The following is a 228,805-nucleotide window of genomic DNA, read 5'->3' on the forward strand; positions in this document are numbered from 1 at the left end:
CTCAACAACAACAAAAAAAGTTAATAGACTTTAAAAAAAGTCATGTTTAAAATCATACTCATAAGCTCTATAGGTCACTGTGTGTGTGTGTGTGTGTGTGTGTGTGTGTTTCAATCTATTTGGCTAGAATGTGGGTTTAAACTGTCTATTTAGAATGGAAGATTCCAAGAGATTAAGTCTGTACAAATTCTGGTTTCTGGACATAAATGAGAAGGAAGCAGAAAGAAGAAAGACATATAATAAAAGATTTGATCTCTCCTACTCATTTGTTCAACTGATCCTCAGAAAAAATTTTCAGCTCTTAATGAGACCACCCATTTATGAAATCCTCCACTTCTCCCTCTAAATTTCCTGGTTTCATTTTCTTTTTTATCCAGTTTAGATTTCACACTTCATCAATATAACCACTCCTTATACTCAATTCAGTGTTTCCCACGTCTCTTTCCTCCACACTCTCCTAGCAAACTCCAGCTCATCTTCTCCATGACAGCAACAGAGCAGTGGAATATTAAAGAAAATCACACAGCCCAGCAGACTGGCTATTGTCATAACTTCCCAACTAACAACCTCAACCATGGCAACATTACTCTAAAAGCTCCCTGTAGTGGCTGCTTTATATCTTTTCCTCAATATCCCACCCCTCTGCTCCATTCCTCCTTTTAAGACACTTTCATTAGGAAAACAAGCTATCAGATGAAAGCTCCCTACTCTTTCCACAACCAAATCTGTGCCATGCCCCCCAAAAACTGATCCTGTCATCTCTTTTTCCTCTACTTTAAAGTGAGTAAGCCTCTCTAATGACTGTACTATGAAAGGGCTACCAAAGTTTGCTCCTTGCATTATCTCTCTTGCCCTTAAAGACTTCTTACCTTCCATAGTTCATTCTCTCCTGTATCATCAATCTTTCCTCTATAACATCGTTCCCATGACCACAGCAACATGTATGTACCATTATCGCCCATATTTACATATTTTTTAAAGTATCCTATCATTCCCTACACAGCTACACCCCATCCCACCCCCATTTCTCAGTTACCCTTTATAGCCACACTTCTCAAAAAAGTATCAACTCTCAGTCTCTAATTTCTAATCACTATTCAACCTGCTCCAAACTGGTGGCCTCCACAAGTTCACTCAAACAGCCCCTTACACAGACTTAAACAGATGAATGAAGAGAGCTTAATGGAGAGACTATTTACAAAGGTGTGGGCAGGATTAAGGTAACATTTTATTTTAAATGCACTATTATTTTCATCACATATTCTCAAATGGCACTTTTCTTAAGTATTTACTTATCTTCTTGTGCTTCTCTTTCCACTACACTGTAAGCTCCATGAGGGAGAGATTATTAATTCAATTCAAACACCACTGAGGACCCACTACAAGCAAGGAACTGTGATAGGCAACTGTGAGAGTTAGAGAGAATAAGTAAAAGTGACAAGGACCCTGTTCCCAGTGTGTACATAATCTGTTTAGAAAGAAAAATGTATATGTAACTATAATGCAAAGCAGACAATATGCCATATAGTAGTGGTACAAAGTGCTATGGAATCAAAAGAGACAGAGATAAAATGTAGAGAAAGGGATGAATAAGAAAGCCTTCACGTAAGAAGATGGTTCTATTATGGCTTGGAAGGATAACAAAGAAAAAGCATTCAAAGCAGACCAAATAGCCTTAATAAAAAGACAAAAAGGGAGAAAGCATAGGGCATATAGGGAAAGGAGGTTAAAAAAAATCAATGCAGCTACAGCACGATAGAACTATAGTTCTACTGCAATGTTTGATGATGTCAGTTAGGAAATAGGAAACAAAATTTTCAGTGAGTGTGATACAGAACTTAACTTTACCCACTATAAAATGAAAATAGGAAGTATTTTCAAGTAAATGAAAACTAATGTCTTTTCTAGGTCAAAATTCCAAATGGTGGAGCTCATACAACTAGTTTTAAAGTCAAAGACGCTCGTTAAAAGCATCTTTCACCAATGTCATGCGGAATTTATCATGACTTTCAAGGTGGCTTTAAACTATCTGTCTAAACAATAATTTTTCAAAAATCCAACTTATTCTTTCCAAAATTTTAATCCAAAGGGAGTATTTTTAACAACATGGATGGATGAATCTTGAGGGTATCATGCTAAGTAAAATAAGTCAGAGAAGGACAAATACCATATGATTTTACTTATATGTGGAATCTAAAAAATAAAAAAATAAAAATAAATTTAAAAAATAGAAACAGACATATATAGAAAACAAGCTGATGGTTGTCAAAGGGGAGTTGGTAGGGCGATGGGAATTTAAAAGTGGAGGCACAAAAAAGAAACTAGAGTATAGAGCAATAAAATAATCTACTTTACATGATGAAATTTTTAAAATACCTATTAAAATAATTTTACACCCATATATCACTTCAAGTTCTCCAAATTTCAAAGTATTTTAAATACTTCCAAAAGAAAAGCGAAATACTTTAGCGGTATTCTCAAAAGTCATAATTATACTGATATTAACTTATAATACTTTATTATCCACAGGCCTTTATAAAGTCTAACTGGCAGTTGTTCATATATTTGTTCAATAAGAATTTTAAAGGTTAAGAGAAATTCAGAAGAATAATCAACATAATTTTAAAGAATAACAAAGTGAGGGATGGGGCCTCATCATACTGGATATCTAAGTTTACTATAAAGCTACAGTAAATAAAGACAGTACAGTACTGGCTTGGGGATAGGCAAACAGAGAATAAAAACAGCATAGAAATGGGACATATGATTTGAGATCCTCACCGAAGACCAGTGAGGAAAGAACGCTACTCAATAAATGGTGTTGGTAACACTTATTTTCTATATTAAAAAACTGAATTATATTATTCACTATAATTTTCAGGATAATTGAAATATTTTAGCATCAAAAAAGTTTTTGAAGATCATCCAGTCCAACACCATCACTTTATAAAAGAACAAAGACCTGGAGAAGTTAAAACATTTAGGCAAATGAGAATGTGGCAGCACAGGTATTAAACTGGTATCTCATGATTTATTTATTCAAGAATTTACGTTCTCTCATTCAATACACACAAAATGCTTCCCATTTACCCTAACTTCTTCAAGTTGCCCATGACATCAACAATGACACCAAATCAGAAGTGGAGGAAACCACAAAAAGTGTGGTAAAGGAAAAAGCCAATATATATACTTCATTTCCTTCCATCCCCAAATCATCTTTCAAGGACACTGGCCAAAAAATCTAGCCCTCCCCTCAAAAATTAATCTTACCTAAACCCAAACTAATGACAAAGATGAGTTCCACGGTTTCAGTATACAGGGGATTCCAAAAGACAGAAAAGAATTTTAAGAACTGTGATTCTTGTGTCAACACATCATAAATATCTATGAATATCAAGTATTTAGGTAGTGCTGTTACTAGCCCCAACATTTTCCAGGCACAAATTCCATCAATCTCAAATCTCACTCAGTTTGTTTCCAAAAGATGTTAAACATTTACATTTAAGAGATTTTCACAAAGACCAGTTAAACAAACACTGCGGAAGACTGTCTGAAAGTAACTGTTCCAATTCCAACGCCCTATCATTGTACAGAGAGAAACGCCATCTTCCCCAGTACTGTACTCCATCTCAGGTCACTCGGGTTGTCCACAATCTGTTAAGATAAAACTTTCCTTCTATAAATCACCCCCCAGCACACATAACAGGATTGCTGATAGTGAAGGGAGAGAAACTGGTAGAGAGCCTACTTGCAAACTTAGAAATCCCAATTTAAACCTTGGCCACCACTGCCACATGATGATACACTCTATAAAGAATGCACAATTGATTGCATTTAATTTAATCACTTTAGCACTAAGGGGTAAGAGTATGAGCTCTGGAGCCAGAAGTTTTGAATCCCAGTCTACCGCTTGCTCTATGATTTGGGCCAAATTGCTTAACTTCTGTGCCTCAGATTCCTCAACTGGAAAATAATGATAATAGTAGCAACCCTTATAGGTACTATTGTGAGGTTTAAATTAGTGCATGTAAAGCACTTGAACACGCCTGGAATATAGCGTTAGCTGCTGCTAGTATTATTATTACTACCTGATACCTTTACCAGACTATCAGTTCTCACGTGTGGCTCAAACACAGAATAGTTTACTAGCCACATCATGCAATTTTAATGTTCCTGAATCAATGATTCAACATATCAAATTCAAAAAGCAGCTCTACAAAACACAGCCTGAAGTCTTCCTTTTGAATCATTTACTTACCAAAGTTCTGACAAACATTAATCAACAGCAAATGTTTCCTTAACTCCAAGAAATCTGTATGAATTATCACTATGATATGGGACTTCTAAAAAATCTTATACTTGAAATAAACTGTTTTTCATTTGACTTTTAATTACAAATTAATCTGATGTCACACATCAGATGAATAAATCTAGATCGATATATAGTAATGAAACACACTGAACCTTTTATTAAGATATTTACTATCAACCTGCAAATCTGCCTTTGTAAAAGGTTTTGACAACAACGAAAAGAGTAAGTGCTCAACATCTTTAGTCACCTGGAAAATGTAAATTAACACTGTTCTAATATATCACTTTATACCCACCAGAATGGCCAAAAATGAAAGAGACTAACAACCCAAGTAAGTGGTGGCAGAGACATGGAGCAAATGGATCTCACACACTGCTAATGGAAAACCATTTGGCAATTTCTTATAAAGTTAAACACACATCTACCCTGTGACCCAACAATTTCACTCCGAGGTATTCAACCAAGAGAAACGAAACATATGCTCACAAAAGACTTGTACAAGAATGTTTATAGCAGCATTATTTATAACAGGCAAAAACCATAAATAACACAAATGTCTATCAACAGAGTAGAAAAACATATTCATAAAATGGAATTCTGTGCCACCTAGAAAGTTAGCTGTTCTTTACAATAATGAATTGAATTTACTATTCAACGCAAACGATTTATTTTTATTTTCAAAGTCTCATTTTGAAATGCATTTTTAAAAATCCTTAGTTGAAGATAATTTTTATTCTGAAAATAACCTTTTTCGCTTAGTAACTCACTTGAGTTTTCTTGCCACAATATAAACTTTTGAGAAATTTTTTAGTGCTTTAATAGGCAAATAAATCCCAGCGTTTTATTAAGTGATAATCCTATATAAACTGTTAAGTGTATTTGCACATATTTTTTTTTCTTATGCATTCTTGGTGCATGTTCAAAATGAGTAAAGTGTTTTCTCCAGAAATCACCCACACATAGAAAGAAGGCTGGCTTCAAATGGCTACTGAGATGGAAATGGTGTCTTAGGGAGCTACAACTTGGACTTGAGGCAAACTGAATACTTAAACTGTGGTTTAGAGATTACTTTAATGAAATTGTATTTAAAAGGGCATACTACTGCTGTAATTTTCTGTTGATTATGTTTTTAAAAAAATGCAAAACAAAATGAATCTCAAAGACATGTTAAGCAAGAGAAATCATTTAGAAAGGTACAGTAGACCCTCATCCAGGGTTTTGCTTTTCACAGTTTTAGGTACCCGTGGTAAACGGCAGTCTGAAAATATTCAATTTTCCCAACCACTGACATCGTCTGCTCCTGACATCCAATCATCTCCATGTTATGGCTCGATGATACAGGATCATGCAAAGGAGATGATCCCCCTTCTGATTGTGAAAATTAATGAAGTGAAACTTCATTACTACGAAAGTAATGTATAGGAATCTCAGTAGACTTTAGCAGAAGTCTACTAAAAGGAAACCTCTTGACTCTGGAGTCAGGAAGCCAGAACAGTACCCCTGGAGGTCCATTACAGGAAGAACTGTCAATTAGACTCCAACAGACGAGAATCATCAGTTACAGGCCCCAACAGGAAAGATGTACACTGCATTTCCTCCAATAAATCGACTACTCCAGCAACTCAACCAATGAGAAGCAGTCATTACCCTGAATTCCTGCTTTTCTCCAATGAACTTTCATTCAAAACAACCCCTCCCAATTTCCTCCTTTTTCTCTTGTAAAATAATGGCCCTCTTCTTTGTTTGTTGGACTTGCCTATGGCTTTTGCTACAGTTTGTTTGTCCCAAATTGCAATTCTTTGCTGTGCCCAAATAAACCCATTTTTGCTGATAAAATAACTGACTGTTTTAAGGTCAACATGACATACCATCAGCTCAGTAGTAGTCTAATGCTACATCACAATGACTACGTCATTCACCTCCCTTCATCTCATCACGTAGGCATTCTATCATCTCCCATGAACACAAGAGGGTGACTACGGTACAACAAGATGTTTTGAGAGAGAGAGACCCTATTCACATAACTTGTATTAGAGTATACTGTCATAATTGTTCTATTTTATTATTGTTGTTAATCTCTTACTGTGTCTACTTACTTTATAAATTAACTATCATGTATGTATGTATGTATGTATGTATGTATGTATGTATGATGTATGTATAGGACAAAACAGTATATGTAGGGTTTGGCACTATCTGCAGTTTCAGGGATCCACTGGGGGTCTAGGAACGTATCCTCCACAGATATGGGAAGGACTACTGTACAAATGGCATAATTTCATTTATATGAAATTCAAGAACAGATATAATTAAAAAGTAGTTGCAGGGAGCAGAGGGCAGAACTAAATTGAAAGGGACATGAAACAGCTCTGTGCTGATCATTTATGTAAATTAAGCCACAGCTTTCAATATTATCCATCTGTAGATTCCATGTAAAAATTTGCGTCTAGTCAAAGAAAAAATAGACAAAGTACAGGAACATAACTTCACCTTAAAGGAAGTACTTAAAGGTGAATGATCATATTTAAAATGTTCCACTAGTGACCAAATAATACAAATTTCAGAAACCACTTACTGTTTTCTCCTATCAAATTAGCAAATATTTTTAAATGATAAAACTGCTGGCAAAGGTATATATCTCAATCTTACGCCTTGCTAATGGGAATGTAAATTGGTACAACCTTTTAGAAAGCAGTTGTGCAATGTTTTGCTCTCTTGAGAGCCCTAAGAAATGTATACCTTCACTAGATAATTCCACTTATAGGAATCTACCTTAAGAATATAGATATGTGGAGGCTGAGTCACATGTCAGCCAAAGATGGCTGAGCAGAGGTTGCAGTGAGCCTGAGCAGCTGAGGAAGACCAGAGGAAGCACCAGCTGCTGGGAGGAGAGCATAAGGCTCAAGATGGAAAATCATGAACCAGATGATACTGTCAGGGAAAACCAAAATTTTGATATCATAACCAGAAAAACTAACCAACTTCCAGAAGCAGAAAAGGATTTACCTGAATATGGATCAACATATATTGGACTTAGTGCTGCTCTCTGTGGCCTAATAGCAGTCCTTTTTGTCTTAAATGTGGCACAGGCTCGTATAGCTGCAAGCGATCCCATTTTTGACAGTGAACATATCTTACAAAGGCAAGTCTTTGTAAGTTTGCCATTGAATACAAATGATTTGAATTGTGAAAACTGTACCGTAACACGGGATTGATATGTTGGTCTTGATTTCAGTGGTCTGTACTGATTCCTTGGCTATACTGTGAATGGTGGCCTAGCAGCCAGGTATGTCTCAGCCCTGCTACCAGAGAAAGGAAACATCTTAGCCTAATGGATCAGAATTTCTAAGCCTATTTTTAGAAAAATATAATTTTCCCACTTTGCTCCAGACAGGGTTTGCAGCACACCATGGTTCTAGACAATATAAACTACTTATAAATGCTCTTCAGATACCTGGCCTAGAAATTAAGTGACTTTAAGCAAATGTGTACACAGAAATAAAACTGTAAAAATAATTTTAAAAAAAGAATATAGAAATGTGGACAAAGATTTGTTTAGCAATATTCACTGAAGTTGTTTATAATTAGAAATTTACTAATCTAAATGTGAACACTATGGATATTAGTTGCATAAATGATGATATATCCATTAATGGAATATTCTTCAGCTGTTTTAAACTGTTTTCAAATAACTGTAACTCTAGAATGTATGTTTTTAAAAAGCAGGCTCCAAAATTATATACATAGTAAAAATATGCATGAGGAAAAAATAGAGACAATAAATGCTGATGTAATTAAAAAGTAATTAGGGGCCAACATCATAGAAACTATGATTGTATCTCACAAGTGTCTGGGTTTCACTGTAAGAACCCAATGATACCACTCACTAACCAGGTCTACTGGAGGGGGAAAAAAAGACCAAAAGAACATTCATCAAAAGAACACATCATTAAGTATTATTTCAGATACAGATGAACAGCCAACATATCAAAGGATGTCAGTCCTTCAGGTATGCTAACAAATTTATAACAAGTTACAGAATTCAGTATAATGAAAGTATATACCAATCATGTTTAATTTGAGCTAGAGAAAATAATGACATGATTTAGTGATTTTCCACAGGACTGAGCTCAGCTCTTTTACAAAGAAACAAAAGAAGGGAAAGGCACAGCAAGAAGTCAAGCCAGCAACCTGATTTCCCAGGAAATTAGTTCTTACTTGGCAAAGTACTGGCCTCATATTCTAAATAAGTGGAACTCTACAAATAGAGATGAAACACATAATACTCTGTGAAAGATGTATACTTTTTTTCCCTTTGCTCTTAAGATTTCCAAAAGAGAATAATGCCTATTAAAACATGAAAAAAGTTAAAAACCTAGTTAACTGTTGTATAAACAAAGAATAAGTTTCTTTCAAAATGCCAACAAGCTGTAAAATAACTATATTTTTAGTATTTATTATTTTTTAAATGTAAAGGAAAATACCATGCTATTTCTTTCAACTAGGATTATATGGAACAGAAAATTTTGATATTAATGATATTAATTCTGGATTTTAAATTTACCAAGGTTAATTAAAATCCTTATAATTTTTCTCCATGTTTTTAATCATCACTACAGAACATTTCCTTGAATTTATGATTTAAAAAATAAACCCTTAGTATTTGCTCTTCCTTCAGCAAAAGGCTACGTGTAATAATCCAAAAGAAGAGTCTTCTGAAGATAAAAAGGTAATTGGGTAGGGAAATCAAAAAGGGGAAAGTGGGGAGACAGTGAAAGAGAGAAAGAGGGAAAAAAGGGCTATCATAGAAACTTTTCTTCCTGTAAGCCACGTGTTTAAAAATCTGACCAGGATTTCCATTAAGTGGTCCAGCATTGAAGCTTTTGTAGAACTTTGGACACAAGGTTGCCCACGATGGAGAAATGGAGCTCACCTTCATTTAACGTTCAAGCATAAAGTAATTTAAATGTAAGGATTAAATTATATAACCATATATTTAAGTCAGTGAATTCATTTATTCTAAAATGCTTCCCTCAGCACCATGAGCCTAACTGCCACCCTAGACCAAAAGGCCAACAAATTGCTATCTGGTAGAATTAGTGATGAAGCAGAAAATGTTATTAAACTTTTATAACAAGACTATAAACAAAAAGCAATAGTCTCTCAACAAATGGTGCTGCGACAACTAGATATCCATATGCAAAAGAATTAAGTTGGGCCCCTTCTCCATACCATACACAAAAATTAACTCAAAATGGATCATAAACCTAAATGTAAGAGCTAAAACTACATAACTCTTAGAAGAAAATATAAGTATACTAATACATGTGATGGAACGAGAACTGACTCTGGGTGGTGAATACACAATGTGAGATATAGATAATGTATTACAGAACTGTACACCTGAAATCTATGTAACTTTACTAACAATTGTCATCCCAATAACTTTAATTTAAAGGGGGAAAAAATAAAATATAAATGTAAATATTCATGACCTTGGATTAGGAGACAGTTTCTTAGATATTATACCAAAAATACAAGAAAAAAAAAAAAGTTGGACTTCATCAAAATGAAAAGCTTTTATGCTCTGTAGGACAACATGAAAAAAGTAAAACCATAACCTACATTTTGGAAAAAAATATTGCACATCATATATCTGATAAGGGACTTGTATCCAGAATATACAAAGATTTTTTTATAACTCGTAACTCAATAATAAAACACAAATAACTCCATTTTTTAAATGGGCAGGGAATTTCAATAGACATTTCTCCAAAGAAGCCATACAAATGGCCAATAAAACCATGTAAAAATTCTCAACATCATTATCCTACAAGGAAATGCAAAACAAAACCACAATGAATTATTACATCACATCCACTATAATGGCTACAATAACAAAACAAAACAAAAACACACAAATAATAACAAGTGGTGATGAGGAGGTGGAGAAATTGGAATTCCCATTCCCACTGCTGGTGGGAATATAAAATGGTATAGTTGCTTTGGAAAACTGAGTTAATATATGACCCAGCAATTCCACCACTAAGTACATACCTGAGAAATGGAAACACATGTCTGTACAAAAATGTCTACACAAATGTTCATAGCAGTTTTATTTGAATAGCCAAAAACTGGAAATAATCCAATGTCTACGAACAGAAAAATAGATTTTAAAAATTGTGATATATCCATATACTGGAATTCTACTCAGAAATAAAAAGGGAATAAATTACTGATGCACAATATAGATAAAAATCTCAACTTAATTAGGCAGAGTAAAAGAAGCCAGACTTATCTCTCAACAAAAGGAGAATACACCACACAATTCTATTTACCTAAAATTCTAGAAAATGCAAACTAATCTATAATAACTGCAGATTAGTGGTACCTCTGGGGGTGGAAAGAGATGGATTACACAAGAGCACAAGGAAACGTTTAGAGTAGTATGTTCCTTATCCCAGCTGTGGTGTACAAATAGGTTAAAACTCGTAAAATTGTATACTTTCAATATGTCCAATTTCATTGTATGTCAACTATATCTAAACAAGGCTATTCAAAAAAAAAACAAGAATGTATAGTTGGGGGAACAGAAGTATACTAGTGTTTCTAAAATGGCACATTTGGGTAAAAAAAAATGACAGAAAAAGTACGCTGATAGCTTTTACAGATGAGGAATCTTTAGTCAAAATGGTAACTGATCCCTACATGGTAACAGCTGAATTTTCAGCATCCACTGATGGGGCAAATAGTTAAAACAACCAAAACTACTATGAATTCAGTCTAGCCTTTAAAGTAAAGATTTTTAAAATTCATCTCAACATTTATATATAATATACTGGGGGTGCCAAAAAAATGTATACACATGACTTGTATTCATCTTTTGTTATTGGTATATACTGAGTATTACAATTTCAATAGTTTTTTCCTTTCTTAAAATGTGTATACTCTTCATATATGTATACGTGTATATATGTACAAAAGTTCTATATATACATGTATGTGCCTGTGTATTAGTCTACAGATATCTGATAAACAAATGGATTTGAGAACCTTTTACTAACTGCAGAAAATATGTACATATGTACAAGTTCTAGATATATATGTACATATAGATGCATGTGTACATTTAGAATTTACTACTTTTGTCTACAGATAATATTTGATGAGCAAATGGATTTGAGAATCCTTTACTAACAGCAGAAAACATCCACCCTCAATCCAAAGAGTTGCAGATAACAGACTGAGAACTATTGATAGGGATATTCAATGTCAAGGAGATTTAATACTAAAACATTAGCTTAAATAAAAGTAAGGTCTAATGAAAAATTTACCTAATAGGTTACATAGCTATAACTCACAATCGAAAAAAATTTAGGGACTTTTTATGGCACTGCTAATCTGAGTGTAAATAATTAAGAATTTACTGTGACTTAAAGGCAAAAATGCACCTGTATTAAAATAAAGATTCAAGTTTTTCCACAGATTGACTGGACTAAAAATAAGACAACAGAGTCAAGAATTCAAGATTGCTTTTAATATCTAATGAAGTTTAAGTTTCATAGTTCAACTTTATATCCAACACTTTTAAAGTCCATGTAAAAAATAAAAATAAAACACAGAAAAAGCTTTCACCTTCTATCCGCAATCCTGAATCCTTACAATAGTAGCTAACATTTATTAAACATTTAGCATGAGCTAAGCACTGTGTTAAACACTTTACATGAATTATGTTATAGAATCCTCAAAGCGATTTATTTTACAGGTGAGAAAACTGAATCTAAGAGTTAACGAGCTTAAGGAAGTACAGCTGGATTTGAACTCAGGCAATTAGAGTTCATTTACTTGTCATAAAACTCAACCCCCAATCAGGATCTCTTCATCATTCATTCAATATCAAAACAGATAAAACAAAGTCCTGACTGTAAAAATGTACAACTTTATGAAGAGATTCAACCTATTACAAAATAACTTTAAAAAAAAAATCCTCAACAATATGATAAAATACCAAAATGTATGGTTTCTAAAATTAGACTAGAATGTAAGAGATCATTAGGGAATGAACAGCTTGGTGTAACATGTTAATGTTAACATTTTTAGAAATGATAACTAGTTCTGTAAATGGACATTTACAGTTCATTTTCTTGCCAATATTTTCAATACAGTATTTAGTACCGCATTCCTTGCAAGAGTAAGGAAGACTTGGCTATGGTAGAAAATATCATTCCTAAATACTACCAATAGCAAATAATTTTCAAAAATAAGAATGAATCAACTCTTTAAAACAATTAACCATTCAAACATTATGTTCATTAATGAAATTTAAAGAAAGCCCATTACATTATGAATGTTACGAAAATCACACAGCTGCTTTTATCAGAGACACTTTGAGATAACATAGCTGTTAACAGCTTTCTATAGATAAAGAAGGATGTTTCTTTCACCTACCAAACCTTTAACTAAGGAAGGTACAGGACTTATGAACTAAAATGTACTTCTACTTGGAATATCGAAGAGGAATGTATTAACTGTAGGGAAGACAACTTCTTTCTCACTGGCATATAGAACTAATTTTAAATAATTATATCTATAATGTTCAATTGTTTTTTCTAGTCGTAGGGTGAATGGATCCCACTGTTAACAAAAACTCTTGGAAGAGGATCAGATACTGATAGAGACAGCTAGTGACCACACAATAAAATATTAGCCTCATTTGCTACATATTTTAGTCTAATCCAACAAACTAAACCAACTACAAAAACAAACTCAGGTAGTAAATGCTTAAAATGCATGTAAAATTTAAAAGTCAACTCTGGTTTTCCTAACTGCCATTAATCACAGTATCTGGACTATTAGCCACCCCTAGAAAGACAAATCTGTAACAGGCCTAATACCGTTATAATTATTAATAATTAACATCACCATGTATTGAGTGCCCATGATGGACAAGGAAGGCACTATACAAAATGCTTTCCATTTAATTCTCACCGTCAGCATGGCAAGGAGGATATTATAAGCTCCATTTTATGGATGACAAAACTAAGACTAAGAAGTTTAATAAACTACCCAATTAGTAAATAACAGAGCCAGGATTCAGAAACATGGTCATACAATTATAAAATTTGGACTTTGTCCATTCTATCATGCTTCCTCAAAACACAAATAATGTTTTTTTTCAATTTCATCATACGGTAGGTACAAATATACTTCTGTCACCATCAGGCTATTCTATGGTTCTCTGAGATTCCAGATTGAAAATAAAAGGTTACCTTGATTAAAGAATACAGACAGCTAAAATTCCTTATAACAAAGTTGGTTGTATTAAAAGTAATTAAATAAACCTTCAGAAATGATGCAAAGCAGCACCCTATGACACCACTGAAAGGCACCCAAGGTGTACTTGTGCACAGCTGACCAGGACACAAGCATCACGAGCTTTTACTTTTCTAAGGTCAAAGGTAGCCAAGGGCAATCTTCAATGAAGTTATTAGTTTTGCTTTTTTTTCTGTGTTCCTGGCTTCCCTGACTTTGCCTTTCTTTTTTCAGTAGCCGAGCAGTGTTCTACAGCTTTCAATCCCTCTTCCTCCCTAAACTGGAAAAAATCGGATCAAATAATCATTCTCCTAATTAACTACATATAGTACCTTAATTAAAACAAGTTACCACAACTAAGATTTTGCTATCGAATCAAAGAACTCAAGGCTTTGATCCTGATTAGTAGAATGTAAAGTATCAGCAAGCAAGTGGGGAGAAATAGAGTTTGGGTGGGGAGAGAAGAGGAAGTCACTGAACATTAATTAGTAATATAGCAGCTCCTTGGTCAATCCATTTAAGATGACTGGGGATCTCTTTCTATTGCTTAATCCCAGAATCCAGTGGAAAAGACCGGTGGGAAGGCTTGGCCTAGTTACAATTGCTGGGGACCTATTCCCAAGAGCTGTAGAAGCAGAGACAAGTGTCCGGCCTTCTTCTAAATCCAAATGATCCTGCCCAGGCTCCCATCCTCTAGGACTAGCAATTCTCAAGTCTATTCACTTGTACTCTGACACGTTTTCCTGAGTGGAAGAAACAAAGGAAGAGTTATAGCAACCAGTGGAAACTGCATAGAACAAAAAATACGTCCATGGGAGAACGTTGCAAATAGGATCATCTTCCTTTACATATGTCACTCCAGGAAAACTGCCAAGAAAGGCTCGCTCCTCTAGACATACTTCCTGCAGATCCTGCAGACTCCTCCTTAAACACATGTCAGTATTCTCCTCATTCTCCCTTAGTTTCAAGCTCCGTTTTGCCCCAAGATTTTCAAGTGCATATTTTATATTCTCAAAAATATATGGCAGTATCATAATGACATCCTGTTTACCAGTACCTGTGTCTCACATCTGAACAAACCTCCGAAAGCCTGACACGGTATTTCCACTTTTAATACTGAAATTTCCAATATGTTGTATTACTGAAACAGATTTTCTTTGCAAATAAAGCATTTATCATGTCAAGATAAAAAAAAAAAATAAGAGATCACATTTTTAAAATATATTTAAGGAGTATAATTGTTTCCTTTCTCCCTAGCCCTATCAAGGAAACATCACAGTTCAGATATTGGCAGAATTCAAGATCTATTCTGTAGAAATCAAAATCCATTAAACAATAGATGTATGTCGGCAAGTCCAAAACAAAATGTGGCGTTTCAAGTACTCTATTAAATAAGACTTTTTCTGAAGGTGGTAAGTTCACCAAGAGACCTTTTCTAATAAAAGGAATTCTCCCAGCAAACCAAAAACTAGATATAGGGGTTTTGTACTTTGACAGAACTAGATTTTTCAGGCACCAACATTTCCATTAGGATTTACTGGATGGATAATTAGAGGGCAAGAAGCAGAGACAGCAGATCAGAGCTATTTAGAAAAAGACAAAAACTTTACCAAAATAAAAAATAAACAACTCGTGTTAGTTGAACTTCCACTTTTTTAAATCATTTACATGAATAATCTTTGACATGTGAAGCTGAGTCTCATTAAATTGTACAGTCAGGAGCACACAGTTTCTTTGGGATTTAAAAACCACTATAAGATTAAGAAATCTCACTGTAAAATGAGTTGAGCAATCAAAGCTATTCATAGATACATATGATTAAATTATGGATGAATAATAGCTCAATTGAATAAAGTCCATTTAGTAAGAAACAAGTAAGTAATCAAACTGGTCAATGTTCAAAATTATGAAGAATGAACTTTTATGTTTTTCCCACATTTGAGTTTTAGGATTTTGCCTTCCTCCATCAGTTAGTAAAGAATTGAAGGAGTTACACAAATGTGCCCACCAAATGTATTACAATGTAATACAATAATTTAAAGAACCATTTTGGTGGTAGGGATTCTACATTTAACTCAGTGCAAGGAATTCAAAAGTTTTTATTCTTGGAACCTCTGTCACAAAAAATTAGTAAATTTGTTTGGTGAAAAGATTGATTTTGTTTTTCAATTCAAATATGCAATGATTATATGTTTTGCGATCTTCCAAGTCAAAAAAAATTTTTTTTAACAAAACATAAAAATCTTTAATAGAACTAAAAACGATTTTTCAGAGAGGAAAAAATTATCTTAAAATCCTAATGCAAAGCTACACCAACAGTTTCCTCACAATGTCATAAAAATATTAATGAAAAGGTTACATAAATCCACTAGATTAAAGATTTTTAAGAGAGTTGCAAGAATTTCTATTTTCAACGCTTCTTTTCTCTGTTCTTATGTCCATAAAAACAGATCTAAATCAACTCTAAGTAATAAACCATCTAGTTTTTTTATAGAAAAATCAAACCAAACACAGCACAAAACATACATATATTCTCAATATATCTTAAAGTATTGTAGATTACATTTAGGTCCCTCAAACTAGTTAAATTTACATATGCCACATTCAGTTCATTCTCACTGGAGAAAACCATCAAAACAAAAGTACCTGCTTAATAAACTACTTTGTTAAGCCTCTACCCCAGGTGCATTTTACTGTCAAGTATTATCACTGTTTCTTCTCTCTTCAAAACCACAGAAATCTAAAATACACAAGTATATTTAGTTCCCTTAAAAATGCTTTTGTATGTTTTGTATTAGTGTAAGGCAATGAAAAGTTTTAAGATACTTTTACTTCTTTTACTTTTACTTCTTTACTTTTACTGCTTTTTTTCTTTTAAAAATGTGTCTTATTTGGGTTTTGTTTATTTTTCTATACATCAACTGTTCTCGAACCAGTCCATTTTAGTGTTAGTTGTTTACTGTCAATTTGTCTCTGTATACTTAGGTTTTTCACAGACAATGCTTTAGGGTACAGTAGTAAAAAAAAAAGAAAGAAAGGAAAAACAAAAGGGCACAAGTGAAACAAAAGTGTACCACATCTGAGAAACACCACTCTATTTCATTTCTCTGCCTCAAATTCCCTTAAGTCTTCATGCCAAAGATTCTCAATATCTAAAAAAAGGCACACCACACTATGTGATAAGGCAAACACAGGAGAAAACAAATTAAAAACTGAAGAAATTTTATGAACTGTTTCACCACCTGAGGAAGAATTACCACAAAAAGAAGAAAAACAAAGAAATAAACAACAAACTCAGTCCCGAGATACCTCTGCTGTAGGATTGCTTTTGTTGCACTGCATGGCTCAAAACAGTTTTTCAAACTCTTCACTGTCAGAAATACAGTTTACATTGTGCCCTGGTACCCACATGTATGAGAAAAACTTAGGAAAACAATACTTTTCCTTACCATGTGCAACGCTGGTCAATTCTGTTCTATTTCATTGTATTTTTCAATGCTAGTGACAACCTACTAAAAACAGATTTTATAAACTACTAAATCATGATCCATAGTTTGAAAAACAGGCTTACAATGGAGTATCCCTTATATTATTAGGATCTTTTTGCAATTTGCCTGTCTCTAGCAGAGGAGACAGGAATTTTAAGGGTGCTCCATTATCACTGTTTTCATTTAAAGCAAGTGGTTCTTAAAGTGGACCAACATAGATAGCATCACCTGAGGTCAAGGCAAATTCTCAGGCCCCACTCAGACGGACGGAATCAGAAAAGTGCGGGGCCAGCAGTCTTTCTTTCACCAAGCCCTCCAGGTATTCTGGTGCTAAAGTTTGAGAACCACCTCATTAGAGAACTCTGGTCTTTCTTCATACTCTATTTAACAATCCGGTGCACAGCGCTTACTCTACACCGGGCACTATTCTAAAAGTTCTACAGATATTAACTCGCGGGAAAAAACAACACTACGAAGTAGGAATTATTATCATCCCTATTATACAGATAAGGAAACATTTGCACAGAGAGGTTATGTTGTCCAAGCTACGAGGCAGAACTAGAATTCAAACTTATTTCTAATTTGGCAAGGGTATGTCTATCCTCTTCACGACTTCTCCTCGTTCTGCTTAAGTCCCCAGACCTACCCCTTTATATTGCTCCCTTTTTCCCTTTCAAATTCCCCATCCTGTCAATGTCTGTATTCTCTAACACTATTGCTGGCATCCTCACACAAATGCCTTAAGCACTGCAATGCAAGTCAGTGACCCTCGCTGTTAGAACCCTTTCTCTGGTCCTAGATGGCATCTCAGTATCATGACGCTGGAGTTTCTTCTATTTCTGAAGTTCTTCGAGCGTATTAATGGCCTCCCTGTTAATTTCTCCTGTCTACCGTTCTGCTCCGTTTCCACAAGACCACCGCTCTCTTCCTGAGCAACTTTCTCGTTCCCTCCTACTACGCCCCATCTTTTACTCCCTTCCTACAAGGAAATCACTTCTCCCCGCCCACCTGCGTATCATTTTGCTTGACTCCTTCTCAGAGAGAATTTCCACTCCCCAGCGAGACCCCTCACCCCAGTCTCACACCCGAACTACTCCTGGGGGATGTTTTTTCCCTGGTGTCCGGGAATCCCTAGACCCAGGAGTTCCCAGTCTAGTTTTGGGAGCCTAGACCAGCGGTGGGAGGCAGGGCGCTCCGGTTCCTCCCCAAGTGTCCAAGGTCTCCACGGGTCCGACCCTCCTTACACCCGCAGCTCTTTAACTCCCCAGGAGCCCTCCTCCCTCCAACAGCCACTTTTCTCGGGAGGGTCGCCAGGCCCCTCCCTGCCTTTCCTCGACGCCCTCGCCGAGACCCAGGCCGCTTCCTGTCACCCGGACCCCCGCCGCTCGGTCTCCCTTCTCCCCCGGATCCCGGCCACTCCCAGTTTTCCGAACCCCCAGATCTCTCCGCTCGGGCAGCTCCCGGGCTGCCCAGATTGCCTCGCACAGCCTGTCCCGGGTCTTCCCGAGTCACCCTGCCCTCGGACCAGGTCGTTACGGGTCACCTCGGGTCACCCCTCTCCCTGGGACCCCGGCCGCTCCCGTCCCCTCAAGGATCTATCACACTCATACATACGCGCGCACACACAACCGCGGTCAGTGCCCCAGACCCGCGCAGCAGTACGTCCCAAGGGACCTCCCGGCCTGACCCGCTTGGGTCCGGCCCCACCTACCTGGCCGACGCGAACTCCGCCGCCTGGAGCGACGCCAGTCTCCCACTAGCCCAGGCAGCGCGAACTCGCCGCCGCCCCCGCCTCCGCCCTGGCCCCGGCCCCGGCCCGACCCAACCCGCAGTCCAGGGCCCCTTCCTCTGGCCTCCGCCCCCGCAGCGCCGATCTGGAGTTTCCGCCCCGCGACGGCACCCAGACCTCAGGCCCGCGTTACCGGCACTCACCTGCCGCTGGCCCCGACCAACTCCAGCGCCACTGCCTCTACCTCGGCCGCCAGTAGCCAGCCACCAAGCGCCACCACCTCCCCCATGACAACAGGCCCTCCCCGTTTTATACTTCCTACCTCTCCATTGGATAGTGGGGAGGCGGCTCTCTGCTCTGATTGGTTGGTTTATCTGTCTGTCATCGCTTCCTTACCGCCCCTTTTCCTGGACCCGGTATTAGCCCCCGCCTGGACCTGGAGCGTTCTAGACCAAGCTTTAGTTGTAATTGGTTGATGGTTGGACAGTTCGAAGTTATGATAGGTTGTCTGAAGTGTCCGTTAAATCAACTGGCAAGTGATATGACGGTCAGGTTGGTTCAAGCACAGTTTGGTTGCGCAGTAGAAACCAAGGAAGGGGCAGAACCACACATCTGAGGTTACCGCGGAAGGGTTAACTCTTTGTTGTAGAGTTTACTCTGAAACTCATCCCTTTCTCCAGCTCCCTTCCTATAAGGAGAAGCTTATCACTGCTAGCTTACTCATAGGGTAGTACCTAGAAAACACCAACAGAAGAGGTGTGTTTAAGAAGTGTTTCCCACTCTTTGGAAGAAAAAAACTATGTAGATAAATTTCTTCTTTTCTTGAAGTCCCAATGCTGCCAGTTTCCTTGAAGTTCTTCCCAGAAGTCTCCATGTTAAAAGGCAAAGCACAGCCGTTTAGCAGAAATCAGTCCACTTCTGTTGCAATTATAAACGTCGTTAATAATCTGAAGTGATGTGTTGAGACTTCTCCAGCTTCCAGATTCACCGCTGGCTAGCTCCTTCAAAGTGACTAGGCAGCCATCAGCAAGTTTGTACTAAATAGGCCACATTTTACCCTTGTGATGCTCCGGAAATGAGAATTCCTCTCCGCCCACCCTCAACTTGATTTTAATGTTTAACAGTTCTTAAATAGCCCTACTAGATGTGTGTCAGATACTTAAAAAGCTTGTCTTTTTTTTTTTCCGAAACCGCTCCTGTTCCTAGCAGTCTAAATTAAGACCATTGAATGAATTGCAGTTCTTTTCTCACATTGGCACAATGTACAAGAATAAATGATTGCATTTTTTATACATTTGGGTACAAATCACTTTTGAGCACTTTTGAGAAATCTGGTGTTGCTATTAAAACTCTTGTGCTCCCAGAAATATAGCCATCATTAGTTTTTTGCTTTTGTTTTTCATTTCCACCCACTTTCCCCGCTCCCAAATAACAAAATGCAGTCCTGGTTACTCGTTCAATTTCTAAATCAGATTTAAATGTACCTTCCTCACAACTCTGCCTACAAACAAAAACCCATGGGCCATGAAACATAACCCAGGAATGGATTGGGACAGATCAAGAAGGCATTGCCTTCACAAGTGATACTTTATGGTTAAAAACGTCCTGTGGGACCAAGAATTTGGACTTTGGAGATGCTGTGCTTTGCCCCTTTCTTCTTTCTCCTAACTCCTTGTCCTATATCTCTTCTACTTACCTTCCTATCCTTTGTAGAGCAAGCTTACAAGGAGTCTAAAACTGCATTCTACGTTATCCAGGAAAAAACAGTGTCTATTTCCTAGCCTATATTTTAAGTCAAAGTTTAATAAACTATATACCTCTATCACCAAATTAAGCAGAAATTATTCCTCCAGTAACTATACATAGCAATAAAGTGTCTTTTCCTAGTTATTTTCTGGAACTTTTCTCCCCTTTCTCTCATCCTCACGTTCCAATTTAGAAATAACCTCCCCTTCAAGTCAATGACTCATAAAAAGCCTGTAAAAGAAAAGTGGAAAAGCCAAAATAACTTCAGAGATGTCTGAATCATTCAATTGAGGGAAAGATCAGACATTGACCATGATGGAATCCAAGATATAAGGCAAGCCTGAACTAACATCCCATAACAAAGTAACACGCAAATGTGAAGATGCTCCAATGAGAAGGAAGTCTCCGTATGCCCTTTACACAGCCTTTTAATATATTACCAGCAGCTTTCTTCTCTCTAGCCTTGGCAGTATGCCCTACCTACCAATTTTAGAGTAAGTTAGAAGGCAATTAATGTCCTGGCAGATAGGAAACAATAACGTCACAGGAGGGCCTGGTCATTATTATGGTACTTTGGGTAATAATGGCTCTTGCACAGCCATAGTGACTAGGTGTCATAGAAAACATAGAATTAGGCCAGCTCACTAAGAGGACTTGCCATCTAAGTTCAGGAACATAACAAAGTTATTATCACAAAACCGGGAAAAGTGCCACAAAGGTCAGCTAGCTATCTGTTCTATTTCATACATACAAACAAAAATTATTTATAAATATTTTTGCTCACACATGGAGATACACTCTACTTCTCCCATTCCTTATGAAAATGAGTTCAGAAAAGAAATGTAAAATAAACATGTACAACCCAGTAAGAAGAAAGAAAATCTTAAAGAGGGAAGGTTTTTAAGGTCTATTCTTTGATCCAACAGAAGACTATTGTGTTGTTAAAGCCCATGCAGTACTAGAAAGGTGATTGCTTATACCCTATGTCTTGATTTTGCATGCACAAAGTAACCTTATAACGTAATTACTCCAACCAACTTCTCTTTTCTTTCCTGTGTTATGTGCTTCTCCACTCTCTCAAGGCCCCCTGTTAGAAAGCAAGAACACTGGAGTCGGGGAGTCTGCAGCTTTGTGTGGTGTGGCTGTCTGTGGAGGTGGCGCAGATCGTATCTTTCAGAGCCACTTGAGCAAGACCAGGATGACAGGTATATTAAAGGCAAAAAAAGAGCCTTTCTAAATCCTGATTAAGTGGAAAATGAAGGACTCAGAGCGATGTCCCAATATCTAAGGAGCAGTATGGTTTGTTTCCAGCTTTGGTGTATGCTGATGCTACATTTTGCTCTCTTTTCTTTGCCACTCCTGTCCTCTTTTCATCAGATCACTTTTCAAGGAAGCAAGATGCAAGTCTCCTTTCATTTCTATTTTAGTCTAAGGGGGGCATTCTCACTAGGGAAAAGCTCCATTTTTTTTGTTGTTGTTTTCAAATGTACCGCCAGCCTCTGTACCCCTGCATTCTACATACAGTTTAAAATGAATTAGAGAAACAAACAACTGGTGGAGAAGAAAATCACTCAGATAGCAGACAAGGGGCAGAACTGCCTGCTGCTAGCAGTTGGAGGCAAGCCAAGATATCTGATAAGAGGTGGTTCCCTAAGTTAGGGATCCCTGAAGGTAGAGGCTGATAGGAATGAAGGGATTGGAGAGGAAGGAGAGGAACAGTGGGAGGGAGGGGAGAGGTAAGAGATGAGAGAGAGAGAGAGAGAAAGAGAGAGAGAGGCCAGCAGAGAAGAGGGTAAAGAAAGCTAGAAAGACAGGCAAGAGGCCACAGTGTGCTGAGCCAGTTTAGGTCCTACTCCTACCTCCCTGGCTATGGACTTTATACCAGCTTACACAATTACACCAGCAAAGTACAGCCTCTGCCACTGCTTGAAAGGAGAACCATTCCAAAATTCTACCATGTGGGACAGACAGTTGCTCATTGCCATCTGGAAATCCTCCCTGAGCTCAAAGACTGCTGCTCTGGCACCAGGGCAAAGCTGACCAGGAAAGATAGATTCCTGCAGCCAGCCAACGAGTGTATCTTCACTTGATTTCATAAATGTGACTACTGGCATGAAGCTCTGGATGAACAAAGGGAAATTATGTGGAAGAAGATGTTTTTACCATTCCATACTAGGGAGCTTCCCGTACAGAGAAGTGCCAAGCTGCTTTCCATGCTAGAATAAAGCACTGTGGTTTCAAAGTTCAAGGCCCTGTTCCATGGATAGGAAGAAGCAAAACAAAAAAGATCAGTAGAAGAGACTGTCCTCTTGGGCAAACCATTTGCTTTTCAATTCTAAGGCTCAAGTGATTTTTAAATAGTACACCGTATCTTCTCATTACTCAATGAATGTGTTCATCCTCAAGAGAAGTGTGTGTACCACTCTACCGTGGATGCTTTGCGTATTACAGGTGAGATGGCTTGAGTGCTTCTATTATAAAATGGATGGGCGGCAGCTGTCAGTTCTGCTGTTGTGCTATTTAATGAAGGTGCTGGTTACTATTAATATCACCAAATCTATGGGTGGACCAGCCATTCTTTTGCAGCAGGAAGTAGGCTGCTTAAAACAGTTAGTATCATTTAAACTTTTGTCCATCCAGGAAACACAAAGAGTTTCCTGGAAACATGGCTACACTCCAAGGATTTCAGAAAGTAGAATGCCTTCTAGAACTCCAGTGCCCCGTCACTTGAAATCTCGTGAGAAAGTAGACTCGAACTCAAACTCTTGACCTTACTGTGTTCAAGTCCTGGCTCTGCGCAGCACTTACTAGCTATGTGACTTTGGGAAAGTTGATTCATCTCTCTAAGCTTCAATTCCTTCATTTATAAAATTAGATATGTATCACTTATCTTTTGCTACATAACAAAAGATAACATACCCAAAACTTAGTAGCTTAAAACAACATTTATTATCTCCGTATCTGTGGGTCAGAAATCTTGGTGCAGCTTAAGTGGGTCCTCTAGCTCTGGGTCTCTCACGAGGCTGCAGTCATCTCAAGGCTGGGTTGGCTTCGATCTGCTTCCCAGCTCACTACATCACTGGCGGGACTCAAGAGCTCACAGCTTTTAGGCTAAGGCCTTTGATCCTCATGAGCTATTGGCCCGAATCCTGGTGCCTTGCCTTGTGGGTCTCTTCACAAAGCATCTCAATACATGGCAGCTTATTTTGTCAGAGCAAGCAAGCAAGAGGGCAGGAGACAGGGCTGGCAAGACAGAGATTGCTAGCAAGACAGAAGTCATAGTCTTTTTTAATCTAATCGCAGAAGTGACATCCCATCACTTTTGCCACATTCTATTAGTTAGAATCAAGTCATTAGGTCCAGCCTACACTCAAGGAGAAGGGATTATACAAGGATTTAAGTACCAGGACAGATCACTGGAGCCACTTTTAGAAGCAGCCTACTTTATGATAATAATAATAATAATAATAATAATAATAAATACCTACTTATAGATTTCATTTAAAGAGTAAATGAAAGAAAATGTTCAATTCAGGGCCTGGCATATATAATAACTATTATTACTATTACTGTTATTATTACGTATGTAATGATTGGTCTTTTCTCCCTTCTAGCTACTAGAAGGAAACCTTTCATGAGGACTAAATGAGATAATCTACATAATTCAAGAAGGACCTGACACATAGTAAGTACTCAGTAGCCATCAGTTATTAATGTTATATGAGTATGTGATATCTGGTTGCTTTTCCAAGCTACTAGAAGGATATGCTACGACTATGATAACTTTTCAAGGATGGTCTTATTGTCAAATATTTTGTCTCATTTATCCTTGTGTATCTTATCCCTCCCAGACCACAATTTCAGATTTGGGGTTCATAAAATATGACCAACAAAGCCACGATCCAGTCTAATTTCCTGCCTGCCCTATACTAACTAAGAAAGGTATGCTCAAAACCAAAAAGATGAGCTAATTATGGCAGTACCTCCTATATGCAGAAATCTGAGCCTAGCTCCATGAAAGTTCCAAAGAGAGGGGAGCATGCTCAGAATGAGCAGGGACTTGGCTGTGTGACCTTTGTCCCTTTCAAAGAAGCTAGTCAATGTGAGTCTGAGTTATTCCTCAACTGAGGATGAGAGAAAGGGGATTTCTCCTGCCTCCTACCCAGGCTCTGTGGATGGAGTAAGAGCACCCAGGAGGAGGTTTCCATGCCTGGAACAGTAAGAACCAAGAGACTGAAGAAAGAGCAATTGCGCAATTAGAAAGTTGAAAGAAGGGCGTTCAGTTTGCAAGGTGAAGGAAAGAGCAGTAAGGTAGGAGTGAGCCAGCAAGAGTGTGTTGAAGCTGTCTTCCTTACAAGGGAGGAGGATGTTGAGGGCTGGCCTGTGGCCAGAGAAAATGAGGAACTATAATCAAGGAAACCCCTTTACTCTGACTTTGAGTCATTTCTCAGAGCTCACCCATGATACTATATGAAAAAGACAGGGGCAGAAAAACTCCTAAAGTATAAATGATCTTCAAACCAAAAACACTATAGCAACACAAAACTTCAAGCGCATAGCTCATCTTATCTTCTCAGGCCAGGGGCATCTATTCAGATAATCTCTCTCCTCTGCTGCCTCCTCCCCCACCCCATATTTGTACATGTTTTTTCCTCGTGTTCCATGCAGAAGAAAAAAACTATCCTCGCAAGGAAATGCCTTAGGACCCTTTAGACTGGAACTGTTTCCTGAGCCAGAGTCACCTTCTCGAGCAGCTTCTGCTGTGGTGTTACACCATTAGAGGTCAATAAATACTTGCAGATATTGACAATTTCCACCTCTTCTTCCAGATCAAGTCACCTGTGCAGCTGTGATTTAAACAGGACAACTGATTTTCTGATGCACCAAAAATTTTCTGATGCAGCCCCGACCCCTTCTCCTCCTGGCATGTTCCCAGACATTACCAGGTTTGTGCACAGAAAGGCTCAAAGCAGAAGTTGCTGGAAAAGTCCTATGACAAACAAGATCCTATGAACAAAACAAGTGTGTGGCAATATCAAGTAAGTTCCTCTCCCTGCGACGCTTGTCTCCTCTCCTCCTAACTCTGTTTCCTCTGTGTTTGAGAAAGAGGAGCCCTGTAAGTCTCAGTATCTCACAGTGGCCAGAGGAGACATCTGTCTGATCCTCTGCAGAATGGCTGATTTTAGAAGGGAAAGAAGGTTGTGAGGAGATGAGGACGTGTTCCCAGGAAGTCTGCCTACACAATAGGGGTGGTGGATTTATTTACTCAGCCCTTTCCTACAGGCAGCCAGAACAGCAGCCATTTCATTTTGCCTTCAGGAAGTGTATTTCGTGGTAGGCTTTCTTTCTTTTCCTGTTAGTTTCCTGCAAAAGGACATCAGTGTCTTCTCAGCGCAGCAGCTGATAAGAAGGAAGTTCTTGTTCAAGTGGAGACAAACATATTTCCCGCTCAGACTCAGACCATTCCAAGGGCACAGAGAACTGGGTCTGGATGTAGAAATGAAAGAATCTGATTTTCACACCTATTTTCCCTGGTGTCATCTTCCTAAAATACTTTCTCTAGTGGGATACAGTAATTTCATCTTCCACTTGTGTAGAATTTCACACATTTCCAAGGTAGCGTCACACTGTACAGAAGCAGAGTCAGAGGCAGTTTGGAGTTAGTTTGGAAGGTGAATATGAGAAGGCTTTGGAGTCAACATTCTGTTCTGGGGAGATTATACAAAGAGTACAGGTTTACCCTAAATTGGATTCCGTTTACTAGCTCCTACTCATCCTACAGATCTCACCTTCTAAGTCACTACAACAAGGGGGCTTCCTGATATCCCCTCTGCCAGCCACGATCGATTACGTGCCCCTCTTATACATACTACACTTCCACGTTGGAAACACACACATCCCAATTGTAAACTTTCTTAGTTACTAGCCCTTCCTGCAGCCAGTCAGCATGGTGATGCCACATCCATCCTGCTCACAGCTGCCGAGCACAGGGCCTGGCCACAGTACTTCACTAAGTATTTAGTAAATGAATGAATCAGGCGTTGTCTCTAGGAGCAGCCTTGCCATCATTTATTTTGGGGTGGTGCTCTGGGAATTATAAAAAAGCATGTGCTAATTATCATATTATGATCACTAGTGGTTACAGTAATTAGCAAGTAAAAGCAGTGGTGGAGTATGACTAAATAAAGCCCTCCATCAGGATATACGGAGCCATCCCTGCACTCTGATTTTGGGATCCCACTGCCAATCTCTGTTGGACTCCCACACACAGGGTCATTCCTTTGGGGAAATTCTGTTCAGAGCTGTCAACACTGGGGACAAGGAGAGCTCGATTTCCTCTGACTCGGTGAAACCATACTGCTCTGAAAATTAAACTGAAATATCAGGCCAATGGTGGCCCTCAGCCTCTGAGACAGATTTCCCCATCAAGGGTCTGCATTGAGTCATCCCTCCTCCAGACTTAAAAAAAGAAACAAAACACTGGGTGGTGAACACACAATGTGACATACAGATGATGTATTACAGAATTGTACACCTGAAATCTTTGTAACTTTACTAACAATTGTTGCCAAAAAAACCTTTAATTAAAAAAAAAAAAATTCAACTCCTCGGGATGAATGGTGGCAGCAAAGACTCATCCTGCTAATTTCCTCCTCCTCCCATTGGGGTCGAGGTTCATGGCCTCCATGGGAACAAGAGGGCAATCGAAGAGAAGAGATTTTTCCTTTCCATTCTTTCCTACCTCACAAGCTCTTGACCTGTGGTTTCCTCTTCTTCTCCTGAGGGGAGGTGAGGATTGAGGATAGAGAAGGAGGAAAAATAAGCCAGAGGACACAGTACTTTCATGGCTCTGAGACTGAGGTGGGGAGTGTACATTGGGATAAAGGATGACAAGACATGAAGAATCTCTGGAGATTCTTCAACAATTCTCACATCCCAGACAACCAAGACACATCCCAGTTTCCAGGACACCAGGGAACCAGAAATGCAGTCAGTGGGAGGTGATGACAGCAAAGAAGCAGGCAGATCTGATACAGAGGCCCCTCCAAAGAACTATGCCTTTGGGAGCACTGCAAACTCAATGGGTCATGAAAAGGAGTGGGCGTGGAGTGTGAGATCTTGAATCAGAAGGCCTACACTCTATTTCTAGTTCAGTCACCAATTCATGGGAGAACCCCTAGCAAAAGGATGAATGTGGCTTAATCAGCTACCTGTGTAGATGTTTGCAAGAGACTTAAAATCTCTAGATGAAAAGAAATGCCAGGAAAAGCTATTATTATTGAGTGTTGATTATATAGGAGCCAGAGCATTTGAGCTCCTGCATTGAAATCAGAGGCCACAGTATTTTCATTTTGGGTAGACCAGTGCCTGGAGGTCTGTTTTCTAATAAACTCAGTTGAAAACAGGGTGATTATTGAAGTCCATAAGGAATACAAACAGAAATCTCATCACGGGTGGGTAGAAATTTCCAACCAAGCGCCAATAATTTTTCTGTGCAGACAGATCCTGGCCAGGCAAAATTTGCCTACAGGGATGTGCAGGCTGTGACCTAATAACACTTCGCCCTCTCAGTCTCTCTCTCAAGGCCTCTTTCTCCTCTCTTTCTTTCATGTGCATAAAGCTACTTAGAAACTGACTCATCAAGGGACACTTAAGAAACTCCAAAATGATCACCCCCATTGTGAATCTCCATCTTCAACCACAGAGCCTTTTCCTTTTTATTTGACAGTTACATAACCCTGTATTCTTCTTCTCTATTCACCCCCGTGTATACTGTACTATAAATACACTCAGATATTCATGCCTACTCCTTCCCCTGGTTTCTGTTCTGCAAACCGTTCAGATTGCCATGTCAAAGGGATGTGTTAGTCATGGAGCTCTTAAGTGACAGAATATTCCCCTTCCTGCTCTCTCCAAAGCTAATAGGCTGACTAGACTCATAACAGGACTTTAATCCAAGTCCACACAAACGCTTACCTATCCTGAATTACCTAAGCAGCAGCCATCCATGGCCACAGTCATCACAGGAACAGATATCATTTTTCTGCTATTGTACAAAGTGGTCAAAGGTTGTCTAGCTGATGCAGAATGAATCACTTCGTAAAGCCCGAGCTGCTTGTAAACCAAAAAAAAGCTCAAGAATGGACATGTGACTGCTAGGCATTCTTTAGGGGGAGAGCTGAACGCAATCTGCAGTATCACAAATAGTCTGGGTAAGATCAACAAATTCAAATCCCCAAATTCTAGGATTGCAATGTCATTTACAAACTTCCACTAGGGACAAGCTTAGGATTGATAAAAAGGAATACCACTTCAAACTACAGGTAATAAATGCATGGAACTCTTATCCAGGAAGGGAATATAATCAGACTACAGAAAAGATCAGAGCAAATTTATGAGCTGCAGAACTGTATATGAGTGAACCAGCCATGTTTCAACCCTAGTCCTACATCAGAATCCCAGGTCCCTCTCCTAGTTCCAGGAATTCCATTTAACTAGTTTAGAGTAGGGTCCAGGGATCTGTATTTTATTTTTGCAAAGTTCCCCCAAGTGATTCTGATTCATAACCAGTTTTAAGGACCACTATTTGAATAGCTTTTTCTTTTTCTCCAAGGTAAGAGACTATTCAATGGACTATAGGTATGACCCAGCCCAGTAATACCTATGGTCCTAATTGTCAAACTGGTTGGTTAGTGGATGAGGACGACAACTCAGACAGGTACAGCTGGTATCCTTGTGACATGGAACAAACTGCAGAGTAGCCATTAGACTCTGGATCCACTGGTCAAATCTAGCAGCATCATAACCCTCTGGTCCCTGGCTCATTTAGAATCTTCCCTAAGACCCCACCTCAGGGATAAATCAGTTGGGGCTTTGGAAGGAAATACTCAGATTTGCTTCCCAGAATAAGGTACAGACCTCTTTAAACATTTCTCTAGGGGCTCTTTTTGCACAGTGCTTAGCAGAGTACAAAGCATTCATTTATTCAGTAAATATTCACTGACTAAAAATTAGACACGTACTCTACACTAATAGTTTATTGCTGAGGATACAAATAAGCAAATAAGACAATGATAAAACAGATCAGATGTGGTCCCCAATCTCTTAGGTACTTAATAGGCTCTTAAGTTTTTTAAGTTTTATTTTAGTGGCTGCATACAGTGGAGTAGCCATGCCAGGAAACTTTACCTAAGAGTCATTCTACCCTCTTAAAAGCACAGCATTTGAGTTTTTCAGAAGATATAGCTAACCTGAGGCCAAAAACAACTCTCAAAGGAGATGCCCATCTTTTCTTCTTAAATTACATACAAGTGAAGGATAAAAAATGAACTTCCAGAGGATGAGAACTATACTTTATTCACCTTTGGATCCCTAATACCAGATATAGTGCCTCATACATAGTAAGTGATCAGTAGTTTTGAATGAGTGAATGAATGAATCTTGAATTTGTTCTGCCACGTACTGTGTACCCTGTACAAGTCACAGAATCTTTCTGACCCTTCACTTCCTCATGACTGGGACAGTAATTGCCTTGCCTAATTAATATAGGGTTAGAAATCATATGTTTTAAGAATCATTAGCACAGTGGCTGGTGTAAGGCAGGGATTCATCAGATGGTCATGGTGATGGTACATAGTACCAGTAGTTGTTATGCTGAGAGCTCAGAACCAGATAGTATGGTCAAACTGACACCTAGTGGTGCAATCTTAGAATGCGTACCAAAAGTATAGTCAATTGCCAGCTGGTATGAAATTTAAATTGGGGAATAAGTAGGAATTAATGAGTATCTTGCTTTACATAAGTAACATTATTTAATCCTCATCATTTTTCTTTTCAATCTTGACTTCATATTACAATAACTTGTGAAGATTTAAAATTAACTGATTTCACCCTCGGAGATTCTGACTTAATTTGCAGGGGGTGTGGCACAGGCTGCGACATTCAAGAAAAGTGATTTTTTAATATGCAACCAGGTAGCGAAACACAGCAATAAATCCATAAGATAATAATTATTCTTCCCATTTTACAAATGATGAAAGTAAAACTCAAAATGATAAAGTAATTTATACAGTCACCTAGTTATTAGTAGCAGAAAGAAATTTGAACTTGAGTTTACCATTTTTCTCCTACATCCCACTGTATGTGCAGAGGCTTTTGGAAATCTGATGTGCTCCATTTAGCTCCTGCCAGTGAGAGTCTCAACCTCAGAAGCTTTAGGGAATTCCATGACTGTGGAGTGAAGTACTCCAAACAACAATTTGGTGTTGATGGATGGTATGGGCCAATGAATCCTCTCTCTAGACTCTCTCTTCCCAGAGCTTTAAACTCTACTGCTCTGTTGATGGATAAATGAGCAATGTGAAGTTGTTTGACTCTGAATTGAATAGCTACAAGATAAATTTAAAACTCTTTTTCTTTTCTAAGGTCATGGACATGTTAGAGAATTAAAACAGATTAATCATCCATTTTTGAGTTCCAGAAAGGAACTGCCTGTACTACCACTGCACTCTTACATGTTTGGCCAAAAACAGTTGAGGTGATAGGTATGAGCAGGTAAAGGAAAATGAAAGGGTCTAAATTCTAACATCTGAGACTGTGTACTAAATTGGCCTTCCACAGAGCTCCTCAGAGGACAGATGATCTTGAAAGGCATGAGAAGCACAAGTCTCTCCCAAACCCATGGTGTACAAACTGCCAGCTCAGTCCAGGCCTGGGAAATGAATGTCAGTGAGGAAGGCTACAGCATCTTATAGAGATGGATGGGATCCAGGCCACTGCCTGGCTCAATTACTTGCTAGGGTGATTTCCCTGAATCTTGTGAGGAATGTTTCTTTGGATGGTGCTGGGCAGCATATGTGAGCAGGCTGAGGGTGCCAAAGTTCAGCCAAGTGGGCAACATACTAGAAACTCATCATCTGAAAAGCGTATAGCAAGGGTCACAAACTGCCAGCCCAAGGTCAGAATTTGGCTCCCAGATGTGTTTGGCACAGTGTTAGCTTACAGTGTTTTTAATATTTTAAAATTGCCAATATTTAAATTGGACAGATTTCATGTAAAGATCTAGATTTTAGTCGTCGTATTTTTTTGTGTTAAAAGCAGTAACGGAAGAATATGCATTAAAAATCTACCATCGTAAGGGGCCGGCCCAGTGGCTCAGGCGGTTAGAGCTCCATGCTCCTTACTCCGAAGGCTGCTGGTTCAATTCCCACATGGGCCAGTGAGCTCTCAACCACAAGGTTGCCGGTTCAATTCCTCGAGTCCCTTGAGTCCTGCAAGGGATGGTGGGCTCCACCTTACTCTACAACTAAGATTGAACACCACACCTTGAGCTGAGCTCCCAAGCTGAGCTCCCAGATGGCTCAGTTGGTTGGAGCGCGTCCTCTCAACCACAAGGTTGCCAGTTCGACTCCCTCAAGGGATGGTGGGCTGAGCCCCCTGCAACTAGCAACGGCAATTGGCCTGGAGCTGAGCTGTGCCCTCCACAACTAAGACTGAAGGACAACAACTTGAAGCTGAACGGCACCCTCCACAACTAAGATTGAAAGGACAACAACCTGACTTGGAAAAAAGTCCTGGAAGTACACACTGTTCCCCCAATAAAGTCCTGTTCCCCTTTCCCAATAAAAAAATAAATCTACCCTCATTAAAAAATTTTGTTTTGGTATTTTGTTTTTAAAAATATAACTGGAGTTTCAGAAAAGGCAGAGTGTCCAGCTCACTTTTGACGTCTGAGAGGCTCTGATGCTGCCTCCAAAAAACGAGCCCATTTTATCCAGCTAGACAGTAAACTCCTCGACGTCAGAAAACACGGCCTTATACTTCCTGGTATATCCACGATGACTAAACACATGCATTTGGTGAATATTTGCTGACACTACAGATGACCAACAAATGATGTGGTAGGGTGGGAAGACTAAGTGACAACCAAGAGGATGTTATAGAAGGGCAAGAGAATAAATTCTCACACAGATGCGTTCCTTCTGACCTACAACCCCCACTTTTCTGTTGGTCTGGTCAGGAAGATTTGTGTTGATGTAGTTCACTAACAGATGCTCACTTAGATGAAATGTGTCAACCGATAAAGACATAACTCTTGGTCGAAAATGGAAATGTTCTCTAGATCTTAACCAAGAGAAGGTCAGCATGGTGTGTTCCCCTTAGGCTGGGCCGAACAGGAGCTTCCTGTTACCACAGGACAAGGAGCACAGGACTTGTCTGATCAACCAGTAGAGTTAATGAATGTGGCAGAAGAAAGGAAGAGGAAAGATGAAAAGAGGAGCAACGGAGACTGCTGAGACATTCTTTGTGAGGAGAGAATCTCCTACAAATGCCTCAGTCAGGAAAGACAGGCAAGGCCTTTTATAAAGGATGTGTGGAACTCCTGGAATATTTTGTCATCATAACACTTTGCTAGGATGAATGCATTAGGTAAAGAGAATGGTTGCCTAGCTTTTCTATTGTGAAGTAACCAATGAACCAATTTGGAAACAGGATGTTAAAGGAAACTGTCATGACTCCTGCCAAGCTCATTCCTTCCTCCAGCCTTTTCCCCCCGAACCCCCCAAACCCCTGCTTATCTAAATCTCGTGTAGTCTCTGAGATCCAAGCAAGTTCCATGACTACTCTAGAGTTCCCCTTCCCCTGGACTCCTACAACACATCTTCTGTGGGCTGCACAATTCCTACTAGATGAAGCATATTGTCTTTGAAAGGTTCTTATATGTGTGTCTTATAAAACCCCTTGTCAACTCTTTAAGGACAAGGGCCATTTCTTCTGTGGCAGCTCCATCTCCCACAGTGCTGGCGGCCAAAAAGACCCTCTGTTTGGCCTCACTGACTGAAAGGTTCAGTTCGGCTTTCTTGTTCTTGCCAGGAATGCAGAGTGCACAATAACGTCCTTTCACTACGAAATGACAAAGTCAAAGATAGAGGGGCCGAGAAAGTACTCATACAGAATTACTTATTGTCTCGAATGCCTCATGATAGCCAGATCCCAGAATCCTCAGGTTTGATAGATAGATGTGGAAATAACTTTGATATATGTGATGGTGCTTTTGGATTACTGTTTCCCTTGGATAGAATGTGTCAACTAATAAATAAAAACATGGGTTTCATGAGTCAGGAAAAGGGAAGATTTTCTGTTATGCAGTTAATTGATATTCCCCAGAGTTCTTTTTCCCCCATTTCCATAGCTGCTAGGCATTTATAATATTGCTTTTCATATTTCTGATAACAATTCTGCCGAAAGAGGTGATGTGATTAGGGGAAGAAAAAGGGAAATATTCACATTCCCTTATTTTACTCATTGACCGTCCCAAAGGTCAATGTACACAACAACAATCAATAATTAGGAAAGAAAGCTGCATGCACACTACTTTGAATTCTGGGTCTCTCCTCTTCCATGGCAATTTATTGGGTATCATGCGCTCTTACAGAATCCCACAGATACAGTTTGTAATTCCTGTGACACAGATAGTTTGCAATTCTTCATAATGCATGAATAGTTTAAGCATTCAGTACATCGAGGTTCATGAGAATTGCTAATTGGCCTTGTGAAACTGTAGCAGTGCCTCCCAGGGATCTAAAAGTGTTTACAGCCACCCACACAGCGCGAGGAGGAAAATGACTGTGCTGGCTTGGTTTTCTTGTAACAGTCCAGTGACATGGCTTCCTCATTGCTGGTGAGCTGCATTTAAAGAGCCTGCTCCAGGGTAAGACTAGTCTTACGGATAAAAAAAAATTTGCTTAAGCTGTTTCTTTCCTAGACAAATGGGATTCTAGTTTGGATATAGCTTGCAAAAGATGCTGGATCTTTTGATATTTCTACGCTAGTAAAACTTGGAGCTCTGACCTATAATATTTAGTACATGATTTTTCTGGGATATGGAAAAATATGCTCTATCACCTAATGTGATGTCTTTAACCCTCTGTGTAAATGGTGCACTTTAAAAAACCAAGTCTACTGTTAAATAGATATTTCTTTATTAACATAATGACAAAGAGATTATACAATATCAGTTAAAGAGACAGAATGTGACTGGATTTACTGCTGCCTTTGTCTTGGAGCAAGAGAAAGGCTTATCCTAGAAATCATCACCTTTCTTTCTAAGGGAAGAGGAGGACATGACCTTGGAGAAAACTTCTGAGTGTTTACCCAGCTGGAGATCTGGGCTGTCAGATCCAAATGGTCCCATTGCAATCCTTTTTTCCCGGGTGGTGCGTAGATCTTTGACAAGTGATGAGTGACCTCTGCTTCGTGTGTTCAGGCTGAGGACTGGACTCTGTGACCAGGGATTTGGTGTGCGGGGCCTCACAGGCTGAAGAGAAACATTAACACATGAGTACATATGCCAAACATGTGGTCTCACGTGAACAACAGACCCAAAGAGAAAGTCTCTTCAGCTGTGGTTTATCAGAACAGCTCTATGAACTACTACAATACATAAGAAAATAGAATCTATGTGTTCCAGACCTGCCTTCTTTGACCCAGTCAGGAGCCTAATGTGGAGAACATACCTGAATTGCCCCCTCAAGAAGGCTTGAGCATCTATGTGGTGACCTTTAGGGTTAGCCTCTGTTTCCTATGCCTTTATTACTATGCAGAATAGCAGCAATTATAGGGCACGCTTGTAGCTATGACTAAAGAGCCTTATTCCTGGGATGTGTTAAGGAGGTGAATTCACTCAGGGTGAACAGCCCCTGGGGACACAGCACTACTCTATTTCAACCCCTTAAGCCAATGAAGTGATGGCCAGAGTAGCTTGTCCCTAGGTGTAAGCGTCCCCAGGAGTCTCAATCATTCTGATATCAATACAAGTTTCTGTGTTACTTTATGGAATAATAATAGGGACAGCCTCATTCCCACATGAATTCTCAGCTTAGGGCAAAAGTATGAAAGCCCATTTACCAGGACTAACTATTTAAATATTATACATCAAGCCAACAACCTGTTAAGTAAAATACATTCTATCACTACCTTGACAAGGAGATCAGGCCTGAATTTGGAGTTTTTAGATTCTTTGGCGTTCCTTACCAGAACATGGAGGCATGGGAAAGCCAACCTACACACAGTCCACCCACCTCTTTCCATTCCCGGCCCCATTCCACACTGTGAGGACCTCACACATACACCTGTGGACACTTCAGACTACATGTCCAAGCTCTGTTCACATACCCCTGTTGGCCCTGCTTTGAGTCTAAGGGTACACACGCGTGCAATGCTGACCCCTTTGGGAAGACAGCTCAGTTCACCCAAGCCCTAAAAACAGGCAAGGAATTCCAGAGTTTTGGTTACCCAGAGAGTGTGGTCTACAAGGCAGGGTATGTGTGCTGGTAGGGCATGCCCATTTGGCCCCACAGACTCCTTGTCCTAGGAGGAGGCACGTGGCTGGAGGTCAGAGCTGAGCCCGCCAAAGCTGAAGCCCCAGGACAGGGGTCCCGCCTGCACCAGTGTGTCACTGGTCAGGTTATTGCTAGCCATCCTGACAAAAGACTGCCTCGCAGGAAAATCTCCTACCTTCCACAGTGCCCACTAAGCTGGTGGTGTGACATGGGTTGATAAGAACATGTCCCATGGTGCCCCATACTGAATTGGTAATGGAGGAAAAACAAAGGGAAATATACAGGGCCAGAAGCTAGTTTATGGAAAATTCTAATCATCACATGCATAAAATTATAAAAGAAGGATTTAGTTCTTACTTAATGCCTAGTCAAAAAAGGGCTCTCCTGATAATGCAGCATTATAAATGCACCACACATTTTTCTTTTTGGATAGGAATCAAGCAAAATAGAATATATCAAAATTGTGTATCATATCTATATATCTATATATCTATATATATATACCTCTTCTGTTAAATAAATAGAAAAAAATTATTATAAATTTAATGGGATTATTTCTGATTTTTATATTTGATTATTTATAATTAATTTCAAATGCCTAATACCAGAGTTTGATATATGCCCACTCACACATTTGCAGAAATACCATGTCTCTTATATTTCTTATTTCACAAATAACATAATTTTAGCTACATGTTCTATTGCATTATTGCTAGTTAAATAATAAGAACCAATCTATTATTTATTACCTTGTTTTTCATTAGTTTTTAAAAAATGGATAAATCAATTATAATGGACCGTTTCACTTTAATTTTGACTTTCAAGATGTATTCCTTTATCAATTATTTTTATTATACTCATTGAATATTATACTTACAATGAAAAAATGAAGTCATGATACAAAGTAGTCTAACCTGCACACGAATGTTTGTAGCAGCTTTATTCATAATCACCAAAAAACTAGAAGCACCCAAGATGTCCTTTGAAAGGTGAGTGGAAAAAACCAACTGTGGTACATCCATACTATGGAAAGTATTCAAAGATAAGAAATAAGCTATCACGCCACAAAAAAAATGTGTGAACCTCCTTAAATAAGTATTGCTAAGTGAAGAGCCAGCCTAAAAAGGCTACACATGATTTTAACCATATGACATTCTGGAAACACAAAGACCAGAATGTCTTTGGAACATTCCAAACACTGGAAACAAAAAGACCAGTGATAATGTTAATGTCAAGTTCCTTTGATTTTTTGTTTGTTTGTTTGTTTAAAGGGAATTATACTGATTTTAAAAGAAAAGAGAAGAGCAAGGCAAGCAAAGATTAGAGATCAGGAAAAATGAGATGAGTTAGGGAAAGTTTGTGGTTTAAAAAAACACCATATTTTTAATTGCACAAGTGATACATGTTCAATGTAGAAAACCCAGAACATAAATATAAACAAAGAAGAAAATAAAAATAACCTGGACTCCCATCATCTAAAGGTAACTACTGTTAAATTTTGCAATGTAAAGAGTCCCAAACTTTTTTCAGTAGCATGTATGAATAAATACACATATACATATCCCCCAAATGGGATCCTACTGTAATATTTGTCTGCTTCTTTCCCACTCATGATATATTAAGAGCATTATTCCATGTCATTAAATTGTACTTCTGAAAATGGTTATTAATAGCTGTTTTTGTAGTGAGAACTAAGTAGAGTCACAGGAAAAGTGATGAAATTTAAGATAAGTCAGGCTCCAAAATGTGCCTCCCAGGTCACAAGGGAAATTAGAAGACAGTCAGCCACAATATTCTTTGAAAACAAACAAAAAAATATTCTTTGAGGAAATCAAATGAGGAAATCACTGAATGTTGAAAAAAGAAAAGCATGAGGTCACAGGAAGGACTGGGAGGAGGAGATATCTGCACAGGATGTGGAAAAGACAAATTTGTAGCCCTCCTCTAGCTGAGCACAGCATCTCTCTGCTTTGAGAGCAGAGAAGCACAGCTCATCCCCCAGTTCACGGCAGAAATGTGTCCATTGTATACTGAAAACCACTCTTTGAAAAGGCAATTAAAGCTTCTATTGACCCGGGGGATCTGATATCAGGGCCGTGCTAGCACACACACAGCTTACATTATCAATTAGGAAGAGAGCTCCCCATCTGCTGTCCCTTCCTCCAAACGTTGCAGCCCTAGATTAGGTCACAGGACTTGGAAGGAAAACATCAGTTGGTTTCAGCCCTTACTCTGGCCCTCGGCCAGGTAACTTTGTGCAGAGCAGAGCAGTACCTCACACAAAGGCTTTGTCAGATATGGTCCCAACTTACTCAAACTTCTACAGGGCATATGCAAAAATAATCTAATCTCCCCCACCCACAAGGTCACTGCGCAATTCAAGAACTTCTCTGCCTCTCCCATTCCTAATTCCTCGGAAGTAGGCCAGTGCCGCACAAGTCATCGTATAGGTCATAAAGGGCTTTGCTCCATAAATGATAGCTACCATTTTTTAAAGTGTTTAGCTCTGCACCAAACCCTGTGTTAAGTGCCTTACATGCATTATTTTATCTTCACAACAACCCTAAGAAGTAGGTTCAATTTTTATTCCCATTTTGCTGATGAGATTACTGAGACGTGAGAGAATAATCTAACTGAGCTAATGCCACATATAAGTGGGAGGGACTAAATTCTGGTTGGTGTTTCCCAGTAAACATTTTCCTGTGCACCTTCTGTGTGTAAAGCAGTGTGCTAAAAGCAAGAGAATAAAGGCATAAGGAAATACTTTCCTTGAAGGATTGATAGACTAGAAAGTTTAGGAAGAAATACAACAAGTACATAATACCACAATATAGGCACAATGTGCTAAATTCAGGTAAAAAGGTCAAAGTTCTCTCTCTTTTTTTAAAATTTTATTGGGGAACAGTGTGTTTCTCTAGGGCCCACCAGCTCCAAGTTGTCCTTCAGTCTAGTTGTGGAAGGCGCAGCTCTCTGGCCCATGTGGGAATTGAACCGGCAACCCTGTTGTTCAGAGTTCCAACTCTAACCAACTGAGCCATCCGGCCACCCCTGGTCAAAGTTCTCTTGATTAGAAAGATGGGAGAGCCTTTGGGGGAGGAGATGGAATGTAAAATGGACTTTAATAAGGGTTCTGACAAAAGATGATTGGGAGACAGTATTTAGAAGAGCATGAGTAAAGGTATGGAGAAGAACAAAGGCAAGGAACAGCGAATAGTCTAACTTGTAGAAGTAATATTTAGGGGAGCTGTGGCTGGTAAGGCTGTAACACTATCTGACTTCAGTACCTAACTGAAGGGCTTGCAGTGCTCAGTGGGATGCACAGATGGATTTTGATTAGGGTGATGGCACATTTGGGGCCACAACTTGATAAAATTAATGTTGTATCTACCTGTGTTATGAATTGGCATAGGGAGAGATTAAAGAGACTAGTTGAAAGGCTACTTGTAATTGAGAAAGAAAAGGGGCTATGTAATAAACTTGACAAGCTATTAGGGCGTTACATGGTGGACCTGATGAGCTCAGTGACCAAAAGTAACCACACAGGTTGTTTTGATCATAAATTCCTAACTGGGAAGACCATGGCAGGCAGTCGCCATCTAAGCAAAACTCAGCCTTTACCTTAAGAGAGTGAGCCCTGTCCATTGTTATGCATGTACAATAACATACCTTTGAAATGTCAGAGTAATTTTCTTTTCTAGACCCCTGGAAGGCACAACCCCCCTCACCAGAACACAAGACCACAGAACTCCTAATTGTTATCTTGTTCCCCGCATTCCAACTTCATAGCCCATAAATGTTAAATGTTAACTATCCTGTACCCACCAATGTAAAAGAAGTGTTTCTCCATTTTGCTTTTTATTCAGTCCTAGAGATTTCCCCACTTTGCTTTTTCCCCGCCTCCTTAATTGACCACCAATGGATTTCATATAACCCTCTTTACATCTCCTCCTTTGATTCTAATGTATAAAATAAGCTGCAAAACTGCCATTCGGCAGAGTATTTTTTCAATCCATTGAGATCTTGCTTCCAGGCATGTCCTCAAAATTTGGCTCAAATAAACTTTTACAAGACTTTTCTATATTCTGGACATTCTTTCATTAACACAATAAACCTGGGTTTCTGAGCCTCAACACTATTGACATTTTGATTCCGATAATTATCCGTTGGGGGGTGGGAGCTGTCCTTCGCATTGTGGCTGTTTCGTGGCCTCTATCCATTGGATGTTATAACATCTCCCCGCCAGCCCACAACTGAAGTGTTCCCTGGGGAGGCAAAATCGCCCCCAGTTTAGGACCACTGTAATAGACCACGTGAGAAATAAAAAAGGGTGGATGTGACACATGGGTAATTTTGGCAAGTGTTTGGATAAAAGTGTGACTGAGAAAGAGTACTGAGAGAAACAGAACCACAGAAAAGACCCTAGAGGCCATGTACTCTGATATGTTCATAATTGCTTGCAACATTGTAAATTTTTTTTGGAGGGAGTTTGATATCAATAATAATAACCTATCAATAATCACAAAAATTATCTTGCACTTTGACTCGGCAATTCCATTTCTAGGAATTTATCTTAAACGATTCAAATAAAAACAAGTAATCTTTATGACAAAACAAAGTTACGTGAGACAGTGACCATGTTGTTCTTAACAATGGCACCCCCATGCCTACCACAGTGCCTGTTAAATGAGAGATCCACATTTAAGAGGTCGATTTAAAATTCAGAGGTGAGATTGAAGATTCTGGAGAGAAGTTCCGTGTTTCCGCGAAAATAAGACCTAGCGGGACAATCAGCTCTAATGCGTTTTTTGGAGTAAAAATTAATATAAGACCGGGTATAATATAATATAATGTAAAATATAATGTATCATCTGCAGCGTAAGGAGGGCCTGGTGGACCCAGGGTTTGAAAGAAATCTCGAAGTTTGTCTGTTAGCGTTCATTGAAAACAAGATTTGTGCACTTTCCATGCAAAACTGCTGCATAACTTGTTCTTCAGAAATGAGGACGTCCTGGGTAACACTGCAATATGCGAAAGACTAGAAGGAATGAAGTAGCCAATTTCCTTTCGCTTTAAGTCCCCAGCAACTTCATTTTTAAATCGCCCTGTAAACATGGAATCCTTGTTAACTTGGCATGGACTCCGCCGCCCTGACGTGAAGCCAGGCATTTAAATTCAGGTACCTTTTGCTCACAGAGAGAGCGAAAGGCGCCCGGTGGAAGGATGGTGGGCGTGGCCAACCCTGAGGCGGCTGGGGGCCCGCCCCCTTCCCAGAGTACACTGCAGCCGCAACGTGCGTGCGCCCTTCTCGCCTGCTGCCGCCGGGCTCGGAGGAGGGCTGGATCATGGACGGACTCCGAGCTGGTGCAGGGCTCTTGAGGCGCGGGCGGCTGAGACGCCGGCGCCAGCCGCAGCCTCACAGCGGGTCAGTGCTGGCCCTGCCCTTGAGGCCCAGGAAGATCCGAAGGCAGCTGAGAAGAAGTGTTGCGTCCCGCATGGCCGCGCTGAGGGCCCAGGCGCTGCCAAGCGAGGACTCGGAGGACTCGAGGGTGGAGTCAACAGTGGACGATCGCGGGGACTCGCTGCCTGGTGGAGCGGCGGCCACCCCAGATGCAGCTCGGCGAGAGCCGCACGGCCACCTCGGTCCTGCAGAGCTGCTGGAAGGCTCGCCCGCGGCCCGCTCTCTGCAGAACCCGCCGGCGCGTTTGGTGGAGGCACAGACCCCGCCATCACGCCTGGTGCCGGCGCCCGCCGCACCCGCCCGCGTGGCGGAGACCTCGGCCCTGCTGGGCTCTGCCCAGCACTTGGCGGCTGCCCCACCGTCCGTGACCCCCGCGACGCTGTCGGGGCCGCAGGTGGATAGCACGGGCGGGGAGCTGACCTGGGACTCGCCGCTGCAGCGCGTCTTGGCGGAGCTGAACGGCATCCCCAGTAGCCGGCGGCGGGCGGCGCGCCTCTTCGAGTGGCTCATCGCGCCCATGCCACCCGATCACTTCTACCGGCGTCTGTGGGAGCGGGAGGCGGTGCTCGTGCGGCGGCAGGACCACACCTACTACCAGGGTCTTTTCTCTACGGCGGATTTGGACTCCATCCTGCGCAACGAGGACGTGCAGTTCAGCCAGCACCTGGATGCCGCGCGCTACCTAAACGGGCAGCGCGAGACCTTGAACCCGCCAGGCCGCGCCCTGCCCGCCGCCGCTTGGTCTCTGTACCAGGCCGGCTGCTCCCTGCGCCTTCTTTGTCCGCAGGCTTTCTCGACCACCGTGTGGCAGGTTTTGGCTGTGCTCCAGGAGCAGTTTGGAAGTATGGCAGGCTCCAACGTTTACCTCACGCCCCCCAATTCGCAGGGCTTTGCCCCGCACTACGACGACATAGAGGCTTTTGTGCTGCAGTTGGAAGGTAGGAAACTCTGGCGCGTCTACCGACCCCGCGTCCCGACTGAGGAACTGGCCCTGACATCCAGCCCCAACTTCAGCCAGGACGACCTCGGTGAGCCGGTGCTCCAGACAGTGTTGGAACCTGGAGATTTGCTCTATTTTCCTCGGGGCTTCATTCACCAAGCCGAATGCCAGGATGGAGTGCACTCTCTGCACCTCACCTTGTCCACGTACCAGCGCAATACCTGGGGCGACTTCCTGGAGGCCGTAGTGCCTCTGGCCTTGCAGGCTGCAATGGAAGAAAACGTGGAGTTTCGTAGGGGTCTACCCCTAGACTTTATGGATTACATGGGGGCCCAGCATTCGGATTCCAAGGATCCACGGAGAACCGCTTTCATGGAGAAGGTGCGGGTCTTGGTTGCCCGCTTGGGACACTTTGCCCCTGTCGATGCCGTGGCTGACCAGCGAGCCAAAGATTTTATCCACGATTCTATGCCTCCTGTGCTGACTGACAGGGAGAGAGCACTAAGTGTTTATGGGCTCCCAATTCGCTGGGAAGCTGGAGAACCTGTGAACGTGGGGGCCCAGTTAACAACAGAAACAGAAGTGCACATGCTTCAGGATGGGATAGCTCGGCTGGTGGGTGAGGGAGACCATTTGTTTCTCTATTATACAGTGGAAAACTCTCGCGTTTACCATCTGGAAGAGCCCAAGTGCTTGGAGATTTACCCCCAGCAAGCTGATGCCATGGAACTCTTGCTCCGCTCCTATCCAGAGTTTGTGAGAGTAGGGGACCTGCCCTGTGACAGTGTGGAGGAACAGCTTTCCTTGGCAACCATGTTATATGATAAAGGGCTGCTGCTCACCAAGATGCCTCTTACCTGAAGGGGTTTCTTGTTGATTGCTGGAAACAAGGCAGTAGTGTGATTCCTACCACCACTACCTTGTTTTTGGAAAAACTCATGTTCTTACCTTGATAATCATCATTGAGCTCACATTTACCTTTATGACTGCTTCAATGTCACAAAGCTCAGATGGTCTTCTAGGAACCACCACCTCATCTAGGCACAAAAGTAAAAGCAGAAGTTGGAGGTGGAAAAAAGGAGCTATTTCTGCAGAAGTAACCTTGATCCCTGATCATTTCAGAGTACCAACTTCATCATCACCCTCAGGCTTTCGTGTACTGTGTAGCACTTGCTGTGTCATTCTGCTTGAGACATTAGAAGTTTTTATTTGGAATTTGCATCCTTCATTTGAGTTCTCTTTCATCAGTTTGGGGGAGGGTTGGGGTCAGTATCCTGTTTGTTACTGTGAGTTTGTATGAATGTTAGAAAAGTTATTAAAATGCCAAAGAATGTTTCCCTTTTTTAAGGCTAGATTATTAATGTGGCATGGCTTGAAAGAATGTGGGAGGGGGGAGGAAGATAGGGAAAATCTATAATGGCTGAGATGAAAGGTAACTTGGGATAGTTGTAGGATTGGGGCCAATTCTATAACTTGAGGGGTTTAAAATTTATTCATTTTAATCTTGCTACTTGAACCCCAAACAGCACAATCCTATTAGAAAAGTTATGATAGAGCTTAAGAGTATGTTATGTTTTTGCTCACTGCTTGCTTGCATCAGTGCCTGGCGCAGCTCCCAAAGAGGCAGGCAGCATGTCTCCTAGTTGTGCTATCATCATAGGCCTCAGTCAGCCATCATGGTAGCAAGCTGGCCATGAGGGAAGGCTGGTGTTCAAGTTACTTTCCACTCTCATTTTTTTCTGGCAGTTGGAAGAAACTTCCCCATATCTGGCAAGTGAATATTCTCATGGTTGCTGGAAAAGAGCCTGGTGTACCAGAGAGAGCACTGGACTTGGAACCAGAAGACCTGGGTTTGGGGTGGTGGCTGGTAGGCAGCTGGCTGAATGACCTGAGGCTGCTGCTACGCCTGGGCACACAGATTTTGTAAGTATATATTGGCACAGCTTGAGGGCTGTACCTCATCATTTAGGTTTCATTTGGAACTTTTAAGATCCTATCACCATAACTAATAGGTTCAGTTATATAAGGTTGAGAACTTTACAAAGTCTTTCTTTTAAAGTTGCGAAACTATAAATGTACATAAAATAAAAACGATAGCTCTCCCTCCAACCCCACTTTCCAGAGGTAACCACTATCAAACGTTAAGCCTACAAGTCTTTTTTGGGGGTGCTTTTAGAGTAGTTTTTGTTTTGTTTTATACTTAACGTTCTTCTAATATGTCACTTTTTTACCCAATTTTCAAATCAGTTCAAATATAACTCCCTCATTTTTTAAAGGGACAAAATGGCAAATAAATAAATCTGGGGGGCAGGGGAGCAGGAAGAAAAATAACAGGAAGACTGAAAGGATGGTTCCCAAGAAGGAAAGGAGGTATAGCCTTTCCTGGCTCTCATCCTGTAGGACTGACAGCTAGTCCCAAACATCCAGATCCTGGAAAAAGGCTTGTTAAAAGTTAAGGCATAAGACTCAACCCTAGAAAACCTACCCTGAAAAGTTGCTTGAAGAAAAGTATGGAGTTTCAGTGGTTTTTGCCCTTCTTTGGGTTGCAAGTAAACATGTTTTGCTTCCTCCTTCACTTTTCTTATTTCTGACTCAATCTTGAATATTTTCTGTGTCAGCAAGTCCTTTTGGCTTAGTGTTTGAATCTAGATTGAACGAATGATGTTGAAAACAACTGCACTAGGCTGTAAATCATCAAAAAGCATTAATAAAATAACTTATTGTGTCATCCTTATTAATATTACGTAGTACATAAATGCCTGAGAGCGTTGTTCTCTTGTGATACTGGTTGGACATTTTTACACCTGTTAATGAAAAATTTACTTTAGTTTTTTGGGCATGATGAAAGGAATCTGCTAAGAAATGCTTAGTGTGAAACTGGTTTGGATAATTATATGAAGAAAGAATCTTTTACATATTTAAAGTCCTTTTCCTTCTATTCCTTCATCTCCTCTAATAACTTTGAAAAATTAGAACCACCTGTTCAGCTAGAGTGTTTTTGTTGTTGTTGTTGTTGATTTTGGTGAAAGAGCTCAGATTAGGAACTACGGAAAGTTTAGAAGGAAAAAGAAAACCTAGGAGGCCAGCTCCAATCCCTCATTCCTTTATTATGCCTATCTGCAAAAGAAAAATGAAGAACTTGGGTGTAGGGCATGGTGGGGAGAAAATGGGAAGGGAAGAAAACAATATTTCAGAAACAACAAACCCTGATTTTGAAGCCTACTTGATAGAACTAATAGGATTGTTGTTTTGTCTTTTTACCAGTCGGATTTTATAATCCTATCTTGCACAGATGTTTTGTATCTTCAAATGATATGGTATCCATGTCTAGGATTGTAGAAAGTATTTCTGTGATGGGGAAAAGAGTATGTACATGCTTAGGAGGAAAAGGGGTCTGAAGAACTCATAAAAGCCCTGAATTTTCTCTTGAAAACACAGCTTGCACTTATCTACCCTGTTCTTGATCTCCTGATGCATTTCCTGGTTTCCTTCATCTTCTAAGTTAAGTATCTTCATTGCCTGGTGAATTTCCCTGAAAGATAAGAAGGACTTCTTAGGTTGTTCTCCCCATCCTTAAAAAAAAGCATGGGGCTAGAAAATAACGACTTGGGAATCAGACAAGAATCCTAAATCCTAATCCTAGCTATGCAGTTTTGCTGAGCCTTATCTGCAAAAATGGTATAATGCTTAGCTTATATGGCTGTTGTGTAGTTTTTGAGATGATGTATTTGAAGGTACTAATAGGTACCATTTATTGAACATCTTTATGACAGGTACTAAAGATGTGGCTATCTCGTTAGTCATTACCACAAACCTGTAAAATAGACTTGTCATCTGCACTTGTTATATGAAACAAATGGGCTCAGAGTTGAATTTACCGAGGCTCACATAGCTACTGTAATGCAGGCCTGAGCTGGAATTCAAACCCTGGGCTTTTTTACTCTAAAGCCTGTTATCACAGTAGGCACTTGATAAATGTTAGTTGAATAATGAATAATTTAAAACAACCTGGAGAATAGGTGCGTGAACTATATAAGCTTGACTTTCAATCTAATTTAGGTCAGTTTTTATGTTACCTACTTGGCCCAGGTGAGTTTGTGCTTTTACAGCCATTAGGCAGCCTGGAAAGGCAGGGATATATCCTGTTAACAAGGGCGGAGAGTTGGCAGTGCAGCAGACCGTGGAAGGAACCAGAGATTTAGTGCTTACTTTAGAACAGCATCATGGTTTTCTAGGAGCAGCACGTCTAGGAAGGTGTCCCTGACCCGATCCCCTTGAAGTTTGAGGGCTAGGATGCTACGGCAAGCTTCTAGTCGCACACCTGGTGACTTTTCATAGTGGATAGCCCAGAGCAGGAGGTCTGTCAGCTGGGGACTCACTTGGCCAATCTGTCCCAACGCTGCAGAGATGAGAGGGCAGCATGTTCCACTGTCACTTAAGAATGAGCTGGCTATATCCTAGCTTCCAGAAATGGCCTCAATAATAAGGTATAGTCAGCCACCGGCTGTATTAATTATTGCAAATGCTAAACCAAGTCTTTCTTTTGTTTGTATCTTCCTTTTTAGATGATAATCATCATTGGAATTTCAGGGATAGGTTTGAGTAGGACATCATCTCTAAAGGATTCCTAGGAGGGGTGTTTTATCCCATTCTTGCCAATTTACCTATATATGTAGGGATGAGATACAGGACAGATAACTCAAGGCCAGCCTAGTCAAAGCAGGGTGATGGGGAAAGGAGGCACAATCATTTCACAGGTTTACCTGGGGCCGATTCTTTTGGCTGGTGGCTGGTGTCAGAGAGAAACAATGCCAAAGATCCTTAGAAGGAAGCTAGGAAGATTTGAGGGCAGGATTTTAAGTCTGTAACCATCTTGAATGTGGTCTGACTTTTACAGAGTCCTATAGTTGAAACCTCCAGAGAAAGCCAGTGTACTCAACAGTGGATACCTACTTGGAACTGGACAAGACAGTTAACAGGGACTGTCTTGTCAGCCCTTTGCCATAACAAGTTTAACATTGACCTAGACTCAGGATCCTTAACTAAAAATTAAAAAGAAAAAAATCTACTTTCTCAGCTAAGGAACTTCTGAGCAGGTGTGATCACCCCTACCTTACACTCCGCCCCTTCCTAAAGAGTGGGGATCATCTCTACTAGCATGTGTGAACATATTTAAGGTTGAGTTGCTGGGGCCACTGTGTCATACCTCGAATGGCAAAGGCCTTGATTTTCCAGTAAGGATCTCTCTGTATCAGATTCAGAAGGCATTTAAGAACCTGGGATGGATAAAAGGCAGAGTTGAATGGAGTGGACCAGAGCAAGAATGAACCAGAGACAGGGACCCCTCTTGTCTCTAAAATATACTATAACTAAAAAATGACATATTACTTCTAGTGACAAATGAGCTGGAGCCTGAAGCACTAGCCTGCACACACGGTATATTAGCTGAAATATCTTATGTCTGTGAATTGATTTTCTCAGCTCACAGGTCTATGTATGGCCATGCAGGCTTTTGAATACCTCCCTCAGGTTTTCCCCTAATAGTAATAACATGGGATTATAACTCCATTCCCTGGAGTTGAAGCTGAAGACCACAACTGAGGTGAGAACACGATTCAGGGATGCGCTCTAGAGTGAGGTGGGATGTCTGGGAGCTAAATGTGGTCCTAACTGATTGGTGTGGCCTATATATACCCCCTCACCTTCCTGGTTTTGACCTCTCTGTCCCCACAGAATGGTGAGTGTATTATGTACAACAAGGGAAGCTCAGGGTAATGCCCTCTTCTGGTTAATCAGGTAAGATGGGAATGTTTCCTTGACTCACCATAGTATTATGGATCTGCAGGGCACCTGCTGCCAAACAGGCTGCCCGCCGAACTGCCATGAAGTCATCAGAGAAGCAGTCCAGGAAGCTTGGCAGAAGCTTGGCGGTCATGAGCTTAAGCGCACCAATCAGGGACAGGGCTTCCACACGCTCCTGGGAATTTCCTTGACCCAGCTTGATTCTATAAGGCACAGGTGCTTGTATTTTCCCTCAAACTTTTGGTGATTCCACCCCCGACCCTGCACTAATGATAAAATCCGATCTCTACAGGCTCTCCACTATCCATTCCTATCCTTTCCTAGTTGGCCTTATGTCAGCTGTTTTATTGACTGGAATCCCTGTTTATCTAGCATGTGCTAGGCACGAAACTATGTTGAATGACTAAAAGGAAGCTTTCAACATGCTTCCCTTACTGCAGTCAAATTCTCTTTACTTCCTTTGCATGTGCCTTGCTTATTTCTGCATTTGGCTCCCAACTTGGAATGTCTTTTCCTCTCTGCAAACGTAGTCATATCCACCGTCCTTTAAACTTGACTTTACTAGATTTTGCCTGTATAATCAAAATCATGTCATACTTTTGGACTGTTAGTGCCTGCCCCACAGTCACAAGCTAGCAGGCAGTCAGGGTCTCCTGGCTCTTTGGGAACGCTGCTTATCAGATAGCCAATTCCGCACCAGGCTAGCAGTCAGGGTCTCCTGGCTTCTTGGGATGTGTGTATGGGAGTAGGCCAGCAGGGCCTGCCAGATCGTTCTCACAAAATGTGCTTTGTTTGCTGTATCTGTATCACCTCGCTTTTCTGCCTTTGTGCAGAGCACTACCCCTCCGGACGGCCGCCACCGGAGACTCTGCCCGGTCTCTAAGGCTCAATAAACCTATGTCCTGCACTCAGCCACCTGGTGTGTTCTTTGGGCTTGCAGCTTCTCGGGCACAAATCTTGGAACAACTGGGACTCAGTCCTCACAGGACTCTTTCAGACATTTAGTGGGCACTCAATGACTCTTGACCGCATTATTGTCTGCAAGGACTGTTAAGTCTTTGTTTTATTTTAAAAAATAATCCTGCAATGGAACCCAGTACCAATGCTGAGCATATACAAATGAGCAGCTCAACAATGCTAACTGCCTGGCTCCTAGAGCCCCCGAGCACTTAAGAATAGAAATGTTTTTTGTCTTACGTTGACTAGGTTTACCTGATCATGTCATGCACCTCTTTCCCAAGACTCATTTGCCCCAGCGCTTGGGCAGCTGCTTGTCTTACGTCCTTACGCCAGTCACTCCACATCAGCTGGATCAACTTACGTTTTATGTCCTGTAAACAGGTGTGATGATTAGCTACCATTTATTGAACATCAGTTTTATACTTGGCACTGTGCTAAGAGTTTTTACCTATCACTTAATCCTCCCAAACAATACAATACAGACGATAAAATGAAGGCTCAGATTTACTTACTTGCCCAAGGTTAACAGACCGAGTGCTGGAGAACTAGGTCTGTTTTCCAAGCTCATGTTTTAAACTATACTGTGTTGGGGCCAATGTAACTGTACTTGAGAGACTTAATATTTGAAGGTGACACATTATTAATAGCGTAACCAACTCATCCCAGTTTGTAGTCACACAACAGCCTAGCCAACTGTCCCCCTGTGTCTTTCCTTAAGGAAAGAAGAGTCTGTGAGATTGTGCCTTTCTGGGACTCTGTTCCATCCTTGTGTTTACACCTTATGTCTCTCTGTCTGGTCTCCAAAAGATGGTTTGCAGCCAAAGACGGGTAAGATATCTCACGGGAGATACAACCTAAGCCAGGCGGAACCGAGTGGGGACCCCAAATGAGCTGCCTTGGACAGGTATGGGAAGGGGCCTTGTCTCCCCTGTCCCCTGCCTGGGAAAGTCTGTTGCGGGCCCTGGCTTTTCCCTTACACCTGTTTGTGAGAGAAATCATGAGGACAACAAAGATCAGTTCTCTCCACTTACCTCAACAGAGCTGTTACAATATGAGAGACTTGACCCTGAAAAGGTACATACCTTAGGTAAGACATCATGGGACCTTGTACTTCGGCTGTTTACAAACAAAGGATGATTGGAATAGACATTTTTCTACTATGATGTATGAGTCTCACAGACCTTGTAAGAAACAGTGTTACTTTCTTGTAGTTGTATACCTATCAATAAAAACCTTCAGTCAGCCTTATTCTGGGCTCCAGTCCTCTGAGACTGAGAGACCCCTGGCCTTTTGAGAGATTTAACTGCATTAGGTCTCTGCTTGTTTCTTTCTTAAAAACTCAAACCGCCACTTCTCGCACCCTCACTGCCCTTGTTGCGCGGGACGCAACACCAGTTTGCCTGGGATTTTCCTGGGTTTAGTACTAAAAGTCCTGTGTCTTGGACAAACCAGGACAGTTGGCCACCTGTATTACTAGTACTTCTCTAAGAAAGGAAAAGACAAACTACTACAGTTATAGTTGATGATTGTGTGAATGTCCACGCTACTCGCCCTGCCTGAAAACTCCCTTTTTCACCCCTATGTAGTACTTGATGTTTTCTACTTTTCTTTTAGGATTTAGCTCAAAAAGCATCTCCTCAGTGAACTCTCCTCTGCCCTCTGTAAGCATGGGAAATCCCACAACACCTTACAACTGCTTCTGTTATAGCTATTATAACATTTACCAAGTGAATACATACTATCCGCATTCTCAGCGTTAGCCTAGTGCCTCGCATGCAGGATGTGCTCAGAAACTGCTTACTGAGTGAGCGATGGACATACCGCTGTTCTTAATTCCAGCAGTCTGATTTGAGGTTCTCATCTTTACTCCAGCCCCTGCTTGCTCTACATGTCTTTACTTTCAGTTGGCAATCCTGACAAGTGCTGCGGAGGTGAATGTGTAAATAAATCGGATGTTAAAATGATATTATGAAATGCAGAGTCTGACTGAGTTGACCCAGGTGAGATTTTGGACTTCTCACAAGTTCAAGGCTGATGGCTGAACTTCTGGTCCAGGACTTTAGCAGCAGAGTACGACAGCAGTTGAGGTAGAATTAATTCAGACTAAAATGTCTTTAGGTGATTATACTAAATGGCCATATTTTGTGCTTCCCACATCAAAATGCGAGGGTCAAAAGAGTGGAGGGTCTTCACTTCCTATGGGAATGGTAACATCCTGGGCTATTTTTGGAGATACTCAGTGTTATAAGGAAAAGATACAGTGACACAAGAAGAAGCGAAAAATCCCATTTGGATACGAAGATGATTGAAAAATAATGGCGAGAAGGAGGTGAGGTGAAAGCCTAAATGACGGTCAGGGTTTCCTTTGGAAGTCCCCCTTCAGTTCTCTCCAAGTCTTGCTCGGCTGCCCCACATTCCTTCATAGAACTTTAACTGATAAGTTCAGCCCATACTCGCCTCCCTCTGAAAAGTTTAGGAGAGTACCTTACATTTACATGTATCACTTGTTCTTGATTCATTTGCGTTTGTTAGTCTTACTCTGTCAGTTTTTTGAAAGTAGGGACTGTTGTGTACCTTCTGTATGTGTGCTGAACACTCAGTCAACAGTGTACTTGGATTGTTGGGTACTTTAAGTTAGTGCTTAAACTATCTGTGATGAAGGACTGATTTTTGAGCAAGAAAAATGTCATTGATACATCATACAATGATATTGAGGCAATGTCAAATTACTGTATGATTTTTTAAACTCAGGCTTTTTGCTTATTTCATTGTGGGTGGGTTATAAACAGTTTGTGGATTGCCACCACGCTGATAAGCAGTGGCTTAAGTCACAGAAATGTTGGCATTTGAAGGTTAGGAGTAAAAGGTAGCAATATGGGGACAGAAATCTGTTTGGCAAGAATGGGATACCAGATAGCAGCAAAAAGTGGAAAGGCTCCCTAGCCCAGTTTTGCTTAGATTTTCTGTCCTGGAAACAGAAAGAGGAGGCTTACCAAACAGACATTTCCACAGATCCGCGAGAGAGCCCGGCAGGCCATAATCCGGTCCTTCCATTGATGGCTGTTCAGCTCCACAGCAAGCATGGTGTGAATTAGGGTCTGAGGAAATAGAAGGTTTGTATGGATATTCATTATCACTTTTAGAAATGCTAGAACCTCAAATAACTTCCATCCTAACATGGCACCCAACATAATGTCACAGTACATGAGATACCCATCCCTAACAAAGAGTGGGTTTATAAACTATGGAGCACTCTTCCATTAAGCTAACTAACTGCAGGGATCATAAATCAGGGAACAAAATACAGATTTTGTAATCTGAACAGAAAACCAGGGCCTTCTCTTTCTGACTTTAACTATCTTTACCCCTAAAATGACTTGTATGTGCCTCAATCCTTGTGAGTTTCACGTTTCTGCTGAAAGTAAACACAATTGTAGGTCTGTGGTTTTCCAGGGTAAACATAGCAGAAGCAGATTCTACATATCACAACTCTTCTTGCATACACAGAAACCATCGGCAACCTGCTTTTCTCACTTTCCTCTTAGCTAGCTGTTGTTCCTCTAACCTTGTATACACACCTACACCCCAGTTCAACCACACTTGGTCCACTTTTACCTATGCTTGAGATCATCCTACCTGCACTTTTGATTCCTTACATGCACTGACCTCAAAGACCCAATTGTTCCCCCAAGCTGGGTTTCTTTTTCTGACCCTGTAACGGACACATACTGTCTTCCCACTGAGATGGCTCAGGAGCATGCAGGACTGCTGCTCAGTGTCCTCATCCTTCTTGTTAAACATCTGATGGAGGATCTTCTTGATCACAGGGTAAGTGGCAGCACCTTCCAGAGCCAAGCACTGAGCTGCAGCCCAGCTGTTTACTCTGTCACCTGCCACAGAGGGGTGAAAAAAGGAGTCCTAGATGGCGACCTGATCTCCCCGCAGAGAGAACAGCCTTCATTCGGGTTGGTACCCAAGGCTGGTACCTGCTGGTTAACTCACTTCCCTGTGCTCTTCTCAGTCTAGAAATCAAATCCCATATTTAAACCTTATTTAAATGGATTATATCAAGGTTTAAAATATAGACTGAAAATCTTAATTTGAAAAGTTAATCCTAAAAAGTTCTTACTCCTGTTAGCTAACAGCAGTAAGGCACTTCTGAGTAAGGCCAGCAGTAAGGCCTTGCTGAGAGATACAGTTGTTCTTCCCCCTAGACATGGGAAAGTCTGGAGTGGATGGAAGCTTTCGTAAGACAGACGGAACAAGTTGAGTGTGCAGAAGGCCCTACCAATCAGCCAGTTGCCCTGATCTATCTCCACCCCCTCACCCTTCCACTCCCCCAGCCCCCAGACGAGGAATAGGCACATCTCTTAGTATTCTAGTTAGGCACCTCCGGTTTATCACTTGAAAGAACTTTGTGCTTGTATTCAAGAATGCATGTGGACAACGCCTGTAAATTAATGTGCAAAAATAGAAACATGATATGTTCAAGTGGTGAGTTTTTAATTTTCGGGAAGTATTCTTTGATATTGTTACATCATCTTTTCATTGAAAAGAAAATATACTTGCGTGGAAGGGCATGATTTCTAGGTAAATGGAACCATCTATGAAATGCTTAGGGAAAATGCCCATATCTAGAACTCAATAGACCACTAGATGGCAGTGTATCTATTTTGTAAAAGTACCTAGTAGGAAAAGTAATTTTTGAATGTTCTAACATAAACACAAACCCAGTACGGTAGACATTAGAGCATGATAGTGAAGAGGAAAGGATTAGGAAAAGCTGATGGTAAGATGTCCTCTCTTTACCCCATATCCCCAGGTCAGAAGTAATGGAGCTACTCACCCTTCAAAAGGACAGTCTGCATGATGTCCCGGGCAAGGGGATTATGTGACTGTAGAGCATATTGGCATAGCGCAGCTGCCACCTGCACATTGACATTCTTGTCACAAAGAGCAGCCTCCAGGGCGGGCTGTAGGACCTCTGGCAAGTCCTGGATCGGCGGGGCTTCCACAGTATCCTCGTCTGTGATCAAAAGAGCACTAGGGATGAGGGTGCTAGTAGCCTGCTTTTCTCGGAAACACAGCTTCCTTCCCATAGCCGCATGGTGCCGGCCTCGGTGTCAGTTGCAGGTTCTTACCGCTACTTCATTAGAGTTTAGCTGAGCCCTTACAATGGGCAGGATTTTATGGCTCACTTCTGTGCTGGATATGCTAGTTCCCAGGCTTTATCATCTGGCCTCTAAGGAGCTATACTCAAGCCAAAGAAGAATGTTTCCAGTTAGGCTATGGTGACCTTCACCATTAGTTTTAGTGATGAAAACCTATTTACCCTATAGATTTTTGCATTTTTAATAATAGCAATTATATTTAGGTAGTGCTTTGCCATTTATATAGTGTTTTTTTTTTAAATTAATTTTATTGGGGTGACAATTGTTAGTAAATTTACATAGATTTCAGGTGTACAATTCTGTATTACATCGTCTTATATAGTGTTTTCTTATTCATCTCATTCAGTCTTCCAACCTTACTGCAGAGCTCACCTGAAATATGTGCATTTCGGGAGTCTTGGTTTAAACAGTCAGACTCAAGATTATCATAGGCCACACATAGCACCCATCTTCAGACGGACATGGCATGGGAGCAGTTTGCCAACAGGGCAGCGTCAGGCACTGCTTTGGGCAGAGTTCCTGAGGCCGCTTTGTAGCATTCCACGGAGCCTTCTGGGGACAGCTCAGGAGCATGGAATCCATTCTGGATACAAGTCTCATATTCCACAGGAGTTAGTATCTCTCATAACTCAGTAGATAAAATTCTAGGGTCCCCAAAGGGCAGGCCTGTTATAAGTCATGGAAACCCAAAGGATGGTGCCCCCTTGGATTTATATTTCATTTATAATTCTTACTAGTCAAAATGTAACTGATCAATCAGGGTTCATTCTTATCACAAGGAATACAGCCTATAAAGATAATTTCGGTCCTTATCAAGGTCATCAGGGCAAAAAGGAGGCATTTAACTAAAGCTCTAATTCTCAAGTAGAAAGGGAAGGGTTTTGTGAACCTTTTGTCCACAATTATCCTCATTTTATAGATAAGAAATTTGAAACTCAGAGTTCACTGACTTCCCTAGAAGTGGCAGAGCCGGGCCTGTGTCTAAGATTTGAGGATATCTAGTCTGTCCTTTTTACTCCGCTACTATGCCAACTGTTAAGAATGGGCTAGATGGAAATAGGTGTATTTCAGGGGAATGATAGAAGTCAATTGAGTAATTCAAGAAATAATGAGTAAGATCATTTGGGGGGACGGGGTAAGGTGTGGGGAGGAAATAAGACAAATCAAAATCTAGACACCCAGCGCATGTGAAAGATCACAGGAAAGATCTGGGGGAAGACAAAAGTGTGGTTTGTAAGTATGTGGAAGATTTGGGAATAAGATTATAATATCTGTTGCTGCCTATTAAAGGTTTTCTCTGTGCCAGGCACTATAAATACATCATCCCCTTTAATACCCAAGGAAATAAGTGGTTACATTTTTTTTTAATGTATATTTGTGGACACATTTATAGCAGAGACACCAAACCAAGTCTGGGTTGGGGGACAGGGAAGACTCCTCAGAGGAGGTGACACCTTAACTGAAAATTGAAGGGCAAGTGTAGAAGTTAATCAGGTGAAGAGAGAGAGGAAGAGTTTTCCAGCAGAGGGAGAAGCAAATTTGAAAACTTGGAGGGAAAATGCCCATATCTAGAACTCAATAGACAGGAAATGAGTGAAATGAAACTTTAAATACCTGACAATTTTGTAGACTTAAAATTCGTCCCTGCCATTAAAGAGTTCCTTGCCTGCTAGGGATGGCAGAGAAGTAAACATAATTATGACAGAGTGACAAAAATTAGAACAGGAATAATATTGGGATGCTACCAGCCCCAGAGAAGGAAAAAGTGTCAGCCCGGGCGGCACATAAAAGGTGATATATGAGAGGTGATAAGCAATAAGTACCTAAGAGTCAGCTGGTTTTATGTCCTTCCAGTAGCATTTATAGTTTCCATTATCTGGGTTCTGTGTCTTGTTAAAACAGCTCCTCAGTAGATGACAATTCTATATTAGTACCTGTTTTCGCTAACTGAAGGAAATCTGAAGAGGATTTTCACTTGTATGAAAAACAGCCATTACCGTACAATGCAGGTCTTCTGTAAAAGCGAAGTGGCCTAACGGGAACTTTCAGAAAGTGGGGGATAATTCTTCACTTTACACCACTTTGGCTTACAAAAGGTTTCATAGGAACACTCTGCTTTCGGATAGTGGGGGAAACCTGTCCATAGTGTTCTTAAGCAGTCAGTCTGGCTCTCACCTGAGTCCCCCTGGCTGATGGCAATCCGGGGCCGTTCTAAAGCAGCTGTGGCACATGTGACAATGGCTTGGATCCGAATATCATCATGTATATCCGCCAAGTTCCGCAGCAGACCTTCTATTGTCTCATAGTGCCACTCGATGACTATGCCACCGGGAGGGAAATAAGAAGAGAACCACCTGGTTAGGGTTAGATATTGTGCTACAGGCAGGTGACAAGAAGTCCTATTCCCCCAGGACAATTCAAGCAAAAAAGCGAAACATTAGCTCAGAAGAATAAAGGGCCCCAGAGATAGGATCCTAATGGAAGTTATTTCTCTGATCATCCATGTACCCTCTTGGTCAGTTCCCAAACAAAACTATCCCCAATCCCATCCTATGTTCTATCTCTCTTTGCTTACATAACTTTTCATTGTTACCATCTGGAAAATAAAGGGCAATAAAACATAGTTGTTAAGGGCGCTTTTTTATCAGACATACCTGGTTTGGAATCACAGTTATTAGCTCTGTGACCTTGGATAAGTTACTTAATCTGTCTAAGCTTAATATTTTTCATTTGTAAAATGGGAATAATACTAGATCCTACCATATTGAGTGACTTGAGTATTAAATGAGTTAACTGGACAAAGTTTAGCAAAATAAGTGGCAAGGTAATAAGGGCTCAAATATTAATGATTGTGGTTATTAGGTTTCCTTGCCTTTGAGGGCTCTTCCATCTGGTTTTCAAGGTCTTCCTCATTTTATTACTAACTGCTCTCTTTGCAGGTATCAAGCTTTTATTTCAGTGCTCCCACCATCTGTTGTTCGCACCACCTAGTTGTTCCCTACTAGTAGCTTTTACTCAGTATCTCTTTTTCAATCCTTTTTGTTTATCTGACCCAGTTTGTACAAGATGGTTCGCCTCTTTTTCCTGCACTAACTAAACTCATTTCTCATGTTCTGGAAAGGCAGCAGCTCTTGAGTCCTCAACTCTTGTAGCCTCAGCATTCCTTACTAGGCTCTTATTCTGCTCCAGGCACTCCTATATCTTTGAAGGCAAAGTTGATATGTAATCCCAACTCCAAAAATGAATTTTGGAGAGGGGTTGTTGATACCAAGACAACTCCCGTTTCTTTTGGGCACTACATTTCCATTCCTCGGGCAGCATAGTTCATCCTTCCCTTCATGTATCATTTATTGAGCATAGAGTTTCAGAGGTCAGTAAGTTAGGGTCCCTGCCTTTAAAGAGTTCTCAATGTAGCGAGTTTACACAAATTACCAAAGTAAAACCTGCCCATGCAAAAAGCATCCAGATACATGCCAACTAGCATTGTGTGAGAGGCTCTTGTCTAGTCCATCCTTGATGAGGCAACCAGATGTTTGTTCCACAAGAGACAGATGGACTTTCCCTCAATTTGATTGAGAAACTAGTTGAAGGTCAGAACCTCCTCCCTCCCTGATATCTCTGGGCGCCTCCCCACCCACAGCCTTCACTCACTTAGACCCCAGGCAGTCTTCCATTCCTTCAGCATCCTCTGCAGGACCACCAGTTTCCAAGCCACATCTTCCTTCATCGCTTCTGCCTGTGTCTTCAGTTTCCTGCTCTTACTAGGCACGTCTTCCTCGCCCACCTGCAGCAGCAGATGCTTGGCCGGGGTGGGCAAGGCAGTCCAGCGCAGGGCTCCTTTCACAGGCCTGCAAGCTGTGCATTGAGACAGTAGGAGATATTCTCACCCCACTGCCCTAGGCCCTGTGTTTTCAGCTAGCATCACATTCCCGTTCCTGACTAAGAGCAAGGCAAAACAAAATTCTTGAGAGCAAATGTTCCTGTGATCATATAAGGAAATGAGTACAAGACCCATGGGGAGTTATGAAAAGTGCTGACTACAGACATGATAAAGCCGTGATGCTGGGGGAGAAACGCTGAGATACTTACAAATCTTTTTATACGTTTACTAAGTCTTTAGGAACATAAATATGTTTATATGTAACAGGGTTTGCTCATAAAATTCAACATTTGATGTATTACAATGTAAAGTAGAGTGCAATTGGCCATTAATTCCTAATGTACTGTTTTCTTTTTAATGTTTTTAATTTTGGAAGAGGAATGGTGCTACTAGCTGCTAAATTTTAAACATTTTAGCATTTTTGAGTTTTTCTTAATTATGACAAATAACAGTTGGAAATTTAAGAACAGAAGAAAATAGGGAAATATAGTTGTTATATAAAAATAGTTACAGTTGTTGTTTTCTAGACTTAATGTTCTCCCTGGTGTCACATTCAGAAAGCCTCTTGCTCAGAAGAGTAGTTGTGTAGAAAAGGAGAAGGCAAAACAGATTAAAAACAAAACCTTTCCAGATCACTAAATTTATCATTTGCTACATTGCTTCTGTGTTCCATGTTCTAATCTGTCACTGTCAGCTGTTTGTTTCTTCTAAGATCTCATTCTAACTCCAACACATTTAGATTTGCTCTGAATCAATTCTTTCCTTTGAAGAAGGATGGCAATAGTATTTCTTTCTTCTAATGTGAATGGAGTCTGTGTGACTCCAGGGCAGTTTAGCTCAGATGCCCACACAAAGCTTACCCTCCAAATGGTCCTCACTCAGCTTTGATCACACTGGTGGAACTCAGTCACCCTATTTGGGGTTCCTTCCTTTGCAGTGTAGGATGTGTAGAGTCAGAAGCTATAGAACCAGCTCTATATGGGTCAGCTCCGGGTGAATAGATACTTTGCCACATGACACGCCCCTACCTTTCTCAGCCAGCTTAAAATCTCTCCCAGGGAAGTAAGAAGTAGCTGAACTAACCCTACCCACCCTCCTCCATATCCCCCTGCTCAGGGAGTTAAAATGGATGTAATAAGAAAGTCTTGAATCTCTGATAGTTAACCTTTGTAGGAATAACCATGTACAATTGCCAACATTTATTTTATATCCAGTCCTTTGAGTTCTAGGAAAGGAGAAATATATCCACTAGCCACCTTCCGCATCAAAAGTCATCTAAGCACAGAAACAAACAGCCCTTTGATTTTCTGTGGGACAAAAGGTGCAGTACACTTGTTGGCAGAAACAAATGGCGCGTTTAGATTTGTACCATATAACCTATGCGTGGTATATAGGAACCGTAATGATATTCTGGGCACACTAGAGAGTTTTCTATCATGATTTCGGGGAAATTAAAGGCTATATAGTAATAAGTACACTTCATATCTTGAGAATTTTTATCATTTAAAAAAATTAATATCTAAGTTTTTCAATTCAATCAAAATGGAGAGGGAAAAAAGAAATCTACCCATATCTAACCCCAGGAATTTTTCTATTATTTCCAGGTTCATACCTAATATTTCCCAAGATCAGATGATGAATAAAATAGTTATAAGAAGGTGTGTCTATATATTGCTATTCTGACTTTACTTCCCCCAGATAAATTTCAAATACTATTTTTTTAAAAGTTTGATGTGAAAACTCCTACAGCATTAACTCGTTAAATGTACTGTGTTCTGGGGAAAAAGAAGGCCAGTATCCAGCACCCCTGGGGGAAAAGTGCCTGTGAAGCAAGTGAGACAGGTGGTGTAGCTTCTGTGAATGCAGTAGGATCCTCAGAGGATTTCTTTAAAATAATGGCTTTATTGAGCTAGAATTCATATACCGTAAAATTCATCCTTTTAAAGTACATACAGTTCAGTGATTTTTAGTATATTTGCAGAGTTGCACAACTATCACCATTATCTAATTTTAGAATATTTTCATCACCCCCAAAAGAAACCTCATACCTATTCCTCTCTCCTCCCAGCAACCACCGATCAACTTTCTGTCTCTGAATTTGCCTTTTCTCAGAAGAGAGGAAATGCGGAATAGAGTTGGCTTGTGGGGAAGGTAGTATACTAATAATAATGCCTTGAGTTTGTGAGGCACTTAATGGTTTATAAAACATATTCACAGAATGACCCCAGTAGCAATAAGTACCACAAAAGTGCCTTGCTGGAGGGATAATTAGTGTCTGAGTTTTAATGAAGCCACTGAAACTCCAGAAGATGACTTGGCAAGACTCAACCGAAAGCTTTGCTGGGGTGCTTTCTCTCCTGCCTTATAATGGTGGTCCTCAGCAATCAGGGCGCGTGTGGATACTGGGGAAGCTGCATCTAGCTGCCATCGCGCAAGACACGTTTTGGGCTGGTGGGAAAAGAATCGGTCACTACGGCTGCTCGTTTCTGCACCCCAGGGGGCCCATCTGAACAGTGATATTGCAAAAAAAGAGTCATGGGCAATGGAGACAGTGTCTTGGAGGATAGGCACATTTTGTTTCAGAAGCTCATTTCTTGACTATTTCCTTTCTCTCTACCTTGTCTGTCTTACAGAATGAAGAATGATGTACTCATGAAATAGAAATTTATAATAGAGGATAATCCTATAGCCTAAAGCAGGTACGGGTCTGAGAATGGAGTGGGAGGGCAGAGCCAGCCCAAGGGAAAAGGACAGCGTGCTAAATCAGGGGTTTCATATACTTCCCCTGGAAGCATTAACATGGCATCTGCCTTACTGGTCATTCCTGGCCCTAAACCATGTTATCACACCTAAATTTTCTCTGATTTCAACTGAACGGATGCTCCACAAGGCTTTTCCTGGTTACAGTTAGTTAGTATTTTATAATTTTATAAGATGATTTTTAGTCCCCGTAGATGCTGTTGGAGCCCCAGCCTATGAAACGGGCCTTAAAGAAATCGCCACACTTCCATTTTTACCCCCATTATCAGCTTCCTGCTTACATGCTACAGGAATTGGCTGGGAAGTCCACCTTTCTGGGGTTTCAGGGAAGACCTTTGATAGCTGCTTGTTGTACCGGTTGAGATTTTCCAGGAGAATTTGCTCTCTCTTTGCACCGATCCGGTGGATGACCTGGACTTCATCTGTGAACAGATAAGGAAACATTAAGTCCCCAGCACCGTGGGTTTTCACACCCAGTTTCATTTTACCCTACTCCAAGCCCCTAGGACTCATAACTACCATGCTTGGGGGCAGCTCTTGAAGGTGACTGTTGTTTGGAAATCTGAGCCGGTGGTCTCACAGAGGCCTGCAAGCCAAGGCAGAATCTGTCTAACTGATAGGCATTGTGCCCTATGAAAAGCTAGATACTAATAAAGGGCTTCCGAATTCATCTCTCATCATAGATTTCTTACTCCGAAATTTAGGAACAAGATGGGGGTAGGAAAGAATAAACAGCTTGGAACATGCAGGCCTAGATCATGTATTCTGGAAGCCCAGGCATCTAAAGGATATCGCTATATCCTTTAGATGTAAGGGGATAGCAGGGGAAGATAGTGGACTTTTATGGGACATTTGGCAAGAAGCATGATAGATGCTTTCTGGTCTACCCTTTATATGAAGTGCATTTTTGTTAATATTATTTTACAAATAATACAAATAATAATTTACAAATAATAATCATTATTTGTAATTATTTTACAAATAATTACAAATAATTATTGTACAAATAAATAAGGTACATAAGGCTCAGTGGGATTATGTAATTTGCTAAATGTTAGTAGGAAGGGGTTAAGCCAGAATTTAAACTCAGATGTGTCTGACTCCAAAGCCTGATTTTTTTTCCCCAGTATTGTGCCTCAGTGGGGGAAAATCTCAAAATGAGAGAAGGGAGAAAGGTGTACAGAGAAGAGGTAGGTTGTTCCTAATGCCAAATCTTGCTTTACAATCCCACCCTCCACTGCCTCCTTAGTAAAATGGAGGGATCGAGAAAGAGGGAAGAGGGAGAACAGTTTCCTTTGCACCAGATATCACCGCCCCCCCCCAAAAAAAAACCCCCAGCTCCTGTGGGAGTAACCAGGGAATGTTACCATGAACTCATGGGTCCTCCAGGGCCTCTCATCTACACCCACAACTTTCATCCCCCAGCTACCTTCCACCTCCCTGCTCCAGGTCCACCTCAGCCCCCTCTACAGGTCCCCAGTTCTATTACCAAAGTAAATCTCCTGTTCAAAGATGTTGTCTGTGGAGTAAGCAAACTTTCCAGCTCTGGGATTCACCTGTCGGAAGTAGCTTTGATTTGGGGGCCGGCAGCTGCTCCCATTTGCATCGATATCCTCAGTGGTCTTACTGTTGCCAGGCATAATTTTAAATCTCTGCACTTGTGGCACGTAATTGGGCAATCTTGACAGGGGTGAGAGAGGGAGAGAAGAGGGGAAAGGGAGATGGACCTCCCCCTTTCCATCAGATCCAAAACTCATTCCGTTTCCTCTTTAAGCTCAGCTCATACACACGAGCATTTAAAGAACACCTATGGTTAATTATTGGCCTTGCCCCCGAAGTGCCAGTTGAATGTGGAGCTGCCAAAAGGGCCTGTCTGCGGCCACCTTCCCTCTCCCCTAGTGGAGCTACTCCTTCTGCAGCGGCTGGACAGCATGATAGAGTGGCCATCCTCCCAGCATTACCCTTCTTTAACATTGGTGCCCGTAGGGGTTGCACGGACTTGGGGAAGGAAACCTGCCTCCTACATTACCTCACTTTATCTATTATGTGTTTGTTTCTTTAATGTCTGTCACCCAGTGGACAGACTGTAAGCTCCTTAAAGGATAGGTCCATGTCTGTCTCATTTACATTGCATTCCTAGTACTTTGCAGAGTACCTGGAAAATAGTGGGAATGCAAATTATATTTGTCCAATAAATGAATAAATAAATGGGTTTCCACTTACTTTTAGTTCACTTTTGGGAAGCAGAGATATTATCATAGCTCCAGTCTTCCCTCTAGCTATAAATGAGAAGGAAGCAATCTGAGAAATTCAGTAATCTTCTTCTCTCAGGTTGTTTACTTCTCTGTCCCTCTGCCAGTCAGTTTCTGAGTCTGTGACATGCTGGCTCCTATTCAAAGCAAGGTAGGACCAAACCTCAAAGCTATGAGGGTTCTGCCTTTCTCATTCTCACAATGAATACATTTCGGGGAGCACCTGGATAGTATCGGGAGAAAAGGAAAGGCTGAGAACCAATCCCTTTCAAGGCAATGGTTGTCAACAAGGAGCAATTCTGTCCCTCAAGGGGACATGTGTCAATAGCTGGAGACATCTGGTTGTCACAACGAGAGGATGTCACTGGCATCCAGAGGAATGATGCAAACATCCTACAATTGCAGAGAAGCCCCCCACAACCCAGAATATCAATAGTGCCTAGGCTGAGAAATCGTATTTATGGAGATCTTAGAGAGCAGTGTAGCAGTGGAAAACACAAGAGGTTGATGGGAGAGTGCTTTCTGAACTAAGGAGTGTGAGCCCACCCGGGATTCCTTGATGGGGAGTCAGGGATTCTCAAAGGCATGTCTGAGGCCCAGGGAGTCTACCTATAATAAGTAGAAAGCAGCAGCTCCGGCTCCTTTTTTTCCTGAGTGGGCAGGATGATACTTTGATGCTCAAAATCTGCTATTTCTTCTTCCTCCAGCTGTTTCAGGAGCTCCAGGTCACTGGCGGAAGTGAGCTCATCCCGGATGTGGCTCCAGTCATATTGCTGGTGCAAGTAGCTCTGCCACTTGTTGGGAGATGCCCCAGGCCTTAGAGGACGCTTGTTCTGGATCCACCGGGCCGTGCGCTTGTTCAGCTTTTCCAGCACGATGGCCTCCCAGACTCTGGCCTCCTTCTCAGGAGAGGGAAGCCAGGCTTCCCTCTCCTCCAGGTTCACATCTGAAGAAAGTGACAGACTCAGCATATCGGGATCCCTGCAGGGACGAAAGATGAGAGGGCGTGTTGTTTCCTGGACTGTGCGTGCTGACTTTGATTTCTTCAGCTTCTTTAGATTGGCAGAGCTTTCTGTCTTCACAGTCTGGGATGCAACCCTTGCTGAGGGACCCGAAGAATCCAAGACCTTGAAACGGACAGGTTTTTCAGGTCGGGTCTTCCTGATGTGGGGAGGCTGGATGATGCCGTCTGCATTGTAGAGATGGTCAAAGCTGTACTGGCTGTAAGGAATGCTGGGCAGCCCTCGCTGCCACACCACCTCCTGAGAGAAGGTAAGGTTTGAAGCGGCCTTTTTCAAATATTGGTTCTTGAGATGTGCACAGTGCTGCGGGCTGAAGTGAAAGACTGGAAGCACGCCCGAGACAGATGTGCATTCCGCCTTGCTTTTTGGTTTTAAGTAGAAAGTCACGCCCCATCCCAGTCGTGGGGAGGAAGACTGATGGAGATGGTGAGGGAGAACAGTCTTTCCGGTTTGGGTCCTGGTCATTGTTTCCCAGCAGATGTTTCCTTCCACACTGCTTGGTCCAGAGGCAGGGCCTGGCGGTGTGACCAGTCACCTGTGAAAGGGGTGGGAGGAACTGGTGAGAGCTCTAGGTCAGCAGAAATTGGTCGCCCATAGAAGTACAGAAAGAAAAGAACTTGGAAGACAGATGGGGGTGGGGGAGGGTGGGAAGAGGAAAGCCATGAATTAGAAAGAGGAAACAAAGAAATGGTGCAACATTCTAAATATTCTTTGTATCAGACACTTGCTTCCAATTCTTATACGTGTCCCCAGAACTGAGCCCCTCATCTCCTTATGAGGGATTACTGCTTTTCAACAGTGTCCCATGTTTCCAATTTTTTCCTCAAATGTTGTTTTCTCTCTTGTTCAAAGGCTTATATAGCATGAAGATCAGACAGCTCAGCCTGGCATTCAGGGTTCTCCATGGGGTAACCCTAGTTAATGAGCTTGTCCCGATATGTAACATCTTGAGTCTCCTAGCACTTCTTTAAGTATTCCTCCGTTCACATAGTGGAGCTTTTGTCTGTGACCTCAAAATGAAATAGCCTTTTTTCCCATACTTGACACAAATTCTATCCATTCTTCTAGGCCCAGCTCAATTCCTGCCTGCTGCATAACTCTTCCTTGACCTATGTGGGCCTCCAAGTCAGACACAAATTTATAAATTACTTCTAATCCATACCAGTTATTTTAACTTTTAATTCTGTGAGATTCCATATTGTCCAAACTTAAATGTTACCTGGGCCAACATTGTGAGACAGCGTCTTCTCTCCCAACAAACAGCACTTAAGAACCAAAAGCAGAGTGGCAGGTCTCAGATACTTTTGTGCAATGACAACATAAGAAATTCAATAAATGGCATCCTATAGTTATTCAAACCTGGCACAAATCTGGTAAGCAGCAATCTTCAGCAGTATCTCTGCACTTCTAGGAACGTGGGTGGACAGGCAGATGTGGGGTTGGAAGGGTTAAGCCACATGCCTCCAGTTAAAACCTGATTTAAGAATACAGACTCAAAATGTATCTCAGAGGTTCCAAATGTAGTTCCACTCTTCTATTCACTGTCCCAGTCCCCTACCCTCACTCCTATTGCAGAATAATGGGACTGCTTTCATTATTCTGCAAAACTAGTCGAAGTGGGCTGAATAACGTGTGCTAAAAAGAGTAATATCATGCTTTTTTCCTTCTGTTATTAAAGCAGTAGAAACTGCCACTGAAGAAAAGGCTAAAAAGCAATAAACATTAGCACAGTAACTTCTGAAAGCTTTGAAAAGTTAATACAATCTCACCTCTACCCACAGATTCTGAAGTTCTGAGGTAGGGCCCAAGAGGGGACAGTCGACTTCTGGGACAGTGTTTGTTAGATATGATTAATGGACCCTCTGCATCATCACCTGAGGAGCTTATTAAAATGCACACCACAGAATATTGATTCGGTAGGCTGCAAGTGAGGCCTAGAAATCTGCATTTTAACAAGCTCTCAGAGGTTTTTGTACATATTAAAGAAACCACAGCCCCGAGAAATATCTGTGGAATGTCTGAAGGAAGCTTGGTTAGTAGGGAGAGTAGGATCAGAGAACACAGCCTTTTAGCCTGACCTGTTTCAAATCCCCCCTCTCTGCTGCCTCTCTCTCATCAGAAAGTTCCCTTCATTCCTCCCCCTCTATTTTCTATTTCCCTTTTCTTGTCATGTATTCATAGATATACTGCTGAGATTACACTGGAAACTCTGCCATAAAGATGGTCTGTTCCTACTCTTGTATTTTACAGATTTCAAAACTGAGACCCAGAGAGAAGAGACATAACTAAGATCACAGTATTGGCTAACACCTGAAGCAATACTGACCCTTTTGACACCTAATTTAAAATCTTTTCAGCTATGCTTCTCATCATTCAGCCGATGTTAACAAGCTCCTTTCAGACATTGGTAAAGCAGCACTGTTTTGAAATACCTTCCCAATCGCCTCCCACAATACAGTCTTCAAAGGGAAGCAAGGTTCTACATGTTAAACTTTCCTTAGTTTCTTAGGTTCTGAAGCTGTTCATAGTGGTTACCAGGCAACCACCTCTTTAGAATTCCATAAGTCTGCTCACAGAACCTAGGGCTTCAGTCAGGGGTATCTTCAGCTGTTTATTAAATTTCCTTCTTTGTGAGCTGAGCTTTGGGAAATTGCACTCTATTTATTGATTGGTGGCAAAATGGATTTACTGGTCATCCTTTGAAAAATAAACCTCTAAGTCTATGCAGCTCAATATTTTTCCCCCACTGTGGTTCATAAGTCCTACTGAGAAAGAGGCAAAAAGCAGGAACATCTGAACACCCAGGTATGGCATGCTTCAGATGACCAGTCATCTATTGATAAGCACTTACATGGTTTCCATATCTTGGCTATTTTACATAATGCTGGTTCCATGAGTACTTGAAAAGAATGTATATTCTGCTTGGGGGTGAAATGCTCTAAAAATATCAATCAAAGTCCCCTACTATTACTGTATTACTGTTGATCTCACCCTTGACATTCGTTATATTTACTTTATATATTTAGGTGCTCATAAATTGGGTGCAAAAATTACAAGGGTTATATCTTCTTGTTGGATTGATCCCTTTATCATTCTAAAATGTCTTTGTCTCTTATTATATATCATTTGTTTTAAAGTCTATTTTGTCTGATATAAGTATTGCTATCCCAGATTTTTTTTGTTGTTTCCATTCTCATGAAATATCTTTTTTCCATCCCTTTACTTTCAGTCTGTATGTGTCTTTTGATTTGAAATGGGTCTCTTGTAGAGAGCCTATGTATGAGGTGTGATCAAACAATATGGTGAATGTTTAAATAAAAAAAATTATTACAGTAAAAGACACGTTACCATTAATGCTCCTCAAAATACTTCCCCTTACTCCGAACACACTTATCCCATCATTCTTGACACTTTCTGAAGCAGTTCTGGAAGCCCTCTTTCATGAGTGTCTTTAGTTACGCTGCCATGGCTACCTCAATGTCCTGAATCATTTTGACTTTGGGGAAGAGCCAGAAGTCGCACAGTGCCAGATCCAGTGAATAAGGTGGATGAGGACACACTGTAATGTTTTTGACAGAAATTGCCATACCAGAGTGACATGTGACATGGAGCATTGTCATGATGGAGGATGATTTACGGCACATTATAAAACACACCTTCTTTCAACTGTAGCTCACACCCAACTGACTGCACCGAACAAGTTGAAACTTGTCACATCCTGTAACTAAGGTTCAGCACACCACTTCCACATATTGAAGATCCCTGCCTTTCCAATGGATGGCACTCGGCAGCAGCATTCACTGTAGTTTTTTATCATGATGGAAAGGCTCTGTGTCATACATCACTTCTGGTACAGCAATTTCTGTCAAAAATATTATGGTGTGTTCTCATCCACCTTATTCACCAGAGCTGACATCGTGAGACTTCTGGCTCTTTCCCAAAGTCAAAATGACCATGGAAGCTAAATGTTTTTAATAGATTCAAGACATTGAGGTAGTCACAACAGCGCAACTAAAGACACTCACAAAAAAGGACTTCCAGAACTGCTTCAGAATGTGGCAAGAACGATGGGATAAATGTGTTTGAAGTGAGGGGACGTATTTTGAGGGAGATTAATGGCAATATGTTTTTTACTTTAATAATTTTTTTTAAATTTAACATTACTGTACTTTTTGATCACACCTTCATGTGGGTCTTGTTTTCTTATCCATTCAGCTACCCTCTGTCTTTTGATATGAACATTTACTCTATTTACATTTAAAGTGATTATTGATAGGTACATAGTTATTGCCGTTTTATTATTCATATTTTGGTGGAGTTTTTTTTTTCCTTCTTTAAAGAAATCCCTTAACATTTCTTGCAATACTGGTTTGGTGGTGATGAATTCCTTTAGCTTTTTCTTGTCTGGGAAGCTCTTCATCTCTTTGATTCTAAGTGATAGCCTTGCTGGGTATAGTAATCGTGTTTGTAGGTCCTTCCTTTATGTCACTTTGAATATTTCATGCCAATCCTTTCTGACCTGGCCTGTCAAGTTTTGTTGAAAAATCAGCTGATAGTCTTATGGGAGCTCCCTTGTAGTTACCTAACTGCCTTTCTCTTGCTGCCTTTAAGATTGTCTTTAACCTTTGTCATTTTAATTATGGTATATCTTGCTGTGGGCCTGTTTGGGTTCATCTTGTTTGGGACTCTGTGCTTCCTGGACTTGTATGTCTATTTCATTTGCAAGGTTGGGAAGTTTTCTGTCATTATTTCTTCAGGTAAGTTTTCAATTCCTTGCTCTCTCTCTTCTCCTTCTGGTACCCCTATAATGCAAGTGTTGTGCTTGATATTGTCCCAGAGGCCCCTTAAACTGTCCTCATCTTATTGGATTCTTTTTTCTTTTTGCTGTTCTGATTGGGTGTTTTCTGCTACCTTTATTCCAAATTGCTGACTTGATCCTCTGCTTCATCTGATCTGCTGTTGAGTCCTTTTAGTGTCATCTTCATTTCACTTATTGTATTCTTCATTACTCACTGTTGTGTTTTTTTGTTTGTTTATTTTGATTTCTATGTCCTTTTTTATGGTTACTGTCTGTGTTGAAGTTTTCTCTAGGTTCCTTGAATATCCTAATAACCAGTGTTTTGAACTCTGTAGCTGGTACATTGCTTGTCTCCATGTTGTTTAGTTCTTCTTGTGGCGTTTTCTCCTCTTTCATTTGGGACGTTTTTTGTCTCCTCATTTTGGCTGCCTCTCTGTGTTTGTTTCTATGTATGTTAGGTAGATCTGCTATGTCTCTCAGTCTTGCTGGGGTGCCCTTATGTAGTAAGTGTTCTGTAGGGCCCAGTGGCACAGTCTCAAATCACCTGAGCCAGATGCTCCAGGAATGTCCCTTGTATGGGTTGTGTGTGCCCTCCTGTTTTAGTTGAGCCTTAATTGCCTTTGGGTGTGCCACTTGTGGAGCTAATTGGGTGATGCTGCATTATGGTCTGCAGCCATTCGCCCAGTGTACTGGTTCTGAGGCCTCTTGGGAGGGGCTCTGGTGCAGGCCAAGTCAGTCTCTGCCTGTGACCAGCCTAGGGCTAGCTGGTAGGAGCTACAAAGTGATCTGCGGTTGGTCGCTGCTTGTGCTGGGCCTGGAGGCATGTGGGAGAGGCTATATTGTGAACCAAGGCAAGCTGCCACCAGTACTGTGCTTGGGACTGCTCAGCAAAAGGGCAGCCTGAGGCCTGCCACCTCCTGTCAGCTGTCTGTAAGGCTGAGCCACTGAAAGCACCTCGGACAGTTCAGGAGCTAGGTAAGTGGGGGTCTCAGGGAGTGGTATTTACCAGGTTAATGCAGATTCAGATTTGGCTGGGTGGAAGGGCTCAACACAGGAACAATGGCAGCTGTCCCTCCAGCCTTCAGTCTGAAGCCACACAACTCAGTCTCTCCCTGTGTATCTATGCCCCAAGCCATTGTTCCTCTGTCGGAACCCAGGGTAAATGCCTGTGAGCGAGTGAGTCTGTACATGGGCCCTTTAAGAGGATGCCTGGGTTTCCAGCAGCCTTCCATCTCACCAGGTTCGGATGGAATCCTATCTGATTTTCACAGCCATATGTTGTAGGAGCTTCTCTTCCTGGCACTGGTGCTCTGGGCTGGGGAGCCTAAAATGGGGGTGGGACCCCTCACTCCTTACAGGGGACCCTCTGCAGCTGACATATCCCTCTCAATTCTCAGCCACCACTGTTTTGTGTCTCTGCCCCTCCCACCGGTCTCAATATGGTTTCTTCTTTATAGCCTTAGTTGCAGGACTTCTGTTTTCATATGGTCCTCCAGATTGATTGTTCTATAATTTAGTTGTAATTTGGATGTGGCCATGGGAGGAGGCAAGCACAGCATTGCCTACTCTGCCATCTTGACTGGAACTTCCTCTTCTATATCATTTTTTTTATATATAACTTAAGTCCTTATCTTTTTTTTTTTAAATTTTATTAGGGAAGGGGAACAGGACTTTATTGGGGAACAGTGTGTACTTCCAGGCCTTTTATTCAAGTCAAGTTGTTGTCCTTTCAATCTTAGTTGTGGAGGGTGCCGTTCAGCTTCAAGTTGTTGTCCTTTCAATCTTAGTTGTGGAGGGCGCAGCTCAGCTCCAGGTCCAGTTGCCATTGTTAGTTGCAGAGGGCACAGCCCACCATTCCTTGTGGGAGTCGAACCGGCAACCTTGTGGTTGAGAGGATGCATTCCAACCAACTGAGCCATCTGGGAGCTCAGCGGCAGCTCAGCTTAAGGTGCCATGTTCAATCTTAGTTGCAGGGGGTGGAGCCCACCATCCCTTGTGGGAGTCGAGGAATTGAACTGGCGAGGGGGCCGCGAGGGAGCCCACTGGCCCATGTGGGAATTGAACCGGCAGCCTTCGGAGTTAGGAGCATGGAGCTCTAACCGCCTGAGCCACAGGGCCGGCCCCCTTCTTTATCATTTTTAATGGATATATTTTTTCTGTTATATGACTGTATCATAATTAAATTGATTAGACCAAATTTATATTGCTAGTTTCCTTCTAACTTTTACTCTATTGAAACAATATAAGCATCCTTGTAGCAAAATATTTAGACATTCTTGGATATTTACTTAGGAGTAATTCCTGAAGTGGAATTGTGAGTCAAAGAGAATGCATCATTTAAATATTTTTAAACAGATTGCTCTGAAAAAGTCATACGAGTTTATGCATCCATCAATGGTATGTATATAAGTGTCTGCTTTCCAAATCTTCTTCAACATAGGACATCATTATATAAGAGACAATTAAAGCACAATGGTTCAGAGCATAGGCTCTGGAATAAGACTGCAAAGGTATAAATCCCAGCATTTATACTTTTTCTAGCTGTGTGATCTTCAGCAAATCAGTTAACCTCTCTGGGCCTTATTTTTTTCATAAGGTTCTTGTAAGGATTAAGAGTTAGTTATTATTTACCTTCTTTAGTTTCTGAGACTCTTGTACACAAAATGTTCTGTGAAGTATCCCACAGAACCAGTACAAAAGTAATTAGAGCTACAGGGAATAGCATGATTAATGACTAACCAGCAGTACAAGGTATGATCAAACAATATGGTGAATGTTTAAATAAACAAAATTATTGCAATAAAAGACATTGCCATTACTCCCCCTCAAAATATTCCTTTTCTTCGAATGCACTTATCCCATTGTTCTTGCCACTTTTTGAAGCAGTTCTAGAAGTCTTCTTTCATGTCTTTAGTTGCACTGTCATAGCTGCCTTGATGTCCTGGATCATTTTGACTTTGGGGAGAGCCAGAAGTCTCATGGTGCCAAATCTGGTGAATAGGGGAATGAGGATACAACATAATGTTTTTATTTGACAGAAATTGCCATATACCAGAAGCATGTGTGACACAGAATATTGTCATGATGGAGGATGATTTACGGCACATTTTAAAACACACCTTCTCTCAATCTCACACAGGTGTAGCTCACATCTGACTGTACTGAACAAGTTAAAACTTGTCACACACTGTTACTAAGGTTCAACGCCTCGCTTCCTGTATTGAAGATCCCTGCCTTTCTGTTGGATGGCACTCGGCAGCAGCATTCACCAAATTTTGTGATGATGATGAAAAGGCTCTATGTCACACATCGCTTTTGGTACAGCAATTTCTGTCCAATAAAAACATTACAGTGTGTCCTCATCCACCTTATACACCAGATATGGTACCGTGTGACTTCTGGCTCTTTCCCAAAGTCAAAATGACCATGAAAAGTAAATGTTTTTAATCGATTCAGGACATCAAGGCAGCCACGACAGTGCAACTAAAGACACGAAAGAGGACTTCCAGAACTGCTTCAGAAAGTGGTGAGAATGATGGGATAAGTGTGTTTGAAGTGAGGAGGAGTATTTTGAGGGGGTTAATGGCAATATATCTTTTATTGTAATACATTTTTATGTAAATATTCATGGTATTGTTTGATCACACCTTGAACATGAGAACATTTGAAACTAGGTAAAAAGGCTTGGCTGGGAAAGCTCTTGAGGGTGACATTGGGAGCAGAGGCAAACACAAGTTTCATGGTATGACAATTAATAAATAGAGACCTCATTTAAAATGGAGGTCAACTTCTCATGGTTTACTGATGGTTCTTATTTAAAGGATCACAATGACAAATATTGTGCTGGATATACAATATCAACACCCTTTGATGTAACTGAAACCGCACCTTTGCCTTTGGATACTATGGTCCAACAAGCCAAATTATATGCACTGACAAACCTGCATCCTAGTCAAGAGCAAAACTGCCAACATTTATACTGGTAGTAGATATGCTATTGAAAAAGCTCAAGATTTTGGAATGTTATGCAAGCAATGTGGCTTGCTTATGAGTACTTCCAGCAGAAAAAAAATTTTAAATGGCCAGTATATTTAGGAATTATTGGATGCTATGCTTTTACCTACTACTTTAGCTATTAAGATCCCAGGGCATTCTAAACTTGACTCTGAAACTAAGGGAATCACCTGGCTGACCCTTCTGCAAGGAATACTGCCCTTAAAGGAACCAGCAGAAGTGAAACCTTCCAATGTCACCCTCAAGAGCTTTCCCAGCCGAGCCTTTTTACCTAGTTTCAAATGTTCTCATGTATGAGGTGTGATCAAACAATACGGTCCCAATGGGTATTTCCCAAAATAATAAGTTAGAAAAACTGGCTAGAGAATCACAACAATTGGCCTTTGAAAAGGAAAAACAGGATTGGAAATCCAGCAATTGTTGGTTTGATAAAAAGAGAAGGCTCTGGTTTGGGCCAAATAACAACCCAGTCCTACCAAAGACTCTAAAATTCCCACTCCTAACTACTGTATATGTGTTCAACCATTGGTCCACTGACAAAAATGATAGCATTCATGAATCAATATTGGTGGGGAAATTTTAAGGCTGCAAAAAGTGCCTACCTCACTTGTCCCACTTGTCCAAAGTACAATTCAGGGAAACCTGTTCGTACTGCTCCCAAACATTTTAAATTGTCTAATGGACCATTCAAGTTTTGACAAATGGATTTCATACAGCTTCCCTGTCTCATAGATATATTTTAGTCATGATCTTTATGTTTTCACACTGGACTGGAATTTAAAGTCCTTTAGGAAGATTATCCCTACCTAGGGAACCCTTCTTGAACTCCATAGTAATCAGGGAACCCATTTTAGTGGTCAGGTGCTTTGAGGAGTCTGCTGTTTGGCCAGTTTTACAACACTTTCACTGTGCTTACCACCCTCAATGCTCAGGTTTAGCTGAATGCACCAACGGCATTATTAAGATTCAACTTGCAAAATTTGTAGAGACCCTCCAAATACCTTGGTCAAAAGCATTCCCTTGGTCCTTATAAATCTCAGATTCACCCCCTAGAACTCATAAACTCTCACCCTTAGAGATAATCACAGGGCACCCAATGTACCTTGCCCCTGCCTCTTTTGATCCACAGCTGATATAAGGATGTATATTTCAATATTGTAAAGGCCTTATTGCTTCAATCAAAATTAGCCATGTTCTGGCAGAGCAATCTTTTCACAATGCACTCCAGGGAAATATAACTTTGCAACCTGGAGATTTTGGCTATTGGAAAAGACACCTCTGGAAAAACTCTTCAACCTCACTGTAAAGCCCCCTATCACTGCTAACCAACTCTGTGCCACCAAATTCCAGGGAATAAACTCCTGTATTCACGACACATCTAAAGAAAGCACCTAAACTAGACCTGCACACAATCTGGTGACGTAAAGGTGAAGATTTCCCCAAATTAAAATAGACAACACCTAATGAGACAGCTTTCCCAAGATGTTCAGATGAGGCCAATTACAAGATTTAAAATTAACAGAAGCCTCTCTTTCATATTGACTATTAATTGGTCTAGATTCTTATTAATTAGATTCTTATTAATTAGTTAGAACTGGTCTAGATTCTTATCAATTAATTAATATTAAATTAATAGTCTATGAATTTGTAACCTACAAATGGAAAAGGCTGTATTTTTTTTAAAGTTTTTATTTACTTAAGTGTGTTTTTCCAGGACCCATCAACTCCAAGTCAAGTAGTTGTTTCAGTCTAGTTGTGGAGGGCGCAGCTCACAGTGGCCCATGCGGAAATTGAACCTGCAACCTTGTTGTTAAGAGCACCATGCTAACCTGCCGCCCAAAAGGCTGTATTTTTAATAAGACATTTTGTTCCAAAGAATTTCTTTTGAAATAATAATACTGTTTAATGGCTTTATGTTTTATTCCTGCATTGTCTGTTTACAAAGCATTTGTTTAATTCTTTCTGTTCTGAGTATGCCTTTGCCATGTTCACTATTCTAAGATACAGACTTTAGATGGGAAATGCCTGAGGAATCTCCTACCCTTTCTTGTTACTCAAATGTGATAACAATAGGCTTCCAATCTGCATTTTCCCTCCAACATGGGACATGACATCCAGGAAAGCTCCTTTAGGGCACCAAGGGACAAAAGGCTACTGAGTCCAGAAAAACCTGACTCTTGATTAGTGATGCTTATGGAGAAAGAGCTTGATCAAAAGGGGGAAATGTGAAAATTAATAAGCAGAAACCTCATTTAAAAAGGAGGCAAGAGGCTGGAAGAGACAACTTGCACACACCTTACTCAACTCACACTACCGACCTCCACAGGAAGAGAACATACCTTGCATCTCCCACAAGAGATGATTCTACTTTACTACCTCAGTAGGAGGAAGAAAAAAATTCCTCCTTGCCCGGTAGGAGCTGGGACAATGGGGGGCTGCCATAACTCAGCCAATGAAGTCACTGTACTTCCAAATTTCAGTTTCCTCCAATAGACTGTTCCTTTACAACAGCCCATCCCAGGTCCATAAAAGAGCATTTTTTGGGCCCGCCTGGTGGTTGGAGTGCCGGGCTCCTAACCCCGAGGTCGCTGGTTTGATTCCCACATGGGCCAGTGAGCTGTACCCTATACAGTTAAGATTGTAAACAACGGCTCTCCCTGGAGCTGGGCTGCCGTGATCGGCATAGGCTGCTATTGGCTGCTGTGGGCTGCCATGAGAGGCTGGCGGTCAGCGTGAATGGCCTGCAGCCAGCTCACCGTGAGCTACTGTGAGCTGGCGACCAACTGCCTCAGCCGGGGGGAACGCAAGGCTCATACCAGCATGGGCCAGGGAGCTGTATGTACATAACCAGACTGAGAAACAACGGGTTGAACCAGAGTGTGTGGGGGAGAAGCGGAAGAGGAAAAAAAAAGAATTTAAATAAATACATACATACATACATACATACATACATACATACATAAATAAAAGGCCTATGTTTCCCCAAAGAGAAGACCTTAGCCAGACCATCAGCTCTAATTCGTCTTTTGGAGCAAAAATTAATATAAGACCTGGTATTATATAAGACCGGGTCTTATTTTAGTATAAAAATTATTTTTGCTCCAAAAGACGCACTAGAGCTGATAGTTCGACTAGGTCTTATTTTCCGGGAAACACGGTATTAACAGGTGTTAATTACTTAACACTTAAGTGATAAAATTCAATTCCAGTGCTGCACTCCTCTCAGCCATTAAAAGTGGGAACTGAAGACGGCTGTGTGCTGGGTTTCTTCAGGATCAACCCACTGCACAGGCGAACTTCTGAGAGGCAGAAGTAGGGAATTCTTTCCCAAATAAAGTGGAAGTTTTTCAGCACAGGAGGCTTTAAGCAAATTCATGTGCGTTTGTTGGCTCTTGCTTTTCAATGTAGGCCACTGATGGGTTGAACTCTGGCCCTCCAAACTCAATTTAGCAGGCTGCTCTGGCCCACTGGGCGCAGAGCCTGCAGACGCGCAGCAGGCCGCTAGAGGATCTCTAACCAGTTGCTAACTTTCTCCACAGCCCTATTCAGTTGATCCGAGGTCTGAAATCAAGTCGCAAAATGATGGCCTCTTCTCCCGCTGTCCTGCGAGCGTCGGGACTCTGCCTAAGAAGCCCAAAGAGTTGGGCGTGGCTATCTGGGCCCCCAAAGGTGAGGCCTGGTGGCCCGGTCTCCTGGGCCCCTGCCCGGATGGCAGCGACGGTGACACTGGAGCCCGCCGGCCGCTGCAGCTGGGACGAGCCGGTGCGCATCGTCGTGCGCGGCCTGGCCCAAGAGCAGCAGGTCACGCTGCGCGCCTCCCTGCGCGACGAGAAGGGCGCGCTCTTCCGGGCCCACGCGCAATATTGCGCCGACGCCCGTGGCGAGCTGGACCTGACGCGCGCGTCTGCGCTGGGCGGCAGCTTCACTGGGCTCGAACCCATGGGACTCCTCTGGGCCCTGGAGCCCGAGAAGCCCTTCCTGCGACTGGTGAAGCGGGACGTGCAGACGCCGTTCGCTGTGGAGCTCGCGGTGCTCGACGGCCACGAGCCGGAGGGCGGGCGGCTCCTGGGCAGGACGGTGCACGAGCGCCACTTCCTCCCACCCGGGGTGCGGCGGGAGCCGGTGCGCGCGGGCCGGGTGCGCGCCACGCTCTTCCTGCCGCCAGGTGAGCGGACCGCTTACCTGTTTCTGCCTGTTTCTTTTCTTCTCCTTGGCTTCTACCGAGAGAACGAAGGTAGCTCCCAACGTTCCGGAGGCAGGAATGGACTGTAAGGCTGGCCGGGGAGGGGGCTCTGCCGCTCCAAAACTGAGGTCAATTAAAAGACATCACAAAGAAAGGGAAAGACAGTTGTAATGTTTAAAAAAAACATTTACAGGTAGTTCAAGTTTCTAAATTTTTTAAAAAGTTTTTCAGTTTTATAACTTTGCTTATAATTCCCACAGTATATTAGTTTTAAGAAAATTATTATAGCATGAAGGAGGAAGGCCTCTTGCTATCAACTGGAAATCTGAAATTATTGGATAATTTTCCCATTACATAAAAAGCAATTGGCCAATGAAAAAATTAAAAGATGCTTATCCTATTAGGAATCAGGGAAACACAAAATTGAACTACACATTTCATACCCTCAAAATTTGCCAAAATTTAGAAGTCTAACATTACCAGTTGTTGACAGGTATGTAGAGGAAAAGGAACTCACATACACTGCTGAAAGGAATATATTTCTCTCCTCCTGGAAACAATTTTTTACTTAGAAATTTGACTATCATTCTTCTCCTGATACATATACACCAAATGGTATTGTTTGTAAGAACAAAAACAACTACAAACAGCCCAAATATCCATCAACAATAGAGATAACTAAAATGAGGTATATATTTACAGCAGCAAAAGTGATTGAACTGCAGCTACAAGAATCAACAAGGATGAATCTCATAAACAGTGTTGACTGAAACAATCAAGTCCCAGAAGAACACAGGTTCATTACATTTAGATAAAATTTTAAAAGTAAGCACAATAAACAAAATACTGTTTAAGGTACACGTATAAGGGGTAATACAGTAAAGAAAACCAAGAGAATGATAAATCCAGGACAGTGGAAAGGGAGGGAAAGAGCACAGGTACTCAGATAGCTTCCATGGTTAGTACTGAGTTATTTCTTAGAAGTATTGGATATAAAGTGTTTATTATTATTCTTTAAATATTGCATGTTAAATACAAACTTTTTATGTAAATGGTGAAAATATCTAGTAAATGGAATCATACTGAGTATGTAGCCTTTTGAGTCTAGTATAATGCATTTGAGATTCATTCATGTTGCTCCACGTAGCAGTAGTTCCTTCTTGTTTCTTAGTACCCCATTATATGGACATACCACAGGTTATTTATTCATTCACCAGTTGAAGTGTTACAGGAGTCTTGGTTCTTCTTGCCAACACAGTGAAGAATAAAAGGTCAGCAAGCTGATTAATATGCAAGCAAGATTTATTAGTGATATGTTCTTAGGGAAGAGAATGGGCCTAGCCAAGGTGGGGGAGAGGGGAGCAGAGAGAGAGAAGCCTAGGCCCCTGGTATTAGTGATACATTCTCAGGGAAGAAAACAGGCCCAACCAAGGAGGGAGGGAGAGGGAGAAAAAGAGGGAGAGAGAAAATGTGTGGGTGAGAGAGCCCTTGTCTCCAGTATAGTTTGCTGGGTGGGGTGAGGGAGTTACATATTGATATAGCAGGAAATGGTGGTACATGCTCTTCCACAGGAGGGGTGACCTCCTAACATGGGTGGAGGTCTGTTGACTCAGATCCTTATCTTGCTCCAGACCACCTCTTGTCATCTGTTGTTATAAAAACAGATACTTGGCTGGAGGCAGTTAATCAAAGTTAATTATAAGCTTTTTCTCTAGGCACTATGGACCCCTCCCACCCTTCCTCCTCCATTTTCTTAACTTCTACCTAACAAAGACATCTGGGTTTCGAGTTTTTGAAGATTATGAATCGTCACTACAAACACTTATATACAAGTTTTTGTGTGAACACAGGTTTTCATTTCTCTTGGGTAATTACCTAGGAGTGAAATTGCTGGATTATATGTATGTGTTTAACTTTGTAAGAAATTGCCCAAACTGTTTTCCAAAGTGGCTGTATCATTTTGCATTTGCACGAGCAATGAGCATTTCAGTTGCTCCACATCCTCGTTAGCATCTGGCATTGTCAACTTCAGGGGAAAAGGGAAATGGTTTGCTTTTCATTGTCTATAAATTATTTTTAATCATAAAAGTAATACAAATCTTTGGGAAAATGTGGGGATTTGAGGCATTGGGTGTAGAAGGGAATTGGATTTATTTAGCCTATGCTGCTGTCTGGATCTTTGAAAATCAAAGGTCTTTCAGCATTTCTAATTGTCAATATAAAACTTTGACAAATAGGCAACAAATAGCTTTTAATTCCCCTGCAAAAAGTTTTAGGAATACTTTAATTTTGTTTTGTTTCTTTCAAAGAACCTGGGCCCTTTCCTGGGATTGTGGACATTTTTGGAGCTGGAGGTGGCCTTCTGGAATATCGAGCTAGTCTGCTGGCTGGGAAGGGTTTTGCTGTGATGGCTTTGGCTTATTATAACTATGAAGACCTCCCCAAGGGCATGGAGACCCTCCATTTGGAATACTTTGAAGAAGCCGTGAACTACCTGCGTAATCACCCTCAGGTCAGAACTTTTCTACGTTTTGTAGTCTACATACCGTGTTTCCCCGAAAATAAGACGTTGCCGGACCATCAGTTCTAATGTGTCTTTTGGAGCAAAAATTAATGTAAGACCCGGTCTTATTTTACTGTAAGACCGAGTCTTATATAATATAGTATAATATAATACATAATATAATACCAGATCTTATATTAATTTTTGCTCCAAAAGACGCATTAGAGCTAATTATCTGGCTAGGTCTTATTTTCGTGGAAAAATGGTATAGTTTAGCAATAGATCATCCCCCTGTGGCTTGAGCTTGGAAAGTCCCCTGTCCCACCCAGGTCCCCTTTTTTATGATTAATACCTTAAGGCTAACTGATCACAATCTCTATGGTTTAGCTAATTCCATCATTGTTCCTGGGTTGCAGACTCCACCTGAGAATCAGTGGCCAGAGGGAAGGCTACTATTATGTATCCTTTGGAGGAATGCCCAGATTTTCCCTTAAATACCCCAAGCTGGTCTGAGAATGTTAAGGCAGTTTAGGAGGAATCTTCTCAGACCACAGGTGCTCTGATAAAAAACGCTTATTTATGACCCAACTTCTGTGTCGGTCTATTGGCTGAGCAGCACAGGCAGCATGAGCCCCAGACTCATTTGGCCTCAGGTTTCACTAGGAAATGTTTTGAGGGTTCTAAGCTCAGGATATCAGAGGATCAGAAGACAAATCTTGCTAAATTTATTTTTTTTATTTAAAAAAAAATTTTTTTAATGATTTTTATTAAAATACAGCTAACATACAATATTGTATTACTTTCAGGTGTACACCATAGTTATTCAGCATTTGTATTTCTCTGTATGACTTTCTCAGCACAGTACCCTTTAGTCCCACCGTGTTATTGCAGATGGCAAGATTTCATTAATTTTTTATGGCTGAGTAATTTTCCATTATATATATGTACCACCTCTTCTTTATCCATTCATCCATTCGGGGACACCCAGGTTGCCTTCAGATCTTGGCTACTGTAAATAATGTAGCAGTGAAGATATGGATGCACACATCACCTCAAAGTAGTGTTACGGGTTTCTTCGTATAAATACAGAGAAGTGGGATTACTGGGTCCTCCTTTGTCTCTTGTTATAGCCTCTGTTTTAAAGTCTATTTTGTCTGGTATAAGTATTGCTATCCCAGCTTTTTGTTCATTTCCATTTTCATGAAATATCTTTTTCTATCCCTTTACTTTTTGTTTGTGTGTATCTTTTTATCTGAAGTGAGTCTCTTGTAAGCAGCATATATATTAGTCTTGTTTTCTTATCCATTCAGCCATCCTATGTCTTTTGATTGAAGCATTTAATCCATTTACATTTAAAATAATTGCTGATAGATATGTAGTTCTTGTCATTTCACTATATTTTTTCCTCTTCCTCCTTCTCCTCCTCCCCCTCCCCCTCACATCCCTTTAACATTTTTTGTAATACTGGTTTGGTGGTGATGAACTCCATTAGTTTTTTTCTCATCTGAGAAGCTTTTTATATCTCCTTTGATTCTAAATGATAGCTTTGCTGGGTAAAGTAATCTTGGTTGTAGTTCCTTGCTTTTCATCACTGAATATTTTGGAGAAGTGGAAAGCAAACATCAGTGAAGTTTGGGATGGATGGGCAGTATGGATGCTTATTTGAAACTTGTGGTCATGAAATGAAAGTAAGATGACAACACAAATGTGTATTTTTTTCTCCAGCAATGTTCATTTGTACAAATACAGGCCTAGAGGAAGTAAACAGGTGGATTTAACTAAAGTTAGCACTTTTCCAGGCCAAGTATGACCAAAGGAAGAGAGGTATTAAAGGAGCTAAGAGTGCTTGCAAGGGAGTGATAATAATAATGAAACTTGAAATCTAAGCTGGATGAGGTGTGAAGTGAGAACATGAGAGGTTTATATAGTGAAAAAAGTGGTAGTCAAGGTCTCAAAGAGATGGAAACACGTGGTACTAAAATGCTAAACTGGAAGTATTTAAGATGGCAATGAGAGAGTAAACTGCTTGAAATTGAGATTTTGAAGATGAGGTACTTACTGATGATGACTTGGTTTAGGTTATGACAATGGGAGTGGGTGGCTGAGGTGTGTTAAAGAAAATGATCATTGGAGGTATGGAGGTTAAAAAATGAGAGCACAAAGTACTTAGTAGATCATTCACATGATTGTTGAAGTCATTAAGAATGGTGATGCAGAAATTGTGGAAAGGAAGAGAGAAAGGAAGAATAAGTAGAGATCCCAAGGTTGTAAGTCTTGATAAATGGTAAGAGCTTTTCCAACTGACTGATTCAGGCTTAGTTCCAACTGACTTCCAATTCCAGGCACTACTCACCACATTGATTCATGGACGCATTCTTCTTTTTCCTCTGTCCTTATCTCAGGTAAAGGGTCCAGGAGTGGGGCTGCTTGGAATTTCCAAAGGGGCTGAGCTCTGCCTCTCCATGGCCTCGTTCCTGAAGGGCATCACTGCCGTAGTCATGATCAATGGCTCAGTGGTCAATGTTGGAGGAGCCTTACATTACAAGGATGAGACTCTGCCCCCTATAGGTCTGGACCTAAATCGAATCAAGGTGACTAAAGATGGCTTGGCAGACATTTTGGATGTCCTGAACAGCCCTTTGGAAGAATCTAACCAGAAGAGCATCATTCCTGTGGAAAGGGCTGAGAGTACCTTCCTGTTCCTTGTAGGTCAGGATGACCATAACTGGAAGAGTGAATTCTATGCTAACGAGGCCTCTAAGCACTTACAGGCCAATGGTAAAGAGAAGCCCCAGATCATCTGTTACCCAGGGGCTGGACACTATATCGAACCTCCTTACTTCCCCATGTGCAGGGCTTCCCTGCACACTATGGTGGGCCGTCCTGTCATCTGGGGAGGGGAGCCCAGGGCTCATGCCATGGCCCAGGTGGATGCTTGGAAGCAGATCCAGATTTTCTTCCACAAACACTTGGGTGGAGAAAAGGGAACGATCCCACCAAAACTGGAATCTTTTATTTGATTGTGTGGCATCTCTGGTACTAATTTATCCTGGGAACAGCTGCCACAATTAGTGTGTATGTGTAATTTGTTTCTTTTTAATAATTACTTAAGAGTTTTCCCCTCCTCATTGTTAAAATGAACTTACCAGTGAGTTTTCAAGATTTTTAAAAACTACATGCCTTTTCAGTTGTTTGGGAGAAGAGTGATTTTGCAGAAAACACAACAGATGGGAAAAGCATCCTTTTAGTCTCTCACAACACATAAAGCTTCAGCTCTGAAAGGAAAGTGAGTACAGTAGTACCTCGGTTGTCGAACGTCTCTGTTGATGAACATTTCGGTTTACGCTGTAAACCCGGAAGTAAATGCTTTGGTTTTTGAACACGCCTCAGAAGTCGAATATGTCACGCGGCTTCCACTGAGTGCAAGATCTGAGGCCTAGTTGTCGGCTGTTTTCGAATATTTCAGTATTCGAATGGTCTTCCGGAACGGATTAAGTTCGAAAACCGAGGTACCACTTATTAACAGTGGCTCATACATAATTTTTGCTCAGTAATTATTTATTACATGTTGAATTTAATAATCAAATTTGATTAATAAATGAGTACCTATCATAGAAAAACATATAATATCAAAAATATTATCAGATTTGAGTTTCTCCTTTAAGAATGGAGGTGAGGGGGCCGGCCTGGTTGCTCAGCTGGTTAGAGCTCCGTGCTCCTAACTCCGAAGGCTGCCGGTTCGATTCCCACATGGGCCAGTGGGCTCTCAACCACAAGGTTGCCGGTTCTATTCCTCGAGTCCTGCAAGGGATGGTGGACTGTGCCCCCTGCAACTAGCAACGGCAAGTGGACCTGGAGCTGAGCTGCACCCTCCACAACTAAGACTGAAAGGACAACAACTTGAAGCTGAACGTCACCCTCCATGGCTGGTATTGAAAGGACAACTTGACTTGGCAAAAAGGCCTGGAAGTACACACATTGTTCCCCAGTAAAGTCCTGTTCCCTTCCCCAATAAAATCTTTAAAAAAAAAGGAAAAGAAAAAGAATGGAGGTGAGTATCTTAGCTATAAATTACTAGTTAGATTACTACTTAGATGTAAAACTACTAAAACTTTTCATAGCAGATACATTTTTAGTTCTTTGATATCTTCTCCTTGGATGAATAAGGAGTCTCCTAGTTCAAATAAATTGTAAGTTAATGTTTCTGTTTACACATATGGGCCTTTATGATTTAGTTGTTTTGAAAACTGGTAAAACATTATTTAAATGAATTACATAAGTGATTTTAACAATGATTAATGTGAAAAATAAATTTAATATTTACATCACTTGTTATAAATAGTTCCACAATAAGCTTACTAAACTTTTCTTAAACCTTAATGTATTTAAAGTAAAAATAATACCTTAATTTATGATTATGGTGTTATTTCCTCTGTTATCTTTTTTAATAAAGCAATTCTTGATGGATTTGTTTTCCTCTCAAAAACAGTACAATGCTCTTTATGTTTTGTCTGTTTTCTTCTATACCACTGTGTGCTTGTCACTTAATCATCACCAATCTGTGAGGCAGGTGTCATCTTCATTTTAGCAATGAGGAAACCAAGTCTCAGAGAAGTTCTTCACATAGTAAACACAGAGCTGGGGCTCAGTATCCCAAATTTAGTTTCTTCTTTGTTAAGCTGTTTCTCTTATCTATGTGATTCTTCCATTTTAGGGGGCACAGAGCCATTTGTCCCTCGATTGCTGCCTCTTCTCATCTACCCAGTGGAATGCGCATTTGTGTGCATTCACATTCACACACAGTGTTGTGCTTTTTGGGTGCATCATGAATTCCCTTAAAGTCCATTGATGCTCTCTGTAGGATAACCAATTGGGAACTTGTGGAGAATAGTGAGAAAGTTGAACCAGCTCATTGGAGTTTTAGGGATGTGCAAACTGTCAAACCAGTGTAATTTCTTGTTTTTTCATAGAAAACATTTCATTTTTTACTTCCATATTGAAGTCCATCGGTATCCAGTATTTTGATTCTATTTTTTTGTCTTAGTTCTTGTGGTGATATTACCACAGAATATTAAGTTTACTTCATTTCCTGACTAATACAGAAAAATTAGATGATTCTCTGCCTGATGTAGAAAGAGGTGGTTTCTTCAGCCTCACTGTCAGCTGCCTGTCACTTTTGGGCATCTCTTCTCTGCATCAGCTCTTCATAGTGTCAATACAGATTGCTGATTAAGCTGACAAGAATATTGTATCTTCCATACTTGCGATATTCACCAGAAATAGGTTCTAGGAATATGACACAGACTTCTTCCCTCCCTCACCATTTTGGCAACATTCATTTGTGCTCTATTTCAATACATGTTACTATTCCAATATCAACAAAATTTATGCCGGGAATATATGTGCGTTTACCTTATCTCACCTCTGTAGGGGAGGCAAAACTGCCTCTATCCTCTTGAGGATAGAGGAGTTTCCTAGTGCAAGGATTTCTGGTTGGACCTGAGAATTAAACTGACATAACAGATTAATAAGAAAAAAACATACCAATTTTATTTTTACACGTGCAGAAAGTCTCCACAAGAAAAGTAAGACCCAAAGAAGTGTCAGAACCTAAGTACTTAATATACTAAATTGAACAGAGTGGCAACTGGAAAATAAAATATATGGGCAAACTAGAGGAAGAGAAATTCTTTTAACACGATCTTGTGCAGAATTAATCCCTTAATAAGAATTATGACTGTTAATGGGACTAATTAAGGAATTTGGAAGTTGACTTTTAGGAGACTTGTGTATTTAGATTTGAACACAGAATTTGACATTAGAAAATACATGTTAGGAAACATGAATAAATTTAGCACATAGCAGTATTTCACTGCAAGATGAAAATTCTCCCTCTGTTTATCTTAATTCTCAAAATCAAGTGGAAGCAAGTCAGGTGAAGGAGTGCAGGGTATACTACCCCAAAATGTCTTCTGGAATATTGCTTGTTTTGTGCTAAAGGCACTTGAAAAACAGCAGGTGCAAGAAGGGCACTCATTCCTATTTTTTCCCCCTAAAAGCAGAAGATGAAACTCTCATGTGAGAGCTGACCTCCCTATACCAGGAGGAAAGAAACAATCTTATCACTAGAAGTAAGAGTTAAGGCTGAGAGAATTCTGCACAAGATATTGTTAAAATAATTTCTCTTCCTTTAGTTTCCCCATATATTTTATTTCCCACAGTTGCCACTCTGTTCAATTTAGTATATTAAGTACTTAGGTTTTGACACTTCTTTGGGTCTTCCTTTTCTTGTGGAGACTTTCTGCACATGTAAAAATAAAATTGGCATGCTTTTTTCTTCTTAATCTGTGATACGTCAATTTAATTCTCCGGTCCAACAAGAAACCCTAAGAGGATGGAGGCAATTTTGCCTCCCCTACACAGGTAAGATAAGGTAATGAACTGGTAACATTACTTATTTTAGAAACTGCCTTCAGGATCATTGTGACATTGGGAACCAGTGAGAATCTTCTGTAAGTACATACTAACTGAGCTAGAGGCTTCTGGGGCGTTTAACTTGGTGTTACACTTAAGACTTCACTCAATAAAATGTGAAGAATCAGCGTGGGAAAGGATCCTAGTTATAAATATAGAGACTTAAACTCTCCACAGTAGACAGAGGGGAGGGAGAAAAAGAGCAATGGCAGCTCTGCCGGGTTGGGGACTATACTAAATACTTCCAGTTCAAGAAGAAAGGAATATGCAAGTAAATAAACCTACATAAAGAAAAAAGAAGAAAGGAATAAAGTCCTCTTTTGTGGGAAGGAGGGGGAGGTTGTCCCCAGTGAGCCGGTATGTTCAGTGACCTAAGTTAAACCCTGATAGTGACATTCACACACCCCATATATTTACTCAGAGCCTACAGTCACTTCTCATTTAGGAAAGAGGTCTGTTGAAAAAAAGACTTCTACAACTGCAGAGGAAACATGCAAGCTACCTACACCAATAAATAAATGAAGGATTTATATAGGAAATTATAAATATGATTGCTGAGATAACCAATTCAGTAGATAAACTGAAAAACAAAGTGGACATGGCTAATAACCAAATTAGGAATTTGGGGGGAAAAAAGAGTTAAATCTCTCATAACTTTGCTGAAGAATGAGAGGAAGGAAATGTATGAGAAAAAAAGTAAGGAATGGACTATTGCAACACACACACTGTTCTACTAACAGCAGTGGTCTTGGCTTTGGATTAACAAATTTGCAAAACAACAGATTTTGCTCAGCACCACATTTACTTAGTATTAAGAATTCAGGCTAAGAAAAAACACAGCCACAGAATAAAGTCATTCTGCACCTAGGATGCACGTGGTCACATGAGATGAGGCTAAGTATTTGCAGACAACTTCAGACTTCCGATTAAAAGGCTCTACAAAGAAGTGAAAAGAAAATCATAAAAAATTCCCATTTGTGTATTGAAGAATTAACACTACCAAAAAAAGGGAGGTCTGGCCTGTACTCTAGGCTACTGGAAGATGATCTCTAGGCCCTTGGAATGTCATGACTGATAGCAGTATCTTTGCTCAGGGGCTTTGGGTCATACTGGATGACTTAGGGTGGGAGCTGCACATGCCTTAGGATAGGGCCTGGCCACACCAGAAAGGTCTGCAAGTTGCAGAATAGTAAATACAGTATGTTCACACTCCCATATATTTACATACTATAAACATACAGAAAAAAATCTAGATGAATGCACCCATCTTTGGGGAAAGGAGAGCTGGAGGGAGAAAAGACCATTATTTCACATTTTAAACGTTTCAGTATTGCTTACATCTGTTTTGAAAAATACATACTTTTTTTCTTTAAAAAAGAACTATGATTTTTCTTTTACAGAGCAATTTAAAAAGCAATATGCAAACCGATGACAATTATCTGGCGGCCATGAGAAACAAAACATGCATAGGCTCAATCTCAGGCTATTATGAAATCGATAATTACATTTTGCCTCACAATATTCTTCTAAGACTTTCACATACACTATCATGTTTGACACCCATGTGGAAGACTTTGATCTTGTTACACACAAGAACTATGAGACCCTGAGAGAGAGTACACTTAAGACTACAGAACTAGTCAGTGCTGAAGCCAGAGCTAGAACTCTGATTAGATTTCACCCCAGAGCCACTGAGCACTTTTGAGTTCCACATCTGGAGTTAGTCAGGGCTCTGGCACTTATTTGAGGGTAATCCTCAGTGGCTTAATATTCTCCAAGCATCAGCTTCCTCCTCTGCAGTATTTGAAAAATACTCCTAGTGTGTTTCTGAACCTGTTAAATTTTGTATATAAAATAGATGGGGCATTGATAAAGAGTAGCTATTACTACAACATATGTAAAATGCTGGGCATCCCTGAACATTACACCTATATTGCTTTTAGGGTCACATTCAAAAGGTTGACTCTTAGTATCTACTAAGGCTGAGCAGTCTCATTCCCTATGACACAGCAATTCCACTCCCAGGTGTATACCCCACTGAAATGCATATTCATGTCCATCAAAAGATTCCTTGAGTGTTCAGAGCACTATTCCTAATAGTCCCAAACTGGGAACTACCAAATGTCCATAGGCAGTAAATTTGCCAAATAATTTTACGATCACAAAATGGAATACAACTTAGCAGTGATCATGACCAAACTACAATGGCACCCAACAATACTGATGAATCTCACAAACATAAAGTTGAGTGAAAGCAGACACTAAAGAAAACACACTGAAGAATTCAATCCCATAAAATACAGACAGAAAAAACTAACCCTTTTTGTTGGAACCAGGATAGAGTACCTTTAGAGACGGGGAAAGTGCCTGTAGAAGGAATGAGAGTGGTTTCCGGGCGGCTGATAATGTTTCTGGATCTAAGTGCTTGTTATACAGGTATGTTCGGATTGTGAAAATTCGTTGAACTGTACGTTATCGTTCATTTAAACTTTTTTGTTTTTTAATTACTACGGAGGGGCTGGAATTCTTGGACTTCTTCCTAAAGTCATTCAGCTCTGGTTTTACGACCAATCGATTACTTGAATTTCAACAAGTGAGAGTGGTGCGAGGCCTAGAAGCGTCCTCTGGGTCCCTGAGCTCCCGTACCTTACCCGGGCTAGCAGAGCCACCTGGTGGTGCTTTTGCCTCGGACCAGTCCCGGGCACGTGGTCCACGAGTCTGAAGAGTCCAGGCGACTCCAGAGGCGACTCAGCCACCGCCTGCCCCCGGAGCCTGAGAACGCCGGACCCAGTGGGACCTGCCGGCCCGCTCCCCAGAGGCAGGGACGGGATTCCGGCACCGGCCTGAGCTTCCCTGACCCGGGTCTGGACCGCAGCAGCACCCGGCCGGGATGACGGCAACCGTGAGGCTGGAGCCCGCCGGCCGCTGCCGCTGGGACGAGCCCGTACGCATCGTCGTGCGCGGCCTGGACCCGGGGCAGCGGGTCACGCTGCGCGCGTACCTGCGCGACGAGAAGGGGACGCTCTTCCGGGCCCACGCGCGATATTGCGCCGACGCCCGTGGCGAGTTGGACCTGACGCGCGCGCCCGCGCTGGGCGGCAGCTTCGCGGGGCTCGAGCCCATGGGACTCCTCTGGGCCCTGGAGCCGGAGAAGCCTTTTTGGCGGTTTCTGAAGCGGGACGTGCAGACGCCCTTCGCCGTGGAGCTCGCGGTGCTCGACGGCCACGAGCCGGAGGGCGGGCGGCTCCTGGGCAGGACGGTGCACGAGCGCCACTTCCTCCCACCCGGGGTGCGGCGGGAGCCGGTGCGCGCGGGCCGGGTGCGCGCCGCGCTCTTCCTGCCGCCAGGTGAGCCTGGGCTGCCGGGGGTGCGGGAGCGTGTCCTCCGGGCCACCAGTGGTTTCTGGGACGGCTTCAGGGGAGTTTGGCTCGGAGACACGGTGAGAGAAACTGACGTTGACTGAATCAGTGGCCGCACCACCAAGATGGGTTATTTTGATATGTTAGGCTCTGTGCTATTCATTTTGTTTGCATAATCTCAATCTCTGTAGTGTTCCAATGAGGTGGCTACTGTTATTATACAGATTAAAAAAACAGGGTCCAGGTGGGTAGGCTTGTTGTTTACTTTGCTGTTAACTACCCGACAGATCTCTACAGGCATCAGCTCTTACAGGTCTCAAAGAAATGACGACGGTTAAGGAAACAATGACCGTGTTGCCTTTCCCTAGTGTCCTGAGTACACTGGGCCTCTTCTGCACCTCTTTCTGTTCCTCTCTACCGCAGATCACAGTTCAGACTTCACTGCCTTTCTCCCCTAAAGTCATCTCTAAGTAGTTTTCTTTCCTCGTCTCTCTAGATAGCTGAAATATAATACACACAAAAAAGCCAAGGGTTGATGCAACACAACATAAAACTTTGTTTCAAGATACTTAATTCGATGTCCAATCCTTTAACAGAACACTGAACCAACACAGTCTAAAATGTGAAATTCCTCCTCCTGTGATACAGTCATTAATGAACGACTTTGTTGCTCTCTTTTACAACCAAAGATTCTTAGAATCTTGAAGACAATTTATCAAAAAATCATATGGAGGGTAAACTCCTCAATGAGAAGGTACCTTGTAGATTTTCCTCCCACCAAGGAACTTGTGTCCCTTTTCAAGAGTAACTCAGGGAGCTGTTTTCCTTCCTTTGACTCACAGGAACCCACTAAATAATTTAGAAAGATCTCTTAAAGAAAAGCAAATTCTTTAAATTATATCATTCCTTTCCATTATAATATTCCCTTCTCTAGGACCTGGACCTTTCCCAGGGATCATTGACCTCTTTGGTGTTGGAGGTGGTCTAATGGAATATCGAGCCAGCCTTCTGGCTGGCCACGGTTTTGCCACATTGGCTCTAGCTTATTACGACTTTGAAGATCTCCCCAAGGAATTTGACAGCATAAACATGGACTACTTTGAAGAAGCCCTGTGCTACATGCTTCAACACTCCGAGGTTCTCCTAATGTCCTTTATTGTATCATTCTCTCTAGATAGATTTCCAGAGTGTGTTGCTTTGCACTCACCTGTGCCACGTGCGCTAATGTTGCTCCACTCTTCTTTCAGAGGTTTCTTTTGGAGACTTCCTTGACTTTATGTGCTTACTTCCACTTTCTCTGTCAGATGGATTAATAATGCTGAATTAATCGTAAAAAGCATGTGAGGTTTTATTTAAAGGAATTATTTAGTAATATTAAAATTCCTTTTGTTATGGAGCTCCTAATTTGTTAGCTTTGCATGCTTGTTTTTAATCTTTTTCTGATGTCAGTATATCCTCAGATTTTGATCAGAACTTACCCACCAATTTCAGAAACTAACTACTACTTAATTGGACTCTGAAGTATTACTTTGTATATGTTAATCATTTGCTGATATATTTGGATGGGGTCTGATGAATGATTCACTTCTTGGAACAGAACTTGGCTACACACAGTTAGATACTCTGGCATATTGAGACTTTGACCATGCTCACCTGAATGAAGCCTTGAATTTAACAGGATCCATGACTTAGCATTCTCTAGTGGATGACTCTCTGGAACGAGTATAACCAATTCCCAAATTTATCAGTGAGTTTAAGATTTGTTTGCCATGTGTCCAGCCAGATCTTCTTTACTACATGGAAAGAAACTCCTATTAGCTGAGGCTGATTCGCTTGTAGCCAATTCACAAATTAAAACTAATGGCATCTGTAGTTGCATTTAGAAAAATATTTTTCTGTTGGGTAGGTTCTTGACTCTCTTCTCCTTTCTTTTCTTCCAGGTAAAGGGCCCAGGCATTGGGCTTCTGGGCATTTCTTTAGGGGCTGATATTTGTCTTTCCATGGCCTCATTTTTGAAGAACGTCTCAGCCACAGTTTCCATCAATGGATCTGGGTTCAGTGGAAACAAAAGTATATACTACAAGGAGACTTGCATCCCACCATTGGGCCATGAGCTGAGGAGAATCAAGACAGATTTCTCAGGCCTCCTGGACATTGTGGATATACGGAATGATATTGTAGGAGGGCATGAGAACCTCAGCATGATTCCAATAGAGAAGGCCCAGGGGCCTATCCTCTTCATCGTTGGTCAGGATGACCATAACTGGAGGAGTGAGTCATATGCCCAAATAGCCTCTGAACGGTTACAGGCCCATGGAAAGGAAAAACCCCAGATCATCTCTTACCCTGGGACTGGGCATTACATCGAGCCTCCTTACTTCCCCTGGTGCCCAGCTTCCCTGCACAAATTACTGAAACAGCCTGTGATCTGGGGTGGGGAGCGCAGGGCTCATTCTAAGGCCCAGGTCGATGCTTGGAAGCAAATTCTATCCTTCTTCTACACACATCTTGGAGGTACCTGGAAGGGAGCTTCCCCCAAATTGTAATGAATTACTCTACTGTTGAAATGAGAGATACAAGGTCAGATTTTAGTGCTTACTAATCTTATATGAATCAGTTTCTCCCTGAATAATGAAAAATTCATGTCATTGGTATTAATGATGTATTTTTGGTAATTTTTTGAATAAGTTATTTTTTCACTAATTTTATCAATGTTAACACCTGTCTACTGTAGAAGATTAATTGGAGGTATACAACACAAAAAAGTAAAAACCATGCTATTAAAATTTATGTTTTCGCCTTTTTTTTTTTTTTTTTTTTTATTAACACTTTGAGCCATAGACGAAATTTAAAGCAGAACAAGTACTGGATTACTTTTGCCATCACTGGGAGAGAATGGCCATCCAATGTTTGTGGCCAAAAGTAGACAGAGAAGTGTCGATATAAGGAAAGCTAGACTGACCTTTTCCTCATCCTTAGAGAGGAGCAGCTGGGGTCAAGAAGGGGAGCATCCGTCTCTAGAATAGTTAAGTCTAAAGTCTGTTCCAAAGGTGAGTGACAATGACCTATTTTCCTTCTTGCTTCCTGGATCTTAAGAATAGACTTTGGAAAATCATAGTGTAACATTTTTGGAGCCATTATTCCTTACTTTCCTTGATATCCGGGCTACAAAGCATTGTGTAAGTGTATTTGAAGAGATAATGGCTGAGACTTTTCCAAAACTGACAGACGTCAAGCCACATATTCAAGAAGCAGTATGTCCTAGTCAGCAAGGGCTGCCATAACAAAATAGCATAGACTGGGTGGCTTAAATAACTGACAGTTTTTTCTCACAGTTCTGGAGGCTGAAAGGCCAAGATCAAGGTGCCAACAGATTTAGTTCCTGGTGAGGGCCTCTTCCTGGCGTACAGATGCCTGCCTTGTCCGTGTCCTCACATGGTGGGAGTTGGGGGGGGGGAAGGGAGGAGATGGAGAAGGAGAAGGAGAGGAGAGAATGCTCTGGTTTTTCTTCCTTTTTTTTGTAAGGACACTAATCCCATTGTTGGGGCTTCACTCTCATAACATTTACATCTAATTACCTCCCAAAGGCCTCAAATATCTCACCTTGAGGGTTGGGATTTCAACATATGAATTTTGGGGGGGACATAAACATTCACTGTATAATAAATATAGACCTCAATCAAAATAAATACAAAGAAAACCAAACTTACATCACAGAAAAACCACTTGTGGCAGTTTTATAACATACTCATAGCCATAAATTGTTAGACATTTCTCCCGCCACGAGGTGAGAAATCTATGTCCCTTCCCCTGAACTTCTGACTGCTTCAGTCAGTACAGTAGAGAAGAGTTGATGCTGTGTGACTTCAGAGGCTAAGTCATAAAAGGTGAAGATACCACCTTGTTTGCTTGGGAACACTTGGTCTTAGAGCCCTGAGCCACCATGTAAGACATTTGACTACTTTGAGGTTATGCTGTGAGGAAGCCCAAAACATGGAGAGGCCAACTGTAGGCATTTCCTGTGATAGTCCCACTAGAGCTCAGTCTTTTGGTCATCTCAGCCCAGGTTATAGATATGGGAGAGAAAAGTCGTCCAGATGATTCTAGCCCCCCGTCATTTGACTCTTCCCAGTGAAGGCTTCAGATATCCTGAAGCAGAGAAATGTCATCCTGTCCAATTTGTGGATTTGTGAGCAAAATAAATCATTTTGTGGGACTATGTTTTGGGATGTGTTTTCAGTTATCTTGCTGTGTGGAAAAAAACAACAAAACCCAAAACATAGAGGCTTAAAACAACAATTTATTTTTCTCAGAAGTCTGCAAATTGGACAGGACTCAGTAGAAGTGGATCACCTCTGTTCCAAGTGGCATTGGGTGGGTTAGTTCAACTGAGGGTTGGAGGATCTACTTTCAAGATGATCACTCTCATGGCAGGGAGGTTGGTACTGGCTGTCAGCTGGGAACACAGGCAGGGCTGTCTTTCGTTTTCACTGGCTACGGGACTGGGTTCCAAGAGTGGGCATCCCAAGAAAGCAAAGCAGAATTGCATGGCATTCTTTTGACCTAGTCTTGGAAGCTACATAGCATCATTCCTGCCATACTTCATTAGCCAAGACAGTCATAAAGACCAACCCAAGTTCAAGGAGGACATAGATTCCACCTCTTGAAAGGAGAGTGGCAAAGTTCTAGGAGAACATGTGGAATGGGAAATATTGTAACTATCTTTGGAAAATCTGCCCTCTGGTCTATATTTCTCCCATACATAAAAGATACCAATCATTTTTCCAAGGTTCCCCCAAAATCTCATTCCATGACAGCACCATACCAGGCTCAAGGTCCCAGAGTGCATAATCTCTTCATCTATATCCAGTTCAGGTACAGATGAAGCTCCTCAGGTTCAGTTTCTTGGGTATACCATGTTTCCGTGAAAATAAGATCTAGCCGGACAATCAGCTCTCATGCGTCTTTTGGAGCAAAAATTAATATAAGACCCGGTCTTATAGTAAAATAAGACCGGGTCTTATGTAATGTAATGTAATACTGGGTCTTATATTAATTTTTGCTCCAAAAGACGCATGAGAGCTGATTGTCCGGCTAGATCTTATTTTCAGGGAAACACAGTAGCTCCTTGAGTATAATTCTTCTCAATCTGAAGACCTGTGAATTACAGAAAAACAACTACACACACACACATAGAACACAAAGGTGGGATAGGTATGAGGAAAGTGGGAGGCACACAACAGTCACTGGCCTCTAGGAATTTTGAAATCTAGCTGAGAACATGTTGCTAATTCTTTCACTGGTGCTCCGTTTACTCTCCATGAGTTGTTCTCTGTACCTCTTGATTTCACCCTCCAAGTTGAAATCTTTATTTTCCATAAGAGAACTGAATTTGCAACTAAAAAGCTTCCTCAATCTGCTCCTAGATAAAAAAGATTAGGAGTCCAAAGATCTCTTTTTATTTTGCACACTCTCCTTTTGTTCAAGTTCATAGTGCTTCCACCAGCACAATTCTCTTAAGCACTACGTGGTTTTTCTAAAAATCGTACTGGTTAACTTCATGAGACAAAACACACCACTGCACATCTGTTTGGGATCAGGACTTTCCTGTGTTGGGCTCCCTGTGAAGATGCTGTAGGACCACACCCATAAGAAGCCCAGAATCCTTATTATTTAATAGGATCAGTTAGGCATACTTTAAAGTCTTTAGAGCGTCTTTTGTCAATCTGAAATTCTATCTTGAAGCACTATCTTGAATCTTCTGAGGTCTTTACAAAGGACCTCCCACAGACATATCCTGGATTTCACTTTGATCTGATGTCCTTTCTTAAAGAATAATTTGCCATCTGAGAGGCTGGGAATGAGAAATAGTATTACTGTCAAACTTATCAGTTTGACAATATGAACCTGGTTCCTTCATATTTAACAGTTCATTCTTTAGCTCTCCTCTTCCTCTTGCATTTTATCAGAGGCAGCAAAAAGTAGCCAGGTGACACTTTCATTACCCTGCTGGGAAATCACCTTAGCGAAATTATTGAATTCATTAGGCATATTTTCCATTTTTCACATTACTGCAGGTGTCAGTATTTCCTCCAGCTTCCAGTAAATTTTTCTTGCTTTCCTTTAAGCCCTCAATGATAGCCTTCATGGGGCCTGTTAGGCCTTCACTAATAGTCTCCTTGAAGTGCTTCCAGTTTTCACCTGCGCCCCAATCCTAAAGCCAACTGTGATTCCTGTGTATATGGATTTCTCCACAGGTTGCTTGAGCTTTCTCACAGCATAATATCTGGGTTTCAAGAATGAATGTTGTAAGAGAGAAAGGCAGAAATACGTGGCATTTATTATAATCTTGTTTTGGAAGTCACACAGCATCACTTCAACTGTACTGTATTGGTTGAGGCAGACACAAAGATCTCAGGTGCAAGGAAAGTGGACTTGGTTCTATCCACTAGGGAAAGGGCAAGGTTCTAGAACAGCATGTGAGATGGGAATTATTTGTTGCAGTCATCTTTGGAAAATGCAATCTGTCCACAAAATTGTTTGTTATGTAGCAACAGGCAATGGAACACTGACGAAAAGAAAGACAAAGATAAAAAAGTCTTACCAGGAGCCACAGAAAAAAAGACAACCTTCAAATGAGCAACAATAAATCTAACAACTGACTTCTCAGCAGCAATAATGGAAACCAGAAACCGTTGAAATGAAATTGTCAAAGTGCTGAGTGAAAACATGACAACCTAGAAGCCTATGCTAGCAAAATAGATCCTTAAATATAAAAATTTATTCTTCATAAGTTTATTGAGTCAAATAAGTTTAATAAATCATTTTCAGGAAAATAAAAATTGAAATGTTCTAATTAATTAATATAGCATAACTATAATAAACCCTCAATGGACTCGCCTATATCTTGCGATAGCATGTATTTCCTGAATTGCATTTCCTCTGCCATTCCTGAACAATTCAATATCTGGTCATTTGAGCTTGCCTCAGTTTACCTCTTTATTTAAGTTGACAGTACAAAAAATTTTTAAATATAGACATAGGTAACATACAGCATTAGCAAAGAAGCTGGGCAAGGGACTCCTCACCATACACTACTGCTGGGAGTGTACATTGGTACCTTTATTTACTTTTTACTATAAAACATTTTATTAAGAGATTAAAACTTGCGGATTTGTGGAGCCTAATTTCTAAATTGATGTTCACCATTCTTAAAACCTAAAACCACATAAATGCAGCACAGACTATCAAAGATACTGAAAATATTAGAGAACATTTAAAAATAGATGCTGTTATAAATGCTTTATATGTTTTAACTCGATGTAGAACATAGTGTGAGAAGATCTAACTTAAGTCCAATCGGATGTAGAGTTCTAGGAAAAAAAGGAGAAAGAAATGGGTTTGAGGTGGTATTTAGAGGAATAATGGTTGAGAATTTTTTAGAACTGATATAGGACACCAATCCTCAATTTCAAAAAGCCCTATAAATCCCAAACCAGTTTTAATAAATCCATATTTAGACATCATGATGAGATTAAATAAAATCATAGTCAGAGACTTAGAGGCAGATAATGGAGAAAATATATAGATTACCTTCTAAGGGCAACGGTTAGACTGGTAGTTGACTTATCACAGCAACAAGAAAGGAAAGCAGAATGATACGTTCCACATGCTGAGAGACAATAAATGTGAACCTCGAATTCTATACCCAGGAAATAATGAGGGCAAAACAAAAATGTTTTTGATTAAAACAGAGAGTTTGCTTTCAACAGATTCTCACTAAAGGAAACGCTATTAGCTCTTTACAATGTGGTCCTTGGACCTGCAGCAGCAGCAGCATGCCCTGGGAGCTTGTTAGAAATGCAGAATTTCAGGTCCCACCCCAGACCTACTGATTTGGAATCTGGTTTTTAACAAGATCCCCAAATGACATATGTACATTAGAGTTTGAAAAGCACTGCTTTAAAGTGATTCCATTCCAAATGGAAAGTCTGAGATTCAAAAAGAAAGGAAGACTCTCTAGCAGTCATAGTAGATATGTGAGTAAGTCTAACCAATCACTAAATACATATTTTTAAAAGTAATAATATCTGGTGGGGTTAAACAAGACACGACAGACATAAAATATATGAAAACGAAAGCATATGAGTCAGGAGGGAAGGTGATTGGATTTAAAGTGTTCTCAGGGTCTGGTATCATGTAGAAACAAGGTAAAGATATTAGCTAACTTGAAACTTCGGTAAATTAAGCATGTATGTTTAAATTTCTAGGTTAACCAATGAAAGAATAGGAATGATGCATATAACTTCTATACTGATGGGTAGGTGGGGACTGAATGAGAAAATGATAACAATGTAGGTTTCCTTCTTCATCAGTCATTAGGAGAGCATGGAACATCAAGGCTTGTGCCATGCTATACCCCCATGATAACATACCACACCCTAATAGAAAATAGATCAGTGCCCGAGATGTCCTTTTTTTGTCTTCTAGTGGCATCCTGAGAATTTGTGTGCTTACTACTTTGTTTTTAGACAAATCTCTTTGTTTACCTCTCCTAAAATGAGGGCAGGAGGTGATCTTGAATTTCTCTATGCACCTTTGAAATACTTCAACTGTTAAGGAAAAAGACTGAGAGCCGAGAAGCCAGTGGAAATAGAAATATTTAATTTTTCCAATTACTGCTTAAGGTGCTACCTTGAGTTGTGTAAAAAAAGGGGGGGGGCGGGTGTTAAAGCACAGCTTTGCTGGAAAAAATCCATGTGAGGGATGTCAGATTCTTAGAGTTTAGTAACTTTCATTCACTGATTTATGAAAAAGAATTGATTTAAGTTACTCTTGAGGCTTCGCAGGGAAAAGAAGTTTTCCCTAAAACATTCTGGGAGGTTCAATGGCAATGTAAGATTGACCTCAAAATTCTGTTAAACTATTGTTTAAAACTGTGAGGCTTACACCCTTCAAGGTATAATACATGTTGAAATAGGTTGGCCTAATTTTACAGTTTCCCTTTCCTTTTCTCACTTTGTATTTAATGATCAGTAAAAAAAATTTTTAATGTGGTATACTTTGAAAAGGTACTCCAAAAATCCAAAAGAGGTATCAACTTTGCTCATTACATGGGACAGAGTGATTAAAATTCTCACATCGTCAGTGGTCAAAATGGTGTCAGGACTTGCTACCAGAGACTAACAAAATGCCAGAGACCTGTACAGAAAATAAACAGAAAATGAGATTGACTCTGAAAATGGGGATGAGATCCCAGTAAGCACTGTCAGACACTATTGTGTTTCCAGGCTATGGCTTTAAAAGAGTAACTTCTGCACGACTTTATCACCGAGTGTGCCTTATCTAAATATAAGGAAGGATGCAAATATTACCAATGCAAATTCACAGACTTATAAATCGCTTTGAAAGAGGAGAACCTGGAATAACAGAAAACTGTGATATTGTGAGAAAAAGGTCTGTTTGGGGAGAAAATTTAGAGTTTAAAGCTCGAGATGGGAAGATGAGGGGATGAGGGTACTGTGTCTCATGGCTCTCTCTCCTGGGCTTTCCAGAAAGAAACCAGAGCAGCCAGGGAGCATTCAACTGGCCTCTCCCCAGACCAGATTCTCTGACTTCTCTTCTCCTCATGCTGTTGAAGGGTAAATTTATGTAGTCCTTCTCCATGAATCACCTCAAACTCACCCAGTAATAGTAGAGGTAAAAGAGGAAGCCTGCCAAAGGCCCATCAAATAGACTCAATATTGAGAAGAGCCCTAAGACTAATAAAAAGTGATTTAATAAAATTACAAAAATAATTGATGCAGCACCTAAAAGAGTTAATTTCTCAAACTCCCCATTAACAACCGCAGCTAGGGCAAAGCTCTTCGCAAGCACTCAATTTAGCAACTTCCATAGTTCAAAGTTCTGGGAACTGAGCCGAGAGGGTTCACCAGGCTAAGGATGAAGCTGTCTTTGTACCCAGAAAGCAAGTGGCTGTTTTGAAACCTGTGCCTTCCATTTAACCGAATGTCTCTGAATGTAGGGAACCTTCCCTTAAAGACTAAGAATGAGGCCCCTCAAAGGGAGAGACATGTGGCCCTAATGTCCTTTCTCTCTAGAGCCATTACAAGATCAGATTCCTCTGGAGAAACCATATGTCTGAGTCCAGATGCTTTGGATAAGAGAAATACTCAAGAGTTTCTGGGGTTTTTAGATACAGGAACAGAGATAATGCAAATTCCTGGAAATCTTAATTGAATGGGAAAGATTATTGTTTAAAGCTGTGGAGGAAGAAGGATCTGAAGTGGACAGGTTTTACTAACACTACAAGTTGGACACAGAGGACCAAAAGTATTCTTTGGTGGTTTCATCATTGCTTGATATTGTTCTTTTTTAAAACTTTTATTTATTGGGGAATATTGAGGAATAATATGTTTTTCCAGGACCCATCAGCTCCAAGTCAAGTCATTGTTTTCAATCTAGTTGTAGAGGGCACAGCTCACTAGCCCATGTGGGAATGGAACCGGCGACTTGGGCATTATGAGCACTGCACTCTAACCAACTGAGCCCAGCGGCTGCCCCAATATTGTTCTTTTTAAAATATTTTTAATTTTGAAATAATTTTAGACTCACAAAAATGTTGCAAAAATAGTACAGGGTTCCCTGTACCCTTCCTCCAGCTTCCCTTAAAGTTAACACCTTACATAATCATAGTACAATTATCAAAATCATGAAGTTAACATTGGTATAATACTATTAACCATGAGAGTATTATTGTAATTAAGTTATTGCCATCTTGGAGAAAGGATTTGCAAAAGTGGGTAATATACTGGCTGCTATAAACAGAAACGTGGAGCTCTCATCCCACCAAAACTGTGAGTATGAGATAGTACCAGGCCCAGGATCATGAATGAAATCACAGCTGATACTGGAGTGACTGGGAGTCTGTCTCCACCTCCATCCAGCCTTTTCCCTTTAACTCTCAGTTGGCTTATTGGAGAAGTAAATGATCTCTCCAATGTTGAGGGTTACAGAAAACTAAAGGAACTCGTGTTAACTGGGGCTGACACTTTCTCTCTAGGAAGATCTTTCTAAATCACCCTATTGGTGTCCTTTAATTGATCTTACAGGGCTTTGTTTTCAATCCCAATACATTTTAGACATCAATAACAGTTTGCTCTCCCTTGACAGCCAGTAGTTCACCTTCACAGTCTTGCCTCCAAGATATTTCAATTTTCTAACATTTGTCAGAATCTGTTAAGGTGGGATTTAAACAGGTATCCTAATGCTAATTCAGATAGTGAAATTATTCGTTATATCGATGGCATACTGATCAGAGGCGACTCAGAAGCAATTGTTTCTGAAGCTCAGCCTTTCATATTGAATTTATAACTGAAAGGCAGTGGGCTATTAAGCATGGAAAAGTTCAGGGGCCCTCTCAGAGAGAAAGCTTTCTGGGAGTGTAATTATCTGGGTAACCAGAGAAATTCTACCCTAGATCAGGTAAAGGCTTTTTTCTATCCATGAAGTCCCTGCCCCTAAAATAGAGGCAAAAACTTAATTTTTATGTTTAATACTGGAGATAGTATGTCCCATATTTGGATATTAAGTTACAGCCACTTCATCAAGTCACTAGACAGGCACTGAAATTTTTATGGGGCTGCTCCCCTCTCATGAGCACAAAGCATGTACTTATATTAGCTAATTCTTTTGCAGATGTGGGCGTACAATACCTAGTTCTTCCACAGAGTTCTAAGTGCAGAATTCCCTAAAGGAGGGCACTTTTGAACCACCCAGCCCAGTCCTCCTTAACTGCTTTTCCCTCATTGGCATGGAAGCTATTTCTGTGTCTGCCTCTTCACAGCAACATAGGCATTCCGGAAGAGGGAGAAGAGAAGCCATCTTTCTGACTTTCTGAAATCTGAGTGCCAACTTCAATTAATGTGCTGGTGGCTGCAGTCGCCCATGTAAATTCTTTGTAAGCTAGATTGAGGACAGCCTGAAACACTTAAAACAGGTGTTTAAAATATGCTGCAGCAGTTACTTCAGAAGGTGGAATGGGGAACGCTCACAGAACTCTGAAACCTGGGGCTAGTCTGATATTTTTTTGTTCAGTTTATAAGTACCGTGTTTTCCCAAAAATAAGATTGTCAGGCAGGGACTCTGGTCCCGCTCCCTGAACCAGAACACAGGATACAGTGAGGCCAAAAAGGAACACCAATGGAACCATAGCTAGGGGAGTCATACCACTACATTCTCGCTGGTGGTTGGGTTGGAGACACAGGATGCAGTACCCTCACGATCCGATCCGCAATCCGCCATCCGCTTCTCTGCCAACCAACCAACCCCCTAGCATAGCTACGGCAGTTATATTGGTGGGTAATGGCTAACCAGTAACAGCTGATGACCATCTACTACCCAAGCCAGCACCTTTCCATGTGAGGCCGAGTGCCTGGAAACTGCTCTCTGGGACTCTGTTCCCACAAAAACCTAGCTGGACAATCAGCTCTAATGCGTCTTTTGGAGCAAAAATTAATACAAGACCTGGTCTTACAGTAAAATAAGACCGGCTCTTTATGATGTAATATAATATATAATAAAATATAATATAATAATTTTTATATTATATTAATTTTTGCTCCAAAAGATGCATTAGAGCTGATTGTCCGGCTAGGTCTTATTTTCACGGAAACACGGTATTTATTGAGCCTCTATTTGCTGAGCATCTTCCATGTGCTCCATCTGCCCTTGTCCACCTGCTCTGTACCCAAGTAGGCTCCGCTGTACGGTTGGGTTCAGCAAAAGAGAGGCACTTTCAAGATATTGTAGGGTAAGAGAGTAAGGTCAAGGTTTTTATTCTCCCCACTCCTGCAAGTTCACCACGGCTGCCTGCTTCCCTCTATGAAAGCTACAACTCCTGCCAGGCAGCCCCCTGCCTTAGAGTCTTCAGGCCCAAAGTTCTGCACCAAACTGTTTTGTTTTTTTTTAACCTCCTCCATGCCTTTGCAAATAGTCCCTTATGGAACTCTCCTCAAATTATCCAGTTTGAAAGTGCCACTTGTTTCCTGCTGAAACTCTGATACACTTCAATTCTGACACTACCCATGACCAGATTTGTGAGTTGAGGAAAACTTACTGAGCACCTATTTATTATAGGTGAATCAGGGCAGTATTTTTAGGAATGTTAGCCCATGTGATTGTTACAATAAACCTTTTACAGATAAGGAAACTGGATTCAGAGGCTTGATTATGTACCTTGCTAAGTAAAGATCACCATGCTATGGTATTAAGGAGCAGGGTCAGACCAGAACCCAGGTAGGTCTCACTCTATAAACATCTACCTCTGGAAGCCGCTCTAGCTACCCTTAGCTCTAGAAAAAAAAGGCTTAGTGAAGGGCTGAGAGGTAAGGAAGGGATCAGGACTATGTTTCTCCACTGATCCCCTGACTTACTAGTATAGTGCTTTTCAACTACCCCGTAACCTCTGCATTGTTCAAGGGTCAACGGTACAATCACCTGGGATTCGTGGAACTGCCAGTATCTTTTCCAATACTTGAACTCTCAGCAGTGTTTGTATATCTCTTTCGACACTCACCACATTGGATTGCAGGATTAGTAATTAACTCTTATTTTTCAGCAGATACTTTCTTCCATTCAGGCTCTAGTGGACTTGCACAAAGTCTAGGAAACTTCACACAAGGTTTAGAGTACGCCCATGCGCGCCCAACGGGAGTAGGGCAGAGCTTCCAATGGCAACTGCTCCCCAGGGGGTGGAGGAACGCCAGGCCCGGCCCGTGACTCCGCCGAGCCGGGCCGCCCCTGCTTCGTCCAGGTCAGAATGGCGGCGACGGTGACACTGGAGCCCGCCGGCCGCTGCAGCTGGGACGAACCGGTGCGCGTAGTCGTGCGCGGCCTGGACCCGGGGCAGCGGGTCACGCTGCGCGCCTCCCTGCGCGACGAGAAGGGCGCGCTCTTCCGGGCCCACGCGCAATATTGCGCCGACGCCCGTGGCGAGCTGGACCTGACGCGCGCGCCCGCGCTGGGCGGCAGCTTCACGGGGCTCGAACCCATGGGACTCATCTGGGCCCTGGAGCCCGAGGAGCCCCATGCACGGCTGGTGAAGCGGGACGTGCAGACGCCCTACGTCGTGGAGCTGGAGGTGCTCGACGGCCACGAGCCGGAGGGCGGGCGGCTCCTGGGCAGGACGGTGCACGAGCGCCACTTCCTTCCACCCGGGGTGCGGCGGGAGCCGGTGCGCGCGGGCCGGGTGCGCGCTGCGCTCTTCCTGCCGCCAGGTGAGCGTTCTACTTCTCACGCTTTTCTGGAAAGTCTAGTGGAGTCCCAGACCCTGGGCGGCTCCTATCTTGTCCCGGGACCCACATGGTTGCTGAATTTGCCTAAACTGGTCCCCGCACTGCATAGACTATCGTGGATTCTGGGTGGAAATTTTTCCTCTTTAGGTTTTCTGGCACTTCCTGGAGACCCTGTCACTTACTTAGCTGTATGCTAAAAAGTGCATACAACTTAATGTTTATTGAGATCCGCAGTGTGCCGGCCACTCCTGCTGTGTTTTGGATACCAATATTAGGCAGTCCAGGTGCAAGAGTGATTTTTGCCTCCTTTCACATCAAACTTCCAAGGAAGCTAAAACCCACACATAGAGACAGTTCCCTATAATACAAAACAAACAAAAAACTTCCTGATGGTCTTCTCCCCACTATCATAAACAATTTGTCAATGGTTCTTAACCTGGGATGATTTTCCTCCACTCCAGGATACATTTGACAATATCTGGAGACGTTGTTGGTTGTCATAACTGGGGGTAGGAGGGGAGAGGGTTCAGCAGGGGTGCTATTGGCATCTAGTGGGTAGAGGCCAGCGAAGCTGCAAAACATCCACAATGCACAGATGTGGGGACAGAGTCCCGGAGAGCCGGTTTCAGGCTCTCGGCCTCATGTGGATAGGTGCTGGCTCAGGTAGCAGATGGCCATCAGCTGTAACCAGTTAGCCATTAGCCACTAATATAACTGCTGTGGCTGAGCTAGCAAGGGTGGATTGCAGTTAGCAAGTGGGTGGGTTGGTTGACAGAGAAGTGGACAGGCAGATTGTGGATCGTGTGGCTCCTACTTCCTGTATCTTCAGCCCAGCCACCAGGGAGAATAAGTGGTATCAATCCCCTATCCATGGCTCAGTTGGTGTTCCTTTTTGGCCTCACCATATTCTGTGTTCTTGTGCAGGGAGCGGGACCAGTGTCCCCACATGACAACAGGACAGCCCCACAACAACAAAATACCTTGCTCAAAATATCTATAGTGCTGAGGTTGAGAAACCCTAATCTAAGTAAAAACAAGGTACTTGCTAGCTAACAGCAGCCTAGAAACAAGACCCCTGACCCACCCCTTCTGACAAAATGCCTGAACTGAAACCCCTACTATAAATTCTGGAGTTGCCACAGCTCATAGAATCCCTAAATGGAATTCTGTGATTATTCTCCAAAACAAGAGGCCCTGCTTTATTCTTACAGCTCTTTAGCAATTCACAGCCCTAACTAGTGGCTGCCCACTTGTAACTGTGAACGCCTGGGGCTGGAACTGGGTCTTATACATCATTATATTTCTATATTCCTAGAGGTTTGCATAGGGATATAGTAGAAGCTCAATAAACGATACTGACTTAGTCAATAAGAATCCCCTAAAATTTGTTTTTTAATTTATTGGGGTGACAATTGTTAGTGAAATTAAATTTTTCATTAAAACAATAAAAGCCTCTCAGTACCCAGTCATGGTATCTGATATTCCAGTCACGTCAATCTTAAGTATTAACTTTTCAGTGTCTACTATGTGGCCACTATGAACTTAATTGTCAGACCTTATACCCTCTGCCCATACTATGTGGCCCATTTAAAATTTATTGTTTTCTTGTCTCAAAAGCTTTTGTAAATAATGTGGAAGGGTTCAATCATTTAACAATTGTGTGTTAAGGACTGTGCTACGTACAGGGATGCAATAGCTAGCAAAGTCAGACATGGGCCTCACTGTACTTACAGCCTAACAGAGGATACTTGCACCTATAAGAGTGGTAAGTGCCAAGGCAGGGGAAGTACAGGCCCAGGGTGCTGGAGGGAACATATAAAAGGCTTCTAACTCAACTCAGCTTTGGGGAAGGGAGGGAGGTCTACATTAAATTCGAAGACTGAGAAGTTAACCATGTTAAAAAAAAAAAGGTTGAGGGCTGGTGGGTTGGCTCAGGTGGTTGGAACTCTGTGTTCCTAACCCCGAGGTCACCAGTTCGATTCCCACATGGGCCAGTGAGCTGTGCCCTCTACAGCTAAGATTGTGAACAACGGCTCTCCCTGGAGCTGGGCTGCCAAGAGCAGCTGGAGGTCTGCGTGGGCCACCGTGGGCTACCGTGTGCTGCCAGGAGCGGCCAGTGGTGGGCAGCCAGCGATAGATGCTGTGAGCTGCTGTGAATGGCTGACCAATGACCAGCAACTGACTACCTCAGCCTGGGGAAGCGCAAGGCTCATAATACCAGCATGGGCCAGGGAGCTTTGTCCTACACAACTAGACTGAGAAACAACAGCTTGAACTGGAGTGGGGGAGGGGAGGCAGAAGAAGGGAAAAAAAGAGAATAGTGTATACTATTTTCAGAGGCCAAAGAGAGCATGGCATGTTTAGGGATAGTATTCTTTAAGGCTGGAGCAGAGGGTTTAAGGTCTGACAATTAAGTTCGTGAGCTCATCCTAGAAAAAGTGCTATATACCTCATTGCTGAATATCACTATGGTCACCTTTAAAGAAATCCCCTTGGGAAGCTATGCACCGACACCAGCGCCTAATCCACCCTTCAAAACAATTTCGGAACTCTTTTTCTGGAATGGCAATCAGAACTGTTGTCGTATTCCTCTTGATGTCCTGAATGTCATCAAAATGTCTTCCTTTCAATATTTCCTTTATCTTTGGGTAAAGAAAGAAGTCATTGGGGGCCAGATCAGGTGAATAGGGAGGGTGTTCCAATACAGTTTTTGCTTACTGGCTAAAAACTCCCTCACAGACAGTGCCATGTGAGCTGGTGCATTGTCGTGATGCAAGAGCCTTGAATTGTTGGTGAGAAGTTCAGATCATTTCCGTCTAACTTTCCAAATAGTAAACTTGGTTAACTGTCCAGTGGGTACAAATTCATAATGAATAATCCCTCTGATATCAAAGAAGGGTTAGCAACATCATTTTGACTCTTGATTTGGACTGACGAAACTTTTTTGGTCGTGGAGAATTGGCTGACTTCCATTGTGCACTTTGACGTTTTGTTTCAGGGTCATATTGGTACACCCATGTTTCATCACCAGTGATAACACGGCCCAAAACATATCTTGCCTCTCCAAAAGGTCTTGGCAAACTTGGACTCTCCTTTGCTTTTGTTCATCAGGGAACTCCTTCGGGACCATTTTTGCACACACCTTTCTCATACCAAAATTTTCGGTTAAGATTTTCCTGACTGTTTCTTTATCAATGCTTACTTGGTCTGTTATTGTCGAGTCCAGCGCAACACGGGCAGTGAGGGTGCCAGAAGGGGCGGCTTTGGGTTAAGTTTTTAAGAAAGAAACATACAGAGACTTAATGTAGTCAAATCTCAGAAGGCCAGGGGTCTCACAGTTCTGAAAGACTGGAGCCCAGAACAAAGCCGACTGGAGGTTTTTATTGATAAGTATACAAGGGAGTAGCAGTGTTTTGGGCATGATCTGTGGGACTCAATTATTACGTTATAGAAACAACCCAAACCAATTATGTTGATCTTCAAACAGCCAAAGCAGAAAGTCCTTGAGGTGAGGTATGAACTCTTTTAAGGGACACATATCACATGTTGAGATTGTTTCACAGAGCTGAGCAGAGAGTTTAATCGTATCACTCTCAAGACTTTTCTCCCAACTAGGTGAGGGGGAAAAGTCAGAGCCAGCAGCCGCTTTTCTCAGGCAGGGGGAAGGGAAGACAAGGCCCCTTCCCAAATCTTTCTAAGGAAGCTCATTGGGGGTCTCCATGCGGTTCCGCCTGGCTTGAGTTGTCCCCCACTCCCCCCGTGGGGAATCTTACTCGTCATTGGCCGCAAACCCTCTTTTGGAGACTAAATAAAGAGAAATATATAGTCCCAGAGATTCACAGTCTCACAGACTCTTCTTTCCTTAAGGAAAGACATGGGAAGGCAGTCGGCTAGGCTGTTGTGTGACAATATGCTATGTTTCTCACATCAGCCAACGATTTTGACGCACAATTCAACAGATTTTTGCAATGTTTTCATCAGTTCTGCTCGTTACTGGCCGCCCTGACCTCTCTTCATCAGTGACGTGTTCTCTCCCCTCAGAAAAATGTTTAATCCATTTGTACACTGCCGTTTTCTTCATGGCATTATCCCCATAAACTTGGACTAACATGTCCCTGATTTCACTTCCACACTTGCCAAGTTTAACAAGACATTTAATGTTTGTTCGTTGCTCTAATTCAAGCTCAGACATTCTCGCGACAGCACACAAAAACACGCAACAACAATAATGAACGCCACCCAGCAAGACACCGCCACATGTCGACATGAACACACCTGAGACACTGAAATACCAAGGTTATGAAACCTTACCAAGCTGTTTGTACAGTGCTGCCAATGTAAGTGCACAGTGGCAAGTTTGCGAACTTAATTGTCAAAACTTGTATGTTCTAATAATCCCTTATAAATGTAGTGTTTTACAGCTCTCAAAGCATTCTCGAATAGATTTTTTTTAAAAAGGAAAACAAGAAAAATTTTGGTGGAAAATATACATCTCATCATATGTTTTTTCTAATTCTGTTTGCAGTTGACCCTTTAACAACACGGGCTTGAACTGTGCAGGTCCACTTATATTCAGATTTTTTTCAATCAATATACATATCCCTGGATTTTGCATTTGCAGATTCAACTAACCATGGATCAAAAGCAGTATTTTCTGTCCTTGGTTGGGAATCCATGGATGCGGAGGGTTGACTGTATACACTGTTCTACGCCATTTTAACGTAAGGGACTGGAGCATCTGTGGATTTTGGTATCTGCAGGGTTTTTGGCACCGGTCCCCTGTGGATAAGTAGGGACAACTGTTAAATTTGGGGAGAGTAAAAAGTTATACAGGGATATTTGACGACAGAGGGGAAGGAGTCAGCACCTGTAACCCCCATGTTGTTCAAGAGTCAACTATATATTATTGTTTTGTGAAAACATGCAAAAAATTCTGGAGAAAATATGGCATTTTGTGCTTCCTCCTCCCCACAGGATATATATATATATATATATATATATATATATATATATATATATATATATATATATATATACATATATATATAATTAAATTATATATAAATTCTATATATAAATTAAATTATATATATAAATTGAAAGGGTCCTTCTTCCACCAATCCCCACTCCCGCAACGTTCCTTGCTTCAAAACTTCTCTTTCCTGACTGCCAAAATCTGAAACCCTGGAATGTCTTCTGAGAGTCTAAAACTCCATATAATTTGTGGTACTCTCCAGGTGCGGGGCCCTTCCCTGGGATCATCGATTTATTTGGAAGTGGTGGTGGCCTTTGTGAATACAGGGCCAGCCTCCTGGCTGGACATGGTTTTGCTGTGCTTGCTCTGGCTTATTTCAGATTTGAAGACCTCCCTGAAAATATGAATGAGATTCACTTGGAGTACTTTGAAGAAGCTGTGGGCTTCATGCTGCAGCATCCAAAGGTGGGTTTTGTCTGGGCTCTCTTGAATGAAGGGGAGAGGCAGAGCGGACACAGGGCTGGATCCAGAAGCCCTACCAGGACACGGGGGCTGGAAGCATGCCATGAGACACAAAGCCTCCTTCAAAAGTTTTATTAAAAGGATTATTATTTCCATTTCTACCCATCTGTCGCTAATCCCTTAAGACTTGACTGTTTAGTTCCTGTTCTTGATCATAATTCAAAGAGCTGGACTAAAAATTTATAATCTTGACTTCTGGTCTTATGTCTACTACCAAGTGGCCTTATGATCCTGAATAAGGCAATTGCCCTCTCCAGGATTCAGTGTTTCTCATTTACAAGATTAATGTAATGTAAATATGTAGGGGAAAAAGTTTGATTATAGAGAGACATTTTTGAGACGGTGACATTTGAATAGGGACTGTGTATTTGATGATATTAAGGAATGATTAATTTTGTTAAGTGTGATAATGGTATTATGGTTTTGTAGAGAAAGTTCTTAGAGTGGAAAAAATTAAAGTATTTTGGAAATGATTATACATGGAATACATACTCTCTGCTGCTATCTAAACTTAAAGAGACCTAAACATTTTAATGTTAAGGAATAAGATGTTGTGCAAGGATGGTTTAACTCTTAAAATTCAGGGACTGGTCTCTTAGCAGAGCTGCTAAAACCTAGATAATCTTAAACTGTGATGTTTGGTTTATTTTGGGGAGATAAGGCCCTGGTATAAAGAAGAGATCAATATATCCTATCAGTTCTACCCTTAAACTTAGACAAAAGGGGCTTCTTCCTCAGACTTTTTGTTTTAGATAGCTACACTCTGCACTTCCTTTGGCTGCATCTCTGCCCACAGGACGAAGAGTCTGAGGGACAAGGGAATGTGTCCACCTGGAACTTATGGGGCTCCCCTCTCACCAGGCCCTTGGATCTGGAACCCCAGAATTCTCTGCTCAACAGCACTGACCCTGCTTCCAGAGCCTATGCCTTTTCTAAGGGTCCTTCAGTGTTAATACACATAAGCCTTAAACATACACGCTGAGGTATCCACACACCGATATGAGAGACCCCTCAAGGTGCATGATGGAGCCAGGGATGGAAGAGAAGGAGGGTAGGCCAGGGACCAGGGACTCAGAGGCTGGCTCTCCTCCATGCCATGTTCCAGTACAGAACTCCAAGGAATTCCAAGATTTCAAATTTGAACCTAACAAATTGTTATGGTGGCATATTTATCAAGGTAGGAGAAAAGGAAATATTTTATTTTAAGTTTGTTCATTTGATATAACTTTTAAATATTTAAGTATAGGGTATATACGTCTCTGTGTGTATTCTTGACCCAAACCTCATAAATATTAGTGGAGGGCCTGTTCAATTGATTTGCTTATTAGAAGACACACTTGAACTTTTTGTGGGTTGTTGCATAAGAAAGGAAAGCAAATGACATTTGAGAAAGCTACCTAGAGAATGTAAAACTTACTGTTTATGTCCTCCATTTATGAATTCTAGGCTTATTCTCTTTCTCATCAGGTGAAAGGCCCTAGTGTTGGGCTTCTTGGCTTCTCCAAAGGAGGTGACCTGTGTCTCTCAATGGCCTCTTTCTTGAAGGGCATCACAGCCACTGTACTTATCAATGCCTGTGTGGCCAACACAATAGGTGCTCTGCATTACAAGGATATGATTATTCCTGATCTTGGCAGTGACCTAAAGAAACATACAATCACGGAGTCAGGCCTTTTGGATTTCATGGATATTTGGAACAATCCACTGGAGGAACCCTACCACCAAAGTCTTATTCCTTTGGAAAAGGCCCAGGGGCCCTTCCTGTTTATTGTTGGCATGGATGATCATAGCTGGAGGAGTGAATTCTATGCTCATATAGCCTCTGAACGGTTACAAGCCCATGGGAAAGACAGACCCCAGATAATCTACTACCCAGGAACTGGTCATTGTATTGACCCACCTTATTTTCCTCCTAGTAGAGCCTCTGTGCATGCCGTATTGGGCCTACCAATATACTATGGAGGTGAACCAAAGGCTCACTCAAGGGCACAGGTAGATGCCTGGCAACAAATTCAAACTTTCTTCCATAAACATCTCAATGGTAAAAAATCTGTCAAGCCCAGCAAAATGTAACATTAATCATAGATGAAATATTATTAATAAAAATCCTACTGATACAAAATGTATTGGGTTTTCCAGAGCACCTAGGAACCTTTTTGTAACAAAGCAGCCATCTTGGCTTCCTTGTCAGGTTCTACTGGATTCTCATCCTTTGCAACCCTCCTTTCTTCACTGCTGAGTCCATTTCTTTCTTCCCTGAACTTGATCCAACGCATAGGCTTAACCCTGATCTTATCTGTAGGACCAATCTTAACCTAAGCAGGAGAAGTGTAAGAAGTGCTTGCCTACCTCTCAGTTGCTGGCCTAGCTTTGGCTTTGTGTTCTAGTTCTAAAGACTGAGATTCTATATTGCTAAGAGTCCCATATCCCCTTTGGGCCCTAACTGACAACACTGGAGTCCCTTTCGAAATGGGCTCTTGTTTCATTCTTGCCACTACACATTCCTTAACTCAAGAGTTGTCTCTGAACCCCACTCTAAAGATTGGGACATTGATATACTTGTATACAGCAGTACATCCTTATTTGCTGTTTCAGTTACCAGCAGTCAGTGGTGGTCAGAAAATATTAAATGGAAAATTCCAAAAATAAACAACTCATAAGCTTTAAATTGTATAGTATTCTGAGTACGTCACTTCATCTCATCACATAGGCTTTGTGATCTCACATCATCACAAAAAGGGTGAGTACTGTGCAATAAGATATTTTGAGAGAGCACATTCACATAACTTATTACAGCATATTGTTATAATTGTACTGTGTTATAGTTAATCTCTTACTGTGTCTATAAATTAAACTTTTCATAGGTGTGTATGTATAGGAAAAAACAAAAACATATATGTATATATATATGAATACCAGTGGTGCCAAAAAAATGTATACAAGTGGACACTTTGATCAATGTTGCTTAAGCAGTAGTTTGCCATAATCAGAAGTGTCTGGACGCTGATGGTAACCACTCTAAGCATCTCTTGTAATTGCAGAAATCAAACATGACTTGTATTCACCTTTTGTTATCGGTATATATAGAGTATTACAATTTTAATAGTTTTCCTCTCTTAAAATATGTATACATTTCTTTGGCACTCTCTGTATTCTCTCTCTCTCTCTCTCTCTCTCTCTCTCTCTCTCTCTCTCTCTCTCTTCCCCCCCCCCCAAAAGACAGAGGGACTTTAACAAGTACTTTTCAAAGACAGGGTTGTTGTATGATTCTAAACCAGAAATTCTTGGCCCATTGACCATATGCTTTAAGTGCAAATATGCTCGATGTATAAATCAGTATACCTGACAATTATGATGTTATTTATGGTGGTGGGTAAGTGGGATAAGATATTTGAAAATGAAATTGTTTCCAAAAAAATTCAAGATTTATATATGCACCCTACTTCCTTGACATAGTTTAATCGAATTCACTTGGATTAATTAACCTCATTTACACGTGCATTTTAATTAAGATAGAGTTCTATAGTAGAAAACAGATTTTAAATTACATATATCAATACATTCTCAATTGTAAAAGATTCAAGTAATACAGATAAAATAAGAAGTCCTTTTAATTCATTACCCAATACTGGCCTTCTCCCAGGGGTAATTACTGTTACCAACTTAAAATGTACCCTTCCAGAACTATTTTGATGCATATACGTACAAATATTTGTAGGAATGGAAAAATATGGTTTTATTTTGTGAGTTCAACGCCTTTTTCTTTTTTTTTAAAAAAAAAAACCTTAAATTTCATATAATTAAGTTTTCTGCATATAAAAATATACATTGTTTAATATTTATGCCAGGCCACAGGACAGTAGAGATTATGTCCACGAGATTATTTCCACGTTTATGTACATCAGTAGTGCTGCCTCATCTGATACATTTAAACTTTAACCTTGACAGTCTTTCTTAATCTCAGGCAAAAATAATTTCAAGGAAGGAAAAGAATTTGGCAGGAGCCAACTTTAACCAGGTTTAGGGACCAGTCCCCTGGTGGCCAGTGAGGGATTTTAGAGAAAGCAACCGGCCGGCACTTTCTGTCGGAAATCATTAACGTCTCAGTTCTATTTACATCGAGGGGTAGGTTCAGGATGAGCTCCTATCTCACTCAGGCGGTCCCACCACAGGATCTCCATAAGCACGACAGACACAGGGTCCTCCTAAGTCTCCCCTTCTTGCAGCCCTTTGCTGAGTTGCGCCCCAGGGACCAGCAGGGGTCCGACTCCTGTCAACCCCGCCCCGCCTCTATCCCCCAGCTTTGTCCCGTCCCACCCCACTTCTCCCAGCCCTGGCCTGCCCTGCTGGTCCCTGTCCCCGAGACCTCACCCTGCATCTGGCAGGCTCCAGGCCCACGTCTTTTTGGCCCGGGTCAAAGCCGCGAAGATCCCGGCGCCAGGTGGTGGGGCGGCTCGGGCCACGCTCCGAGGTCTGTGTCCACATCATCCCATTTCTCCCAAAAAGCCGAGACCCCGACGTTAACGCCCAAGATTGAGCTCCCGGATATAAAGTGGAAGACTTTAGGCCCCAGGGAGCGGGTGACGGCGGGCATGGCTGTTAGAAGCTACCAAGGCGTGTCTTCCACTCGATGGCCGATTACCGAGCGGACGGCCGTGGGGGGCTGGACCCAGCCAGGGACCCGGCTCTGGGCCCCGACTTCACGGGTGGGGAGCCACTCTTCCTGCTGCCCCCAGGTGCGTGAGGCCTTTCCTGCAGAAGGCCTTGCAGTGGCTTCAGGGAGTAGATTTATGAAGTCCTTGAAGGGTCAAAAAGGCGCAGTTTTAAAAGATTTTAGTACATATTGCTTAACAGCCTTCCATAAAGGTTTGTCAATTATCGACAGTCGTGTATATATGTGTCCATTTCTCCATATCCCTAGCAACTCTGAATATTTTTCACAATTTTGGGTTAATTTGATAGTTGGGGGTAAAAAGACACCTCGATTATGTAAAAACTACATTTTTTTTTCAGCTGCCTCTGGCTCCCTAGAGGGGCTGAGGGAAAGTAACTGAAGAAATGTCGCCCAGTTGAGCTCGGAGTATCCTCAGACGGTCAGGTGACTTATAGCAGGCAGTCAAGAGAACAGGAAGGGCAATCTGCAGGGCAAGGGAATTTTACAAATTCTTTTACGAGAAAGGCAACTGTAATAGGGAGGTTTTACAGTTTTATTAATAAAGTTTGGGCGGGTACGGCACTCCAAATTAGCCGAAGTTGCTTCCGGCAGGGAAAAGCACATCTCCCGACCAGTCTGCGCGGTTAAACTCTCGAGCCCTGTGCCAGCAGCCGCGCTGCAGCCACTGGACAGCGAGTGGCAGCTGGGCAGGAGGACCCCGGCGGCCGCTGAGCCGTCCCACAATGCCCCGCTCGCGCCACCCTTTAAGGGAGGAGAAAAAGGACCGCCGCCGGGATAAGGATCCGCGGAGAACTCCAAGAAGTGCGCACGCGCAGTGACCTCGGCGGGCCCTAGCAACCAGAGCAGTGACAGTAGCAACCGCCGGAATGGTGAGTACCTTTCAGGCCTCGTAGCCAAAGCTGAGAAGAGATTGGAAGTGGAAAGGGTGACTGTGGAGTGTTGAGAGTTGGGAGGGCGGAGGCTGTCCTCGAACAGCGGAAGGGAACGGGTAGCTGATGGTGGCTTCGTGGAGTCAGGGGCCTGGGGCGAAAGAGAAGCTGTGGCACCGGGTGGTCTGGGGTGAGGGCGGCTTGGGGCGGATTAGAGGTTGGGTTAATGTGGAGGGACTCTGGCAAAGAAAAGGGAGAGCAAATAGCTAGAAATTCTCGAAAAAGAGCGGATTAGAGTGGGAAAGGTGATGGAAGGGAAGAGTGTGAATAAGGATGTCACTGTACATGGAAGTAATTCCTCCCCCCACCCCACCCCCGGCGAGATGGAGGTGGGGAGAGCTGATTACGATGGGAATGTGTGTTACTAACCTCGATTGCAGCAGTATTGGAAACCTGTGATGTGCCCAGGTTGCCCTCTGAATGAATGCGAGTGCAGTTATTAGGAAGCACTGTAAATCCCACTCTGATAGAATGCATTAGGGTAACGTTTCTAAAATTTCAGTATACTATAGGTATGATTTTAGTTGGCGTTAAGTACTGTGAGTTTGTTGGAACGCAGATTATCAATTTTTAATATGATGGGGGGTTCAAGAATGTGAATTTCGACACTGCACCTCAAGTCATTCTAAAATTGGAGGGCACCCCACCACACTTTGAGAAATACTGCCTTTGGTTTGAAATCTGTCGGGGGGTCTATCCAATCAAAGCCCTTTGTGAAGTAATGATTTTACCTAGTGATGCTGCTCAACTCCTACTTAAAATACCCACTGTTTCGCTTACATACGTGGCAGTTCCAACTAGTACTTTGAAAAGGGATGTTGTTGGTTAGTTACAGACCCAGCCAAAACTATTTAGCAAAGTATGTGATTGACCTGCCGGGGAAATGTTTAAGAAGTATTAGTATAATTAGTTGTCTTCTTTTTGTGATTCCAGTGCTGTTTAAGTGAGCAGAAATTGAGCCCAAGAAATTGAAATGATGAAGAAGTCATGCCCACCCTCAATCAAAAGTAGTTTTCCCCCTGCTTTCCTTACTTCATTCTACAGTCATTTAGCCAAAATCACTGTCAAGGAAAGTAAAAAGTTCTGTAATCTAGGTTTATATTTAGGTGAAGAAATAATCAGCTCTAAATAATTCTGAAAGCATTAACCATGACAATAATTGAAAATCTTCAAATAAAGAATCAGAACCAGTAATTAGATGAAGCTAGCTGAGGCTACAAACCATTAGTTCTGGGGCCTTCCAGAAATACCGGCCCACACAGTTTTTTAGTTTTAAAAAATTAGCTTCTAGTATCTTAAAAATGATCACATTTCACATCAAAATCCAGATTTCTGGCTTCTCTGAAAAATTAGAAGTACTACATTTCACCACTAGACACATTTTTTTCCACATTTTTGTATTACTGAAATATGAAGGTGTCATATAATTGGCAGCATCTTTTCTTTTTTTAAAATACTTTTTAAAACTAGTTTCAGGTAAACAAAACAGTGCAATAGTTAGACATTTTACCTCTCTTATAATGATAACCTCCCTCCCTCAACCTATTGGCCCTCTGATGTCGTATGTATCTATTACAATTCCATTGATTCTATTCCCTATGCTATACTTCATATCCCGTGACTATGTATATGGAATTATATTTGACATACAATATTATTCAGTTTCAGCTTCAGGTATACAGTGCAGTGGTCAAGCAACATCTTTTCTTTCTTGATGGTACATAAAATAAGGATATTACTTTCAATTAATGGAGTGTTCATATTTGAAGAAATGTGATATTAGGGTAATTTTTGTCCCAAGTCTCACCTGCCAACAGTTTTCTAGTAGAGGTTCTTTATATGGCCAGCTTTACCTATTAATGATGTCCACTTTTTTTAGGCCTTTCAGTTTTTGATTACTGCTATCTATATGGGAACTGGTGACCTTATAAACCAATTTATAGACAGCTAGATTGCTTCCAACTTGAAAGTGTTCTTATATGTGTCTTTTTATGGACCCATGCAAGGATTTCTCTGGAAAATAAAACCAGGAGTGGGATTGCGGAGTCGTGGGGGTCTATGCATACTTGATTTACCTGGGCACTGTCCTTTAACAGAATGGCTCTACTAGTTTTTACTTCCTTCAGTAATGCATGAGAGTTCCCATTTTTCTACATTATCACCAACTTTCTAACTTGCCAATCTGATGATGTATTCCATCGTTTTACTCTGCATTTATCTGATTTTCAGAGTCCAGAGTGCTCACCATTATACCATGGAAACTCCATTGCATTTCTCTGATTTTTAATGAGTTTGAATACTTCATGATATTCTTGTTAGTCATCTGGATTTCATTTTCTGTTTATATTTTTTGCCAACTTTTCCAATTTTTTTTTAATTGTAGGAGTTCCTTATATGTCTGGATATTAGTCCTTTGTTGGTTTTACATTGAAAATATCTTCTCCCAATTTTCCTGTTTACTTCATCAACAGCGTTCTTCACTTGCTGAACTCCATTTGTTCTAATAGTTGTCCGTTTATTCTGTTGTGTTTTCTACATAGATGATCATCCGCACATAGTTTTATTTCCTCCTTTTCATTATTCCAACTTGTATTTCTCTTTATTATAACATTGATGAAGAGATCTTGTACCGTGTTAAATAGTAGCAGTGATAGCAGACATTCTTGATGTGTTTGGGATCTTAGAACACTTTTAATGTTACCTTTCCAATTTGGCCCACCTTGACCACCGTACTTAAGATAAACATCCTCCACACACATATACGCATATCCTGATACCCTTTACCAGCTCATCATTTCCTTTTTCTTTAGTAATTGTCATCTTCTAATATACTATATAATTTATTTATTTTCAAATTGTATTACTTACCATTTGTCTCCTGCCCATTAGATGAAAGTTCCATACAGTCAGGGATCATTGTTTAGTCATTGATATATCCGTAGCATGTAGAAGAATATTTGGTACATAGTGGATACTCAGTGAATATTTGCTGAAATGAATGAATTTCTACATTAAGTACAGTTTTCGTTATAGCTTTTTGGTATGCAGCTTTTATCAAGTAAGGAATTTCCCGTAAACTCTTAGGTGAGAGCTTTTAATATCAAATGTAGAACTTTATCAAGGGATATTTCTGCACTTCTTGAAATCAATGCGATTGCCCCCATTTAATCTATTAATAAATGATTTACATTTATAGATTTTTTTCTGTTGTTAAACAATCCTTATTTTCCTGGGATAAACCATTCTTGATCATGATCATTATACACCATTGGTTTGGAGATCTAGTATTGTATCTATGCTTTTCAAATCTGTGTCGAGAAGTAAAGAGGACTCCTTATCTGGCTATAGCATCAAGTTATTCTAGCCTCATAAAGTAAGTTGGCAGCTTTCCCTCTTTTTCTGGTTTCTGAAACAACTTGTATAACAGAGAGTATCTATTCCTCGAAAGCGTGGTAGAATTTACTTGTAAAATTATCTAGGCTTGGAGCTTTAGGAGAGAAAGATGAGGGTAAATCTCTTTGATTATCTTTTTAATGTTTTAAATAGTTATTGGTCTATTCAAATTTTCTGATTCTTGTAACAGTTCTAGTACTTCTCTGTATTTTACTAGAAATGCATACTTTGTCTAGGTTTTCAAACTTAACCATGTATTTGCTTATAATATTTTATTTCTTTAATCTCTGTGGTATGTATGTTATTTCCCCTTATTCAGTGTATATTTTCAATTTGTATACCTATCTTTTTTGCTCATTCAGGATTTCCAGAAATTTGAGAACCAACTTTTAGTTTTATTAATCTCTTTCCTCCCTTATTCTGTTTCTCATTGACTTCTTCTCATTGATTTCCTTCAGCCTTCTTTGGGTTTGCAATCATGCACTTTTTTAAATATCTGGACTGTTTAGCTTAGTTTGTTTCCTATCTCTTGTTCTCTCTTCTTTTCAAATAAATGTATTTGAAGCTATGTTTCCTTTTAATAAATTATTTACATTTTAAATTTTATAAGTATTTCTCAAATTTTGACCATTTTTGTCTTTCATTATTTTACTTTAATGTATAATTTTCTTTTAATCCAAGGGTTATTTATTAATATGTCTTTACTTTCTAAATATAATACTATGTACTTTTAAAACTTTTTGTTTGTTCGTTTTTGTTTGTTCTCTCTTTTTTATGAACTCTAGCAATAATTCAAAGGATGTCTTCCTTTGCTCACCTTTAAATGTTTAAATATCATAATTAATTGAATCTAAGATACTATTGATTATAAGGTACAACATTATTTTATGTTCTAAGAAAGAAAAATAAGAAGTTGGAATTAAACTATGATAAATTATTTCTTATCACTTAGAATTTTTATTTTGTACTTATTGACAGAGTTTTTAAAAATATATTTAGGTATATAGACTTTTATCATCTGTCATCCTTTGCAAACAAAAAAGGAATATGTGTATATGAAATAAAATGGTTAATGTTTTTCTAAAATTTGACTGCTCCTACCTGGCCACTATAATTGTAAATTATAAATTATTCCTGGTTGTAAGATGCATCCAAATTTCAAAGATGTTAAAACTTAAAAGAAGATGTAGATCTTAGAATCAATGAAATAAGATATATTTTAATATCGAGTGTTGAAAGCTATATATTTTTTGTAATCCAAGCGGGAGTGACATATATGGGCATTGCATCATGATTTCCTTAATTTCTTGGAGAGGTATTTAAATGAATTATTTGGATTTCAAAAAATTAAAACACTTTCTTTGCATAGAAAGTCTCAAAGAAAGAAGTTAATCTTTTTAATGGTAGATACCAAGGCTAATAATTATTGCATGAAAATTGAATCAACAAATTACACCAATAACGACAGCCTTGTTTCTCCTTCTCTTTTTAAGGCAAAAGCAACAACAATCAAAGAAGCCCTAGCCAGATGGGTAAGTATATGAGTTTTTACTTCTTTTAATCATACAAGGAGAATTTTTGGATAGTTGTTTAAAAGTGATCATTCACTACAAGGGATCTTTGTGGCATTGGAGCTCTTTGGCTATCTTGACTGTGGTGGTGGATACATGAACCTACACAGGTAATAAAATTATATAGAACTTAATACACACATACAAATACATTCATACTCATGTACAAATGAGTACAAGTGAATGAGTGAATTGTATCAATATTAATATCCTGGTTGTGATATACTATAGTTTTACAAAATGTTATTATTGGGGGAAACTGGACAAAATGTACAAGGGAATCTCTCTGTATTGTTTTTTATAACTGCAGGTGGATCTTCAAATGCCTCAATAAAAAATTTCAATTAAAAAAATCTGACCACTGGAAAATTTAAGTCTAGAAAGGCTGGTTCATCTATTATTGCTCTAGGAGGACTAGAATCTCTGTGTTACAGTACATTTTATTTTTCAGCTTTATCGTCATTAATAACAGCTTCATCGTTATTTTCAGGTGATAGAGTGGTATGTGTTGTGGGTTATCTAGGTTTTAGACAGATGATGGTTTTAGCCTCTTGGAAGTTAGAACAGATACCCAGTATGGACAAACAAAAATTACACGTAGACAACTAAAAAGACATCGAATACAAATGCTGAAGTGATGCTCAGCATTGCTGATCATCAGGGAAATGCAAATCAAAACCACAATGAGATATCACCCCATACCTGTGAAAATGGCTAAAATCAAAAAGACAAAATATAAGAGTTAGTGAGGATGTGGAGAAAAGGGATCCCTTGTACTCTGTTGGTGGGAATGTATGAGGTTGGATAATTAAGTTCGTGAACTTGATGCACCAATGTTGCTAACCTTTTATGATATCAGAGGGATTATTCATCATGAATTTGTACCAACTGGACATACAGATAACCAAGTTTACTATTTGGAAGTGCTGAAAAGGCTGCATGAAAAAGTTAGATGATCTGAACTTTTCGCCAACAATTCATGGCTCTTGCATCACGACAATGCACCAGCTCTCACGGCACTGTCTGTGAGGGAGTTTTTAGCTAGTAAACAAATAACTGCGTTGGAAAACCCTCCCTACTCACCTGATCTGGCCCCAGTGACTTCTTTTTTTACGCAAAGATAAAGGAAATATTGAAAGGAAGACATTTTGATGACATTCAGGACATCGAGGGTAATATGATGACAGCTCTGATTGCTATTCGAGAAAAAGAGTTCCAGCTCACTTGGGCAGCACATATATAGAAAAACAGTTCCAGAATTGCTTTGAAGGGTGAATTAGGCACTGGCATCAGTGCATAGCTTCCCAAGGGGAGTACTTCAAAGGTGACTGTAGTGATAGTTAGCAATGAGGTAACTTTTTCTAGGATGAGTTCACACACTTAATTGTCCAATCTCGTAAATTGGTATAATCATTATGGAAAATAGTATAGAGGTTCCTCAAAAAATTAAAACTAGAACTACCATTGATCTAGCAATCCCACTTCTAGTTATATATGTAAAGGAAATGAAATCATTATCTTGAAGAGATATCTGTACCATGTTCATTGCAGTATTATTCACAATAGCCAAGACTTGGAAACAATCAAAGTGTCCATCTATGGATGAATAGATATAGCAAATGTGGTATACCTATACAATGGAATATTATTCAGCTGTAAAAAGGAAATCCTGCCATTTGTGGCAACATGGACCTTGAGTGCATTATGCTGAGTTAAATAAGTCCGAGGAAGACAAATAGTGTATGATTTCACTCATACGAAGAGTATAATAAAGCCAAACTCATAAAAACAGAGTAGAATGGTGTTTGTCACAGGTTGGGGAGTGTGGGAAATGGGGAGATGTTGGTCAAAGGGTACAACTTACAATTATAAGACAAGTAAGTTCTGGGGATATAATGTATAGCATGGTGACTATGGTTAATACTGTATTATTTACTTGAAAATTGCTAAGAGAATAGATCTTAAATGTTCTTAACTCAAAAAAAATGTGAGGTGATAGCTGTGTTAAATAAGCTTATTATGGTAATCATTTTGCAACATATATATATATCTTTTGAGATATATATATAATCTCAAATCGTCAGTTGTATATCTTAAAGTTATACAATGTTATAATGTCAGTTGTATTTCAATAAAGCTGGAAAGACTACTAAAGAGTATAGTAATATTAGAAAGGAAACCACATTGTAAAAATAGGCATTAAATTTAAACAAATATTTTAATATAACATTCTATAAAGTTTGAACAGTTGTAATTCAGCATTATAGATAGAATTTCCATACGGTGTAGAGCTAGCTCCTCAGTTTCTTTCGGTGCCCAATGATAACTTGTCTATGTCATCAATAGTTTTTTGCATAATAATATATCTCTTGCTTTTGTAACTGGGCTTTAAATAAAAAGTTTTTCAGGAGACTCGATGTCTAGGGAAAATAGACAAAGTAGACAGGATAATGAAATACTTGAATTCTTGTTTTAGTGCTTATAAACTTCTGATTTCCAAGAGCATTTATCAGGGTTTTTGGTACTATAATTGCATTTAAAAAATTCATTTATTTTTGGTTAATTGAAAATCAGTTTTGTTAAAGAAAAAAGTAGAATAGGCTTAGTATTAGATTTTATTTTCTTTGAATTGGATTGTAGGATTTTTGTTTACTTATAATAACCAGTGATTGGTTTTTTTGTTTGTTTTTTGTAGGTTCTATTTATAGATACATTGTGGCCATGAATGTTTAGTTTTAAGATTATTTGAAGACCTCAAGCTCACTTTTTCACTGATTAACGTAACATTTATCTACTAGGTGTCAGTTTCCCCTCCCCTAACCTACAATTTTATGGCACAAAAATAAGTACCTAGTGGATGTGTATTAGTTTTCTTTTTTTCAATTGATTGCATATTTTGTTATTGATGTGTTATGATTTGATTTTTTAAAAGAAGCCTCTTTTGTGTTTTATTGCACCAGGTTATAGGGAAAGCTAAGGAAAATGTCCCTGAGCTTTAGAAGCTCCCTGTTTTGTTGGAGAGCTAGAATTAACTCTAAATATTAAGGTACTTAGAAAATATTACTAGGCAGCATGTACTGGTAATCAAATTCTTTTGCTCACATTTAATTTTGACTTCTTAAATGCTGCACAATATTTATTTCATTTATTTCTGTTTGCTGCTGTTATTTTATTAAAGAGAAAGTGAAGTTTTGTGGCCTTTTCTTTCTGTAGGCCGCCTTAAACTTTCTAAATTTGGAATATTTAAGCAAGCTGAAGGGAAAAGGGGGGTTCACAAAATCACTCAAGGGGGAAAGGAAAAGTTGCTTTGTTAATCATGCCCTATGGTGGGTGATTAACTGAGTGTACAGTTATGTTTCCCTTTTAATTGTGCTTTAGGCTTTAATTAAACTTGGGGGTTCCCTTTTTGGGGCAGCTTGTACTGAGGAAGGTGCATCTGCTGGATGTGTCACGGCAGTCGTTGAATACATGGCAAATGTTCTCAGTGCACAGTGCAGGTGAAGTGGGGCTAGGAGTAGTGTCCATCTCCACTGGCAGCGCTGATTCTTGGAAACTCATCATGGGTAAAGTACTTGGGCCGGGTCACACGTGGGTCCTCTCCGGTTCAGGTTCGGGAGTAGCATCCTCAGGAAAAGTGCAGCAAGCAGATTCTGGAAAGTAGTCCTTAACTTTTGATTTTCCAGCAAGGCTTTCTCAGTGAGCTTGTTGAAGTCTTGCTTGTTGAGGAATAGAATCACAGAGATGGTACGCAGCCATCTGTTGTTCCAGATGCTCTTGAAGAGGTTCAGAGCCTCCTGCAGTCGCTTGGTCTGCTTGTCCTCCTGAAGGACCATGTTGTAGCTGCTGCCGGCCACCACAAAGATGATGGCAGTCACATCATTGAAGCATTGGATCCATTTGCAGGGTGCATCACGCTGGCCACCCACATCAAACATGTGGAAATTGACTTTGTCCACCTGGAACTTGGTCACAAAGATTCCAGAAGTCAGGACGTGGCAGCGAAGCAGATCCTGATCACAGGGCACATAGTCATCCTGCTTGATAGCGTCTTGTCCAGAAGTACTGGGCACAGTCACTCAGTGGTACTCGTTGGAGCGCTCAGAGCAGGCACAGACTCCTTCGTCCTCCCACAGAGCCTTGCCGTGATGGTAGAATTCTGGAAGGAAATCAAAGTCAGGCACGTTCATCACACTCAATGTAGTCCACTCTGAACTTCTCGGGGTTGGCCAGCTCCACTGGGGGCGGAGCACCAGGTTGCTCCTGGAGGCCACGTGGCTTCAGTGGCCTCCTTCAGGTTGTTTTTGATGTCCTGCACTTTGGTGGCCTTCTCACCACTATCGCTGTAGCCCCTTGCAGCCTGTAGGTCCTCTTCGATACCCTGTCTATTTAACCAATTAACATGCAGAGCCTCCCTTGCTTCACACTGGTGCTTTCATCAGATTCTCCAGCACCCAGCAGCAGCAGGCAGCGCATAGCCAAGTAGACCTGCTTGTCCTTCTGCAGCTGCTTCTCCATCTTTTTGTTGGCCTCGTGCTACGCCTTCTCCTCTTGAGCTGGTTCTGGGTCTTATTGTTCCAGAGGCAGCGAATGACGGCGGCTGCGGTGTGGGGGCAGGGAGGGCGCGAGCGGCCTCACTTGGGCCAGGAGAACAGGGAGGGCAGAGAGGGCTGGGCCATCACCCGGCAGGTGGGCGGGGCGCAGGTTCGACTCTGGGAGAGCAGCGCGCTGGGCGCAGTGCGGGCCACGGGTCGCACGGGGCACGGGGCGGGTGGTGGTGGTCAGACCCAGGGGAAGGCGAAGCTCCTCGCCCCTCTAGCGGAAGCCATGGGGGCTGATGTCCTGTCTCTGTCCACTCTGGGCCGAGACGGGCCAGAGCACGAGCTGCGGGAGCTGCTCTACTGGTAATTAAATTTTGAAATGTGTGTTTAGTACCAAAATTAAATTCTAAGGTAGACTTCAGTAGTAAATTATTATAGAGCAGTTAGTTTTGACCTCAGCTGTGTTGCAAAGACAGCATCTTCCAAAATTCTTGGTTGTTTTGGGGTTCTAGCTCAGACTGATCTGTGTATAGAAAAAGCAAGACGTGATGACAAAACAGTGAATTGTACAGGTCTGAATCTGATATTTAAGGAACGGTTGTTTAGGGACAAGGAATTCTTCTCAGGAAAATGTTTTTGTTGTGTTTTTTTGTTTATTAATCGATAGACACTTAAGGTATTTTAAATATAACAGAAATTAAAGTTATTTTGTTTCTTCCTTTTTTCCCTTTGGTTGGGACCTAACAATGAATTATCTGAGTCAGCCATGCATGAATAGAAGCCTGGTTATCAGGGTCAGTAAGTAAATGTCAATAAGTGAACCGTAAAGAATACACAGAATTATTAAATTCTAACAATCATTTTGAAATAAACATTGAAAAACTTTGAGAAATTCTGGCCTTCTGTAGTTCCACATTACAATCAGGGATCATTTTCTTGCAAATTAATTTTTATCACAGGAAGAGAAAACCAGTCAGAAGCCATCCGAAGCCAAAGAGATAAAGCTTTATGCCCAGATTCCCCCTATAGAGAAGATGGATGCGTCCTTGTCAATGCTTGCCAATTGCGAGTAAGTGCTCTTGTCTTTGTTCATTCTTCCAGTACTGCTGTTAAGTTTCACTTCCTTTGCTAAAGACAAACTGAAAAAGTGTTTTTTTTGTGATCTTTTCTTTCTTTCTTTCTTTCTTTCTTTCTTTCTTTCTTTCTTTCTTTCTTTCTTTCTTTCTTTCTTTCTTTCTTTCTTTCTTTCTTTCTTTTTTTTTTTTTACTTAATTCTTCCTTTGGCAAGGCCAAACATAAAAGATTATTGGTTTATAGGATTTTTAATAGAGTAATCCTGAATAATACAATATTTTTTTGCAGTATGATTTTTATGATCTGCCAGAAAAATAGAAATTTCCTTGTCTCTTGGGAGAAGCTACATATTACAATAAAACTATTACTCTGTCATCAAATCTAGTACTTTCTCTTATAAAATTATCCATTAGAGTCAGTACTATATTTACTAGAGGTCTAAGAGGTACCATTTTTAAAAAACTTTTCAAATTATAAAAATACATTGTAAAACATCTAGAAAATATAAAAAGCACAAAGAAAAGGAATTTATGTCAACCAGAATTACACCACCTTTTGAGACCCATTGTTAGCATTTTGATGTTGAGCCTTCTAATTTTTTTGTAATTGGGACCAAGTTACACTTATTATTTTGTAATCCTATTTTCCTATGATTTTAAGTAGTAGATCTGTATTAATTATTTTAAGTTATTTTCTAAATACTCTACATGCTTTTTATCAGGGTTCTGCGGCAGTTATCCCGTGACACCTGGTAACCATGCTCTCAGGCAGTAGTATCTCTTGTCAGGGCCGTAGAATGTTACAGAATCACTTGAGGTTCTTTCTGATTTCTTCTCTCTCTGTTCCCCTGACTACCTACACGAGAATCTCCTTATGCAGAAGATAAACCCCACTCCACGTTTATGGAACTGAATATCTATTGATGAAATCTAGGAATCTGTATTTATACTAAGCAACTTGGGTGGTTCTTAGACATACATTTGTGAACCTGTGCATTAGACTAATATCTGTCTTTGGAATTAAAGTGAAAAACAAACATATTTAGTTACTGTATGCAGTTTGTCCTTTCTGATGATAGCACAGTACATTACATACAAATCCACCTTAGTTTTTTTTTTTTTGCTTCAAAAACATGATATCCAAGAGCATTATTTCAAAGTGGTCATATATATTTTTATCATAAAGCCAATTGAAAGACAACGTTTGAGAAGTTTTTGTACCTTTACCTAAGTACCTTGGAAACTGCTTAGAAAGAGAACCTGTTCATATTTTACCTGACAATCTCTTTGGGCAAGTGTCCAAACAACAATGAAAGAATTATTCCCCGACCATATTCTCAGATTTAAGGAACTACATTTTTCACTAGTAGTTCTCAGGAGTAAAAGATGACTAGAAAATATGCGGATTTGATCAATAATTTACACTAAACAGTAATTGATGTTGCTGTTTCAAATAAAAAAATGAATAATTCCTCTTCAAGTCAAATCAGAAAGGGTATGATCATGTGTTCTTGAGTCAAATTTTGGAGGTTTTAAATTTGGCTCTGCCACTTTCAGGCTATGTAACATTAGGCAAATTCTTTAAAATCTTTGCGCCTCAGTTTCCTCATTTGTAAAATATGGGTAATAATAAAACTTATTTCACAGGATTGTTGTGATGGTTAAAATAGTTAATACATTTAAAGTACTTAGAATACTGGGAACACACTAAGAATTCAATAAAATTAGCTTTTATTATATTTTTTGCATGAAATTTACTAAGATATTAAACATTTTGTCAAGAAAGGAAGACTAAGGATGTGTAATTGTGTTCCCTTTAAAAATTTGTTTTTCTATAATTAAAGTATGTATAGAAAAATCTAGGTAGATATATACAATTAAAGCATCTCGGGGTTGGGGACAGATGGCTCAGTTGGTTAGAGTGCGAGCTCTGAACAGCAGGGTTGCCGGTTCAATTCTCACATGGGCCAGTGAGCTGCACCCTCCACAAATAGATTGAAGGGCAACGACTTGGAGCTGATGGGCCCTGGAGAAACACACTGTTCCCCAATATTACCCAATTAAAAAAAAAAAAGTATCTCTGGGGGAATGTGTGGGGTGGTGAGGATTACGTATGACTTCTTATACATTTCTGAATGATTTAACACATGAGAAAATAAGTATCTCCATACATGTCTCTCTCTATATATATATATACATATATATGTATATATGTGTACATACACATATATACATATATATGTGTGTGTATATATATACATACACACACATATATATATATATATATAGTCCTGCTTTTTACAAAAGAGGATCATATAAAATGTATTGTTCTGCTAGATGGTTTTGAAACTTAATAACATATCGTGGACGCTTCCCAAGTTGGCATCTATAGCTCAGTCTCATTTGTTTTAGTGGCACCATAGTATTTCATTAACTATTCCTCAGTTGATGGATGTTTATAGATTTTCCCCCCATTTTTTTGCTCTTACGATAATACAATCAATAATCTAGTTCATACATCTTTTGACATTTCTATTAGTATTTCAATAAGATATATTCCTAGAAATGAATTACTGGGTTAAAGTATACATGCATTAAAATATTATAGAGATAACACCAAATTGTCCTCAAAAAGGTTCTTTTGAATTTTCTACAGCGGGTGTATATTAACTTTTGTAATCAGAAAAAACGTATGAAGATTTCAAAATGAAGGAGTACATGCCATGTCTGAGGGGGGAAAACAGGAGTCAGCGTCAAAATGAAGTATGACTTAAATATCATCTCCTATAGGCACTTGAGAAATAATTTCTGATATACCATTTTAAAGTTTTTTCATATTAATTCAAGTTTTTCTTTGTTCTTTTTAAGGAAGCTTTCACTGTCTACAAACTGCATTGAAAAAATTGCCAACCTGAATGGCTTAAGTAAGTGATTCACTATAACAGATGGTTCTTCAATTTTCTAGTTATTGGAAATAACATTCCAGAGACACTATCCCAGAAGCTGGCACCTGTTTGTTTGTTTATTTGTTTGTTTTAATTAAAGTTGTTTTGGGTGAGGTACCTGTCTTAATTACAGTTATTATCAGATAACAGAGAGAATGTATATAAACCATGTATCTTAAGTTTGATTATCTAAAGAAAATTACAGATACATGAGACCTGAACATTTAAAAGCTTTTATAGAGTTAGAATTGAGGTATCTTAAATTAAAAAATCAGATTTCTTATTATATATTTTTGACCAGATTTGTCTCTTTCATATCTGTTATATTTAAAATTAAATTCCTCACCATCCTTGTTTTTCCTGTGCTCCTCATCTTTGTTTCTGACATCGCCACCTACCCCGTTGTTAAGGCCTCTGACTCCTTGTGTCAGTTTCTTACGGCAACTGAAACTTGGTGGCTTTAAAACAACAGAAATTTATTCCCTCATAGCTCTCCAGGCCAGAAGTCTGCAGTCAGTTTCACTGGGCCAAAATCAAGGTTTTGACAGAGCCACACTCCCTCTGGAGACTTTAGGGAAGGGAGAATCTGTTCCTTGTCTCTTCTAGCTTCTGATGGCTGCCACATTCTTTGGCTTGTGATTACATCATCCCATCTCTGCCTCTGTGGTCAAACTGCCTTCTCCTCTTTTGTCTGTGTCAAGTCTTTGTCTTTTGAGGATACCTCTGATTGCATTTAGGGAACACCTGGATAATTGAGGATACTCGCCCTATCTTAAGTTCCCTAACTAAATTACATCTGCAAAATACTTTTTCCCCTTATAAGGTAACACTCACAGGGTTTAGGGATTAGGATGTAGGTATTTTTTGGTGAGCCATCATTTAGCTTACCATACTTCCCCTTTACTTCCTTCAAGCCATACATCCAAGTTCATCACTAAGTCCTGTTAACTCTACTCTTTGAAAGAGCTCTTAAATAACTGGTTACTTTTCCATTTTCCAGGAGCTAATAGCTTTATTTAGACCCTAATCATCTCTCTCTCTCAGATGGTGTTTATCAAATGTTTTTGACCACTTTCCACAGTAAGAAATACATTTGAATTTATGACTCAGTACATATATTCATATGAATACACATATCAAATATATGCATATACATATGTATTGGAATAAAATTGGTTAAGCAACATTTACGCCTACAGCATAGGTTGCAGTATAAATTTTTTAATTTAACTTTCTTTTTTTCAATGCTTGTCATAACTCGCTAAGTTGATTTCACACGTTTGAAAAGCCCTACCTTAAGATTTTTGTAATCGCCTCCTAATTGATCTCCTTGTCTCTCATTTTTCTGCTCTTCAGTTGACTTTCAGCACTGGTGTCAGAGTTTTCTTCCTACAAATATTATCGTCTGTCCAGATCAGAGACCTTTATGTCTCTTCTTTGCCTAGTAAAGACCAAATGCCTCAATGTTACATTGAAAGTCATCCAAAAGCTTGTACCACTCTATTTACACCCAAACACATCATTCTTTTTTATGACTGTGCACTTGTTAATGCAGTGCTTTTCATTGAGAACAGCCCCTTCCTCTAACAGAAAAATCCTACAAGAAGCAAAATTAAGATTAAGAATGCTAAATTTAAATGTCATTTCTTTCTCTAAAGACGTCTCTAATCTCCATCATCATAATTACTCCTTCTTTGGGAACATTTATAACAGTCTATCTTGGATTATAATAATAATTACTTCATATAGTTATTGTGAATATTAGAGTTAGTATATATAAAGGATTTAGAATAGTGCCTGGTACATATTAATGCTCAAGGAATATTAGTCATTTTTATAGTTAGTGAGGATATGTTCTGTCTCTACATAATGAGCTCCTTGGGGGTAAGCATCACGTCTTATTAATCATTTTATCTTTGATTCCAAATCTCCATCTTCCCCCGTACCTTACTCAGAGTTGGCATTGAGAATTTATGTTGTACTGGAGAGGAAGTGTTTACTGTTAGAGCTGTAAGGTGACTCAATCTATTCCAATTTCTCAGTGACTCATTCATCAATTTGAAATGTTTCATTTTATTCTTTGCTTTGTCTGTGATTGAAATAACTTGCTTACATGAGACTAAATTGATAACAATATTTATCAATACAGATAACATGCTTTTCTTTTCATAAAAACATGCATTGACAATAGTGAAAATGGATAACTTTCTATGTGGGACTGCCAATGGGTTTTAACTCACATTCTAATTTTGGTCAATGGGTGATGACTCTCAGGATAATTGTATTAAGGAGAGTGCCCAAAATCCAGTGGAAAGAGTACCTTGATCAATTAGTTATTGATGTCTGACGTATAGGCATTTGTACCATATATTTACTATACTTGACTCATCTCATTTTAGTTCTGCTTGTAACAAATGGTACCTCTGCAGTATATGACCAGGGAATATAGTGTATCCGTGACTAGGAGGCAAAAAGAAGCCAAGTGATCCATATGTAGAATTGAATATACGACTCTAGCTTGCCTCCCATCCCTTTCCGTTCATGAACTCTTTTATGCTATATGGTGAGAGGATCTGAAATAAATAGGTATTCCTATTTAACGGGGTTTATAAGGCAGAATATTCCTAATGGCAATTTATATTTATTATACCAAAACTGTGACTGGAAAACTGCATGATATCACTGTGTTTCAAACTGTGACTAAAAAGCTGTACAGTGTGAATATTAATAATCTCATATTAAAGATTAGACAATATGTTTTGTTGCCTCGTATTTTTGGTAAAAAATATTATACTTTACTCCTCTAGTTTACTAAATAAATAAACATACAACTTTAAGACACTTTGTCGATTTTCAGCATGACCTTGTATGAAGCAAAAGCATTTCCCTTCTAGTGGTACTCTACTTACACAGCATTTAAAATATGGAAAATACATAATTGTGTTATGTTAGAACACTTAATCTGTTAACTTCAATATTATAACTTATTTCCTTATACGGCAATAAGTAAGATCTTTTTAGCCTTTCAGTACCATTTTCATGTGTACTTTTTGAAAAAGGAGCTTTATATATTGTTAGATACTGTCTTTAAAAGAGCTGCATATATTTGTTATCTCCAATTTCTGAGGTAATTTTTCAGTCATCTTAGTTGACCTATCAGCATATTTTGACGTGGATGATTTCTTTCCTCTTTGAAGCAATTTTAATATGTGGCTTCTAGAACACTGTACCCTCCTGATTTCCTCCTGCCTTTCTGGCTACTTCTTCTCAGTCTCATGTCCCCAACTTTTAAATGTTGGAGTACACCAGGACTCAGTTTTTGGATCTCTCCTCTTTTCTATCTTCACCTACTCCCTAGATTATCTCTTCCGGATAATGACTTTTCCATATGCAGATGGATTCCAAATTTTTATCTCTAGCCTAAGCATTTCCTCTGAACTCCAGATTCACATATTCAGTTGCCTGGTACTTCCATTGGATATCTAGTAAACATCTCGTTCTTAGCATGCTCAAAACTGAGTCCTGGTAGCCTTCCCCAGTCCCAGCTAAACCAACTTGTTAGGTATCTATCTCAGCAACAACTCCATTCTACCCAGTTGCTAAGCTAAACTCCTTGGTAATTTCTTGACCCCTCATACATCCCTTATAAGGCCTATTATCTTTCTAATTTCATTTCCTCTTACTCTCTTCTTTATTTTCTCAGCTAGCTTCTTGTGTTTTGTGAATATTTCTGATGTGGTCCTGCCTCAAAGCCTTTATTTACACTTGAAGTTCCCTCTGCTTGTAAATGTTCTTCCCCAGAAATCCTCATGGCTAGCTGCCTCACTTCCTTTGAATCTTTACTTAGAAGTCACCATCCATCGAAAATGTCAACAGCTGGGGTGTGGGGGCAGGCAAGAAATAAAACGTCAACTGCTACCAAACCCCCTGACATTTCATTCTTTTTACCTGCTTTTTGTTCTCTTTCACACGTGTCATGATCTAATATACATATTTACTTTGTTTACTATCTACTGAATGTTAGCTCCATGACAGCAGGAATTTTTATCTGTATTATTCACTATTAGTAATTATGTATTGAATGAATAAATTTTTTTTTGAATTTTTAAAATCTTTAATGATAACTTTTGAATAAGCTTTTTATCCTGCATGAAATAGAAAAAATATAAAATGGTAAATTTTCCATATTAAGAAACTTCAGCAAATAATTGATTATATATATGATTTTCTTAAATATTTAATTTTCACACATTTATAGTTATATGGATTTTTGGTTTGCTATGGCTGCCATAACAAATCCCACAAACTGAGTGGCTTAAACTACAGAAATGTATTTTCTCACAGGTACAGAAATGTATTTTCTCACAGTTGTGGAGGCTAGAAGTCTGAGATCAAGATGTCAGTAGGATTGATTGCTTCTGAGGCCTCTCTCCTTGACTTGTGAATGGCCATCTTTTCCTTTTGTCTTCACATAGTCTTTCCTCTGTTTTTGTGTTTCTGTTTCTAATCTCCTCTTATAAGGGTACCAGTCATATTGGATTTTACCAAAAATGATCTCATTTTACCTTAATTATCTCTTTCAAGGCCCTGTCTTCAAATAGAATCACATTCGAAGGTTCTGGGGATTAGAACCACAACATACAAATTTTGGGGGGACCCAATTCTTGTTTCAATAGTTAAACCATTTTGCATGAATTAGATCAGACGTAAAATGCCTTGTTCTGAAAGTTAAATGTTTCTCATAAGAATTTAAAACAATTGATTAAAATAAATTAAAACCAAAATTTATATAACTATGTATTCTTGATACACACACGCGCACACACATTTATTGTGTACTTACCATGGATTAGGCATTATGCTAATGTTTTAGACAATTATCTCAGTTAATCCTTACATTCTTATAAAATAGATATTATATTTCCTCATTTTACATATGATGAAACAGATTTAAAGAGGTTTGGTTGCTTCCCTATGGAGTTGGGATTGGAACTCAGTTAATTGGATATGAGTTCTCAACCATTGAATTATGGATATTATAGAACAGTGCTGTCCAATAGGACTCTGCATTGTCCCAAAACAGTTGCCACTAGCTGCACACAGCTATTAAACTCTTGAAATGTGACTTGTGTGACTGAGAAACTGAATTTTTAACTGTATTTCATTTTAATTAAGTTGTGAAAACTGTATAACATGTATAAGTAATCACAATAGTTTTTTAGAACAGAAATGAGATTTCCTGTGTTTTTCTAGAAATCTTTTTTTAATTTTGAAAAATAATACATGCCCATGGTTTTATGCAAATAATTAAAACGAGATTATAATGAAAAATAAGTCTTCCTCTGACCATACATTCTCAGTTCATCCCCCAAAGCAACCACTGTTTCTACTTTCTTTTCTCTCTTCCAGAAAGAGTCTATAGATATACAAATAAAAACATTCTTGTAAAAAATATAAATAGGCATCTGTTAAACCAAATCACAATCTCATTAGTTAAAAGAGTGAAAGCAAAAAATTTTAAAATACTAATTCGTTTGATTTCACTTCTAATTTTTTGTGGCATGTGGTGAACTATACATAAATATGTTTCTGTTTTCTAGTGTGAGTCCTCATACTACAAGAGATTGGAAATATATATGCTCTCAAATTTAAAGTTCAAATCTTCTTTACTCTTATTTTATCCCTGTAATATTTTTACTAGCCAGCAAGTTAAGACCATGAATTCCAAATAGGTAACCATTTTTAAATTTAATATTGGTATGATGTGAAATTAGAATTGTAGTGATTACCTTAGATGATAGATAAGTCAATGTTATTTATTACTTGATTACCACTTTTCATTAATATAATGTCATTATATAAAAATATTTATTATATAACATTGATTAAAGCTTTATTATACTAGATTTATAATTGTGTAATATGATTCTCATTTAAAAATTGCTTTTTTTTCCACAACAGAAAACTTGAGGATATTGTCTTTAGGAAGAAACAACATAAAGAACTTAAATGGACTGGTAGGTTGCTATTTATTACTTTTAAAAAAGCATTCACTTTTTTTCTTAGTATACAAATAATACTTGTCCATTGCAGAAGCTTTACAAAATAGAAAAGCTACTATAAAAAGAACCTATAAGCCCCTGACAATTTAAATACTGTTAACATTTTGATTGACATCTTTCTTGCCTTTTTTCTGTTCTTTACTGGGTATGTAAAGAATGAAATCATACTATACAGATCATTTTGCATCTCTCTCTTTTTTACTTAATATGTAAGATCATTTTTTTTCTGTCATTCATTCATTCAACAAATTCATTCAGTAATATTTCCTGAATGCTTACTAAGCTAGGCACTGTTCTAGGCACTAGAGATACAGCCGAATATAAAGCAAAGTTCTTGCTGTCATAGAACTTACATTACAGTGGAGGGAGAGAGACTAGGTAATAATTGTGTAATATATCAGGTGGTGATGAATGCAGTGAAGAAAAACAAGAGATCATAGATTGATGGGAAATTGTCTCTGGAAGTGAGGATGTAAGCTATAGAGCTGACCAAGGGACAAGTGCTCCAAGCTGAGGTGGGACAGCAAGTACAAGTGTCCTGACCGAAGCTGCTTGGTCTCTCATGTGCCATCTTCCTCATTTTACAGTAAGAAACTAAAGAGAAATTATTTCTTCACATGCAGAAGCAGACCAATCTTCTAAATGCCTGTTCACTTAATGTCCAATTCTCCAAAAGGCCAGTTTATTGCATGACAGATTTCGCTGAATTGATTCACACAAACGTAGCCAGATTTTACTGATTGAACCACCAGGTTGTTTCACCAAAATCTTGTCTTTATTACCTACTTATAAATATATAGAAAATTGTGTTGCTTGGAATGGTTTCAACACCTTTTGAAATTTTCTTTACATTTTTATTTAGTGGTAATGTTACTACAGCTGGTTCATCCAGCTGTTGGGACTTATCAGTCCATCTTTGTAGAGTGTCAGTTTCATATTTTAGGCACTGCTTCACTTCTCAAATGATTAAAACATGTGAAAATAGTAATCATGGCCGGTCCTGTGGCTCAGGCTGCTGGAGCTCCATGTTCCTAACTCCGAAGGCTGCTGGTTCAATTCCCACATGGGCCGGTGGGTCTCAACCGCATGGTTGCCGGTTTGATTCCTTGAATCCCACAAGAGATGGTGGGCAGCGACCCTGCAACTAAGATTGAACATGGCACCTTGAGCTGAGCTCCCAGATGACTTGGTTGGAGCGCGTCCTCTCAACCACAAGGCTGCCGGTTCGACTCCCACAAGGGATGGTGGGCTGCGCCGCCTGCAACTAACATCGGCAACTGGACCTGGAGCTGAGCTGCGCCCTCCACAACTAAGACTGAAAGGACAACAACTTGACTTGGAAAAAAAAAGACCTGGAAGTATATACACACACTGTTCCCCAATAAAGTCCTGTTCCTCTTCCCCAATAAAATCTTTTAAAAAAATAGTAATCGATTTGAGCTGGTTAGCAAATCCTTATATTTAGGGAAGTACAAAAGATAGTGGAATAGATCAACAATGTATTGGAAGATAGAACTATACTCTGGACATTCAAAATCTATACAGTAGTTGTAAGTCAATATGCACAAGAAATTCTCATTCTGCTAAGTCACATGCACAAGAAAAGAAAAATCCCCAAATGCAGTGAAATTTGGTTATGGCAAAACAGCTGCATCCAAATGGCTGAAAACTAAACTAAAGCTAAATTAACGCTTCAAATAAGTAAACAAAGCATTACAGACATCTTCAAAGTTACCATATATAAAGGAATTTCTATCCTATCCTATGCTATCTAAAAACAATTTTTCAGTAAGTCAGTAAAAGTAAATTCAGCAAATTGGCTATTTGTGGAACTAATCAAATTGGTTGTGTGAAAATTGACCAAGAATCCTCATCTGTACATGTAAAACAACCCTAAATTAGTGGCAGAACCCAGAATTGAGTGAGACTAAATCTTCTAGTCAGTATTTAGTCAGTATTTTTTCTGCTACCTCACACTTTCTGAATTGGAGACATGAGATGAGTGAGATACAGTGCAATGAAAATGATGCAATAAAGTTTAAATTATATGAAGACTGATTCCCCTTTTCTGAAAGACATATATGATATACTAATTAGAATACTAGCTGAGGGGGATTAGCTAAATCACAAAGTTCTGATATATAAAAGTACCAGGATGGACTGATTTAAGTTCCTTTTACTCTAAACTGTTGTTTCTCCTACTCAGAACTAAGATGAATTGTGGGAGTTAGGATGACACAGAACTAACCCAGGCCACTCCATTCTCAGTTTTTCCCTTTGGTTCCACCAGTATTGAAAATGCATGCATTAAAGATTTTTATCCAGGGTACATTTATTCTCTCTATAGTTTTTAAAGGGACAGTTACCAGGACATAAATGTGCGCCCCACATTCTAGACTTTATGTGGTTGTTGGTAAATTCTTTGGGGTTAAGGAGGGGATTGAGCAACTAATTGATCTTGCCCAGTATTTTTTGTTTGTTTGTTTAAAAATATAACCACTATATTTTGTCTTATGTCTATAAAAGAAGGAAAAAAATTTTAAATTATTGTCCAAAGGCTGAAAGAAATTAGTTTAAATTTAACAATTCTTGGGCGGAAGACTTATTTGATATCTATATTTGTGCCACCATTGATTATATCTATCATTTAAGAGTCAGTATGATGTAACCTTTAAACTATAATGGAAAGACTTTGGGTTTTAAACTGAATTTTATATATAAAAAAAGATTAATTAATGGATATATGGGGTGGCTAGATGGATGGATACATGATAGGAAAAGGATAGTAAAATATTAATGGTAGAATCTGGGTAGTGGATATATAGGTATTTACTATCACTTTCAACTTTTTTTGTTTAAATGTTTCCATAATATTGAAAAAAATAAAACCCTGAAATTTAGACCTAGCTGTACTATTTAATAGAATTGTGATCTTAGAAAAAGCCCTTAATCTCTGTATAATAGAAATCAAATAACCTGCTTTGCCTATCTTAAATGTCATAAGGATCAAATAATATAATGTATAGGGAAGTAATTTGAAAACTATACTAGTCAATAAAAGTGATAAAATAGTGCTATTATTTCCCTCTTGGTGATTTCAGTAGCTATTCTTAGTTCAGATCAGTTGGAAGAGAGGAAGATAATGTTCTACTTGGCTTTCTTAATGAGAAAAAACTCCCACACAGCCTTTAGCTCTCCTGCCAGTGGACAGGTGGGTCTCAGTTCTCTCTAAAGGGCATTGTCTTATGTTTATAAGGAAGGGGACAGAAGGAACAGCTTAAAAATAAGCATGTAAATCAAATTGCTTTCTTTTTTCAGGAGGCAGTAGGAGACACGTTGGAAGAGCTGTGGATCTCCTATAATTTTATTGAGAAGTTGAAAGGGATCCATGTAATGAAAAAATTGAAGATTCTCTACATGTCTAATAACCTGGTGAAAGACTGGGGTAAGCTGAGGCTGGCCTTTTCCTAACCTTCCATCTCTTGTTTATATAAAATAGACCAATAGGGAACAAGATGCAAAATGGGGACATTTATTTCTAAGCACAGAGGGAAATAGCTATAGAAGTTCCTATATTTCAGCTAAAACGCATGAAATTTACATTTCAATATTTAGTTAGAATGATTATAATTGAATAGATCCTGGTACTGTTAATCATGAAAACAATTTAGATTATTGGCCAAAGGCTGAAAGAAATTAGTTTAAATTTAACAATTCTTGGGCAGAAGACTTATTTGACGTCTATATTGCTTGGGTTTTTAATTGTACATTATTCATTCAACATTTTCTAAAGCCCTGTTATGTGCGTGAACTATATGCCAGGCTCTGGAGAAACATAGTTTAATAGGACACTATCCCTGCCCTGGAGCAGTTCACAGCTTAGTGGGGAAGGTTAGTTTATAAGCTGATCATTATAAAACTGTGAGAAGTTCTGCAGTAGAGGCTCAAAAATGAGTTGCTTTCAGAATTCAAAGATGAGGAGGAAACAGAGCTGTTTAGCTTAGCCCATAGTGATGCAGTACAGCATAGAGAGGACCTGTCACTGGAGAATGATTTGTTGTTTGATTCTGAGCCTCATGTCCTCTTCTTATCCTATCTTAGGCTAGCATAGAGGTAGAAGAGGGATGTCTTCTTTTTCCCCCCCTTTCCGTAATGTCTTCAGAAAATGACTTCAGATGGTCTAACTTCCCTCAATTCCTTCAAAATCTTAAACAACAACTTGTTCCGAATAGTCACAAACAGTGATATTGGAATTCAACCTCAAAACTGATAACAGTAAAACGTGCCATGTTAATGTGGGATGTATTCTTTGTATTCGTAGCTGAGTTTGTGAAGCTGGCCGAACTGTCATGCCTGGAAGACCTGGTATTTGTAGGCAATCCCTTGGAAGAGAAACATTCCGCTGAAGGGAATTGGATTGAAGAGGCGACCAAGAGAGTACCCAAACTGAAAAAGCTGGACGGTGAGTGACTCTGAGCCAGCTTGGAAACGTTTTCTAGGTATAAGAGTTGAACTTGTGACATGGAATCATGAAAAGGAGGAAAACTAAAGAAAATGACAGGTTGTCTCTAATCTCTGTCCACAGGAAATTTTATGGTCCAGGGTGAGATGAAAAGGTTTTGGCCAGGGTGAGATGAAAAACTCCTAGGATAGTTAGCCTGGTATAAGAGCATCCCTAAACCAAAAGCTTATAAGAAAGCTGGGTTTGTTCTCAAGTCACAAAGGCATTATTTTTCAGACTAATTAGACATAAATGTTAAGTAGTTGCTTTTTCACAGTTGGATCTAAATTGTAGTGTTCTCTATTCCCCTCCCGCCAATTTTAGTTTCCAAGTATCTGAGATAGGTGTCAATGTCAGTAGATATCCCTGGCTGACTGGATTCAAGTCCCAGTTCTACCACTTACTATCTTTTTTGTCATCGTGCCAGTTAAGTAATCTTACCAAACCTTTTCTTTTGTAATCTAAAAACTGGCAATGATAACAGTCAGAGACCTCTCTGGGTCTTACGTCTTCCCAGCAGTGCTACCAGGAAGCCAAGCCAGGACTCTGACTATACCAGAACCCACAGACTTCCCTTTTTTCTACTACCGCAGGGAAATACCTTTTTAGTCTGAGGAGAATCACTATCGCCCCCTTCTTTTCCACATCATTCTGCATCTTCTCACAATCTGTCTCTTCAGTGATCTTGTTAGGCTTTTCAAAGACAAAAGCCAGGAGGTCTGGCAGTCTGTCTCCGCTTCCTGCACTGTTCCTAAAGCAGTGATGCACAGAGCTGACCAGCCTACGCGGTGGGGTGGGGAGGAAAATATGCAGAAGAGGCAAATAAGTAATATCCAGCTACACCGTGAAGATCATTATCCCATGTGCTAATTGCATATTTTCCTTATTGTCTTCATCGCCACTCATACTGATATCCACAATCCAAAACAAAAGGATCTAGTTGTCTATGTTCGAGGCTTCCTTGTTCCTCAACCCTTCTCTTCCCTCCTCCCCACCCCTGTTGCCCTGCCATTCTATCCTTTCTGTTCTGTGTCTCTCCATCTCTCCCTTACCACTTCTATCTAAAGTTCAATACTCAACCCTTTTATCCAGCTCAGCTTACTGTGGTGGTCATTCTTAAGTGGCGCTGCATCCCTATGGAGGGATATTTCAGAATCTCTGGGGAGAGAGTGAAGGAAAGCTATATAGTTTGAATAAGTTTTACAGATGATTCCGATAAGACTTCCTGGAAGAGCTGTGCTCTTCTGTCCTCCAGTTGAAAAGTATTAACATAAAAGGCCCTAAAGTAGCTCTTTCCCTACACCAAAAAATGTTAACAGCTTGATTGATTTGTAATTGACATACAATTAATACACTAAAGTGTGTAATTTGATATGTTTTGACATGTATATACCTTTGAAACCATCACCACAATTAAGATAGTGAACATATATGCTGATGACTATAGGTAACAATACTGTATTGTATACTTGAAAGTTGCTAAGAAAGTAGCTCTTAAAAGTTTTTATCACACACTCACATAGAGGTAACTGAGGTGATGGATGTGTTAACTAACCTTATTTTGGTAATTATTTCATAATATATATGTATAGCAAATCATCATGTTTATACCTTAAAGTTACACAATGTAATGTCAGTCATATCTCAATAAAGCTGAGGAAAAAAAGATAATGAACATATGTATCACCCCCCCCCCAAAATTTCCTTGTGCCTCTTTGTAATATCTCTCTCTGTTCCTTGCCACTGTCCCTCCCAAGGCAGATCACTGATCTGCTTTCTGTCTCTATAGATTAGTTTGTATCTTATATGATTTTGTATAAATGGAATCATCTAGAATGTTCTTTTATTTCTCTAGATACATACCTAAGGGTAAAATGACAAAGATGGTAGATTACCTCTTGTGGGGAGGTACAGGAATAGTCAGGAAGAGGCAAACAGGTTTCTAAGATACTGGTAATGTTCTAGTTCCTAAATTGAGTGGTGGGTATACAATCCTTGGTTTTGTTACTCTTTAAATTGTTTGTATTGTATTTGTATGAATGACTATTTCACAATTAAACATTAAAATTTAAAAAAAGAGAGAGAGTAGAGACCTTAGAGTCTTGGACTTCAGCCTTTTTATGTTCACCTTTAGCTGGATTCTAGAAACCATTTGAAATCATTTGTCTTTACTTCCTTCAGCATTGCACACAGGAAGTGAATCCCTTCCCTTAAGAATATAACAGAACCCCTCATGTAAACAGACCAAGCCACACCATAGCCTTTTGGACCAAGTAGTACCCTCCAGTCAATCTGAATAGCCCCTAGAAGAATCACTTTAGTCTATACTAAACCAGTGGGACACACCAGAACAGAGATGGCCACAGTTGCTAACTTGCCTGTTTTTTCTTCTCTTCTGTTGCTTATAAACAAAACTGAGAGATCTTAAAAAGCTGAAATAAAAAAGATAGACTATACCAGATGTTAATGGGATGTGGAACAACTAGAACTCTCATAATCTGCCGGATGGTAAAGTAACTTGGTATAACCCCTTTAGAAAACTGGCATCATCTAAAAAGCTCTACATACATATCCCTTATAACCTAGCAGTTTTTCTCCTAGCTGTGTACCCCAAAAGAAAAGGGTATGTATGTTTAGCAAAAGACATGTATGAGAACATTCATGACAGCACTATTTTAATAGCTATAAATGGGAAAATTTCCAAATGTCCATCAATAATGGAATAAATAAATTATGACATATTCATACAATGGAATATAAAACAGCAGTGAGAATGAATAAACTACACAATATAAATAAATCATACAAACAATGTTGAGCAAAAGAAGTCAGACACAGAGTGTATGTTATATCATTTAATTCATATGAATTTCAACAACAGGCAAAACAACCTGTAGTGTTAGGTATTAGGATAGATTATACCTTTTGTGGTAACTGGAAGGGGGCCTGAGGAGATTTTTGGGGTTCTGATAATGTTCTCTTCCTAATCTGAGTGCTGATTACCAGATGTTTTCACTTTGTGTATGTTTATGGATCTGTACACTTTTTTTGTATTTTGTGTACTTTGTATGTATGCTATACTTCAATAAAACAGTCACCACCATCACCACCCCACCCTCAGCAACTTGATCGTGTGGGGAGTATAGAGAAGAAAAACTGCTCAGTGCCATAAAGAATATAAATGTTCATTTAGGAAGGATCACAGAGGAAGGGGCACTGGAGTTGTTTCTTAATTAAGGGTAGGGTTTAGATGGAAGGAGACTTGGGGAGAGCATTCCAAAAGGGAAAAACTTTGTTAACCAACAGTCCAGTGGTAAGAGTGTGCAAGATGAGTTTGGGAGACAGTGAACTGATCAGTTTAGTTGGAGTGGAAGGTGACAGGCTAAAGAGTTAAGTCTGAATAGTTGACTGGGTAAGATTGTGGGCAGGCTTCAAATGCCAGAGCTCAGAAATGGGTGGGTGGTCGTTGGCCCAGTGAGAGCCTGCAGATGATCTTTGTTATCTATGCTTTGGTTCTTTTTATTTTTCCCCCTGTTTATTCCCAGTGTTTAATACTTGGGAGAATAACATAAAAATTCAGATTTCTGGTAATACTGGGATTGCATATTTTATTGTGAAAAATGAAGAGTGTTTCTTTGTGTTTAACTTACAAAGTTTTTAGTATGTATAGGGCTTTATTTTTCTGCCTGGCACCTGTAGGCAATTTTATTTGCAACTCTGCTTTTGGAGAGCCAAATGTTCATAAGTACTTACATTAATCCATTTGAGAATTCTCCTGAGAGGTTTTTTGATAGTTTGAAATTGAAGAGATTATTTTATGAAATTATTTTTATAATGGCACACTTCACAGCATCTCAGAGCCTCTCAGGTTAACAGGAAATATTTTCATTTAGAATTTTAACAATCCGCTGAGCATGACCATAACTAATTTTCTTTTTCATTTTAGGTACCCCAGTAATTAAAGAGGATGAAGAAGAAGAAAACTAACACCATGCTTTTTGCTTTGTGTTAACTTATTTAAATGTCATAAGAACAATAGATAAGTTTTGTTATAATTGTCTGTTTTAAAGATTCTGTGTGGGGAAAAGGTTCTTAAGATAAAACGAATCTCTGATTCCTATTTTTTTCTTAACCTATTCAGTATTTCTCCCCCCAAATGGTAACACCAACTTTATATGTTGTAGTCCTCTTTTTAGAAACTAAATTTTCAATTTTTGTCTTCAGTCTCAGTTATGTACTGTGTGAGCTCATCTACTGAAACCTTCATAGACCAATCATTTTTAACAACAAAGGAGCAAATGTGGTTCTTCATTCAAGTTTTTTTAGGCCAGGCATTTAAATATATATACTTAACTTTTGAATCTGTAGGCCATCTTTCCTGAAGGTCCATCTCTGTATGACTCAGAAGCACAAACGTGTCATGCCTTTGCTTCCAAAGGCAGCATGGTAATGGGAAGAGTTCCTCGTAGAAATGTAGCAGCAGCTATAGAACCAAGACTCCAAAGACAGTGGAAAAGCTATGGAGGAAAAAGGAAACATTAATATTTTGGAGGCTTTAAGCCCATATTATGTTTACTTATTTGTTTTTCCAAAAATGTGTGTATTGTTAACTGGAATGTAGGTGGTGTGTACACGCGTGGCCACTTAGTCACTGCGTAGTCTGTCGTTCTGTGATCCAGGTCAGTGGTTAAAATGACGGTTACAATTATTCCCTTGACCAATAACTACGGCCGTGTTACTCACGTGAACCTGATCTTCGGCATACTTTTTAGTTTATAGTTCCTTATATAAATAATATATATATATATAAGCAGTAGTTATATTTGAATTCCTAGCCTAAATCTTGGCCATTCTTATATGCCAAAATTTGCCCTGATAACTTTGGTCTGTTGACCCTTACTTTGGGAGAAGTGATTGTTATAAGGGTAGAGAACTTAAAGACTGGATTTGGTACCTTTCAATAAACGAAATTTAGTATTTCAAAATATATATTTTAGAAAACTTCTAAGTTAAACAGCTCTTACATTGAATTATGTAAATGGTCGTAGAGAGAAAAGAGATGTTTCATTATGGGATCCCAGGCAAATGCAATATTTTTGAGGATTGCCTCCTCTGTGAAGCATTTTAGGTGATTTAACCTCAAAGCAATAGTTGGTTGGAGAGCTTCGAATTTATCATATTAAAAAACAAGTCTTTTTGGAAAATGCAAGATATGGTAGTTAGTAACCAGACGAAGTCCATAGGAGGCCGTGACCAAAATCACTAATAGATTGCGGAAAAGTCAGAGGCCCTGTGCCAAGTTGTGCCTAAAGTCCCTCAACCAGAGACTATTGATTCTCCTTTCCCCATTTACTTGTGTAAAATCAGTCAAAGAAGGAAGAGTCATTTTTAAAACGTGATTATAAAAGTAGTCTTGGGTTTCAGAAGTTTTCAGCTATCATTTAAATAGGAATCGTCTGATTTCTCATAGCCACTCTGATCCAAAGGGATCGCTGCTTCGACAATCAACTCTAAATATACAAACAAAAGGAAAAATTAATCCAGCACTATTGTTTAGCTTCCTTTTAGCTCTTCCTTACAGTCTGGTAGGGAGAAATCTTCACTCTGGCTTATCATTCAAAGCCTTTGTGTTGTTTCTTTCGTGAACCATAAGCCGGGAGCTTTCCCCTCGATGATGTTTAGCGCCTAGAAGCTGTGAGGGAAGACAATTCTCTTTACTTGTAGTATGAACTTCATCTAGTAGACAAGCTTGAAACCATCTAGAGCCATATCTAGAAAATGGATCCATTTGCTAGAAGTTACTCTGGAAGTGAATACAATAGGGAATGGATAACTTCATATTGATTTTTTGGTTCGTTTTATAAAATGGCTTACAGTATTGGTGTTTGTTGTTTTGTTTTCTTAATTCTACAGTATAGAAACTAATCTTTTTCTGTTTCTCCTTGTTTCTTAATGTCTTTTAATCACTGGTAGTCCTCAGAGAAATGACAGGTGCTTTTCTGTGTCCATTTCACACACAATTCACATTCAGTTCCACTCACCAAATATTTGATTGACTTCTGTGCATCCTTTCCATGGATTTCAAGCCATAGTCCATGCCATTATAGAATGGAAGATAAGGTGTATGAGGACGTTCAGAATATTTTCTCAAACGATTCCGTAAATCATCCTTTGCTGCAAATTTAGCTGATATTAAATGCCTTTGGTTTATGCTTAGAATGGATTCTCTCCTTGCTTCTGGTTTAAAGCGTCGTGCCAGTTTAGTGGATCATTTAAATTTCTTCTATCCTTGTAATGATGGTAGAGCTCTGGAATCAGTCCAGTATTTTCATCTTTCCACGGGATATATGATTTTAGTCTACCAAGGATTCACTTTTTCTATGTTAGGACTCTAAGCTGATGGCTGTGTTACCTGGTCAGGCTTTGAAAGGTTTTGTGTTCTCTGTTAATAGGAGTTTGTTCCTTTAAATCAGTTTCTCAATCTTGATACTATCAGCATTTTGGGCTCAATAATGTTGTGGGGGGGCTGTCCTGTGTATTATAGGGGGTTTAGCAGTATCTCTGGCTTCTGCTCGCTAGATGCCAGTAGAGCCTTCTCCCCAATTGTAAGAACCAAAAATGTCTTTGTACATTGCCATCTGTCCCCTGGGGCAGAGGGGTGGGAACAAATTTGTCCCCAATTAAGAACCAGTGCTTTATACCAATATTCCTTTTGTCCAGGGCCCATTTATTTTTACTCTGTAGCCGTATGCCACCTGAGTTGTATGAGAGAAGATGATGTATTTAATAATCCTGGATGGAAGGAAATGGTCATTGGTGTTTCCCTCTTTCGTAATGCTCATTTTAATAATTCTCACATAACATTAGAAACTCAGGGCTAGAAGGTTCAACTTACTTTTTTTTTTCCAACTGGGTCTCAATTTTTATTTCTTAGCATTTTGCTTATCTTAGGATAGCGATTATTAACCTACCTCTCTCTCACCATCAATAGAATTCAACTTTATCATAGATTTTGCTTTGCTCTAAAGTTTAACATTTTGAGTATACTCTAGAAAATGGATCATCATTCTCTAAGTGTTCATTCATTGTCCAATCTCAGAATTTTGCAGACTGAAGCAGTCATTAAATACAGAGAAATATTATATAAAATTTGGTAATCATATGTGAAAGTTAGCTGGTGTAGACACTAATTTTGGATATAATTAGAATGTCTGGTTACTGCATCCATTCCACAAATAGAGGTGGTAAAATACACTTAAATGTGGTTCCTGTTTGGAAAGAGAGATTTTGACTTGAATAGATGGTTCTTCTGGTATCTTTTACCAGTGGTCTGAAATACAATAAGGAGGAATAAGAAATTAATCTTAAAAAAAAAAAAAGAATCTTAACTGTTGAGTTGTTCTCAGAATTGGTGATACGTCAGTAGATTTGAAGGTAGTTATCTGTGTGACCCAGATTCTTCCACCTGGGTTTTTTCCTAGGACTAACTGGGAAAAGTGTAGGGCCTAGAAAGGTTGGATTTAATCGTTAACTTAAAAGAATTGGGGGGAAGTGTCAAAACATCTATCACTAGTTAGTGTCTCTAACCACAGTCTGTTAGTTCACAAAGATCTTAAATTGTAAGTAGCGTTACGTAAAGAGAGAAAACTAACTGCTAAACTGAAAGTTATCCTTTACCAGAAATAAATTCCTTTGGCATACATTTTCTGTATTGGGGCTGCTCAATGTGTCTGTAAATAATAAAATATAAAACAAGGTTCAGTGTAGCAGAGATGGTGCTTCTGACACAGCTGACTTGACCATATTCCTCTGTCTTCACTCTAGCATGAGGGTTTTGGGTTTTTTCTTTGTTTTTTGTTAAACCATAAAATAGGTGCAATAAAAATATTTAAGGATATGTTTTTTTAAAAAGTACTGAACTTCAGAAATCCCGCATCTATGTCTCTATTCCGGCCTTTTTATAAACCAATGACTGCAAAGAAGGAAAACATAAAGGAAGAACTAGATGGTCTTGCCTTTATCTGACCTAAGATAAATTTTCACTTAATACTTGTAGAAGTCCTAACTGGAGTCTAGTTAATTTCCCATATTGGGCAAGTTAGGGGGAACCAGCCAACCAAATTATGATCTAGCAAATTTAACAAGGGGGTGGGGGAGAGTAAACTATTTTTCAGTAGAATTGCACTTTAAAATTATGAACTGGATGTTGGTGGAAAGTACTCCCAAAGGGCACATGGGTGACTACCTTGCCTGAATGTGGATATTAGAGAATCCAACTTCAGCCTTGCTCGTTTCAAGCCCACCTGAGCAATAGATGTCTGTTGACGTAATCAGAGTCAGGATTTCCGTTTCCCTACTTGGCGTCATCTTCCATGTTACTGCATTGACAGTCATCCTTGGGGGGGGGGGGTTATATACCAAGTAGAATTCTGTTACTCAGAATAGAAACTTTGTGAGTTATCTTTCCCACATCTAGATTTTTAAAATTAATTTAGATGTTGGCTAAATGAAGTTGTGGCTAATGTTAGGAGGGTGGGAAGTTGTTTGCTTCTTTGATCAGCAGGGTACCTGCCTCTGAGGTGCTATTGCCTGGAGGGGTCAGTCCCATCAAAGAACTGGGGAGTTGCTAGCTGTAGAGAATATATATATACGTTGCTAGCTACTTCTCCCAGAGTCAGTCGGGAACATGAGCATCATTCCAGAATCTTTGGCTTCTAGAACCAACTCCATCCTGAAGAACATTTTAACATCTATTAATACTTTGGTAATAATCTTTTATATGCAGGAATTTTGTAGCATGCTTTGTGACTAAACTTGTTAAATTATTTAGAAATGTTGAGTTTCTGAATGTTATTTTGTGAGACTTGTTTTAAAATAGTAATAAATTGTGTTATTTTATAAAAAATGTAATTTGTGTCTTTTTTGGTTACATGACCATTGGTTTTTAGCTAATACAGAGCAACTATGTGAATTTCGAATATTCAATTAGGAAGACATTCAGTCTTTGAATTACATATTCCACTCTTGTTTGAGAGAGATACTCATTTCTTTAAGCTTTTTTTTTTCCCCCAGTGATTTACTACTAATGATAATTTCCTTTCCTAGGTTTGTAAGTCTTCCCCAGAAGTTTTCTGGGCATTTCAAAACGATTAGGATCCTGGAAAGAGTGCTTCCAGGGACAGCAAGTTACTATTGCACTTCACTATTCCTAGTTCTCTTCTCACTTCCAGAAGTGTAGAAAGTTAAGGTTGGCTGATAGGCCCTTGGTTTGTGGTCTGGAATAACCTGGTGTTGACCAGCTCCCTTTTGATACACAGGAAGCAAGTAGAACTGAGCAACAGCAATAACATTACACATTTTCCCAGCACATATTCTGTGCCAAATGTAATTTTGGTCACAGAATGGGACTGTACTGCAGTTTCTACTTCATTTCACAGTTCTTTGGTTGTAAAGATATGTTTCTTGCTGCGGTCCTCCTTTATAAAGAAAGATTTTAATTTTTGAGCGTATAAAGAGAAAACCTTAATTCCAATCATAAATAGCTCATTATTTTTAGTTCCTTGTTTTCTAGAGCAAAGGATAGACATCTAGAATCCTGACTTTGTTTTATACCATATATATTGTGTATGTGGACATATACACTTGTTATATATAATAAAAGAGGTGATGACCCTCTCCCCTAAAATGCAATCGACTCTGTTGCTACAAAAAGGTATATCACTCGGGGCAAACAGGATGCCCATAACACATTGGGTGAAAAAAATGAAGAACCCATTATTTGTTTTTGTTATGTGTGTATGTATGTAGAGTGGGAGTGTACATATGTGGTGGCTGGTTGGGGTGTGTGTGTAGAAATGGGAATGTATGATGGGGTGGGAGACTGTGGTGTAGTGTATGTGTGTCGTGGGAAGAGGGAGTATCCTTATGATGGAGTGTTGTAGGGAAGTGGGAGTGTGAAAATAAGATTGTAAGAGCTGAGCGGAGTGTGTGTATACACACATAATGGGGGGTGGCATTGGAAGGGGAAGCTGTGTGAATGGGAGAGGGTGAATGAGGACATGTTTGTGGGGACAATGAAAATTTGCGTATCTGTTGTGGGGGTCAAATATGTAGAAGTGTGTTGAGAGAAGTAAGGAACAGACATGGGAAGTGAGGACATCAGTGAGTGTATAGACAAATGTTAGAACATATACCAATATTAGCCTTTATAAATAAAAATTTTACCTTATGATTGTTACAATAGGTTAGCCATAATTTTAAAGCCATGTTACTAGGAGAAAACCCCACTGAATGCTATGTTCATGTAATCACTTCTGGATTTAGTAGGATCTCAAAAAATGGACATCTTTAGTCACTGAATCTCTGCAGCCAAATAAGCATATTTTTAAGCCTTTTCCTTTTTATATCCTCAATATAAAATGGCTGCTGTAAAACTGAGACCTTCATTTTACACAAGTATGAAGTTATTATTCCTGCAGCAAAACATTAACTGTAAATGGATTTAAAGGGGAGAAAGAGCATTGATATATAACCTCCTAAATGCCGTTGTAGGATTTCCTAACATTTTATAGGTTAATATTTATTTATATCTACTGAGCCTCCTAACATTTGCCTTGTAGAAAACAAGCAAAAATAGAATACATTAAAAGGTACTGCAGTTTAAATTTACATAGTATTTATTATATAAAGCTTAAAGATAAAATAACACGTTCGATTTTTTTTAGTGACATGGAGAAGTCTGAAAAAAGAATTCAGACTTTAATTGAACTGAAATTTTTATAAATCAGAAAAACAAAACAATACAATTTTTAAAATATTTTTATTCATATACATGTATTTGATAACTTCAAATTTAGAACACCATCAGCATGAATAAGAACTAGTCAATGACAAAGATTTGAACTGGATACTCTAGCTGGTTCATAGTAACCTCCCCATGCGATTTATATCTGTCTCTTGTACAGTGAAAACTTCTAATTTACACAGCTCTATAACTGCAGTATTTTTCTAACACCCCATTTTGTAGTCTCAGAACACTTTTCAATTACACTGTTCCAGATGTTTAAAGATGAAAAATAATTAGCACTGTAAAGTGGAATGATAACATCTAATTAATTCACATTTTTCCCATTAATATAAATCAGGAACAATTTACAGTAAGCACAAAAACCATTCACGATATTAGTAACAATAGTCCATATTTTCACCGAACACTTCTTGTGTTAGCCAGGCTCTGGGCCAAACATCTGAACATGCAATTTCACATGGAAGTATCTCGATAAGAAGTGTCACAAGTTCACATGTTTTTCACAATGAATGATGATGCCGCGATGACAGCTTGCACTGAGCTCTCGGGTCCCGCATTTTACCGGGCATTTAGCTAGGACTCACTTGCGGCAGCTCAAGGTGCTCGCTTGCATGAGTTTACTAATGTTAGCATGAATACGCAGACCCGACTCCCCCCCCAGAAAACAGGACTTGACTAAGACACGCGTAAAAGATAGCACAGACACGACTAAAGCAGCTGTGATCTAGGTCTGCACTACGGCTCGGGGTCCCGGGACTCAGAAGTGCCCCTCTAGGCCTAACTGCAGGAGGGCGGCCTCAGCCTCCTCCTCCTCCTCTTTAGCTTCCTCCTCGCGGATCTGCACCAGCAACTGGAAGAGGTTCGGAGCTGGCCCTTCCGCAGCCCCAGTCAGCCACAGCTGCCTTCGGATGGCCCCGCTGTGGTTGGCCCCGGCAATGACCTGCTCCAGGCGGGCCTGGTTGACGTTATCTTTATCTATGGCCCCTTTCTCCACCACCTTCTGCAGCAGAGGCTCCAGACGAATGACGTAAGCCGATAACTTTTCTCCTGGGTTCTGGTAAGTATTCAGAAATCTGACCTGCGCATCCCGAGAGCTCTCGACGCTTCCAAAAACCTGCTCAAGCGCCTTCAGGCATTCGGCGGTGGTTATCGCAGGGTTGTTAGTCTTGAGGATGCGGATGACATCAGCGGCAGGGCCCCTAAGACTCTCCATCAGTCGCCGTCTCTTTTCCACATCAGACACCTGCCACTCCTCTATGACCTCGTTGGTGTGCTCCAGCCAGGGATCAAAGGTCTCCTCCCCAGGCCCCGGGATGTCCCTCCCCGAGAACAGCGTCAGCTTCTTGTACCATATGGACTCTACAAGAGGCTGAATAACATTATCCAAAATATAGTTCAGCATCTCTGCTGGCATATCTGGGCCTGGGGCCGGAGCAGGATTCTGAAACCCAAGGACACGGGCAACATCTTGCACGGTCCACCCCTCTCTCGCTAGGAAGAGGTGCAACCTTTCTAAAAATTCAGCATCGGAAGTCGGGGGCTTAAAGACCACTTTCCAGACCCCTCCTTTACCTGGCATCTCCCTGGGGATGGCCGCGTAATCGACAGCGCCCGTGAGCTCTAACAAGGCTGCTTTCGCATTCTCTTCCCTCCAGAACATTCTCCCAAGCACTCGATAGGGCACCTGGGGCATCGCGGCCCGGAGGGTCTCTTCGATTTCAGCCTCGTCACAGTTCACTGGGATCCCCCACACCAGCAGGGCTCTCTGGGCGTTCACATCCATCCCCCTGCACCAGTCTTCCAACAGCGTCATCGCCATTTTCCCAACTACCAAGAGCCCAATCCTACAAGTACGGTTTAGACTGTGGCTCCCTGTGCTCTAGGGCTTCGGACAACAGCAGACACTCCCCTGTCACCCAATAAGCTTCAGGCAGTCACAATCAGCCAACGACACCAGAGTCCCGCTCTCGTCCTTCCGCGGGCCCGGAAAGTCGGTGGTCGGCGCGTGCTCGCAGCAAAGCCCCTGGAATGGACGCTCAGTCACGCGGCCGCGGCCATCTTGCGTCTCGGGTCGGGGTCCGCGGCCCGGGTCCTCCACCTGCACGTGCGGTGTCGCGCTGCACGGAAAGGCCTGGAGCCAGGGCGGGCGGCGGGGGCTGAAGCCGTCGGGCTGGAGAGGCCCGGGGTGTGGTCGCGGGGCTGTGGCCGCTCCTCTAGGCCGCCCGGGCGCGCGGGGCAGTCGCCGCTGCGGGAGTGGGTCGCGCCGGCGTTCGCGACCAGAGCCGGGCCTCCAGTCGGCTCAGGGGCGGCTGCTCTGCAGATGAGGGGCTGCCGCTCCTGGAGGGACACTGTCCCGTGGTCGCGGCGGCGGCGGCAGGGTCAGTCCGAGAGCGGCTTCTTCGCGGGTGCAGGGGTCCCTCTGGGCGGCGAGGACAGCCGAGGACCGAGGACACACGCACCGAGGCGCAGGCTGCCCCCAAGTCGGACCCGCAGCCAGCCGAGCAGACACTGCGGCAGTGGAAGGCGGGGCCGCCCGGCGAGTGGCTTCCTCCCGCTCCGCCCCCGCGGCCCAGCCAGCTCCTGTGTAGCCATGGCAACGGTGGCCCAGACGACGCGAGATCCGCGCGCTCCGGCGGCCAGTGCGGTCGAGCGGTTGCCATGGTGCCAGCCAGGGGCTGCAGGCACTGGTTTCTCTGATGGCGCATTGCCTTTTTCATATTTTCCAGATTTTTTTTTTTTTTCAGAGCACCGTGTTTAAGATAGTGATATACTTCTGGAGTGGATTTAAGATGATACTGTTGAAAATGCATCCGTCAAAGCAGGCTTGTCTACTCAGGTCGTTCGTACAGGCAATGCTACATATGAAAACACTCTTCAGCCCCCAGGCTTCCCTGTGCCACCTGATCGCATCTGCTCCCTCCATATTTCATCCCAATGAAATGAAAATGTTGGAAATGTGACATTTACATGTCTTTTTGTGAGACACTGGGTTGAGACTTGTCTAACATTTTGTAAAAAAATCTATGTCAATTTAGTAATTTCTATGGCCAGGAAAACGCTAATGTGTTAATTTCCAGTCCTGGCATCATTGACAATGGGCTGATAAAATAGAATCCTTATCGTTCAAATATGTCGAGTAATCCTCTGCAAGCAAAACAAGGCCTATTTACGTCAATCCCAGATGGTGAAAATCTCCCCAAAAGAACACATCATTCAACTCTGAATTTTTAAAACCTTATGTAATAAAAGGTTTAAAGATACAGAACATTCAAAAGTAAATAAGTTACATAGGTACATTACAATCACATCAGCAAGATTTTCTTTAGTGTATTAATTTTTTTATATAAAAAGCACACAAAAAATAAAATCTTCCGTCTGGTCTATCACAACTGTACAGCAAGAGGTAATATTTATATATATATATGTACACTATTTTAACATGTAACAGTCTTTTTTAAAAAGGGTGCCACAGGCAGCAAACACACAAAAGGCAGTGTCTGTTCATTTTTTTCCAAAATAAAAGGAATATACTTATTTATATGCTATTAAAATATTTGTACAATAATTACAGACTGTCAAAGCTGTTCCTGTGCTCTGTTCCCTCCAACAAGGCCTTCAATTTAGAGACAAATGAGGAAAAGGTGAAACAGCTGCAAATTGTTAGAGGCAAATATTAACACAGCAAAATATGTGGAGGACATACAATTGTTTTATAAAAATATGTATACTTCCTGTAAACCTAAGGAGTTAGGCTTGCCAGTCTGGTAATAAATACCATTCGAGAAAAGTGAGCCCCAGTAAAAACATTTAAATAGCTGGGGCTTGAGTATGTATTGTATTCCTCCTTCATCTTAGCATCTGGCACATGAGAAGAAAGAGGTTAGGTCACTGAGGCAGTTAAATATAGGGGATACCTTTAGACATAAGCAGCACACGACCTCTGTGCCAGGGGTGGGGATGGGGTGGCAGAAGGGATGGGTGTGTACATTATCCGTGAGGGGGGCTGCTGAAGGCATGGAGGACAGTGCTGAAGCACTATCTCCTTGGGTGGGTAAGAGACCTCAGAAATGGTCTGGAACACAGGCACTAAGTTAGTTTCATGCCCTTAACTGAGTGCAGATGGAGGCTGGGAGATGGCTATGTGAGATGGTGTGGGGAGGACATTATAAAGCTGGAGATGTTTCGTCATTTCACTCTTAAAGCAAAGAGCTCTGAATAGAAGAAGAAACAAAAGATGAGCCTAATATGTTCACAGGGAGAAAGCACCATAAAAGATACACCGATGCCAGCTGCTTTGGCTGCACCTACAATTGACAGGTGACTTGCCACAACTGCATTTGCCCTCTAAACATTTTTAACTTCCACACTGCATTCTAGATATACGTCTGTCCTGGAACATGAACCCTTCTAAAATACGGTGGCTGGTGGGATTTACACAGAGAGGTGTCATCTTGATGGACTCCACCTACATTCACCTGGTCTGGTCTCCTATGAGCTTAGAAAAGGAGAATCACTCTAGACAAAGGAGGTTTCTGTTACATGTTCATAAAGGGGCCTGAAACTGAACACAATTTAAATAGAAAAAACCTTGGGAAACATAAGTAGCACTTTGGGGCAAAGCTGTGAAGGCACTCAGATTACACAAGTGATTTAGAAGAGAGCCTAAATTTGCTACCTTTCTGTTTTCTGGAGTGTATACCAGATTTTTGCAATCTTGGGGTACTGAACTTAACGAGCTTATGGAGGAAATTAACTGGGTTAGAATTTTGTTGCTCTCATAGCTGGGGTCCTGTAGGACCATATTAATGCATTAAATGAATGCTGAAAAATACCTGATAGTGCATAGTTTAGAAACAAAACACCCTTCCCACTCCCAGCTACCAACATGATGCCTTTAAGCTCTCTCGAAAGGAGTAGCAGAATGAATACTTTTTAGCTCCTTCCTAACAGGTTGACTTGTCATATATCCACTTGCATTCACTTAGAAGTTCTTTTACACAACTAAAATTGAGTAACAAGATCAGAAAAATAACTCAGCCCTCCTGTGGGACTGGCAAGGGAAGGGGCCTCCAAAACCTTCCAGCCGTTTCACTTCAGTGATTCCATGCCAAATATGGCTACTTCAAGCCAAAAACAAAACCAGAATTCTGGCTTCTAGCCATCCCCCCGGCAATTTGAAAGTACAAAGAGGTAGCAACAAGAACTGCCTTTGATCTCCCTTGCTCCTCCTAGTCTGTATGTGGCTTTGGTGACACCTTCCACCTTCCCATCCTTTCAGTGCTACTATCATCCTACTGGCAAGAAGTTCCAGAGCAACAAGGTAAGGGACCTTAGGATCTTGGGAATGGGGGGCTGGGTGGGGGGAGATGACAAGAAGGTGCCTTGTTTTGGGATAAATGCACTTGAGCCTCTGAAAAGCAGGAGGCCCCTGGTCCCTGAGAGGATGTTAAAAATTAAATATTAAGAATAAATAAATAGCTCCCAAATGACCCAAGTCAAGAAATGAAGGCTCCTATCCAATCGGGTTAGGAGACCACCCCCTCCCAGGGAAGGATCCAGAAATCTCCAGCATGTAGGACTGGGGACTGGGCTGTGGCTATCAGCAGAGACCATGTGGGGTGGGGTTAGGTGACAGTTGCCAAGGGCAGGACAGAAGCAGGCAGGGAACTTGCACCAAGGAGGGGCAGGCTGGGCCTAGGCTAAGCTCCCTTAGCAGCTTCCAGGGCCCAAACTATTTGGCAAAACGGTGGGAAGTAGGAAGATCCAAGGCTCATCAAAAGCTCCCTCAGGCCTAGCCCTGGAGCTTCCATCCTCAGCAGTTTCCTTACCTCCAGCAGGCTGAGAGCTTGGACAGGGACATTGGCCCTTTCTGCAAACATCACAGAAAACTTTCCAGCCTCAGCAGGCTATTAGCAAGCAGAAAAGGGATAGGTACCTGTCCTTAGTCTCTCTCCCTCCATGAATTCTGGTAACTTCCCTCCCAGGGAGAAGGTGGCCTCTTTGAGGACAGGATCACTGGAGCAGCTCAGGCCTGGACATTGTCATGTAGGGGACAGCACAGGTGCCAGGCTGAGCTTCCTCTCAGATATGGCCACCACAATCCTTCCAAGGGAGTCCCTTTTTCCAGGGCTTGGGGCAGGGCATTTGAGGTCCTCTGGAGCAGGGGAATAACGCTGCAAAGGGGGATGGTGAGCTTGTGCTTGGCATTCCATGGTGACCAAAGGGAGCAGGGGAACAAAAAGGGAAGAGACTGCACTGCAGCAGGGGTCCCAGTGTAAGAGGCAGCGGTGGCAGCAGCTGGAGCCCCTCCCAGAGGGCAGCCCCAGTGGGCAGGGATTCTCATAGTTCCAGGAAAAAAGAGGACAACTTCTGACAGACCGAATGCACAGAGAACTGGATCCTGCAGCCCTTAACACTGCTCCTGGGGCCTTTATAAATAAAAGAGCTGTTTATTTTATTGTCTTATTTGTTTTTCAGAGAAAAGTCCAGGTGATCTCTCCTCTCTGTCTGGAGATTCCAGGGCGCTTGCAGGCGTTTTGGCAGGCTGGTACAGGGAGGGCCAGCCCCTCAGGGGGAAGGGCCGGTCCTGGGCCTTCCAGCGGAGCCTTCCTTCCTTGTCAGCCCCTCTCGCCCAAGCTCTCCTCCCGCAGGGCAGGCTGGTGGGGGGAGGCAGCAGCTGCAGCCGCAGCGGCGGCCTCTTTCTCCCTCTGCCTCAGAGCAGCGGCCTTCTTCTCCTGTTCTGCATGGCTCTTCATGTGCGCACTGCGGCTCTTCACCTTGTAAAACACCCTGCAGGCAGGCAGGAGAGGCTCATGTAAGAGGTCTGTCCCCACCCACCTGGGACCACCAGGCTAGGGGATGTACATGTGTTGGAGGGTCCCTGGCCCTTCCTGACTCGCTGCCCACCACGTGGTTCACCCCCACCCTCCAACTATGGGTTGCTGTGCAGTGCCATTATCTCTCTTCTAAAAGCTGCCAAGCAACATCACTGCCCTAGAAACCCTCTGAGCCAATCAGAAGGCAAGGCGAAAGCTCGGACTACCTCCTCCTTCTCCCCACAACAAAGTCTACCCGACCCCCAACCGAGCCCACCCTGCTAGGTCCCCTTGGTGACAAGGCCTGCCATCTTACCTGCCACATTTTTTACAAGGAAAAGTGTTCTCCTGATTTTGGGTCTTATTAAATGCCTCTGCTTTTTTCTTCTTCTCTGTAAAAGGTAGTGCCCTTCGCGACTTCCCTGCGCCCTCCCTTGGCTTCTCTGACGCCTGGCCACCAGCAGACCCAGGGGCATTGGACTCATGGCTTCGGAGGATGAGGATGTCATTGGCCTGGAGAGAATCAAACAAGGAGAAGTTGAGAGATTTAGGGAAGGACGGGATCCTGAATTCTGGAATCTCAGGGAACAGAGGACTCCTACAGGTCACACACTCCTGCCAAATGTTCCCCTAGTATCCTCTGGAGTCCTTCAAGCCATGCGGCACTCAGTCCCTTTTCTGCAGCACATTCCACGTTTGGCCAGCTCTATCTTTACACAGCTGTTACATTAACCCTGCAGTATAGCCCTAGCTGCCATAGGACTTCTCAATGGTGTCTCAATTAACGGCGCATGTATTCATGTTTTCAGTCATTTGGTCCATTCGTGACTTCATTCATATACGAGATTTGAGTCTGTGTGATGTGCTAGGTGCTGGGGACACAGAAGTGACAGACAGGAGCTCCTGCCCTCGGAAAGCTTGCAGTCTAGTGGAAGTGACAGATGTGCAGACAGCTACCTCATGACAACATGAGCCACCAGGGGAAACACCAAGCAGGTGCCAGAGAGCAGAGGACACCTGGTGCTGACCTGGAGAAGTGCTGCTCAGGGTGTGCAAAACATGGGCCTCGGGTGAGGGGAGCCCCAGATGGCCATGAGAAGTCGTAAGTATAGGCACTGGGTGGGCCCTACAGGAATGTGTTCCCAAAGGTCAGCAGTACTCGACTGAGTGTACATGGAACACAACTCTAAGAGAAGGAGCACAGCCAAGGCTCAGAAGGGAGCCAACAGCACTGTGCCTCCAGTTTGGGGGGGTTCCTGCAAGCATAAGCGTGCAACACCGAAATGAAAAGACTCTCGTCGTAGTTCCCCAACAGACCCTTCCCATCCCAATCCCTCTCTTGGGGGACCCCTCCCTGACAAGGACCAGCTCTGGCCAGATGTCTTGCTTCTTGGCCTATGATGCTTGGACAAGTGCTTGCTGCTTGGACAAGCACTGCACCAGGAGGTTCTGGGGTGGAAGCTCAGGCAAGTCACTTAGTGTCTCTGAACCCAGTTTCCTCCATCTGCAAAGTGATGGTTAACACCTTCTGGGGTTATTATGAAGAAGTAACGAGATAATGCAGAGAAAGCACTTAGCAGAGAACATGCATGAGGGGCCATTGTTGTTATTCCCATGACTCAGTTTCTGGCATTCTTGTCAGGGACACAGCTCTCTTAGGGGAGCCCTGGCTGAGCTACAACTCATGAATCCTTCCAATATCACACCCACTTCTGGGTTTTCACAAAGACGTTTCTCCCTGAGTCTCAGATACAGAAGCAGTAGAGTGTAAAAATTAATAGCAGGCGCTAGAGTCAGCTGTCTGACGTTGGGCCTCAATTTCCTCATCTGTAAAATAGGAGTAATGGCAATAACCACCACATAGGGTTCTGAGGATTAAACGAGCTCACAGCGTAAGGTGCTCAGTACATTTCCTGCTATTATGATCATGACGACCAAAGCCACATTCCTGCTCTGTCCTCCCCCCACACCCACAGGCCCAGCTCCACACCTCCTCCTGGCCCTGGGCTCCCCCAGTGGAGGTCACACTTACCGACTCATTGGCCTGTAGTGTCTGTGTGGCTTTGACAGCCGCTGCCCGCCGGCTTCGCTCTCGCCCCTCTTCCTGTTCCCCCTTCTCCTGGATCTCTGGCACTTCCTCCTCCCCCTCCTTCCTGGTCTCCTTTACTTCCCTCTTGGGCTCCAGCCTCTCATCACTTGGGGACTCTCTTCTGGAAGGAGGCACCCTGGGGAACTTCTGGGAAGTCTACAGGGGACAAGAACAAGGGCAGTGAGCCTAGAGCTCAGTCAGGCAGCCACAGTGCACCAATTCTGACCCAGCCAGGGCGTCACTTGCCCCTGTTTGTCCTGCTTTCCTGGCCTGGCCCAGCGTAGCCCCCTGTGCTATGACTCTATACTCTCCCTCTGCTAGTCTGCCTGGGAAAGAAGAGAGAGGCTTGAGCCCTGGGAGCCCTCAGGACGAGGCTGAGCACTTCAGATTAAGCCAGGAGCAGGGAGGGAGAATGCCAGTCCCTCCCCCCAGGCTACCTGTCCTCTTGGATATGTTCAAGAGACTCATTCTTGGGCAGGGTGGAGCCAGCTGGCAGCCTGGAGCTCCAATTCTAAACTATCTTTGTAATGTTCTCTGTATCTCCTCCCCCTTCCCAGCTGCAAAATTAGGGAGCAAATCACTCCCCATCTTAGACCATGTCACCAAGTGTGGACTTGTAACCCCAAGACGTTAGGTGGATACATGCAAACAGAATTAAATAATATTCTCTTTTAAATTCTCTTCCAATTTTGATTATGTCAAGGACAAAGTCTTGAGTTGGTGTTAATGTGTCTTTTATATTTCTCTTGATTTAAAGAGCGGTCAGGCCTCAGTCAGAGTCTTGGCAGGTAATTGTATCTAGCTAGAATTTAATAACATTGTTTGGCTTTCATACACTATATTTATTTTTACCAGTTCTTTCCCTGGCAAGCAATCCTGGGTTTGTGTGTGTGTGTGATTGTGATATAAAGCTTCCCTTTAGAGTAAAAAATGCGTTGATTTAAAGAATATTCAGTAACAGCACAAGGGGTAGGTGGACATGACAGAAATAGTAATGGTGACATGTGGTAGGATGCACATGTAACAGAATTCTTAAAAGTGATACAAGAATGACTAAAGTTTGGGAAACAGTGTTAGAGGTCTGCTATGAGGGGACAATGACGTGAGTTCAAATACTGTGGGAAGTTTCCCCCAAGTTCTACATCAACACAATGTATTATTACTATGACACCAGCCAATAGAGAGGGGACCCAAAGGTCCAGGGCCAGTGCCTAGGACGTCAGCCCCTTGGGACTGTTAGGGACACTGCCTTCCTCTCTTTGCCCTCCAGGGACTCCTGCAGGGCTCAGCCTGCAGCTCCCAGCTCAGCCCTGGACCTGTACTCAGCCCAGGTTCTCAGCAGCTGAGGCGGGGACGGGAGTTACCTTAATATCCACTTCTACCTCCTCCTGGGCTGACTTCTCATCGCTTGCGTCCACATCCCCGAAGGTGAGCGTCCCATTGCGGCCAATTTTCACCTGCTTCTTGTAGGTGTAGTAGAACTCCACGCACTGGGCCACAGTCTTCGTCTGGATCTGGTTTGAAGCCAAAACTGAGGTCAGAGTTCCTGGTTCAGCCTTTCTCATCCCTGCATGTCGCCCCTTAATCTTAGCAAATACTAAACCCAGTCAACCCCCAAAATAGAAGCATTTCTCCAACACCTGCTCTGCACAAACTACTGACCAATTCAATTAACCAATGCTTCAGCCTTTTTTTTCTTTTTAAGCTAAAAAAGACAACAGGGAACCTCTGGAGAGATTTGAACATGGATTGCGTAGTCGAGAGTATTACTGTATCAGTTTAAATTTCTTGGGTGATACTGGTAACTAGTCTTGTGGGAGAATATCCTTGTTTTTAGGAGATATTTAGGTCAAGTGTCATGGTGTCTATAACTTACTTTTCATGATTAGTTAAAACAGAGAGAGAATAGGTGTGTGTTTAAGTTTATATAGAGACAGGAAGAAAGCCAATGTGGCAAATGTTAACAATTGGTAAATCTAAGTGAGGGGTATACACGTGTTCATTATACTATTTTCTTTCCATTTTTCTGTAAGTTTGAAGTTTTCCAAAATAAAAAGTTAAAGGGGAAAAAAGCCTGGGTACCACCCACATTCAAAGCCAGGATAAACCTGGCAACACAGACTCCCTTCATCAATTTGGACAAATAATTTCATTCCTCTCCAGGGAACAGTGACTGACAAATGAGGACAGAGAAATGTCAAACTGTCCTATGTTGGGGAAGAACTCGAGGGAGACGAAAAAGAAAGCCCTGGAAAACCTGAAGAGGAAGCAGGAGGCCCTAGTCGTGTTCCTAACTCTACTACTAAAGAGCTGTGTGGCCTCACACAAGTCTCTTCGTGTGTAAATAGCGAGTGGGGTGAAACTAGATGAGCTCCAAGGGCCTCCCAAGCTCTGAAATCCTACCTAGTCCTCCCATTTCACAAATCTGTTTGGCTCCCGGGTTTCATTTCTGGACTACTTTTCCACACGCACAGAAGCTGTTTCCTCTGACTCGCCCTATTCCTCTAGGCTCCCAGACTGCTCGGCCAACTGCTGGGCAGTAGTGGGAGCTGGGAGGTCCTGTCCACAGAGCCCAAGGGGTCAGTGAAGGTCCTCTGGGACTGAGGAGGACACAGACATGCTCCATCTCACAGGAACGGCCAAATCACAAATTGATTAATTAGAGCCCATTTGCACTTTTACTATCAATTTTCTCTGATCATCTGTTTGACTAACTAATGGCCTGTTCTTTTCATTAAGGCATTCGGAGCACCTCAGTGAATTTCACAGGCATGTACTTCCCAGCAATACTGCCCAATCAAGAGCCCAACAAATGTCTGTCCTCACAACAGGCCCTCGGAGAATTCACCAGCACTCTGTCCAGTCCCCAGAGGTGTCCTTGGCACAATCTACAATCCCAGGAGGAAAGAGCACATTCTTACGAGCCCTTTCCCCTCAGTGGTCCCCACAGCTCACGCTCCCCACAGGCCAGATTTTGCAAGACAGGGCTGGTGGAAAGACGCAAGTCCTCAGATTAGCAAAGCAATGTACTCTCCCAGAAGAACATGGGAAGAGGACAAGATAAATCTAGGAAAACGAGGCTGGGGCCTGAAATACTAGAAAGAAGCCCTGGGTTTGATAAGAAGTGGGCAGAGGCCCCTGCCAGGTCAGTGACACTGGTTTTTTGGCTCTCAGTTCTTCTCATCTTAGGGTGAGCTCTCCTCCTACATACTGATTGTGGGCCTTGATGTACTCCAGCCCGAGGGAATGGCTCACGTCTGTCTTCTTGCTCTCCCTTAGGCACGTCACTACTTTACATTTGACATCACTGTGTCTGATTCAAGCCTCCTCTGGATGGAGACCCCCCGAGCGTGGCCACACTACCGTAGGGTGAGGGAAAGGCGCTTAGAACCAAGGGGGGGAAAGTCCTGATCTCTTTTCCTTCTTGTTTTGTTTAGAAAATTGTCTCTGAGGCTACCTAGCGGCACTTCCCTAACTGCTTCTTAAGAGGACTTGGTAAGCGACTGAAGGCCCCCACTGGCAGAGGGAGCCCCAAATCATGCAGGCAGCTCCTGCCCCACACTTGCCCCTGAAACAGAGCCCCACGCTCACCAGCTTCTGCACCAAGAAGAAATCCTTCTTGTAGATGGCAATGCCCTTGTTGAACAGTTTCCTCTCAGCCATCTTCCACTGGTCGGAGCCTGTGGGCAAACAGGGAGCCAGGGGAGTGAGGTGGGCAGAACTGTCAGCACTGCAAGGGCGATTCTGACCAGCAGACAAGTGTGAGGTCATCCATCCACGGTCCCTGCCGCATTTGAAAGCTGGAACCACATCCTGCTTCTGCCGCTTACAAGTCATGTTGCTTAGCCTCCGAGCCTCACTCCCCTCACTTGTGAAATGGGAACTAGTCATAGAAGCCGCCTCTCCAGCTGTGGTGCGGACTAAATGAAATAATACATGTAAACCTCTGGTCCTCTGCCTGGCAATGACATGTACCACTCGACAGGAGCAGTGGCTGCTATGATTCTGCCCCCTTGGTCAATGTCCCTCTTAAAGCACAGGACCCAGAACAGGACATGGCACTCCAGGGGTTATCTAAGGTCCAGGCACCTTGAATGGCACTCCCTGGGTTCCTGTGCCTTGTACTTTGCCCTGGGCTTTGCCTAGAAGGGCTCCCAGCTGCCCACACCCTTTTCTTTCCCTCCAGAGCACAGGAAGCCCCTTGAGAGGTACCACAGCTTTGATGTCAGTTCCCTCACTCTGGCTCTTGGCTTATCCAGCCCCTACCTCCACACCCAGAGTTGTGACTCAGCACTAAGCTGGGCCCCACTGATGTTGGAGACCCCTTGAGGCTCTGGGCCCTTACGCCCACCCCGGCCAGGCCCACCTGTGTAGTGATAAGTTGCCAGTGGGTGGTTGTGGGGCCTCATGGGCTTTATCAATAGCAGCTTATTCAGCGTTTCCTGAAAGGGAAGAGAAGAAAATGTCAGGGGTTCTCAGTGAGCAAAACTTACAGGGACTTCTCAGGCCTCTGATAGGGTGGGCACTGACTCTTGCCCCCCTTAGCTGCTAAGGTACAGGTTTGGCAGGACGGCAAGATCATGGGGGATGGAACTCCTCAGGAACCAGGCTGCAGGGCCTCTTAAGAGGGAACAGGTGGCCCCCAAGGCAGGCAGTCACAGGTAGAGAAGGCCCTCAGTGACAGCCCTTTCTGAGGGTGGAGACCCACTGACCCAGAATCACGGGCTGGGTGGATGGGAGGACCCTGCACAGGAAAGTCTGGAACTAGGGCTCCTTTGGGTGGCGCACCTACAACCCCCAACTTGGTCAGCCCCTCTGGTCTGTCTCAAATCAGCATGTCAGCAGGCCTGGCTCCATGCCAGTCTCCCTGAGGGCCCCTCCCAACACCAGGGGCAGTGTCTCACCAGGATATCTCCCCTGGACTCGTGCAGACAGTGCAAGGCCAGCTCCTGGTTGGTGCCAGCTCCAGGGAAAATGCTGGAGCAGGCAGCTGTCAGCAGGTCTTCCACTGGATTCAAGGGAGCAAGTGAGGGAGGGAGCAAGGGGAGAGAGGAGAGGAAATCACTTTTAGGGCTGGGCAGGCCTGGGGCTGGGCCTAGGCCTAGCCCACGCACCTACCCAACAGCCCACCCACACTTCCAGGCTCGGGTCCTCTCTCACCTTGCCTCTGCTTCTCCCGGCTGTTCTCTAGGTCCTCCCATGGCTGCCACACCAAGTCGGCCTTGTGAGGGTCTGCAGCTGCCAGGGCACGGTCCCTCATTGAGGGGATTTCCGCTTGGAACCGAGAGCCCACGTTGATCCGTCTGCAGGGGTGGAAAAGGCCGGGAGTGAGGCCTCGCCTGTGGGATGGGGAACCTGACTTTCTCCCTGGGGACAGGAAAAGATGCAGGGGGCAGCTGGCAGAGGCTGAGCAAGGCAAGGCCTCAGCTGGGTGTAAAGGAATCTGGCTTTAGAGAGAACAGCCTGGCCAGAAGCACCTGGAACTGCCAGAAAGACAAGGCCCAGAGTTTGGAAAGGGGAGAAGCTCCAGATTTACAGACAGAGAAGGAGTCTCTCAGACTACCCTTCTAATTCTCCTCAGAGGCAAATTCAAACTGAGCTGGTCTCTTCCTTTCCTTGTGACTTTCACACAGAAGCAGAGTGAGGAAAGTAAAGCCCACAGGCCGGCTCAGCCCTCTGCAGGTCCTGCAGAACCCTCTTCTTCTTGCAGGGCCTGAATGCACTGGACCCCACTCGGCCACCCTCACACCAGGGGTCAGAGGCTGGGCTGCACTTACGGCTCAATGCTCACTGGGGTGGCCTCCCCCATCACAGACAGGACAGGCGGGGTGACTTCAGCGCTATCTATGGGACAAAAGGCAGGTTGGCAAACGGCACTCTCCTCCCTTAGCAAAGCACCCCCCCTCCCTGCACCCCAACCCTAGGAGGCTGCTCTGTAGAGTCACCGTGGTGACTTACAGAGGTTCACACTTGGAAATCAGGTACCCTGAGTCCCGGCTGGCTTCATAGCCTGCAATGGTGACATGACGACTAACTGTGACTACCAAATACATGCTGAAAGGGGTTATTACTACCTATCTCCTAAGGTTAATGTGAGGATTGAATGAAATTATGCACAAAACCCCGGAGCTCCCACACTCCGGAGTTAACTCCAACATTAAACTGTGGTTGCTCTAGTAGAGAGGCTGAAACTTTCGGCACCGAGCGAGGTGAGGAAGGGGATCGCTGTTGCATAATTATCTTCTCAGTTCCTTGCTGACTTCACTGCCTCAGTTTCACCTGAGCTAATCTTCTTAATGCCCCACATGGTCAAGACACTCCCTTGCTCCAAAACCAAAATCGCTGCTGGCTCCTCTCTGCAAAGTGAGATGAAACCTGCGCTCCTCAACGGGCCCCTTCCGTCTCTGCCTCCCATCACCCTCTTGCCCGGACCCTGCCTGGATCCTAGCAAACTGCTTACGCGTGGCTCCTCACTCTCCCTGCACAATCCTACCTCCAGGCCTTTGCACCACTCATTTCCGCTGCCTAGTGTGCCCTCCCCACCCCCTTCATAGCTCAAGCTCAGTTCTAGCCCCACCCTCTCCTGAATAGTTTCCTCCCCACTCCAGGCTAGCAGCCTCTGCAGGCTTCAGAGCTTAGGGTCTGTTTCCCTCACTGACAGCTGATCTCACACTGCACAGAACCTCTGCTTTTCTGTCTCCTAGGCCTCCATGTCAACTCCCTAATGACCCCATATTCTCCTTAGAACAGACCGTGGTGTCCCATACATTAATGCAGCTCTCATAGGACCCGGTTCAAGGCTTTACACCCAAGTGCTCGATAAATACTCATGCATGGACAGACCTCTTCTTTGCTGCAAATCTGGTCTTCATAGTGACTTCTTCCTGCACAACCCAGGCAGGAAGAGAAGCTTCAAAGCCTCCAGTGGAAGTGGGAGGGCTGAAGGCCCCAGCCGGGGTGAGCCATTTCTCACCCACACACACTAGGGGGCACCAGAGAGCTAAGCCATGGGTGAGGTCAGGGTCAGAGGTTAAACCAGTGAGGGCACCACCTCACCCCTGTGCTACCTCTACTGTTTACTCCCACCACCCTAAGGAATAGCATTATCCCATTTTTCAGAGGAAATAGATCCTTTTGTGGAGTGGGCAACATTTTTCAGCAATTCACCACCCAGGTGAGCCAGAGTGTCTGCCAAAATGACTGCTTAAGAGACCCAGGAGACAGGATCTGGCACATATTACGAACAAACATGACACACCAGGCATGATGGTAAGTGTTTTCCGTGTGTTAATGCATCTGAACCTCATTACAACCCTGTGAGGCAGATATTAGGTTGAACCATAGAAAACTGCTATTTGTGGATCTAAAAATCGTTGAACATTGGCAATTTCATCATCAACCAAGTAGTACTAATATCCTCTTTTCAACGCTGGAGAAACTGATATGGAGTTTAAATGACTTGCACAGGGATGTAATAGTAAAGGGTACAACTGGGATTTGCACCAAGCCGCTGGGCTGACACCTCCTTCCCCCACTCCTACATGTTCTGGAACCAGGACAACCTCCTTGTCTCTCCCAGAGCAGAGACTCTTTTCCCACAGTATTCCAGCCCAGTCCCCAGCAGCCCCATAAACTGAGTCTCATCCCTGCCCACTGCCCTCCCTCCCCACATTCCCTGCCCCCATGGCAGCTGAGGCGGGGGTCACTCACTAGACCGGAGCAGAGTACGATGGGCACTCTTTGGCGTGATGGGAGGAGGGGCTGGGATACTGCTGGTTGACATGATGGCATTGAAATAGAGGCCAGAGCCTTCCCGCACAGGGCTGAGGATGGGGGGTGGTGTGTAGGGGGGCAGCTCAAAGCTCCGCTCAGTGGGGTGGTCGGCCAGGCGGACAGGAGAACGCAGGTGGCTCTGGTAGGGGGTGATGTTGGAGTAGACGGGAGGGGCGATGAAAGTGCCCGCCTTGGTGGGGATGATCAGGGGCTCAGGCCGGGGCCGTTGCTTTGGTTTCCGCACCGAAGTTTCCCCTTCTATCTTGATATTCATGTCCTCAGCCTGGAGAAGGAAACAGAACCAGGACGGCTCAGCCTCCATCCTCGGAAACTGGAGTCTTGACCACTGCTTACTGATCTCACCTTTGGAACTTATTCTGCCCACCACACCCACCAAGGCAAGCCTGAGACAGGGAGCTGGTACCAAAGCCCTTCTGAATGCCTCCTCCAGAGCAGGGGTCAGCAAACTGTTTCTATCAAGGGCCAAACAGTAAATTTAAGCTTTGTGCACCACACATGGTTTGTTTTTCCTTCTTCCCATGGCTCTCCCTGCATTTTAAAAAACAATCCTTTAAAAATGTAAAAACCGTTCTTACATCTGAATTTGGGCCACACGCCATTGTTCCAGGCCCCTGCTGTAAAGTATGTTATAGGGAAGGGGACTACAGTAGGTAAGGACCCAGGCTCTGGAGCTGGATTACTTGGACTGGTGTCTACCTTCTTTACTTGCCACTTAAAATGAATTACTTAATTCTCTATTCATCATCATTTTTAACATGGGACTAATTAATAAGTGCCTACCTAATGGGCTAGCTATGAGGACTAAATGAATTAATACGTGGAAATCACTGAGAACAGTCTCTGATGCATAGTAGTTACTCAATATAACTGGCTGCTATCACTACTTAAATTCCAGGCTCTGCATTAGATGGAAGTCCCTACTGTAGGATAAGATCCAAGCTGAGCATGGGACCTATGTCTAACAGGACAATTCTGTCCCTCAAAGAACTTTTGTTCTCATAGCATTAGTCCTACCATCGGAGGCTAGCCCACTCATGCTGGCCAAGGTTAGCCCTCCTGGCTTACACTTCTTCCTGCTTAGTATGCTTCACGGGTCTTCATACAGAATAGAAGGCAGGGCTGTAAGGGAATAGAGCCCTGCAGGGGTCTGCGACATTCAGATCACCTCCTTGGGTGCACAGTCTGCCAACAGGTAAGGGTGGCCATTTGACTGAGTGGCCCTGGGAATAACAGGCTTTTCCCTTCCCAAGTTCCTACTCCCACAATGTCCTTTAGACATGTGTGCCCTCCCTCTCTGCTCTTCTGCAGACTAGGACAAAATGATATTGTTCATTCGTCCTCCCTTAGGGGAACAATATGATTACACAGAAAAAAAAAGAAATGCAGTAGAGTCAAAGGCCCCCAAACTTGCTCGACAGGAAATCCAGCATGAACTCAGCTAGCTATAATGATTTGTAACTTTATAATAGGGGAAATGTATTTAAACTATTCTGAATATTTGATAATATTTTTCACAATTTTTTTTTTAGGTGTGATAATGGTATTGAGATTATGGGAAGGAAGGAAGGAAGGAAGGAAGGAAGGAAGGAAGGAAGGAAGGAAGGAAGGAAGGAAGGAAGGAAGGAAGGAAGGAAGGAAGGAAGGAAGGAAGGAAGGACTTTATGTATGATATACTTCAGATACAAACCAAAGTATTTATGGATGCAATGATGTGATGTTTGGGATTTGCTTCTAAAAAATCCAGTGGCAGGGAGAAGTGGAGGTACAAATGAAAGAAGATTGACCGTATTCTGATGGTAAAATATTGGGGTTTCAGTACAAGACTGAAAATTTCTGTATTACAAAGAAAAAATAACTAAACAAAAAATAAATCTCCCCCAAAAGACTGCTGTACTGAAATGAAAGTACTCATGGACAGGGATTCAGGAGATCCAAATTTCAGGGCTAGCTCTGCCATTATTTGGCTGTTTGGCCTTAGTTAAATCTCTTGCCTTTTCTGGACCTATTTCTTCATCTTCGAAATGAGTATGTTGAGCTGCGTAGTGGCTCAGGCTCCTTCCTGCCCAGCCTCAGGACAGGCTTCCCAGGCCTCCAGCCTCTACCACAACCTTTCCCCCAACCAGAGAATAAGACCTCAGAGAGTGGAGACTATGTTGCTCATGATAATCTTGGAGCTCCTCTTGCTGTTGCAGAGAACAGGCATGCAGGCCTACTCTCTAGCTGAAAGTAACTAGAAAATCTGGACTCAATATGAAAACCACATTTCTGAAGGTATCAGAGTAAATAAGTTGGAAAAGAATTAAAGAGCCAAGATCCAGGAAAAGAAGGAAAGTCAAAGAGACGAAGCAGCATTTAGAGCTGTTTTCCCTAGAGTAGATGCTGTTACTGGAAGAGGCAACTGAGAAGCTGAGAAACTGAGCAGAGTTTTTAATAAATTCATGGAGCTAGCAGAATAAAATTTGGGAGTTTCAGGTTTGAAAGAGAGCCTGGTAAATCTCTCTGGCTTTGGATTGGAACTCCAAAGGGCTATATCCTCAGAATAAAGGTGAATCAGAAATAGAGACTAGTCCTCACGTGGAATAATGCCCAGTTTCAAATCATATCATCTCTACCACAATTTAATCTCTGATTAAATTAAAGTAATCCAGAAGTGTTGGTGCTCCTTGCTATTTGTCCGATGCAAAGATAAATTCTCTCTGGAAGAGGAGAACATCATCCAGAGTCTTTAATCATCTCAATATTTTTTCACATGTAATGTCTGACATTCAATAAAAAATAACCAGATATAACAAGAAAACAAGATGTGATTTAAAAGTAAGAAATCATAGATAAAACAGACCCAGGAGTATCCAATTAAGGGAGTTATCAGAAATAGAAATAAACTTTAAGAAAGCTATGCTTAAGTTATGCAATAAAATAAAAGGCAAGGCCAAGAAACTCATCAAAGAACTAGAAACTAAAAATGAACCAAATGGAAATTTGGTAACTAAAAAAACAAAATAACTAAAAGTAAGAACTCAGTGAATGGACTTAACAACACATTAGACACACTTAAAGAGAATTGGTGAACTGAAAGATAGGTCAGACTAAGAAAAAAATGGAAAATCTATAAAAGTGCAGGACAGACAAAATAGGGGACACAGTGAAAAGCTCTAACAAACGTGTAACTGGAGTCCCAGAAGAAGAGAGAGAAAATGGGGCAAAAGAAATATTCAAGAAGCACTACAAACTCTAACCCAGATAACTATAAGAAAACCACAGTTAGCAAAACTGCTGAAAATGAATGACCAAAAAAAAAAAAAAAATCTTAAAAGCAACAAGATAAAAACACAACTTACATTCAGAGGAGCAACAATATGGCTGATAGTGATTTCTTAATACTGTAACTACAATGGAAGCCTGAAGACAATGGAATGATATCTTTAAATTTGCCATAACTACTAAGAGAATTCTCTATTCAGCAAAGTTACCCTTGAAAAATGAAGGTGAAATAAAAACCTTTCCAGACAATCAAAGAGTAATAATATTCATCACTAACAGATTCATACTAAAGGAAATACTAAGGATGTTCTTAAAGTTGCATATAAATGATATGAGATGGAAGCATGGATATATGGGAAGAAATGAAAAGCAACAAAGACGTAAATATTTGAGTAAATCTAAAATGAATAACTAAACAAAACAATAATGCTACAATGTCCTGTCAATGTTAAAAATATATGGAGGGGGCCGGCCCAGTGGCTCAGGCGGTTAGAGCTCCGTGCTCCTAACTCCGAAGGCTGCCGGTTCGATTCCCACATGGGCCAGTGGGCTCTCAACCACAAGGCTGCCAGTTCAACTCCTTGAGTCCCGAAAGGGATGGTGGGCAGCGCCTCCTTGCAACTAAGATTGAACAGGGCACCTTGAGCTGAGCTGCCTCCTAGATGGCTCAGTTGGTTGGAGCGTGTCCTCTCAACCACAAGGTTGCTGGTTCCACTCCCGCAAGGGATGGTGGGCTGTGCCCCCTGCAGCTAGAAAATGGCAACTGGACCTGGAGCTGAGCTGCGGCCTCCACAACTAAGACTGAAAGGACAACAACTTGACTTGGAAAAAAGTCCTGGAAGTACCCACTGTTCCCCAATAAAGTCCTGTTCCCTTTCCCCAATTAAAAAAAAATATATATGGAGAATGAAAATACATGCCAGTAATTCTACAATTTAGGGATTGGTGGGAAATGGAGTTAAAAGTGTTGTAAGAACTCTGCACTGTCTGGGACGAGGTAAAATACTAGCTTATATTAGATTTCAGTAAGCCAAGAATACATGTTTTCAATAAGCCCCTCATATCTGAAGGGTCTAGTAGCCGTTCTCAACCAGAGAATTAAGTCTAATGTCATAAGGCATCACTGTATGTAATGAGTTAACTTCTCTCCTATACATCTAGAATGGTAGGTACTACCCTGTTTCCCCGAAAATAAGACCTAGCCGGACAATTAACTCTAATGCGTCTTTTGGAGCAAAAATATAAGACCCGGTCTTATTTTACTATAAGTAAAATTTACTATATTTTACTTAAATATTTATAAATATATATAAATTTATAAACATATTTATAAATATTTATAAATATATATTTTTAAATTTTATATAAATTTATAAATATATTATATATATTATATATAATATATAAATATATTATACATTATATTTATAAATTATATATAAATTTATAAATATATATAAATATTCTTAAATTAAAATTTAAATTTAAATATATATTTTAAAATTTCAATATATAAATATTTATATTTGTAAATATATAAAAATATACATAAATGTATAAATATAAATATATTTATAATAAGTATACTTATTTTACTATATAGTAAAATAAGACCGGATTTTATATTATATATGATATGATATGATATGATATATATTAATATAATATAATACCGGGTCTTATATTAATTTTTGCTCCAAAAGATGCATTATAGCTGATTGTCCGGCTGGGGCTTATTTTTGGGGAAACACAGTAGCTTTGTACCATCCTGCAGACAATTGAGAAAATAGTCACTCAAATCCCTTTCTATAGGGCTTAATTCTCTCACAGAAATCCAGGTAAGAAAGCCTGCTAGGGTCATCACTAAGAGAGTAATAAATAACTAATGAATTAATAAAGAGGAGAAATGGAATTACAAATCCAATCACTCCAAAGGAAAAGAAAAAAAGGGGGAAAAAGGGAACATAGAAAAGTAGGATGGGAGAAAAAGAACGCAAACAGTAGATGGTAGATTCAAACTCAAGTATATCAGTAATTGCATTAAATGTAAACTGTATCAATACTCTAATTAAAAGATAAAGGTTATTAGAACAGATAATAAACCCCAATTATATGCCACCTGAAAGATACACCTTAAGTAGAAGGATACAGAAAGGCAGAAAGTAAAAAGATGGAAGAGATACACATTTCATTGCCCTTGCCCCAACACCAACCAAAAAAAAGCCAAATATTTTGACAAAGTTGACTTTAAAAGGCAAAATGATTACTAAAGGTGAAAAGAAACATTTCATAATGATAAAGTGTCTAATCCAGTTCTAAATGAGTATGCAATTAACAACACTGCATCAAAACGTGTAACACATACTGACAGAAGTAAAAGAAGAAACAGACAAAACCTCAATCTTAGTGGGAGATTTCAACATACATATTTGTATGGACAGAACAAGCAAACATCTCTACGTCCCAGTGCCAAGCACAGAGCCTGACCCATATTAAAGGCCCAATCAAAATGTGCTGACCTAAAATGAGAGTCACACATCCTAGATTTTCCTAGACAGTCCCAATTCCAAGTATAAAACTGTCTCATTTTCCCCCATAAGTAAATTTGTCCAGAGTTTAGTGGAAAATACAAATGGTATCCCCACGGGTTGTTTGAATGGCTTCTGCACTGTCATGTTTCCTTTCCCCACAAGGTCCCAGGCCCCCAGGAACACTAGATACTGCAGGTTGTTTGCATGGGGGGCCTCATACCTGAGCTGGGGCATCAGTCCCGGGGATACGGGTAGACCGCCTGCGGGTGACAATGACCGATGGCTTGTGTTCAGTGGGGTTCTGTTCAGGACCCTTCCCGTCCTCGTCAACACCTGCAGCATGGGCCGCCTCAGTTGGGTCCACAGTCCGCACAGGTACAGACACCGGGATAATGAGGGGTACCATCCCGCTGTCCTCTCGTGCTCGCTTGGCAGTTAAGGAAGGCTCAGAAAACTCCACCCCACACTTGGTAGTTGAAGCCAATACACTTTTCCGCTTCTCCTCAGAGCCATTGGCATCCTGGAGAAGGGAAGGGAGGGTGAATGGAAGTGAGGTTCAGAAGGTAAGTCCTGATTTGCTGATCTAGGACCGCCAGTCCCATTTGATTCAGGGACTAAAATACCCATGATAATTCCCAATGTTCTTTGACAATGTGGCCTTTCCCTGAGCACCTTTTCTCCCACCACATTCCCACATGCTTTCCATAACCTCCCTTCTGTCGGGGTCCCATCCTGGCCTGGAGCAGGTCCCCAGGTGGGCATCTCAGCCACAAGTGCCTTACAGATGTGTTTTGCTTGGCCTGCAGTGAGTGGCACGTGAAATACTATCTACATATTCAAAACAGAAAAAAAATTTCTGCAAAAGAAAGTAAGCAAGGGACCTGTGGCCAAGTAAGGGTGATCTTTGTATCTATTTCCCCATTGGCTACTGGCTGAAGTCAAGTTCTGCAGCCTCCTACATGTCAGTCTAACCCTATAGGTATTGGGGGTTGAGACTTCGAGTGAAGGAAGGGGCAAACACTAGCTTTGGAGTGAGATACTGGACTTCTAAGCTACGTTTGTGACCTTGGGAAATCCCACTTGGGGCTCAACTTCTTTAGCAATGAAACAGGATAAACGACAGCATCCCTGTCATAGGGTTTGATAATAAATTATTTGTGATCAAGTATAAAAAACTATAAGTACAACATAGAAACTATAAGATCACATTCTGATCATTCTTCTTCCCATTATTTTCTTTTAAATCAACCTTATTGGAGTATAATTGACATGCAACTAAACGCACCTATTTTTAATTAGAGTTCGATGCATTTTGACAAGTATAATCACCTATGATGACTACCGTATTCTTGTCTTTCAGCATACTAGATCTGGAAATGGTTTCACATCCCACTACTTCCAGTCCTTTTAAGTCTCAAATGAAGAAGCCAACCCACCATGATGTATTCCACTTTCCTGTACACAGCCCTGTGTGTGCATAAACTTCGTCTTCCTTCAGGTATGGATGCACCTAGGTAGAGATTCTTTGCATGCAGGGAGTTCAGACCTCCCTGAAATGTATGGGTTCCTTCATTTCCTTCAATGACGTGAGAAAGCTGCCCTTGTGGACGTGGAGTCAGTCGCTCTCCCCTGGCCCCAGACACCGCTCACCCCGCCGTCTGCCACATCCGGCCCCGCCCCAAGCCATTCTTACCTTTGCTGTCTGCAGTGAGGCCAGCTCCACTGCCTTCTGGGCCAGGGTCAGCAAATTGGCCTCCTGGGACGCCCGGCGTCTCCGTCGTGTGCTCTGGATCACTCCACCCCGTAGCACCTGCCCACAGTCCCCCGTTCCCACTGCCCGCATGCCCTCCTCGCTGCCCATGGCGGGAGCCTCCCGTTCCCGACCGTTAGGTGCCAGTCTCTCCCCATCAGACAGCAAGTGCGACTCCCTCAGCTCCAGCGGGAATCCCAGGGCTTCAGGATGGGGCTGCCCCAGGGGCCCAGGGGGTGGCTGCTGCGGGGGCCAGTGATGTAGGAACAGGTTGGTGGCAGGCTCCTGCCCAGGTTGGGTGCCAGCCCCATCCAGGGTGGTGGAAGGCAAGACGCCCTCCTTCGAGAGGCGACGGGAGCGGCGGGGAAAGGCGATCTGGGCCTGAGGTAGCACAGGCTGCGGGGCTGACTCCTGCAGGAGGGCCTTGCGCAGTTCCGGGTTCATATCAGGGTTGGGGGGGAAGGGGTAGGGTGCCATGCTGTGGTGAGCCAGATGGGACTGTCCCAGTGGCCCGGCCGGCTGCAGCCCATAGTCCTGGGGCTGCTGAGAGGGCGGCTGCTGCATGGGGTAGAAGTTCTCAAAGAGCGGCATCTGAGGCAGGGCTGCCTGCTGCGGCTGCTGCTGGGGCTGCTGCTGCTTCTGTGCAGGGAAGGCGGCAACGGCACTGGGGGGCGGGGGGCCCTGCCGGAAGACCTGCCGGTTCACCTGATGGCCGAACGCCAGCTGGAAGGGTTGCAGGGGCAGCGTCTGGTTCGGGGGCTTCTTGGCCACATGGAAAGAGTTCAGGGGCGCCTGGGACCGCCCTACCTCCAGCTGCACCTTCTGTGGCATCATTGGCCGCACTGCGTTTCCGTAGCGGTCCAGCTGCGGCCCCCCTCCTTTCTCCCGTTTCAGTGCCTCAGGGTGGTTATAGTAGGTAGAGAGCCCCATGCCAGGATGGGGGCTCCCCTTGTGTCCACCATAGAGGGGCAGGCTGTGGCAGTTCCAGGTTGAGTGGGGTGGAGGCTGGCCGGGCTGCTGCTGCCAACCGCTGTCACTGACACCCCCACCCCCTCCGCGCTCCGGGCCCCGCCCTGGAGCCATCACCGAGTTGGGCCACTTGACTGAGCCCACCTGCTGGGACAACATGGCCGCCGTGGTCCTCTCAGACCCATACACCACGGAGTTCAGCAGGGCCAGGCTGTTAGGTAGTTCCACAGGCTGGGAGGCAGGGGCGGCCCCTGTCGGACCCTCGTGCCCAAAGTAAGGCTCCTCCTTCACTCTGGTGGACTGTGGAGGGGCCAGAGGCTGTTGTGGAGCTTGAAGGGGTGGGGGCTGCTCCTTGGGAGCTGCTTCCGGGTCCCCAAAGAGGCAACGCTTGCGCTTGTTCTGACCCTTGGGCTGGGCCTGGAGGTTCATGGTGTGGCCAACTGGGCCCCCGTAGTGAGACCTACTCTACCAGTTGCCCATCCCCTGGGGGAAGGTCCTGCTGGAAGCCCCGCCCTCGTCCAGGAGCCAGGGGCAGCAGAGCAGTGGCAGAGGAAAATACTGGGAAATGGTCAGGCACAGGGAGAAAGAACTGCTGGCTCTTCCTTCCTCTTCACGGAGACACTCTTGAGGTTGTCTGCTCTTCCCAATTCATGATGCTCCACAGGACCCTGGAGGCTGCAGACAGAAGAATAATAATAGTGTCAGCCGCAGCTTCCCAGGATGCCGCAGATGTTAGCACAAGGGAGGGGCCTCTAAGCCTGTGGTGTATTTGGCTGTGTAATTTGTACATCGCACAAAGGCACCTGCCACCGGGGCAAGTGGCGCTGAGATTCAGCCTGAGGCCCTGAGATCAAGCTGGGAAAAGGGGCGACAAAAGCCACGTTGGGCTCCTTTCTCCTCTTAAGCCAGGCTTCAGGCCACTGCTCAACCAGGCCTGTTCCTCTCACACCTGTCCAGGCAGTAGCCTCCCCACCAGACCCAGAAGGAGCTTTATTCAACCAGTGCCCCCTCTGATGCTCCAAGCACATCTCAGACACAGAAAGTGAACAGGGGTCATTCCCAACTTTGTGACCCCAAGATCAGGAGCCCACCAAGTCCTCGCAGAATCCAGGGCCCAGAGCTAGGCTCAAGTCCTCAGGTCCTTTACTCTGATGCTGCAGGTGAGGCCCCAGAAGGGTGTGTGCAATCCTAGCCCCACCCCTGGGAGGAGCTGCTGGGTGGGACTGTGGCTGCCAGAGTCTTCCCCAAATGAGCACAGGAACCTGTTTTGCAGCCCTGGCTGGAAGGAGGCAGGATCCTGCAGGGTAGCCAGTTAGCAGTCCCCACCTATCCTACCAAGGATCTGGCATCCTGAGAAAGGAATACTTAGAGACTCAGGGGGTACAGACTGTTAGAACTTAGGTCCAGAAGTTTCTCTATGACATGGTGTGACTAAAGTACTCATAGTGTTTCTGTTTGTTTTCTAACTTGATTAAAAAACAAAACAAAACAAAAACAGGTTGCTCTATTTATCTTGCTACAGAACATAGAATCGAGACCAGTATAGCTTACATATATTTTTATTACTTGCATGTATTTTCAAAGACTTTTTCTTTCTTCAGAGACGGTTTTATTTTCCTCCCTGATTAGTTGGTGAGGGTGGGAGCTACAAGACCCACCTCTTCCCCACACTAACATTCTGGTCCTGAGCCAGTCAGGCCTGCAGGAGAGGGGAGGGGAGCGCAGGAAGCCCTGGAGCATAAATCTGCAGGTCCAGGCCAAACTCAGACCTCAGTCCTTACATGCTGCAGGTCACTCTACAGCCCAGGAGTTGCCAGGAAACCAGCTGAGAGCAGAGGAGGGCCGGGGATGGGCGGTACCGGGGAGGCACTGGTACGAAGCCCCGGCTCCACCCTGCGATGCCCCGGCCCCAGGCAGGCTGCAGTGCTATCGCTCCAGCGCAGGCTTCCGCAGCTCCTCAGCGCTTCCCCTCTCACAGCTCCCCAGCCCTTCCCCTCCCCAAGCTGCGTGACTCACTTTAGGCCCCCTGCCTACCTTTCACTTTCACCCGGCACCCAGAAGGGGAGGAACTTCCTCCTCCATTTCCTTTCTCAGCTCCCAGCCCAGAAGTGAGACAGAGACAGAGACAGAGACAGTGACACTCTCCCCATTTGCACCCCCTTTGTAGTCACATATGGAAGTTGGAGGATAGAGAGAGGCTAAGAGGGCATCCAGGTCACGCTGCACCAGGACCCATCTACCACGTGGGCCTTCTCTTTCCCCAGCCCCCAAGTCACGCTGCCGCAGGCACAAGGGGGAGGAGGATTTGGACAAGCTGAGGACCACAGAAACCAAACCCCTTTCTCTTGCTTTTAAACTCTCATTCCCTGACAGCCAACCCAATTCAGAGCAGAGACCCAAAAGCCATCCCATAGTTGAAAATAATAACCCTGAGCACCATCCTGAAGCTGCATGATGGGGCTGTCCCGGCTACAGGGCTACAGGAGTTGGGCTCTGCCTCCCCAGTCACATGAACGAACTAGAAGTACGAGTAGGCAGTAGGCAGAGAAAGACAGAGGCAGGAAGCACATGCTCCAGGGGTGGGGAGGAGAGGGGAGGGGAGGTGCCCAGGGTAGGCAGGAAAGTCCACGTGCCTCCAGGGGGCTGGGAGCCCCTCAGGCACCCACACTCACTCGTGCCTCCCCTCCCCAAACAGTATAGACACCCACTAACCCCACCCCCACCACAGCCCTGTCTCCCTGTGAGCCACAGCACGGGCTTGGGGGCTGGGGAAAGAGAAGGCCCACGTGGTAGATGGGTCCTGGTGCATGTGCAAGTGTGCACCTGTTGGAGAGTACCCAGCTGCCTAGGCTCCAGGCACAGGATGGCCACTCATTGCCTAGGGGAGGGCAGGCTCTGCACATTAAGCTAGGGGAGATGGGAGTGGGGGTTGTGAATGGGGCTCTAGGGCAGGGCTGCTCCTGCCCACCTAACACACGCCCCCACCCCAAGCTGGCTCACTTGCAGCTGGTTGGTCTAGCCCAGAGGGGCTAAGCTCCGCTGGTCTGCCTCCCACCACTTATCCTGCACATCAAGGAGGGCAGCTCAAGAGGTTTCTAAAGCTGGACCAGCAAATCATTTAGAAGAAATCAAGGGGGACAATTTTGGGGAGGCTGAATTGCCCCAGAAGCTTCTGCAGAGGCCGCCTTGTCACCTCCACAGGAGAGCTAAGAGTGCAGAGAGCATGGACACACAGACATGGGACCCTCAGAGAAGAAAGGTCATTATCTGGGGGGATGGGGAGAGGAATAGAAGATGCCTGGGGAACCCGGAGGAAGGAGGGGAGGGGAGGGGACACACCAAGGCAGCAAGGCACTAAGTAGCAGTGGTAGTTGTTTTTAGTAGTAATAATAATAATTATAACCATAATAATGCACCTGTGCCAGGCAGAGCATAAGTGCTTTGTATGTGTTTAATTCCCAAAACAGTCTTATAAGGCAGCATGAAGCCAAAGCATTGTTATTTTTAATCTCCATTTTACAGGTGAACTAGATGAAGCTCAGAGGGGCTAAGTAACTTGCCAATGGTCACACAGTAATTAAGCTGCAGAGCCAAGACTTGAATCTAGGTCTGTCTGACTCCAAGCCCTTATTCCTTAACCCCAAGACGTGCCGCTAAAACACCAGGTTGTTTTCTGCACACCTTCCTCCCATAACACCCTCCGCACTGTCTCAGAGTAAGGATTTTCTGGACACAGATATCCCTCCTCACTTGCCCTAGGAAGAACCTTACCCCTCCCTGAACTGTTGGCAGGCAAACCTGTCCTATTCTCCTCCAATCCAGCTGAGACCCTCAGTCCTACAGAAAGGGAGGAAGGAAAGGGGCCTCACCACAGAGGGGCCAGTGGGTGTTGGAGGTTCACCTGCAGGAAGGACTGAGGCTGCATGGGCCACTTCAGCCTCTGAGCGTGGACTCCCCAGTTTCTTCTGCCCAACCCTACTCCTCTTTCCCTCCAGTGGAAATCAGCCTGTCCTTCCTCACAGTGAGGAAATGGAAGGCAGCCATCTCTTCCCAAGGCTGCCGACCTATGAGACTGCGGGGAAGAGGGTGTAATAAGGTACTCCTGCAGGCAGCTCACCCCTGGCACCAGCTTTAGGGCCTTGACAACAGACGCAGGAACACAGCGAAAGGAAACCCACAGCCACTATGGGGCCCCAGACATTGCAACCCACTCTATCAATCTGACTCTCATGGCTCCACTCACTCTCCCCTTCCTCCAGGTGCCTCACTGCTGCAACCAGTCCCTGACCAGACCCATGGATACCCCTGTGCAGAAGACAAGGTAAGAGTCTGGTATCAGTGGCTGGGGACTTATGAGGCTTTCAGGAGGATCTATGGTGAGCACTTTCCCTCTGCAGAAGATAGCAATGTGTGTCAAGAAAAGAACACAATGCTGAACCCACATATGTGTCTTACAAATACATGAGGGAAGGTGCTGGAAAGGCCGGTGGGAGTTCTGTGCTGATGGTGACACCATGCTGTCCAGGGACGGCAACTCGAACACATACTGCTCCCCATGTGCCATCAGCAGCCCTGCCACATACCCAACATTGGCTGGGAGAGCCCATCAGGGTGCCACAGGGTGATGGGGCCAGGCCATGACCATTCAGGGGACCAGGGCCACTTACAAGCTGGGGCATTCAGTGTGGCCATCTGAGAGAAAAGATTGTTGTGAGTCAAGGTTACACAGGCCCCAGCTTGTTTCCAGCAGCTGCACACGGGTTCAGCAGACACGGGGATGAGAATTGACTGGAAGATCCCCCACCCCTTGGAGCTAATGCTCCAAGCTCCTGCTCTCACAACTTGGGTCACCCACAGCCCCACAAAGCCAGCACTAGGAAGAGGGGGAATCAGAGTTCATGTATCTCCAACCCAAGGTAAAACAGACCTAAGTATGGCACCCAACAAGATCCCGAATCTCTAGGCCAGCAAGTTCCCTGAGCACCAAAGGGCTTATCTTATGACAGAGCCTAAAGTCCCTCTCCTGCCCACAAGTCCCTGCAGACTGGGGCTCCTGCCACCTCTTTCAACACACCACACTTGAGCCCTCATTCAGTGCTGTTCCTGTCCCAACTTGCTGTTTCCGCTTTGTTTCTAGGTCTTGGACCAGGCAGTACCTGTGCCTAGGAAGCCTTCCCACCCTTGTCATCTGGCCAAGTCCTTCCTCATCCTTCAGGTCTCAGACACTGCTTTCTCTGGGAAGTCTTCCCTCACCCCATGGCTGAACCAGTAGCTTCACTATGAGCCCCTAATACTTCCTAAACTCCTACCAACACACTCAGCACACTATATTCCAGATGCCTATTTCTTTGTCCCCACCAGCCAGCCAGCTACATGGGCAGAGTCTGCAGAATATTGTACTTGGCACTTGGCTTTTATCTGCCTCTTGGGGTGCTCATTCAAGACTGCGCCCAAGGTGAGTCAGAGCCATGCCTGGGCAGAGGCACTCACGGCCAGCATGACCACCGAGCTCATGCCCAGCCCTGACTGCCAGTCTCTCTCCCTAATCAGACTTCCCATGATGCTGAGATAGAGCAAAAAGGCCCTGCCTCCTAACCCTACCCCACCCCACCCCATCAGTGACCCCAGGCCCTCACCAACTAAGCCAAACACAAATCTTTTTCCAATTGCTGGCCCACAGGCTAACTGCTCCGGACTGTCACTTGCTGCCCCACACCACATGCAGGGCAACTGGAAAAGTGCCAGCCCTGTCATTGCCCCGGCCTCATTTTTCTTCTTCCAAGGCTAGACCACAGCCAGGGACATGAGCCTGGGGTTCTGTTTCCTTGTGCCCTGACACAAGGCTGGGCCTCAAGACACGGTGTCTGGCTGGGAAGCCAGGGGGCCAGAAGAAACGCCCTCCCGAGAAGAGCCCAGCTTGGCCCAGCTGGCCCTGCAGCCCAGGCTCACGTCCTGAAAAGCTCTCTCTCATACTCTGGGCCTTTGGCTATAGCCAGACTGGGCAAGTGTCCTAGAACTGCCATCTTGGGCCGGCTGGAGTTGCCCAGGCCCTAGATAAACCTTCCCTCCAAATACAGTGCCATCATCTGCTATGCTGCAATGCCCCCCCTCTAACTGGGAGTTCCCATCTAAGCTGAAGGGCCTCATTTCTCCAAGCCACTGAACACATAAATTCTGTTCTCAGGGGGTTTGCAAACCTATAAGGAAGGAGACACCAGCACCAAAGAGGAGGACCTGCCTCCTAGAAGTGTCACTTGCCCTGGGGGTGTGAAAGAGCAGGCCCTATGGATCTGCACACTCCAATCTAGAGAGAGTCCCTGGATTGTCACTTCTCTAGGCTGAACTTCAGCTCTGAAAGGCAGAGAGGTCAGGCCGACAGGGAATCATGAGTCCCAGGCGTCACAGCCATCAAGCTGGTCAGGCTCAGAAGTCTTGGCCAGGGTTTGAGCTGGCTGCAGTTTCAACTCTGACTACAAAAAGCCAACACTGAGGTGCTTTTAAGTGGATATGTGTGAGAGGGGAATCCTTTGTCTAAGACACTCTCAGAGGTTCATGCAGGCGTCAACCTTTATTGTCCCCCTTCCCCACTGCCCCTCGAAAACCCACAGGATGTCCATGAGAGGCCAAGATAACCAGGTCTGTTTTAGCTTGGGGAAGCTGAGGCAGATAAAATACACAGTCCCAGGCAGAGCCGAGAAAGGAGGGAGCCTCCAGCTCAGCTTCCACCCTGCGGAGGATGGCTGCCTCCCTCCTGGGCAAGGGCCAGAAAGGATCACAGGCAGCCCAGGAAAACTCCTCCCAACAGCATCCAGGAACCCAGAGATAGTGTGGTGAAGCTTGGAGGTTTAGGCTCTCTCCAAAAGAGATGCAGCAAATGTCCCTGCAGCCAGGTTCTTAAGTGACTGAACCTCTGGAGAAGGCCTCGTGAGGACGAGCCGGACCCTTGGTCTCCTCACAACTCTCTTTATGTCTTACAGGGCTCAGCCCATCAGACCCTGCTCCAGTTTCTCTCTCCTCTTCTGGAAAGGCCTGATTCCTTGGCAGGTCGAGAGCAGTCCCCAGTGTCAGACTCTGCCCTGGGCCAAGATACAGAGGTCACTCGAAGGGGCCTCCTTCAACACGGTCTCGCCCTGCCTACTCCTCCCACACCTACACATCTACACCCTCTGCGGCCCTGCAGCTCACTTTCCCTTCATCCACTCAACAAGCATTTGCTGAGCACTATGCTCGGGAGAGACCAGGCACAGTCCCTATTGCACAGTACTTCCAGTCTAGTGAAGAGAGACACAGAAACACCCCCCCCCCATTATAATGGAAGGTGGCCAGGACAGGGGCTAGAGATACACACAAGGGATAGGTAATCCTGGAGCGAGTTCCCTGACTTTGAGACTTTGCTGGAGCTGCTCCCTCTGCCTGGAACTCTGCGTCCACTCTGACAATCTGCCTTCCTTCAAGGCCCACCTCCTCTAGGCAGCCCTCCAGAAATGCTGTTTTTCACCCTTTCTGACTCTTCATGCTCTTACTTGGTATTAACTGCTATCCCATAATGCTTCTTCAATTTCCTTCTGTTTTTGCACCAAGGCTGGTTGAAGTAGGACCTGGAGGTAGTGTAGCTCAATGGAGAGGGCAGTGGATTGTTTGTCAGGTAACCAGGTGGCTGGTCCAGGAGCCGCCCTTTACTGGTTCCTACCTGTGAGGAACGTAGGAGCCCAAGGTGGGGGAGGGAGTCAAGGCTTGTGTCCAGGAATCAAAGAAACACCTTGGTAATGAGCAACTGCCACATAAAACAGTAGCCACCAGCACTGCCCACATGCTCAATGTGTGTAAGTATTGCTTACCATTTACTCCCATCTGAGGAATGAGGAAAGGCTGGCTCTGAAAAGTAACTAGTTCCAGGTCACAGCCTGAGGTCATAAGTGAGGAGGCAGGATTTGAATCCAAGCCTGCTGACTCCAAAACAGGTCTCTCTCACAACGTGCTCTGTGCTGAGCAGTGGTTCTCAAACCCATCCTGAGACATGGGTTCACGGGTCTGGTGAGGGGTAGGAGGGCGGTTCAAAGTGTAAAATCTGAAATGCTTCTTAAGCAGCCCAGGTGGCACCCAGGTGCTGGATCAGGGAAAAGGCCTGGCGTAAAACAGTTTCCAAGGACCCACTGCTCCTCACTCCCCAAAGGATCCACCTGCCCAGTGCCATGTCCTGCCCAGGAGACATGAGGGGTCCCAGGGAGCTCTGGGTAGACTTTGCACTCAGCTAGCTCTAGGGCTACCCGTGGCTATTTCAGTGCCTAAAGCCCAACTGAGTGCCCATGTCTACTGAGCACTTATTAGATGCCAGGCACTGTGCTAAGCCCATTGTAGGCAACATCTCATTTAACCCTTACTTTTATTTGTCTCATATTTATAGGTCAGGAATGGTATATTCAAAAGTATCTATTTAACGCAAAGAAGGCAGTAATAGGGAAACAGATGAAAAAAGACATAAGACAGAAATCAAATAGTAGAATGGCAGACATAAATCCTACCTTATCAATAATTACTTTAAATGTAAATATATTCAAAACTCCAACTGAAAGGCAGAGGTTGGGGAAATGGGTTAAAAAAACATGATCCACCTATGTACTATTTACAGGAAACACACACTTTAAATTCAAAAGCACAAATAGGTTGAAAGTAAAAGGATGGAAAAAGATTTACCATGCAAACAGTAACCAAAAGAGAGCTGAAATGGCTATGCAAATATCAAGACAAAATAGACTTTAAGACAAAAATTCTTATTAAAGACAAAGAAGGATATTTTATAATGATAAAAGTATCTGTCCATCAAGTGTATATTACAATACATGAAGTAAAAACTGTCAGAATTGAAGGGAGAAAATAGAGACTTCAATATTACACTTTCAATAATGGACGGAACAACTAACAGAAGATCAACAAGGAAATAGAAGACCTGGACACTATAAAGCACAACTAAACCTAACACATATCTATAGAACATTCTACCCAACAAAAGCAGAATACATATTCTCAAGAGCACATGGAATATTCTCCAGGATATATCATAGATTATGACATAAGACAAGTCTCAATATATTTAAAAGGGGTGAAGTCATACAAAGTATGTTTTCCAATCAAAATGAGATAAAATTAGAAATCAGTAACAGAAGGAAATTTGGGCAATTTACAAGAAATGGAAGTTAGAAGTAACTTGTCAAGTTCTCACAGCGCAGAAAGGCCACTCCCACCTTACCCAGACCATGTTCTCCACACGTTCTGCACAGCCCTAGGAAGCCACAGATCTAAGACTTTTGTGAATGCCTGGGTAGCCTCTCTCCCATCCCCACACTGGACACACACTGAACACGACTCCAAGCTTGAGCCCAGAACCAAAACAGCTGGGGCAGGGAGAACGCTTTGAGGCTGTAACGGCTTGTTATGCAGCCCTGCTTCTCCCTGGGAAAATGACCACAGGCAAATATTTTCACTCCCCCAGCCAGTCTACAGAATATCCAAAAGGCAGATCTTTCCCAAAAGAAGGAACTAATATTTATAGAGCACTTCCTCCATGCCAGGCACTTGACATACCCTAATCCATGCTTACAAGCTTCCCATCAAGATGTCTTATTGTCCCCATTCTACAGATGAAAACAGGCTTCGCTGTTAAGGTGGCAGAAGCAAGATTTAAATCCTTGTTGTCTGCCTTCGAAGTCCCTGGTCTTTCCATCATCCTTCCAGAAAAAAACCCCAAATCTACACTTGCTGTGGGCCTCAGAAGGAATGCTACAGATGAGAACCCCACAAAACCAGCTGTGGACCCTTCCCTTCTCCATATTCCCTCCCAGAGCTGCTGCTTTTCCGAGGGCATTTCCAAGTAAAGTAAAATATATAACACTCACCCCCAAGAAATAATCCCAGCCCAAGTCCACCAGAAACAGGCTCCCCTCAAGATTGGGAGAGTGCAGTGTTTTGAGGTAAGGGACTACAGAGGTGAGTTGGGAGTTGCAGGGTCAGAAGGATCTCACTTTGGACTAACAGCCTCCATACTACATGGAGAAAGGTGGCTTGTACCACTCTTCAGAGCCAACTAACAAATCAGGGCCCAGCTAGGGAAGCTGAACAGATTGCAAGTATCAAGGGATGTCAATGTTCACTTTGTCCAATTCATCATTCCACAAAGCAGCCCAGAGAAGGAAAGAAACTTGCCTTCGATACACAGCCAGGAGCAAGCAGGACCCAGAATCAAGGACCCAATAACAGTGCTTCATGTCTCCATTTAGACAGACCTCAACTTTGGCAAAACACAAGGCAGGGCTTGGAGCCAAAGTGAAATCCCAACAGAACAAAAATAAGACTTTCCACTTAACCATCTTTAACATTTCTCAAGGGTGCTACTATGTGCCAAGCACTCTACACACACGATCCTGTTTAATCCTCAGAGCAAGGTAGCTATTATTGCTCTCCCCTTTCTCAGTGAGGAGCCTGAATATCCAAGGGGTCAAATCACTTGCCTGAGGTCACTGGACTATAGAGGCAAGGCCAGGACTGGAAATCCAGAGCCTTTTCTGTAAACTTCCTCCCCAAGGCTTCAGACTCAGACTCCTGCTTGCCATGCCACACCAGGCTGTCTGGGATGGAAGCCAGCAGCTTCTAAGCTGCTCACATCTTCTCCCTGACGAGCGGCTTTAGCTGGCCTGAAAACCTCCGTGATGTTCTACAAATGTGGCTGGTCAGGTAAGGTAGGTGAGAGAGGCCTGGGAGGAGGTGGCTTTGGGGCTGAAAAGGCTATTGGTGATGACCACCACTGGACCAACCTGTAGAAGGCTCCGCATCTGTTCAAGAGGAAGCCACACCCCTCCCACACTCTCCAACCCCCCACCCACGATTGGCCAACAGCTCTTTAAAAATAAAGCCGACTCTCCCCTGCTTGTCGGATGCTCCACATCCCCATAGGGCCCAGGCTCCTGTCCCTCCCCCTGGCACTGTGAAGTCTGGGGCAAGTCAGCTCCATGCTTCAGTTCCTGCTAGCGCCCATGGCCCCCACCCAGGTACTGAGCATCAGCCCCAGCCACAGAGACCCACTTCTCTGCATGGGGCTCTCACGCAGGTATCTTCTTAAGAACTTAAATTCCTAAAGAAAAACTGGTCATTTCACATCCTGAATAAGGGAGGCAGATAGTATCTACCTACTCCAGAGATCATTGGCCCAAATCTCTATTTCATGACTGATGAAACTGAAGCCCTGAGAGGCAGTGACCTGCCCAAGGATAGCCGGCTGATTATTTGGGTAGAGCTATGGTCTAGGCCTCCCAGGTGGATGTTCTCCTGCTCAGCATTCCCTCAGACGTGGCACTGCCAAGTCCTTGATGTTTGGCTCATCTCCTTCTTGGTAAGGAGATGGAGCAGGGGGTATAGGGTGTGGTGTCTTCATCGGCGCAGGCTCTCCTGCCGGGCCAGCTCCAGAAGGGGTCAAGACCTACCGGATAGCCAGGGGCTAGGGGTGGGGACATCCTGCTGTTTTGGAGCAAGAGAATTGGGAACAATATAGCTCAAGACCTACTAGTAACCAAGAAGCACAAAAACTTGCTGCCAGAAAAGGGGAGGTGAGTCTCAGCATGGCTGCCTGGGGCCTATGCGATGGGCTGCAGAGCAGGCCTGGAGAGCCACCTGCCTCACTTGCCGAGCAATCCAGTCCATGTCGCGCCCTTTCTCAGGGCCCCGGTCAAGATCCAAGGCCTCAGCCAAATGCTCACACATTCCTCTCATTTCTCCAGTCTCTGAGCAGCTGCTGCTGGGCCTTTTCTCCTGTGTTGATTTATTCTTCATTGTTCCTGAAATACACCCAGAGGCCTTTGGCACCAGCACCAGCACAGTATCCAGCCCAAGCCCCAAGTACACACTAACCAGACTCTCTGGGACTTGAGCCAAGCCAGCTGCAATGATAGGCCCCAGGGTCAGACCCAGCAGCCAGCAAGGGAGACCCAAGAACCCACCTACCCCCAGTCAATGGCCCCAGAGATGATCTCAGGACTACAGAGACCAGAATATTTGGGGAGGAGGAGACTCTTGCAAGGTCTCCCCTGAGGCCTAAACTAAGCCTTTCCACTGCTGTGCATGATCGACTACCCCAGCAACCCCCATAGCCAATAGCCCTTCATAGCAGAACTTCGGAGCCCAGGCTGGGCTTCTGGTTGCCTTGTGAAGTGTGTGGAGAGGGAGGTTTCACAGGGGTCTTCCCCACCCTTCCCAGCCCAAAATATCTCCCCTATCAGCCAGTCTAATGGTGCGTGAATTCCTACCACCAGCACTTCGTTCTAAGGGTCAAAGCATTGTTCCCTGTGTGTACGAAAATAGCCCGGAGAAGTGTGGGAGCTGCATGGTAAAATGAGAGTGGGCTTTAGGGTTCGACAGAATGTGTCCCGGCTTCTCTAATCATCAGCCTTTGTGGGCCTCAGTTACTCTATTGGTAAATGGGCACAATATTTTCATCTCGTGGGCAATGTGGGATTAAATGAGATACAGATATGAAGTGCCTGGCACAAAGTAAGGGCTCAAGGAATGTGATTTCCTCTCCCTCTTGCTGGCCAGGAGTAGCATTATTATCAATCTTCAACACTTGGGGGGCGCGGGGCTGGATGGTCTTCTAAGTTTCACAACTGACTGAGAGCAGGGCTGGCGAGGCAGGGGCAAGACAAGGAGACTCAGAAACAGCATTAGGCTCTGCAGGTATGCAGGGTATCTGGCCTAGGAACCCAGGAGCACACCTGGCACAGGCCTCCCCAGGACTCAGCTGTGCCAGCAGGGCCTGCAAGGACCAGGCGGCCAGGAGTCCCCACACAATACTTGGCAGAGCTTCCAGGCCTATAATGGACCCTCCACCCTCCTGGGCTCACTGAGAAAAGCAATAAAAGCGCAAGTGCTAGCATCTGAGGTAGGCTGGGGAGAGGGGAGCCACAGGAAGTCTGAGCAGAGACGCCAGAAAGAGGGTGGGGGCTGCAAGGAGCAAGCAAACCTGCCCTGAGGCCACCACAGTGAATGTTCCACAAGTGGAAGTGCCGGCCTGGTTATTTTTGGCACCTCTTCTGCCCAAAGCCAGCAAGGAAAGGCAGCTGCTAGCAACATGGAAGGGCTGTTTACGCTCAAGTGTGCAAGCAAGCACTGCTGCAGGGACAAAAAAGAGCACCGGCAGTCACGGTGCCGAGGGGCCTCTGCCCCTTTCTTCCTCTCCCGACTGTCCCTGTTAGGTCCAATCTGTGCGCTGCATAGCTGACATAGCGTGGGTACTTCTGCTTTCACTCAGATCCAGTCTCCCGACCGCAAAACTCACTCACACACACACAAACAGACAAATAAATAACTGTGGAGCCAGCTGAAGACTGACCACACCCAGGAGCCGAGACAGTATTCCTCAGGGCTCTTCCTGCACTGAAGCGGCCCTCCCAACTTCCAAATTTGGAGAGGCAGGGACCCGAGGCTGCTCCTCTTTCCTTCCTCCTTAGGTGAAAGTGGAGACAGCCGACAGAACCTCAAGGAACTCATTGCCGCTCAGCTTCCCCATTTGAAAATGAAAGAGTTGGACTAGATGTCCCAGAAAGTTTTCCAGCTCTGGGATGCCTCCTGGGAGCTGGGGAGCCCAGGGCTACGACCAGGGGCCAGCTGGGAAGGTCAGACAGAGTAAGGTCAGGTGGGCAGGGGATCTGAGTCACAGCCAGGTACATGCCCCAAGAGTGGCCACCAAACTGGGAGGGAGAGGACGGGGGAAGAGGGAGTGAGACAGAGGGGAAGAAGGGAGGAAGAAAAGAAGAGGAGGAAGGGGAGAAAGACCAGCTTATTTGTACTCTCAGGGTTCCAAGTGGTAACTTAAGCGTTTCTGAGCTCCTTTGTAAGTTCTGGGGCCTTCCCCTCCAAGGAAATGGCAAATTCTGGCAACAGCAGTCTAGATTGGGGCTTCTGTCTGCCCAACTGCTGAGAAAAGCTGGGAACTGAAATTTCTCGCCATTTTCCTTCTCTCTGGACCCCATTTCCCCAGAGAAGTTGGGTAGCCTCAGAGGGAACCCCCTTCTGGCTGCAAGCCTGGTATACTTCCCTCTCTCTAAGCTCTGGCCTGGACAAACCTTGCCCTGACTGTTCCCCTTCCCCCTTTCTGAGACTCCCTGAGGAAGAAGCATTGCCTGGAAAAAATAATGCTCACAGCATGAGCTCCCTGTGGCTGGAGAGACAGGGAACAGGGAGCACCTTCCCGGCTGTCCACAGCACCAGGCTAAGTTCCAGGAAGAGCAAGAGCAAGAAACACTGCCAGGGAAGCCTCAGGCCCCAGCCCCACTACTCCCTAATAGTCCCTGCAAACCACTGCCAGCAACCACGTCCCTCAGGGAGACCTCCACCCCCAACCCAGCAAAACCCCAGCTCTTTCCTGACATGTGGCAACTTTCTTCTTATATAATACCTTGGTGCCCCTCCCACTCCTCCCTCCCCTCCACTTCTCCCTCCCCCCCACTCCCCGCCCCACCATTTCAATTGGTGAAAGAGCCAAAGTGCTCTTTGGAGGGACAACTCCCACCCCAGGCTCCACCCAAACCTCTACTGAGGTCACACAGCATGCGAGGCTTCAGGTGAAGCAAAGACAAGGGGACTTTTTCCTTGGCTGAGAAAGCAGCCTTCCTCCCACCCACGTGAGCAGTTCAGCCTGAGGCCTGGGTGGATAGGTTCCCGACAGCACAATCTGATCTCTGGGAAGCTGAGCAGGGACAGAATCACTTGCAAAGGTGCACAGGCACCAGGGTCTGGGCTGGTCTAGGCTTGAGTGGATCGCAGGCCTAGAGTTAGGAGGAGCTTCATTCACACAAGCCCCAGTGGCCTAGAAGAGTGCCCTCCTATCAAGAACAGGACACCCTTCATTTCCTCTTCCCTGGGAGGAGCAAAAGACAAACAGCTGAACTTGGTGGGAACCAGTGAAATGCTAGTCATCATCTGTTGAGTACCTACTATGGGTCAGTCACTTTGCACACATGATCTTTTTAAACCTTCATAGCAACCCTATGAAATATTATCATCCCTGTTTTATAGATAAGGAAACTGAGGTTCAGGAAGTTAAGCAATGCTCAAAGCCACCCAGCAAATGAAGAGGCTGGAGTAGGGGCCCAGGTCTGCCCAGGCCTCGTTCAGGTGTACCCACCAGGCTTCCTTCAATCACTGTCCACACACCATCCAGGAATGGTGTTCTGAGTGTGGGGGTGGAAGTGGGTGTGTACAAGTTTTGCTGTTATTGTTCCCAAGTGTATGACTGTGAGAGCCCCTGTATGTGTGTGTGTGTTGGGGGTGGAGAGAATGTGATCACCATTCAGATCACCATTTCTAACACCGAGGTTATGCTGTAATGCTTCTGATTCATAAAATGAGCTCACAGTCTCAAGGTATCCTGGATGTTGCTTTGAATGTAAATGCAGATTCCTTAAGTAAGAACTGGGGATTTCAGCACACTCCATCTAGCTCCAGCCCAGCATACAGAGTTTATTTAGTTCGGTCCCATACAATCAGAGCGCTCTGGAGCAGAACCAACCCCTCCAACAGATGTGATCACTGGTTGCATTTCCTGCAGCCTGTGGTGAGTCAGGGAAGAATAGAGCTTCCAGGCTGTTTCTATACTGATGCATGCTAACACATAGGAAGGGTGCCAATCAGCCTGTCCAAAAGAAATGCCCAGGTTAGCAGATTCCCAGGCAGAAGGCTCCATACTCTTTCACCCTGAGATCCCGCTGGGGTCAGGATGACCAGGACACCCTCTTCAGAAGGCCAGCCATAGGGTAGTGCCAGGAAACTGGGTTCACCGGCACCAGGATCACCCATGGGCTGACCCTTTAGAAACCAACGATGCAGTATGTGTCCCCCCAGCAGGACTCACTGGGACCGCCACATGCCAAGCCCACATTGTCTTGAGGGAGATCGTTCATTAATTTTTTCAGCTAACATATACTGAACACCTACTAGATGGTGGGCATTGTAGGAACAATATAGAGCTTACACTAGAGCAGAGGCTACAATAATAGTGAAATGTGCTATCAGGATTTTACGTATACCAACCCATGGAAACTTTACTGCAACTCTATGAAGAAGGTATAGAGACTCTAGCTCTGCGTTTATGTTTTTGACTACCACACTACAGTATGTACACAAATGACTATATAATATGGAAATGGGTGTTCAGAAGGAGGCTGAGGCTTCTCCAAAGAAGTGGCATTTGAAACAGGTCGAGAAGGACAAGGAAGAATCTCCCAGCTTCTTGTGGCCATCCCAACTCCACCGCAAGCAAGGTTTCCTCCTGGGAGACCCAACTGCAGAAGAGGGACTATCAAGGCCAGAGTCCTGGACTGAGCCCATTCCCCTTCAAGGACACTAAGCTTCAAGTGCCAACCCTCCCCCCCTCCCGCCCATCCTTCTCCCACTCCTCTCTTCTCTCACTCAGGGGCCCAGAGGACTTGGTGGTTCCACTGGGCAGCCCTTCCCTGGGTTCTGCAACCACAGGAAGCCCTCAGCTGAATCTGTAACTGCATATTGTCTTTATTTTCTCCATTTATTAAAAGCAGCAGCCCACAGGACTAAACACCCCAGCTATTTTTAAATCCCACATTTAACTAAGTTGAACTCTCATCCCCTTGGGCACTCCAGGGCACTCTTTCTTTGCTAGGGTGAGGTGGGGGCTGACAGAGCCACAGGGAGCGGGGGATTCCACTTGGTGCTTAGAGAGGCCACACTGGCAGTGGGCACGCTGTCTCAGATCAAGCTGCATGGAGGAAGGGGGGGTGCCCTCCAGGTTCTTCACCACCTTGTTCCCTGGGAGCTACCCAGACCAGAGTAACCAGCCAGAGGCCAATCCAATTAAAGTGGAGACTGAGCCATCGCCATGCAACTGAGATGGTTTATCACAGTAATTGAATGTTTACACCCCTGCTATTCAATGTCCAGAGCAGTAGGAAAAAAAGGACCCCTGAATTCTCAACCTGGAACGGATTCTCCTTTCCCCTTGGTCCTGAAGCCATCTAACAGCCTGTGGAAAGGGTGCATTTCGCTGATTCTAAAGGGGCACGTGCCACACCATCCCTGGGAGGTTCTGCAGCGAGACAGGTGGTTTCCTCCCCTCAACCTGGGGCCCACCGGGGAGGAGAGGCTTCTCCTCAGGGCTGCAGTTCTTCCACCTCCACCAGTCCTCCAATCTCAATCCTGAAGCTGCAGGGACAAGACGAGGCCAGACCTCCAGGCCACCACCAGACCAGGCTCCCCCTGCTGGAGCAAGCCATACTGCCCCTCCCCCCAGCCACAACTGCCAACAGGGATCCCCTGCACACACGTGCCCCGGCGGCCTCCATAGTCAGCTAAGACCAGCCAGCAATCTTCACCCCACCTGCCTATCGAGGCCCCACGGCCTGGCACACAGGTACGATGTGGGATGGTTGAAGGAGGAAGTAGCCACCAAAGATGTCACCAACAAAGTTTTAAATGGGGCGAGTAACTTCCCCTTTCATCCTTCCAGCAGCTCACTCTGGAGAATGGAATGGAATACCCAGTGGCCTCCACTTTAAGTGGCAGGTACCACCTCCAGGTCTGCCTTCCGTGGGGCTGAGGTTTGAAAGCCGCAGGGCGGCACCAGGCCCTTAAGCAGAAGCCTGGATGTGGGCCTTCAGAGAGACAACCTGATGCACATACTCCAAACCAGCCATATGCAGGGATCAGACAAAACCCAGGCTCCCGCGTGTTGGAGAGGCACCACCAAACCCAGCACACCATGAGGTGCCGAGAAAGCTGCGAAGGCCGCAGCGCACGGGATTCCGGGGGCCGCAAGAGGGGTGACAAGGCTGAGGTGCCCCCCGCAGCGCCCGGCTGCTCCGGGTGAAAGTAGCCTGTCCGCCTAAACGCTCCAGCTGAGGCCCTTACTGCACTTGCCCCAGTTCTTCGCCACCCCAGCACCTCTGTCTCCAAACTCCCAGCGCGGCAGTTTCCATGTACACTTTTCCATGCACACTGTTAAGAGAAAGGGAAGGGGCTCCCGCGTCAAGTTCCTGCATTTCACGAGCCCCTCCCCGCGCCTCCCGGGCCTGAGCTCGGTCACGCAAGCCAGTCCCTGCGGACACCACGTTTCGCTGAGGCGGAGGAGGAGCAGCCGTGTTCCTGAGCCGCCGCCGCCGCCGCCGCCGCCACGGCTGGCCCAGCGGGTGGGGAGGGTTGTCCTGCCCTGGCCGAGCCCGGGTGGGCGGGGGCCGCGCGCGAGCTGCGTAGCTGCACAAACACGGCGCGTTGGCGCTGCACACGCAGCTGCGGGCCAGAGTGGACGGCTGCCTGGCGGCCAACGCACGTCCACACCCACGCACACCCACGCACACACTCCCGCAGCCGCCCAGGCGGCAGAAGTTGACGCGCCGCTCCCCCCGCACCCCCGCTCGGGTAGGCGCCTGCAGAGCTGCAAGCCCGCGCGCCCAGCCGCGACCGCTTGCACGCAGCCCGGGATCGCTTGGCCGCCGCGCCAGGGCGGGCTGCGCCTCACCGCGTGCAGGCCTCGGCAGCCCACCCAGCAGCCTCACTTACTCGCTCCTGCCGAAGCTCCGGCAACGGCCGTCTCCTTTCCGCCGCGGGCCGCCGCCTTCGGTCGCCTCCCAGACTCCAGCCGCCTGCACACACTCCCTGATTTTAAACACAAACAGGCGCCGCCGCCTCCCCGCGGCGTTCGCAGGGCTTCCACCAGCCCGCTCCTCCCGAGGCTGGGAAGTTTGCTGGTAGGGCCCGGGCGGGACGTGCGGGTTGTCACCCCTCGCTCGCCGCGCAGGAGCCTCAGCGCACCCCGCGCTGGAGGTGTCCGCCTCGCGATCGCTCTCCCTCCCTCCGTGTCACCCCCGGTCCTGCGATGCAGTGTCAGGATTGCACTGCTCTGACTCATCGGTTGAGCTCACAGCTTGAAAAAAAAAAAAAGAGAGAGAGAGAGAGAGAGAGGGCGAGAGGCAACAGCGAAGGAGGAGGACTCTCTGGCTTGCTACAAAGGATTGCACAACTCGGGGCTGGGAGCGCGGAGCCCCAGCAGCCAGCCGGCGAGCGCGGCACGGAAGCGAGCAGGAACCAGCTCTACCACTTCATCAGCACAACTGTCTCGGGTCGGCCTCTCCACCAGCAGGCCCGGCGCCGCCCACTTCCTGAGACCAAATAAGGCCGGGGAAGGCGTCTTTAAATCTCCAGCAGCTTGCTGGGGCTGGGGATTTCCAGCAGACCTCACCTCTACTCCGGAGTTAGTCGCCACCCTCCCCCAGCCCAGGCCGGCGCCCCCGATGGCTTTGCTGGAACCAACAGGCCACGCGGCTCGTTCCTTTCACACCAAGGTCAGGAGGAGACGGTGACGAAATGTTTGGAAACCCATCGGGCCTGCCAGGAAAGTGTGTGTGTGTGATTTTGGGGAGGACACAAGTCGCTTTCTTCCACAAAGAATTACTCTCTGGTTTTGGATACGGTAAATCATGCTCGATGCTGTCCAAGGCACTTATATTAACAGTCTCCCCAAGTTTCACTTTCGGCTCACCAGCATCCTAGTAGTGTAGAGGTTATTGAGAAACTGGCCCCAGCCCCGACAGAAGACTCATATCTCTATTATTTAGGTGATGGAAAGCTCCTGGGTTTCCTTCTGGCAACTGAGGTCAGAGTTGGAGGGAGCTTTTCACTGTGTGCCCTCATTTCCCCTATCTTCTCCACCATCCTCCTGATGCCTCTTTGCCTGGCTTCTTGGAAGATGGAAAACATTTCTGCTGCTCGGGGGGTGCTTGCTAGCCCCCACATTCAATAAGGCTCCAGGGCCAAGAGAAAGTCCAGGGAAGGGAGCCCTGTTTTTCCTGGTTCCTTCCATTTTTTTGTTTTTGTTTGTTTTCCCCAAGGAGATGGGTCAGGAGATCTTCTGTTCAAGGAAAACCCACTGAAGAATACACGGTGTCCCGGCAGCCGCTCCCCCAGACCCAGTCCTGACAACCAGGTGCGTCCCTTGCTTTTAAAGGGAGAAGGGGAAGGACAGGAGAATGTAATTCTCACAGCCCCTCTGAGCCTGCAGGGCAAGAGCCTCCCCTCTACCCCCCTCCCTTCAGTGGATGACAGAGACAATACCCACATCTTATGCCTAGAAACCTAGAAAACCCCACACTTGCTCCTAAGGGACCTGACCTTCCTGTCCTCTTCCACCCCTTTGCTGGCAGGAGCACCTGTGTACCACGAGGGCACACCCCACCCAGGAGGAAAAGGGCTTATTTGTACCCTATGACAGATATATCAAAGTAATGACAACTTAAAAGTCTTATCTGCAAAATAAAAATAATTATGCCAGGGAACTGGACTAGATGACCTCCTGAAATGCCTTCCAGTTTAAAATCCATGATTCTATAAATTTAAAAAGTGCATGGGGAAGCCAGGGGAACCACCTCCAAAAAAAAAAAAAGACTCCAGACTCTCAGATTTAGCATCTGCTATGAGGGTATTGTTCCTGACAATTCTCAAAGCATATCCCCACACACATGGCTTAACAATCCTGCGCGTGAGAAGAGTTTTAACCCTCTTGTTCTACGGATGAAAACACTGAGGTTCAGAGAGGTTAAGTGACTTGCACAAGATCTGAGGGCAAGCCAGTCATTTGTCACTTCTGCTTCTCTTCCAGTCTACCCTAGAGGAAGGCAGTGAGCAGCTGAGGGACTGAGGTGCTCAGGTACGTTTGGAAAACATGCGATATCTTGCGTAGTAGGCCCCCAAGTAGAGGCTAGACACTCAGGACTCCTGGCAGAGGCTCAGGGTAAAATCTTTTTGTTTTTTCCATTTGTCTGGTTTCTTCCTTCCCACTGACACCTCATCCAAGTGAGGGAAGCAAAAGCAAAGCCACCTGGTCTCCAGTGCCCACTGCTGCCAGGTGTCTCTGGAGACCTGTGGCCATCCTGACCTTCCCCTCGGGCCCAGCCCCTAGAGCTGGCCTTGGGCCAGCCCAGAGCAAGCCCCTGAGAGCCAGTGCAGACCAGTCCAGGGATGTTCCCAACCAACCAGAAAACCCAGCTGGGGAGTGCATTCCTAGAAGAGTCTGCAACCATGAAGCCAGGGCCCAGCCTCCAGGGAACAAGTGGGAGCCACTCCAAAGGGCACTCCCCAGCCTTGTCCCGCCAGGACTTCCTCCCTGTCCCATGCTGGGCTGCTGAACCTGGCCTAGGAAGCAGCACAGGAAGTAGAGGTAGGTGGCAGGATACATGAGAAACAGAAGTCAGCTACCTGGAAGATCCCTGCTCATCTTGGAGCAGCTCATCCCTTCACTCCAACTAAACTTCCAAATTCAGGCCACCTCAGAGAGGAAAAGGGGCTCGTGTGTACGCAAGGGAGGAGGGCTCAAGACTGTCCCAGATGGCCCCTGCCTAGCAGGAGAAACCTACCTCCCAAAGGCAGGCAGGTGAGGTTGTACAAAGTAAACTGCAGCTCTTCTGGGAAAGCCCTGGAGGTCAGTTTTGCTGCAGATATGACAGTGCAAAATCACTGACTTGTGAAGTGAAAGTTTTGGTTTTAGAAGCTCCAGCGCTTCCTCCAGACCTCTGGAACAGCCAAGAAGGGTGCCGTTTGGGGAAAGATAAAAAAGTGTTCCAAAGAGTGAGCTTTTCTCCACCATCAACCTTCACAAACAACAGAAATGAGAGGAATACACAGCTCTAGTTCACAGGGAGTGCATCTGCTGAGAAACACTCCAGGAAACAAAGCACCTCAGATTCCAAACCCTGGGTCCCAGTGACGGTAGAATATGGCATTAGAGAGGCTTCTTAGGACGGCATCAGCAGTCTGAAGTCTGCTCAGAATGATCCATCACCGGCTGGAGTGCTCATCACCAGTATCCATTCTGAAACAGCGCGAGACCATTAAGTTTCCAAGGGTGAATTTTGTGTTGTGTGAATTATATCACAATAAAGGTGTTATTAAGAGAAAAAAAAAGCTTCCAAGGAAGGCAGGTTCTCACCACCCACCCACCCACCCACCTAACCACCTCCATTAACTTTCTGCAGCCATCACTCACTATTTAAAAGAGGGGTTTTCTTCTCCCCCAGTCCTACATTCCTGTCGTTTTTCCATTGTCCTTTCTCTGTCAAGACCTTCCCCTTCCAGGCCAGCACACATGACGTGTTTAAGTGAATAATCAACCTTTACCTGAGTGTGGGGAACAAATACAGTTGAGGAAATCACAAGTCAACAATGCTAGGACTGACTTTGGATCCTGCTTAACAAAGGCTAACCTGCTGTGTGATCTTAGGAAGTTGACACTTACTTTCTCTGAGCCCATAACAGATGTACTGTAAAATATCTGTTACATGAATAATAAAAGAATGCCCACTTTCTAGGGATTTGGGAGAATCACAGGACAAAACACTGCCTTATAACTATATCATGCTTTGTACATATAAGAGGTTACAATTATTTTTTCTATATTCTCTTCTCCCCAAACCAGCTTCTCCCTTTCAAGAACCTAGTCCAAGGAGGGTGGGGATGGAGGAGAAGGTGAAGGGATTAGAAAGTGCAAATTAGTAGTCACAATAGAGTCACGGGGATATGAAATACAGTATGGGGAACATAATCAACAATGTTGTAAAAATTATGTAGGATGCCAGATGGGCACTGGACTTATCAGGGGGATTACTTCATAGACGGTGTAGATGCCTGACCACTGCGCTGTACACCTGAAGCTGAAGTAGAGTAATATCGAATGTCAACTATAATTCAATATATATTTCTGTATATTTTTTATATTATATGTACACATATATGTATACGGTCATGAGATGTGGAATACAGCATAGGGAAGATAGTCAATGATATTGTAACAGCTATACACAGTGTCAGAGGGTAGTAGATTGAGGGGGTTATCACTTTGTGAGGGATGTAAATGTCTATTACTTTGCTTTGTACACCTGAAACTAATTTTTTTTAAAAAGAACCTAGTCCAAGCAAGATGTTTATCCTCTGTAAAGACCTCAGGCCCACCCTGTGACCCACAGGATGACCCTCTTCTGGGCTCTGCCCAGAGAAACTCCAGCATTGACTCACTGTCTCATCCCGGTGTCCCTCCAAGGCTTCTCTCCCAGTCCCTGCTCTTTGTGTCCTTTCCACCAAGTTTTCCCACAGTGCTGCCCATCCAGCCTGAATAGGGACACTCCTTTGATGGTTGTACCTTCTCTTCACCCATTTTTACCATGTCCTTGCTGAGGGAGCAGGAGCTCAAAACCGCCCCAGCCATTAAGTTAAGCCATCGTGTGCTGAGAAGTCACTGCAATAGGACTTCACCTTTGAAAACCCAGGGGACCTCCTCCTCAGTTCACATTTACTTCACCTGTTCCGGGGCAGGGTCATGCCTACCACACCAGCCCACAGCTGTCCGCATCTCTTGGCCCTCCTGCCTACACCCGCCTCTGCCTCCCTCTCTTGTAGGCCTGCGCCCGCTTCTAAATGCCTTTGTCAGGCCTGAGAGGGAGCTTCTGCAGATGTCCCCAGTTGCTGTTGTCACTCTGGGAGAGATGTCTGGCTGGGTATAGGGAGAAGGACAAAACAGGTGTGGGTGCCAGGGACGGCAGGACTGCAGGGCCATGAGGATAGAGACACCCTTTCTTCACAGAGCCAGAGAGCTGCCAGCTTCCCAAAGGCCTCATCTCATTTCAGTCCAGTTCCATGCCCTCTGCAGAACCAGCCCCAGACAGACTCCTTCACTGGCTGTTCTCTGGAGCTTGGCTTCTTTACCTTATGGTAGTAGGTCAGGAGGAACGAGACCCCCAAGATCCAGTGTGTACCATGGGACATGCCTTAAACCATTATTTTTAAATGAAAACAAATACTGATACATCATGTACTACGATCTAAAATTCATATTCATGGAAGTGTACAAGTTGAAAGCACAGGCTGAGACCTGAGTCTAAATCCTGGCCCATACTAGATTGATGATCTTGAGCAAGGTCCTTAATCACTTGGTTTTCTCATCTGCAAAATGGGGACAATAAGAGCTTAAAACAGTATCTGGTATATATTAAGTCTTTTATAAGCACTGGCTATCATTTTTGTCTCATCTCCTAACCGATCTTCTTGTTTCTTGTCTTGTCTTGTACACTTACCATCCACACTGCCATCAAAGTAATCACATCCATTTTCAATAGCTCCCATCATCTGCTGCCAAAAGCTCAGACTGGTAACTAGCCCATGAGGCACTTATACTTCCACATGATCCCGCTCTGCCCCGCTTCCCAGCCACAGGCCCACACAGCCAAACAACCGGAAGTTTCCCAAGATGCCTGCTTTCTCATGTATGCTCCTCCTCCCCCCACCTTCATCCACAGGTTAAAACCATATCCCGGTCTCCCACCAGACTTGGAACTTAATGGCAACTCTTCCAGTAAGCCTTGCTTGACTCCTCCAAGCAGCAGCAGCAGAAGAAGGCCAAGAAGAAGCAGAAGAAGGCCACTGGAGTGTATACCGCTGGAGCCCTTCCAGATCCTCTTTATCAGGCTGGTGCACCATCCTCCATCTGCTAGGAGCCCTGCTAAGGGCTCACAGCTGCCCCCTTCTCAAAGGGAGTCTCTGCTGGGGGAGAGCGCTGCAGCCAACGATTGACTTCAGAGTGTGAAAGGGAGGGAGTCCAAAAGGTCAGCTCCTTGGCCTCAAGGTGGCATCAAATCCTTGGTGGTGGGCACATTCATGCCCTGGGGCTCCGGGTGGGATCAGCTCCAGATGCAAACATCCTTCCTTGCTTAGCTTCTTCCCCAGCCCCAGCCTGCTTGCCTCATTCCCTTCCTTCTGACAGCACTTCCTAAATCAATCCCAGGCACCCCAAACTGTCTCAGTCTCTGCTTCTAAGAATCAGAACAGCCACTGCCTCCCCTAAACTCCCATGGTATTCTCGTTTATCTTTTCTCTGTCCTCTACACATTATCCTACAGCTGCTTACTGTACCATGTCCTTAATAGGATCAGAGCTCCTGAAGGGCACAGTGTGGATCTTAGTTCTACATTGTATCCCCAGTGCCTACACGGTGTCTGCACATGGCGGTGCTCAGTAAATGCTTGTTGATAAATGCAAGAATAAAATAATGCCTGTGAAAATTTGAGGGAAGTCATAACATTTAACAGATTCTTATGACTATTCCATTTCTCCCATTCTAAGGTGCACATTTCTCCCCATTTTAACATCTCTGAAATCAGGATGCATCTTACAATTGATAGCATGTCATGGTTTAATTAGCAGCATTTTCTCTTTCATAGCTCTACATAAAATAATGGTGCATCTCATAATCACTGGCTGCTCAGGTTTAGGGGTGTATGGTACTACTACTGCTGTTACTACTATTATTGAGGCTTGATCTGCTGGGTTCTGGGCCTGCAGGGCCAAGTCCCTAGAGCAGAGAGGTCCTATTCCTTGAGCTCAGTAGCTGTCGTGAAATCTCTCATAAAGTGACCTGCAATTTCCCAAGGATCAGAAGGACACCTGTGTCCAGACACCTCTGGAAGCTCTCATGAAAGCAGGCCAATGCGATGTGGAACAAGCTCTGAACTGGGAATCAAGGGGGGCAAAGCTGTAAGCCTGGTTCTTCCTCTCATTTTCTGGGTGACCCCACGCAGGACCTATCAACACATTTATCGAGCGCCTACTACATGCTTGACGTGATGCAAGCCTGCTGGACCCATGCAACACTCTGAGAGGAAGCCATGATCCCCATTTTATAGATAAGGAAGCTGAGGCTCAAAAAGATTAAAGACCTCTTCTCAGGTCATACAGATGAAATTCGACCGCTAGACTCTCTGAGTCCTTCTGTCTGCTACATGAGGATACCTTCTGGGCTTGTGTCCTCCTGGTTAAGTCAAATAACGAGGGGTCACAAACCGGAGGCTCACAAGCCATCCCCACCCCCAGAGGTATTTTGTTTGATCCATATCATGTGTTTTATTTTAATTAGCTTAAATGTATTGTCAACATTTTTTTCTTTAAATCGGGAGATCTAAGCTGTAAATCAGGATTTATGGTTTGTCATGAAAAAAATCAGAATACAGGCCACACGGGAGGCAGAGCCGAGGAGCAGAGCCAGGGGAGCAGCATTATGATGGGAATAGCACTTCAATAGAAGTAGCAGCACAATGATGGAACTCCCACTGTCCAATTTTCCCCAGATTCCACCCCTTCCCAGGCCACAGGTCACTGTTGTTTAATCATCTCACTTGTGTCGTTTTCTTACCCCCAGCCAGCCTCTGTCACTGAGATTTCCCATTCCCTAGAAGCCTTTGAGTGGGTGACCCTTAATCCAGATGAACTCCAGTGCCCTCTCCAGCCCTAACAGCATGTGGCAACTCCCAGAATCTCTCTGGGCAGCCTCCCTTTAAGGAGGTGACTTTATATGAACCTATTTCAGAACCACTCAGACAAGCTCCTGCTGGTGGGAGTCTACCTCCTCTTTGGCCCCCCTCACAGGGCCCCCAGTGTCTGCCCCTCCCACCCCACCCAGAGCATCAGTGCTAGCCAGTCAGAGGGCTGAGGGCCAGCGTGGCTAAGGTGGGGAACCAGGCAGGTGTGGAGATGTGTTAGCTCAGGTCCAGGGGTGGGGCCCACCTAGGGAGGGATCTAGTGAGGAAGGCAGGACTTTCTGTTTCCTAACAGGAAAGTGGTGAAGGAGATTGGTGGAAGTGGGAAGGCTCTGCAGTGACAGATGACGAGCACGGTTTGACACGTGAGGAAACAAAAACAGTAAATCATGAGGAGGAAAAATGTACAGTCTCAGCAGCAATTTAAGAAATGCAAATGAGAACACCATTAAGGATCCATTATAACCCGAGTCAACGTGAAAATAAGTAAGTAAATTAAACAAGAAAGCTGCTGTTGGCAGGGTCATCAAGAAATGGCTGCATATACATTGCTGTGCTCCTGTAAACTGTTCAGATCTTTCTAGAATGTGATTTGGCATTGTGTTACAAGAATTTAACACCTTGGCCAGCTAATTACGGTCGGGGGACAATCTAAAATATCACCACAAAGGAGTTTTTATAAAAGATGCCCATAGCACCTGTATATAGACCCCCAAAATTGAAATCCATTCTGATTATGGCATTTCCTTCAGAATGTAATGGACTGACACATGGAAACACTCTGATGAAACCATTTGATGAATTGTTCAGTGACAAAATCAGCACAAAGAAATAACAGAGGTAAACTTATAAACTATCCAAAATTTCCACAGGAACATGAGCAGCAATCAGGAGAGAATTCTGAACAATGTAAATTGCTAAGGTGTAATGTTTATTTTGTTAAGTTGGCCAAAATGGTTTAAATAACAATAATGATGATGACAACAACAATTATGATGATATTGATGATGTAAGGGCCATTGAATAGGAATTCCTCATAATAAAAATACTCCAGCCCAGGTCCCAGGGCACAGGTAGGCCCAAGCCCCTGGCTTGATGAGACAGGAAGAAGGAAGGTAACCTGGGAGAGGACGGGTTATGACTGTGGGCAGGGGGAGGGCCCCAGAGCTTCCCTTACCAGGAGGATTCTGAAAGGTACCTCTCACCAAAGAAACAAAGTTATACAAGTAAACGCACACCATTTAACCTCCAACGTCCTGGGTGCTAACTCTTACTGCTGCCTTTGCGCTCTCAATTTTACTAATACCTTAATTGAGCAACTTCAAGGTGACACTAGCACTCTTTGTGGGCTAGCCTAGGAACCCAACCACCATTTATAGCATTGTTTCTATGGAAATGTGTTTCAAGCTTCAAGAAATTGAGCTGCTGACAACCCTGGGGCACTCACGTGGTCTCTAAATTAGGGAACTGAGACAAGTAGTTATTGCTGGGTCCTGGGCTCAGGAAGACAGCTTGTTACTTAGATTCTGTGGCAGTTAATACACCACCAGCAATGATCTCAATTGGAATAGGCCGGAGGTCACTGCATAGGGTGAGGATGGGACCAGGGCTTCTAGGAATGAACACGAGATTCTAGGGAAGCACATGGATATCCTACCCCCATTTTCAAACACACACGCCAGCATGAGTGGTGTAGAAGATGTGAAAATGGCCTGCGTACTCCTCTTGAGTATCCAGGCAAGCCCTGGGCCCATGCACTGATCCTGGCAAACCTCCAGCTACAGGGCCCTATTTCAGTCTGATTTTGGAACAACATCAACAAAAAATCCAAATCTTTGACAGTTCTGGAATTTGGCCTTAGCGGATATATGCTTGAGATAACCAGGGCCCCAGCAGGGCCAGGCCATCTCTCCACATGTGCTCTGCTGCAGTAGCTTCTGTTTTGCAGGCTCCAACCTGCCCGCTCCAGGCCTGCCCAGAGCTCTCCAGTCCCCACCTACCTTGGGACTCCAAACAGCACCAAGGAGTCTCCATCTCCTGCCCTGACTGGGGCTAGTCATAGAGAAGACATATCGTGGGCCCTCCAAACAGACCCTCCACGTGTCAAGAAAGATTCCCAGTGGGGCGGCCGGATGGCTCAGTTGGTTAAAGCGCGAGCTCTGAACAACAGGGTTGCCGGTTCAATTCCCGCATGGGATGATGGGCTGTGCCCCCTGCAGCTAAAGATTGAAAATGGTGACTGGACTTGGAGTTGGGCTATGTCCTCCGCAACTAGATTGAAGAACAATGACTTGGAGCTGATGGGCTCTGGAGAAACACACTGTTCCCCAATTGAAAAAAAAAAAGTTTCCCACTGAGAAGAAAAGATTACACACACACACACACACACACACACACACACACACACACACACACAGAAGCAAACTCAAGGTGGGAGTGGTGGGTGAGAAGGCCGTTCACTGGGAGTCCTGAGGCTCTGAGATGCCAGAGATATGAGAAAGTGGTCCGAGGAGGGTCAGCTGCTCAGCCACAAGGCCACACTTGCATTTACAAGTCCCAGCAGAACTCATGGCAAGATGGGGAGGGCCCTGCCTGCTAAGCCAGAGGTAGACTGGATGAAGGTAGGGGATTGATGAGGCTAGCACTAAAGGGCAACTCTAAGTTTCCATATATTAATATAGTAAAGATATGCAACACTGGAAACACCCCAGACACTAGTTACTAGGTCTCCACCTGGGTCAGGCAGGGCTGCAAGAGGTCAGTTTGCAAAAGCACATCTTCCCCGCTGCCTGTTTGAACTGCATCATTTGCCACCACCTGTGGCTGAGGCCTGCGGGGGAGGGGGGAGCAAGGCAGCCTCGAGGTGAGTGGGTGGCTTAGGGCCCAGCCTCTGGTCCACATGTGCTCACTGGGCTGGTTCCCTAGATACTCAGGTGGGAACAATCCTCTGGGCTCTGTGGCCACCTGGGGGTCGCCGGCACCGGGCAGAGTCCACGCTGGGAGCCCTGCAGTTTATACAGTTAGGTGGCCTGTGAAGTCAGTTATTAAAAGACCCAAGTTAGCCAATCTCAATTCTCCAGCCCCTGCAGTGCAGGTGGCTAAGACACAGCAGTTCTATCTTCCTGGTAACAGATGGGAGACTTGGAGTGCCTCCCCTGGCCTCCTTCCCACCCAGATAGTCTTTGATATGTTAAGGTCTTTTTTTCTTTCTTTTTTTAAGTATATATACTATATATATATTACAAAAGCAATTTCAAACACACAAATACTCCATTCATAACTACTTGACCTAAATCCAGTATTTATCTCATGCATATTTTATACTATGGCCAATGTAATCAGTTTTATGCACTCATCAAGTGTATCTGCAATTTTGCCTGCTAAAACAGAAGACATTTTCCACCAAAATTCATCATTTTCTCATGAATTAATATCATCTTCATATTAATTTAACAGTGTCATAATATTCACTGAGTCTTAGTATCATGAATTTTACTCATATAGCCACGTGGAACATTTAGGCTCTGCACAGTTTTTCTATTTTAAACAAGGTTCCTATAAATACCTTTGGGCATATAGTTCTTTTTCTCTTAGAATTATCTCCTTAGAATAAATTCCCAAGAGTAAGACTAATAGGTAAAAAGGAAATGAACATTTTTATAGTTTCAAGTTCTACATTTAAAAAAATATATTATTCTGTGTGAATTCCCTGGACTGTCTATTTTCCAAAGTAATTTTCCTGACTACACCTCCCAATCCTACCAGTCAAGGTCTACTCTTAAAATCCACTTTCCCGACTCCCAGGGGGCTGGGCATCTGAGTGCACACCCTATGATTGAATGGTTGTTGGAGGTGGTAGCTCAATTGATTTGCCGTGGAGGGATAAGGAAGGAGGACAGAGAGCGGTGGGTAGGAAGGTAGAGGACTGGGATGGGTAGGAGGGGGGAGCAGGCTCTGTGGAGGTGGAAACAAAGGTAGCTCCTACATACTATCCCTCCCAAAACAAGCCAACACCTCCCTAGACTTCAAACCCACCCTACTACCTGAGCTGCCCCTGAGCTGAGCTGATCTTCCAGGGTCCAAGGACAAAGACACACTTCAGTGAGTTCCTAAAGGAGATTTCAGAAATACTCTATGCTTCTAGGTTCTGGAAACATACTTTGCAAATGACATAAGCCATGCAGTCACCGTTGGTCAAGCAGGCCCATGCACATGCAGGCTCAGCCCTAAGGGTAGCTCAACTTTAAGACAGAAAATCTTTTAAGAAAGTCCTCCTCAACAGTCTGGTGGTAAAGGTGCTACGCCGTAGCACCCTCAAGGTGGCATGTAGCCCCTGGATAACGATTCCATATTAGGAACACCTTTGAGTGGTCACCCTGGTTCCACTGTGATGCACCATAAAGATACCACTTGCCAGACTCCATTCACAGGCTGGTGGAATTTCCAGGCAGGAAAGGACCACGTGTAGTCTAAGCCTCTCATTTTATAGAGAAACCAGGACACCAAGTCCTTGCTTTGGGGTTCCTGCTGCACCGTGCAATCGTTGTCAGGAGGCTCTGTTCCTCTTCCCCCTCCACAGGAAGAGAGCTACAGGCTGTCCTGACTGTCACCAGACAGAACAAGGCTTTCGTTTTAAAAAGCCCCAGTCTCTGCTCTCATGGTCTGCTGACTCGTGTTCCCTAGTTCCTTCTCTGTGCAAAGCCAGCAGACGGCAACAGGCATGAAAACTCAGGGGTCCTCTAAGGGCAGCTGGGACGTATCCTTCTTGAGGGGTTGGGGCCGGGAAGTCTCTGCCACCTTTAAACCAGCTCCTATCACAGATGCCTCCTCAGAGTCCTCCTCAGGTAGATGGTGACTTGGGTGCCAGAGGTTGCATCCCCAAAACCCCTTCCCACCCTCACCAGGGACTCCTTGGCAGGCTTGGAAAAAGAGCAAAGCCGCCGAGGCAGTCGCTCCTCCAGCAAGTGCTAAGGGAGGCCATCAAGCAGGCAACCAGCTCACCAACCACACACCTGACCCAGGCAGGGTCCTGGGCTTGCCCACTGCTCCATCACATCCCCTCAAGCTGCCCATGGGACACCTACGATGTGCCCAGTACAGATCTAGGCCAGTGAGGAGCCAGGCACGCCAGCAGCTGATGCCAGCATTCTACAATGGGGAAGTTCAGTCCCAGAAATGCTAAGATGGAGGCTCAAGAAGGCAGCAAGGAAGCAGGTGACTTCCGGCTAGTCCTGTGAGCATCAGCCAGGAGGAAAAGGGCAAGGAGGGCATTCCAGGCAGAGCGAACAACAATACACAAGGCACAGAGGAGTGAAAGTGCATTGAGGAGCAGGGAGAACATGAACGGACGCTGGGGAAGGGAGAGTGGCAGGACCAGAGAAGGGAAGCTGGGCTGGGGCTCCCACAAGGGTCTTGTGTACCCTTCTAAGGAAGGGGAGGTTTCTCCTGCAGAACTTGAACAGCTCTCAAAAGTTTTTGAGAGGAGTGACGTGATCAAAGCCATGTTTTAGTAAAAGAACTAAGGTCCTTCAAGACTTCATTTCCACTACAATACTGCTTTTAATACGATTCCATTTCATCTGGACAAAAATGGGCAAGTCGGTATACGTTGTGCCAGAGCCAACACTGGTGGGGAACACTCCTGCTCTGTCCCTCCTGGGGGCCAACCTGACCCCACATTGGTGACCAAGCCTCTGCCTCAGGAATCACCTCCAGTCCAGCCCATAAGAAGCCAGCCCATGACATGCCCAGCTCCGCGGTGGCAGTAGCTTCCTGCTTCCAGGCACCAAGAGAAAAGACTCTTGGAACGTGAGTGGCCATCACAGTCAAGAGTTCAGTAAGTTCAAAACTGCATTTTTCTTTCTTTCTTTCTCTCTTTCTTTCCTTTCCTTAAGGGAAATTAACTCCTTTGTCTAAGATTATTGGAACAGAATGACCAAGATTTCAGTCATCGTGCCCTTGCTTCAGAGAGCTATAACTAGAAGATCTGAGGGCAAGAAGTAAGCCGTGCTCACCTGGCCGACACCCTCTTATAGGAATAGAAACCTGGGCAGGGATGTGATGAAGCCTTCACTCCTTTAGCTCTCTCTCTCTCAGGCAGGTTATTGGGTAGAACATCTCTACTAGGTCGACATCTTCAGAACTGGAAAGGTGCCCAGTCCTGTCCACCTCAGCCAGCTTGGGCACCAGGGACCTTAAATCATTCTACAAACCAAGCCTGAAGCCAAAACTTCGACCTCCCACCTGAAGAGCAAAGGAGCACCTCCAAAACATCTTCTGGCCCTGCCAGTCTTACCCAACCCCAGAGGAAAAACAGAATTCAAGCTGTAACTGCCTGTCAGCCAGAGAGAGCCAGGCCTGGGCCACTGTCCTTACAAGGCAGCGCTGAAGTTTTCCAAGCGAAATCAAACGGGCAGGGAGGCTCCAGATGCCGGGATGACCTCTCTTTTCCACTGGAACCATTCAGGTTCCAGAGGATAAATCCAACTGCTAACGAAATGCTCAGCTCTCCAGAGCATATGAGAATCCTGAAGTTTAGCTGCAAGCTAAAGGACTCAGAAGGATGTCCAAAAAGATTAAGATCAAGATGTGGACATTTTCAGTGGCCTGAGGGGGATGCCCCATCACCTCCACCCATGTCCAGCACTGCCCAATTGTCCCAATCTGAGGGCTAGAATGGGGTCCCGTTTCTGTGATGGACACTTGTCCACCTGGCATGTGACCCCGTCCCCAGGTTTCAGGCACCGGGCATTGTGAGTCCTGGTGGGTGGCAGAGTTCCTCCTGCCACTGGGGAAGCTGTAACCTCCAGAGCCTCGCTGTTCAGTATCGGCAACAGAGAGAATAGGAGCGTGTGACCTAAGACGGAAAACCAGCTGCTCAGCCCAGACTATGCGTCTGGAATGAGTGGCACAAAAAAGCAGGGAGCGCTCAAAACTCATTCTGAAGAGGGTGACAGCATCCAGGTCAGCTGGCAGCAGTGATACCAGGGCCAACGGCCTCATCACCTTGGCTTTGGTTCTAACCACCCAACTTCCCCGAGGTCCTCGTCAATTTCTGAGCCTCGTTCTCCAACCTTCCAGGGCATTCAGGGAGCCAGCAGGCATGCTTCCATACATTCCTTTTCTCCTTAATTTGGCCAGAGTCAGCTTCTGCATTTGTAGATCGAAGACCTGGACTCCCCCAACCTGTCCTTCCACCTCCATACTTGCTCCTTGGCCCCCAAGACAACTCCTATATGATCAAGTCTCTAGTGTTCCTCTGTGAAAAGAGTAACTTAAATACGCACACATCTGAGGATCACAGACACCTAATAATCACCAATATGGACAAATGTCTTAAATGCTGCCTATAACAACCTACCCTGTCCCTGGTTCTGACTAGATGCCCTGGCTTGGGGCATTGATATCAGAAAGTAAAGGTATGGCTGCTCCTTTGAACTCTTCCCTATCTCTCCACTAACTCAGGGAAAAGTGGACTTGGAGTTAGGAAACCTGGATTCTGGAACTTGCACATCAACCCTGGGGCAGGTGACACCTGTACCGCCTATTTCACAGGTAGGTTAAATCAAATGAGAAGCCTCCATTGCAAAGCCCCAATAACCACCTAATTCCTATGTCAATCATTCTTTTCAGTCCTCAGTGATCAACAGTTGGTCAATTTCAATTCAATTTACTAAGTACTTATGGAGAACTTCCTACGTGCCTTGTGCTATAGTAGGAGTACAAAGTCCTGGTTTCTGTTTTCATAAAATTCAAAGCTCCCTCCTCCTTTGGCTTCTATGACACTAAACTCTCCTGGTTTCCCTCCTTCCTCACTGTCAGTTCCTTGTGTCTCATTTGCTGACTCCCCTTATACTATACCCCTCAAATGGTGATCCCCTCACCTCCTGTGTGCTCTCCACGGGTGATGCCATCTGCTCCCCTAGCTCTAACTCTTTCTATGTTCTGGTGATTCTCAAACGTCTGCTCCAGAATGTCTAATAGACAGAGGGGGCTAAAGGGAGGTAATTGAGTTTGTTTGGAACTTGTCTTGAAGCTGTAGCTGCACAGTAAGTAATCACCTTTACTTAAATGATATATTTATTTGGGGTGGCCTGGTTAGAGTTCATGGAGGGACAACAACCCCCACTGCCATCTCTGGGGGATCGCCTGCCCTAGACCTGTATGTCTAACTGCCCACAAGGCATCTCTCTTGGATGTCCCATAGGCATCTCCAACTCAGCATGTCTGAAATTAGACTCATTGTCTCTCCCCGAAATCTGCTGCCCCTCCTATGTCTCAAGTAGAAAATTGAGCAAACACTTTCACTTCTCCCTGGCTCTACTGGTCCTCGAGGCCTGTCAATCCAGCTCCCTTAACACCTTCCTAACCCAGCTTTTCCCTCTCCCACTACTCCATCTTGCCCCAATGACCACAACAACTTCGCCAGTCTCTTTACTGCCCATCTTCCTCCATCTCCAGTCAATTCTCCACATCACAGCTGAATGATGAATGATTTTTCAAAAAATTAAAAAATTAAATTCTCTCTCTCTCCACCTCTCTCTCTCTCTCTGTCTCTCTCGCTCTCTGTCTCTCTCTCTCTCTCTCTCTCACACACACACACACACACACACACACACACACACACCATCAGTCCTCAGTGGCTCCCCACTCCCCACTAAGAGGTAAGGTCCAAACCGCTTAGCTGGCACAAATGGCTGGCCCATGACCTGGCCCCTGCCTGCCCCACTCAGCAGCAGTGCTCCGTCACACCCCACTGCTTGCAGTTCCCGGAGCTGACCATGTTGTCACACCTCCACTCTAGGCCTTGCCTGAGCTGCTCCCTGTGCCTAGAATGCCCTGACTTCCTTTGCCACCTGGTGGATGCCTACACGCCTACTCGTTTCTCAGGATTTAGCTCACACATCAGCTCCTCCAGAAAGCTTCCCATTCATTAGCTCCACAGCATTCACTAAGCACAGGTATCATGCAAGGCACTGGGGCCATCGCAGGCCTTTCCTAATATTCCTCCATCCTCTAGTCTGGCAGAAGGGACCAGTCTGTCCTCTGAGCCCAGCGGACCCCTGAATACATTCACAGTGCTGACTAAGATGATCCATGGCACTAACTGCTCTTGACTTTTGTGCATAAATGGCTCCCTCACAGACCATGGGCACCTTGAAGGAAGAGGCTGAATCTTTCTTTTCTTTGTATCCCCAGTACCTACCCCAGAGCTAAGCACACAGTAGGGATTCAATAAATGCATGTAGGGTGAATGAGTGAAAGAATGAGGAATGTGAGGGAAAGCACCCTGTAAACCATGATGGGCAGGGTTACCACTGCTACTACTATGGCCAGTTTTCTTTTTCTCCATAACAGGGGAGGTCAGATCCTAAAGGCTAACTGGGTAGTTTAGCAAAACCTCCTTGGAGATGGCAGAAGAAATCCTGCACCTTTTACCACCTCTAGTGCAAGTGGGAATGGGGGTCAGGGAGTGGCTGTTAGCTCCTAATTTGTCCCAGAGTACATGCTATTGGGAGGCTACAGAAGAGTGGACACAGATTCATACAGAAGATTCCTTGCAGACCTCTTACAAAAGCCTGCAACAGGGAGCCTGGAAAGGGGAGAGAGAGCGGACAGAGAGGGCCTTGGAGCAGAGAAAAATGTCTGCTACATATGGACACTACTCTCTCCCAGCCCCACACCAATGACAGGTCACTCCAAGCATAAGCCCTTCAACTGCAATCCAGGGTGATACAACTACACTTTAAAACCCACTCCATGGATCTCCTCTCCATGACACCCTGATCACCTGTTCTATAAGTCGTTCTTAGTTAACCTCATATGGTTATTTCCTAGCTTATAACCAACCCTGCCATCTACTCAGGGGCAAGCATGGGCTGAAAGCCCTGAGCCTGCTGCCTGCTGCCTGCTGCCTGAGTGGTATCAGAGGACAAACATCTCAGCATGGTGAGACTAGTATTTAAACATACACACAGTTCATACTGCATAGCCCCCAATTCAAGCCAACAACTTCATCTGGTGTTCAACCTTAGAAATTGCAACTTCCTTCTCCCCAAACTGGAGGAACAGGCTAAGATGAATTTACGTATCAAGAGCCAGTATGTCTGCCGCCTACCTGGTGCCCTCTTAAGGGACGCTCAAGGTTAATCTTGATGATACTCTTATTTTTCACCGTGCACACTGACTTTAGAACCTGGCGCCTGGAAAATGCAACTCCACCAAATTCCATTCTCCTAGGTGACAGATTCTCCCTGAGTCCGTTTTTCCTTCTGGGTACAGCCTATCTCAGAAGCTGGACTGCCAGCCTCCTGGGGGGAAAGAGCAGCTGGGACCCCACTTTGCACGCCCCCCTCGTGCCATAGGTAGTGTTGAGAGCGTTGCAGCTGTTCCGTAAATACCCAGTGAAAGCAGCTGGCCCTGAGTTAACTGGCTGTTCAAAGGGTACCAAGTCTGTATTCCTGGGCCTTCTCGTGGGTCCCTCATGAGACAACTAGGATCTTAGGAACTGGGAGGGTTCCTCCTTTTCCTCAGTGTTGCCCAACCCATGTTCAGCGCTTAGAAAACACTAAGTAATCTTATTGGCCAACTGAGGCTGGTTAGGAGGTTTTAGGAACTCCATATAGGTTGATAGCAATTAAGATCAACTGAGATTAAAATGAGATAATAATGGTAAGAAGACTATTAAAACAGCACCCCACTCTCTTCTTAAAGACCTCTACCCTGTTTTTATTTTTAAGTTTCCTCTTTTTAAATCTTTGTGTGCTGCCTTAAGGAAACTGAAGAGATGGAATCCTTGGTTTACAAACAGACATGCTGGAAGTGCTGATTATGCTGACTAAGATGATTGATGCAGGATGGCAAATGGAAACAGAACGCGGGGTTTGTGCCCGAATCTTCCATTCAACAGCTGTGTGTCCTTAGTGAAGTCACTCATCCTCTTTGAACCTTAGTTAAAAATGAGAGAGTTACTGTGGGATTAAATTCTTAACCTCAGGATTCTCTGAGATGGTTTATCTGCAGTTCATATAAAAAGGAGCTGGATGAAAACAGTCCCAAAGGTTGTTTTCAGTTCTAAAAGTTGATTATTTGGTGAAATAGCAGATTCTTCAAAAGATTGGTTTATTAAATGCAGTTTATGCATAACTTTTCACAGTTTTCTATGCAAACTCCAGCTTCACCTGTATACATTTATTAAGAATTTTCAATTAAAAGTGAATTCAGCGTATTAACTGCAATATTGTATGTAGTAGCAAAAGACTGGAAACGACCCAAATGCTCTTCAGCAGGAGACTAGTTAAATAAATTATGGCATTTTCATATAGTGGAGAACAATTTAGCCTTTGGAAAAAATGAGGCAGCTCTATGTGCATTGATACAAAACAATCTCCAAGACACATTACGTGAAAAACACAGAATGCAGAACCCAGTGTACAGTATGCCAGCATTTGTTTATATATTCATATTTTCTTCTATCTGCAGAGGCTACACCTGGCAGCATAGCTGAAAAAAATGACAAATTGTAGTTGCCTAAGACAGAGACATTGAAGGATATGGGAACCATTAGAAGATGGGAAATTTATTTTTTCAAAGTTTTATGTTATCAAATTTATCAATATTTTCTCATGGCTTCTGCCTTGCATCTTTCTTAAGATGGCCTTTCTTCCCTCAAGGTTAAAAGAGACATTTATTTTTCTAATTCTATTGCATTTACACATATGTGTATATGTATGGTAATCTCTTGTCTATGTTGAAATTATTTTTGAGACCTACCTTACACTGTATAACTTACCATTTTTGCATTTTGAAATATTATGTGTGTATTACCTTTTCTAATAGAAAACTGGGGTTGGAGAGGAGAGGGGAAAATCTATCAGATTTTATTTTAAAGAATCTGACTTATAGGGTGTACTTTACGGTATGTAAATTATACCTCAATTTAAAAAGGGAGAATTTTGTTTATATGGCAAAGTTGAGATTAACAGCATAAGAACTGGGTGGAGACAACAGAATGCACCTAGTCAAGCCCAATGTTAGGATTTAGCCAGGATCACCCTAAGACTCAGTTTTAGAATTTGACCTAGTTTTATAGGTTCGATACTTGTTTGGGAAAAACAAACCTGCAGCCAACCAGGAAGCATCTCTTTGCCTTCCTCACAAGTTTTGCCTGAGAGTTGGCCTGTCTCCTTCCATCAGTCTGGTTTCCCTGGGAGGCCAGGCCAATCCAGGCAATGAATGCTCTTCCCCGAGAGTTGGTGCTCAGGCATAGGACACTGTGGGGCAGGTCAATTGGGCCCAAATCAGGACAAGGACAAGCCAGTGCAGAAGCTGGACAGAAGCTGTCTGATACCAGGGGGAAGAGGTGCTGGAAATGGAGCAGAACATGAGGTGCAAAGCCAGGAGGTGCCAAAGAAAGATTACAGGCAGAAGGAGGCAGCGCTGGGTTGTTCAGAATAAAGACTGGGAACCGCGCTCCTTGGTGCTTGGCTTGGCTAGGTGTGCCTATGCACAAGCGGACAATATTGTCATTTGTATGATTATCATCATGGTTTACTGGGATTTGCTATGAGTGGAGCACCAGGCCCTGGAATACAAAGACATAAAACAGGGACTTCCAGTTTAGTTGAAAAGCGATCCATACTGATCCACCCAAAGGCACATTTAAGAAGCTGAATAAAAAGATGTGATCAGAGCCATGCCCAAAGGAGAAGCTAAAAATCCTTGGACTGGGTTTTAAGGTTTTTTTCAGATTGGAGCCCCAGTAGATGTTATTAGAATCTCCGGGGGAAGCCCACAAGGTGGGACAGGGGAATTCTTGAGAAGAGTGTGAACAGAAGAACTGGAAGGGGAGTGCGACTGAGCCACATTGGAAGAGAGGAAAGAGGAGGCATTCCAGCCTTCCAGGGAGGCATGGGAGGTAGGAATGCTGCCACCAGCAGTTTGGACAAACACACAGAGTGGGTCACTGGGTCAGAGTGGAGGTTCAGGCAGGAGAGCAGCAAAGGCCAGACCCCTGTGTAGAAGGCCCTGACTGCTAGCCTAGAAGTTTGATCCTTACCACGTAGACAGTGGGGAGCCATTGAAGGTTGCTGAGCAGGAGGGTGACCCTTGCAAACAGGCATTTTAAGTGAGATTACAGAGGAGCCCTTTATCCCAGGCTTATTCAAAGCCCTGTGTGTATTTCAAGTGGTACTTGAGACATAAAGTCGTAAAGCAGTGCCCTGTGTCATGCAGACGAGGAAAAAAAAGGTTTAAGGATCTCACAAAGAGATGCTTCAGTGAGAAAGAGCAATGAAAGGGGACACGTATTAAAGAAGGAAACAAATTTGCAGAACAGTACTGCTAGGCCTCTGGAAAAGCGCAGCACTTCCTTCAGAGTCTGGAATGCCCTCTTTTGGCTGGGCGTGTTCTGCCTCCTTTTTTGGAGGTTAGTTGTGATGTCAAAAAACGGGATTGTGGTGTAGAGAGTGAGGCAGCTGGGAGGAGGCTGGCTGATAAACCAAAATATAAATATCGGACCTGGAGAGCATAAAAAGCTTCCATTCTAAAACCACCCTCTTGCAGGAGAATTCTCCATCTGCCTCTCTCAGGGGAACCTTGGGGGGTTTTGTCAGTCACTGAGCTCCCTAATTACCTCCAATTGTTTTTCCCCTTAAAACAATAACATGATTTTTTAAATCTGTCAAGTTTTGATTCAGAGCTTTTTCAGTATTGTTCCTAACTGCACAGTGAGGCAGCAGGCAGGGCTGCTGGAGGGTGACAGGGAGGGCGTGAACTGGGCAGCAACTTCAGGCCATAAATCGGCATTTAGGTAAGGTGGGAGAGGAAGTCAGGATTACGTTTCCGGCCTTAAACTGGGCTGTGAACAACCAACTGCAGGACAAGCTGATACAGAGGCAAAGCCGAGCAACCCAGGGGCCGGGCCTGAGTTATGCACAAAACACAGCCAGGTTGAACTGAAAATATGGGCAGACGACTGCTCCAGGTAGCTCCACAAATCCAGGGAGTCTGCCTCCTTTCTCTGGCCTTTGCCAGAGAAATCCCTCTCCTCCGCTCTCCTGCCCCCACTCCTGAAGGGCCTTTGGTTACTTTTAGTGTCTGCAGGTTCTATATAAACACAAAGGATTGCAAAGACAAACCTGTCTTTCCTTTGGAGTCAGAAGGGACTGCTCCCATCCTCCGACCCTCAAGACCAGCGCTGGGCCTCAGTAGACCTTACTAAGGCAGCCCAGGTCAGCTAAGGCAGCTAACCAGGATCTTGACAGTCAAATCCAGTAAAAACCCAGAACAAGGGGTTGTGCAACCCATGGGAACTCTTATCGTGGTAGTGTTTTTGCTTTAAACCTCATTCCCCTGTGGCAACTGTGTCCATACATACCAGAATTTCCAGAAAGGTTCTCATTACACATGTTTTCCCTCTGGAAGCACAAAGGTGTCTGCCAGGGATTGTGCCCTAATGTTTTGGATTGACAAAAGGTCAGTGTGCTCATGACATACAGCTGGCACAAGGCTGCCAAACAGCCTTTTCCTTCCAAGTGAAACTCAGTTACTTGGTTGAGGAGAAGGCTAGGCACAGGGGAACTCCAGTGTGCCAGGACCATTGATATCTGACAGTCTGAGAGGCTGGCCAAACACTGCAGTGGGGTGATGCCACCGAGCGCACAGTACCCTCATACTGTACCCTCAGCAGGGCTGGGTGCTGCCCTGTGAGAGTCTTCCGCCTATGGCAGGGAGAGACTGGGTTGAGATTCGAGACGCGAGAAGAATGGCTCTGCATGCAACATGTATAGGCTTTTTGACTGTGTTTTAAATCCCTCTATTACAGTTAGCTACCCTGAAGCCCTCAATGAGAACCTGTTGCCTTCTTTCCACACTCGCAGGCTGGCAGCTCAGTGGGTTGTGAGGACCCCACGTTGGCCTGTACAGCAGGTCTTGCTCAGGAAGTGGTTCTGGAGGATCCGCTGGTGAAAATGTACATTAGTCACTCCTCTGCCTCCCCCACCCCCACCCCAGACACCATCACAGACACACACAGTCTCAAAGCCCCAGCACTTTTCCCTTTGCCCAGAACACAATAAAAGAATTAGGACCCACCTACAAAGTTTCTGCAGCTGACACTTCAAGGCTCAAAGTCCAGCTTGCCAGCCAGCTCAGTCACACATGTCTGATGTGTCCTCTTTGCAGCCAGGCCCCAATCAAGCCACTGTGCAATTCTGATAATTCAAACTGCTTTCCCGTTTAGGGAGACTGATAGCCATCTCCCATCTCCTTTTCCTGCTGACGTCATCCCACATTTTCTACAGACACAAATAAGGGTACAGCTCCTGGGATAGTTTCAGGCTGCCTAAGGTGGGAGTGGAGGGATCCTGCCCTCCAAGGTCCTAGGTTAAGGAAAAGGCAAAGAAATAAATCACCTAGCTAAGGTTAAAGGCCAAAGAGAACTTGGCGACTGCAACTCAAGCCCAGATCAGTCCTGGACATTTGCAATGCAAATGTGCGTTTTGTTCCCTGCTACAGAAGTCTTGCACAATAGCCTGTGTATAAACATCCACGCCGACAATGCCTGACTGTGCAATCGCGCTGTAATTACAGGCCGGCAGGAAGCTGCTGCTAGGAACCGCATCATTCAACCTCTAGCCTTCCCGTGTCGGCGTCTCCACCGCACCAACTTAATATTCCTGCACACATCGACGTGTCCCCGCAGCTGCCCGGCTGCTGTTGGTACAGTTGCAGTCTCCCAGCCCGGAGGCCACCTGCCCGGCGCGCCAACCCCGGGTTACTTTGCAGGGTTGTCATAAACTCAGCTGTTCTTTAAAAAAATACTGCGCCACGAGGCTACCAAGAGAGCGGGAATCACCATGCAAGTTCCCCAGCACATTCCTGCAGCCCCAGCAATTTCAGAAAACAGAAAAGAGCGATATGCCACGGAGTCCACTGGAAACAGGTTTCGGAGTTTTATATAGAAAACACTATCATATGTACGTGGGTGTGCTGACAGTTTTTATGGCTAAATTGCCAAGTGTTAGGCCTTAGTGATTACTGTCAGGTTCGGGACATGGTGTAGAAGGCGAAAGGGTGGAGAGTTACAAGGGATTTGTTTGAAGGGGGTTTGAGGGCAATTCTGGTTTTGCTTTTTGGAAACAACGAGGGTTGTTTTCCCAAACTTCCGAGTTGCTGCTCTGCTCTTCGTCACTGGAGGGCCGAGGAAAGAAAAGTGGGGGGAAAGTTCCTGTAACTTCCTTCCTGCGACCGCACTGGGGGCTGCGAAGAGGAAGAGCACGCTTCCTTTGGAAGGACCAGGAGGGGTTGGGGGCCGCGGTGCCCCGCCTGTTGGGCTGGGGGCGCGGGGCGGAGGACTAGCCCCGGAGGGTTAGCCGCGGGAAGCCCCTTCCCTGCACCCCTGCTCTCGCGAACCGAGCCTGGAGCCGCCTGCAGCCCGGGCTGTTTTAAGTCCCGCAGCAAATTAGCGACGACCGGCGCGCAGCCCGGGCCTTGGACCCCGGCCCCCGAGCTCCCTCCCTGCAGCGGCCGCCGCACCCCGTGCCCAGAGCGGCCCGTCCGCCACATCCCCGCCCGCGCGGCTAAGCCCCGGCCCGGACGGTTTCTGAGTCCCAAGGCGGCTCCCTGGCGGCGGAGGGGGCGCCGAGCCCGCGGCTCACCTGCGCGCTGGATCCCGCGGCCGCTCTGACGGGTGCAGGGCGCTGACGATCACGGTCGGCGGACTCAAACTTTGCTGCTGTCGGGACGGCGCAGTCGTCACTTCCTCGTGGAGCGGGCGGCGCGGCCCGGGCTGTGACCCAGCAGCTCGCGCGGTGGCGCGCCGGGCCCTGCAGCCGCCCGCACACAAGCCTGGGGCCCCCGGCGCCCTCTTCCCGGCTCTACGCGTTGGGCTGCAGGGAGAAGCGCCGGCCGTCCGCGGAGCTTGCACCTTTCTAGAGAAGGCTCGCTCCAGCCGCGCCGTTTCTGAGCGGTAGAAGTGCGGTCCGAGCTTGTCTGGCTGGGTCTGGAGGTGATGTTGGGGTTTAGGGACGCCTGAGAACTGGGGTTCCAGGAGAAACACACTTAACCTCCAAACAAAGTGGTGCGGGAGGGAGAAGAGAAAGTTTTTCAGTTTGGTATTAAGCTAGAAGGTCATGTCAGAAAGGAGAGTGCTCTCTGTTTTGCCAAATAACGCCAAAACAAGGCCTTAAAATACTGGTCTCCTCCCCACATTTCCTCAAAAGGTCTGCACGCTTGTCCATCATTTCCACTGGTGTTAAGTGTGCAGGACGTTTACCATACCACACTTTATGGGGCTATTCGGGGCCCAAGTAGAGGCTGCATAATGGTTTCTGTTCTAATCCTCCCCCACGATTTCCACCTCTTCTTTACACTCAATACAGAAGATCTCTTTGGGGCCTGATGCATTCTGTGTTTCCTCACGGGCCAAAAGTGACTTAGAGCGTAGTGTGGAGTCCTGAGGAGAGCTTCAGGCAAGAGTCATTCTGAAATTTATCGTTGCCCAAGATAAATTTGCTCACCTTATTAAAAACTACAACAAAAAGCCACCTTTTTGGTTTCTGATAAATAGCAACAAAGTAGTTAAACAGCAGTCTTTAGGGAAGAATTCCTGATCCGGTAAAGCTGGAGAGAAAAACAGGCTTAGCCTTTGCTGTGGTTTAAAAAAAAAAAAAGCAGACATTTGAAACTGCAGTGGAGGGCTTTCATAACAGAAACATTAGTTTCAGTGCAGCCTGTTGTGGAAAACGGAGCTTTTTAAAGGTAGTTCAAAAGCATCAGTTAGGACTCAACAATTTTCCCTTTTCCTCCAAATACTACTTTACTAGCACATTGACCAGATCACAGAACCTCCCCTTCCAATGTTTCATCTTTTTTACTAAAGCACAGGAAACCATAGAGTTGAGTGAAGTCTTTGTCCAGAAAGGTGGACGTGAAACTAGTGGAAAGTGTCATCTGGGAAATAATCTACAAGGCTGTGTTAGTACCAAATGGGAAGCCACAAAAGGCAGACTCACCACTGGGAGTATGAGGATCAGAGGTCTCCTAGCAACACGAAATCCCCCACATTGCAGCCCTTATGTGCTAGTTCTTATTTCAAACTGAGACATTATTAATGGCACAGTATAAATATAAAATGTATCATGTAAGAAAAAATATTGCTTTGAGAAATAAGTGCATTATTAGACTTTCAACAGTTATAATTCTCTAAAATTTTTATGACATACTATTATAGGGAGATGGCGGAGGGATTACCCTTTTCAATTTTGGAATAGATAGAAGTGGTTCCTTAATGAATTCTGCTTAAGGAAAGTAATGACATAATCAAGAGGGATAGAGAGAATCTGTCACAATCTAAATCTAAAAACAATCATGTGATACTCATTCTATGCTAGAACAAGAGCAGAATATTTCTTTGTTCAGTATTGTGATTCTGAATTTTCAGTCACAATTTAATGAATATTCAGTATTTCTGCATGTCCAAGAATAATTAGCCAAAGTGTAAATGTGTGAAGGCTTGACATGTATATGCACACACATGCATTGCTTTTTCTCTGTCTAGGGTGGACTTTGCTGGAGTACCACAAAGTGTAGAAGCTGTCTTCAAGGGATTCTTGAAGACAGCCCCCTGCTAATGATCCCCTAACTCTTTTATGTGTTTTTTTTAAGGGGAACAGGACTTTATTGGGGAACAGTGTGTACTTCCAGGATTTTTTCCAAGTCAAGTTGTCCTTTCAATCATCGTTGTGGAGGGCACAGTTCAGCTCCAGGTCCAGTTGCTGTTGTTAGTTGCAGGGGGCGCAGCCCACCATCCCTTGAGGGAGTCGGGGAATCGAACCGGCAACCTTGTGGTTGAGAGCCCACTGGCCCATGTGGGAATTGAGCTGGCAGCCTTGGGGGTAGGTGCACAGAGCTCCAACCGCGTGAGCCACCGGGCCGGCCCATGATCCCCTAACTCTTGGTATTCATGTTTTTGTAATCCCCTCTTCTTGAGTGTGACTCAATTCTAACAAATAGTATAGAGCAGAAGTCGTGTAATGTCACTGCCGAGATTAGGTTATTAAACAAAATCTGTGGCTTCCATCTTGGGTGCTTTCTTTCTTTCCTGCTCTCTCTTGGATCACTCACTGCGGGGAGAAGCCAGCTACCACATTGTAAGGCAGCCCTCTAGACAGGGATTGAGTCCTGCCAACAACCACATGAGTTAGCTTGGAAAAGGATACCCCCCACCATGCCAACTGAGCCTTTGGATGAGACCTTCAACCCCAGCCAACAGCTGCATCATGAGAGCCGTGAGACAGAGGCATCAAGCTAAGCTGTCTGGATTCCTGACCCACAGAAGTAAGAAGTAAGATAATAAATGTTTGTTGTCTTAAGCTGCTATATTTTGGAGTCATTTGTTACACAGCCATAGATATCTAACACACAGGCCAAAAGAGAAGTCACTGTGGGCCTAATGACAACCCTACACAGACTTCCTGGTCCTTCACTTGGAAAGCAGAACATAGAGAAAGAGGCAGGTTCCTGGACCAGACCTAAGTGTTACACATAAATCCTAAGAACAGAAGTCCCAGCCCTCACTCCTTTTGCAGAGTAAGGGTCATCCTTGAATTTAAACTAGGTCACAGGGTGTGGGCTGCAGCCCTGGTATTGGGCGTCACCAACCTGAGAGTACATACAGATGTCTTTGTGTCACAAGAATTGATATCTGTCCAGGTGTCTTCTTCCTCCTCGGGGCATCTACCCAGATCCCCAAGGCCTCAGCACAACCAGCGACTATGGGGTCAGGCCATAGTCATGGAAGGAGAACTTGAAAGAAGAGCTTTCAACCCCAGCAGCCAGAAAGGATAAGTGATTTCAGTGGAGAGTCTAAATATTAGAAAGAAAGGCTTATGGTCCTGCAGTAGAAGAACAAGCCGTGGACTATCTCTGATAAGAATCGCCTCCACACTGCTTCCAGGGCTACAAAGAACATGCTGTCCACCTGATGGTATCTGTCTCTCAGCATCATTTCCTCTCTGACTGGAGAAAATTATTTACTTTAAAAATATAAAACAAACTTTCAGGAAGCAGGAAAAATGTTCTACCCCTTCATCCCAGGGCAGGCATCTACTTGTGGGGTCTCCCATATCCCCCTCCCTTCAGCCATTCCTGACAAGCTGGCAATTGCAGAGCTCGTTCTTGTTTTCCCTCCAGAGACACTAGACTCGGATTTTTCTCGTGTGCAGTGGCCGCAGCAGCTGTGTTGCCATGCCGTCATCTGGTTGCTATGACTTGTGAGGTTGTGGATGTGCCAGAACGTGAATCTATTAATTTAACAGGAACTAGGCTCAGCACATATATTCCTTGTTAGATCATTTGCTTTGCTACCTAAACCACATCCAATGTGTTCAGCAATGGGAACGTTTCCTAGAGTTTGGCTTTGCAAAAATGCCAAATGCCCTGAATTTTGAGTCTGCAGAGTCAGTTTTATATTATTAAATTATTGTGGAGGGCATACGAGCACTCTAGCACAGGTTTGCAAACAAGTCAGCTCTGGAAAAAAATCAAAAGGAGGGAAATAGTCAAAGGCTCTGGTTTTCATTCTTTGCACACTGAGGTCCTTTCTGTAGGAGGTGTATATATTAACTTGTGCAGGAATCCCGCCCTAATGAGCTGATGTGAAAAGAGCTCAGTGACAAGATCTGAGCTCCTCAACAGCAGACTTGGGTTATGTGTGCCACAATAAGAGAGACCACTGGCCTTTGCTGTGGATTTTTCATTCACCCCTTCAATGCACACTTACTGAATGTCTACTCGTGGGGGTGCTAGGGATGCAAAAATGAAAAGGACAAAGTCTCTCCCTGTGAGAGAGAAAGACACGTAAATGACAATGCAGCATGAGAAGTGTTATAACTGAACTTTGCATAGGGCACTATGAAATTACGGAGAGGGAAGCAAGTAAGTCTGTTTGGAGATGGGGTCATGGGTTCCCACTAGTGTTTTCCTTTAAAAACAATATTGAATAGTATCAGGTGTATTGCATTAAGTGATCATCAGTATTATTTTGTGTAGCTTTTATTTCAGTTGTGTACAATACATGTATATGTATATAAGTCAAAGTGTAAAACATATTTCCTACATGCAGGCAAAGAAGTATGAAAGTTCTGGATTTAGAGAATAATAAAGAACTACCATACACTGAAGGCCTATGATGGGCCAGGCCTCAAAGTATTGTCCCTTTGTATAATTGAAGAAACTAGTCATGATTTGAGAGATTTTTTCCAAATTCTTCCGAATTCTTCTTCTTTAGTAAATCAAAGCCAAGCCTCAAGGAACAGCTCCTTCAGTCCTCTCTGAACAGAGCAGGAGACCGATAGGCCATCTCTAAGGCAGTGTAAGAATAGGTACCCCCTTTCTGACCTGCCTGCTACTGGTAGGGGAAAGAGGAAAAGAAGCTCAGAGGTACATCATGCTTACGAATGAGTGTGACTGCAAGCATAGAGGGGCTCTTAACCCGCTCCCCACTGGATTCTGGGATGAAGCTGCCTCCGAGACAGTTTTATATCAAACTGAGGGCAGCCATGTCAAAATGAACCTGGTCGTCAAGCCTCGGTAGGTAGAGAGAGGCTCTGAGACTTCGTTCTGAGTCCTCACAATCCCACATGGCATGGCTGTCACAGTGAGAGCCAGGAGCCTGCTGTGAGATTGCTCTGGTGGGGCAAAGTGACTTGCAGCAAGCTCAGGGGAAGATCTGGGGTCTGCGCCAGTGAGAACACAGCGGAAATGAGGAACAAGTTGCAAAGGGGAGAAGCTCGTGCTGGGAGATGAGGGATGGCTTTGCTTGAGAACGGACCACAAGTTCCCCAATGGTAGCTCAGCAGGGACCTGCAGAGCAAGCAGAAACCAAGAGGATGAGGCAGCTTGGTATGGTGGTTAGGAGCAAGGATTCTGGACAGCCCATATACTGCCTAGTTTTAAGGCCCATCTCTGCCACATACTACCTGTGTCACCTTGGACAAGTTACTTAGCCTTTCTGTGCCTCAGTCTCCTTACCTGTAAAATGAGGAGGATGATAACAATGGTACATATTTGATAAGATTGTTATTAGAATTAAATTAGTTTATAAAGCTCTTATACACAGAGGGTGCAAAAAAATGTATACACATTTTAAGAAAAGAAAACTGTATTAAATTTGTAATATTCGCTGTATACCGATAACAAAAGATGAATACAAGTCATGTTTGACTTCTGCAATTACAAGAGGTGCTCAAAGTGGTTACCATCAGCCAAACACTTCTGATGATGGGGAACTACTGACTGAGCAACGTTGACCAAAGTGTCCACTGTATACATTATTTTTGGCACCCCGTATGTGTTCTTTAAATGTCCGTTAAAAAAGTAAATCATTCACCAACCAAAAGGATTCTATATGGCAATCACACTGTCTCCAAGACTCAGTAAAAAATCTCCCCAACCCTCAGTTACTGTGGAGAATCAGATCAGCTACAGATAGTATATTTAAGATGTATTGTAAGTTAAAAGGTTTGACCCCTCTACACAGGCCAGTTGGGAAGATAGACATTGAGCATGTCTTTATATTTACTCACTTCTGATTTTCCAAATGTAATTCAGGGGGAACTCTCCAAAATGCCTAAATCCAAATCCTCAGAACCTGTGAATATATTAGATTACATGACAAAGGGGAATTAAGTTTGAGAGACTTAAGGCTGCTAATTAGCTGATCTGAAAATAAGATTATTCTGGATTTTAAGGTTGGCTAGTGTAATCAGAAGGATCCTTAAAATTAGAAGAGGAAGGCTGAAGAGGAATCAGTCAGAGGGCAATGTGACTATGGAAGAATCATCAGAAAGACGCAAGACTTTGAAGATAGAGAAAAGGGGTCATGAGCCAAGAAATGTGGATGGCTTCTGGAAGCTGGAAAAGGCAAAGAAATAGATTTTTCTCACAGAGACTCCAGAAAGAAATCCAGCCTTACCAACACCTTGATTTTAGACTGTAAAACAAAAATCTGTTGTTTTAAGCTACCAATTTTGTGGTAATTTGTTATAGTAGCCATTGAAAACTAATGCAGTGGCATTTTCCAAACATACTTTCCAAACAAGTATATTAAATACTTGTGTTACATTGAGCATTAGATGCCCCGGTTTTCAGACTACAGTTTGAGCAGGAAGTCTGGCTGGGTAGGACAGGCAAAGTCCCAGGATGTCAACTCACCAGGAGGTTCCCAGAGTGAAAAGCCACTAGAAACTCTACAACAGTACTTTGAAAGTTCAATCTGTATACAGTCCTCTGGCTTAGAGATAAACCCCAATTCACAAACCATTGCTTAGAGCTTCTTCTCAGACTTGATAACTGTTGGTGCTAGCAGGCTACAATGTGGAGGCCAAGTGTAGAAAAGGTTAACAAAAGCGAACCAAAGTCAACTGTCAAAAGCTGCTGTGGAAATTCTGTGCATTTGACGAGCACTGTTCCCCATCAAGGCTGTCCAACCACCCATGGTTTGCAAATGAATCTCCCCCCCCCCCCACAATAAATAAAAGAACAAAGACCCAAGAGTCAAGGTGATCTGAAGAGCATTCCTGGGATCCAGGTTGGCCAGCAATGCTGGAGTTCATTCACCCTGTACAGGTTGCTTTTTCCTGTTTGAGACAGGTGAATATTTATCGACGTGTGTAGCTCAAAGGTTGAACTCACTGCACAGTGGGAGGAAGTCTTTTCACAATCCTCTGCCAATGATAAATATTGGTCCTGGACATCAGTCTTAGCATTAATGTGGGAAGTGTCATTGAGTTCCTAGGCCAAGAGGTTGTTAAACACTCATGGATGATTTTAGGTCTCATGACTTCTTATGGGAAGAAGAAGTCCTTCTCTTCTTGGTGTGGTACTATCTGGGGATTATAAGAAGGGACCATATACTGTGGCTTTACCTAGCGTCCATTAGCAGCTATAGCTCTTTGGGGATCTTCATGAACTGAAGTTCTTCGCAGTAGCTCCAAGGAACTGAGAATAAAAGCAATAGTTTGTGCATTGCTCAGAGAGGGAAAAATACCCCATGGGCCCCCTTATTTATCTCCTACTTCCTAATTCCAAATAAAGTTCTCCAGAAGGTGATGAGATGGAAGGACCACTTTGGATAGCCAGCTCTAAATTGTATTTATATTATATTTATATGTAGAGCAGCCTACCACATCAGTGGGACAATCTGTGACCCTCCCATCACCCTTTTAGAATCACTCTCTCAGGCTATCACTTGAATGGCCTTTGTCCTGTAGTGCTGGGCTTGGCCTGATTTCCCCGACATAATTTTTGCCCTTTGCCCCTAGTTGGAGGGTGTGGTCACTGACTCACTTGCCAGGCTCTGCTTCCCTGAATCCAGTTGATTGGTTAACTCCCATCTGATGTGTTTGCAGAGCCTGAGGACCTGCAGAATGCCACAGAATCCCTCAGTGGGTCACATCCCAGGTCCTGGTGTGGTTCTGGCAATGTCTACGCGCTCCAGCCGTAAGCTGCATTGACATTCCTTTAGCCTAGGAATTCATTCTCCTCCAGGCAGAGGAACAACACTAACGGCCAGAGGCCTGGATTCTGGGTCTTAGTTATAGATACAGATTAGCTGCCTCAGAGATGGAGCCCATATAACGAGTAAAGCCAGACTGCGTGACTCATCTAGTCCTGGTTGCAAATGAGAGACTAGACCAAGTCAGGGGTCTTGTTGATCAGTGACTGACAAACCTTACCACATTTATTACAGGTATTAATGGACATGATGCAAGAGATGGGTGTACATGCCACACACAACTACAGTGTGGCCACCATGCGTTCTCCCAGCACACCCAGTCTCCCGGAAACAGGTAATGTTTGGAAGGCTACATTCTTCTCCCTTCTGTGGAGGTGTAGAGCTTCTAGAGATTTCTAACAGCTATGCAAAGAAATGATTGGAACTGTCTAAACCCTGTCTGTGAAGGCTGTGAATTGAGTGACTACATGCATGAAAAAGTGACACATGCCAAAATCCACAAAGAAGCCTCCAAATGCTCTTTCCATAACTGAAACCAATAAGAATCAGTGTGGAAAGGATGGGCTTAATCAACCTGTGTTTCCACTTCCCTGTCTTCCCCATCCCTTGCCTTCCGGTGTAACTGGAGGACTGTGAGCTCCCTTGCCATATGTATGTACTTAATACTTGTTGGCAGACAGTTATCCGTGGGTCTGTCACATTTCTGCATGCCTTGTGAGCCGTGACTGACTGCCATTTGAGATAGTGTCTTTCTTAGAGCAATGTGCAGGCATGCTTACTGCCCATCATTTAAGATCTAGTTCCCTAAGCTTTGGGTTCCTCTCTTGCAATGTATCTCACTGTGTGTACAGGTGTCACCTGGCCCTCTTTGCATTGTCTTTGGGAAAGTTCAGGGAACCAGCATAAGTAAATGCCAATACTCTTGCTACTGCTACTGTTGCTGTAGGTAAGGAAGTCCTTTGCTTCTGATCCAGAAGTCTTGTGTGTTCTGCCAGCATCCATGAGACTGTGGCAGGCTAACTTCTTAGCTTGGAAGAAGAGTACAAGTCTCAGAGCCTTCACAGTTCTTGACAACCTCTCATTTCTTTCTCATGTATCATAGCCCCTTGACTCACCAACTAATTCCCTCATGCCTTTGATCCTTAAAGCTATCTTGATAGTTTGGGCCAAGGAAAAATTACTCATACAGAGGTTGGAACAGACCAAAGGATCAAATTAAAGAGCAAGGCTGAAGCTAGAGCAGGACTGAGATATCAGGAAGCTTGTTTAAGCCCAAGACCAGTGGAGGATCATTTTAATTCTGGGCTGTTTGTAGCTATATTGTTGGTTATATGTTCTAGTCAACTAATTGACAGGCAATTCTAAACATGCATAGGTGAACAAATTCATCTGCTTTTCTCATACGTAAAATAAAATGAGTTGGATTAGATTATTTCTGAGGTTCCTTCTAGCTATAAAAACTTACGCTTTATGAATTTTTAACAGGGCTGCCTAGAACATATATTAGGCACTCAAGCTAGTTTAAATTAACGATTGCAAAGAGGGCTGTGATATAGTGCAAAGAACATAGCATTAGAAGTTAAGAAGCCTGGATTCCAGACCCAGTCTGCCATTACCTAGCTGTGTGACATTAGATAGTCGCTCACTTTCCTTACCTTAAGGAAGCAAGTGTGGGATGTACACACCAGTTGATTTTAGGTGGTTCAAGGAAGTGTCATTAAATTACACAGTGAAAAAGTAAGTTTCTTTTCAATTCTCTTTTTATTTTTCTGATTATGCCAAAAAAGAGGGTCTTGTTTTACTGCTAGTGTGTCTTTAACTAGCTCTGTATACCTGCTAATCTCCCTTTTTGGCAAAGAGAGAAAAGTCTCTAGTTCAGACATTTTACAGGCAGTGCTAGCTAGAGAGAATATAATAACATTGCCTAGCTGTCGTTGCTTTACTTATTTTTGTTTTGACTTCTATTTATGGTAAATAATATAAGTTTTCCATTTATGGAAATGATACAAAATTTCCTTTAATAGTCAATTCATTATGACAGTGTTCTAAAATTTATTGTGGGAATGGTTGCACAACTCTGACTATAAAAAATATTGAATTACACGCAATGGGTGAATTGGATGGCTTGTGAATTAACATCCCAAAGTTGTTTTAAAAAGCAAATTAATTTAAAAAAAAGCAAATTAATTAAAGTAAAAAGGGAGGCTAATTTAAATTAAAAATTAAGCAAAGACTAGTATAGCTGGTCAGTTGATATAGAAAATAATGTACAGAGGACACAGACCAAGATTTGGGAAAATGCTGGTGAGCTTCGGAGAAAAACACATTTGCTGGCAGTCTGATTTTGGACAAAGTTCTTAATCTTTCTGAGCCTGTTTCCTGGCCCGCAAAATGAGAATAGTAATATCTCCCTTGATTTGTTAGGAGGAAGAGAACATAGCACCCAAAACCCTCAGCCCCAGGCCCAGCACGTAGATAATTTCTGATCCAGGGGAACAGTTGATAGCTTGATGGAGCCTCTGCCTTGGAGCCAGCTTGGCCTTCCACATGTTAACTCCCACATCTTTACAATAACCCTGTGTAGTAGGTACTTATTCCCTTTCAATAATGCTGTGGAGTAAATATTGTTATCCTCATATTACAGGTGAGTGAGCTGAGGTTCAGAGAGGCTAAGTCACTTGCCTAGAGTCATAGAACTAGTAAATGACTCCAGAGGAACTTCAAACTCCTATCTGTCTGAAGTCAAAGCTATGTTCTTTGGGGAAAGCTCTGTTCTTTCCCCTTCGTTATATTGCCCTCTCTCACCAACCTTGAAGCCAGACCTGATTAAAAGGGACCCAACTGGCTATAGTAGGGAAAGAGGGACACAGAAGGAACTCTGCTTCTCTGTCCCGCAGATGAGCATCCTCGGTGTCACTTTGAAAGTG

At 43.2% G+C, this 228,805-nt stretch overlaps 8 protein-coding genes, 1 long non-coding RNA gene and 2 pseudogenes across 37 annotated transcripts in view; 6 read left to right on the forward strand and 5 right to left on the reverse strand.

The window, feature by feature from the left end:
- NUMB (NUMB endocytic adaptor protein) overlaps window positions 1–19,147 on the reverse strand; it is a 134,215-nt gene extending 115,068 nt beyond the window's left edge. For 6 of the 17 annotated variants that reach the window (XM_081049909.1, XM_081049915.1, XM_081049906.1 and 3 more), the window contains exon 1: window positions 19,045–19,139. The gene's annotated coding sequence lies outside the window, so the exon portion shown is untranslated. The other 11 variants (XM_081049908.1, XM_081049912.1, XM_081049903.1 and 8 more) reach the window with 8 other exon arrangements.
- Window positions 7,219–7,786, forward strand: LOC308497911 (transmembrane protein 126A-like; annotated as a pseudogene). The gene has a single exon. The product of its transcript is annotated as a transmembrane protein 126A-like (transcript).
- Window positions 19,148–34,549: 15,402 nt separating the features above from the next.
- Window positions 34,550–90,984, reverse strand: HEATR4 (HEAT repeat containing 4). Of its 2 annotated transcripts, XM_081047710.1 has the most exons (18): window positions 90,712–90,984; window positions 77,168–77,291; window positions 63,761–64,708; window positions 62,389–62,579; window positions 61,181–61,321; window positions 57,911–58,114; window positions 56,435–56,578; window positions 53,935–54,114; window positions 52,818–52,978; window positions 52,082–52,186; window positions 49,341–49,459; window positions 48,151–48,331; window positions 47,533–47,602; window positions 46,536–46,725; window positions 45,780–45,858; window positions 44,812–44,971; window positions 43,305–43,363; window positions 34,555–34,904 (listed from the first exon to the last, which is right to left on the reverse strand). In XM_081047710.1, exons 3-18 carry the CDS (start codon window positions 64,636–64,638, stop codon window positions 34,671–34,673), a joined length of 3,096 nt encoding a protein of 1,031 aa, XP_080903836.1. In that variant the 5' UTR covers window positions 64,639–64,708; window positions 77,168–77,291; window positions 90,712–90,984; the 3' UTR covers window positions 34,555–34,670. The 2 variants fall into 2 exon arrangements, with proteins under 2 accessions (XP_080903837.1, XP_080903836.1); XM_081047711.1 differs by lacking the exon at window positions 44,812–44,971 and having other exon boundaries at window positions 34,550–34,904.
- On the forward strand, window positions 41,237–49,040 carry RIOX1 (ribosomal oxygenase 1). 3 transcript variants are annotated; one of them, XM_081047713.1, is made up of 2 exons: window positions 41,237–43,482; window positions 44,073–49,040. In XM_081047713.1, exon 1 carries the CDS (start codon window positions 41,271–41,273, stop codon window positions 43,185–43,187), a length of 1,917 nt encoding a protein of 638 aa, XP_080903839.1. In that variant the 5' UTR covers window positions 41,237–41,270; the 3' UTR covers window positions 43,188–43,482; window positions 44,073–49,040. The 3 variants fall into 3 exon arrangements, with proteins under 3 accessions (XP_080903839.1, XP_080903840.1, XP_080903838.1); XM_081047714.1 differs by having other exon boundaries at window positions 41,237–42,941; window positions 44,073–45,755; XM_081047712.1 differs by having other exon boundaries at window positions 41,237–43,591; window positions 44,073–45,062.
- LOC308497251 (acyl-coenzyme A thioesterase 1-like) lies at window positions 64,295–84,172 on the forward strand. Of its 2 annotated transcripts, none has more exons than XM_081047715.1 (4): window positions 64,295–64,423; window positions 76,525–77,219; window positions 79,478–79,680; window positions 82,074–84,172. In XM_081047715.1, the coding sequence occupies exons 2-4, from the start codon at window positions 76,565–76,567 to the stop codon at window positions 82,689–82,691; spliced, it is 1,476 nt and encodes a 491-aa protein (XP_080903841.1). In that variant the 5' UTR covers window positions 64,295–64,423; window positions 76,525–76,564; the 3' UTR covers window positions 82,692–84,172. The 2 variants fall into 2 exon arrangements, with proteins under 2 accessions (XP_080903841.1, XP_080903842.1); XM_081047716.1 differs by having other exon boundaries at window positions 76,525–77,150; window positions 82,074–84,170.
- Window positions 88,820–113,046, forward strand: LOC308497252 (peroxisomal succinyl-coenzyme A thioesterase-like; the record flags this gene model as incomplete). Of its 4 annotated transcripts, none has more annotated exons than XM_081047718.1 (3): window positions 88,820–89,492; window positions 90,439–90,641; window positions 91,445–92,293. In XM_081047718.1, the coding sequence occupies 3 exons, from the start codon at window positions 89,036–89,038 to the stop codon at window positions 92,048–92,050; spliced, it is 1,266 nt and encodes a 421-aa protein (XP_080903844.1). In that variant the 3' UTR covers window positions 92,051–92,293. The 4 variants fall into 4 exon arrangements, with proteins under 4 accessions (XP_080903844.1, XP_080903845.1, XP_080903846.1 ...); XM_081047720.1 differs by lacking the exons at window positions 90,439–90,641; window positions 91,445–92,293 and adding exons at window positions 109,036–109,238; window positions 110,763–113,040 and having other exon boundaries at window positions 89,036–89,492; XM_081047717.1 differs by lacking the exons at window positions 88,820–89,492; window positions 90,439–90,641; window positions 91,445–92,293 and adding exons at window positions 103,158–103,780; window positions 109,036–109,238; window positions 110,763–113,046.
- Window positions 113,047–114,196: 1,150 nt separating this feature from the next.
- On the forward strand, window positions 114,197–143,976 carry DNAL1 (dynein axonemal light chain 1). 2 transcript variants are annotated; one of them, XM_081049439.1, is made up of 8 exons: window positions 114,197–114,839; window positions 119,786–119,824; window positions 125,361–125,470; window positions 128,343–128,398; window positions 134,381–134,436; window positions 137,800–137,926; window positions 138,803–138,943; window positions 142,929–143,976. In XM_081049439.1, the coding sequence occupies exons 1-8, from the start codon at window positions 114,837–114,839 to the stop codon at window positions 142,967–142,969; spliced, it is 573 nt and encodes a 190-aa protein (XP_080905565.1). In that variant the 5' UTR covers window positions 114,197–114,836; the 3' UTR covers window positions 142,970–143,976. The 2 variants fall into 2 exon arrangements, with proteins under 2 accessions (XP_080905565.1, XP_080905566.1); XM_081049440.1 differs by lacking the exon at window positions 114,197–114,839 and adding an exon at window positions 114,957–115,029 and having other exon boundaries at window positions 142,929–143,264.
- LOC308497500 (guanine nucleotide-binding protein G(s) subunit alpha isoforms short-like) lies at window positions 123,249–124,396 on the reverse strand (annotated as a pseudogene). The gene has a single exon. The product of its transcript is annotated as a guanine nucleotide-binding protein G(s) subunit alpha isoforms short-like (transcript).
- Window positions 143,977–150,546: 6,570 nt separating the features above from the next.
- On the reverse strand, window positions 150,547–151,602 carry PNMA1 (PNMA family member 1; the record flags this gene model as incomplete). The annotated part of the gene is made up of 1 exon (XM_081048984.1): window positions 150,547–151,602. One exon carries the CDS (start codon window positions 151,600–151,602, stop codon window positions 150,547–150,549), a length of 1,056 nt encoding a protein of 351 aa, XP_080905110.1.
- A 1,408-nt stretch (window positions 151,603–153,010) lies between these two features.
- On the reverse strand, window positions 153,011–218,126 carry MIDEAS (mitotic deacetylase associated SANT domain protein). 3 transcript variants are annotated; one of them, XM_081050152.1, is made up of 13 exons: window positions 218,020–218,126; window positions 173,973–175,673; window positions 172,500–172,799; window positions 166,404–166,749; window positions 164,471–164,537; window positions 163,854–163,996; window positions 163,598–163,701; window positions 163,060–163,135; window positions 162,285–162,373; window positions 160,058–160,207; window positions 158,637–158,849; window positions 156,921–157,117; window positions 153,011–156,578 (listed from the first exon to the last, which is right to left on the reverse strand). In XM_081050152.1, the coding sequence occupies exons 2-13, from the start codon at window positions 175,425–175,427 to the stop codon at window positions 156,407–156,409; spliced, it is 3,312 nt and encodes a 1,103-aa protein (XP_080906278.1). In that variant the 5' UTR covers window positions 175,428–175,673; window positions 218,020–218,126; the 3' UTR covers window positions 153,011–156,406. The 3 variants fall into 3 exon arrangements, with proteins under 3 accessions (XP_080906278.1, XP_080906277.1, XP_080906279.1); XM_081050151.1 differs by lacking the exon at window positions 218,020–218,126 and adding an exon at window positions 193,569–193,910; XM_081050153.1 differs by lacking the exons at window positions 158,637–158,849; window positions 218,020–218,126 and adding an exon at window positions 193,569–193,869 and having other exon boundaries at window positions 155,038–156,578.
- LOC308498344 lies at window positions 193,960–200,970 on the forward strand. The gene is made up of 4 exons (XR_013993460.1): window positions 193,960–194,350; window positions 194,897–194,991; window positions 195,664–195,711; window positions 199,349–200,970. It is a non-coding gene; the product is annotated as an uncharacterized lncRNA (long non-coding RNA).
- Window positions 218,127–228,805: the final 10,679 nt, after the last annotated feature.

Source organism: Rhinolophus hipposideros (assembly GCF_964194185.1).
Source record: "Rhinolophus hipposideros genome assembly, chromosome: 5".
Taxonomy (NCBI): Eukaryota; Metazoa; Chordata; class Mammalia; order Chiroptera; family Rhinolophidae; genus Rhinolophus; species Rhinolophus hipposideros.

What these genes read in the sequence shown, in the direction of transcription:
- RIOX1 (XM_081047713.1), top strand. Translation starts at nt 41,271, where the DNA reads ATGGACGGACTCCGAGCTGGTGCAGGGCTCTTGAGGCGCGGGCGGCTG.
- HEATR4 (XM_081047710.1), bottom strand. Translation starts at nt 64,638, where the DNA reads ATGACCAGGACCCAAACCGGAAAGACTGTTCTCCCTCACCATCTCCAT. An exon ending in CCAGCCAATTCCTGTAGCAT is followed by an intron (nt 58,115 to 61,180) that starts GTAAGCAGGAAG and finishes CTCAATGCACAG; the next exon opens with CTTGCAGGCCTGTGAAAGGA. An exon ending in TGCAGATCCATAATACTATG is followed by an intron (nt 47,603 to 48,150) that starts GTGAGTCAAGGA and finishes TATCCATCCCAG; the next exon opens with GTTCTTAAATGCCTTCTGAA.
- LOC308497251 (XM_081047715.1), top strand. Translation starts at nt 76,565, where the DNA reads ATGATGGCCTCTTCTCCCGCTGTCCTGCGAGCGTCGGGACTCTGCCTA. An exon ending in CTTCTACCGAGAGAACGAAG is followed by an intron (nt 77,220 to 79,477) that starts GTAGCTCCCAAC and finishes TTTCTTTCAAAG; the next exon opens with AACCTGGGCCCTTTCCTGGG. An exon ending in ACCTGCGTAATCACCCTCAG is followed by an intron (nt 79,681 to 82,073) that starts GTCAGAACTTTT and finishes TCCTTATCTCAG; the next exon opens with GTAAAGGGTCCAGGAGTGGG.
- DNAL1 (XM_081049439.1), top strand. An exon ending in TCAATGCTTGCCAATTGCGA is followed by an intron (nt 125,471 to 128,342) that starts GTAAGTGCTCTT and finishes GTTCTTTTTAAG; the next exon opens with GAAGCTTTCACTGTCTACAA. An exon ending in TAACCTGGTGAAAGACTGGG is followed by an intron (nt 137,927 to 138,802) that starts GTAAGCTGAGGC and finishes TTGTATTCGTAG; the next exon opens with CTGAGTTTGTGAAGCTGGCC.
- MIDEAS (XM_081050152.1), bottom strand. Translation starts at nt 175,427, where the DNA reads ATGAACCTCCAGGCCCAGCCCAAGGGTCAGAACAAGCGCAAGCGTTGC. An exon ending in ACCCCAGTGAGCATTGAGCC is followed by an intron (nt 163,997 to 164,470) that starts GTAAGTGCAGCC and finishes CCACCCCTGCAG; the next exon opens with ACGGATCAACGTGGGCTCTC. An exon ending in AGTCCAGGGGAGATATCCTG is followed by an intron (nt 163,136 to 163,597) that starts GTGAGACACTGC and finishes CTTCCCTTTCAG; the next exon opens with GAAACGCTGAATAAGCTGCT.